We start from the raw sequence: 254,366 nt of genomic DNA on the forward strand, positions 1-254,366 counted from the left end.
TTAGTTTAATTTGCAATTAAGTAATATTTTAGCTTAATTTAATTATATTAATTATTATTTATTTAATGCAGTCCCGATCTCTTGGATCACAGGAGTTCAAGAGATTGTGGTCACCCACCGTTGGATATTAATCCAATGGTTCAAAAAAGTTTTTTAAAAGGAGTGCAAGAGTGAGTGAACCGTTGAATTTACATCCAACGGTGAGTAACCATAAATCTCTTGGACCTCTGTAGTCCGAGAGATCAGGACTGTTATTTAATGAATCACTTTTTCTAAGTGCCATATTTTCCTGGAACAATAATGTTAGGGACATCAAAATTTTGTGTACCAAATTTGTATACCAAATGATGTGGCACATGTCAAATCATTAATTTTAAACTAATTAAATGGCCACGTATATTTAAGAATGATTAATTTTTAATAAAAATAAAAATAATAATCCTGAGTATAACCCTAAATTCCCATTATTAATCATATGTTATTTATCAAGCCGCTGCACCACCATGTTTCCCCACCAAGGTAGTTGCCGGACTGCCTATCTTACCGCCAGATCGGGCAGCACTGTGCCATCACTGCCTCTATATTGGTCATAATCCCATAAAGCTTTCATAATGCCAAGGAAGAGATTCATGCCACATACTGTGACTGATGAAAACATATTACTTTTTGAATAATATTTGCAATTAAGCAATATCTTAATCTGATTTAATTATATTTAATGAACCACTTTTTCTGACTTCCACATTTTCTTGGAAATGGACCTTACATTTTATTTATTTTGCTCTATCCATGGATAACACGCAGAGATGAGGAAATGGCTCCTTTCGTTGCGGGAGTGAAGCGGAATTACATATTTAGTGGAATTTGTAGCATTGCAGCAAATGCATCCACCAAGGTTTGTACCTTCCATAGAATCTTTTGTTAGATCATTCATGAAATTCCATCTGCTGGTGTTGCAAATTGTAGTTTTAGAGATATGTGCTATATACTATATATACATTTCCTAAATTCCTTCGGACCGATTTTATTTTATTTTTGTTATGTTGATTGCTGAATGCTTATGAGAGATAATGCAATCTTAACAGACTTCTGCTGATATGAAATTCATCAACCTTCTTGGGGTTCAGCAGATATGTCGGAATTCAATTGCCCTGAAACATGTAAGTCATTTTCTAATCCATATATGATAATTTAATAAATTCCTTAATATATAGTAACTAATTACTTTAAATTATTTTGTGTACTTTGTTTTCTATTTTTTTTAATGCAAAATTATTATTTTTAGTTTAATATTTACAATTAAGTAATATCTTATGATTTGGTTATATTAAATTATTCTTTATTTAATGAAACACTTTTTCTAAGTGCCACATTTTCCTCCAAACTCTAACCATCAATTAGGCTTGGATACTCACGTAACTCGAGTTAGGGGTTTTATGATTAGAGTTTGGATCTCAATATACGGTTAGTATAACATAGGGTTATAAAATATATTAATATTTAAAAGGCTTAAGTGCTATAGTGCCGTCTGAAACATTGGTCAATTCCCATTAAACTCCCTTAAAGTTAAAGTGATCCACTTTGTCCCCTTGACCGAAGTTTTGTGTCTCACTTTGCCCCTCACCATCAAGTCTGTTAAAAATGCTGACGTGGCACCAATGAGACCCATTATTTTGCTAAACTAAGTGTCATGTGTGAAGAAAAAAAAATTAAAAATTAAAAATTGTCTTTTAAAAAACATAATTTAACTATTAAAAATAAAAATAATACTTTAAAACTAAAAAATCCCCAATTTCCCTCCTCCAACCCCATTATCCCTTCCCAATCGCCATCACCACAACCACAACCACCCCCAACTCAAACTGGCCTTTCTATTCTCTTCCCACCGCCGACTCTCTCTCATTTTATCCCTCTCTTCCCATTTCTCTTTTTTAACGAAAAAAACCATTTCTCTTTCAGACCAGTGCTGCCCTCCACCGCAACGTCACCACCGCCATCATCCATCCTATGTGCCCCCTCCCTTCCTCCATCGTTGTCAGCATCTTTTCTCTCTCACTCTCGTCTCTCCCTCTCTCTCCTCATGAGTCAAGCTAACATTAGATCTAGAAATCAGCCTCCAATATTGCTAACGCAGAGAGAGAGAGAGAGAGAGAGAGAGAGAGAGAGAGAGAGAGAGAGAGAGAGAGAGAGAGAGAGAGAGGGCGAGAGATGAGATAGAAAGAAAGGGGATTTGAGTTGCAGCCTGACAGGACCCGACCCAAATTTCACTTTGGAATCCGTGTCGAACCCCGTGTGAGTCCAACACCTAGCAGGTGTCAAGATGAATGACTAAACTGCCCTTTTTGCCCTAATTCAAAAACTGCTTTAAGATTTGACTTCTACTGGAAAACTAGCAGAGTCTCCCCTGAAAAACGGACATTTACCAAATTATTTGTGCATGTAGAAAACATAATTCTATAATCTCAATCGTTCAGCATACAAGAATTTCGTCTATTTGCAATTCAATAGTGATTCAAATGGAACTCAGGCCCGTACAACATAATCAAAACATTGACATTCACTTTGTTATAAACGAGAATTAACGGTAATCCAAAATTTGCTTAATTACAATGGGTTTCAAACTAAACCAATTCAAAGCACAAATCAACTGTTTATTTTGTGGCTGCACCTAGATAACTCTAGGTTGCCTACGTACCCTTACTAAGGGATCAAGCCACACGTAGTTCTTTATATATATAAATAATAATAAAAAGTTCAACTCATAAGTAAGCACAAGAATAAATATCACTTAATAAAATAGTTGTGAATTGTATAATATCCTTTGAACTTAGAAAACTCTCAATTCTTATCTCATAACTCTAAAAACATGTATTAAAACTTTCACCAAAAAGTATCAAGATAAAATCATTAATTTTAGCTTAAACATCTCAAAACCCAAATTCTCTCCACCTAGGCGTACCCCCATTCATAATCAGTCAATTCCACTAATATTCCGTCAATTCCAATAATATTCCGTCAATTCCAATAATATTCCATTAATTTCAATAATATTCCTTCAATTCCAAGTACCATGTATGTTACAACCTCGCAAAACTCAGGGGACACGTGGTCTACCTGAGAATGCACATCCTTGCAGAACTTAGGAGACATGTAGTCAGCCCGAGAACGCATATCCTCATAGCACATGACTCAGGCGTCCCCGAGACTCCTGGGGCATTTTCATAATTGATAAGAATGTCCAAAGGCAACTGGGGGGGGGGGGGGGGGGGGGGGGGGGGGGTGTACCCCCGTGGTGGGTTTGAAAATCATATTCCATAAATCCACTTACACAAGTCCTTTATTAAAACGAGATCAGTCACAGCATTTCTTAATTGAATTTAACCATACATCATCTTTCAAAATTGTTCTCAACTGCATTTAAATATGTATCCCATACTACTGAGAAGAGGGATCCCTCAAATAAGCTTATTTGAGGGACACCCCTTGTAGGCCCCACTTCGGATTGTATTTCACTAATCCAAACCTTCTATTTTGTAGATACTCATTCAAAGATCATCTTTACAAAAAATCACTTGAATCCGATATCATTTGACCACTCAATTAAGTTATTGAAATTTTAGCATTTTCTTGAAGCACCGTGTTCATTGATTTTGTAAGACACAATTGGATGTCGAAACGGTTTCTGATTTGTCTAATTTTTTGTAAGGATGATCTATGAATGAAGACCTAAAAAATAGATGGTTTGGATCATTGGAAAAAAAATTGTAGGGTACCCTAAAGGGTGTCCCTCAAATAAAATTATTTGAGGGATCCCTCAATAGAAGGGGACTGTATATATATATATATATATTAAATATAAACATATACTTAGATATTTAATTAATTTCTTACTCACATCAAAATCCCATTAACAAACCATTCCCAACTATTCACAACTAAACATAATATAAAATACTTAAAAAAGTAAAAGTGATTACATAATAACTCATGAACATTTAAATAATCTTCCATAGTATGATATGATTCTATAACAACCCTCCAATTACAAAGAAAGATAACAACAAAATTTCCTTAAAGAAAACTAACAATGGCCTCAACCGAGTCGACAAAGCCCACAATCTAAATTGACTATACTAGTAGGGCTCACAACCTCAATTTGTTAGTTGCCAATTCCTATTGGTCCATAACCATAAGTTCAGCTCATTCTAAAGGTCTCGTCACAATCTAACAGTCGGATTGACCCCGATCATGGAATTGATCAATTGAGCCCACGGGGCCCACATTCTCTGATTTCTGATCCGAAAGTTCCTATAAGTCTGACAAGGTCTACTTAACATGTCCGGAGAGTTCGGTCTCGATCGTCGAATCGCTCCTGATCGCACGATCGGATGGTCACCATTTTGCGTAAACTTTGAATCATTTGTTTAGAGTACTCGGGACTCCGATTCTTGATCCACGAGTTCCTACAAGATCCTAGAGGTTCCTAGATCAACTTATTTGAAAATGGAGTCGATCCAACGGTCCAAACATATCGAACCCGGATATCACCTAATATGTAAAAATCTGTTCGACCGTCAAACGATAACCAAATTTGAATCCGAGCATACCATCGTGCTAGGGATGACATGGTGGATCATTTTAGGACCAAATGGGGCCACCCAAACTTGGCCAACCGCTGCACACTCGTGGGTGGCTTGAGTAAATTTTCGATGACGGAAATTTCTCAATTCACCCATCAATACTTGTACCTACGTGATCAGGACAACTAGGGGAGCAATTTATACAACTGAGCCGACCTCCAATTTGGCCAGGAACTGGCCGGAAACTTGATCCAAAAATAAAAAAATTTCTAGGTTTTAGATTGAGTTTCAAAACTCCAAAATGATCTAATCCAACCATACAAACAACGAGAGTATGTGGAGAAGATTGAAATCCATACCTAATTTGTCAGAAATGGTGGCCAGAATCACCCAGAACGGAGGCGAAAAACTGAAGCAGTCACGGCCAAATTCGAGCTCCCAACGCCTTCCTAAGCAGAGGTCTTGGCTGGGCTTCCATCCGGTCATGATTGCTAGCCCCTCACTGTCACATCCCGACCGGTCTCAACCGCATGAGTGGTCAGACGGTGAAGTTAGCCTGCCACATAGTGGCCGGGTCTATGTGCGTCGCAAGAGGGAGGGTTAGGGAAGAGAGAGAGAGAGGTGGAGAGTGAAACTGAGCTATCCCTTTTAAAATTCTAACTTTGAAATATTTACGGTTGTGCCACTGCACTTCCGTTGATCGTAACTTCTTCGTTAATACTCCGATTCGAGCCCACTACGTGTCTACGAACTCATATCGCTGCGCTCTACGCAATTATACCACTCAAATCCCCAAATTCTTTCCTGAACAAAAATTCAACTTTAAACCCATTAAAATATTCTTGAGATAAAATTGTCTTTACCTGAATATTCGTGTTATCATACAGCCTGCAACTTGTCGGAGAAGAGAGGGATAGATGAGAGAGTGAAAGTTGGTGGTGGGAAGAGAAGCAACTGGAGGGTTTGAGTTGGGGAATGCACCGAATGGAGCAGAGGCAAAAAAAAATTTATTAAGTGTGAAAGTGATTGCCAGCTGTCAGGATGTAATTGGATGGGGATACTAACGTGGAAAGCTTACCTGGCATCCCCGTGCCAGGCAAGTTTTCTCCTACGGGAGAGGAAGAGAGAGGAGGGTTTGAGTCGAGTGTGGTTGTGGTTGTGGTGATGGCGACTAGGAAGGGATAATAGGGTTGGAGGAGGGGAATTGGGGATTTTTTGGTTTTAAAGTATTATTTTTATTTTAATAGTTAAATTAAGTTTTTAAAAAAGACAATTTTTTTTTCTTCATACATGGCACTTAGTTTAGCAAAATAATGGATCCCATTGGTGCCACGTCAACATTTTTAATGGAATTTTTAACAAACTTGACAGTGAGAGGCAAAGTGAGACACAAAACATTGGTTTTAAGGGGGTTTAGTGAGAATTGACCAATGTTTCAGAGGTACTGTAGCACTTAAGCCTATTTAAAAAGTATAACTGCGCGGCTATACTCTTTAAATATATTCAAATATTTTAAGCGTATAGCCGCCCGGCTATACTGCACAAAATGGTTAATTTAGAGTAGTTATTGCTTCTATTATAAAATAAAGGGTTAATCATTTTATTAGTCCCTGAACTTAGACCCAATTTGCATTTGAGTACCTCAATTTCCAAAATGGGTTCTCGTGGTCCGTCAACTTTAGTTTCGTTAGAACAAATGGTCTTGCCGTCAATTTTGATTAACTTCTTTGTTAAATGCAAGGGCAAAATGGTATTTTTGTATCAAAATTGATTAAAATATGAATAAAAAAAATTAAAAAATTAAAAAACTAAAAAATTAAAATTAAACTCTCACTCTCCTCTTCTATCCCGATTTCTACTCCCCCAAACTTGATTTATCTTTTTCTTTTTGTTGGTTTTTTATTTGATTTTCTTTTATTATTATTTTAAATATATAAATTTTAATTCATTTTTTTGTTTTAACATAAAAATACCATTTTGCCTTTGCATTTAACAGAAAAAGTTAACAAAATTGATGGCAGGACCATTTGTCATAACGAAAGTGAAGTTAAAGGACCACGGAAACCATTTTAAAAATTGAGGTACTCAAATGTAAATCGGGTCTAAGTTCAGGGACTAATAAAACGATTAACCTTAAAATAAACTGAAGCACAATTTTACATCTTTTTCCTTTTGGGTTTATAGTTTGCTGAAACCAAATAAAAAAGGAAAAAAGAAATAAAAATCGGAAGTGTAATTATAAGAGGATAAGGAACGGAGGACAAAGTGGTCATTTTGCATGCCCTTGCTTCCGAACTAACTCACTGGTATCCCTTGTTTTTCAACTCTCAAAATTCGCAAAGCCATGGCTTCTTCGGTCTCTCTCTCATTCTCTTCTTCTCTGCTTCCTCATCCTCTCCCTCTCAATAAGAACTCCACAGCCATCCACAGAGCCCAAGACTCAAACTTTAAGCTAGTACACTGCGCATTGGCAGCACCCGCTACACGCACTCGTTCAACTTCATCTTCGTCTTCTGAGACCAGAAAGAGGCACTGGAAGCAAGGTGAGTTTCCAGGGGTCTCAGAGACATCGATTCCTGGGACTTACAGAAGGGCCCCCTTAAAAAATGTGAAGAAGAAGTTGGACCGCAAGAACAACGCCAAGGCCTGGGCCAACACCGTCACTGAAGCCTTGTCTGACGCCATAGACAAGAAGCAATGGCTTCAAGCTCTTGAGGTTGGCCCTTCTCTATGTTTCTCTTTCTGGGTTCATTTTATTTTGAGCATTAGGTCCTTACCTCAAACAAAAATGGAGAAAGTTTTCATTTTTTTTTTCCCTTTTGGGTTTACAGTTTGGTGAAAGTAAATTGCTGAAAAATAAATAAAAAATGCTACTCTCTTTGCTTACCTAGTTGAGTTCCTTTTGTATCTGAATTTTTGACTTTAAGGAAACTAGAATTAGGACTGGTATCATACAGACTTACAGTATCATAGCCATGTTTACTAACCAAGAGTTAGGTGTTCTTGTTTGTAAAATGATGATAAAATTGGCTAGTATTGACTGTTCAGGTATTTGACATGCTAAGAGAACAACCTTTTTATCAACCAAAAGAAGGGACTTACATGAAACTCCTTGGTCTGCTTGGAAGATGTGGCCAACCCCATCGTGCCCGTCAGCTTTTTGACGCAATGGTTGAAGAAGGCTGTGAACCAACTCTTGAACTCTACACAGCCCTACTTACAGCTTATTGTCGGAACAATCTAATTGATGAGGCATTTTCTGTTCTCAACCAGATGAAGACCCTCCCGCATTGCCAGCCTGACGTTTTTACATACAGTACCTTAATAAAGGTTTGCATTGATGCTTTGAAATTCGAATTAGTTGAGTCCTTGTATGAGGAAATGGCTGAACGGTTAATAACTCCAAACACAGTCACCCAAAACATAGTGTTGAGTGGATATGGTAAAGCTGGGAAGTATGATCAGATGGAAAAAGTGTTGTCAGGGATGCTGGAGGGTGCAACTTGCAAGCCTGATGTCTGGACAATGAATGTTATCCTTAGTGTGTTTGGCAACAAGGGTCAGATAGATATGATGGAGCGATGGTATGAGAAATTCCGTGATTTTGGGATTGAGCCAGAAACTCGCACTTTTAATATTCTGATTGGTGCTTATGGGAAAAAGAAATTGTATGATAAAATGTCAACTGTGATGGAGTACATGCGCAAGCTTCAATTCCCATGGACAACAGCAACATATAACAATGTGATTGAGGCTTTCGCGGATGTAGGAGATGCAAAAAACATGGAGTACACATTTGATCAGATGCGTGCTGAGGGCATGAAAGCAGACACCAAAACGTTCTGCTGCCTTATTAATGGATATGCCAATGCAGGTCTCTTCCATAAGGTGGTTAGCAGTGTTCAGTTGGCCGGAAAGTTTGAGATACCCGAGAATACCACATTTTATAATGCAGTAATAGCTGCATGTGCAAAGGCAGAGGATTTGATGGAGATGGAGAGAGTTTTTAAGCGGATGAAAGAGAAGCAATGTCCACCGGATTCCACAACATACTCTCTTATGGTTGAGGCGTATAGTAAGGAAGGTATGAACGATAAGATCTACTACTTGGAGCAGGAGATTGGTGTTGATGTTAACCAAAATAACAACTCCTCAGGAATTGAGTCTGATGCTGTTGTCTGATTGAGATATTTGAAAACAACAATATGTTTCAAGAATCCCCTAATCTCACATTGGGCATCCCCACAGTTCTTCTAATGCAGCAGTACTGGACTCTCATCGTTGAATTTCGAGTGATCAGGTAATCAAACTTTTCCATTCTGGGATGGATGTTAACAATGCTGCTTCCTCTGGCTTTATGTATTTTGTGGAGGACTGTAAGAATTGTTTTAGACATCTCTGATACTCTGGGTGAAATATTTTTGAAAATGACTGTATATACAGAGTTGATAAGTGCCTCTCTGCAAACTCGAGGTCATCTCAAAATAGCATGCAAATTTGTACGGAGATTTGTAGGAGTGCTAACTGCCAACAGGAGAAGTACTTTTGTTTTTAATGCAATTTCATATGTATTGTCTCCAGCAGGAGCTGGACAGTATAGAAGGGGGTCTGTGGAACAGCAGTGGTTATAAACACATCTTTTTGGGTGTTTGTTGGGAATTATTTTCTTTTTGCCGTGTTTTTCTTTATGTACTGGGTTGCTGTTTTAATTACTGGTAGAATGCTCTTATAGATTCATGCTAAGACTGATGTTGGCACGTCCAGTAAACAATGAATTTGGTAAAGGCAATCTTTGATTACATGCTCAGACAACCGATAGTCATAAAAATAAATATTAAAGCAAGCTCAAGTTCAGAAAGACGTTATATCATAAAACCACCCACAAGATGGAGCAACAATGGCAGTGGCACCTCAAACAATCATCCCTGTTCGAAAACAGTTGATGCTGGTAACTTTTATTGAGTTATCATGGAAATGGAAGGATCCACTTTTGCGTGGTGTGTCCTACACTTTAATTAGAATTAGAATTTGACGTATGCCGCTTAACCTAACATTTTTCCACGCAAGAACATGTTTGAGTTGAGAGTGGCTTGGACGAGATGTTGGTATGTCAAATGAGATGAGATGACCACACGACATGTAAAGGCACAGGCAAAAAGGGCTAAGTAGGAGAGAAGACTTCTATCCTCACACGCTAACTTAGTAAATGTTGGCCTTTCATGGTGGCAGGCACAATGCCATTCCGGTATTCTCTTCTGTACATTAAACAAACAATAACCTAAAACCTGCGACACAAAGTCAGATAGGTAACGTCGTAATGTGATAACTGATAATCATACCAGAGACTTTGATGTCATTACCCACCTGGGACCCGCTTGGCTTTTCCATTTTTCTCCTTCCAAATCCCAGTCCCAGAATTGAGGAAGAGCTGCTTGCATTCTTATTGCCTTCGTGGTTAAGGTAAAAAACAATATTTTCCACTGAAAAGATATGCTATCTTAACTTGGTGGAAGAAAGTCAAAGGAATCTTTTATTATATATAAAGCATAACTTAACAGAATGAGCCATGCCGCTTTGGTTTTGGTTTTGGTTCAGTGTTCAAGTATTGTTTATTGTTTTAACTATTGTTAATTGATTCTGTTCACTTTCATTGCCGAAGATAAAGTCTTTGCAGTGATAAACAATTGGGTTCAAATCCAGTTGCCATTTCCTTGCCACAGCAAAACATGACGCATTGCATTACTTCATTGCCTACCATGTTCAGGCTTTCCATGATACTTATATGATCTGTCTGAGTTCATCCATTTGTTCTAACTAAAAATGGCTCAGTTGGCAGGGGCAGATGAAATAGAGTCTTTCCGTATAGAGCTGGCAGAGATTGGGAGGAGTATAAGATCCTCATTTCGAAGTCATGCCTCAAGTTTTCGGAGCGCCACCACTGTCAATGCAGGAGACAATGATGTTGTTGGTGATGAAGAACATGACTTACAATGGGCCGCGGTTGAGAGACTGCCCACTTTTGAGAGGATAACTTCGGCTCTATTTGATGAATATGATGGCACGTCTACAAAAGGAGACGGTAAAGGGACACGGGTGGTTGATGTTACCAAGCTTGGAGCTCAAGAAAGACGTGTTTTCATTGAGAAGCTTATCAAACACATTGAAAATGACAATCTTCAATTGTTGCAGAAGATTAGACGAAGAATAGACAAGTAATGTTTTTTCTTCTTCTTTTCGGGTTTATGTAGATATCTACTTTCGAGCACAAATCACACTAATTTTACTAGAAACATGGAAAATAACAGATAAAACAGGAAACTAAATTAAACATGGCTAATTTATTATTGTGCATAAAGTGGGCTGCTGTAAAATATTAACATTCATTTTGCACCTCTTGTAGAGTCGGTGTAAAGTTACCTATTGTGGAAGTGAGATATAAGAATCTTTGTGTGGAAGCAGAGTGCAAGGTAGTTCATGGCAAGCCCCTACCCACTCTATGGAATACTCTAAAGAGTTTGGTTTTGGTAAGCATCTTAATTCATAATTTCCAACTTATTTTTTGGCTATGCATGGGCGACTTTGAATGTAAATTCTCAATTTCTAAATTAATTACTTGAGCTCTCTTTATGACAGGGCATCACAGAACTGACTGGTTCAAAAATGCGTGAAGCCAAGATAAGCATCATCAAAGATGTCAGTGGTATTATTAAGCCAGGAAGGTTAGTTTCTTTTACCTTGGTTTCTAACTTAAAAAGTTGTGGCTGCTATAGAATTTAATGAATTCCATCTGTTGTATCAAACATGAGTGTTTCTCTGTCCTTATGGAGTTTAGCAGATGTCTTTGTCGAAAATGGGTTCTTTACCTTCCAAAATTTTGAAAATGGGAAAGTAATGAGCAGACATAATTTTTTTTTCTTTCTTTCAAATTCTTCAGAAATTTTGATATATTTTTAGAACACTTTAAGAAGGATATTAGAAAATTAATAAGTAACCAACTTAGAGTTAACCAACTTTGGCCTCTCTTCACTGCAGGATGACTTTATTGCTTGGACCTCCAGGTTGTGGGAAAACCACATTACTGATGGCACTCTCAGGGAAGCTAAGCCATTCTCTCAAGGTGTGTAAAAAGTAAATAATTGTTTTTCCAACTGAAATTAAGGCCCACCTGTGAGGGGGAGTGTCTTCAGCTTTGGTTAATAGTGGTAAACCATAAGGCTTTATCAATATCCAAAGGGTCTGCTTCTAATTCGTTTAGTATTTATTTTATTCTAATAGGTTTCTGGCGAAATATGTTACAATGGTTATAGACTAGAAGAATTTGTTCCTCAGAAAACCTCAGCTTATGTAAGCCAATATGATGTGCATATTCCAGAGATCACTGCAAGGGAAACACTTGATTTCTCTGCATGTTGTCAAGGTGTAGGAAGTCGAACCGGTATGCATTCTTGCCTGCAATAATTAGCCAGTTTGAAATTGTTATCAACTCGTTTATCATATTGGTATTATCATTATGTTTTTTGTGCATGTAGAGATTATGGTGGAAGTCAGTAGAAGGGAAAAACAGGCAGGAATAGTTCCAGATCCTGATGTAGATGCTTACATGAAGGTACCTAAGATGCCTTGTTCGCAGTGTTCTGCAGAATTTCAATGGTCTAACTGTGATTGAAAATTGTCTGTTGCAGGCCACATCTGTTAAGGGACTGAAAAATACACTTCAAACTGACTATATTCTTAAGGTATTCTAATTCCCTACGAATTGTGTTTTCAATCAGCTCGTTTTAAGTTGCCTTCTTGTTCACTATCCAATGTCTTACAGATACTTGGTCTGGAAATCTGTGCTGACACGTTGGTAGGAGATCCCATAAGAAGAGGAATATCCGGTGGTCAAAAGAAACGGTTGACTACAGGTAGTGTTGGCATAACAGTAAACTTTGCATGCATTTCAGTTTCCCGAGTCAAATCAGATATGATGCTCCATAATTTCTGTATTATGCAGGGGAAATGATTGTTGGACCTGCAAAAGCTTTGTTCATGGATGAAATATCTAATGGCTTAGATAGTTCTACCACTTTCCAACTTGTGTCTTGTCTTCAGCATTTTGTGCATATCACAGATGCAACCGCATTGATTTCGCTTCTTCAGCCTGCACCGGAGACATTTGATCTCTTTGATGATGTCCTATTAATGGCAGAAGGGAAGATTGTGTTTCACGGGCCAAGAACAGAAATTCTGAATTTTTTTGAGGAGTGTGGGTTTAAGTGCCCAGAAAGGAAAGGTGTTGCCGACTTCCTTCAGGAGGTAGGTGTTATTGTCATACTCATATCTCAATCGATGTCCTATTATCTATAGTGTTGAACGTTGTCTTATCTTGATTTGCTTCAGGTTATCTCTAGAAAAGATCAAGCACAGTATTGGGACCATGCAGAACAACCTTACAGTTACATTTCTGTTGATCAGTTCATTAAAAAATTTGAGGATGGACATCTTGGCTGGCAGCTAAATGTGGAGCTCTCAAAGCCATTTGATAAGTCTCAGAGCCACAAGGATGCTCTATCCTTTAGAACGTACTCATTACCTAAATGGGAACTGTTTAAATCTTGCACAAGGAGGGAATTTCTTCTGATGAAAAGGAATTCTTTTATTTATGTTTTCAAATCAATTCAGGTAGCTTCCTTATTTCTTTTCCCCCTTATTTTAAGTGTTTTCAGTTTAAAACATTTTTATATCTGGTCATAACTGTATTCTTTCTTTCTGCAGCTAGTCATAATTGCTTCAATAACGATGACAGTTTTCCTTCGAACTCAAATGGCTATTGACATGGTTCACGCAAATTATTATATGGGTTCTTTATTCTATGCACTCCTCATACTTCTTGTTGATGGATTCCCAGAATTGTCAATGACTGTCTCAAGAATTGGGGTTTTCTACAAACAGAAAGAGTTGTGTTTTTATCCTGCTTGGGCTTATGCAATCCCAGCTGCCATCCTAAAGGTTCCACTTTCGTTCTTGGAGGCTTTTGTTTGGACAGTTCTTACATACTATGTTATTGGTTACAGCCCTGAGGTTGGAAGGTGAGTCACAGATTGAAAATTCAGTTTTTAGCTAGATGGTTAAGTGATAGACTATTACATGCTTGACTGTAAATAAGCTCTTCTATGCTGAAGAACATTCAGCTACGTGGCTGTTACCATCTAAACTAAGACTTTATTGTATGAGATGAATTATGCTTCAGTGGTATCTATAGCTAATGCATGGCAGAATACGCATATTGGTAATCTGTGCTTCTGTCTCTTTTCTCGAAATAGTCTTGTTAGATCTTACATTTTTCTAATGTGTTTGCCAGGTTTTTTTGCCAGTTCCTTCTACTCTTTGCTGTCCACTTAACATCAATATCCATGTTTCGGTTTATTGCTTCATTTTTCCAAACCGTGGGTGCTTCTATGACAGCTGGTAGTTCAGCAATATTGTCTGTTTTATTATTTGGTGGCTTTGTTATACCAAAATGTAAGATTTCCATAAGATTTTCCCATATTTATGTCAATGAATTTTGCTTCTCTAGTCATGTTTAAATATGTTTTGTTGCAGCTTATATGCCAGCTTGGTTGAAGTGGGGATTTTGGGTTTCTCCTTTGACCTATGGGGAGATAGGAATGACAGTTAATGAATTCCAATCACCCCGATGGGAACAGGTGATATAGCGAGGGTAGAGCTATTGCTTCATTGCTCCTCATTGTACAATTACAAAGTGAAAATTTAGAATTCTGTTTCCTTACCATAGATTTGAGATCTTTTCTTCCTTCTATTTCTTTCTTTGTGAGATTATACTAGGGTGATTCTAATCATGTTCCTATTAGCAACCTGAAGGAGTTCTTCCTCATTCACTAATGACTTTGCTCTTTATTTATATTCACAGGTCTATGCAAACACAACTCTTGGGCGACAAGTACTGGAAAGCCGTGGATTAAATTTTGAAGGCTATTTTTATTGGATATCAGTTGGTGCATTATTGGGATTCACAGTACTATTCAATGTTGGTTTCACATTGGCTTTGACACTCTTTAAGTGTAAGTTTGTGTTCTATCTATTACTTGGCCACTTTAAGCAATAATGTATTTTATACTTTTGCTAACCCAGCTTTTGTTTTATGTTCAGCTCCGGGAAGGCCCCCTGCTCTAATTTCTTACGAAAAGTACTGTCAACTACAAGGAAAAAGAGACAGCAAAACTGATATAGACACAGAGGGGAAATCCATTAGTGCACCTAAAACTTCCGCAGAACCCAAGAAGGGTGAGGGTGATTTTAGTTTTTCTCTTTTCACTTATTTAATTCTACAGTAGATTCGGGTCAGTGTGTTCTTTTATGTTAACATAAATATCAGTTCTTTTTCTTCTCTTGTTTTTCCAGGAAGAATGGTTTTGCCATTTGAGCCCCTAGCCGTAGCATTTCAGGATGTACAATACTATGTTGATACCCCTTTGGTAATCTTTGGGAACCTCTCTTTAGATTCTCAGTAGTGCTGAAATACAAGGAGTGAACTATGCCAGCTAATATGGTCAGTTCTTCTATCTTTATGTTGTAGGAAATGAGAAAGCGGGGCTTCACAGAAAAAAGGCTCCAGCTCCTTTCTGATATTACAGGTTCTTTCAGGCCAGGTATACTAACAGCATTAATGGGTGTCAGTGGGGCTGGGAAAACAACTCTCATGGATGTTCTTTGTGGAAGGAAAACTGGTGGTACCGTTGAAGGGGAAATAAGAATTGGTGGTTACCCAAAGGTGCAAGATACATTTGCTCGGATATCAGGTTATTGTGAGCAAAGTGACATACATTCTCCACAAATAACTGTGGAAGAATCAGTAGTGTACTCTGCTTGGCTGCGGCTCCCTTCTCAGATTGATTCAAATACTAAAGCTGTATGGTATCTTTTCAAGAACATGATTATTTCAATGGTTCTGGATTTGAACATCCAAATTAAATTGCACCATACATTTTTCTTCCTTCCCCAGGAATTTGTAAATGAAGTCCTTGAAACTATTGAGCTTGATGGGATTAAAGACTGCTTAGTGGGCATGGCAGGGGTTAGCGGTTTATCAACTGAGCAGCGCAAACGACTGACCATAGCTGTGGAACTCGTTGCCAATCCATCTATCATGTTCATGGATGAACCAACTTCAGGTTTAGATGCACGGGCAGCTGCTATTGTTATGAGAGCGGTGAAAAATGTTTCTGCAACAGGAAGAACGGTTGTTTGTACCATCCACCAACCAAGTATTGACATTTTCGAGGCATTTGATGAGGTAAAGTGTTTGTCAGAACCTCAAATGGGATGATCTCAGAAGTTTCAATGTGACTTCTTCCCATTTCAACTCAGTAGTATTGAACTTGACCAGCTTACATCCCTTAAAAAATTTACAAAGTAAAATGCTTAAATAAGTTCTATTTCTTTCTTATCCATATATATTATTGTTGACACTTTAAGGAACTTATATTTCCTTTTGATAACAATCATTCACATCTTACCATCACTGCAGTTGATTCTCATGAAAACTGGAGGACACATAATCTATGGTGGCCCACTAGGGAAGAACTCAAGCAGGGTCATTGAGTACTTTGAGGTAGGCAGTTGAACAACTGTTAGATTAGTCATTTTTGTTGTCGTTGTCTTTCGAACGTACAACTTGTCCCTGGAAATTATACAATTACTTTGCCCTGATCCGATTTCCTTCATTTGGTTAGAGTATTCCCGGGTTGCCCTCAATGAAAGACAATTATAACCCAGCAACATGGATGCTAGAAGTCACTTCAAAATCTGCAGAAGCTGAGCTTGGTATAGATTTTTCACAAATTTATAAGGAATCCGCCTTGAATGAGTAAGCATAATACGATTCCCCTTCTCTTCCCCTTACCTTTTCTTTATGAAGTTGAAAGAAATTGGGTATTTTATCATCATTGCATACCCTATGGGTTTCTTTAGCATTCTAGGGTTGAGTTTCATTCTTAAAATTGGCTACATTTTTTCATATACTTATATTGATTGTGTATACTTATATTATAGTACATATATGCATCCCCATATTGGAGCTTGATTACGCTTGACGCTTGCTCTTCTGACTGTAGGAAGAACAAGGGGTTAGTCAAGCAATTGAGTTCACCATCTCCTGGTTCAAAGGTTTTGCAGTTTCCTACCCGTTTTCCTCAGAATGGTTGGGGGCAGTTCAAAGCATGCTTCTGGAAACAGAACTTGTCTTATTGGAGAAGTCCTTCATATAATCTGACACGGATCATTTTTATGTCTTGCTCATCTCTGCTGTTTGGAATACTCTTCTGGAATCAAGGAAAGAAAATGTTAGTCAGAAATTTTTTGTTTGCGTTCGTATGAACCACTAAACCGAATTTTTTTTAAAATGAAAAAGCTTCAGTTATCCACTGCAATAAGTTGAATGGTTTCATTTAAACATTTATGATTCTCACAAATTTGTGTTACCTTTTATTTTACTTCTGAAGACGCTCATTATTTTTCTTTTCATATGATGAGAAAGGGTATCTTTAAAATGCTGTTCATGTCTAAACTAAATCCTTGCATGTCTATGATAGCTGGAGTGGTAATCTCTTATTTAAAGAAGAGTCATTAACCATATGATTTTTATTTTTATTTTGCAGAGATAGCCAGCAAGACATCTTCAATATATTTGGTTCGATGTTCTGTGCAACAATCTTCTTTGGCATAAACAACTGCTCAACAGTTCTACCATTTGTTGCCACAGAGCGAACTGTTCTATATCGAGAAAAGTTTGCAGGAATGTTCTCTTCATGGGCCTACTCATTTGCGCAGGTTTTGCACTTTTCAATATAAACTTTTGATGAACTCATAAAAAATTTGTGACCATTATCTCATGCATTCAATTTAAGAAATTTCCAACTAGTAGAGTTAATTTTGTAGGTGCTGGTTGAGGTTCCCTACTCATTCATTCAAGCAGTTCTTTACGTGGTCATCACATACCCGATGATTGGTTACGACTGGTCTGCTTATAAGATATTTTGGTCATTCTATGGCATGTTCTGCACACTACTAAGCTTCAATTACCTAGGAATGCTATTGGTTTCCTTGACACCAAATGTTCAGGTGGCGTCGATTGTGGCATCATCTGCCTACACAATGCTGAATTTGTTTTCTGGGTTCGTCATTCCAAGACCAGTAAGTTTATGAATCATCAAGTTTAACCTTCATGCTTCTAAATGGCAAAAATAATTCCTAAGTAGATGATATGATCCTTTTAGGCACAGCGAAGAAATATTTGAATGCGGAAAACTAACTTGAGCCTGTTCTTTTCTTGATGTAGCAAATCCCAAAGTGGTGGCTCTGGTTGTATTATTTATGTCCTACATCATGGGCACTAAATGGAATGCTTACAGCGCAGTATGGAGATATACAGAACGAGATCCTGGCGTTCGGGGAGACTAAAACTGTTGCTGCCTTCTTAGAAGATTACTTTGGGTTTCACTACAACCTTTTAGGCCTTGTTGCTGTTGTTCTTATTCTCCTCCCCATTGTGTTTGCTGCTCTTTTTGCATACTTCATTGGAAAATTAAACTTCCAGAGGAGGTAAACGTTCAGAATCTGTATCTGGATTTAATAGATACATGTATGAAGTATGATGTATCTTCTCAAAAAGCTAATTCCTTCAATCTCATCTCATTTGAATCACCATTACAAAATTTATATTTTACAGTCAAATATAGGACAGGTATGGACAAGGATTGAACGGCTAAGATCTTTTCATGAAAGCCATGAACTGCTAAGATTAGTAAACAAGGACAGAACTATAAAGACTGTCAAGGAGGGGGGATCATGTTCATCTTTGTTACTGCATATGAAAAATTAAGGAACAGCTCCACCCACCAGTTCTACCCTCTTTGTAAATTTAATTTTCCCAATGCAATAGGCAAACAGTGAAGCAAAAGCAATTGGGAAAGCAGTGAGAAAAATAGGCACAAGGAATAAACGATCATGATGGAAACCATAGTAATCTTGTAGGAAGGAACCAACTGTTTTAGGGTCCCCAAAAAATCAATATCTCTTTGCCCATGTCTCCATATTGTGAAGTCAAGAGGCCATTTAGGGACCATGATGTAAAAGATATCCAGAAGCATATGTTTATTTATTAATAGGGAAGAAGTAAAGGAATTTAAGATTTCTTTTTTGAGATGAAGGAATTTAAGATTATTAGAAGAATTGAGACCTAGACATAGAGGAGCTATTTCATAAAGGATAACAACATATAAGTGATAGCATATAAAAGTTCTTTGAGCTTTTCCCTATGATTTTTCAATTTTGAGCCAAATTTAAATTGTCAAATCATTAGACATCTTTAAAATTTTCAATAATTTTCCGAAACTTGCAAAAAAAGATTCTCATACATGTAAGTTCCAAAAAAATTCTGAAAATATCTAGTTTTCCGAATTGGAATGGATGTTGAATTTTCGAAATTTTTAGAAACTGAATTGGAAAAGAATTTTAATTCCAAATTTTTTTAGAATGGAATTGGACTATCCGATCTGATCCGTCCGAAAATCAGTCCTAGCCAATTCTTTGTTGTTGTTGTTTTTTTTTGTTTTTTTTTATTTTTTTTTTTCTGTTGTTGATATATAAACTGTTGGGCCCACTCACTGAAGTCTTGAGGCCAAACCCTTTGTGTTGGGCCCAATATCATGGTGTTCTACATTCTTGGGGTCCAAATCCTTGAAATTACTGCAATTTTAAAATCTAACATATTTGGTTGCTTCCATTTTGTCTTGTTAGGGCATGAACACAAGACATCATCTGGGTTAGTGGCGATTCCAGGATTCGAAAGTCGATCGGGCAAAACTTATATAACAAACTTGACGAAACGAGTGAATTTCATTAATAAATACTAGCCCCTTGACACATGCTCACGCATGTGCCAATTGGTTTTCTTTTTCTTTTTTATTTTTATTTTTAGAATTAAGAAAAAATAACAGGGTAGTTATATTCCATAAAAATATGACCTATTATCTTATTTTGTTTTTAATTTTATTTTTTTTAATATTAAAAAATATGAATTTACGATATTATCCTCATTTAATTAATAATTTCAATTCTTAATGTTTGAATTAACAAAGGGCATTTTCTGGTATTTTGAATGTTTCACCATTCTCTGCCTTTTGCTTTATATATATAGATAAAAAGAATTACATAGTGAGAGGAGACATAATAAGCCTTACCTTCAAATGCATTTATATCTACAAATACAAAAACTTAAATAAAAACCAAAAAAAAAAAAATAGAAAAAAAAATTATTTCACATTAAAAAGAAAGATAATATAGAGGACTACATTAATTTTAAAAAAACCAGATTTATTTCGAGAGAAATGGGAAGGAAGAAAATTGGCGGAGCTAGGTTTTTTTTTTTTTTTTTTAACGAGTTGTGACCTCATTTTTCTCCTTGTTTTCTTTTATAAACGTTTATTATGACATCCATTTTTAGCTTTCCACCTCAAGCTCCATAGCCCTATCAATCGTCTTTCGCAATTTCTGAAATAGTTATCTTTGTGCAAGACAATTTTTTTTAATAATCATAAGTAATGTAGGTAATATTTTTAGAGAGAGAGAGAGAGAAGATAGAAGAAAAAAAAGGGAAAAAAAGAAGATAGGAGGGATGAGAGAAGGAGAAGAAAGAAAAAAAAAAAGAAAAAAAAGAGGGAGAGGAGAGAAGGAAAACAACGGAAAAAAAGAGAGATAGAGTGGAGAGAAGAAAAGAATAAAAAAAGGAGAGAGGAGAGAGGAGAGAGGAGAGTGTGAGGAGAAGAATAAAAAAAGAGTGGTGGTGATTGTGAGGAAAAGAATAAAAAAAGAGTGGTGATTTCTCCACTCCAATTTTATCCACTTACACTCCATTTTATAATTAAAAAATGAGTGGTAAGTGGATAAAATTGGAATGAGAAATCATTACCCCAAAAAAAAGGAGAGGAGAGAGATGAGAGTGTATGTAATATTTTTTTTAACAAAAATTAGGGCCGGGCAAAAGAGAAGAGAGGAGAGAGAAAAGTGTGGGTAATATTTATTTAACATAAATTTGGGCCGGACATGAGCCCAGCCTATCACATGCTGGAACCGCCCCTGATCTGGATCTGTAAATTTCACCTCTTTTAACTTTGAATAGCTTAAAAGAGTAGAATTTATCAGAACCCATAAATGTAAATTAAAAAGTTTTTGCAAATGTGGAAATTAACCAAGCACAGATGGTTTTAATTACCATCTTGTAGTTGAATTACCAATACAAAATTTGCACCAAGTTTTCTTGTGATACATTTCAACCGTCAACAATCCAAGATAGGACAGACATATAGAAAAAAAACAGGTTTCTTTCTTATTTTTGATGAAATAAAAGTTTAGGGAAGGGAGAGGCTACCCCCACACCCAGGGCCACGACAAACCTTAGACCTTTTCAGATTTACAGAGGAATATACAAATTGTCCACCAAACTCGGAATTGCTGGGAGTGGGACTCGAACACTAGTGGGGCGACACACAACGCAGGGACCTTACCAACTGAACCAACCCGTGTTGGTAAAAACAGGTTTCTTTCTACCTTCTTTGAAAATTTAATTTCCCAATGCAATAGGCAAATAGAGACGCATAAGCAACTGGGAAAGCAATGAGAACAATAGCCACAAGGGCTAAACCGTCATGATGGAAACCATAGTAATCTTGTAGGAAGGAACCAACTGTTTTACGCTCCCCAAAAATCAAGATCTCTTTGTTCATGTCTCCATATTGTGAGGTCAGGAGGCCATTTAGGGACCATGATGTAGGACATATCCAATAGCACCAAACCCACCACTTAGGAATTTTCTGCATAAAACATATACAACATAATGGTCAGCTTCCCTGTACATGTCACTGCATTAATTCCAGCATCAGATTAAGAAAGAGTTGAATTCGTTTACCGGTCCCGGCATGAGGAAGCCAGAGAAAAGATTCAATATGGTGTAGACTGCAGTTGCCAAAATGGAAGCAACATCCAGGTTTGTGCTCAACGAAGCAATCAGCATCCCAAGATACACAAAGTACAGAAATGTCCAGAATGTTGCATAAAAGTACCAAAAAACCTTAGTAGCTGACCAATAATACCCTATTGTAGGGTATGTTATAATCACAAACAGAATTGCTTGCAACATTGTGTATGGCATTTCCACGGCCACCTACAACATTAAACATATATAGTTAAGGCTGATCCTGTATAAATCAAGAGATGTTAAAATTTTCTGTTAATATCGAACCTGCGCAAACGAATAAGCCTTTGATGAGTACATCCCAGCAAATCGTTCCCGGTACAAAACAGTGCGCTCAGTTTCCACATAAGGCAGAACTAAGTTGCAATTGGTTACGCCCAAGAATATTACAGCAATGTACATGGACCCAAGTATGTTCAACAAATCCTGCTCATTATTTCTTCAGGAAAATGGAAAACATAGGATTTAGAAGTTAGCAAAGTTCTTGTGCTTTTGATTTTTATTTTGAAATAACTATTATTATGAGAGACCAAATTCCTTTCATGAGTAACAGATGTCAATATAGAAAGATTTACATGAATGGTTTTCTTTCCTTTTTTTCTTTTCTGAAATATATGAATGGTCACTTCTGGGTATAAATATGAAGGGAGAAAATGGGGCTTACATTTCCTTCCCTTTCTGCCAAAAGATTATCCCAAACAACACTGATGCACTAATCATAAACATGAAACGTGCTAGATTGTATTCAGGACTTCTCCAGTAGGACAAGTGTTGTTTCCAAAGGCATGCCTTAAACTGCACCCAGCTATTTTGAGGAAAAGGAGTGGGAAAATACAAGTCCTTTGAACCCGGCTTTGGCACGCTTAACTGTCTTACCAGCTCAATTGTGTCCCTGCAAAAGATAAAATAATGTTATGATTGATTTAACACCTGAAGTAAAAAACCTGATGATCATGTTTAACTTGCTCAACAGATGGCCTAGTTTACTTTCAACATTCATAATCCACAAAGAAATTAATCCCATGGGATGCCTTCTGATAAAGTATGCATTTCAAGTAATGGTAATAACATACACACCCACCTATACTGAGTAGACTCTCTATAAATGCTGGCAAAATCTAAACCAAGTTCTTCCTCTACCGAAGCAGAAGTAACTTCTAACATCCATGTTGCTGGATTGTAATTATCTTTGATTTTTGGTACACCAGGAATGCCCTGTTGGATGGTGGCATATTGGAGTTAGTAATACACAGCCACTCTATATGCATGCACTGCTGAAACTATGAGCATACCTCGAAATATTCTATTAGTTTACTCGATTGATGTCCTAATATTCCAGAATAGATGATCTGTCCTCCCGTTTTCATCAAAATTAACTGCAAAAATCAATGTCTTCCTTAGTTACACGCTTCTATCTTTTGGTCTAATTTTAGGACTGAAGGCTACCTCATCAAAAGACTCAAAGATATCAATGCTTGGTTGGTGAATTGTGCAAACAGTTGTCCTTCCTGTGTCAACGACGTTCTTCACTGCGCGCATGACAATTGCAGCTGCTCTGGCATCTAAACCTGATGTAGGTTCATCCATAAATATTATGGATGGATTGGAAACAAGCTCCACTGCAATTGTTAGCCTTTTACGCTGCTCAGTGGATAGGCCACTTTGTCCAGGAATCCCAACTAAAGAATCTTTTATATCCTCCAGTTCAATCGTTTCAATGACTTCTTCCACAAATCTCTGCGAAATAGATAAGAAAAGTATACTATGAGGGCAGTGCATTGACTGTGTTACACCCAAGGAATGGCCCTGTGACAATTTTTTTATATATTATATTGTGAAATCTAACTCAAACTCAAATTGTTTCCTATATACATTGTAATAAATTCTCAAGGAACATGTGTGGTTGAGAAGTTGAGAGAATATCTTACAGATTTTGTGTCTGGATCAGTGTCAGGTGGCAACCGCAACCAAGCTGAGTACATAACTGATTCTCCTACTGTGATATGTGGAGAATGTATATCAGTCTGCTCACAGTAACCTGATATTCTTGCAAATGTCTTCTGTACCTTGGGGTGCCCTCCTATTCTTATATCTCCTTCAATAGTACCTCCTGTTTTCCTTCCAGAAAGAACATCCATGAGAGTTGTTTTCCCAGCTCCACTGACACCCATCAATGCTGTAAGAATTCCAGGTCTGAATGCTCCTGTAATATCTTTAAGCAACTGAAGCTTTTTCTGCTTGAAACCATGCTCTCTCATTTCCTTTGCAGAGGGAATGAAGTTAACATAAAAACTAATCAGTTTTCCTCAAGGCAACAACCAATGATAATTTTATGTGAATATTAAGTATGATTTGATTACCGGAGGGGTATCAACATAATACTGCACATCCTTAAATGACATTGTCAGTGGTTCAAATGGCAGAGCCAGGCCCATCTTCCCTGTATAACACCATCCGATTCTTCTAATAATTCGGTAACTAATAGTTCTCGTTCAATGTTTCGAATGTAAGATATGAAATTGAGAATTAATTTAGTTAGTAACTGTCTAATCTCACCAAATTTTAACTTTTCTCCCACATTGTGGTAAAGATCAGCTGGAGTTGATACATTCTCTGACTGAGCACTGGTGTTGCAAGCATCTTTCCCTTGTAGTTGAGATAATCTCTTTTCCGAAATAATAGCCCGAGACATCTTTGGAGCTGTATTTAGGAAGAGTTTAGAAGTAAACTGACAAAATGTCTTGTAATACTAAACGTTATCATCCGTCAATTAAATTGAACTTACGATTTAAGTAAGTTAAGGCTAAAGCAAATCCAAGATCGAAAAGTACTGTGAAGCCGAATAATGCTCCTACCGATATCCAATAGAAAGATCCATCAAAGTTCAGACCATGACTGGTTAGAACTTCATTCCCTAAGGTTGTGTTTCCCTTTGAAACCTAACCATAAAAATTAACTGAAGGTGTTAGCATATTTATGTGACTTGGCAAGGGACTAAAAGACTATATCATCTTCCTTGTACCTTTTGCCAGCGAGGAGCAAGGAATTCATTTAGAGCTGTACCTATTTCCCCATAAGTCATAGGAGAACACCAGAATACCCACCTCAACCAAGGAGGTAGAGAGGCTGAAAAATAACCCCTTATTAGCCTAGTCATTATTGCATGTATTTTAAAGGGAAAAAAAACTATGAATGGACTTACGTCGTGGCAAAATGAAGCCTCCACATAAAAACATTACCACTAAGATAAAAGTACCACAAGTTGTTGCAGCAACCATAGTTCGGAAAATTACAGCAACCAAACGACACATGGATGTTGAAGCTTGATGCAGAGCAAATAGCACAAGGAACTGGCAGAAGAACCTAAAAAGCATTGGGAAAAAGAAGGAATTCTATAAAACATAAGCAACAGTGAAGCATTGTGATTGACTGGTCTAAAATTTCTTGTTCTGTTGTGCGACTATAAACAGCCTCTTACCTTTTTATTTCTGGGCTATACCCAATAACATAGTAAGTTGTGGCAGTCCAAAGCACTGAATCCATGAATGAAAATGGAACCTTCAGCATAGAGGCCGGAATAGAATACGCCCATGCTGGGTACAAATAGAATCCTCTTTGCTTGTAAACTACTGGAAGTCTAGTAACAGTCAAGGACAGCTCTGCAACGCCATTTGTCATATGTCGAACGAGTGTATAAAACAATGCGCCCAACAAAAAATTTGCGCTTGTCAAATTCACAGCCATCTGAGTCCTTATAAATACTGTCATTGTAATAAATGCAATGATGATAAGCTGTGGAAAAAGGAGAATGAAAATATGTAAGTGTCTTGGAGTTTAGCTGCAGGAGTAAAACCCTGAATAGTGATATCAGTGACAATAAACCTGCACTGTTTTGAATACATAGACAAAGGAATTTCGTTTCATAAGAAGCAGCTCCCTGGCCATGCAAGCTTTGAACAACTCCCATTTGCTCACAGAGTAAGTGGTAAATGATAAGGTATTGTCATGGGACTGCGATTTATCATAATGTTTTGAGAGCTCATCGTCTAACTTATTTCCTAAGTAACTTGCTCTGAAAAGTTGTGATAACTGATCCACTGAAACATGATTGTAGGGAATGTTATCGTGCTTCCAGTATTGTGCTTGATCCTTCTTTGAGATTACCTGTAAATGGTGGAAAGCAGATCATTGTTATTATTCTGCTTTTTTCTTAGGTATGGAGTTTTTGCCAAAAGGAGAAAGGAGAAAATAAAGCACGTTCTGGCACCTCCTGAAGGAAATCTGCAGCACCCTTTCTTGATGGGCACTTGAAACCGCAATCTTCAAAAAACTGAAGTGCGTGGCTGCGAGGACCATGGTAAACTACCTTCCCCTCTCCCATTAATATTACATCATCAAACAGATCAAAGGTCTCAGGTGCTGGTTGAAGAAGTGATACCAATGCAGTTGCATCTGTGATGTGCACCAACTGCTGGAGATAGGTAACTATCTGAAATGTTGTAGAGCTGTCTAATCCCGTCGATATTTCATCCATAAATAGAGCTTTTGTGGGACCTACAATCATCTCTCCTGAGAATTAAACAGATAAAGGAATGTTATGCTTGAAATATTTATACATGGGAAGTAATGAAATTCAATTTAGCTTGACTTCAAGATTTACTACCTGTTGTCAGCCTCTTCTTCTGGCCACCTGAAATGCCTCTACTTAATGCATCACCAACCATTGTGTCACTACAGGTATCCAGTCCGAGGATCTAAGAGACCAACATATAGTAATTCAGTTTGCATGTCTAAGTGAGTGAACATTGTTTGTTTTTCAAGTACTTAATGCCAACACTGCTGGGAGAAAATTTACCTTCAAAACATAATCGGTTTGGAGATTTCTCTTTTGTCCTTGAACTGATATTGCCTGCAAGTATTATGTTAACCTCTAAGCCTCTAACACCGTTTTAAAATTCACTAGAGGGAATGTTATAAGATTTCACAACTACCTTCATGTAGGTGTCAATATCTGGATCAGGGACTATTCCCGCTTCTTTTTCTCTTCTGCTGACCTCCATCATTATATCTGCATAGCCAAAACGAAATTGAACTTCATATGTCACAGAAGTACACGATTAACCTGATGACAATAAACGCAGAAGGGCATAAGGAATGCACCAGCTCTACTCCGAACACCCTGACAGCGGGCAGAAAAGTCGATTGTTTCCCTCACGGTCAACTCAGGTATGTGAAGGTCGTATTCGCTTATGTAAGCTGACGTTTTCTGGGGGACAAACTCATCTAGCTTGTGACCATTATAAGAAATCTCCCCTGAAACCTGAAGGAAAAAAAAAAGAGTCTGAGTTTATGACGATTGTACACGGTTTAACTCACTAATACACTCCATTATATACTGAGTTTTTGAATATTAACATATAAAAGACTTCAGGACCTACATGTCTAATGTGGATAGGCATGCATAACCATGTCTTTTCTTGATCAATACTATTTAAAAAAAGAAGGTGGTTTGCAATGCTCACCTCGAGAGATTTGTCTTGTTTTCCTGCAAGAGCTTGTAACAAGGTGGTTTTTCCACAGCCTGGGGGACCAAGAAGGAGAGTAAGCCTGCATTTAAACCATGTTTATGAGTAAAAAGTTGTTTACTGAAAATTTGAAACTATGGCTTGATCTATTGATTATATGTTTCTCAGATTTTAATATTTCCTTACTTGATTTTGGAATATAATTATCCAAAAAGATAAAATGGGTTCTAGAGTCTTAGCAATTCAACATGCATACAAGACCTTGATGGTTTGATGATGCCACTGACATCTGTTAGAATGCTTATCTTGGCTTCTACAGAGTTGAACCAAATTGCCTTTGTAAAAACCTGTTCAAAAGTTGTACCTTCATCGAGCTTAGAAGAACAAGATATCTCCTCTCAGAATGAATTCAAAACATATACTTACTGATAACAAGCTTAGAAGAGAGTTCCATAGCGTCGGAAGCGGCTTTCCTTGGACTACCTCACACTCTGCTTCCACAAACAAGTTCTTGTACCTCACCTCCACAGTCGGCAGTTTCACATTCACTCTAGAAGAAAACTTCTTGTCAGCTAAACAAAATGCACATATGAGCAGCCAGCACAATGTGCAGCCACCACAACCATAAAATGAAGATAATTGAAATGAGCAGACTAAAAGACACTAGGTGCATGATTGAGAAACTGATAATACATCTACAAACTACATTTTTCCACAAAATTGAAACTTAAACAGCCATAAGATCAAACTTTAAAGCATAAATACCGGTCTATTCTTTCTCGCAGTTTCTGTAGAAGTTTCAGATTATCATTCTCTATGTGGCTTATGAGTTTTTCAATGAACAGATGCCTCTCATGTGCTCCTAACTTGGTAACATCAACCACCCTCTTCCCTGCATAGTCTTTCGAGTCTTTTCCACCGCTTCCATTCTCACCACCACCAACATCAAAAAATGAGGTTTTGAGGCGTTTTAATGTAGGCAGCCTCTCAATTGCAGCCCACTGCAGCTGAACTTCCTCATCCTCCTCCTCTATGATTGAGTGGACATTTCTTTCAACTGGTGTTAGCTCCATTTGAATAATATGCTGCTCTGTGCTCTAAGCATCCCCTTCAATTTATAACTTAGTGTTAGTCAACCTTCACTTGACTTAAACAGTCAATCCTAAATATGAGAGAGAGCATTTTTTTTATACAAGCAATACTGAGGATTGGGAAAATCAAACTTACAAGCTAGATGCAGCAGAGGTAAATGCTTTTAACCACTTGTGCTGTAAGCCTTGCTAGACAAAACCATTCTTAAGTTGGCTAACAACTGCACATATATTTTTCTAATGTGAACTGGTAGAAATGGCAGTCCATTTCCAGCAAAGCTCAGTCCTTGTCAAAATACTGACGTGCCCAAGTAGCTTTTTTTTCTTTTTTTTCTTATCTTTTCTTTTCCTGCTGAATAATCCTTGCTTTTTTGCAACAGAGATAGAGGTCATGTACCCCACTGTCATTACATTAGTGGAGGGAGGTCACAAAGAGATATGTTCATAACATCTTTTGCACTTCGTATGTACACAGTTTTCTTCTGTAATCAAATTCCACGCAAAGTTAATGGGAAAAAGACCTTGAAACTAACAGTCAACTTAAAGATTGTCCCAACAATAAAGATTGTCCTTGCTAGTTAGTTGATTTATTTATTTTTGAGAGAGACTTGGTAGTTTAATTCTTGAAATTTTAAATTCATCTCCTTGTTCACGCGGCCTTGATTTATTGCAGAAATCAGTAAACATTTCCCATAATTTTCTTTTCTTTTCCATATCAACATCAGAGATCAAGACAAAAAAAGAAAAGAAGAAGAAGATCATACTCTTTGTCCGTATTATAATTTATCGTTTTTCACGTTCTCGGGTTTAAAATAATAAAATCATTGTTGAAATGACCAAGACTTTAATTTTAGTCTGTGATGTGTTGTTGGGGCATGCATGGGACAGCATTATTTAAGTGTGGGCCTCAGAATCTAAACGCTCTTATATTTACTAGTATGGTTGAATAGCTAAAAATACTAGTACGATTTATCAATCAGTAGCAGAAGGGAAAAATAAAAAGCTTTGCACATGTTGGAAAAATAACCAAGCACATGTAGGTAAGAAGGGTGTAATTCAAATGGTTAAGATTGTTTATCTTCATAGACGGAGCCACATGCAGGTCTGTAATGGCGGTCTTGTGCTCCTCAGTCTATGTATAGCTCGATGTACTTTTTAAGATATTTAAAGTATTTTAGATAATTTTGTAACAATTGGAAAAAGAAAAAATTTCTGATTCCGTCACGTTTATTCTTACACGACAATAACTTGCGTACTCAAAAGCCTTTTCACACAATAAAGTTGATACTATTATGTGATAAAAGCAAAATAAAGCAAGGAAGAGTATGAAACTTAGTGGGATCTACATGTTTAGGATTTAACCATTTACCAACCAAAATATTTGTCTTCCTGATGCAACCAATTGTGACGTTAATGTTATAAAACTTGAGTTGAGACACATCATGTCATGTTATATAGTCTTTTCCACACTTTTCCAGGCTGCTTGAAAATATAGTGGCTTGGTGATGTTGCAAATCTCACAAAAGGACATTGATAAAGAAAAAGTAGGGCTCGTCAATGGGCCGGGCTGAATTTAATGGGCTTCAGTTGAGCCGGGCTTTAAAGAGGAGAGAAAAAATATTCTTTTTCTAGGATGAGTAAAGAATGAGTAAATGAAATGAAACAAATTATATATGTAAATGAAATGTGCTAATCATCCAATTATAAACTAGGAATGAGTAAAGAAAAGTAAATGAAATGAAACAAATTATATATGTGATTTAAGTGATATAATCATAAACCTAAACTCTTATTTATACATAATTATATATGTATGCGGGCCTAATGGGCCGGGCTTTTGTAGGCTGGCTGGGTCGAGCTTTCTTGTGCTTAATTGGGCTGGGGCGGGCTTCAGACACCCAAACCCAAGTCTAGCCCAACCCAAGGCGAGCCGAGCCATCTCAAAGCCCATAACGGGCCGGGTCAGGCGAGCTCCCATCGACCCATGAGCCAGCGGGCCAAATGATGAGGCCTAAGAAAAAGCACAAAAATGTTGTAAAGGAGGATGGGTGAAGCCCACATTGTCAAAAGGTGAATAGTGATGATTAGGTAGAAATATCATGATGTCTCTCTTTTTACTAATGGGTGCCATTTACTTTGCCTATAAATAGGCAATCTTCCTACCTGCAAAGATGTACTAACGGAGAAGAGAAGAGAAGAAAGGAAGAGTGAGAGGAAAAAAGAAAGGAAGAGTGAGAGGAAAGAAGAAAGAGTGAGAAATCTGAGTGTCAGTGAGAAGAAATTATGTCAGTGTAAACACCACAAAGAGCAAATATAATTCTACTCCCAATATTCAGTGGTATTTTCCATACTCTGATTATTTTAAATTTATAACACAAAAAAAGAAAAAGGTCATATTGATGGCCAAGAATCAAACTTTTGAGGCTTGAGACTCTGTGTGAGCCCAACTGGAAAACTGGGTCAAAAAAGGCGTTGACCCAATGGGCATCTTTTGCATTCATGATTCATCTCGGATCCATAAATAAATAAATAAATTTGCATAATATTTTCTTCCTAGTATGGTGAGAAAAAAGAAGTTAATTCGACTATAAATACGCGAAAACTATTATATATAAACGTAACACCACGTAACATGTGAGAAAAAGAAAAATATTGACACAATTCGAATTGTTTTTCTTAAAATAATATTGTTAATATAATGATAACTAGCCATGTGATCCATGACATGCAAGTAATTAATTGGCTATCAAATTTCATGATCATATATTGATGTTGCACAAATAATGTGGCTATGTATATATCAGTTGTCATATTAGGAAAATAGAAATTTGAACTTGAATGCAAAAGTACGCACACACACTATTAAAGTAACTGCCTAACTTGTGTATGTTGTAAATAAGTTATTTGTTGATGTGAAAGTGGTTCGGTACTTTTGGGCTCAACTTAGTGATGTCTAGGCCTTCGGATTTTGTTGGGTCTCGCGGAGGTGGATCCTGCAAGAAGAGTATCCACTCGGTAAGACCTAGGACATCGGTGTGGTACCGCCCGAAGGCTCTCCGATGCTTAAATAAGTACGGATTTAGTAAGCGAATTGAACAGATCTATGGGCAATATGCCGAGAGTTCAGATTACCTCCATTTTGGAGAATTGTGCTTCTTTTATAAACCTTGAGAGGTGTGCAAGTTGTGTAGAATTTTGATGTGAGACTGGTTATTCACAGTGGATGTGCCACGTGTCCAGTGGGCAATTTGTGCTTTCATACTGCGAACGATAGATGTGGGTGCCGAAGACCTCCCTACCGATGCCTTGCATTATCCACGTGTTCTGCTTTTATTGGTCGCTGAACTTGGTATCAACATTATTGTAAACCAAAGTTTGAGTGTCATGTTGTTTGTCCATGTGGCCTGATAGGATTTTTAGTACTTGTGCAAACAGTGTTAAAAATCACATAAAATACTTGCAAGAATACAAGGCTATTGTAGTATAGATGCTCATGCAAGGTCGTTTTCCTCAAGGACTAATTAGCAATTTATGTAAAAACAAATTCCAATTACTACTTAAAATAAAAAGTCAAGAAAGATGATTATAAATTTGGTGGATTCTAAAAAACAAATATTAAACAAAAACAAATACGATTGAGAGAAAGAGTTTTGAATATCAATTTATAAAAACACTAGGGTTTCACCATCACCTAGCAATCCTATGAACTTTTACCAATTACTTATGATTTGCACATGCCACTTTGAAGGTTAGGTTTTCCTAATGTATATTCTACTTGGAACCTCCAACACAGAACGTATATCCAACATGCAACCCGTCCGGACGTTCGGATCAAATCTGAACATGAAAGACTCATTAAGTTTTGTGAAAACCCTTTGAAAAACCTTGCAACCCTTAAGACGTGGTGTTCATCTTAAGTGAAATTACAATTATTAATCACAAGAAGCTAGCATCAATTTCAGGGAACCTTCCGACCAAAATTGCATCCAATTACTTTTCTAAAGATCCTAATGGTGATCAGGCATTAAGACAATTAGATAGTTTAAAACAGTGATTAACAATTCAAAATACGCATGCACTCATCATAAGCAATTAAATAAAAATCACATATTCATGCTAAGGTTCAAGGCTTCACCCTAGCAAAAGAAATTTAGTTACGCATACTCATAATTGAAATCCAAGAAAATATCATTAAGAAGAAAAGAACGAAAACACCTGAAAGTTGTGAAAACCCAAAACCCTAGCAATTGCTCTCCACAATGCAAAGTTCAAAAGTGAAAAGGGAGTCCTCAATTCCCTGTGAGAAAGAGCTTAAATACCCCTTAAAACCTAGCTGCCAATGTACAACTTTTCTATCCCCACAAGGAAACTAATTAAAATAAAATAATACTAGGAAATAAAGTCCAAATTGGAATAGGAGAATCTGCCTAAAATCTGCCCAGCCACGTTTTGGCCCCAAATCTCCTCCAAATCTGGCCCAAGAGAGCTTGTTTTAAAGATAAAAATGTTCTGAACACTTCTCTAGAAGGCCACGAACCCATCCGAGGTCATCTTGGGCTCCAAAAACGCAATAAAAGCCCAACACGTCACTATTCCAGCACCGCGCACTGCTCCTTTATTTTATTGCCAGAAAATAACCGCTTGGAAGAAAAATCTGAAATTTTGATACGATCAAGCTAAGTGACTCAAGAACGTCCTCCAACTGGAATTACTCCAAAATTCCTCAATTTGATTATGTTTTGCTCTAGAGAGAGTCGAAAGTCCTACATTGGAAATATAATTCAAAGTATCAAAATTCTTCCAAAATATTAACCAAAATATACTAAGAATGAGGTTAAATATATAATATAAAATATGTCCATCATGGCCCATATCTTCTTCCCTTGGAATGATCAAATTATTGTGCGACACACTATCATGAAAGAAAGCGAGCCCGATGTCCATTATAAATCCCATTTTTAGTTGCATGTGCTTTGTCTGAAACAACCCAAGTGGGATAATTATACAGGTGAGCAATGGGTTAATTGTAGATGTGAGCAATCAACTTCGCCTTCCTCTTTTTCATCAAGCCTGGTTTGATTGCTCAGATATTTGTTTAAGCAAAAGAAGAAATTGTGGAGAAGCAAATCCCTCACAACTCTTTTTGAGATCTACATCAAATGTTAAGTAACCAACTTTCTCTCTGTGCTTCTTTACAGCCTAAAAGTCTTCAATCAGATGGCTTTGAAAATTTTCTTTTTATTAAGCTGATGAAACTGCGAAAGAATCAGAATTGAACTAGAGCACTGCTTCCTCATATTCTTTTTTCTTTTTTTCTTTTTTTAATGTTCAAGCAAAAGAATCTGAAGCACATGTTTGACCAACATAGGGAACCAAAAACAACAAAAACTTGTATGAAACTATCCCCTGCCAATCACATAATACCACGTAAAAATATTATCACACATAACATATCTTATTTTGTCGGAATAGCAAAATAATGTCATCCCCGTTACATGAATGTTAAGTGTTTGAGGAGACTTAGGGGGTCACAAATGTTTTTAACACTTGAACAGTAAATCTTGGCAATAGCAGAACCCCAAAAATACCAGCAGAAACAAGTCATAGGAGAAGACAAATTATCAATTGTATTAAATGCCACTTGCCATGTGCACCAACAATGAACAATTTAAACATTGTTGCTGCTTCACCGCAAAAACCATTTGTCTATGAATTCTTATTATCTCAGTGAGCAGCGATGATGGCATTACATTCAACCTCTGTGAACACATATTTCCATATGTTTTGTCACTTCCATTAACCCACATAATAATAAACTAATACATCCTTGAAAGAACTCAAAAAATACAAATCATTAATAAAAATAAAAATAACTAAACAAAAACCCAAATGGCAAATTGCCTGTATAGAGAGCAACAGCAGCACATGCTCAAATTAATTCAATGTTGATGAAGGGCCTTCTTCATTCAGAGAGAGAGAGCTTCAAGCTTGGACCTTGTCCCATTTGAGTGGCTTGACCACCTCCCATGTGAAGTCAGTGTCATCCCTGCCAAAATGCCCATAGGCAGCAGTCTTCAAAAACCTTCCATTGCCACCCCTCTTGAGATCTAGGTTGATGGCAATCATACCAGGCCTGAAATCAAAGCTCTCCTTCACAATCTTGAGAATTTCCTTGTCTGGGATCTTCCCAGTGCCATAAGAATCAACAAAAACAGACAAAGGCTCAGGCACACCAATGGCATATGAAACTTGCACAATGCACCTCCTGGCAAGTCCACTGGCCACAATGCTCTTGGCAGCCTGCCTCACAATGTAGGCCCCACTCCTGTCCACCTTAGTTGGGTCCTTCCCAGAGAAGGCACCACCACCATGAGCTCCCCATCCTCCATAGGTGTCAATGATGATCTTCCTGCCAGTGAGACCAGCATCACCATGAGGCCCTCCGATGACGAATCGGCCAGATGGGTTGAGATGGAAGATGGTCTTCTCATCAAGGTACTTCTCAGGGATCACAGGCTTGATCACATGCTCCTTGAGATCAGCAGCAATCTCATCGTTTGTCACAGTCTCGTCGTGCTGGGTCGAAATTAGGACAGTGTGGACACGAATTGGAACCATGGCACCCTTGTCATTGTAGTACTCAACAGTCACTTGGGTCTTGCCATCAGGCCTCAACCAAGCACAAGTACCATTCTTGCGAGCCTCGGTGAGCTTAGCACCGAGCTTGGTTGCAAGGACATGGCTGAGGGGCATGAGCTCAGGGGTCTCATCAGTGGCATAGCCAAACATGTGGCCTTGGTCACCAGCACCAATCTCCTCAGGCCTTTTGGTCAAATGGCCATGGACACCTTGAGCAATGTCAGGGCTCTGCTGCTCAATGTTCACAAGAACCTTGCAATTGTCAGCATCAAGACCAACATCGTCTGATACAAAGCCAATTGTACGGCATGTGTCACGAACAATCTTCTCATAGTCTACATTGGCCTTGGTGGTGATCTCTCCGAAGACCATGACCATGTTGGTCTTGGTGCAGGTTTCACAGGCCACCTTGCTCTCAGGGTCTTGTGCAAGGCAGGCATCGAGCACTGCGTCTGAGATCTGATCACAGAGCTTGTCTGGGTGACCCTCATTGACTGATTCAGAGGTGAACAAGAAGGTCTCCATTTCTTACAATCTGAAAAAACAGAAGAGAAGCACATGCATAAGGCTTAGTTATCAGTTTTTGTGCAATCAAAATCCAAAATTAAACACATGCATAGCCAAATTCAGATCCAATTCCGTATACGCCAAGAATTACCAAATCAAATGCATGCAATTAAAAGCTATCAGATCTGCAATGTCAGAGCCCATTTCTAAAACCCCAAACAATCCAAAGTTTAAATTTTCGAAAAAAGCCAACTACTTTCTAATGGATCTACTAAAAATAACAAAAACCCAGTTCCAATTTCGGTCGATTTCATCACAAACTCACTCACACAGCACGAAACGACACATGAAATGAAGTCCATAAACACCCACCAACTTAAAATAACAGATCTAAAAGCCAAATTCACACAAAATGAGACGAACCCAGAAAGCAAAAGACAGTTAAGCACCAGAAACACACCTCAAAATCGAGAGAGTGAGGGAGAGGGAGAGAGAGAGAGCTTGAGTAGAGGAAAGATTGGAGCTTTGGGTGTGTTGTCGTCTCCTCCTCAAGCGGTTCGACAAAGTTCGAGTTTGAGGCCCGAATTTATAGGGAAATGTGGGTGGCCTCCTCCAAGCCCCTAGGCTGCAAAAATTGGGTCATATTCATCCTTGATCACGTGGCATGTGAATCTTGGGCCTGAGGTTTAATCTCAGCCGTCGGTGAGAGGGAGTCGGTGGGTGAAAGAATAAAAGGAAGGGATCTACTGCTGGTCTAAGATATGCGGAGGACGCGTTTACCGCGAAAATTACCTGTACACGGTACGCCCACCAACCCCAGCCTGTCTCTTATCAAGTGATTAGTCTACGGTTTTGACTAATCACCCCATTTTGGCTCGCTCTTGGACTATCAGCAACTATCATTAAGTTGGTGTTAATGGTAAATTGGCACCTTGTTTGTCATTATGCACGCTCCGCCCTTGTGTTTTCCCAAAGAACCTTTTTTTTTTTTTTTTTTTTTTTTCTTTTTTGGTCTGATGTTTTTCTTGTTTTCTATACCGCCAACTTTGAACAATATTTATTCACAGTAAATATAAAAGGGAGTTGATTTTCCATTTTTTTTCTCCACTTACATTCTTTTTGGCCTTTTAATATTTTTTTTAATTAATTTTGTTTTTTTTATTCTCTCTTTTTTATTCTATTCTTACCTTATATAAATTTTTTTTTTACTTCACTTTTTACCAATGTCTTTTTCTTGGAGCTTTAGTTTTAGAAATGTAATGCACTAATCGAGTAAGAAATAATTAACACTGTATATTTATCTATGCAAAATTATACGGTGCACTTGCTGCAAAAACTCATGCCCCAGGAATAAACCTTGCAACCATAGTTTCTCTTTTTGAAAATGAAACAAATTTTAATGCAAAAGACAATAAAATACAGAGATGACCAAAGTGGCCGCAAAGAAACAGAAAACAAAGAAAGAGTAACTAAACTAAATAAAATCCTCATATACTCAATACCAGATTAAAATTACAACTTTAGTTTCAGCTACAAAAGAAGATTTAATTTAACCAAACTGTATCATTCCACTAAACTATCACAACATGAGTTGTCAAAAAAAAAAAAAAAAGTTTGTGGCTAAGAAAATTCAACCATACAAGAGCAGACACATTTCCCAAGAGCTAAGAAATTAATGTATGGTAAGTGTAGAATAGGAAAGAAAAAGCACAAAAAAAGAATAAAATTGATTAAAAGGTATTATAAAGCAAAAGGGAGTGTAAATGGAGAAAATGAGAATGGGAAAATCAGCTTCCATAAAAAAAATATTACTCAAGAAGCAAGAAAAGGAAAAAAGAAAAACAAATGTTAACCTTAAAATTAAAGTGGAATCTACCAAAAAAGAGATAAAATTTCAATGATTTTACTAATTAATATGAATAAAGCTTACAAATACAACTCCTATAGAAAGAGAGAAGAAAAAAAACATAATTCCACACTAGTCTTAAAACTTAGCTAATAATAAAATAAATAAATTCTAGCTAAAATCGTATCTGAAAATTCCAATAATAAATCATTCTTCCTCTTTTAAAGCCATAATTGATATTTAATAAAAAATTTCCTCTCTTTGACGCCTTCATGCCAATTTTGAACTGATTGCTTTTCTTTATTTTTCTTCGTAGGAATTTACCAATAATTTGTCCTACATTAAATGATAATGAAAATTTTATTGTAGTAAGTGGGTATCTCATTCGACCAAAACAAAAAAAGTGGGTATCTCATTCGACCAAAAAAAAAAAAGGTATCTCTAGTACTATTATAATAATCTTGCTCATATTGTGTTTATGTAATCCCTTATTAAACCGAGTTAAAACTTGGCATTAAGTTCCATGAAAAAATATTTTAGCAATCCTTGTATACAACAATTGGTCATGTGATTATGATGTGAAGAGTGGCTACGTGAGACTCATTGTATACTCGAGATTTTTGAGAAAAATGTCAACTATGAGAAGCACAATGGGTCCAATACATCATTGACCAATTGGCAACCTACTTGACATTTAGAATTCGCATTCATTGTTTGAGCTCTTAAATAAACGACATCAAAAGAAGAAAGAGTTTCATAAAACGGGAATAATACTATTTTGCTATTCTTAATTAGTGACACTATAACATGTGTGATGAGAGTTTATAAATTTGGCTTAATAAAGATAACTTCACTTGTTATTACATTTCATTCTCACCAAATGGATTTATGAATTTTCTATATTTAATGTGGTGAACTTATTAAGTGAATTTATCTTTTGTAGGAAGTTGGAAATCCAAAAGATGAAAATATATATTTGTCCAAGTTCAAGCCAAGTGTGAAGAGAATTGCTGGTGGATTTTATTGAAGAATTGATTGTGAGATTATTGTGATTATAAAGAGAAGTAAAGAGGGAGAAGAGAAGATAAAACCGTTGAAGCTAAAGAGCCCATTTCATGTCATTCATAGCCATTTAGCGCCCACTACCTCACTGTTATTTCTTTTTCACTAACTCTCCACCATTAACACATGTTTAATCCAATTAATCCCTCACTTAAACCTTTCATTACCCACTTTGAATGTATTAATTTTCCACTCACCTCATTGACTACTATAAATCAACCATTAATTTATTTGGCAAGGACACCACTACGACATATTTCTTTATCCATTCCATTTAAAATGTAGTTATGTTTTTCTTTGTAATGAGTTGTTAGAACTCTAGCCAAGGCTAAAGTGAATGTTCTTTGAGTAAGTCTGTGAATTATTCTTTAATCCAATATACAGTATGAATTGCTAAATCTTTTATTTTTGGTTGCTCAATATTTTCATATCCTTTTATTTTGATTGATGTTAAATGCCACTATCTTTTCATTAATTCAATTATATTTTTCTCATTGTTAAGAATTGACTTAGCATGCTTTTAAATTAAAAGATTAGATATTATGCAATTCCATTTTTTGAACAATCATTAATAAAAGATAACATTGAAAAATTAAATTAGTTTCAATTTCTTTATTCCAGTTAAAGTTGCTCAATGATAATCTTAATCAAGTTATAAGTTGGATTAAAGAGCATGAAACATATTTTGCTTAAAGAATTGAACCTTGATGCCTTAACATTTCCATTATTGATAATTCATTTTAAAACCCAATCTCTACAACACTCAAATCAAATTACTTTTCCATTTTGCTTGTCACTTTTATTTTGGTATTTTTAATTATTTCTTTGTGTGAAGACTTTTGCCTACCTTCTCCTTGAGAATACGATGCTTGGACTTCCAAGATTATTACTACATGTGACTACTTGCACTTGCGTAGACTCAACATTGACCAATATCAAGTGGCAACTTACTTGACATTTAGAATGCGCATTCATTGTTTAAGCTCCTAAATAAATGGCATCAAGAGGAGAAAGACTTCCATAAAACGGGGATAACACTATTTTACTATCCCCAGTCAATAACGCTATAACACGCGTGATAACACTTTCACATAGCATAGCATTATTAGCAAAATAATACCATCTCCGTTGCAACTAAACTTTTGTCGCATCAAGAGAGGAGGAACCTTTTAGGCATTGTTCTTGTTGGTCTCAACAAGAGTGAATTTTTCAACAAGAGGAGAGGAGAGGGAGAGCGCAGAAGATTTCAGTTGAATTTTTTATATCATAGAACCTTGTTTTTATCTTCTTTGTTTTTTTGAATAGTTTGGCAAGAAGTATGTTATTAAAAGATTTTAGTTGAATTGGGTTCTTTCCACTACAAGGCAAAGGCTTGGCTTATGAGTGGGTTGGTGAGTCTACAATTTGGTCTCACATCCTCTTCTATTATTCTCCTTTGATGGTACCATTACCAACCCTACCAACCTCAGTCAAAAATAAATAAATCATTTCCAACATGTTTAATTAAGGATAAAATTACTTTAAAACCATTAATCTTAGCTTAAGCCATCGTCTTAACTGAATCAACTGTTAATCCAAATCGAAGATGCAAAAAGGACCCACAGGTGGCATGATCCAATCGATGTGAAGCGTGGCTTCGCACTACTCTCATGTGATTATAATAAGCAATGTCAATTTCATGGAACATGCTTTTATTAAATTTGAAAATTCAATTCAATCAAGGCCTTTAAAAATCAAAGTCACATGGACGTGTTTAGTGGTGACACCTCAAAACATTTACTCAACAAGGACGTGGTCTGGTGGTAGACCTTATTGTCTTTTTCTATTTCCCTTTTTATTCCATATATAATTGATTGTTAATATCAAATTCACTTTTGTTGTTGGCTATAGTTTTTTAAAGCATAATGTCATCACAAATTTCCATTGCACCGATAGTGACAGTCACTTACGTATGCATATGTAGTTATTTATAGTAAATTTATTTGTGCATTAAAATAAGACCTATATCATCAACAGTTAATAATTATTCATACATGAATATGTGATTATCTTTAACATCGTTCAATCCTGACATCAAACATTAGTTCAATATTTCATGCACTAATTATAGCTCTCTGTTTGGATGAGAGAAAATAACTCTAAATTTAGCTAAAAGTAGGTATTTAAGAGGAGAAGTTGACAATTTCCATAGTGCGATTTACAAAATTCGACATACATAAATTCATACACTGAAATTTTTAATTGACAAAAATTAAAATGATGGAAATATAAATTCCATCATTTTAGAATTCTATGTAATTTTCAATTTTTTCATCCAAATGCAGAGTAGTAATTCAATAATTTATGAGCTAACTACATAAATACTTCTATAGTTTGGAGGGTTTTATATAGTTAATCGATAATCGCTGAAGCTGGTCGATAAAAATCAATCAGTCAATTTATGGCAAGCCCATTAAGAGCCCACAAATTGCAGATCAAAGCCCAAATTGCGAAGCCCAATAAAGAGTCAGCAACGTGTCGGTGGTTGATAAAGGAACGTCAAAGCTTAAAGCAACAGAAAACGACATGTGAGGTGCGTTTGTGAGCAATCTACGTAACACTTGTAGCTATCTCCTCTTCTACACGTCTTTCTCTTCACAACTTTATCTTTATATATAAAAAAGAAAGTCCCCCCATTTTCCATGATTGATTTTCTTTTGGACTTTTTAGCCTCTCGCATACGAAAAAGGGTAAAACTTTATGGGGAAGATCAAGCCTTTCAAGCAGGAGTTCTCATTCGGTTTGATTTTTCCCTCCTTTTTGATTTCAATCATTTACAGAAAGGCGTTTTTCTTGTAATTTTTATGATGGTTTTGATGGTTTTGATTCAGATGAACGACTTGAAGAATCGAAAAGTATCATCGCAAAATACCCAGATCGAATTCCGGTTAGTTTTCATTTATGATTGTTTGTTATTTAGTTTTCTTTGTGAGTTTATTTATTTATTATTTTATATTTATTTAAATAAGAATGGAGTAAAAAATATATATGATTCAGAAATTCCAAGATACTGGGATAAATAATGCACTAGGAAATTGGAAACATGGAGATTTGTTCTTGTTTGTGTGTGTGTGTGTGTTTTTTTTTGGTTGCTTTCGTCTTTGGCAGACCTGAGTTGGTTTTAATGTTTGACCCGATTGAGAGATGATAATGTTTTAGTGGCTGAGAGCATTTTTTTGGGTGTATACTTTGAAATGGCAAATTTGTAATTTGCGTACAATCATAACGCTTAATTTTATCAGAATTGACGCAATTAGGCTTTAATGGAGAAGCTGTCAAAACTGATCAAGGTATTCTTTGTATGTCTTTCGGCAGGTGATCATTGAAAGATATTCCAGGACAGACCTGCCTGAAATGGAAAAGAAAAAGTATGTTCTAGTTGTCACAAATTCACAATTCTCTGCATTTTCGTCAAGGCCAAAGTTTCTTGTGTTAAGAACTAACTTAAATGTCATATTACATGTACATCTGAGGTTCAATTTTTTAGAAACTTTAAGATCCATGCATTATCCATATGTTTATTGGTCAGTAAAGTTTCCGTCTCGAGGTCCTTTGGCATTGGTACTCTCCTGAGTTCTTTAGTGTACTTATAATAATACTAGGATATTTCAGTTTGTATATTAGTACCCTCATCCTAACTATATAGCTCTTTGTTCTAGCGAAACAGAGAGCTTTGCTTCTGTTACTTGCTCTGTGTTCTGATGATCTTTTGGCATGTTTTGCTTGCTTTTCTATGCTTTAATAATATATGTATGCTTGGATGAATTTCCTTTTATTCGCAGTTCGGTATAATCTGAATGTAGCTACTTAGTTCTAGAAGTTCTTAACGCAGATTGAATTGCCTTCCGGAATATTTTAGCCAATTGTTTTTGCGTTCTCACTTTAAGGAGAATAACCTGTATATCGTGTTTTCTTGTTTCGTATAGATTTCTTGTTCCAAGAGACATGTCTGTCGGCCAGTTTATTCATATCTTAAGCAGCAGGCTTCACTTGACTCCTGGGAAAGCTCTTTTTGTGTTTGTGAAGAACACATTACCTCAAACAGGTAAAAGACATATTATTGATTCGGCTACCAGTTTTATTTGGATTCTGCACGACATTGAGAACTTGTTAACACATTTTTCTGTGGATTTCATTTACAGCCAGTCGTATGGATTCCATCTATGAAAGTTTCAAGGAGGATGATGGTTTTCTGTATATGTGTTACAGCAGCGAGAAAACCTTCGGCTGATCCTTCCATCTCCTCCCCTAATAATCTAATCGTTCATATTAGCAACTTGTAAGTATCTGCTGTTAACTTGTTCTCATTGCGAAGGGGCCTGTGAGGCTTGCTTCACTGTATTCTCTCATGTTCATTGTAAATTTGATTTTTTGTGAATTCTGTAAAGTTCGTGACCTTCAATAATTCCATATTTTCATTCCAATGTCGACTTTCTATAATAAATGTCACCATATAAGTGGGTTCAATCCTAACCAAAAAATTATCTAACAAGAAAGAGAACTTGTAGCCATGCTTTGTGCTCTGAGAATGTGCTTGCCTTTCTTTTTATTTTATCGTTTTCTATTTTCAATACATTTCAATACTACCTATTCAGCAGTAGGACGTATGAGTGATTATAGAATATTACGGTAGTACGACCATATTGACAAGATGGATGAGTATCTTTTCTTTGAGATGGTTGAGAACATTACACCACATAATTTCATACGAATAGTGCATCAGAAATTCCATGGAAGCAAAGTTACATGCCGGAAAAAGTTGCATGAAAGGAAAACAAAAAGAAGACAAATGACAAATGATATTATTATTCAGACCACCGAAGGCCAGGAGAAGTGATACAACCATATTATTCATAAATGAACGAATATTTTTTCAACAACATATTTGAGACGAGGTTTTTGATACATACAGCTACATGCAGGCAGTCGCTTACTATTTATTTTACTCTAGCGCACTAGCAGTTCCATGCACAGTGACCTCTGCCTCCACGGTACAACTATCGTTCACCAAGAACCTGTAGCTCGTGTTTTTCAACCATGTGACTGTAATGAATCTCGGCCAGCCCCGCATGGGACTGGAGGCACTGAACCACCAACTAACTGCAAGATGAAATGAAAAAGAAGAAAAATGAATGAGGAGCTAAAGACCAATAATTAAAAAGTGCAAAGAAAAGAAAACCTCCTCACTGTGTAGGGGATGGTGATGGATAGAACTAGGCCAATCTATTTACCTTTATATTCATGGTGATAGGTGCTGGTGGCTTGATTTAGGAGGCGCAGGGTATACTGTGCATATATTTTAGAGGCAGGAGGCAGAGATGTCGGATAAGCTAATGCCAAATAAAGAGAGAGATGGCCACTCGCCGCACCGTCTCTTCCCATGGGATACAGTTTTATCTTCCTGCAACAAGCAACAAGCATTTTTAGATAAGATTACCTGCACTTAAAAACTTCTGCAGCAAGTTTAGTTTCCATCTGCAAACTTTACTGCTTTTTTGGCATATAATTTACTCATCTCCTTTATTTTGTTATTTTGTTATTTGTTTTGGTTGGTAAACTTTCTCTAAAACTTTAACTGATTCTTTACCATCTTCATGTACGTAAAATTTTCACAAGGAGAGAGAGAGAGAGAGAGAGAGAGAGAGAGAGAGAGAGAGAGAGAGAGAGAGAGAGAGAGAGAGAGATAAGGAGGACATAAAAAGCCTGTAAAGAAGGATGTATTAATCAATGAGGAGGCTTATGCACCATTTTTGGTCTCCAGCAATGAATGTTTGTGAGTCATAGCTCTCCGCGTTTAACTTTGAGAAGTTGTCAATTTTCCAAACATGCTTGTACATAATGGCATCCTTGATCATTGATAGACACTCTCCTTTGCATGTGCTTCTTTCTTTACGAACAAAGACCTCCGCTCCAAACACGCAGGTGTCTTCCACGAGAAATCCATTGGAAGCGTCAGTAAAAGCTTTGAGGGAGAGGAATTTATCAAATCCCCAGTCTAACTTCATCCCATGGAAGCGCCTTTCATTTTGTTCTAAGCAATGCATATGACATAAAAAGAAAAGAATCAGAATATGGGGCAGTACTTTGTATACATGAGAAACATTTGCTTATCTGTTCTCTGCTGTATGTTTAAGAATAAAATGAAAAGAAATGGTACCTTGAAGAGCAAAGTACGTGCCAGTATTCTGATCAAACAAAAACAACCTGAAAGCAGCATGCACTTCCCAACAAGTCTGGGGGGCATTTGCTCCAGCCAATACTAAGTTGAGAGAGATGTGCTCTGTCACATTCCTGCTCTTGTTTCCATTTGGATAGAAAACCAGTTTCCTGCAGCAAAACCACAATTGATAGTACTCTAATGCAGCTTGAACATAAGAAGTAAATAATAACAGCGAATGCAAATTCAGGTTATGAGAACAGAGTCACACAAATATAAGAACTTGTTGAAATGAGAGAAAGAATTGTACCATTTGTATCCTCCAGCTTCAAACTCCCCTGATTCATATTTCTCCAGTGAATGTTTGGACAGCAATGAAAGCGACTGTATTTTGATCGTGTAATGAGTTGGTGGCGCGTCAGAAATTGTTCTCAAAATCCCTGCAATTAAAATGTTGGCAACACAAACTAGAAGGTGTGAGGGAGGGATGTATACATTAGGCGTCTGTAACATGCCATGTTTACATTAGCTAGTGCTTTAACAAACACACATATACAGATAGCGACAGAATCTTACCGTCTTGTTCATCGAAGTTAAGACTAGTCATGTTCCTGGCAAAAAACTTGACTGCCGAACTTTGAAGGTGCTGATAATTGATGCAGGTTACAAGATTCAGAATGGGTTTTCAGCTTTTAAAAGGAGAAATAAAAGGTGTTATTCCAAACTTGAAACTTTTTAAGGATAGGACACTTATGCTTTGCTTTTGCAGGATAATAATTTGATGTTTTGTTTTTCAAGGAAATGGTCTCAATGACCTGCTTGTAGGTGTTTTGAATCATGTACCTATTCGAGATCCCACGCAACCACGTTTATTAAGGTTGAGAGAGAGAGAGAGAGAGAGAGAGAGAGAGAGAGAGAGTGTGTGTGTGTGTGTGTGTGTGTGTGTGACTCTCACCTTTTCTTGCCACACCTAGACCATGCACAACATTGCATTGTTAAGTAGCTTTCTGCATGCTGTATGAGGCATGTCTCTTCATCTCTCTGTATTAATTTTTCAATCTCTTCATTGTCCATTTTTATTAAATCAAAGGAAAAAGGTTTTATGAAAAATTGGCGTACTTGACTAAGAGCAAAGAAACTATGCAAACGAATTACCCAATCAATAGCTTGATGTGTTTGTAGATTGTACGAACCAAGAAAGAAAGGGACAGATTTTATATCTTAACGGCACATGTACAATCATAAAGCTTGTCTTATTGGAAGCAAAGCATTGTTGCCAGGGTGAATATCTTTATGTCTTTCTGCAGTGACCAGTGAAAGATACTCCATGACAAGACACTTGAGATTATAAATTTTTTACATCTAATTTCTTGTCAATAACACTTTTAAAATTCATAATTTATCTGTGTGCTGATTGCTCCTTAAAGTTTTCATCTCTAGGTCCTTCCTTCCTGGTTTCTTCAGTGTACTTGTGGTAAATGAGATTTCAGTTTGTTCTAGAAAAACATAGAGCTCTGCTTCAGTTACTTCCTCCATGTTATGATGATGATCCTTTCGCATTGATTGTTTGCCTGCTTTTTGTGCCCTATATAACATAATAGACGCATGCTTGGATGAATTTCCTTTGATTTTTTCAACAAAAACAAAAATTCTGCATGGCATTGAGAACTTGTTAACGCATTTTTCTGTGGATTTCATTTACAGAGAGTCATGGATTCCATTTCCACCTAGGAAAGTTACAAGGAGGACGCTGGTTTTCTGTTTATGTGTTACGACATCGAGAAAACCTTTGGCTTATCTTTCCATCTAATCTGTAAAACTCACAACCTTGATAATGCCATACTATCTTTCCCATGTCCATTTTTTTATCTAACAAGAAAGTAGAAAATTTGCAACCAAACTGTTTCTGCTCTGACAATAAGCTTCCCTTTTTCTTTTTCTTTTCTATTTTCAATATATTTCCGTACGACTCAGCAGAGACTAAAAGTTGTAAGGTTGAAGAAGTTACAGAAACAAAATGAGAAACAAAAAAACAGAGGATTAAGAGCCTTTGACAACAACTAAAAGCATGTAAAGTCCAAAAAATGGAGACATATTTATTCACCACCAAGGTCAGAAGAAGAGATACAACCATATTCATAAGGAAATGAGTATCTTTTCTTTCACACATTTATGTAGAGATACCATTTCTGGTCTCCAGAAATGAAAAGTTGTAGAATTCGGCGTCTAATAACTTTGAGAAGTTGTCAATTTTCCAAACATGCTTGCTTGTACATAACGGCATCTTTTACCATTGCCATTACCATTGATAGACACTCTCCTTTCCCTGTACTTCTCTCTTTACAAAGAAAGACCTCTGCTCCAAACACACAGGTGTCATCTACGAGAAATCCATTGGAAGCTTCAGTGAAAGCTTTATGAGAGATAAACTGATCAAATCCCAATCAAGCCATATAAAAAAATATATCAGAAAATGAGACAATACATTGCAAATATGGGAAACATAAGCTTATCAGTCCTATAAATTAAGGAAAGTAAATGGTTCCTTGAAAAACCAAGTAGTTGCCCTTATTCTGATCAAGTAAAATCCGTTCCAAACTCTTGCTTATCTGCTGTAATTATCTCATGTTTATTCCCAGTAGATCTCTTCTTCTTATCTTGATAGAGTTGTGCATCTATCTGATCTATTTGTTCCCATTATCAATTGTAAACACATTCATATAAGTAAAACATGACAACTCTCTTTGTGATGAGATTAGGGTTAGAGAACGTGTTTGATGAGAACAGGGCCTTAAGCTTATATAGGGCTAGGTCAAGTCGTCTCTCCTCATCATCGATGGCCGACTTGACTAATCTTCCAAGCCCACCAAAATAGTTCACGCAAAAAAGGAAATAAATAGGACCCCTTAATAGGTTTCAAAACCTTTCCTTATTCCAGAAGGTTTTGGGCCTCAAGGTATAACTTAATTTAAATTCTTATCAAAACCTGATATAATTTAGTATCTAGTGCGTCGATCTAAATAGTAAAACATAACATGGCTATCAGCGCTCAAAATTAATTGACTAATTGTCGTGTTTTACTTATATGAACGTGTTTACAATTGATAATAGTAACAAAGAGACCAGAGAATAGAGGCATAACTTTGTCAAGATAAGAAGAAGGGATTTACAAGGAATACATATGAGATACTTAAAGAGATATTTAGTCATATACCCATTCTTAGCACTAAAACTATAAATAAACTCTACAACATTTAATTTCTATAAACAAACCCAAAAAAAAAAAAACCCAAAAAATGACAACTGGCCCTATTGAATTTAATTTTAATTATTGAATTACTTTGATGCCCTATTGATTGTTTTGGGCTTTTTTATGAGGTTTTTGAGTTGAGTTTGTTTTAAGAAATCAATGACAGTTTTGTAATTTAAAAGAAATTAAAAGCCTTTTTGTTATGTTATAAATGGGCTTTATGTGTGTTTCTAAAGTCCATTTCATATATGGTTTTTTTTTTATTTTATAATTTGGGCTCCTATATTGGGTATAATAGTGAATCTCCCATAAAGAGATATTAGAGAAAACGTTGGGCTAATCTTTCCATCTCCTCCCTTAATTATTCATCTCATCGTCCATATCAGTAACTCGTACGTATCTGTTGTTCTCAGTTCATTGTATATATATTTGATTTATTGTAAAGTCCATAACCTTCAATAATGCCACATCATCTTTCCAATGCCGACTTTTATTTTATTTTATTTTATGAATAACAAGAAGAAGTTCAATGTTATCTAAAAAGTTTCAACAAAAAAGAAAATGTTATGTAACAAGAAAGAAGAAAACTTGTAACTTCGCTTTGTGCTCTGAGAATTTGGTTGTCTATATTTCTTTTTCCTTTCCTGTTTTCAATATGTATCCATAATACTCAGTAGTTATGAAATGGATGAAGTTACACTGAAAAAAGAATGAAGAGGAAAACAAAGAAAAGCAGAGGACCAAGAAGCCTTTCAGAATAACTAATAGCATGTGAATGATCACACGTTTGAGAACATTACACCCCATAAATTTCATACAATAGTATAGGGCATTAGAAATTCCATGGAAGCAAAGTTACATGCCGGAAAAATTTGCATGAAAGAAAAGAAAAGGAATGATACCATTATTCGGACCACCTAAGGTCCGAAGAAGCGATACAACCATATTATTCATAAGTGATGAATATATTTGAGGCATGGTTTTTGATACATACAGCTACAGGCAGGAGCTTACTATTTATTTTAGTCTAGCGCACTAGCAGTTCCAAGCACAGTGACCTCTGCCTCTACAATGGTACTATCATTCTCCAAATACCCCAAGCTCTTATCACTGAAAATTCCCAGTGTAATGAATTTCGGCCAGCCCCGCTTTGGACTGGAGGCACTGAACCACCAAGTAGCTGGAAGATGAGATGAAAAAGAAGAAAAAAATTGAATGAAGGGCTAAAGACCAATTATTTAAAACCTCCTCACTGTGTAGGGGATACATAGAATTAGGCCAATCTTTTTACCTTTAGTACCATATTCAAAGTGACGGGAGCTGTACACTGGGTCTACGAGGCGAAGGGTAAACTGTGCATATAATTTAGAGGTTGGAGACAGAGATGTGGGATCAGCCAATGCCAAATCAATAGAAAGATGGCTACCCTTCCCATTGTCTCTTCCCTCGGGATAGAACTCTATCTTCCTGCAACAAGCGTTTTTCGATTAGATAACCTGCACTTGATATCTTCCACAGCAAGTTTAGTTTTTATCTGCAAACTTAACATCTCTTCTTTTGTTTTGTTTTGTTTTTGTTATTAGTAAAATTTCTCTAACAAAAGTGATTGTTTACCATCTTCATGCAAGTAAAATTTGCACAATGAAAGAGAGAGAGAGAGAGTGATAGACCAAGGAGGAAATTAAAAGCCTGTCAAGAAGGATATATTAATCAATAAGGAGACTTTTGCACCATTTCTGGTCTCCAGCGATGAATGTTTCTGAGTCGTAGCTCTCCTCATCTAACTTTGAAAAGTTTTCAATTTTCCAAACATGCTTGTACATAACGGCATCCTTGATCATTGATAGACACTCTCCTTTGCATGTGCTTCTTTCTTTTCGAACAAAGACCTCTGCTCCAAACACACAGGCGTCATCCACAAGAAATCCATTGGAAGCATCAGTGAAATCTTTTTGAGAGAGAAATTGATCAAATCCCCAGTCAAGCTTAATCCCATGGAAGCACCTTTCCTTTTGTTCTTCTAAGCAATTAATGACAAAAAAAAAATTAAAAAAATCAGCATATGAGGCAATGCTTTGAATGTATAAGAATATAATCTTATATGTTCTCTGCTGGTTGTATAGGAATGAAATGAAAAGAAATGGTACCTTCAAGAGCCAAGTACTTGCCATTGTTCTGATCAAGTAAAAACAACCCGAAAGCAGCATACACTTCCCAACAGGTCTGGGGGCCATTTGCTCCAGCCAATACTAAGTAGAGAGAGATGTGCTCTTTCACATTCTTGCTCTTTTTTCCATTTGGATAGAAAGCCAGTTTCCTGTAGCAAAACCACAATTGAGAGTACTGTAATGCAGCTTGGAAATAAGAATAAAATTAAGGCTAATGAGAAAATACAGAGTCTCACAAGTATAAGAGCTTCTTTAGGAAACGAGAGAAAGAATCATACCATTTGTATCCTCCAGCTTCAAAGTCTTCCGATTCATATCTCTCCAGTGAATGTTTGGACATCAATGAAAACGACTGTATTTTGAACGTGTAATGAGTTGGCATTGAATCAGAAAATGTTCTCAAAATCCCTGCAATTCAAATGTTGGCAACACAAGGTATCAGTATCAGTGATGTATGTACATTTGGTGTCCATAACATGCCATGTTTACATTAGCTAATGCTTTCAACGCACACACTCAAACAGATAGCAAGAGCACCTTACCGTATTGGTCATCGAAGTTAAGGTTATTCATGCTCATGGTAGTAAACTTGACGACCGTGGAACTTTGAAGGTGCTGATAATTTGTTACAGATTACAAGAATCAAAATGGGGCTTCAGCTTTTAAAAGGAGAAATAAAAGGTGTTATTCCAAACTTGAAGCTTTTTAAGGATATGACTGTTATTCTTTGCTTCTGCACGATTATCTTCTCTCTCTTTTTCAAGGAAAAGGTCTCCATGACCTGCTTGTAGGTGTTTTCAATCATGTACTTATTGTTTATTAAGGTTGAAGAGAGTATACTCTCACCTTTTCTTGCCACACCTAGACCTGCACATTCTTATTAAACCGAACAACATTGGGTTGTCATTGCATTGTTAAGTAGCCTTCTGCATGCTGTAACGCATGTCCGTTGATCTCTCTGTAGAAACCGAGGAAGAAAGGAGCAGAGTACGGAGATGGCTATGCATCTTCCTTCTTTCAAAGATGACAAATTCTAATTTATGTTGATTAAAAATTCTACTTTCAAAGATGACAAATTCTACAAGGTCAAGGTTTCTTCTGCTAAAAGAACAAACCGAGATTATAATTTTTTGAAAAACAGAGAGCTCTGCTTCTGTTACTTTTTCGGTGTTATATGAGGATCCTTTCGGATTTCAGTACAGCCAGTCATATGGATTCCATGTATGGAAGTCACAAGGAGGATGCTGGTTTTCTGTTTTTGTGTTATGGTAGCGAGAAAACTTGTGGCTAATCTCTCCATCTTCATCTCCTTTCCCTAATTATCTAACTGTAAAATTCATAACCTTTGATAATGCCATACTACCTTTCCCATGTCCATTTTTAACTAATGTACATCCTTCATATTACTGGGACCAATATTATCTAACAAGCCAAGAAGAAAACTTGCAACCATGCTTTTTCTGCTCTGAGAATGTGCTTGCCTTTTTCTTTTTCTTTTCTATTTTCAATACATTTCCATACAACCCAGCAGAGACTATAAAATTTGTAATAATTGAAGAAGTTACATGAAGAAAAAAAAAAAGGAAAACAAGGAAAAGCAGAGGATCAAGAAGCCTTTCACAACAGAAGAGACACAACCATGTCACAAGGAAATGAGTTTTTTTTTTTATTCTTTCAAACATTTGAGAAAATTGAAGAAAATTAAACCCCTTAATTTCATACTACAGGGCATTAGAAATTCCATGGACAGTGACCTCTGCTTCCACGATGCAAGTATCCTTCGACAAAAACCCCATGCCTGCTTGGCTGAGAAATCCTAGCGTTATGAATCTCCACCAACCGCACTCTGGATTTGAGGTGCTGAACCAGAAGTTGACTACAAGCGCCCAGAAGGATTTCCAGTTGAGTATATTGAAAACAAAGTTGAAAAGGTAAAATAAAATGAAACGAAAGAAGCCACATCATAAATAGAGAAGACACCTTATGACTATCTAGCAATAACACTAGGCCAATTACCTTTACCAAACTGATGCCTTGCATTCACTTGGTCCAGGATCCGTAGCGTAAAATCTGCATAGATTTTAGAGCCTGGAGGAAGAGATTTCGGATCAGCCAATGCCAAATAAAGAGAAAGATGAGTACCAATTCCATTGCCTTTTCCCTTGGGATAGAGTTGAATCTTCCTGCAACAATCAGCCCACGAAGAATAAGAATACTTTTAGATTACCTATGATTTAAAGTTTGATCCTCGAGCAATTTTTTTTGTTGGAAAAAAAACTTTAATATGATGATTGATAAGAAAGCTTTATGTAGGGATACCATTTCTGGTCTCCAGAAATGAACGTTTTTGAGTCATAGAATTCCGCATCTAACTTCGAGAAGTTGTCAATTTTCCAAACATGCTTGTACATCACGGCATCTTTTACCATTGATAGACACTCTCCTTTGCATGTACTTCTCTCTTTACGAACAAAGATCTCTGCTCCAAACACACTGGTGTCATCTAAGAGAAATCCATTGGAAGCTTCAGTAAAAGATTTCTGAGAGAGGAACTGATCAAATCCCCAATCGAGCTTCATCCCATGAAAGCGCCTTTCATTTTGTTCTAAGAGAAGTCATATAAAAAAAATAATGTCAGAAAATGAGACAATGCATTGCAGATATGAGAAACATACGCTTATCTGTTCTATGAATTAATGGAAGTAAATGGTACCTTGAAGAACCAAGTAGTTGCCCTTATTCTGATCAAGTAAAAACAACCTGAAAACAGCATACACTTCCCGAGAAATCTGGGTAGCATTTGCACCAGACATTACCAAGTAGAGAGAGATGTGATCTTTCACATTCCTGCCCTTGTTTCCATTTGGATAGAAAACCAGTTTCCTGTAGCAAAACCACAATTGATTTTGTACTAATGCAGCTTGAAAATAAGAAAGTACTGGCAACTAATCCAAATGAAGATTATGAGAAAAGACAGAGATGTTGGAACTTGGTCTAGGAAATGAATTCTAACCATTTGTACCCTCCAGCTTCAAAGTCCCCCGATTCATATTTCTCCAAAGAGTTTTTGGCCAGCAATGAAAGGGACTGTATTTTTACTGTGTAATGAGTCGGTGGGGCATCCGAAAAGCTTCTCAAAATCCCTGCAATTAAATGTTAATTGGCAACACAACAAGAAGAAGAAGGAAATAAGCTCGTACTTAGCTAGTACTTTCAACACACACAGCATCTTTACCATCTTGGGCATCGAAGTTAAGACTGGTCATCATGAAACAAGCTTGACCACCGAACTTAATTTGATGAGAATTTGACACTAGTTACAGAAATGAGAAAGGGTTTATCTGTTTTAGAACCAAAATGGGTTTTCTGTTTTTAAAGGAAAAATTTAAAGGTGTTATTCTAAACTTGAAACTTTTTAAGGATAGAACTGTTATGCTTTGCTTCCTTAGGATTGTCTTTCTTGCAAGGAAAAGGTATCCATGACCTTCTTTTAGGTGCTCTGAAACATTTACTCAAAATGGTACACGTATTATTCACCAAGAAAGCCATAACTCATAAGTAAAACAATTCCATACAATCATTCATTAAGGATTGTGTTTTAACACGGCAAATGGACTGACAATACATTACACCCCCATAGCTTGTATACCACAAGCTTAATTACTATTCTATGCTTTGACAATTCCATGGACGGTAACTTCTGTCTCCAGTATCCTTCACTAAAAGCTCGAAGCCGGCTGACTCGCTGAGAAAGTCCTCTACTGTAATGAATGTTTGCCAACCATTTCATTGACTTGAGGCACTGAACCAGCAATGGCCTGCAAACAGTGAACATGCCTCATTAATTAGATAAACATTTCCTTCAAACTCACTTCCTCCAATTAATGTACCTGCGAACAAGAACCGAGAAAAAACCAAACTGAACAGGCACAGAAATAAACACAAGTTAAGATCAACACACACGCGAGGGTGTTTTGCTTGTGCTCCCTCATTTGCCTTGCCAAGCAAGCCAAGTATTTTCTTTTCTCATCTTTCATTTGCTCCATGACTCCCACTCCCAACCCTGTGCTAGGCAATTCAGCTCCCCAACTCTCTTACTGATTTACCACCAGACCGTAACCTATCCACAACCACCATGAGATACCAAAAAACTAATATAAAAAAAAACAAAAACAAAACAAAAAAACCTGGCAAGATTAACTACTGGCTCCCAATTACTCACAGAGTATACTCTGCGAATCGTAGATCAATTGAACGCCAAGCATAAGAGTCTGAGATGTAAACAAGTGGCCTAATATATATTTCTTTTTAATTTTCTTCTCAATCCTGATTTGTCTTTTCTTTTTTTCTCTCTTTTTGTGTGCTTGCAGCCAGTTATACCTGGTTCAATGCCTTGACTCCGGCTTGGGGTAGGCAGACTTTCATTAAATTGGGCACTTTCAAAATGTCAGACCAGGTTTATTTGGTGAATAATGCTCGGGGTCGAGGCATAGGTCACTGTCCATGGAATTGCTAAAACATTAGAACTAGCTAAAGCTTAAAATGCTAGATCTGGAGATTGGAAGATGAAGAAGATGTGGGTTGTAAATTATGGTATTGTCATGAGGGACTTTGTTGTAAATTAAGTGGGTTGTACTAAAAATTAGTAAAATACGTAGGTGCTCAAGACTTGTACAAAAGAATGATTGTAATAAAAATTAAGAAGCTTTGGTTTATAGTAATTATTAGGGGTGAGTACAATCCGGTTCAGTCCGATTATTTTCGGTTCCAATCCAGCTTCAAATTTGCATGCAATTCTGATTCCATATCTGCAAAATCTGAATCCAGATCTACAAGATTTGAACCCAGATATACAAGATCTGAACCCAGATATACAAGATGAACCCATATCTATACAAGATCTTAACAAGAACATAACCCATCTCCAAAAACTTAACCCATATCTGTACAGAAAACGAAGGAAAAAAAAAAAAAAAAAACAGAAACAGAAAACACAGAGTTGCAAATAGAGAGGGAGAGAAACATAAAACAAACAAAGAAAAAAAATTGAGTAATAGAAAAACAGAGAAAGAGAGGAAGAAAGAATCAGTGAGAAAGAAGAGAGGAAAGAAAGAATAAGGGAGAGAGAAGAAAAAAGAAAAGAAAGAAGAAAGGAGAGGAAAGAAAGGGAGAGAGAGAAATCGGAGAAAAGAGGAGAGAGAGAGAGAGAGAATGAGTGAAGTGAGGGTGAAGTGGCGTGTCAGACCAAAAGAAAAGAAAGTGTTGTTGGGTGGGATTAGGAAGGGTTAGGAAACAGCATACATTTCCCAAGAAATCTGGGCAGCATTTGCACCGGGACATTACCAAGTAGAGAGAGAGATGTGCTCTTTCACATTCCTGCCCTTGTTTCCATTTGGATACAAAACCAGTTTCCTGCAGCAAAGCAACAATTAAGATGAAGGATTATGAGAAAAGACCGAGATGTAAGAAGTTTGTCTAGGAAGGTGTAGAAAATATATTTCCTTGTATTTAACAGATTACACGAAGTCCTTATTTATACTAGTACAGGATATCTACTTAAGGTAGGAAAGATTAATTGCTAGGAGGAGATTGTGAAGTTGACTTCCGTGTAGGCTAGGAAAAGAAAGCTGTGTTAACACCCCCCGCAAACTGGGCGTCCCAGGATGCACAAGTTTGGAAGACATATGCTGATAGCGTGGTTTGTGAAGGGCTTTGGTGAACAGGTCCGCAGGTTGGTCGACAGAAGGAACAAAGCAAACTGGATGACTTCCAAGAGCCACCTTTTCATAGACAAAGTGATAGTCTAACTCAATGTGATGTGTGCGGGCATGGAAAACTGGATTGGCAGCCATGTACATGGTGCTGAGATTGTCACAAAAGAGTTGGATAGGGAACCGAAGACGCACACCCAATTCATGAAGAAGAGAGCATAGCCAAGTGGTTTCGGTACAAGCATGAGAGAGTGCACGATATTCTGACTCTGTACTAGAGCGCGAGACTGTGAGATGCTTCTTGGAACATCATGAGATGAGATTAGTTCCAAGAGTAATCATATATCCAATGGTCGACCGACGAGAATTGGGGCACCCAGCCCAATCCGCATCAGAGTAGGCGGAGAGCCGAGCGGCGGCAGTTTGAGGAGTGAAGGTGAGGCCGAGATCAATAGTGCCCTTGATGTACCTAAGTATCCGTTTGGAGGCAATAAGGTGAGAGGTACGAGGAGCACTCATGAACTGAGCAATAGTGTTGACTGCAAAAGATATGTCAGGGTGAGTAAGAGTGAGATACTATAAACTGCCAACAAGCTCGCGATACTCCATTGGGTTGGAGATGAGAGCACCATCAGAGACAGAGAGGAGAACCTTGGCAGCCAATGGAGTAGATGCGAGTTTGGAGTTGAGAAGATTGGCTTTCTGTAAAATATCATGTGCATATTTGAGTTGATTGATGTGAAGAGTACCATCTTTATGAAGAACTTGTAAACCCAAGAAATAGCTGAGTAGACCAAGGTCTTTGATGTCAAAGTGGCCACCTAAAAGAGAGATGAATTGTTGGAGGTGAGTGGAATCACTGCCAATTACCACGATGTCATCAACATATAGAAGGAGAAATACGGTATGGGACGCCTGTTGAAAAATAAATAATGAAGTGTTAGCTTGGCTCCATGTAAAGCCCATAGAGAGAAGGAAAGTATTGAAGCGATGGAACCAAGCACGAGGTGCTTGTTTGAGGCCATAGAGTGCTTTGTGAATCTTGCAAACATAAGAAGGACGAGTGGGATCAATAAAACCAGGGGGTTGAGCCATGTAGACATCTTCTTGAAGAAATGCATTTTTGACGTCAAGTTGACAAAGGGACCAACCACGAGAAACTGCAAGACTAAGAACAGTGCGAATGGTGGCAGGCTTGACAACAGGACTAAAGGTTTCAGCATAGTCTATGCCCAGACGTTGATGAAAACCCTTGGCAACTAGACGAGCTTTGTAGCATTCAATGGAGCCGTCAGAGTGACGCTGAATTTGAAAACCCCACTTGCAGCCAACCAAGTTCTGAGACGGAGAGGAAGGAACCAAAGACCATGTATGATTTTTGAGGAGTGCATTGATCTCTTCAGTCATAGCGTCACGCCATTCAGTATGCTTAGTGGCTTGTGAAAAACAAGTAGGTTCAGTATGCTCAACAACAGTTAATAAGGCACGGGGAAGAGGATATTTGACAGTGTCGTTAGTACGAAGCTTGGGCTTTTGAATGCCATCCTAAAGGCGGGTGCGCATGTGTGGAACAGGGGCAGGAGATTACAGAGCTGCTGGAACTTGGGGTTTTTGAGCTACTGTAACCAGGGGGTTCGGAGCTGCTGGAACTAAGGAGGTCAGAGCTACTGGAACAAGGGGGTTCGGAGCTACTGAAACTGAGGCAGACGCAAGCGGAGAAAGCTATATGCGAGGGTGTCGGGAATAAGTTTAGAGCAAGGGCTAGGATAAAGCAGAAGAAGTGTCGTTGAGTGGACCCGAGGGTGCGGCGGGGTCATGGCTTGAGACTGCAACAGCTGGAAAGGTGCGCACCAGGGAGGTGCCGTGAGGTTGCGAGTCTGAGTCTGAGTTTGTGGCAGGAGTAATTGATATGGGCACAGGTGTAGAGGAGGGCAGAATTGGGTGGAATTCAATATCCACATACTCTGAAGAAGATGATACCTGCAAATGCTTAAATGGAAAATGCATTTCGTTAAATAAAACATGACGAGACGTGTAAACACGATCCGTGGAGGGATGTAAACAACAGTAACCTTTATGGTGATAACTGTATCCAAGGAAAACACATTCAATGGTGCGATTGGTGAGTTTATTTTCAGTATATGGTCCAAGGTAAGGGAAACAAAAACACCCAAACACTCGGAGATGAGAGTAGGAAGGAGGATGTTGGAAGAGACGATTGTATGGAGTGTCCCATTGAAGATTAGGAGTAGGTAGGAGGTTTATGAGATGGACATCAATGAGGGCAGCTTCAACCCAGAGATTGTGGGGAGTGTGAGAAGTGGTAAGGAGGGTACGGATCATGGTGGCAATATGTCTGTGTTTACGTTCAGCTAGGCCATTTTGTTGGAGAGTGTGGGGACATGAGAAACGTTGATGGATGCCTAGTTGACTGCAAAGATCAGAGAAAGCTTTATTAACATATTCAGTGTCATTGTCACTTTGAAGGATTTGTACAGTGGTGTGAAATTGATTTTTAACCATGGCAAGAAAGGTTTGAAAGTGAGAAAAGACCTCATTTTTACGATGCATAGGATGGATCCAGGAGTAACGAGAAAATTCATCTGTAAACAAGACATAATAGCGATAACCTGTGACAGAAATGACAGGGGACATCCATACATCAGTGTGAATTAAATAAAAGGGAGATGGGGCAAAGGTTTTATTACTAAGAAATGACAGTTTGGTGGATTTGCTAAGTGCACAATCCTTACAAAAAGCATTTGAAACTTTAAAGCCTAGAGACGACTCTAAATGAGATAGCACAAATGGGATGGATGGCCAAGGCGACGATGCCAAGTAGGAGAGTGCATGGTGGTAAGGGCACGGGGGACTGTGGATGAGTGAGAGGAAAGGGAAAGTGGGTAAAGACCATCTTTAGAAGGGTCCTAAAAGAGTAATGAACCAGTACGTAAGTCATAGATTTAATAAAAGTTAGGAGTAAAGACAAAGAAAACTAAATTATCACGAGTAAAATGGGCAACAGAAAGAAGATTAGTACGAAGAGATAGAAGACAAAAAACATTTTGAAGAGAAAATTTGTGAGAACCTAAAGGAAGAGGAAGAAAGCCAGTATGAGAGATAGAGAGAGAATCTCAATTACCAAGAAATACAGAATTATTACTTGATATGGTTGTTGATTTTGGAGATTAGAAGGACTACCAGTCATGTGATGAGTGACACTTGTGTCAGGGTACCAAGTAGAGTTAGGTGGCTGTATAAATTGAGCCCCAGCAAAAGAAGGAAAGGATTATGGGCCACTGTAGCGATGGGGACATGTTGAAGTAGTATGTTGATTAGTATTGCAGGTGGTGCATCAAGCAGGTCCCAAGACACCAGGAGCTGAGTTGGGTCAGGAAGAGTATTTGCTAGAAGCGGCAGATTGGGCCCAAGGAGGTTGAAAGGAAGGCCAGTTGCTTTGAGATCCAGAACTTGGAGAAAAATGAGGCAACAGTTGATTAGGCCATTGGGGCTACTGGAAGCCATTCCACGGGTTGCTCTAGGAAGATGAGAAGTTGCGCTAGCCACCATGGCCGCGACCGTGCCAGCCATCACTGCCACCACGCATGTTGCTGGAAGAGCCGCCACCACACGATGAGAAGGGAAGGAAGTATGACCGGTGGTGTAAGGAGAGGATTAGGTGACCATTAGTGCTGTGTTTTGATCAAGAGAGATTCGGGGACCTGTGCGTCAAATGCTAACAAATGAGCACGAAGATCAGCAAAGTCAGGAAGCGGAGGAAAATTGAGAATTGTAGCGACGAGCATTTTGTAATCAGGTCCTAAACCCCGAAGCACAGCAGTGACAAGTTCTTTTGGGGAGACAGGTTCATTGATGGCAGCCAGTGAATCGGCAAGGGACTTAGCATGACGAAGGTAAGCATCAATGGGTTGAGAGCCTTTTTACAAATCTATGAGTTGAAAACGAAGAGCAGATTCACTGGCCATACTGGATTGAGAGAAGTGGCGTTGGAGACACTCCCAGAGATCCCGGGCAGAGGTGCAACCGACAGTGAGAGAGAGAATGGACTTAGAGAGTGTACTGGTGATGTAGCTAACAATGAGTTGGTCTTGTTGGTACCAATGAGCATGGGCGGGATTGGTTTGGGTAAGAGTGGTGGTGGTGGTGGTGGTGATGGTTATGGGTGTTTCGGTGGTAGAGGTGGAGGTGTGGGAAGAAGGTTGTTTATGAGTGCCATCGATGAATTTCCAGAGGTCATGACCAACTAAAAAGGGTTTGAGTTGGCGGAGCCAAAGAACATAGTTGGAGTCAGTAAGCTTGATACAATGAGAAGATTTGGGGCTTGGGAGGGAGATGGTGGATTCAGACGAAGCCATGAGGTGGACCTAAAGGAGAAGAGGATCGAATAAGGGAGAGGGAGAAAACCCTAGGTTAGGCTAATACCATGTACAAAATATATTTCCTTGTATTTAATAGATTACACAAAGTCCCTATTTATACTAGTACATGAAATCTACTTAAGGTAGGAAATAATATAGACATGAATACAATCCGATTTACAGCAAGAAAGGCTAATTGCTAGGAGGAGATTGTGAAGTAGACTTCCCTGTAGGCTAGGAAAAGAAAGCTGCGTTAACAGAAGGAGAGAACAAATTCTAACAAGATAAGTATCAAGGAGAGCGTACTTTTATTAAAGGGAAAGTAATTCCAGAGCTAACTTGGATGCCATGAAAACATTCTCTAAGTTGAGTTGCTGATCGCATAGGTCAAGACCCTTATAAATATGGAGTTTAAACGCAAAATAAAAACACAAAACCTCTACACATTTCAAACATATATGTTCAAAGATTACGCAGATTTCAAGCACACTTAAAACAAAGGGTAAGATTAACTCGAAAATATCGCGCAAACATCCTTTTTGGCACTATTGTTTCTACAATCTACACACATATGAAGCTATATTATATATTGAGTTGTGGTTTTCCCTCCCTTGTTTCAATTAGTCAATAGTCTTCTCCAAGCAAAGGGTCGCTGTTTATCCTCAGAAAATTTGTTGGTCAATTTTATTGCCATGACTACCCTTATATTTGACCAAGATGGTAAGCCACCTTCTCTGTCTCTCTATATTTTGTGTTTTTACTCTAAACGCTACGTGATAGAAATTTTATGATTTTTTTTTCCAGGTCTTTCGAGATCACTTTCAAATTCACCACCAACTCATTACACTCTAACAATAGAGTCATTTTCGATGCTAACTGAAAATTCAGTGGATACATATGAGTCTGGGGAGTTTGATGCTGGAGGATACAAATGGTAAATCGTGTTTTCTTAATTATTTTCTTCCTTTTCACTTTTTGTGTGGATATATGATATATAATATATAATATACCTTGGATATACATAAAGCTTCCATTAAGCTTATTTTGAGGAATTCCTCTTGTGGGTTCACTGCATTCACTACTATAAAAAACACTCTGCGCAACGAAATAAGTTTGTTGCGCAAAGTACAATTTCGTCGCACAAAACCTAAGCAACGAAATTTTGGTCTCGCGCATGATCCGTCACACAAATCTTGTGAAGATAGGGTTTGCGCGACGAAACCTAATCTTCGTCGCGCAGAGCTTTGCGCGACGAACATTAACGTCGTGCAGATCGACCTTGCGCGACGAATACTAACGTTGCGCAAATATTTGCCCAACAAAATATTTCAAATATTTTAATTTTTGTGTTTTAAATTTTTTTAATTAAAATAAACTAATTTAATAGTTTGCGCTACGAAATATTTTGTCGTGCAAGGTTTTTGACTTTTTGTTTTATTATTTCTCTTATATTAATTTATTCAAATTTTTACTTTTTAAATTTAATTTAATTGTATGATTTTTTTTAATTACTTTAATTTAAATTGACATATTTAAAATAAAATTACATATGAAAAATAGTGATCAAATTATCCAATATATATATACAGTCCCGATCTCTTGGACCACAGGAGTCCAAGAGATTTGTGGTCACTCACCGTTGGATGTAAATTCAACGGTTCACTCAATCTTGAACTCCTTTTAATAATATTCAAAATGTACACATAAATTAATAAAGTACAATAATAAAATCCTAATACAAGCCTATTGTGGTGGTAGTGGCGGATGATATGTTTCGATAGCGTCCTAATCCTCAACTTTAGCCGTCAAAGTCTCGACGATTCCCTACCCAAAAAAAAATGTGGTCAAATAACAAAAAAATTGGCATAATCTCCCTAAAATTGTTATACCACAACTCCAACCCAAACTCCAATCCTCACCCTATACTCAACCCCAAACCCCACACAAACTCAAAACTAACTCCAAAAACACATATTAATGAGAAAAAAATTTAAAATTTGGAGAGAATATACCTTTTGGCAAGATTGAGAGTGAGTGAGAATAAGAGGGAGAAGTGAGTGTGAGAGAATTAGAGAAGATAGTGAGAGAGAGATGAGAGAGTGAGTGAGAGTGAGAGATAGTGAAAGGAGACATGAGAGAGTGAGTGTGAGTGAGAGATAGTGAAGAGAGAGATGAGAGATTAAGTGAGAGGAATGAGTGTGAGAGAAAGGGTCGGATTTGGGGAGAGGGAAAGAGAGATGAGAGGTAAGAGTAGAGAAAGACATTGAGAAAATGGTGGGGGAGTTATTTTAGTTTTAAAAACCGTATCACTTTGCGCGACGAAATATTGGTCATGCAAAGTCTTAAAAAAAATTTATAAAATAAAATAAAATTCCCGTGTCCCATTTTTGGTGCCCGCCCAAATTTTTAGAGTTTTACGCGAGGAGTTGTTGGTCGCTCAAAGTTTTGCGCAAACCAAAAATTCCCGCGTCCCTTTTTTGGTACCCGCCAAATTTTTAGAGTTTTGCGCAACGAATTGTTGGTCGGAGAGACGAAAAATTGATTCGTAGCGCAATATTTATAAAATAATTTTATTTTACCATTTAAGATATAAATAAGGTTAAGGCAACCAAATGTGTTTTTGTCGTGCAAATAAAATAATAAAAAATAAAGAAATAATTTAGTTTAACAATATAAAATATAAAAATAAGTAACTAAGGGTTAGGCGACGAAATATTTACATTCGTTGAGCAAAGTTTTCAAAAAATAATAAAAACATATGAAAAAACTATATCTTAAAATTTATAATGTATAATTAAATACAAAAATTAATTGGTTTGCCCGACTCATGTTTACATCATGACGTCATGGTATTGGTTTTTGCACAACGACCCCATTTTTATATTTTAAAAAAAATATATATATTATTATTATAAAGTTTACTGAAAATGTGACTATACTCCCTTCAAATTCATTTTTTTTAAAAACATAAAACCCACAATAATATATTTTTCTAACAAAAACCCAATCCTAACTACATAAATATATATACTATATTCAATTTCTTAAGTGTTATACGTACAAAATAAATAAATTTAAAGCTACTTAATAAATAAATCAATAAATAATATATATACACACACACCATTCAACGATCCAACCGTCAAATTTGTTTATATATACTTTCGAGATCGTATACCTCAAAAATTGCAAAAAACAAACATTCAGAGATATAGTAATGGGACAAAACTTTTCGACGGTTATAAATAAAAAATCTCTATTTAACGGTTATTTTAACTCCGATTTTGATTATTTTTTACAACTACGCTCCTTGACCCTATATGAATACAATGATTGAATTTGATCTTCAATTTAAAATATTTACACTAGTGGATACCACAAAATCTTATGTTATATTTATCGAAAGTATAAATAAACTCTTAATTGTTAGTGAATATATTATTTTAATGGCATACGCATTCTACAAAACTAGTTTCAACGATCTAACCGTGAAACTCGTTTGTTTATACATTCGAGATCATATACGCCAAAAATCGGAAAAAATAAACATTCAGATATCAAGTAATGTGACAAAACTTTTCAACGGTTATAAACGAAAACAAAATCTCATTTGAATCCAAAGAGTGCTAGCGTTTGGACTTTGCTTCACCCCTTTTCTTTAATTTTTCTGTTGTAACCATAGTGCCAGTGTAGTTTGGATTGGTCACCAATGCCAGAGGGGGTGAAAAGTGGGAGGGAGGAGGTTGAGGAGAACGTGTAGTAAATTGTTTTTGAAAGGAGACGTGTTTTAATCTAAAATACAATAAAACTTCTAACTCAAATTTAATGACATGACGTGTCCAACCTGGCTGCCACATTAAAAACAAAATTATGGCAAGAGTAGCATTATTGTTTTTTTTTTTTAATGTTTGTTCACTGCAGGAAACTGGTGGTGTACCCAAATGGAAACACGAAGAAGAATGTAGAAGACCACATCTCTGTCTACTTAAAAATGGCAGAAGCAAATTCACTTCAGAGTGGTTGGGAAGTATCTGTTGATTTTAGATTGTTTTTGCTTGATCAGAATAAGGGAATCTACTTGGTTCTTCAGGGTATATATTCATTATACATATCTTCTATCTCTTTAATTGGAGTTATGCATCCTTGCATTTTTCATGATCTCTTGATTTTTCTTGCTTATCAGATGCTAATATGAACAAGATGTGCTTGCACGGGGCGATGCTCCAAGTGGGTTTTGATAGAGTAATCCCTCTGAAAGCATTTTCTGTTGCTTCCAATGGCTATCTCATTGATGATACTTGTGTTTTTGGAGCCGAGGTCTTCGTTTGCAAAGAAAGAAGAGCGGGCAAGGCAGAGTGTCTGTCAAGAATCAAAAAGGCTTTTATGAACAAGCATTGTTGGAAGATTGAGAGTTTTTCAACGTTCAAATCCCAACGCTTGCAATCTGAACTATTCACTGCAGGAGGGCAGAAATGGTGGGTATCTCTGATGATATTATTAATTAAACCTTGTTAATTATTCATCTAATTAAACTTGTTGCAGGAAGATAGAGCTCTATCCCAAGGGAGATGACCATGGAGAGAATACTCATGTTTCTGTTTACTTAAGATTAGCTAATCCAGAAAAGCTATCTCCTGTCTCCCAATTACTTATAGAGTATACTCTGCGCATCGTAAATCAATTGGACGGGAAGGATAAGAGTCGGAAATGTAAAACATGTGGCCAAATATATATTTCTTCTTTTACTTTTGTTTTTTTTCCTCTTTCTTTTTAATTTTCTTCTCAATCCTGACTAGTCTTTTTTTGTGTGCTTGCAGCGAATCATACATGGTTCAGTGCCTCGAGTCCGTCTTGGGGTTGGCCTTGTTTCATTAAATGGGACAGTTTCAAAATGTTAGACAACGGTTATTTGGTGAAGAATACTTGCTTGGTCGAGGCCGAGGTCACTGTCCATGGAATTGCTAAAGCATTAGAGCCAACTGACGATTAAAATACACCTGGTATGAAAGATCTGGAGATTGGAAGATGAAGAAGATGTGGGGCAATTGGAGGAAGAACGCAAACCCGAAGATTGGAAAAGGTATTGTAATGAGGGACTTTGTTGTGAATTATGTAGGTTGTACTGCAAATTAGTAAAATACGTAGATACTCAAGACTTGTACAAAAGAATGACTGCAATAAAAATAATTTAATTTAATTTAAAATTTTTTTTTTAATAAAAGAAGTTTGCATTTTGTTATTGAATAAAAAAAAAAGGGTTAATTGATGATTTGCCCCTGATTTTGTAGGTAACTTTCAATTTACCTATTTACATTTTTTTTTAAAGAAAATTAAGGACCCCAATTAACTTTTATTGTCAATATCCCCCACCGTCAATTTTTCTGTTTGTCCTTGCCATTATTTGCCTAAACAATAGCTTTTGTGTTTTCCAGCACATTCAGACCTAGGATTGGTCCAGTATTTGGAATAGATAAATGAGGAGGATTCAGATCGAGATCTCCTATGCCACTGGTATGGCCTTGATACCAAGTTGACGTTCTCACAGGCATTCCAAAGACTGTGAGATCAGGTTGGTCCCCTTCGGACTGCCTTTCTCTCATATTGGGGAAGCTATTATGCGAACGCAATCTTCCTCTAGGCTCTGGATAGCCTTGGTGTTATTATCCAACTTCTCTAACATTTTGACCATTAGTTGTTCCATTAGAGTCAGTTCAAGCTGCATTGCTTGAACATCTTTATCTTCAATTTCCACAGCGGCAGCATTGCTTTTATGAGGAGGATCCATCCCATATAGATTTTCCTGCGAGTTTTATTGACCATACAAGTGATCCCATTAGGCGTGCCAAAAATATATTCGTCATGTTTTGAACATTGTGATGCCCCTGGCCACTAGTAGACTGTACTTTAGCAACTAGCGGTTACTTGTTGGTGAAGGAAGTGAAATGAGAGAGATCCGAGCCCTGAAGTGGGCTCAAAAGCTGCTCTCTGGTGAATTGCGATAGGCATGCCACTACTAGTGATACTGCTAGAAAAAGGGGGTAGAGTGGTGATAATGTTGTGAATGTATTGCATTCATGTGATCTTAACCTCTAACCAAAGCCACTGTTCTCTAAAGAGGGGAATCTGGCTTTAGATAGGTTCTTTTCTATACCTCAATGAAGAGGACTTCAATATTTCACTTGTTATGGAATAAAAACAGGATGAATGATGATTTTAGACTGTCATTGGACAGAAAGTAAAATAACATATCTTGAATGAGAAGTGTCCGATGGACACAGTACAATTGTTGGAAAGTAAATATACAAGTCCAAAGGGACTGCAATGAACTTAAATAAAGTAAAGAAATGTCCAAATAAAGCCAAGAAAAGCCTTATCGGACAGAAACAAACCTTATTTGACAAAACTGCAATCTACTTGAGACAATGCAGTAAGTATGGTCGCACGGCGATACTCTTTAAATATAATATAATTAAATAGTATGGCCGCGCGGCTGTACTGTTTAATTATATTATATTTAAACAGTATAGCCGTGCGGCTATACTATTTATTGAAAAACAATTGAAAACTGAAGTATAGCCGCTCGGCGATTCTTTAATCATGCAAGTAATAAATAATGTTACCAAGAAGGTTGGAAGCAATGCTTTCATTCATATTCACACAAGCCAAGAACAGAATTTTAGCACTATGTGCAACAACATTACACCTGCCTGCCTGAATTAAACATATGATAGAATTAAGCAGACTTGCAGTGTTTCAGAAGTTCCGTGGATGGTAACCTCTGCTTCCACTATGCAAGAATCCTTCACAGAGAAACCCCTGCCTGCCTGATTGAAAAGGTCCAGTTTAATGAAATTTGAAGGATCCCAACAATAGATTAATGTATCTGGACCCTGTTTTGCAGCTCCATTGAAAAGTGTGTTAAAAATTTAACACAGAAATTGGACTCAAATCAAATACCAAACAGGCCCTAAGAGGCCTTTACATTTATAAGAAAGATGATTGGCAAGCTTTTGATCTACAAGGCGCAGAGAATACTCTCTGAATATTCTGTAGCCAGGAGGAAGTGCTTTTCGATCTGACGATGCCTAGGAAAGAGAAAGATGCTTACCCTTGCCCTTGCCCTTGCCATGTCCCTTGGGAGAGAGGCTTATGATCCTGCAACAACCAACACGTGAAGAAAAAGAAACTTTTCAATTTCTTATATTTGGAAGCAAGAGGACATAACGGGATTATTGATCGTTGATATACACTTTCCTTTGCCTATAATTCTTCCTTCAGAAGCAAAGACCTCAGCTCCAAACACACAGGTGTCATCAATGAGATATCCGTTGGAAGCATCCGCAAATGATTCTAGCGGGATAAATTGATCGAAATCCGAACAAGGCATCTTCCCATGAAAACACTCTACTTTTTTATTGGCATCTAATTGAAGCAACATGAAAGTTTAAAAGGATCAGCAAATGACCAATGTGTTTGAAAAATATGAAACTATGAAAAGAAGTAGTTGGCTACCTGCTGGATGAGAATCAGACTGAAGTAGATAATACCTTCAAGAACCAAGTACGTGCCGTTATTTTGATAAAGCAAAACAATCTGAAAAAGGTAGAGAGAGATGTGGTCCACCACATTCTTCTTCAAGTTTCCATTTGGATAAAACCTCAGTTTCCTGTGCGCAATCATATCATATAGTAGTCTTATACCATCACAAGATATGCACTGTGAAAATAAAGATAAGATGAAGATTGAACATAATTTACCATTTGTGTCCTCCTGCTTCGAATTCCCCTGACTCAATACTATCCACATAATTTTTGTTCAGTGATGAAAATGACTGTATTTTCATATTGTAATGAGTTTGTAGTGATTGTGAAAATGACCTCAAAATCCCTGAAACCAAATAATACAGCAACACAAGAAGGCACATAGAGATAGAAGCATTAGGGTGCTGAAGTCTTAATGCATATATTCCTTTAGTCTATAATTGTAGAATTTCCTTTGTGTAAGGTTTACACTAAGACACGGTCACACAGCACGGAATGTTGTTGAGACAGAGAAATTATCTTACCATCTTGGTCGATGTTAAGAGTAGCCATGGCAGTAAAGTTGACCAACGAACTATTTTTTAGGATAAACAGCAATATATACTTCGCTTCAAGAAGGCTGCCCTTGTTGACAAACTGAAACAAAGGAAGGAATTAGCTTGATGCACATTAAACAAGGTATTTCTACATTCATTGGTTGTGCAATCAATCTCTTCGTTTTCCAATTTTATTAAGCCAAAGGAAATAATGTCATATGGAAATAGAAATATTTTTGCTCACCACTTTAACCCAAGTTGTATGCTCACCATCCTTCTTAATACTTGACATATGTCCATAAGCATAACCTCTTCTGCATCAATTTCCAAGAGAAGAAAACGGCGGCCCATCTGACTATTTCAGACGAGGATCATTACATCCGAGAATTCTCCTACTTCATTAGGTTTAATTATCTTGCTTATAGCCAACACAATGTAGTAAGTCGTTGAACCATATTGATCTTATAACTTGGTTTGGCATATATGTAGAACAATGTGAAGTGAGCACACATGATATGGCTACATGGAGTTAAGTATGAACAGGCAGTGACTTGCATCTTACATGTCTTTTCTTCATACATTACCAAATATAATTGAGAGAATTTTGTCACTTTGCAAGAGAAAAAAACCAATATAACCTTAAACTTCAAAACAGTTGAATACATGTCTTGACTTCAATACAATGGTAGTGTCGTAAAAAAACGTACATAAACCTGAAAAAGGACACATGAGGATCCATTGTAACTTCACCACCACCAGGTTCTCTTATAAAGAAACCTCTCCAAACTATACATGCCAAACCTACCACTCTAACTTTTTTTTTTTTTTTGGTCAAGACCACTCTAACTTTAGCTCTAGGAAAATTCAAGAACATGTTTTGAACACAAAATATTACATTACTACCTCAACTTACTCTAAGCTGATTAAAGAGCTTTAGAAATTCCGTGTACAGTGACCTCTGCCTCCAATAAGCAAGTATCCTTCTTCAAAAAACCACTTCCTGCCCGACGGAAAAGGTCCAGCTTAATGAGACGTTGCCAACCCTGAGCCAGACGCGAGGCACTGAACCAGTTATACCCTACAAGCAGAAAACAAAAATCATTCTCAGTTGATGCTGCAGCTTCAGCCAAAATTTATTTGGGCCATGTTTCGTGGTTGCATGGAGAAGTGTACTGAAAAGAAAGATTTCCAAAACAGAGCAAAATCTAAGGAACATAAAATAAACCCTCATGGGCCTGTGGCAGGCCATTAGACTTTACCTTTAACGAAAACATGCTTAGTGTGCTTTTGATCTACAATGCGCACACAATACGCTGCAAATATTCCAGAGCCAGGAGGTAGGGTTTTAGGATTAGACAATTTCAAGTCAAGAGAAAGATGACTACCCTTTCCAAGGCCATATCCCTTGGGATAGATAAGTATCTTCCTGCCGCAATCAAAACATGAAGAATAAGAACAATTTCAGATTACCTGCAGTTTAAAAGTTTGATCTTGAAGATCAATTTATTATTTTGAACCAAATTCTAAATAAGTTCAACAGGAAGTGTTACTGATCAGAGATACCATTTGTAGTCACCAGCTTTAAATGCTACTGAGTAATATCCAGATTTTAACTCTGAAAACTTCTCAATCTTCCAAGCATGCTGGTACATGACAGGATTCTTGATCATTGATAGGCAATCTTCTCTAACTATTCTGCTTTTTTCAGAAACAAAGACCTCAGCTCCAAACACACAGGTGTCATCAATGAGATAACCATTGGAAGGATCCACAAATGATTCCAGAGGGATAAATTGATCGAAACCCGAATAAAGCATCTTCCCATGAAAACACTTTACTTTTTTATTGGCATCTAATTGAAGCAACATGAAAGTTAAAAGGATCAGCAAATGAGCAATGCATTTGAAAAATAATACCCATCTGCTGGATCAGAATTAGAGTGAAGCTAGATAATATACCTTCAAGTACCAAGTAGGTGCCTTTTATCTGATCGAGCAAAAACAATCTGAAAAAAGCATTAAGTTCCCAACCATCTTGGAAATAGGCTGATCCAGAGATTACCAGGTAGAAAGAGATGTGGTCCACCACATTCTTCTTCAAGTAACCATTTGGATAGAGCCTCAATTTCCTGTGAGCAATCATAATAGTCTCATACATGTAGCAATAATAACAAATTTTAATCACAAAGTTACACAACAACATGTTTGTTTAATCAGCGGATATGAGAATAAGGATTTACCATTTGTATCCTCCAGCTTTGAAATCCCCTGACTCAATACTAGCCACATTATTTTTGTACAGGAATGAAAAAGACTGTATTTTCATAGTGTAATGAGTTGGTGGTGATTGTGAAAATGACCTCAAAATCCCTGAAGCCAAATAATGAAGGACAACAAAAACAAAACAAAACAACCATTAGTGTGCTGAAATCTTAATGCATCCTCAGTCTATAATTGTAAAATTTCCTTTCAGTAGTGTTTAAACTAACACCCATAGGGGCAGAAAAAACATCTTACCATCTTGGATGATGTTAAGAGTACCCATGGCAGCAAAAGTTTACCAACGAAGTATTTTTGAGGATGAACAGTACTTTGCTTCAAGAAGACCGCCGTTGTTGGCAAACCGAAGCAGCGGAAGGGAAGTTGTACAATTAATGGAGACTCCTAACCACAACCCAGGCAAATTTTAGGGAAGAATCTATGTTTTGTTTTTCTCTGTTAGGATCTGCTTAGCTCATGAACGACCTTGTATTTACTAATTTGGGCTATAGTGGGGGTAGCTGTTTTTTTTTTTCCCCAGCCCAATATAATCCACCCAGCCCACCCAAAGTCAACCCGTCTTCATGAAGAATCAATTATAATTCATGTCTTGTTCTTTTTCATTAAAATATAGTTATTAAAAAAAGTCTCTTCCATTCCTATGCCATACCGTGATCAATTGAAAATAGGGATTTGCAACTAGTGCTTATCTGTTTATGAGTTATGAATTATTACATAGGATTTGTAATTGATTTTGGTGTTCTTATTTGTATGAATTATATTAATTAGGATTTTGATGCATTTCGAGGAGTAATTAATGCACATTATGTCTTTTTGATTAGGTGTGGTTTTTTTTTTTTTTTTGGGTTATCAATGAAATTCACTCATATTGTTGAGTTTTCTATTTTCTTAGTAGGTATGTACGTAAGGTAAATTTAGTCCCCCCAATTTGAAATCCTGAATTCGCCCCTAGTTTGGTTGTTATTTTAAGAATGTCATCTCATTTAAAATATATTCAACGGTTAAAAAACATGTCACATAATTTTGAATAAAACATGAAAAATCTGCCACTAATGGGTGTCGTCCCTTTTTTCAGATCAGTTTTTCTTGCTCATCCCAATTCTCATGTGTTTGGGACAATATGAATCACACCCAAAAGATTAAGGAATGCAATTGGAATTACCAGATATTTGAGGGGGGGGGAAAAGGGAAACATGACATGACAATAATTGAGAGAATTTGGTCACTTTGGAAGAGACGAAACTAATACTTCAAAATACAGTTCAATACATGTCTTCACTTCTCGAACCAAAAAAAAAATTGTCTTGAGTTCGATTTGTAGAAAACGTAAACTAACATAAAACCAGAAAAAGGAAAAATGAGGACACCTGAGACCATTGTAACTTCACCCAACTATGCCAAACGTACCACTCTCTCTCTCTCCCTCTCTCTCTCTCTCTCTCTCTCTCTCTCTCTCTCTCTCTCTCTCTCTCTCTCTAGCTCTAGGAAAATTCAGAACTTGTTTTGAACACAAAATATGACATTACTGTTGTGCGGAAGCGTCAACCAACTGCGAGTGAAAAATAACAACAGGCAGGAGAAAAATAGAACAAAATAATCAATCAACAAGAACAACACCAAGATTTATACTGGTTCGGCAATTGCCTACATCCAGTTTGGAGACGACGGAGTATTCCACTATAATCAATGAGAGAACACAATAGTGTTTAACCACTCAGAAAACCCAAGCCCCAAATATACCCAAGCTCACACACTCAAGAATATAAAGAGGATACAAATTGAGTACAATTTAGAGAGGGAAAAATAACCAACAATAGCAACAAAAGCTTAGTTGCCCAAACTATTATTTTTCTCTCTCCCAACTTCTCTCTTCTCTCATCAACTCTCGGTGCTTTCCGCTCTACATTTTTTCCAAATGCATGTTCCCTTTTATAAGCCAAACATTTGCTCTTCAACCACCCAACGGCAAAAGCAAAACACACAAGTCAAAAGGTAAAAGTAAGCCATCAATGCCATTTGCTCTTCAACCACCCAACGGCAAAAGCAAAACACACAAGTCAAAAGGTAAAAGTAAGCCATCAATGCTAGCCATTAATTTGTCTCCAATTTGTCTGCTAGCCGAAAGCACCGCAAGATGTCTGCCAGCCGAAAGCAGTTTTGCTTTTGACTAATTTTTTGAGCCAATCATCAACAATCTCCACCTTGGCTCAAAACCTCGAAGCAACACTCTCAATGGTCGTCTCCCAATCCCCCATGGGGCAATCAACAAACTTTACAAATGCCAATTAAGTCTAAGCAATGCTTAAACTTGAGCAACGAAACTGGCTTTGTCAACATATCCGCAGGATTCTCAGCGGTCCCAATCTTCTGAAGAAGAATATTTCCCTCGTCAATAATCTCACGAACAAAATGGAACCTCACGTCAATGTGTTTTGTACGTGCATGATGAACTTGATTCTTTGCTAAATAAATAGCACTCTGACTGTCACAATGAACATCCACATGGTCCTGTTCAATCCCCAAGTCATCAAGCAATCCTTGAAGCCAGATGGCTTCCTTTATAGCTTCTGTTACCGCCATGTATTCAGCCTCCGTAGTCGACAGAGCAACTGTAGATTGCAGAATCGACCTCCAACTCACTGGACCTCCAGCAATAGTGAATACAAAACCTGTAGTGGACCTACGCTTGTCCAAATCACCTGCGTAATCAGAATCCACATATCCAACAACACATTGACCAGTAACTTTATCATGCTGAAATAATAAACCAACATCCACAGTACCCAGAATATACCCTAGAATCCATTTCACAGCTTGCCAATGCTCTTTTCCTGGATTATGCATATATCTACTGACAATACTAACAGCTTGTGAAATATCAGGCCTCGTACACACCATAGCATACATCAAACTACCAACAGCACTTGCATATGGAATTTGAGCCATGTAATGACTCTCTTCACCAGTTTTAGGAGACATAGAAGCACTAAGTTTGAAATGAGGGGCAAGAGGTGTACTAACCGGTTTTGAATTTTCATTCATCCCGAAACGTTGTAGTACCTTCTTCAAATACTGCTTTTGACACAGACTAATCTTGCCCTTCGCTCTATCTCTTTCAATTTCCATACCCAGTATCTTCCGAGCTTCTCCTAAGTCCTTCATCTCAAATTCATTACTCAGTTGAGTCTTCAACCTTTCAATCTCCACTTTGCTTTTACATGCTATAAATATATCATCAACATATAAAAGCAGATAGATGAAGGTTCCATCTTGTAGCTTGCGAAAGTATACACAATGGTCATAATGACTTCTTGTGTACTTCTGCCCGATCATAAACCGATCAAATCGCTTATACCATTGTCTTGGAGACTGCTTCAAGCCGTACAATGATTTTTGCAATTTGCAAACCCAATTTTCTTTTCCAGCAACCTTAAAACCTTCTGGCTGAGACATATAAATTTCTTCCTCCAAATCACCATGTAAGAATGCAGTCTTGACATCAAGTTGAGCCAACTCAAGGTTAAACTGCGCAACCAAAGCCAACAGAATACGAATAGAGGAATGTTTTACTACAGGAGAAAATACCTCATTGTAGTCAATGCCTTCCTTCTGAGCATAGCCTTTAGCTACCAATCTGGCTTTGAATCTTACATTGTCTTTTCCCAAAGATTCCATCTTTTTGGCATAAACCCATTTGCAACCAATTGCTTTCTTCCCCTTTGGTAACTGAACCAGCTTCCAAGTCTCATTTTTATGAAGAGACTTCATCTCCTCATCCATAGATTTCTTCCACTCCAAGCTCTCTGAACTTCTGACAGCTTCTTTGTAGGCGGATGGAATATCATCTTCAATAATGGGAAGTGCATATGCCACAATATCAGTAAACCGAGCAGGCTTTCGAATTTCCCTCCTCGATCTTCTGGTTGCAATAGAATCTTGTTGCTGTGGAGGCTCTTGGGTAGGTGCCTCCTCTTCATCATCGTTGTCCTCATCATCAGAATCAACTGTAGGACTAGTGTCTGTAGTATCAGACCTTACTGGAACAACTGGAGTTTTCAGTAACTCCACCTGCTTTGAACTACTCATGGTCTTTGTCGCTTCAATTTCACCTTCATGCTTGTTCTGATTTACCATAGCAGCCTCATCAAAAGTCACATCTCTGCTTACAACAAATTTCTTCTCATCTGGACACCAAATTCGGTATCGCTTCACGCCAGTGCTAAATCCCATAAATAGAGCTTTCTTTGCTCTTGGATCTAACTTGCTTTCCCTGACATGATAGTAAGCAGGACAACCAAATATGAGTAAATACTTGTAATCAGTACAAGGTTTACCAGACCATACCTCCATGGGCGTTTTGCCCTCATTCGCAGCAGCAGGCAACCGATTAATGAGATGGCTTGCATAAGTAATTGCCTCAGCCCAAAACGCCTTGCCTAAACCAGCATTAGACAACATACACCGAACTTTCTCAAGCAAAGTACGGTTCATGCGTTCTGCCACCCCATTCTGTTGCGGTGTCTCCCTAACCGTGAAGTGCCTCACAATACCCTCATCTTGACAAACTTTCAAGAAGGGATCAGACTTATATTCACCACCATTGTCTGATCTGAGAGTCTTGATCTTTCGACCGCTTTGCGTTTCAATCATCTTTTTCCACTTCAGGAATATCCTCAAGACTTCATCTTTACGCTTCATGGTGTACACCCATATTCTTCTAGAGAAGTCATCAACAAAGGAGACAAAATAATGGCTACCTCCCCAAGATGCATTATTGGAGGGTCCCCAAACATCAGTGTGAACATAATCTAGAATGCCTTTAGTGTGGTGAATAGCAGTGCCAAATTTCACTCTAGTTTGCTTACCCAGCACACAGTGTTCACAGAATTCCAATTTGCATGCCTTTGCACCTTTCAATAAGCCTTGCTTCACCAATCCTTGCAACGCTTTTTCACCAGCATGCCCGAGACGCATATGCCATAACCTTGTGGTGTCTGTGCTATCTGCGTCAGCAACTTCGGTGACAGCTGCTCCACCAATAACTGTACTACCCTGCAAGAAATACAAGTTATTTCGTCTTGTACCTTTCATCACCACCAGTGCCCCATGCACAGCTTTAAGAACTCCACCCTCCATGGTGATCTTGAGACCCTTGGATTCCAAAGCGCCCAATGAGATGAGATTCTTCTTCATATCCGGAACATACCGAACATCACTCAATTCTCTGACTGTTCCATCATGCATCTTCAAACAGATTTTGCCTATCCCTTGTGTTTTGCAGGCATTATTATTGCCCATCAAAACAACTCCACCAACCAGCTCCTCGAAGCTAGAAAACCATTCCCGAATAGGACACATATGATAGGTGCAACCTGAATCCAAAATCCACTCAGTTGAGTGACCATCAGCAGATGAACTAGCCAAAGCAAACTCGAAATCTTCATCTCCAGATTTTGCAACATTTGCTTCAGAACCCGCTTTCTCCTTCTCCTTGTTCTTCAATTTGGGGCAGTCTTTCTTCCAATGACCCTTTTGGCGACAAAAGGCACATTCATCTTTAGCAAGAAACCTCCCTCGTGACTTTGAACGAGATTTTCCCCGCTTCCCAGATTTTCTTTCCTCTGTTCGACCCCTTGCAACAAGTGCCTCGGTTTGTGAATTTTGAGTCTTCTGTTCCTTCTTTCGACACTCATGATTCACCAATGCCGCAGACACCTCATCCAGTTTCACCTCGGATTTTCCATACAACAAAGTAGTTGTCAAATGATCATAATCATCAGGCAATGAATTTAACAAACATAGTGCCTTATCCTCGTCAGGAATTATCACATCAAGATTTGCTAAATCAGCAAGTATTTTATTATAATCATTGAGGTGTTCATGCATAGAAATACCTGAGCGATATTGAAATCGGAAGAGTCGTTTCTTCAAGAAGAGCCGATTTTCTGCGCTCTTGGTCATATACTTCTCCTCCAATTTCATCCATAACTTCTTAGCAGAAGTTTCCTTCATATACGGGTATTTCAACTCCTTATCAAGGAACGATCGAATAGTGGCACAAGCATGGAGATTAATTCGAGTCCACTGCTTGTCATCAATATCTTCTGGTTTATCCTCCAGAACCATATCCAACTCTTGTTGATACAACACATCCATAACTTCACATTGCCACATACCAAAATTATTGGAGCCATTAAATTTATCAACCTCTAACCTTGTAGTGGCAATTGGATGTCTATTGGATGTAGGTGCCGACGACGACGATGCCGACTCCTTCTCCTTCAAACCTTCCTCTTTTTCTCTAGCCATCAAATCTGCCTGGTACTATTCACTGCTACTGTAGCACAGCACTATTCACGGGGGCACTGTAGCACCGACACTATTCACGTGCACTATTCACCCGTCACTGTAGCACCGACAGATTTTTCACTCCCACGAAACCCCAGTCGAAAAACTGGAGCTCTGATACCACTTGTTGTGCGGAAGCGTCAACCAACTGCGAGTGAAAAATAACAACAGGCAGGAGAAAAATAGAACAAAATAATCAATCAACAAGAACAACACCAAGATTTATACTGGTTCGGCAATTGCCTACATCCAGTTTGGAGACGACGGAGTATTCCACTATAATCAATGAGAGAACACAATAGTGTTTAACCACTCAGAAAACCCAAGCCCCAAATATACCCAAGCTCACACACTCAATAATATAAAGAGGATACAAATTGAGTACAATTTAGAGAGGGAAAAATAACCAACAATAGCAACAAAAGCTTAGTTGCCCAAACTATTATTTTTCTCTCTCCCAACTTCTCTCTTCTCTCATCAACTCTCGGTGCTTTCCGCTCTACATTTTTCCCAAATGCATGTTCCCTTTTATAAGCCAAACATTTGCTCTTCAACCACCCAACGGCAAAAGCAAAACACACAAGTCAAAAGGTAAAAGTAAGCCATCAATGCTAGCCATTAATTTGTCTCCAATTTGTCTGCTAGCCGAAAGCACCGCAAGATGTCTGCCAGCCGAAAGCAGTTTTGCTTTTGACTAATTTTTTGAGCCAATCATCAACAATTACTTCCCCAACTTACTCTAAGCTGATTATAGTGCTTCAGCAATTCCATGGACAGTGACCTCTGCCTCCACTAAGCAGATATCCTTCTCTATCTCCAAAAAAAACCACTGCCTGCACGACTGAAGAGGTCCAGCTCAATGAAACGGGGAAAACCCCAACCCGAGTACAAGGCACTGAATCAGGTATATCCCCGCATTAGTCACCATATGTCACCAAATAATGGTGACTGTTGTCACTTTTTTTTGTAGTGCAGGCATTGAAAATTGATTACCTTAATCCAGAGTAGAGGCACAAAAAGAAAAAAAAAACTAATCAAGGATTGAGAAGAAAATTGAAAAGAAAGAGGAAAAAAAAAATAAGAAAAAGAAGACATACATGTTTACAAACAAAAAATGCTTGTCATTCAATTGGTCTACGTTGTGCAGAGTAAACAAGTATTTTGGAGGCAGGAAATAGCTTTTCTGGATTAGCCAATGTTAAGTAAAGAGAAACATGAGTATCCTTTCCTTTGCCATTTCCCTTGGGATAGAGATGTATCTTCCTGCAAACCACCAACAAATAAAATTATTAAAAGAATAACTAATTAAACAACAAGTTCAGATTAATAATTAAGAAAGCTTAATATCATCAGAGATACCTACCCTGTCTGTCCTCCGTCATTGAACGGTTGTGATTCCAAGCATTCGGGTTTTAACTTTGATACTTTCTCAATCTTCCAAACATACTTGTTCATAAAAGCACATTGGGTCAAGATAAGGAAAAGGTGGAGCCTAGGTTGGTTGGTTAATTGACACTTTGTGCATACCGGGGAGGTCAGGGTAAACATGCCTTAAAGATAAGAGTTCAAGGTACTAAATTGAAATTAACCTTTTGTTTTTAATATGAAATTTCAAGCTCAACAAAAAAATGTTAAACTTTTTTCAAGTCCAAATAGGTTTCCCTTGTTTGTCTTGGTTTTGTTTTGCCTTTCCTCCACCCATCACATGCGGATGCGTCTCAAGATCGGATCTCCACTACTATCCTTTTTGCCTTTTTTTTTTTTTAATATTTAAAAAAAATAGCCAAATTCTGTCGTCACCGGCTTCATTCCCCACAGTAATGGCTTTTCTTTGTAAGTGAGATGTTTATTTCAGTTTGTGAATAGGGGGTTGCCCTTTTTTTGGTTAGTCGCAGAGACTCTTTGGGTTTTTCTATGTAGTTTTCACCTCTCCTTTGTGTAAGAGTGTTTCGCCTATTTTTTTGTGAGAGCTTTCCACTTTTCTTTTATGAGAGTTTTATTTGTGTTGTTTTCTGACTTGGTTTTTTCAAGCTTTATCTCTTTTTTATTGTTCTAAGTTTGCAATCTTAATTGAGATGCCTTTGTCAGAATTTTTTCTGTCATGCGTGATCATTAGTGAAGACGCACTAGATTGTCTTAATTTTGATATTAGATTTATACGTTATTATAATGGCCCTTTGTGGTTTGTTTGTATTTGCTCTGTGTGGCTAGTGGCTTTCTTTGGGTGAATTATAAATGCAATACCATAATTTCTCAAAAAAGAAAGAAAATAGGATGAGCTTAGCACTTACATTCTCCAAAACAAACATACATAAAAATAGTGGTAAAATTCAAACCTAATGTAACAACTCCCACAAATAGCATGCCAACATCTCTTTTTATAACTAAAATCTATAAATTCTCTTATTAGAAAATTAAGACAACTCTTGCAATTTACTCAAGAAAAATCCCTAGTACATTCAACCGCACCAAAAAGTCTCTTTTTTTTTTTCTCTTTTTTTTGGTCAAACACAACTCTCTACAACTGCGCATACAAATGGTCATCAATAATTTTAGAAGTTAATCGAGTAAACAACTCACCAACTTCATATTTAATCAAGATTGGATGATCATTGAATTGGGAATTTATCTTATAAAACTCATTTATTTGCAGCTGCACCTCCTTGCTCATGATGTACATATAGACATGCATGCGTGCATTAGAGTGCATCTATCCTTAGTTCCCTTCCTTGCATCCATGTTTTGAATTTCTCTCCTTGTAAATTACATTAATTTAGAATAATTCATAACTTCGTTTTAAGGCTTGACTAGTTTCTTCAACACAAGTCGAACACAATTGCAAAGGTCGACAGAGACAAAAAGAAATATAATTTACGTACCATCATGTTGGCCAAACTTAAGACTAGCCATGGCCAAAACTTCGAGTCCGGTTTACCTGTTACCAAAGTTCCTGTGTCCCCTTGTTTTCCTGCTAATTTCGTGACATGTGGCAAGTTACTTAACACCACTTAACTCTGTTAACTCTTTTTGCTTCTTTTTACTGTTTATTTTTTTTGCTTTTTCTCCCTGTTCTGCCCCTTTCTCTCTTCTCTAGTTCCCTCTCCCCCTCTCTCCTTCGTCTCCCCTCCTCCGCTTCCTTTTTTGTTCTCTTTTCCAGTTCTCCACCACCACGTTTTTTCTCTCTCTCTCTCTCTTTTTTTTTTGTTTTTGGTTTTGCTTTGTTTTTCTTTTTCTCTCCTCTCCTTTTTTATTTCTTTTCTTACTTTCTCCTTCACCCCCTTTTTCCCTACTTTATTTTCTGAGTTCCTCTCTCCACAAACTCACAAAGGTTTATATTTGGGACTAATTAAATGGGTTGGATTGGGTGATGTTGGGTTATCTAAATTGTAATAACCCAAAACAAAATATCCTAAAATTAGTATTAATTTATTCTAGCGGAAAGACGACTTTGTCCTCACCTCTTTTAAGAGGGGGAAAAGTTGACTTTTTGACCGAGAAGGAATTTGGCAATTCCACCTACGCCGTTGCGCAGAGCTCGACGATACGAGTTCGTAGACAAGTGGCACGCCCAATTTCGAATTGTAACTAACGAGAAAAGGTCTACAAGCGAAAAGGACGTAAAAGGAATTTTAAATTTCTTATTGCTACAGTACCGCTACAGTACCCGAACTTTTTTTTATATATTTCTCTCCTCTCCCTCGTCAGATTGCTCTCTCTCTCTCTTCTCTCTCTCCTTTGGCCGTGCGACCCTTCGCCTTCTCGGCGACGGCCCGGCCACCACAGGCCGAGCTGATCTCCGCCGTGGGTACCATCGGGTCCGCCTCCCTCTCGCCGTCAAAACCTGACCGACCTCCACCCTTGGGCCGCTCGGAGTTGATCGGAACACCATGTTTTCCGACGGAGGTTCGTCCGAAATCACCCGAACTTCCAGCTCGATTTTCTCCTTCAATTTTCCACCAAATCGGTCGAGTAAGGTATGGTTTCTCAGCTATTTTTCACGTTCTAGCTGATGGATGTATGGGTTTAAATCGATTTTAGTCCTAAAGCGATCAATTTTCGACTTGAAATCTGGCCGAAACTTCGGCCGCCTAAAACTACTGTTTCGGGTCAGTTTTTGGGGTTGTCCAAGAACAAAAGTGACTCCAAATGGGGTGTTTTACCTAGGATAGGAATTTGGAGTCTTGGTTCCGAGATTTTTCGACCACCCGAAATCGCTTAAGACACCCAAATCTGACCGCGCGTGCTGGGACGCGTGGGCGAGGGTAGTGAAGGAATTCTGTGCAGTTTTGTGACCCTCGTACCATCACGAGCACGTAGGATTTCGCGGATCTCAATTCGGAGTCCGTTTGAGCCCCGAACGGATTTTTCATAATATGCGATTCCCGGGTACAGTGTCGTCTAGCCGTTGGATCGCACCCCATTTCAGATATGTTGTTCTATATTGTTTCAGGATCGTGTAGGATTCAACGGATTGCGAATCGGAGTCCCGGATACTCCGAAATCGCGAACCCTGGGGCTAGGGTTTGAAATTTAAGCGATAACTCGATTTTGGCTAATCCAACCGTCCATTTCGGACCAAACTCGCAGGACATGGGTTTTACACAGTGAGGAACCTCTAGAGAATCCCAGATCGGCCATCGGAGATCGTGGACCCCACGGGGTTCCGGATCGGCCGGTCTAACAGTTTATCGCTTTGTAAGGTTTCCAGTCTTTTAAGGCCATTCTAATTATCTGAAATGTTACAGTGGGCATAGAGTTGACTTTACAATGAGAGCACGCATTGCTAGGAGCCGGGGGTCAGGGTATTTAATTTAATGCTTTTATTGAGCAGTTTAGTAATTGAATATTCATGGTTAAACAGGCATCAGAGGCCAAACTGAACCACAAGAGGGACCTTCAAGAGGTCCAGCTAGCTCGGACCAGCAGTGAGTGGACCTTTCTTTGTTTTCTATGATTTTCTGAATCAGTTTTATTCAGTGTGATTTATTCCTATGAATTTAAAGATTCCTTCTATACATTGCTTAGCTGATTTTGCTAAAGTTATTTGGACAGCAGACTTTGAGATTTATGATTCAGAAATATCTAGCTCAGATTTTATCAGAATACAGAGGATGTCAGATTTTATCCAAGATAATTATTTTAGACCACCATGAATTATAGAAAGCAGAGTTTGAGGTTTCTATCAGATAAAAAGGGCAGCACAGTTATAGATTGAATAAAGATTCAGTTATTCATCAGATCTTTCAGAAATATTATGATATTTATATTTGATATTTTCTCAGCAGTTTATATTTTCTTAAACCACTGTGGGTACCCGGTTACAGAAACAGGTTGCCGTCAAATAAGACGATGTCTACGGACATCCAAATTGCCTTCAGTTTATGTTGCCTTCGGATATGATGATGTCTACAGACATCCAGTTTACTTTCAGTTACGTCAGTACACTCGACATTTGCCTCACGAGTTTTGGGGACGCCCGAACCGTGAGTGCCAGGATTGCGGATCAGGCTGACTATGGTCTCCTGAATCCTGCCAGTTTGCGGCTCGGATACACTATGTGTCGCCGAGACCTGCCAGAGGAATTGACGAAGTTACAGAGGAATTAACGGATACCAGGAATTGACGGAAATTACAAAGGTACACCCAGTTGGTAACTTTAGAGGAATGTCAGTGCAATTATGCAGATATTGATTTCAGTGATTTTACTTGAGTTTCTTAATATCGAGCAGTAACGGTATGCATATATTGATTTCAGTGATTTTACTTGAGTTTCTTAATATCGAGCAGTAACGGTATATATATGTTTACCTAAATGATTTGGACTTATCATAATTCAAGTGCAGTTTAATTATTCAGTTGTATGATTATCATTATTTTTACAGTGGGGGTTATTATGTTCATATACTGTTTTCTAGAACTTTATTTTGGTCCACTCACACTTTGAAATGTTTTGCGCCCCCCCAGGCAGTCGAGTGTGCAGGAATCCACCACCAGGCCATCTCCTAGCTCCCACGCTACAAAATGTAGGTTCAGTTGTAAAATACTTAAAGTCTTGTAAATAATTAGTAACTGCTCTGATATCTGGTTGGATTAGATAACCAGAACTGGTGAATATTTTAGTTACCCTATTCTGGCAGTTGGTGTGGATTTATCAGTTTGTTTGACAGGTGGAAAAAATTTGGGCTTGCTCAAATTACAGGGGAGACTCTGCCGAATTTTCGGCAAGAGTCTAAGAAAAGTTTTAACCGTAGTTATTAGCAGGAAGGGTAAAGAGGTCTTTGTGCCCGACATTTGCCAGGTGTCGGACACGCACAGGGCTTGGCTCGAATTCCAAAGCGGAAATTGGGTCGGGTCCTGTCATAAATTGGTTATGGAGGGTGCAACAATGTCTTGCTCTTATTTTGTCCTATTGGTTGTGGAGGGTGCAATAATATGATATGTATATCATGCCTGCAAATCTGCTTCTATTGACTCCAAAGATAGACGGTTTCGAGGCCATTTACATATACCAGTGCCCCATTCTCTATCACACTCAGGCAAAACTGATCCTCTTTCTATTATTTCCCCTACTCCAGCAATTACCTGTTTGATAATCACTCCCTTGAAATCTTGTGCATTTATAGCCTGATATATACTCGTGAGGACGTTCCCTCTTATGGCCACCCTCGTGATTGCTATACTATGGTATTCATTCTCTTCATGCATGAGTTGTAATTATATCTTTTGGGTTTGTTTTTCGTTCACAGTTCCAAGGAATTTCAGATTGCTGGAAGAGCTCGAGGGGGGGGAGAGGGGGAAGAAGAGAGAAAGGGGCAGAACAGGGAGAAAAAGCCAACAAAAAAAAAACAGTAAAAAGAAGCAAAAAGACTTAAACAGAGTTAAGTGGTGTTAAGTGGCTTGCCACATGTCACGAAATTAGCAGGGAAACTGGGGGGCACAGCAACTTTGGTAACAGGTAAACCGGACTCCAAAACTTCCTTCTGTCGATACTACAAGTTGATGCCAAAAAATTGATAAAGGATGCGTCGTCGACCAGTTCCTCCTGAGTTGAGTCGGTGAAGAAAAGGGTTTCAGCGATGATTAGAAAGAAAGTGATGGAGGGTGGCCGTAAGTTATATTATATTGGAGATCGACCGAGTACACTTGTTTCCCGGTAGGAAGTTTACATATACACAAACATATTCAAGATTCCTCGTATGATAATATCTGAGACTCCTTAACTAACTTAAATTAAATGATAATATCTGAGACTCTCTCTCTCTCTCTCTCTCTCTCTCTCTCTCTCTCTCTCTCTATATATATATATATATATATATATATATATATTAGTTTGCTCTGATTTTACTTCTATGAAAATTCTCTCTTCAACCTCCAACGAGACCACACAATCCTTGCTCAAAAATATACAATAAGGTTTCATTAGAGAGGCACCCAAGATATGGAAAATGCTGGGACTTTTTTTTATTTTTAATATTAATTATTGGAAGATGAATAAATTCTGTTGAAATTTTAATTTTGAATACGGCAAATGTGGGCTTTTCTTCCCAACAAAAAGGAAATAGTTTTGGTGCAAGGCAAGAAAATATGAGTTTTGTGATTTTTTTTTTCTGTTATTTTAAATCATATATTTTGTTATTTCTAGAAATTGGTATTGCAGCAGGGACGTTATTTTTTGTTTGCATATTTATCATTTGTGATTTTGTCAATGTTTTCATCCTTCTTTTTTCATACCTAGAATATCAAAAACGTGCATACTGTTTTCGTTCTCTAAAACTTAACTTGGATCTTAAATTACAAATTCATTTTTGGGTTTTTATTTCACGAAAATATTTTTCAGAAATGAGTTCAAGAAATGTTACCAAATGGGTCCTAACTTCATTGAAAACATAAACCGCTTGTTTAGGAGTGAAGTAGCAACTCTCCTTTCGACTCAATTAGCAAAGCTAAAAAAGAAAGCAGAAAAATGACAAAATTCTCATTTGCAAGTATAGATACTAAAAATTAAGAATAAAAAAAAAAGTTTTCAACCACACACTAGAAAAAAATTTCAAATGAGGATCGTTATATCATGTTCTATTGCCAATATTGAATATTTCTGGAGAAACATTTATGTTAACGGTAACACCAGGTGACACAAGATGTGTGTTATGAATATTTTTACGACAAGCTTTAGCTGGCTATAATGCTTTAGCAATTCCATGGACAGTGACCTCCGCCTCAATTAAGCAAGTATCCTTCAGCAAATAACCCTTGTCTAACCGATTGAAATTGCCCAATGTAATGAAATTAGACCAACCAATACCCAAAGCTGAGGACCATTGAATACCTGCAAGCACACAAAAAAGAAAAAACGAAAGAAAAAAAAAAGACTAATCAAGGATTGAAAAAAAAATTTGAAAGAAGAGGAGAAAAGAAACAAATAAGTAAAAGAAGAAATATAAATTAGGCAGCATTACCTTTACCATAAAAATGCTTGGCATTCAATTGATCTACGATGCGCAGAGTGAACTCTGTAAGTATTTGGGAGCCAGGAGATAGCTTTTCTGGATTAGCACATTTTAAGTAAATAGAAACATGAGTACCCTTTCCGTTGTCAGCTCCCTTGGGATAGAGCTTTATCTTCCTGCAACCACCAACAAATTTATTAATGATTAAAAAAAAGAAGGAACTAAACAACAAGTTTAGATTAATTACAAGGCTTAATTAATATCATCAGAGATACCTACCATGTCTGTCCTCCAGCATTGAACGGTTGTGATTCCAAGCATTCGGTTTTTGACTTTGAAAATTTCTCAATCTTCCAAACATACTTGTTCGTAGAAGCACTGTTGATCCCTGATAGGCACTCTGCCTTGCCTGCTCTTCTTTCTTTACAAACAAAGACCTCGGCTCCAAACACACACTTGTCATCAACGAGATAGCCATTGGAAGCATCAGCAAATGCTTTCAGAGGGATAACTCTATCGAAACCCATTTCGAGCATCGCCCGGTGCAAGCAAATCTTGTTTAGATTAGCATCTGAAAAGCAAACAAAATTAGAAGATCATGAGCAATGCATAGTGATAGATAGATAGATATATAATGTATGCATACCTTGAAGAACCAAGTATTTTCCCGTATTCTGATCAAGCAAAAACAATCTAAAATCAGCAGAGACTTCCCAACGAGTCTCAAGTGAATTTGCTCCAGCCATTTTTAAGTAGACAGAGATGTGGTCTTCCACATTCTTCTTCTTGTTTCCATTTGGGTAGAACACCAGTTTCCTTCAGTGAGCAAACATAAAAACAATATTAATAAAGAAGAAAATAATATACCAAAGCGATGAAACGAAATAAAATAACTTAAGAAAAACGATTATTTACCATTTGTATCCTCCAGCGTCAAACTTCCCTGACTCAAAGCTACCCTCTGATGTTGAATGCTTCTTCAGCAACGAAAACGCCTCTATTTTTAGAGTGTAATGAGTTGGCGGTGAATCTGAAAATGGTCTTGAAACCCCTACAATGCAACATTAAATATTAATTAATTAATGGCAACAACACTAGGTGTATATAAGAGCATCTCTAAAGGAGATGTCACATACAAAATGTTAAATTTGAATTTGATAGCTTATGTGGCAATTTTGACACTTACCGAAAAAAAAATATTAACTCCACCCGTATTGCCAAATATTTTATTATTTTATTATATTTTTAAAAGCATGGTACATATGATGCATAAAGTTTTTAAAGTGTGTAAATGATAGTGGGGTCTATGGCTGAAAATATATTAAAATAATAATATTTGACACCATCTAGCTTTTTGATATATTATTTTTGACATATCTGTCTCAAGTCTTCAAATCCATGTAGAATTTAACTACTCGGTTAGAGTAACTTTAACCTTTATTTTTATCAGTTTATGTCCACGTAACAATTTGGCATATCTGCTGGAGCAGCCTTGATCACTTGGACCCTTGTAGTCCAAGAGATTTGTGGTCACTCACCGTTGGCTGTAAATTTAACGGTTCACTCACTCTTGCACTCATTTTAAAAAAAAATTTGAACCATTAGATTAATATCTAACGGTGGATGACCACAATCTCTTGGACTCCTGTGGTCCAAGAGATCGGGACTGTCTGCTGGAGATGCTCTAAGGAACTTTTCAATACAAACCCAATTCCGGATGAAAATGTTAGGTAAACCCACCTATTTGAATTGATGACAGCCCAATTTGCATTTTCTACTTATTTTTCTTAACTATTTTGCCCTTGAAGGTAAATAATGAAACAAATTAAGGGCTCGTTTGGGACTGCTTATTCAGGAAGCACTTCATACTCACAAATCGTATCCCTCCTTGTTAGGTAGACTAACTCGACACTCAAACCTATTCGGTAGATAGTTAACATAAACCTTTTTTACCTATGTACATAATAGAAAGAAAAAAAAGAAAAAAAAAAGAAACATAAACTGCCCCTACATACAAGGTAAATAAATAAATAAAAGGTATATGTTTACATGTACGTGTACAAGCATTTTTCCCTATGAATGCTTGTAGTTTTTTGGGTTAAGATTTAATTTTTTATATATAAAATAACAGGCACCCAAAATAATATATACATGTACGTGTCCATGTCTTTATATCTAAGTTTGAATTTCTCTCTCGTAAATTATATTAATTTAGACTGTAACTTATATTGAACAAAAAAACAAAACAAGCATATATATATATATATATATATAGAACTTCGTTTTAAGGCTTGACTTGTTTCTTCAACACAAGTTGAACACAATTGCAAAGTTCGATTGAGACAAAAAGAAGTGTTAATTTACGTACCATCATGTTGGCCAAACATCAGACTAGCCATGGCAATTAAATTCACCACCAAACTTCCTTCTGTAGATACTACAGGTACGTTGATGCCTAAAAATTTATAAAGGGTGTGCGTGCGCGTCGACCAGTTCCTCCCGAGTGAGTGTCTTGACTTGAGTCAAAGAAGAAAAAGGTTTCAGGCGATGATTAGAAACAAAGTTTTGGAGGGTGTCCTATTTATATTGGAGATCGAGAGTAGACTTCTTTTCCGATAGGAAGAGGAATTAATACTACCATTCTTTCACATATATACACACACATATTCATGATGCCTTATATTATCCGAGAGTCCTTTACCAACTTAAATTAAATGACAAAGGTTGAGCCTTATTGGGTCTTGTCATATAATTTTTTTTTTTTTTAAAGTAATACATGATAATTACAAGTTTCTTAATAGAGAAAAAAAACATAGTGACATGAAATATTATCAAGTTGTTTTTTGAAAGAATTAATATATAGTGACATGAAAGAGTACAAGTCCTACTCCAATTTATTGTTTTACAAACGTAAGTATTTTGTTGAACCATATTGATCTTATGTCATGCTTGCCATGAAGTTAACTGGATGCGAATTGGAGAGAAAGGTGACTATCCTTTCCCTATCCTTTTCCATTGCGATGGAGCTGTCTCTTCTTGAAACAATAAACCATGAAGAGTAAGAACATTTTCAGATTAATTCATAAGTAATGCGGAAGATTTTTCGTCGTAAGAACAGTTTTGAAGAAAAACAAAAGGCAAACATTGCTAAACGAATCGCTCAAAATTTGAGCCTAATCAACATCTTTTTATACACTAAATCTCGTCCAAAACATAAGACATGAACACGATGACTATAGTGCTTTGGCATTGGCAACTCCATGGACAGTGACTTTGGCCTCTATTAAGCAAGTATCCTTCATCAAAACCCCTTGCCTTCCTCACTGAAAGTGTCCAGTGAAATGGAAGTAGGCGGCCAACCCCAATTCAGGCTCGATGCACTGAACCACAGCTATTACCTACACACACACATAAACCTTACCTTCATCACATTTATGGCTGGAGTGAATTTGATGCACAATGGACAGGGAAAACTCTTCAAATATTTTGGAACCCGGAGGTATTTCCCGATCGTCCAATACGTACCAAGAAAATAGAAGTATGAGTACCCTTTCCATCATCAGCGACCCTTAGGATAGAGCTTTATCTTCCTGCAACAACCAACAAATTAAAAACAAGAGTACATTTTTAGAATTACCTGCAAGTTTAATCTTCAAGAGTCAAGATTCCAGTCACGTTTTACAATTGCAAGCTTAAGACGTACCACATCAGAATTTCAGGCAAAAGGTATGCATTTCAAATTGCATACCTTCCCAAATCACAAAATATCTTCATTTGTAGTTCTGTTAGGGGAAAATTATCATTAACTAATAAAGGTAATTATTTTCGTTTTCATGCAGGTAAAAAGATATTTCAGTGTGCATCAAAATTGAAAGCACCCCCTTAAAGAAGTATATTAATAAGAAAATCAATCAGAGTTTACTCTTTCAGAGTTTACTCTTTCAGAGTTTTAGTCTCTTAGGTCAGCATGTTGTTGTGCCTTTCTGTCACTGTCTTTCTTTTATACAGGGTTTTGGTTTGGTCTCCCTTGCTGTTCTTATATTTCTTTATGTTTCTTATTAATAAAATTATGATCAAGGAGACGGGCGGGGGCTCCCGGAATGTGTTGGTCCCCTTTTCGAGGGTGGTGGATGTTTGTGCATCCGATGACCGATACTAAGGAGCTAATCTCGCCTAATCTATTGTTCTATAAATTTAAAAAAAAAAAATTTATATATATATATATACCATTTCTGATACCCAGCAGCGAATGGTTCTGAACTAACTTTGAAAAGTTCTCAATCTTCCAAACATGTTTGTGCATAACGGCATTCTTGATCATTGATATAGACTCTCCTTTGTCAGTTCTTCTTTCTTAATTAATTGAATATTAATTCATTTAAACAATTTAAACTTCCACTTCATCATGGATATCTTCTTGTTGTGTTGCCAACATGGTTGTGAGATCAATTTCAAATGCACAACCAACTCACTACGTACACGGTGAAGAAAAAGTCACACGACCAAAAAACTAAACAGAAAAAAATAAAGTTCTCATTTGCAAGTAGGAACTAAAGTTCTCATTTAACAACATTTAAGTCAAAATAAAATCAACCGCATAAATGAAGCACCAAAGTTGGTTAACAATTTCAAATGAGGATTACTAAATCCAGTGCTTGAATAATTGTTGTTGCTTAAACAATTTCAAAGCTAGTAAAAAATCTCTTCTCTTTTTCTACGTTGTTCATATACGTATGATATCCAATCCAGTGCTTGAATAATTGCTGTTGCTATACATCATCATATATCCAAGCAATTGCTGTCGCTTGAATAGTTGTTGTGCCTTGGATATGAGGAGTAGTCTGTATTCGATGCACATATGAATAGTTGGTGTTTCTTGAATAGTTATTGTTGCCATCATCATATATCGATGAACAGTACATCATCATCATATTTATTGTTGTGCATCAAATGAGTTGTAATTTTTCTACGCTTTTTCTACTTTTCCTTCTTTATGAATGACGGTTTATGCATTTAGAATTATAGTTTACTTATCTTCTTTTTTTTTTGGGTCATGAAATTACTTTTATGTTTTTACTTTTGCGCATTTTTCATAAACATCCAGACATAGATCCTTATTTTGGTTGCACATTTGAACAAAATATATGCCCTTTTTTTTTTCTTTGGATGTATATGGTTTGGAAGTTCTTTACAAAATGTTTTTGTAAAGGTACTTTTCTCTTTTGAAAATCTAGAAAAACGATAAACAACCCAAAAAAAAGAAAAAAAAAACATTTTAGAACTCTAATCAACTCTTTTAAAATCTATGATAAAACTCCAACAAACACCATTAAAATCAATCTAGGAATTCAATCAAACTCTATGTAGAGTTTATAGAAATCAATTGAACTATATTGAACTCTATAAACTTTATAACTCCATTTAACTCTTTTAAAATCTTAATTGAATACACCCTCCTTAGAACTCTCTCTCTCTCTCTCTCTATTAGTTTGCTCTGCTTTTGCTTCTATGAAAATTCTCTCTTCAACCTCCATACAGACCACACAATGCTTGCTCAAAAATACCAGAAGGTTTCATTAGAGAGGCACCAAAGATCTGGAAAAAGCTGGGACTTTTTTATTTTTATTTTTATAAAATTATTGGAAGATTAATAAATTATGTTGACATTTTAATTTTGAATAGGGCAAATATGGGCTTTTCTATACAACAAAAAGGAAATAGTGTTGGTGCAAGGCAAGAACATATGAGTTTTGTGATTTAGAAATTGAGTACTGCTACACTTACCACATTTTTATCCCAAATTTCTATACCACATGATGTGGCATGTTTATATCATATGTCACATCAATTAAATGAATGAAATGTATTTTAATAAATAAAATTAGAAAAACAGAAACTAGTATTTTACATGATGTGGTATGTACACATCAGCACATCATGTGGTATGAAATTATGTTATAAAAATGTGGTAAGACTAGTATTATTCTTAGAAATTACTATTGCAGCAGGACGTGTTATTTTTTGTTTGCATACATACATATATATCATTTGTGATTTTGTCAATGTTTTCATCATTCTTTTTCCATACCTAGAATATCAAAAACGTGTATACTATGTTTTTGTTCTCTAAAAGACAAAAACTTAACTTGGATCTTAAAGTACGAATTCATTTTTTGATTTTTATTTTACAAAAACATTTTTCAGAAATGATTTCAAGAAATGTTACCAGATGGGTCCTAACTTCATTGAAAGCATAAACCGTGTGTTAAGGAGTGAAGTAGCGACTCTCCTTTCAACTCACTTAGCAGCGACTCTCCTTTCGACTCACTTAGCAAAGCTAAAAAAGAAAGCATGAAAATGATAAAATTATCATTCGCAAGTAGAAACTAATTAAAAATTAAAAATTAAAAAAAATAATTCAACCGCGCGCTAGAAATTTTTTTCAAATGAGGGTGGTTATATCATGTTGTGTTGCCAATATTGAATAGCAATGATTTTTGGAGAAATGTTTCCGTTTGACAGTAACACCGGGTGACAGGAGGTGTGTTATGAATATAATCACGACAAGCTTTAGCTGGCTGTAATGCTTTAGCAAATTCCATGGACAGTGACCTCTGCCTCGACTAAGCAAGTATCCTTCACCAAATAACCCTTGTCTAACTGTTCGAAATTGCCCAATGTAATGAAATCAGGCCAACCCCAAGGTCGACCACATGCAATAGCTGCAATAGCACACAAAAACAAAAACAAAAAAGGGAAAAAAGAAGATTAATCAGGATTGAGAAGAAATTTGAAAAGAAAGAGGAGTAAAATGTTTACATTGACGAAAACAATGCTTGGCGTTCAATTGATCTACGATGTGAAGAGTAAACTGTGCAAGTATTTTGGAGGCAGGAGATAGCTTTTCTGGATTAGCCAATGTTAAGTAAAGAGAAACATGAGGCTATTTCCCTTGGGATAGAGCTGTATCTTCCTGCAAACCACCAACAATTTAATTAAAACAGAAGAACTAATTAAACAACAAGCTTAATCATCATCAGAGAGAGATACCTACCATGTCTGCCCTCCGGCATTGAATGGTTTTGATTCCAAGCGTTCGGGTGTTAACTTCGAAAATTCCTCAATCAAGTAAAAACAATCTAAAATCAACAAATACTTCCCAACCAGTCTCAAGTGATTCTGCGCCAGCCATTTCTAGATAGACAGAGATGTGGTCTTCCACATTCTTCTTCTTGTATCCATTTGGGTACACCACCAGTTTCCTGCCGTGATCAAACATAAAAAATAATAGGGGCATTTGTATCCTCCAGGATCAAACTCCCCTGACTCAAATCTATCCGCCGAATACTTCTTTAGCAACGAAAACGACTCTATTTTTAGAGTGTAATGAGATGGCGGTGAATCTGAAAATGGTCTTGAAACCTCTGCAACGCAACAATTAAACATTTTATTAATTAATGGCAACAATAAATACATGCATGTATGCGCATTGATTGATATAGAACGTCTTTTTGGGCAAATGTGAGTTAAGTTAGCATTGCCCACCCCTCTGCACTCACGTTCGAATTTCTATTCCCGTAAGTTAATTTAATTTAACATAAACTAGACTATTATTAATATTTTAAAAAACAAAATAAAATGGAACTTCCTTTTAAGGCTTGAGTAGTTTCTTCAACACAAGTTCAACATAAGCTCATAGATAGATAGAGACAAAAATAAGTAGATGTTACGTACCATCTTGGTCAAACTCAATACTAAGCATGGAAATTAAATTGACCACCAAACTTCCTTCTATAGATACAGGTTGATGCCAGAAATTTGATCAAGAAAAAGGCTTCAGCGATGATTGGAAAGAAAGTTGTGGAGGTGGGTCTAATCGCTGAAACCTATTTTCTTGGGGGAGAGGAGAGTTCTTTTCCGATAGTAATTTTTACATATCTGACACTCCTTTACTAATACGACTCCTTAATTGAATTAAATTACATTAAATTAAATTAAATAGATTGGGCCTTATGGGGTTTGATCCATCGTAAAGGTGACAAATTTGGGCTTTTCCTATAATTTGAGTGTTGTATGATTTTTGCATAATTTAGGTCTTATTTATGGGTTTACATGTGAAACTCTCAAATAAAAAAGAGCTTATTGGCAATGTAAGATGTAAAAATGAATCCTAAAATTAACTAAGCACACTCTATTATCAAACATTTTATTGAATTACTAATTTACCCTAATATAAAATGATCAAAAACGATAGAGTGCTGCTATTTCTGCCCTCTTATCATATTTCCCCACCCACCATGTAAATTCGAAAAAACAAAATCTTATTTTTCCATCCACCATTATTCCTAAAATACCCTTTAATTATTAATTCAAGCAAATTCTCATTGCCAACGGGAATAGGCAACTTCGGTTCCGCCAGCAGTCATCAAATCAGCCTTACCTCGACGAATGTGATTTTTGCAGCATCGAAATAGTAATTTGAAGTAGCACAAGCAGTCGAAACCGAATAATTTGGTTCCATAACACCCAGATCAATACCAAGCAACGCAGACCCCATGTTTGTAATAGCATAAGCGTATAAACCTCGTGAGGGTTGTAGGACTATGATGGTTTGAGAAAAAGTCTAACTAAGATTGCAGGAACATATGTAGGGTGTAGTGAACAAATTTAATTTTTATTTTAAATTTTTTTGTCCTTATCGATAATTATGTACAAGGGTAAAATAGGTAATTCATGTCTAAAATTAGTATGGGAGGCAAAGAGCAAATAATGTGCCAATAAAATCACTCTTTTTTTAATTTTATAATATTTTAAAAGATTTTGTTATTATTTTTTTCACACATCATCCCCAATTAAATATCCCTAATTAAATATCAATATTTTTTAGGTCAAATTCCCTAATTAAATTTAAATATTATAAGAATTATTTTTAGGTCCGACACAACATCAAACATAGGTTTTCACTATTGTAATCCGACGCAACACCAAACGTATATCAATACTTAATCCTACTTAGGCCAATCCGAGCTAATCCAAGACAGTCCTAGAATTTAGTCCAGTCCACGACAGTACGCCGTACCAAACGACCCCTAACTTTCTTATTAGAAACACAAACCACGTGCAGAGCAGTTGAAGTAGTGACTGTCCTTCCGACTCGCTTAGCAAAGCTCAAAAAGTAAACATACAAACATGATAAAATTCTAATTTGCAAGTAGAAAACTCTACAACATTTAATTCAACCGCACACATGAAGCACCAAAAGTCTCTTGTTTAAAGAAGCACCAAAAAAACAATTTCAAATCAGGATCATTATATCAGGTTGCGTTGCCAATAATGAATGGAAGAAACGTTTTGGTTTGATGGTAACACCACATAGCATGATATGGTTTCGTTATGAGCGGACGGTAACCTCTGCCTCGACTACGCAAGTATTCATCACCAAATAACCCTTGTCTCTCTCTTTGAAAAAGCCCAACATAATGAAATTAGACCAACCCCAAGAGGGACTCGAGGCTCTGAAACAATTACTAGCTGCAAGCACACAAAAAGAAAATAAGACAGACTAATCAGGATTGAGAAGAAAGAGAAAATAAAACAGACTATTAGGCACATGTTTACCTTGACGAAAAAAATGCTTGGCGTTTAATTGATCTACGATACGAAGAGTAAACTGTGCAAGTATTTTGGAGGCAGTAGATAGCTTTTCTGGATTAGCCAATGTTAAGGAAAGAGAAACATGAGTATGGTTTCCATGGCTATCTCCCTTGGGATAGAGCTGTATCTTCCTGCAAACCACCAACAAATTAATTAAATAATTAACAAGGCTTAATCATCATCAGAGAGAGATACCTACCATGTCTGCCCTCCAGCATTGAATGGTTTTGATTCCAAGGGTTCGGGTTTTAACTTTGAAAATTCCTCAATCTTCCAAACATACTTGTTCATAAAATCATTGTTTTCCTTTTTATGAAGAAAATCTTTGTTTTCTTTTGATACAATAACAGCATTGTTGATCCTTGGTAGGCACTCTGCCTTGCCTGCTCTTCTTTCCTTACAAACAAAGACCTCGGCTCCAAACACACAAGTATCATCAATGAGATAGCCATTGGAAGCATCAGCAAATGCTTTCAGAGGGATAACTCTATCGAAACCTACTTCGAGCATCGCCACGTGCAAGCACATCTTCTTTAGATTAGCATCTGATAAGCAAACAAAATTAGAAGATCATGAGCAATTCATGCGACATAAGATATATGAGAATTAATTTCAAACAGATAGATAATATATAATGTATGTATGTATACCCTGAAGAACCAAGTAGATTCCCTTATTCTGATCAAGTAAAAACAATCTAAAATCAACAAATACTTCCCAACCAGTCTCAAGTGATTCTGCTCCAGCCATTTCTAGATAGACAGAGATGTGGTCTTCCACATTCTTCTTCTTGTATCCATTTGGGTACACCACCAGCTTCCTGCAGTGATATCAAACATAAAAAATAATAGGAGCATTTCAATATAGACCCAGTCAATGACCGAAATGTAAAAAATAACTAGCAGATTAGAAAAACGATTTACCATTTGTATCCTCCAGCATCAAACTCCCCCGACTCAAATCTATCCGCTGAATGCTTCTTTAGCAACGAAAATGACTCTATTTTTAGAGTGTAGTGAGTTGGCGGTGTATATGAAAATGGTGTTGAAACCCCTGCAATGCAACAATTAAACGTTTTATTAATTAATGGCAACAACACTAGAAGATACGTATGTATAGAACTTTCTTGCAAATGTGGGTTAAACTAATTGGCCACGGCATTACCCGCCTCCTTACATGCAAGTTCAACACAAGCGCATAGCTCGACAAAAAGAATTATATTTTACGTACCATCTTGCTCAAACTCAAGATTAGCCATGGCAATTGACCACCAATCTTCCTTCTATAGAAAGAAAGTTATGGAGGAGAGATTAGAGTTCTTTTCCGATAGGAATACGATTTTATATATTCAAAGATTATTCCTTATATTATCTGAAACTCCTTTATTAATACGACTATTTAATTAAATTATCGGGTCCGATCCTAACGAGGTGATGACAAGTTTCTTAATAGAAAAAAAAAACAGTGACATGGAATATGTTAGAATATAATCAAGAGGATCACGTGTTAAATACACCTAATGGTTAGGCTAGTTAGTAGCTGAGCTGTCAAGTCAAAAGTCAGATGTGTTAGTCTGTTAATAAGTTTGTTACAGAAATAAGAAATTCCAGAGCTTTCTTATATTCTTTCTTGTTCCTTCTTCTTCTTCTCGTTTATCCTCTACTCTGATACCATATATTCTTTTCTTTTTGAAATATTTTGTCTATAGTTTATTTTTCAGTGATTTTTATTTTTATTTTTGTTGTCCAAACGTATTTGAAGATGTTTTATTAATGTTATACTTGCACATTGTTGGGAAATTTTTCATATTTTGTTAAAAGTTTGAATGAGTTTGAGTTTATAAATTTGGATGCGATAACTGTTTGGTTTGTAGTTAAAAATAATTTCACATTGATGAATGTAACACAACATAAACAGCTTGGTGGAAAAGGGTCTTAACTTGCAGATCAATGGTCTCAGATTCAAAATCTCATGGCACTATGGTAGTGTGTGTATGATAAACTTTTCCCCCTCTAGTTTAGACTATCGCTTGTACTAAAAACAAACAAACAAAAACTCATTGTGGAATTTGGACACGTTAAATTTTCGGAAATAAGATTACTACCGTTTGCAATCCCTTTTCCCTTTTGGATAGAGCAGCATCCTCTTGCAACAATGAACATTTTCATATTACGTAGGTGCACTTCAAAGTTTATTCTTTTTTCATATTCATAAGTGAAAATCTACTTTAAACTAATCTAAACTACACGGATGAGAATTCGAACTCGGATATAAAGTGAGGAGTACATCCACTCTAACACACTCGGCTAAGGTCATGTCTGCTCAAAGTTCATTCTTTAAAGTGCAATATCTTACAAGAATTTTTTAACAATCAAGGAAAATTAACCGCATTGATCAGCGGCATTTGTATAGTTTAAGACTCAAAATATTTATTTTATTTTTTCTGTTTGAGGAAAAACTTTAGCAAATAAATGAAATTATTTTATTCTTTCATTCATTCTGGTATAGTTAGAGCGGCTTATTAGAAACAATTTAGGTTATTATAGCTCAAGTGGTTAAGAACAATTATTCATACGCATAAAGTCATGTGCTCGAATGCCCCATCCCCAAAGAATCCTCATAGAGAGTGGCTACAATGTTTTTTTGGGTTTACGATTATTCATCTTGTTGTTTTGGTATTTAGAGTTTCACCAAAACTTACATAAAACCTTAAAAAAACAAGGAGAAAAAAGCCAAACCACATGTAGAGCAGTGAAGTATAGACTCTCCTTCCGACTTGCTTAGCAAAGCTCAAAATGTAGACATGCAAATGATAAAATTCTAATTTGCAAATAGAAACTAACACCAAATTGTGTTGTTTAAAGAAGCACCAGAAAACAACTTCAAATAAGGATCATTATATCCTGTTGTTGTGTTTCCAATATTGAATTGGAGAAACGTTTCTGTTTGACAGCAACAGCAAGTGGCTGTTAGGACAAGCTTTAACTGACTACAATGCTGTAAAAATTCCATGGACATTGACCTCTGCCTCCACTAAGCAATAGCTCTGAACCAAAAAACCCTTGTCTAACTGTTTCAAAATGTCAAATGCAATCAACCTAGAGAAACCGAAAGAGGGAGTCAAGGCACTGAACCATTGACAACCTGCAAGAACACAAAAATTAAAACAAAAACAAAAAGGCTGATTAGGGTTTCAGAAATAAATTGAAAGGAGGGAAGTAAAAGAAGCAAAAATTACAGAGAAGAACCCCATAGCAATATATATTATATAGCATTAGGTTAGACCACATGCTTACCTTTACAAAAAAAATGCTTGCCATTCAATTGATCAACGATGCGCAGAGTAAACTCTGTAAGTATTTTGGAGGCAGGTTCTGGATTAGCCAATGTTAAGTAAAGAGAAACATGAGTATCCTTTCCTTTGTCATATCCCTTGGGATAGAGACGTATCTTCCTGCAAACCACCAACAAATAAAATTGCATTAAAACCAGAAGTATTTTAACAATAAGTTAATAACAAAGCTTAATATGATCAAAGATACCTACCATGTCTGTCCTCCAGCAAAGAATGGCTTTGATTCCAAGAGTTCAGGTCTGAACTTTAAAGGTATATAAACTTTCCAAGGATGCTTGTACATAGCACTGTTGATCGCGTATAGGCGTTCTGCTTTGCCAGCTCTTCTTTCTTTACAAACAAAGACCTCGGCTCCAAACACACAAGTATCATTAATCAGATAGCCGTTGGAAGAATCAGTAAATGCATTCAGAGGGATAACTCTATCGAAACCCACTTCAAACATCGCCCCGTGTAAGCACATCTTGTTTAGATTAGCATCTGATAAGCCAAAAAAAAACGAAAACATCATGAGCAAAGCAACACAAGAACTGGTCTATATCTGCTGAATGGATGCATTGAGAATTCTTTTCAAACAGATAGAAGATGTATCATGTATGCATACCCTGAAGAACCAAGTAGATTCCCTTATTCTGATCAAGTAAAAACAATCTAAACTCAACAAATACTTCCCAACCAGTCTGAAGTGAATCTGCTCCAGCCATTTCTAAGTAGACAGAGATGTGGTCATCCACATTCTTCTGCTTGTATCCATTTGGGTACACCGCCAGTTTCCTGCAGTGACCAAACATAATAATAATACTACTCATATATATGCTGAAAATTAATCAAATCAAATCACAAAGGTATATCTAATTAAGTAGTAGATGAGAAAAACAATTTACCATTTGTATCCTCCAGCATCGAACTGCCCTGACTCAAATCTACCTGCTGAATGCCTCTCTAAAGACGAAAAGGACTCTACTTTTAGGATGTAATGAGTTGGCGGTGAATTTGAAAATGGTGTTGAAACCCCTGCAATGCAATAATTAAACATTAATTAATTAATGGCAACAACACTAGAGGAATATCTAAAAACTAGACAGTTCGGATCATTGAAATACAATGCGTGGTATATATATATATATATACACACACGCATGCATGCTCTGTCATTCCTGTAGGTCTGATGCTGCCTTGGCACCCCCAGCTCCCATATACTCGTTTGTCTTACGTACCTGCAGCATCTGGCTCAAACTTAAGATTAAGAGTAGCCATGGCAGTTAAATTTGACCACCAAACTTGCTGATGCAGCAGATTAATTGATGGAAAATCTGATTAATTAGGCTAACCAATTCCTCCAGATCAGTCTCTTAAGTCAGTGAAGGAAAAGGTTTGAGCGATTAGAAAGAAAGAAAGGCATGGAAAGTGGCCTACTTTTAGGAGAGTATAAGATTTTTTCCCATGTATATGTATCCAAGAAAGACTCTTTTACTAAGCTAGAGCCTTATCGGGTTGTTGTATATATATATATATATATATATATATATATATCAGTCCCCTTATATTGAGGAATCCCTCAAATAATTTTATTTGAGGGACGCCTTTTAGGGTACCCTACAATTTTTTTCCCAATGATCCAAACCATCTATTTTTTAGGTCTTCATTCATAGATCATCCTTACAAAAAATTAGACAAATCGGAAACCATTTCGACATCCAATTGTGTCTTACAAAATCAATGAACACGGTGCTTCAAGAAAATGCTAAAATTTCAATAACTTAATTGAGTGGTCAAATGATACCGGATTCAAGTGAGTTTTTGTAGAGATGATCTTTGAATGAGTATCTACAAAATAGAAGGTTTGGATTAGTGAAATACAATCCGGAGTGGGGCCTACAAGGGGTGTCCCTCAAATAAGCTTATTTGAGGGATCCCTCAATGGAAGCTCTCTGTATATATATATCAATTTGTTTTTCTTTTCTTTTTAAAAAATCTTTTGTCTATATATTTTTAATTTTTGGATGTAAGGATTTGGTGACATGTTATGGGGTTTTGTTATTTTTCTTCTAAGAAAAGAGGGATTCAAACTCGGGTGCGGAGTGGGGTTTTGTTATTTGATGTGTTATTATTATATATAAATTTTTTAAGGTATGTCAAGATGTTTTATTTATATTATATTACATTTATTATATGAGTTTGAGTTTATAAAACTATATACTGTTGTGAATTGTGGGCACGTTAAATTTTGAGAACATGAATATGTTAAGTTTTGCTAACAAATTATACGAAATAAGTTCATCTTTGGAATATCCTCCTGCAACAACCAACATTTTGCACTTCAAAGTTCATCTTCTAAGTGCAACTTTAGAAAATAAATGAAATTTTGGTAAAATAAGAGCGGCCTATTTACATCGAATTTTAGGCTTAATAGAATCCTTACAGATAGTGGTTACAATGTTCCCTTTGGGTCTAGGGTAAATCATTTTGTGTTTAGGGTTTTGGTATTTATAGTTTATATTAGAAAAATAATTTAAAAGAAACAAAAGGTGTTTATTTTATGATGCATATGGAATTGACTAACTGAGAATTTTGAGTGAGAAAAAACTTAAAAACACCAAGCCAGCTCCAACAAGAGTGACGGAGTGGGGGATAACCAAAGCAGCAAAGCAAAATAATTTCATAAGGTTTACAATAATACAGTGATTTTAAGCGATTATGGGGTGAAGCACCTTCCTTCCGTTTGCTTCTCTATAAGATCACTTTAAACCACTTAAAGTGATTCTACATAGAAGTGATTATTGGCCTATCCAAAATCACTCCAAACGAGCCCCAAATCACTGTACTGCAAAACTATGCTTGAAACTCACAAGTTTGGCTTGCTTTCTTAAATACTTTGCAATCATAGGCAAAAATCTAAAAGAAACAGAACCAATCACCAGATGCTACAAAACTATGCTCGTCATTACACTCCTGCCAAACATCAAAAATCATATTTCAATTGACTCAGCACTTTGCAATCAGAACACAATCTTGATCAACTGTCTCAGACCCCCCACATAATTGATACTTGTTTAAGCACAAAATGGCGTGAAAAAGTGTTAGCTTGACGACTATAATCAGACTAGTATGCATTCCTGATAAACAGCAGGTTCAGAAAAACCTCAACTATGAAGACAATCCTTCTGACTTTGGCCTTGTGTACCCAAGACTGATTAGCTTCAGAACCAACAACTTTTCAGCATCTGCCTGAAATACCAAAAAGGAGGAGCAAATTATTCAGTGACAATAACTAACAAAAGGTTTTAAATGAACAACCCTGTCCTGCATATATGCAAATGATAAAGAAACACACATCACATAGTCTCAAGTTCATGTGTGTTTCTGTAGGTGTTTAAGATTGAGCACAGACCTCAATCATGGGGCTATTCTTAGGAATGTTGCAAGCCAGAATTATATTCAGTCCCGTCTTTAAAACTGCAAGAACCCCAGCATGTCAGACCATGGAACCGGAAACGAAAAGAAAACACAATGATAAACTCAAACTTATCTAAACATAGATTGATAATTTACCTAATCTTCGAGCAATGCTCGACCCTGTATTATCAGAAGCCCCACCAAGTATGGATGTAACACCCACTGTACTGTTCTGTGTAAGTCAAGGATACAAAGAAGTCAGAAATCACCAATGTAAAGAGAGATCAATTGAAGAGGAAACAAACACTAAATTATCAACTTACAGGTCTCATGGGTGCTGCTGCATACAAATGTCCCAATTTTGCAGAGTTGCAGCCAATCCATGCATATATCTACACTCAAAACAACGAGAAATTATTACCCAATTCAGAATTTGTTCAAACTTGTCAAAATTAATTAACCATGTATGCAAATAATCCGCCTAGATTTTTCTAAGCCAAAAAGATAACAAATTTAACGAATTTTCTTGCTCAATTTCGACTTGGGCAGTTCAATTCAACATCAAAATGGCCAAAAACTTCAAAATAAAATTGAATTGAAAGAGGGAGGAGGGTAAGGAAGATAACCTGCTTGGGAAGGCGCATGATTTGGAAGTGGAAAGTAGTATCGTTGACGACTTCAGTGAAGCACGTGATCTGCACGCCACCAGCATCGTCTTCGTTGCTGTAGTAGCTGGGAGCAGCCGGTTCTTTGTCTTTCGAAATTTGAGCAGAGCTCATAGCATGGTTTAGAGCACCGAGGTCTAGATCTTCTCGAGCCATTATTTGCAGACACGAGCAGAGTGAGACTGTGAATTGGAGAAATGAGCGGGGTCAATCTCTCAAGGGTTTTGGACCCCTCTTTTTTTTCTTGCTTTTTTTATTTTTTACTTTTTATAGCAGGTGCAGTTGTTTTGTTTTTGCTTTTTTGTCAGGCGAAGCTATAGTCTAAACTACAGAGAAAGAGAGAGTTTAAATCTAAGTTTCTCTCGTACACACACAAAAAAAAGTGTTATGGGCTTCGAATCTGAGACCTCTGATATGTAAGTTAAGGCACTTTTTAACTGGACTAAACTCCATTTTTTGTTTATACTTCATATAAGAATTCTATAGTGAAGACCTTATATATGACCCTTAAGTGAGGCCAATTCTCTTTTTTGGTGAAGTCATTCTATGGTGAGGGCCTTATATATGATCTTTAGCTGAGATATTATCTCTTAAGACAGAGGGTCTCGTCTAAAGAGCCCTCACTATAGAATTCTTGCTTTTTTGGTGTTTTCCTAGTCCTCCCTCTGTTGCTTGTTTGGAGTTTATTCGGCCTCTTGGCTATCTCTGTTTTTTCTGTAGCCTGTAAGCTCTTAGGAAGTATTTCCAGGCACAAAAAGCAATTTGTTTTCTTCTCTTTTCTTTAAAGAACGAAAAAATAAAAAACAAAACAAGAGGAGAAAATAGAGGGAGTGCAAAAGAGCATAACTTCCATATTATACATTATTTTTTTCTTTTTGCTGTCGAAGAAAAACAGTTTACAAACAATTATACAAAAAGAATTGCTTCTAACTACAATCAATGGATTACAATGAGTAGCTTGGGCAACCCCCCCGCACCCCTTTCTTTCTTCACTCAAACCTCAGGATACAAACTTAAAAGGGGAAATATAAATTCAAACCAAAACAATGGATACAAAATATACAGCATAGTTTGAAATATAATTAAATTGCCCTCCTTGGCAAAGTTGGGCAATAGTGATCAGCAACATATTCTCAGATAGCCATCTTCTGTACCCACAAGAAACAATCTTGAGAAGGGTAAAATACTTATGCTTGACAACACTGAAAAGTTTCTTGCTCCATGATCAGCCATGTAGAGTTTTTGGCATGTAACAGCCTGCGGCCCATCCTGCCAAATGGTTTTCATGTCATGCAAATTAGATATGTGCTTAACAAGAAATGGTGATAAAGTGCAGTGTTGTTTACCTCATCACCAGATTTGGATAAAGAAGAAAGTCCAATTTTATTTCTGGCAATCGAAATAACATCTTGGCCCCACACAGAAAACGAAGATACGCCATCCGTATGACCCTTAAGAATTGTGGGCTGAGATGGCCAATTCCTGCATAAGGAGTTAAGTTTAACGAGAGCTTGATAGTGCAATATCATTTCCATGATGCTAGAAAATAAAAAAATAAATAAAAAGTACTGGATCAATTTAATGCAACACAATTTGGGCTCCGATCCTCATGAACGTCTAAAACTCACATAACATATAAGTAAACACAGGGAAACCCAGGGAGATTGCTCCATCCAAATTATTTGAAAGTTATCATTAAATAATGTCTGAAATTACCTTCTCAAGTCCCAAATTCTTAAAGTCCTGTCAAGAGAGCTGGACACAAGTAAATGGTCCTCTGGTGCAGCCAACTACATGAGTAAATGGTAAATTAGTGAAATTAAACTAAAGTGAGGCTTTTCTCAAACTTTTTTGAAATACCTTTGTCACGTATCCATCATGAGCCTTCCAAGAGGCAATAACATTGCCACTCCTTGCATCAAATAACCTACAATGACCAGAACTCAATCCAGCTGCAATCCAAGATGGTGAAGAAGCTCCATCTGGTTGCATTTTGTCAGACCCACAGGAGCATATGGTAGAAACAAGGGAAGGATAACCAGACTCAGTAGAATCCCCCCTCCAAAGGTGAAGCTTTTGTCCTCGGACAACGTCAATGAACCTGTAAGATTGAGAAAACATTAAAACCTAAAACTGCACGAAACGTTTCCTGGCCTATATCAGCTTGTAATGGGATATCTGTGCAACACTATGTATTTACCTGAGAGAACCATTTCCAGTGCCAACTACAAGCTTTTCACCAAATTCTGTCTGATGCATACAAGTATACAAGCTACCATCAAATGCGCCGGTCAGTATTCCACCGGACAGTGTATTGGAATTGAGCATATTGACCTGGTCCACATTGACCCTGGAGGAAGAAGATGGAGGGCTTGCACTATGTGCAGAATCCACAGATGGTTCAGAATATACTGAAATTAATTTCCCAGTTCGGCTATTCCAAACATGTATTGTCCCATCACAAGACGCAACTCTTCCACTAGATGACAAGACACAAATATCGTTCACAACCTAAGAGCCACAAAAGCAGTTAGAGACATGTGCATGACCATAACTATCCAAAAGCAGAACCAAACTCGGATCTGAAATATGTGCATGACCATAGTTCCATGGCAATTATCAATGTGATTACGAGGAATCACATAGTATGGAAGGTTTCAATTTAAGCACATGAGAATAGTCTCAACAGAAAAAGGCAAAAAAGAAAACAAAAAGAGAAAAAGTAATGCGGAATAGGATAAACAAACCTCCTCATGGCCATAGTATCCGGATACACAATTAATTCTAGTCAGCTCCCATTTCTGAACAGTTCCTTTGAACCCTGCACCAATCCCTGCAGTAAAAACCGTACATTCATCTGGACAGACGGCTAAATACCGTAGGGCCCCAGGATGCGCACGGACTGAGTATATGACAGATGCTCTGATCTTCCATGGATGTTCATCTTTCACACCCCCAGCACGCCCAAGAAAATCAGGCCCATCCCAGCTAGCAGCTGGACTAGGGAACCAAAACCAGGGCTCAAATTTTAAATTTGATGTTGCTGCATGCATTTCAGCTGGACTCTGATGCATTTCAAATAACCGTTTTTGAGGCATCAAGTTTTTGGCACTTCTAGACCCTTGTGATTGCGGAATTGACCATCCAACCCCATTGAGCAACAGCTTAGCAGGACTGTATTCAGAAGTTGAGCCCTTTCTGAATGCATTTCTTTTACTGAGTACAGTGTCTGAACCACTTCGAGACAATTCTCCTGTGTGTTCCCACTGAATCAAGACAGGTTCAGAATATGAAGTGCAAAAGGTGTGGGTATTGTATTGGTTGTCCATATATCTTATCTGTGTCTGTGTGTGTATTTATGTATGTTAAGAGGGAGGGAGGGAGTACACGTGAAAGAAAAACCCTCATATTAATGAAATGGTTAAAAGAAAAATGATTGTGTACCTTCCAGTTATGATACTGTAGGAGATATTGCTCAAGTAATAACCATGTTGCACAACACTGACGAAGCTTCTCTATGCCAAGAAGGGATGCAAAAGAAGGATACAAAAGCAACCTGCCAACAGCCTAGCAAATTCAACACATATTTGAGGAGGAATAGAACATGTGCAAAAATTATATTCCAGTGTAATCTAGTAATTAAGCAGATTAAATGAACTGAGAAAAGCACTTACACAAGGTCCATACGACTTTCAATCAGAGCCCCATCAATTTTTGGCTTTGAACCCTTCAACCTTCTGCCAAAGGAAGTAGAAGCATTGGCAGTTTTTGGTGAGAAAGCAAGCTCATCAAATAGCTCTTTAAGTTGTGGCAAAACATGCAATGCTGTCAAATCCGGTCCTATCCGCTGACAAAATGCCATTAGGGTTGTAGCAGCAACCTGGACAAGAGAGGCATTATAGCATTATGGGAAATTACAAAACACTGGCTAGTATGTGAGATGCTTGAATGGGAACTTTTGGGGTAGGATGGAGGTAGAAGGTATGACACAGGTAGGATATAGAAAAATGCAGCCTTTGCATCTGGGGGACACTCATTGGACTTTTAAAATATATGTATGTGCATGCAGGAACATCACCTGAAGCACTCTATATTCTAAACTTGTCTGCATAAGAACCAGAACATGCAGGCAACTTTTATCCTGCAAAATATAAACATTCTATTATTTCCAAGAACACTCAGTTTTCAAATTAAATTAATAAGAATCAAATCCCATACTTCAATTAGCTCCTTTGCAACCACCTCCCTTGGCAAGAATGCAACTAGGCCATCTATTGTCATTAAACAATCAATAAGTGCGAAAGCACTCCAGCTGTGGACAGGCTCAGGTTTATTGATACGTGAGATGTCAATGCAGGAATGAAATACATGTTTTAGCAATGGTAGCATCTGTCTGACGATGAAGCTCTCTCCCAATAGACCACCTGGAAATTGAAAACATAAAACGCTTACAAGAAGAACGTGCCAATTCCAGGAAACATTATTTCACAATTCATTGAACAAGAATACCAATTCGAACCAGCACGTCAATTCCATCACTACTGAGACCTTTCCCAAAGCATTGAATCAGAGGCAAGATTGTCTGGGGCAAGAATGATAGTTAGCGTGATAATCCCAGTGAAAAAAATTACACTTCTATGAGTGTTTGAATGTCTTTGTCTAAGACAGATTTGCATATTTTTTTTTTATTAAATCACAAAAGCAAGAGTTTTCGGGTCTGTTTAACCTGATGAGTGGTAATAGGTATACCAAGCTCTTCACTTGAGCCAATCAGCAGCACGGAAGCGGCAGCTGCTGAACTCTTATGAGCAGCCGCATACAGGTTCAAAATCACAAGAGGATGTACAGTTTCTAGATATGCTTGTTTGCCAGTTTGATTCCATATCTCTTGAACAAAAGAGTCTTGTAGAATAGAAACCTTCAGGTGTGAATAACCTGTAGTCTGAAACACAGACCTCTATAAGAAAGAGGTTCAAAAGAAAGTTCCACATAAAAATGAAAAAATAAAGCTCAAAACTAGCCTGTAAAATCCTCTGAATGGCGGGCAAGACTATTCGTTTCACTGCTTTAGGTGTCAAATTTTTGATAAATTCTTTCAGTAATGTATAGGCCCATTCAGCTTCAGTATCTGATAAAGGAGTCACCAAAAGCGATAAGCAATAAGGAGCACACATTTCAGCAGAAAATGTTCCCATTGCCTTCAGGACTCCTTGCTTTGCAAAATTCGCAGCATAATGAAGGCAGGATCCACCTTTAGCCAGAAGCTGAAGGGGGGCAAGAAACAAGTAGGATGCCTTGACTGTGGTAGGAAAATAAGGTGATTCCAAAAGACACTTAGCCGATGGTCTCCTAATTTTTGTTACCCAGAGAGAGAGAGAAAGAGAGAGAGTGAGAGTGAGAGAGGGCAAGGGAAAATAAGAATATCTCATTGTATTCACAACCTGGAATAACATATAGTATCGAAATTAAAAATGAGAATAAGTAATACCTCATGCAATCCTTTTGAATGCAGGCTTCGACAAGTAATCTGGTGTGAGGAGGAAGTTCATGTATCAGTCCAGGTAATAAACCACTGTCCAAGTACACGGCCAACGAGGTTGGATCAAAAAGTGGCTTCCTCAAATGAAGTTCTGCTAAGAGACAACCAACAGAAAATATGTCCCTTGCAATTTCTTCAGAAAATGTCTTTGAACATGATGATTTCTGTCTCCAAAGCAAAAGCTCTTGATATCCACTGGAACCTTCATCCAACACCTCAACATGCTCAAGAAGATAATTTGTATCAATATGTCGCAACCACTGGTTTTTCTTGGTGTCAGATAGAGTTACACTTTTCTTAACATACTCGCCCGATGACTCTTCTACAGGAGCAATGTCCTTCATCGAGTCTAGATGGTAGCCATAGAGGGCACTCAAATGCATAGCATGTTCACAAAAGGCAGATGCATCTTCTAAATCTTGCAAGTAAGCAGTTTCAAACAGGACAGAACTCTCACTACTTAATTCATTCATTTTCCCTTGATACAAAGCTGACCCGTTGGTGCTATCACATGGTTTCGGTATTGCACCTCGACGCATAGGGTGAGGTTGAGTAAAAAGCTGACGGCGTCCCGTTGATCTTGGCATCATGGGCTCTGATGAAGGAAGCATTACATTCTTTGCAGCAACAGCTGCCTGACCTAACATCTTGTAACCAAAGGTGATATCAATCCAATGATGGAGTTGGCGTGAAACCCGGTCGCTTTCTAAAGCATCACGATGCAATTTAATGAATTCCTCAGGACCACATGCCCATGAAGGTACAGCCAAGTCAGTCATACCAGCATGAAGTGAATGAAAAATTTGGGGATCGCAGTAAAACTCTGGAATGCACTCATCAGGGGTCCATTGATAGAGTCTTTGCATGGTAGAAGGATATTCATTAGGTTCATAGACTGAGCGAACAGCCATACGTAGGACACTCAAAGGTAACCTCCTTGCTTTATAACTGCAGACAGCCAATTCAGAAAGACATTCATCAGATACATGATGTGGGAACTCTGATGTTGAATAGGTGAAGTCCAACTGTTCATCACCTTTAGCCAACCTCCATTTACTCTTGTTTAGATCCCGCCACCCTGCATCTGAATTCTCATCAGGCTTCATGCTAAAATCTATTACCCATGGCATCACTGTGTGAAATGTGTGGTCACCCCACCTTCGCCCAGCTAATCTATTCAAGATGAGCAGATACTCAAAATTACTAATCTCTCCCCTCCACCATTGATTAAAGTCACGATGCCAGTCTATAGATGGGGAAAGCTTCAAATCAGCATAAAGACCTTGAGAAGGACAACCAGTTATAGAGCACCCTACCTTTTCAGGTATAATAGTTGTGCATCTATTACCTCTAGAACTTGGATTAAATCCTACCCCGGGCTTATCACAAATACACAGCCAAGACCAGCATGATTCGGTAAGCATCACACTGGATGGACATATATTGCCATGGGAAACCCCTAAACCATGAATATAAGCTAGAGCCGAGAGTAACTGATATATTAGAAACCTTATATGCCAATCAGACTTTAAGGCATCGGGACTATAATGGAGAATGTTTTCCAAGGTATGTGGAGTTTTGGGAAGAACTATATCAATATACATGGATGCCTTAACCATCCCAAGTACGGGAGCAATATTTGGATGCCTCAGTGAGCCAGGGAACTGATTCTCATCAAACGATGGTACCCCAAGTAAGTTAAGAAAATTTACACTGTCTCTTCCTGAAGCTTTCCCTTCAATCAAGAGACTAAGCGAGCTCAAAATGTGATCTTCCAGAGACCTGGACAAAAATTCCGAAGCAAGCTCTTCGAAAATGGAGTCTGAACAAATGCCAACGTGAGTAATCGGTGCCAACCCGCTGATCACCCTCGAGCAAGAAAACCTACTGGAATGGTTACAGGTAGAACTCTGTAGAAATGTTTTCGTGCCACCATTTGACAAAGAATCCAACTTTGGTTTTTGGTCATTGTTAACATCTGAACTAACTTCCTCTTCATCTCGAATCACTTCAGAGGAAGGGATCGTATTAGCAATCACACTATCACTGCAGCCTTCAGCATTATCACCTATATATTCATTACTGAAAAGAAAAAGGCAAAAACCCAAACGTTTCTCATTCTCCTTGATCATCTTAACAATAAGCAAACAGACTAATTTCGATTCGTTTTATACATCACCAATGTGCTATGAGTATCGTTGCAATATTAGTAATTATATCACAATTAGAAGAAGAAGAAAAAAAGTGAAATTGATTGATCTTACACATATTTGGTCAAGCAATCTTGTTCATGACTGGGCAGGTAGCTTAGCAAAAACTGAGGAGCTGAAGCAGTTTGCCCACTTGAATTCCACAACTGCAAAAACCAACTGCTTGAGCATTGAGCTTATTTATACAAACAGAAACAAATGCAGAGAGATGAGAGAGAGAGGGGGGGTGGGGGTTGGAGTTGGAGTTGGACCTGAACGACGGCAGTGGAGCCGAAAGGGAAAGCGGAATCGGAGAGCCCGTAGACGAAAACGAGCTTTTCGGAGAAGTCGGATTGAATCCGACGGTGGAGGCAGTCGAAGCACATTTCGTGCGCCATGTTTAGAATTCTTCCTCCTTCGGTTCTTCTTCTACTTGGAAATTTCTTCAATTTTCTTCTTCATTTCTTTCTATCTTTCTTTCTTTCTTTCTTTCTTTGGAGCTTTTGGTATCTCTCTTACCAGTTACCTACTTCGCTTCAGCGCTTTGATCGACAGGTGCGCGCTACTGGGTTAATAACTGGAAAAACAAACCAACCCCCCTAAACACTTCAACGCCTCGTCACTTCTGTTTTTTCGTTTTCTTTTTTCTTTTTTCTTTTTTTCGTTAATTCACTTATGTACGAACACGAAGTTGTATTTACCTTCCTACCCACCTTACGGAATAAAGTTGTGTTTTTATTTTTATTTTATTTTTTTAAAGTATGCAACAAAAGAAAATATATTGTACATTACTAAATAATGTTCCATTCTTTCGATCAACCAAAAAATATGTTGCATTCTACTAAGAATACAGGATTCGAACTTGAAATTTCTGCCTCTTTCAAGATTGAAGTTAGAAGTGTCACTAAACCAATTGCTGGTTAGTAACTATTTTGTATTTTTATTGTTTGGGAAAGTCCTTCAATTTCTCTTACCCTTTCGATAAAAGAAAAAAAGTTCCCTTTGCACTTAGCGAATTACTCAATACATCAGTCTAGTAATTGACTGAACATCAAAAGATGACGAGCCATTAGAATGACAATTAGGCAAGTCGTAAACTTGAACACATTAAATTCAACGTAATAGGGAATTCTCCACTAAGCAATTAAGTTAAGAATTAGTTACATATTTCTAATGGGATAAAAATAAAAAATAAACCTAAAGAAAATGGCTCACATCCTCATTTCTTGATGATTTCCATAATTTTCTCATTTTATTATTACTTTTTTTTTTCTTTAAACTTCAAAAAGGTGGAGAAAAAGGAAGGGTGGGAGGGAGAGCAACCATTGATTTCTAAACAAGAACATGAACACTTAAAAACAAATGGAATGTATCAGTCAGAGACTCACAAAACTAGAAAGATCGGAAAGTTTAAATTATTTCGGCCGTGGTCTCATCTTCCAAAGACAAACTCACAATACACACATTTTTTTTGGCCAAATCATAAAACACACACTCTGAACCTCCAAAACTCATAAAAAGAGCTGAAAATAAGAAATTCTTTCTTATTCTTCACCCATGATGCACTCAATTGCTTGCTTGCAAATTCCAGTCATTGTTGCCTCGGGTCCATAAACCTGCATTGCGAATAGAACAAGCAAAAAACATTCATTTAGTCAAGCTGCTCATTGAGAATTAGGCTTGTTAGAACTGGTATCATATGACAAAACCAGAATTCCATTGCATACCTCAAGAGGAACTCCAAGTTCCTCTCCCAACGCACGCATCTTTGCCAAACCAGTTTGATAATTTGGACCGCCCCTTCTCACGAAGATATGCATTCTTGCTGCTTTTAGCTTGGATTCCTTTCATGTCACAAAAGATATAATTTGAGCATACAAAACAAGATGAAACCAACATAGCCAATCTCTTACATATGAATGTCGGAACGTGGCGGTACCTTCTCTCTGAGGGCTCTAATGATTCCATTAAATGTAGCAGCAACATCTGTGAAATTAGCTATACCACCTCCAATAATAAGAGCTCTTTTCTGACCATCTGGATCAGCAGTTGCACACTGCAAGATGAGAACTCAAGTAGTCAGGAGAAGTAAATGAGTGCCTGCGTGTAAGTGTGTGTGTGTGTGTGTGTGTGTGTGTGTGTGTGTGTGTGTGTAAGTGTGTGTGTGTGTGTGTGTGTGTGTGTGTGTGTGTGTGTGTGAGAGAGAGAGAGAGAGAGAGAGAGAGAGAGAGAGAGAGAGAGAGAGAGTTTCCATGAAAAGAGGTTCTTACATCAATCACAACTCTCGCATATTGCAACACCTCTTCCTCATTTGGAGCTCCACTATACTCTGCATAATTTCCCAGTTCTGAAGCATAACCCAAATCTCCAACCTAATTCCCACAAAGATACCAAAATATTAGGAAATACCACCAAACATCTACAAGGGTTCCCAACGTTCAAAGAAACAGCCATGAGTTGTAAAGCAGGCACTGGAGACCAAAATTTGAACTGGCTGCTACAGGGAGAGTAAAGACATATGGTGAAACTGCATCTGGCTACTCACAGTATCAGCATATATAACACTTGCACCACCTCCAGCTACCATGGTCCAGATGCGTCCTTTTGGGTTCAACACGGTGAATTTTAAGGATGCACTTGTCTGCAATATATATACGAAACTTTAGCACAAGCCACTCTTAAAAAATACCATGAATCCTTATATTAAACTGAAATGGATCGTAAATTTCTTTTATCCAAAGAATGGTTAGGGTTTTACCTTTTCATCCAAAGAATGAATAAATGTTTCTGTAGGACTTAAAACTCTACCAAAAGGCAGTGGAAACTCCACGTTACCCCATCTGAACAGCATTACACAGATTTGTAAGAAGGTAATTCAAACCAAAATTCAGTAATTAGAAACAGTAGAATTCAAAGATTGCAAAATCTTTAACGGAAGCTTACTTATTGAAGTTCTTGAAAGCAGCAGTGTCATCTAGCTCCCCCCTCATATCCAATGGATAAGGTTCACCGTTAACCAAGGTAAACGGGTTCATTTCCAGGAAGCTAAAATCCAAATCTGCAAACGAAATCAAGAATTCAAATAACCTCAGCAACAAGAGAACGTACATAACTATCATATATATGAGATCAAGCTAATCACGGTCTTACACTGTAGTAAAAACATAAGTTATCTATCTTTAGACATTGCATACCCTGAAATACAGCGAAGACGCCCTTTATGAAATCCCCAATTTTGTCTCTGACCTGTAACACACCAGAAGGCCCAATACCGACAAAACAGTTTGTCAAAGAGAAATCAAATGCTGATATCAAATAGAAGCTTAGTAACATGATTAAAGGGCAATACACAAGAAATATACCTACGAAACTCATGCTCTTTATGCTAACAGACTTCAATCTACAACTATATCTTAATGCTGCTGTAGCCAGTCAAGAAGTTCAATTTGAAATAGTCCAGTGGTTTGGTTTGGTCTTCATACTCAAACAGTCCACATTCTTAAGCTATATGCTCATCTTTACTACATGCTAACGCATTTGCAGCAACATAACTTCAAGCTTAACAAGAATATACATGAGAAAGAAGAGTATGAAGCAAACCTCCAATGGAAGAGTGGCAATCAGTGGAGCACAAGCCTCATTTGTCAAAGACTTCTCGGTCGGAAGAAATATAGTCTTAACCTATAAAACATCACAACAAACATGCATACAGCAATTAGGACCCAAAACCAACACTCAAAGAAACCAAAATGAAAAAACACAAATTTGCAATACCTTGCCCCAGTTCTCTTCAATTTCAATTCCTCCACACTCCGAAAAGCTCAATGTCGATCCAAGCCTTTCAGAAACAATCGAAAGGTAAAATTCTTGATCATGAGGCATAAATGGCTCCACTATAAACGTCGTTATAGGGGCCCTACAGCCTCCCATCTCAACCTTTTTCCAAATTCACACAAAACCCATTAAACAAAACATCCAAAAATTCAATCTTGAACAATTGGGATCGCAACAATCGATCAAAATCAGAAAGTAAAAAAATTGGATGGCAATTACCTCTTTGCCAAGACGCTGCTTCACAAACTCGGCCACCTGAGCCATATCCAAATTGAGAGCAACAAGGCCACTCTTCCCGCGTTTCCCGAACAACATATCGGGCTTCACCACGAGCCTCGTCGACGACAGCCATGTCTCCGTGTTCGCCAACTCAGCGATGTCCGTGGACTCGGTCACCTGAGCTGAGTTGATCTGGAGGTCGATTCCGGCGACTCGTTTCAAGTGTTGTTTGAGCAGCCTCTTGGAGTCGTATTCTCTGATCTTCTTCCGAGCCATTCAGATCGTCGGATCACCGTGGCCAAAGAATTCGGGTCGGGTCTGATCGAGTTCTGGGTCTGGTCTGGTCTGGTCAGGCGCGGTGGGTGTTGATATACAAGTCGATTTGCGAAGGAAAGAGAAAGTGCAGTTGGCAGGTGCGGCTGATGAGTGTACTATATTTGGATTAGATGGTGAAGGCACACGCGCGGCAGCTCACGCCTTCGACGTGACAGGGGAGTGGATAGGTGCGGTAGTTGGCTGCATCAGGAGCGTGGCGGGTGCTTCAAGGCAGATAATGTCGAATTTTGGAAGTTTCTAAATCCTTCCAACAACTTTCAACAATAATTTCTTCATCAATTTCATCAACACTCTCAAACACTTTGAACCCTTGTTTTTCTAATGGTAAATCAGTTATTACTAATTTATGTGTTATAATTTAGATGAGTGATAAGGTTTTTTCAAATCTCATCAAAACATATATATATATATATATGTAGTTTTTATTGAAGTATCCTTATTTGAAAGACACTTTTATAGGACTCACTTTTCATTATATTTCACTAATCCAAACGGTATATTTTATAGATATTCATTCAAATATCTTCTCTACATAAAATTACTAAATTCCGATATCATTTGATCATTCAATTAAATTATTAAAATTTAAGTACTTTCTTCAAGCATCATGCTTATGCTTATTGATTTTGTTGGTCTCAATTAGATGTCTTAATGATTTTCAATTTGCATGATTTTTTGTGAGCGGCTATACTATTTAAATATAATATATCTAAGGAGTATAGCCGCACGGCTATACTGGGGTCCTTTTTTAAATTTTATTTTTCCTGATTTTTGGCCAAGGCATGAAAAATTAATGAATAGATTTGTTGAAGAAGAGACATGATTAATGAATAAATTTGGTGGATTTTCATGACATCTTAGTGTGTGTGTGTGTGTGAGTTTAGACTATGTACTCAAAAAAATAACAACTCTCTTTTTCTGTACTATTATTAATACAACAAGATTCAACTAATTTAATAAGGGTTATAACCTAGACATTATTAATGAATAGATTTGCTGAATTTCCTTTAAAATATTAATTTTTTACACAAATCTAAACTACTCTAAAGTACAAAAGAGAGAATCTAACTTTGATGAAAGAGGCGAGCACACTGCCTGATCTAAATGGTCTAACCCATATATACTAACAAGATTAGTTGCTCATGTTCTTAAACTTATCAAGAAAAAAGTCAGAAGTTTGACATCAAGGAAGGAGTTTTGAAATAATAATGAAGAAACATCATATAATTATGACATTAGATAAATTATAATGATGATGAAACAGAGATTATGAAATATGGGAGTCGATTCTATTAAATTATTGGCAAACAGTACGTGAATATGAAATCCTAAGCATTTAAGATGATCTCAAATCAAATTATCCTACCACATGAAATAGTTTTAAATTTGAATATACAAGTTTATTAAATTGCTTTAAAATAATTTAACTCTTAACTTTTTGTTGTGATTTTTTTTTGGAGTTAATTTTTACTCATACCTTTGTGATTTATTTTTTCTGAACAAATTTAAATTCTACAAACACAATGTTATTTCACTTAAAAATGAAACATTAAATAAAAATGATGCAATAACAAAAATTGAAGCAGCAGCACACAAAAAACAAAAAAGAAATAAAACAAAGATGGAATTGATCTTTCTCTCTCTCCCACTAAGTACTAAGTTACTAACTATTCGGACACGATCTCTCTCTCTCTCTCTCCAATATTAACTCTCCCACAATAAGCCGTTGGATGTCAACGGTACTATTATCTGGGCCGTTGGATCTCAAAGTTAAAAGTACACAGGCACTACTTCCTTAATTACCACAACTGACTCTCCGGATTTCTCTCAAATTAAAAATAAAATAAAAGAAAAGGAGTTTCCAGATTCCGTGAGTGAGATGCTCGAAGCTAAAAGTTGACAAGCACTAGTTGTTTAATTACCACATTGATTTCGTGAGTGAGATGCTCGCCAAGGAAACTTATAAATAGCAGTGAGTGAGATGCTCTTTGTTCGCAACAACACTCAGAGAAATTCAGACAAAAACTTCACTTCAAACTTGAATTCTCTTCTACTCTCTCTTTTCTTGTGTTCTTTCATTATCAGCAGCATCAAGCAATGGAAGAGTCTCTTGTGCCGTTCGGTTTTCGTTTCAGACCCTCCGATGAAGAGATTGTGGGTTCCTTTCTCTACCCGTTTTTGGTAGAGAGCAAGCCCTTCATGTCGCTATACAACAATTTCTTGCATGCCTGCAATCTCTTCGGCAACAAGACAGAGCCTTCGGAGATCTGGAAAAAATACGGAGGGCCGCAACTCGTTGATACAGACTTGTACTTCATCTCCAAGCTCAAGAAGTTAACCCCCAAGCGGATGGATCGAAGGATTGGCAACGGGGGTACTTGGAGCGAAACTGAATCCTCCAAATTGGTTCATGAAAAGGTCTCTGGAAATCCCAACCCAAACCCCATTGGCCGAAAGAGAAAGTTTCGCTACGAGAATAAGGGTTCCGAGGATCACACAGGGTGGCTACTAGATGAATATAGTCTTTTCGATGGTCCCAAGAATGACTACAATCAACGTAGTTACGATTTTGATTTTGTCATTTGTCGGATGAGGAAGAACGATAGGGTTGGGATCAAGGCAACAAATCTAAAGCGTGGATCACAAGATAAAGAAGAAAAGAAGATGACCACAAACAAAAAGATGAAAACAGATGATCAAATGGGATCAACAGAATCATCATCTCAACAAGGCTGCTCTTCTAGTCCAATTGGTGGTGATCTTGTGGGCTTTGATCCCATTGATCTGACAATCTTTGAGGAAAATACAATGGCCGACATGGAACAACTACTTGGTGAAGCTTGGAGCCCGAGTAATTCTGAGGATGCAGTCTCTTATGATGTTGATCCGATTGGTGAAACACAAATTAACTTTGAGAATGAGGAAAACACGATGGCCGACATGGAACAACTACTTGGTGAAGCTTGGAGCCCAAGTAAATTTGAGAATGTGGTTTCTCACGATGTTGATCCGATTGGTGAAACCCAAATTAACTTTGAGAATGAGGAAAATACGATGGCCGATATGGAACAACTACTTGGTGAAGCTTGGAGCCCAAGTAACTTTGAGAATGTGGTCTCTCATGATGTTGATCCGATTGGTGAAACCCAATGTAGCCAATTGTCTAACTGGTCCCAAGCGATATTAAATCAGCTCCTGGTTGGTGTATAAGGAATTAATTCTACAAGTGATGGCTGTAGCTCTCTAATTTTAAATGTGTGCAGAGAACTGAGTATTGATGAATATATTTGTACCACGATTTTTATCGGCTTTAGTTTCTTTAACTGTGTACCTTTTTGAGTTATCAATGAACTGATTCTATTTGTCTAGTAAATTTACTCTTAATTTGTTAATTTGACCAAATATTGCTAGCTAGTTGTAACTTAAAATTGCTCTAATTAACTTGGAAACACCAGTATGCCAACAAAGAATTAGCAACACTTCCAGTCTCTTAATTCATTGAAGTGAGTAAAAAAGATCTTTTATTTCATTCAAACTGTAAGACTTGAACCAGAAGGCTATTACTATATATTACAAATTCCTCTAAATTATTCGACCAAACCATAAAATCATCAAACATATTAAATGGCTTCTGCATAGGGGATGGGTTGTCAAATCTATTACCTCAGCTCCACAAGGCCGGAGATAGCTTCTGCTGGGAGACTGATCATCATCTGCAACTATAGCTGTCGATTGTTCCCTTGCAGGTCGGCCCAAATCAACACTCATGTCATCAGAAGATCCACACAAACCTATATCTTTAGTTACTTCTGTGTCAAATGAGGTAGTGCCATTTGAAGATGGCATTCTCACTGGCGATGCCATAAAACCAAATTGATCTGTACAATCCTCTCCTACTACTTCACTGCATCCATATGCTTCGTTAATTATCTTGCCAGTATCATCCTGCTGATCATCTGCTGAACTTTGAACTATAAGATCTGATAATGTTTCTTCCGTCATGTACCATCTTTCATAGCTTCATCACATTCTTTTCCATTATAGCACTCATCTTCTCCTACTTCCTTACTGCATCCATGTACTTCATTCATTCATTCTAATGCCACTATCACTCTGCTGATCATCTGCTGAATTATGAGTCCTGAAGTCCAATAATGTTTCTTCGGGTAGCGTACTGGAATTCATATCTTCATCACATTCCCTTTCATGACACCACTCATCTTCATTTTCCAAAAGGTCATCAGACGGTTTAGTACAGGAAGGAAGCTCATCCATAGAGCAGACTTTGACCTTCATCTGTTCCGGAAGGGGTGGACAACCAGCAGAATGTTTGGTGTACTGGGTTGAAAAGAAGTTTACAGTGATTTTCAAGCTGATGATACATAGAAACAATATCACTTTCCATCAATAACAGCAAAAGCTTATGTATATTCATCCATTCACAACTCACAAGATAATAAGATGATACCTCTGCCAAGGAGGGGGAGTGAGGATGGTGTATGCAAGTTTGATCTTACGGACAAGCCCTCCCAGTGATTTAAAGCTTGCAGCAGCCTGCCTAACCGCCTTCGATACAGTTGGGTGCTGCCAGGCCCATTCAAACTGCAAAGTTCCAAAGGGAACATTAGAAAAAGGTCCCAAATTTCCAATTAATATCAATCCTAAAATAATAATAAAAAACCTTCAATCCCAATTAGTCAAATCTGGTGCTTACTCAAGACGGGTCCCAATCAAGCTGGAAATATGCTCAAATGACACATAATTATCAGAATATAATTCCCAAGAAATTTGTCCCAATCAATCAAATTAAAGGCACAGAGTTTAAGTGGGCTCGCCGTGGGTTCACTGTGAATCTCTATCAGAATCACCCAAATAAGCACAAACAAAGGCACAGAGTTTAAGTGGGCTCTCTTATTACTCCAAGCTCTTAAAGAAGTTCAGATCGAAAATGTTCAAATCAAGATTGATCTTATTATTCTCAACAGATTGGGAATTTGAAAAAAGAAAAAAAAGAATTAGGGGAAGATGGAAGGTACCCAATATAGGCGTGGCCTTTGTAGCGGGGGCTGCGAGAGCTCAACAGATAGCATGCGAAGAATCGTCCTTCTTCTGCTTCTTCCTCCACCGCGATTAGGGTTTCTGGGATTTCTGCTTCTTGCATCTCTCTTTTCAGGCGTATCTTATTAAAATGCTGTCAATCCAATTCGACCGTTGGATATATTAACCCGTATTTCACTGTTTGAACTCTACGCCTCAGATTCCGTTTTCTACGGTCAGGATCTTGCGATGGTACTTAGGGAGTGACCAAGTTTTTGCCACGTGGCCGGTTGTTTCTTGATCAACCAAAAAAAATGTTGCCACGTAAATAATCTTCAAACTCTGGGTTCGGTTCTGTTTATACTCGATGTGGCTTGGGTTCGGTTCGGGTTTGGGAAGTCCTTGGTGGGCGCGGTCTCGGAGCCTTCTGATAGCAAAAGAGGTAATGTGTTTGTTTCTCAGTCTCATTGTGCTAATATAATTGATTCCAAACTGTTATTGTTAGAAATTGGTGTCAAGATGTTTGTATGTTGAGGAAATTAATTGCAGCCATGAGCCATCTATAACTTCAAAAATCATAATGGGTTATTGGGAAAACAAAGAATCTTATTCTTGGATTAAATTTTCAGAAACCAGCCATCAGGAATTGGGGCTTCCGAATGCTTATCTGCCATATTTGAGAATGATTCTTTCCTTAAAAAATGCTCTCAGAAATCTCTCCTTTCTATTTCCTCTCTGTTTGAGGGTCCTTCTAATCCTAAACTTTCAGAGGCAACAAGGCATTAATCGGACAGTTCTAACCCTAAACTTTCTACTTTCTTTCTACTTCCTCTCTATAACATCAAAAATCATAATGGGTTATTGGGAAAACAAAGAATCTTACCCTTGGATTAAATTTTGATTAGATTTGAACAAATCTCGATTGAAGATGCACAGCATCACATGCTATCATGAGCAGAGATGATACTGAATGCGTTTGAACCTTTGAACCGTAACATAAGAGAAGGGGGGGTGTGTTGAGGATGTGGATGGAAAAAGTTACCAATGTTATGGTATGAATTATGTTGCCTCTATAATGATGAGGATAATGGGGGTGACGATGTACATACAGAGCAGTTTGGTAATCAGAGTTCAAAACTTGTTTACTGGAAATAGGGTATAATATTTGTTTGGTTCGATTTTGTAACAAGAGCATGCAAATTCCATTCTGGTCTCCTTTTGTGTATGTACATTTTGTGAGACTGCAACAACAAGAATCGAAGATTACACATTTGTAGGAAAATGGAAAATAAATTTTCTTGAATTTCTAAAGAACTGAAATTGCTGAATAATTTTTGGAACATTATTTAATGTAGGGCTGGAAATCAATGAGAGGCCGCAGAAGCATCCGTCACTGGATTTCGAGAACCTGTCAATGTCTGATTCAGCTGCAAAGGGTAAAAAAACGTTACTCTTATTTCTCTGGTATTGCCTTTTTGTTTTTTCTGGTTGATTGTAATAATTTTTTGTTGTGGTGAACAAAGAATTATGAGTTGTTCGATAATTTGATGTTATAATTAGACTATATTGCTAATGAGTTATGATTTGGTAAGTCACCAGCCTTTTGGAGGATAAGTATGCAGAATCTGATTAGCTGGTGATATCAAAGGTTTCATTTATTAGCAATCTACTTTGTTGCTTTTTTTCTTCTTTTTCCATTTATGGTTGTTTGCACTCACCTAGTGAAGGAATTTGTAGTTTTGCAGATTTCGTAAGTAGATGGAAAGTTTTAGAAGCCCTGGAATATTCAGTGCTGATTTCTTGTATTTATAATGCAGCAGAAGAATTGAAGACCAAGAAGGTTTTTGTACAGCATGTAGAGACAGTAAGCAGCTTTGACACCACTGTTGATGTCGTGAAATCATTTGTGGTGAGTATGGCAGTCCCCAGTTGATTTTGTTCTATAACTCTTCTTGTTTTATAAGCTGCTGTCCTTGATTCTCATGTTGCTACTACTAAGAAGTTGGGGAAATTGTCTAATTGTTTCTTTTAGGACCTTAATTCTGATGGTGTGTGTGTGATCATAAAACAAGGAGTGAAGAACGCAACCTTACTTTTAAATAGGAGAATGTATGCTCCACGTCTCCTTCTCCTCCTGGTCTTACGCACTTTATTACAACTTTGCTTCTATTTACAAGCCTAAGATGACATGAACTTGTACTTTCATCACCATTGTAACAGCGGAAACAAGATCAGATATTGTCTAAAGCCAGACAGACACAGGAGGTACGTGGCATAGTATAAGTTAGCTGTATTAATTAACCCACCAAGTAAAGTATTGTTCTCTCTTGTTCCTGTGCTTCCAATAGTATGATTTGTTATTTCATCTCGTAAAGAATAATGATGCATTAAACTTTTTCATGCTCTGCCTTCTTTTTGTTTTGCTTATCGTCCATTTGTTCTTAGTTCAATCTTTTGCTTGTGATAATAATCATTGTCAGGCAGTGAGTTGCTAAGAATTTGTGTCAAATTGAGATTATGCAACTCCAAATTTTATACTAGTTCCCTTGAAGTTTTTTTATTGATTCATCTTCTAACAACCATGGAGTAGTCTAAATTTTGTCTATTTCGAAACCATTATTTAGGATAAATTCAAATCTCCCTTACATGCATCTAGTTAGATATCTTTCTATTATGTCAGATTGCCCAACTTTCTGATTGATTGTTAAGAGGTTCAGAGTTTAGATTGATATTCTGAGGCAGTTGTTCTACTACTACCTTATACATTGAGAATAAGAAATAAGAACCACATGCTACGCATTGATACCATTTAAGTATAGGAAACAAGTTTTGATAGAACACTTGATGCCAGATTGGTGGACATTAGAGGTAATCTCAAAATAAGTTTCTCAGAGTGGGCAAATGTTTTCTTTTTTGGGTTGTTTTATTATTTAAAGCAGACTGCTATGTGTTTGATGATAAGATAAAAATGGTCCTCTTTTGTTAAACTGAGTATTTTAATATGTATTCGGTGAAATTTGTTCTGAGTACTATCTTATTTTGAGTTCTTTCTGTTAGGTTGTCGGAAAAAATGCACGTTTTGAACAAAGATGGAGGAGCAGAAAGGGAGACAAAGGAACATCACATGAGAAATTACATGAAATGTGTCATTTCTATGATGTTATTCTTGTTGATGTCGAGGAAAGATCTAATGAGTTGCGACAGGAGGAGTTAGTTCTCAACTCATGAGCTCTTGCCCTTTCGTATTTCCTAGAGTCTAGTTGAAAATGATACTCCCTATGATTTTAATGCAGTGAGATATCTTTGGAGGACCAGAGGATGTTGAATAGTTACTTACCTCTACTGAGAGAGTGCATTCCAAGTGCTGCTTCTGAGATTGAATCAGATTTATCTGCTAACAGCTCCAAACAAGGTTGTTTTTTCACATGTAATTGACTAGTCTTTGTTATGTCTGTATATAAAAATGGGGCTGGTGGCTTTTGCAACCCAGTTCATATATCATTGCTCTGGTCTATTATTTGGGGAAATTGACTTATAGGATCAATGTAGTATCCCTGGATCAGCATCTTTCTTTTGAACCTAAATGGAGCTCTTTGCATAGTTATTGTAATCAGGTTGAATTTAACAAATTACTCACCATGGTGATATGAAGCAAAAGCATGCCATGATCTGTTGGATTTGAAAGTATGCTTACCTGAGCCTCCTACAATATCATGTGATAATTTGTCTGCATTGGCTCTTAGTTCTAATCCTATATATCACTCACGCATCAAGCACCTCGACATTGATTTCCATTTCGTGCGCGAAAGGGTGCAAATGAATGATCTTACTGTCCAGTATATTCCTACTGAAGAACAAGTAGCCGATGTCTTTACTAAAGGACTACATAGTCCTGTTTTCTTGAGTCATTGTGCAAACATGAGGCTGGGCAACCTAGAGCTGGGTTTGAGGAGGAATGATAACAGTAATAGTTAGCTAAGAGTTTGTTAGTGTTGGCACGTGTAGCTCACATGTCACAGCTGTAATTAGTTAGTCTGTTAAGCATTAGTTATAGGCTAAACATCTGATATAAAACACAATCTCTCTATAATTGTCCATACGATTGAAAATCAAAGAAAGCAAATTCTCTCTTATTTCTTGAGTTGTTCTTCAATATTCATCTTCTTCCTTCAGCCTCAATTCTTCTTCCTTATACTGTTAACAGTTGGTGGGTTCGATTAGGAAAGCTTATTTAATGAGGTTGGCTATGATGATGTTGGTTGAGTTAGGAAACAAATGGCTCAGATTCGCGAATTGGAGGAGTTGCCCCTAAGGCATCCTTAGCTTTTCAAATCAATTGTTGGGAAGCCCCCAAATCAATAACATTGATCCAGCTCATAAGATTTCTGGGAATAGTACTGTAAGAGAGAAGATAGTATTCTTCATGTGAAGTACTGTTTGAAAAGTAAAACATAAGCAAAAGCATGATATGTCCTAAAATCCTATGTGCAATATCAAATACAAAATGTTTCTCTACATGTCTTTAATAGATGAATGCATCCTTCTACGTATAAAATACTATTATAATGAAATAGCATAGCTCCACCAACCTACTGCTATTTCATTATATAAAATACTATTAGATTTTTTAACCTCCCCAAATGGCTCCCAGGCTTTCCTCAAAATCCCCTTGACTGCACCTCAGTTAGGGAGTTTGTCAGCAATAAGGACACCAATGAGAGGGATTCCGTTGCGCAGCTCGCCCAGCCCAAGATTGTCTTCAAGCTGTATAACGAGTCGTGTTGCATCATCTTCCATAGTGGTCATTTGCGTAGGCCCCTTCTCTGATCTGATGTGATGATTTAAAAGGCAAAAGAGAAGGAAGATGGAAAAAGATTCTGCCGTTGACTACTAAAGAAAAGGAAAGAGCTTTGGATTTTCAATATGAAAAGAACGCAGAACAAAGAAAACAGTCTTGCTATGATTTGATAGCACCACAGCTATAGCAAGTTCACAGATTCATTAATGGAGTAAGTAGGACAAAGGAAAAGAGAGATGATATGATAGCACTTTAGGGTAAAACTTGATAGTTTTACAATATTCTATTTTTATCCAAGCTTCTAGGCCGAATCAGTCGAAACTCATTGCCGGATGGTCATTTGATTTCATTGTTACATACAGAAAGAAACCTTAACTTTAGCCATAAGGCTCATTACAAGAAGAAGGTGGTTGAGCTTTATCCTCCTGGGAATCAAGGCATTTGCCCACAAATAGAAGGTGGTTTCTAAAAATACTGTCAGTTAAATTTAAAATTCTGGCCCTTCTTCCAGTCAAAATTACATCTTCCTAATCAAACTTACACCATTAAGATACATGTCAATAACTGCTGCTTGCACTAGGCTCGTCATTCTGGTTTCTTCAAGTTCAAACAGTGATCTGCTGCTTGTCCAAACAACTCTCTGACCTCTTGCAATTCTCTCTCTGCCACCATCAAAACCACATTGACATAGTGATTCAAATATCCATCTAACACTGGTTTTACATCCTCATATATACCTTTTCCGAAATTCGACATTCTGTCGACATGATTGATTACTTACGGTATAGAATCGTCGAGTTTCGATTTTTTTTTTTTTTTGGTTACAAGGCAGGCCGAAGCCAGAAAAGAAAAAAAGCTAACAAGGCGCAGCCCTACTTTGGGCTCTTCCTAGTTCATCATCCAGCAGCAAGCTTTCGATTTTAGGTTCTAAGACCTAGGACCTAAAACCGAAGCGATTAACCAATCCGAGACTATAAACCTAAATTTCAAGTTCTAAATGACAATTTTGTTGACCCTAAAAACAATCAACTATATCAATAATATCATAAAACTGAAGAAAATTGAAAACTGTGTGAAATGTGACCAAATGAAAAGACTCATCACCTGCAGCTTCCAGTTGCTTCTCAAGTTGTTGGCCCACAGCATCATTTTCAGCCTCAAGTTGTGCAATCCTCTTCAGCTGAGCTTCCTCTCCCCCCTCAGACAACGGTAGTGCCGCCACCAATGCATCAAACTACACAAAGTAAAGTGCATGTACACCACGAAATTATTCAAACTAAAATTAATTCATAAAAAAGAAATTAGCTGCCACGTCATCGAATGATTGAAGACCTGCTTAGCTGCCTTCACTAGCTCAGCACTCATCAGCTTGGGTTGCTTCGCGAAATCCGCGTCACTGTCCGCTATCGGGGTCGGGGTCGGGGTCGGGGTCGGGTTCGGATTTGGAGCCGCAGCCGGAGCCGGCCCAGATCCGGATTCTGGGTAATTCGGAGAGATTCGGACCGGCGGCGCATCCCTCTGCAGCGTTCCGATGGTAGTGAACGCGATTGTCGCGATTGTATTCACTTTCTCTTGTAATTGGCTGATTGCATCCATCTCGCTCAAATTCGTCCCCAAAACGCAGATTAACAGCAACACTAAGAAGAAGACGAGCAGCTAAAACGACGTCGTTGGGCTTTAGTTTCACTCCACATTTCCATCCTCTCACCCGCAAACACGTGGCAGCTCAAGAAGTTTCCTGAACCAAACTGACGGTAATACCCATCTCTCATCAACGACAACAACGACAAACCAAAAAAGGAAACCGACGAGCAGACGAGACAGTGTGAGAGTCTGAGACTGAGAGAGAGCGAGAGAGATGACGATGGGGACGACGACGACGCAGGCGTACGGTGAGCCGTGGTACTGGGACAACCGCTACGCCAACGAATCAGGGCCGTTCGATTGGTACCAGAAGTACCAATCTTTGGCGCCGCTCATCAATCTCTACGTCCCCCGCCACTCCAACCAGCACCATCGCATCCTCGTCGTCGGTTGCGGCAACTCAGGTAAGCTCTGCCTTTTCCCTGCACCCGCACTTACCTGATCAGATCTCCCGTTGTTTGATCGCTCAAGAGAAATTCATTTGCAAAACGCAGCCTTCAGCGAAGGGATGGCTGATGATGGATACGATGATGTGGTTAGTATTGACATTTCCTCTGTGGTCATCCAAGCTATGCAGGACAAGTACTCTGACCGTCCACACCTCAAATGTAAGTCCTTTATTATTAAAATTTGCTCTTTTTTTTTTCTACTTATTTATTTATTTTTGCTCAGTGTGCTCTGATTTTTTTATTATAAATAATTTATTAGATTTGCAAATGGATGTTCGAGATATGAGTGCTTTCCAAACTGATTCCTTTGATGCTGTTGTTGACAAAGGTGCTTCATTTTTAAGATCTCGACTGCACACATAATTGAAACTTTGTTTTTGTGAAATAAATGCTGATTTTGCTTCATGTTATGATTTTTTTTTTTCAGGAACTCTAGACTCTCTGTTGGTGAGTGTTACTAATTTATGTAGTGTGTTCTTGAATCTTCTTTTTTCTTTTTCTTTTTTTGGCTTATGCGATTTGTTGTGCCTAGTGTGGAAGTAATTCGCGACAAAATGCTGCTGAAATGCTTGACGAAGTTTGGAGGTACATTAAAATTTTTAGCTATTAAATGTATTTACCCTAAGCTTTTGATTTTGTTTATTTTCTTGATTTGTTCACCATATATTGAAGCAGTTAATAACAAACTATAGGGTCCTCAAGGATAAAGGAGTCTATATTCTGGTAATGTTGCTTATTCTTGTTCTATGCCTATGATTTCAATACACCTTCCCCCACCCCTTCTTGTTTTTTTTTTTTTTTTTTTCGGTTTTTGGTTTTGCATTTCACAGTTGGCGTGTGGCCATAACTAGTCTCAAACATGCTGCTGCAGATCACGTACGGAGCTCCATTGTATCGTTTGCATTTGTTGAGAGAGTCATGCTCGTGGACGATAAAACTTCATGTGATAGGTTGATCAAGTCATACTTACTTTTCTTTTTATTATGTTTGGCATTGAATTTTTTTTTATGTGGCATTGGTCTGTATATTATATATAGCTGTTGATTTTCTGTCTGTCACCATGTATGCAGAGAAACTTGCCTGCGAAGATAAATCAGAACCTCCAATATGGGAGCTGACAAATCCTGTTCCATTGAATGACGATGGAAGCTCAGCGGAGGAATTGCTCGGAAACAATCCTGATGTGCATTATATTTACGTTTGTGCGAAGGTTGGTAGAAACAAATTTCCTATCTTAGCATTTTAGAATATGCTTTTTCAGTTGCTTATTACTAAACATAAAACACATGGCTTTCCAGACCAGCTTTTGGGAATCTATGCATTAGTTTCTTATACACCCAAGCATGTGAGAAGTTTAGTTCTTTAAGATAGGTGTGAGGCGTGTATGTTTACTACAATTTGATTACATTTTATTTCCTTTCTGTTGGTCAGGATAATTCTTTAAAGCCAGGCCTTAAGCGTGAAACATCAGTTGATTGAGGAAGATGAGAATCTTCAACCTCTTGCAGATTCTTTTTCCCTTTACCTGCATTGTTCGAAAGTTGAAACTGATAATTATAGCTTCTTTAAGTAAGTTGTCTGTATAATGTTGAACCATAAGCTGAGCATCTAATTGGCATGGGATCTGCAATTCATTTGCTGACATATTGATGGTTGGAATCTTTCTTACTCGAGATGACTTATCGGTTCGCAAAAGTGAGAAAAACTAACTTAACAGGACAGGCATCCATGGCTGCCCTATTCTGTAACTTCTGCAACTTGCAGTCGGTGGCTGGTGGAATTTATGGCATTCATTGGCTTGTGATATGATCAATACGTTTTCCTTCAGTGACTTATGAAATTTCTGACGGAATTGACAGTGACTGTTTTTTTGTTTTTTTTGGTGCTTTAAGACTTGTTGGTTTGTAACCTACAAGTAAGAGCATGTAATAACCCATATGAAGAAATTCAAATTAACGAGGAAGGGACCCTCCCACAAGTTCTGTGGTCCAAAAATAATACAATCATTCTTCAATCCATAATCACAGGTTCCAATGGGAAATTTCTATTTTTAGGAGTAGGATATTTGATTCCATAATTAACAGGTTCCAACAGTAAAGCATACATTTTTTTTTAAAAAGTAAAAAAGAATTACCATTTTATTGGTTGAAAATTACTATTTTCTTTTTGTATATTTGCCTAAGTTAAGAAGGAGAGGGGGGAAAACTCATACACACGGTACTATAAAGGGCTGAACCCATAACTACTTGGGAGCATACTATTTCTTTTAAGATGGCAATTTCAGCCTAACACGATAATACAAATTTAATGCATTAGAATCACCTAGTAAGCAATATATCAAACCAACGTACATAAAGAACTTGATCATGACTTTTTTTCAAATATAATTATGACATGACAAACCCATCTAGCTAATACAAAATGAAGTGTCAATGTAGTCCATTCCAATGGAATAGGTCATTGACTTGCAAACTAGACATTTCAGAAAGTGACTTCTTTTTTTCTTTTTTCATGTCTATATTATATGAATTCTTAGATTTTTTTTCTTTTTTATGGTTTGCTTGTGTACGGATGAAAGTAATTAATCTCGGATTAATTTATCAACTGGCTATTAGTTAGTCTGATTACATATTTTTCGAAATTAGAACATGTCCAAGTTCGAAACCCTTCCACTTTATAAAATTAAATAAAAATCTCGAAAGTGATTTGAACAGTCGTGATTAATAAGCAAATCAAATTACTATCAAGTCATTGTTTGTCATACAATTAATTAGATGAGACCAAACCAAGATCAAGCAACAGCGGGAGATGAGTCAGAAATGACAAGACTGCATCTTATCTTCATGGTAACTTCCTCAATTTTCCTCAAAAACCCAGAAAAACAAAATCACAATGAGCAGAGACTCAAAAAACCAGAAAAATAAAGTTACCATAAATAAAGCATATTCGATTTTCAATTTAATCTGCTTAAATAAAATTAAATTAATTAACAGGAATCTCGGCTCCAATTAAAAATGAAAATAAATAGGACGCGATGCAAGCTTAGCTGGCATAAAAGGAAGACGACGTACCACGTCAGATTATAAAATAGAATCTGTTTCGCTGAATCAGTGTAAACACAAAGCAATTGCATATTGACTTCAATCCCTCTCAATCAATTCTTTTTTATTATTTATTTATTTACGTTCTAGTGATTTTCACACGCTTCGCTTTCCCTCTCTCCCCCTCCCTCCCTCGCTCTCTCTCCATCTCTCTATCTCTATCTCTCTCTCTCTCTCTCTCTAAAAGGTACGTTTCTTCAACCGAAACCTCCTTCCCCAGCTCTCTCGCTCTTTCTCTGTGGAGACTGATTGCCTGAAAGCATTTCTCATTCTTTTTGGTTATTGTTTTCGATTTTATGGTCGTTTTATTTATGAACAGTGAATATTTTGTTGATGATCTTTGTAATTCCTGGACTTGGATTTTGCTTTTTGCGTTTTGTTCTGTGGATTGGTGGTAATCACAGTCCCTCGCTCATGAAATCTAGGGTTTATGTGAGGTCGTCATTGGTCGCCCATGGCTGATACCAGAAAATACCTCCCCACTCAGCAACTAGGTCAGCTTTCTCTCCCTCTTCTCATTCCACATATATGTATGTTGTATATATATTTTCTTTTCCATATCAAATGCCTTTTTTTATATATTTATATTTCTCGGATTTCAAATCGGATTCTTCAATTTTCGTTTTGTTTTCTCACTCGGTTATAGTCTTCTTGCCAAGAATGGTATATTTTTTTCATGGAAATAATAATTTTGTGTGATCATTCGATTAACACTTCATGCATGCGTGTATTACTCTCACTTCCCTTTTGTTATCGCCGGTGGTTTCCGGTTGATGCAAGAATTAGTTTGTATGCATTAACTGAGTTAATAATCCTAGAAAGGAATGTTATTTTGAACACTGAAGTAATCTAGGCCCCATATTGCATAATGCATTGTAAGTGCATTGAGGTGCGTCTACTGTTTTTTTCACCAAATTGTGATACTGAAAGTGTCTACGTATTTTTTCCGACTTTTATTCTTCCCCGTACTCATTTTGTGTATTTTAGTTTCAAGATCTTTAAACCTTTGGTACTTTTGGGAATTTGGCAGACCTTGCCCAGATATTGCAAGAAGCCAAGGAGCGTTGGCTCCGGCCAGCTGAAATTTGTGAAATACTTCGCAACTTTCAGAATTTTGAGTTAACCGCAGATCCACCCGTCAGGCCTCCAGGTTGTACTTGGCATATTCTGAATTACTACATTTGGATTATATGTGCTTGATCACTGTGTGTTCTGTCTGAATTTGTTAATTCCATCTTCCTTTAGTTTTGCTGTTATACTTTTTCTTTAAATTGAATTATTTTTCTAATTCAGTAGGAAGTCTGTTTATTAATTTTTGGGAGGTGAGCTTCATTTACTTGTAGAATATGAGGGACAGAAATTGCCATAACAACTATTTTTTGGTGCATGAAACTTTTCTTTCTTTGTTTTCCCCTGGGGTTTCCTCATGTGCGTTATTTTCTCTTGATGGCTAGGTGTTACAAAACTCCCTGCAAGAAATTCACAATTATGTTCAAAGTACTCACTAATTGCTATGGTTAATTTTAATGATTTGACATGTGGTATATTTGATATGAAAAGGATATTGATTTGTTTAATTATTATTATTTGATATGGGTTAAGATGTGGAACAGTTGGGCTGATATGTTCTGTTTCTCATTTGCATATACTGTAGGTATATATACACACAAACACATGTCATTTATTAAATTGTATCACTTAATTATTTGTTTATCCTTTTCCCATTCTATGCCCAGAATCGTCCAAAATGATGTTTGTTTACTCGTGCACTTGTTACTTCAGCTATAAAATCAATAGTACACTATTATCCTTTTGACAGAGATGGATCACTGACATTCTTCCTTGGTACATGCAAATGGAATCTAAATGTTCATTTTGCCAGCTGGTTCTTTGTTCCTGTTTGATCGAAAAGCACTCCGGTATTTTCGTAAAGATGGTCACCGCTGGAGGAAGAAAAAGGATGGAAAGACTGTCAAAGAAGCCCATGAAAAGTTGAAGGTGTGCTGTTCAATCTATTATTAGTAAGTACACCTTTAGGGGTTGGTCCTAAGCGATGGAGCTGAGTTGTTGTCTGGTTATTGTCTTTTGTACCTGTATCATCTGTCTTTAGGGGGTCATAGTTTGACAGGCAACACAGATACCACAGAAGTGATGGATCACAATAGGTGCCTGTAAGTTTTCATAGTTCATTTTGTGGGTACAAGAATGGTAAGCACTGAATTGAACTTATTGTAATTTTATGATGTCTCTTTCTAGATTGTCAATGTAAAGGATCAAGGTAAGCAGAGCATATAAGGTCATATGCTATGATTTTAATGCTTTTCAACAGTTCAGAGTCTTTAGACCATTGAATGTCTATTTACTATATTAATTCTGGATTACTTGACCATCTTTAGTTTTTACGTAAAGAGAACTTATATAGAATATACATTTGCACGCATACTTTATGAAATCCAGTGCTGGGTGTTGCAAATGTTTCCTAAATGGTAAATTTGTTGATTCTATCCACTTTGGCAGCTAATGGCCATTAAGGTTCATTTATCCCCATGTTTTGACATTCTTTTTTATTTAATTTGTTTTTTGGTAGGTTTGTAATGTAAAATAGATTCTTTTGTTTCTTCTCCCTATATCTTCTTCAATATCACTAAATTTGTCTTTCTGGTGCTCAAATCTTTTATGGTTAAGCACTTTGTTAACACTAGCTATGATTTGACCTTTTCCATTTTGGTACATTGGAAAATTTCTTCTGTAATATTAAGTCACTTCAATTATATTGGCCTATATTGGTACTGCTTAATATTTAGCTTTCTATTGGGTTTTTGACATTTTGTAGGCTGGCAGTGTAGACGTTCTTCATTGTTACTATGCCCATGGGGAGGACAATTCGAATTTTCAACGGCGGAGTTATTGGATGCTTGACATGTGAGTTTTCTGGTCTTGAGGACTAAACATTTAATTTAAAAAGCCTGCAAAATCCAAGTTCGGTCTTTGGGTGGAATATCTCTGATAGCCTAGATTATGGTTTTCTAAAAGTCTGTTTGAAGCTGCAAATTAGGATATTTAAATTTCTGTGTTCTCAGTATACACTTCGAAGAGGAAGGGTTGGGTTGCAGTTATGTTCAAGAAATGCAATAACATTTTTTTTGTGCAATTAGTATCTTCTGTTTTCCTTTGTTTGCATATTCATCTCACTTTTCTCATTCCTTTTCTTGATTTTCAGGCATTTACAGCACATTGTTCTTGTCCATTACAGAAATGTGGGAGAGGTACTGTGTTTTTCTTTGTGTTTGTTGCAGATACTCTCAGTCCTTCCTTCGTCTTTGGTGGAATGATTTAACTTTACTGTCTATGGTATGCTTACTTTCTATGGTGTCCTGTGATGCTTTGCAGGCGTACCAGTCTGGTGTCCCTTGTTTGCTGGCAGATCCAGGGTCACAGGTTGCAAGCCCTCAAAGTGTTTCAGCACCTTTCTCTGCACAGGCAAACTCACCTGCCCCTACAGGTCAAACATCTTTTGCTTCAAGTCCAAACAGAGTTGACTGGAATGGAAAAACATTGTCTACAGAGTTTGAGGATGTGGATTCTGGGGGAGATGCAGGAACTTCATCTGTTGCCCAATCAATGTTTGGTTCCGTTTTGCATAATGCTTCTCTTCATTCACAAGTTGGAGGTAAAATGCATAGCCACAGATGCCATTTCATTTATGTTTAATTCGTTGAAACAGTTTTGAACATTTCTTTTAAGTCCAATATTATTTTTTTTCTTCTTTTACGCAGTACCTCTGGACCTACTGCCGTTCCATTCAGTTTCTAATTTTGGTAAAAATATTTTCACAAATTCTGGTTTGGTTGTCCAAACACATTTTACTCTTCTCTGGCTTTTTAAGAGTAACTTGCACGATCCATTTGATCATACTCTGCTTCTTTATGTTTTGGCATCTCTCAGTTTTTCCCTTCTCATTTTAGTTGTTTTTCCTTTTCCCAATAAATAGATGGACTTTATTGAGTAATGGTTTCTTTTTACACATACAAAAGTCGTATTTGTTTCAGTGATTGATGTCTTTTGCAATAATGTCTTCAAAAATTAAAATATGTGACCAGGTCTCTCTGGTGCTTTTCAGGATTTCCTGAGTCATTCAGGGATCCCCTTAGTTCGTGGTATGATGGACCTAAATTCGCTCATGGTGCTGGTTCATCTGTCTGGAATGGAATGGATAGCTCAACAAGAAATGAGCGCAGCATGCATGACCAAAACCTTTTTGTTGAAGCACCTAACAGAGCTGACTTCATAACTCATAAGCTACCAGATGCTAGATTAGATGTTGATTGTAGAGTCAACAATGTAACTTGTAAAGATAAGTTGACCACTGACATAGATGTCCAGGTTGCCACAGCATCTTCTCAGAGAGAACCGCAGGTCTGTTTCTACAGTCACTTTTCTATGCATTTTTTCTTTCCAATTTTCTCTTTCTTATTTTATTTTATTTTCTAGTAAATGTTATAAAAAATGGTGAATTTTCATTTCAATACTCTTTTTGGTAATCCAGAATTTTTCTCTGTTTCATGCCCTGTTTTTGTTTTTGAAAGAAAAAATGATAGCTGATATTACAACCTTCAGTAAATTATCATGTTTTGAAGAAAAAAGGAGACCAGAGTCATACTGATATTTCAGTTCGGATATCCTATTTAACTTCAACTTATAATAAATGAAGTTATGAAAGTTTATTTAATCCTACCACGATAGTTCACACTCTGGGTTAGGTGGAGTATCTTTTCCTGATTCCACAGATCATTTTCATATCAGGTAACTCATTTTAGAATGCTATTTTGTGCAATTTGGGATGTATTTGAAGTTGATGACAAGTTCAGTCATGCAGGCTTTTCCCTCTTTCTTCATGTAGTAATTGATGTGACGTATAAGCATTAGTTGTCTACTTGTCATATGTCATGGAAAAATTATATACTAATCTGCATGTTCTCTCTTAGGTTGCTTTTGAAACCCAAGTATCAGATTGTTTAAAATTCTGTTTCTTTTAGTTTGTTTTGCTAATGCAATTTATTTACTTGGTTCTTTTTAGTTAGGTTTCCTGTGGTGTGAATCTACTTACTGGTACTTGGACCTCCTTGCAGGTGTCAAAGGAGCATGACTTTAATGTATTTCACCCTCAGGTTCAAGATTTTTCCGATCCTCAAGTGGTTGTCAATTCTTCCAACCAGGTTGAAGAGAACTCTAGAGATGGTGGCGTGCAGAATGCCGAATCAGTAGAGCTTAAGAAACTTGACAGCTTTGGGAGATGGATGGATAAAGAAATTGGGGTGGATTGTGATGATTCCTTGATGGCTTCTGACTCCGGCAATTACTGGAGTCCACTTGATGCAGAGAATGGTGATAAGGAAGTATCCAGTTTATCACATCATATGCATCTGGATATAGAATCACTTGGCCCCTCTCTTTCCCAAGAACAACTATTTTCTATTCATGATTTTTCGCCGGATTGGGCTTATTCAGAAACTGAAACAAAGGTATGTATACATAGCTAATAGAGTTTGTATTTTGTCGTACTTTATTATTATAATAATAAATATACACATACATGGACATTTGTTATTGTTGTAATATATGTTGATCCTTAGTTTTTTCCTCTCTCCCCTTTTCAGGTTTTAATAGTTGGTAGTTTTCTGGGAAGCAAGAAGCATACCACTGAGACTAAGTGGGGATGCATGTTTGGTGAAATAGAAGTTTCTGCTGAAGTTCTGTCTAATAACGTCATTCGATGTCAAACTCCATTACATGCTCCTGGGTGCGTTCCATTCTATGTGACCTGCAGAAATAGGTTAGCCTGCAGTGAGGTGAGGGAGTTTGAATATCGAGAGAAACCCATTGGAATAGCTATAAACACTTCAAAACATGATGAATTGCGCTTTCAGATACGTCTAGCAAAACTCGTGAGCTTGGGCTCAGAGAGGAAGTGGTTGGAATGTACTGCTCTAGATTGTGATAAATGTAAGCTCAAAAGTTCCATATTTTCAATGAGAAACAACAGAGAAAGTGATTGGGAAACAATTGATGGGGCTTCTGTGCCATGCAAAAGTGATCACTTGACCCATAGAGATGTCTTGATTCAGAATTTGTTGAAGGATAGACTTTGTGAATGGCTAGTCTGTAAACTTCATGAAGGAGGCAAAGGACCTCATGTTCTGGATAATGAAGGCCAAGGTGTTCTACATTTGACTGCTGCTCTTGGTTATGAGTGGGCCATGGGTCCAATAATTGCTTCTGGCATTAGTCCCAATTTCAGAGATGCTCGCGGAAGAACAGGGCTTCACTGGGCATCATATTTTGGAAGGTATAGTTGCTCTTATAGATTCTTCTCTTTTTTATGTTCAATATTATTGTCGGTTGTATTTTTGTATTTGGGGATTAGTTTTAACTTCAAATTCTCCATTTCTAGAGAGGAAACTGTCATCGCGTTACTTAGATTGGGTGCCGCGCCAGGTGCAGTCGAGGACCCAACGTCAGCATTTCCTGGTGGACAAACTGCTGCTGATCTAGCCTCGAGCAGAGGGCATAAAGGGATTGCTGGATATTTGGCCGAAGCAGATTTAACCAGTCACCTAGAGACGTTGACCATGAATGAGAACATAGTGAACAATGTTGCTGCAACGATTGCTGCTGAGAAGGCCATTGAGACTGCTGATGTGGTAGTCGATGAGCAATACTCTCTCAAAAGCTCTATGGCAGCTGTTAGGAAATCAGCTCATGCGGCTGCTCTAATTCAAGAAGCTTTCCGGACTCGTTCATTCCGTCAGAGACAGTTAACTAAGAGCGGAACTGATGTTTCTGAAGTTCAGTCTCATGACCTAATTGCACGTCGTTCCTTGAAGAGAGTCCAAAAGTTTGCTCACTATGAAGATTATCTCCATGTTGCAGCAGCTTTGAAGATCCAACAAAACTATCGTGGATGGAAGGGAAGAAAAGATTTTTTGAAGATACGTGACCGTATTGTTAAAATTCAGGTACCTCCTTGCACATGTTATCGATAACTTTGTTATTATTATTTTTTTTCAAACTCTGACCATTTTAATATTTTAAAAATAAATTGGGACTTGGGGTGTACCTCATCTGAAGTATTGATTCTGCTTATCACCTTTAGGCTCATGTGAGGGGACATCAGGTTCGGAAGAATTACAAAAAGGTTGTGTGGTCTGTTGGTATATTGGAAAAAGTAATACTGCGTTGGAGGCGAAAAGGAGCTGGTTTGCGAGGATTTCGGGTGGAAAAAGCTATTGAAGATGTATCCTCGGAGGTCAAGAAAAACGATGACTACGAATTTCTTAGTGTCGGGCGGAAGCAGAAATATGCTGGAGTTGAGAAAGCTCTTTCAAGGGTAAGGTCCATGGCTCGTCAGCCTGAAGCGCGTGAACAATATATGAGGCTACTTTCAAAGTTTGAAAAGCTGAAGGTAATATTTCATTCTATTTGCATTTATCAAAAGAATAAATTTGCATCTGTTTTTTCTTCAACATAAACTACCATGAGTATTTTTCATGTTGCTGTAAGTATAAGATAAATCTTCAAAAGTCAAAATGTGGGGGAACAGGTCTTGCTAAAAAAGCTGGTTTTCAGGAATAAGTTCTCCAAACTCGATTGTTTGGAAAGAAAATAAAAAATATTCGATCATTGTTCTTTCATTTGCTTTATGTGCAATTGCATAGTTTATTATTCGATCATTCACGCCTATTGTGTTATCAACCAGATGGCTGATGGGGAGAGCCCTGCATCCAACCAAATTGAAAGTTCCGACGAAAGAGTGTTAGATGAGGTTCTGCTTGCACTCACCGAAGGTCAATGATCAACTTTACACCATGTCAAGTAATTTTATGGAAGCAAAGCTACCCATAATATTTTTGCCTGTAAGTAAACATCCGCCATGATTTTTACTTCGTCAAGAACACAACAGAAAGGGAGGAGAAAAGGGGGAAAGGCAGAATTGTATATGGCTCAGATTCTCTCCTTTTTCTTCGACTTAACCAGTACAAATTTTATCTGACGTAGTTCATAGGGTAATGAAATGGCGGGGCAGCTCATGTTCAAAATTTGACAACAGTTGACAAAAGTTTAGTTACAGTTACCTCAGGTTTCTTTTATCAATTGACCACTAGCAGCTTCATATTTATTTTGTTTTTTCCACATCAAAATATCGAACTAATTGACAGTTTGCGTAATGTTTTTTCACACGTGATAAATAGCACCACAAAATATACATACACGAGTGACACGAGTGTAAAGCAACAAAACTATTTGACAAAGGGCTTGCGTAACACTTCGTAATTATCTGCAAAATAGAATCAACTGTTTAAAATATTTATCTGATAATTATATTCACAAATATTATTTTTAAAGAATGTTCTGTTTCCCGACCACCAGAAAAAAAAAAAGAAAAAAAAAAGAAAAAGAAAGAATGTTCTGTTTTGATATCCACCAACACAAAAACACAAGAGTTGAACCCGCGAATCATCCAAACTATGTACTTTATAGACATCAAAATAATGCCAGACAATAGGAATTTTGCACAAGCATTTGACTCCATCCAGACTTAAATCTTCTGCTTCCTGTCCTGTGGGTCAATTTTATGAATTACCAAAATGAAGAATGTTTGAGTTCAATCTTTTCATGCACCATCCATTCACAAAAAAATCACTCACCTATAATATATAAATCTGTTTCTAACGCGACACGCGTTTGTCACGTGGATGACCGCCACCGCCACCTGCAGATTTGAAGTACTGAGCAAGTTCACCATTCACTCGAGAAAAATGCTTCTCAGATTGTTCCAGCCTCTTGGTGAAATCAATTTCATGCAATTTCAACGAGCTATTATTCTGCTTGATCAAGAAACACAAGTTTTAAAAAAATTAAAAAAGTTACCAGCGTGGTGAAAAACCCAAATTCTCGTGGAAACAAACAGAAAACATGCCTTGGGCTTGGATGTATGTGGATGTTGAATTGGCTGGTGTATTGTTGGTGTTCCAAGAATTGTTTTTACCATTTCATCCAGTTCCGCCACTCTCCTCTTTAAATTGGTCTTATCCACCTTCAACATCTCGTTCTGTGCAGAAAGCAACTGATCCCTGTCTTGGAGTTGTTGCAGAGTCATCTGGGCTGCCGCTATATCCCCTTCCTTTTTATTTATTTCGGATATGCAACTACAGTAACAAAATTTAAAAGAAAAAATTATGAACATAGTGACATGAGTTCGTAGTCATAAAATATACCAAATGTGTGCACTTTGCGTAAGGAAATGAAACTTATTTGTGAATTGGACAATATCCTCTCTTTTTCCACAATTTTCCCACTTTTTTTTTATTACAATTTCGTCTACGGAACTAATTTTTAGCTTATTGCTTGCTGATTGATTGTTTTTTTATTGCTGTTAAAAGATCAATTGTACGGCAATTGGATCAATTATAAGTTTTATTTTTGGAGGTTGCATAAATTGTAATCACAAGGAAACAAAATCAAATTGGATAAAAAGATGTGATGGCAAGTGTCTAACCTCTGTCTTTCCCCCATTAGATCAGTTATCTGCTTCCTTAAGTTGAGAATTTCTTGCTCCTAAAATGATGCCAAGACCAATAAGTTAGGTCCACAGAAAACAGAAAAAAGGGGAGACAAATATTCAAATAAAAAGAAAATCAGCGGTAAGAACCTTTTCTTGGAATTCTTCTGTTTGCTGATGAGCCTCTTCTACTAACTTTTGAACCTGGTACTGCTCTATCAAGTTCTAGATGATACCAAAAGAAGTGAAACAAATGAGAATTGTGGCTATGCAATTGTCATGCTTGAAAGTGACGGTCTGAAACTTACTGCATAGTTGGTCATGTCCAATTTGACACCAAGTAGATCCCGAATGACATCATGTGTCATGCTTTCTGCTGCAGCCACCCTAGTGTTCAGCAAACATACCTGAGAGCAAGTTTCAATAAAATCAAATACTCTTGTAATGTTTAACAATTGTTTCTACAAAAGCATTCGAGAACGGAAACTAAGCAAAAAGGGCACTTAACCTCCTTCTGCCGACTGGCTGCAAGTGCCTCTAGTTCCTCAATGCGATGCCTGGCTATAGACAATTCCTGATCCTTCTCCGTATTCATCTGCTGAACCAAACTTGAAATGCATCTGAATGGTGAGCTGGAGCCCCTTGTCCTGATTGAGCTCCTCTCAGATTTTTCTAATGCCGCAGCTGTTGATGCTGAATCTGTCTTATCTGCTTTTACTTCACAAACCATGGCCTCAAGAGTCTTGTACTGTTCAAAAGGTTGTGCAATGTCAAGATTTAGATCATTTACAATTATGCATATATCCATTCACGATTAACAAAATTATTCCGAACCCTTCTTTCCCTTTTTCCACCAACAAAAGTTCAGCTATTTCAGTATTAATAATAGCATAAAAAATGTTTAAGGATCTATCGAATGGTGATAGTAATTCTAGTATATGTACCTTCTGTTGGTACTGTGAAGTCTGGGCTTCAGCATGCAACACGAGTTCAGAGATGTATTCTTTGCATTGTTTGATCTTCAAGATTTATGCACAAATTTTCAAACTTTAGTTCTTAGAAGACATAAATACAAGATAATTTAAGGTACATTGTCGAAAAAGACAACTAACATAAAAAATAAAAAATAAAAACCACCAGCAAGACAGGATCTCACCTCTTTATCCTGTTCTGCTCTTTCCTCTTCAAGAAGCTTTATCTTATTATGAGCCTCATGAAGTTCCAGTAGCCTACTCTGCAGTTGCCTGTATCAAAATTATTTCTTTAAATTTAAGGTAAATTAAAAGCAGAAAAATAGAATTTATATGAGAAAGCAAGCGATACCTAGAAATCAGATTTTCAGCTTGTTCAGAATTCATGTTTTCTGAGTCCACATTTTCACTGAAATTTTCAACTGTTAACAGTCTGTGTCTTAAAGCTTGTAGCTCCAGCTCTAGTGCATCTCTGATCAACCGATGCCTTTCTACCTCATCATTCATCTCATATACCTAAGAGAAGGAACAATTTTGGGAATTGAAACCAATAGCCAAAAGACATCAATAACCGCTCTAATCCCTCGCTTACCAATAAAAGGCATACTTGGCCAAATGTTTGCATGTAAGAAATTTGATTGTAAAACAGCGAGAATATTGATACTGGCACTCCATTGATGTTCATGTGTTAAATACAGAGACAAAACGCCGAGGGAGCTAACCTTCTTTTCCAGTACATTGATGGTACATTCAAGCTCCTCAACAGAGCGTTCTAATATTTTAACCTCCTCTTCCTTTTGTTCGGCATACATCTTACTTGCCTCAGATTCCTATAAACATTAGTACAAAATAAGAGAAATCCACCTGTAATCATAACTATGCTATCAAATGAACAAAAAAAGCAAAAAAAAACCTGAAGAACATACCTGGCGAGCTTCAATAGAGATAGCCTCATGTTCATCGGATATTGCATATGCCATCTCAAGTTTATCATTCAGGGACGCAACTTCTTCAAGAAGTCCGTCTCTCTCGCTGATGACCCTTCTCAACTCATCCCCGATACCTTCAACTTGACAGAGTAATTTTGTTTCCATTGAAGAAGTCAAATGAAGAATTTCTTTTTCCAAACCTTTCACCACTTCCTTCTGCTCTTCCAGTTGTTCATTGGCTTCAGAATTTTTGAGATAGAGATCATTTAGAAGCACTTTCAACTCAAAATTTTGCTCTGAAAGAGTATTGATTGTATCTTTGGCCTGCTCAAGATTAGAATTTGATAAAAGCAGAGCCCTTTCAGTATCAGTAAGATGATCCTCGAGCTTTTTATGTTGAAACAGCATGTCATCAAGCTGGCATGTTTTTATTTTTAGTTCATTCTGAATTTGGCTCAAAGATTTTATCAGCTTTTCAGTTTCATCCTTTATATCCATTGTGTTGGATGCTGATTCCTGCAACATTCTAAAATCAAAATGCAAGCCCTCCAGTAGAGCATCTTTCCGTTGCAGTTCTTCCTTCAGTGATAAATTCTCGTGCATCAAACTATCACGGGACAAACTGAGCTCACCAGCTTTCAAATTTGTGACTCCACTTTGATCATTATCGTCTTTGGAGATGTTACTAGTAAGTGCAATGTCATCCTCACAACTTGACCACATTTTTTGCTGTTTGTTTGTAATTGAAAGGCCTTCTTGCTGTTGGCTGGAGCGGAAACCACTTCCAACGTTAAAGCATGGTATTTTGTGGATCAGCTCTCCTGTGAGACACTGATGAAGGACAAATATGGCAAATTGTTTCTCCAATGTCTCAGCGCATATTTCTTCTAGTAATGATCTTGATTTGCTAATGAAGCAGTGTATCTCCCTTCCCATAGAAAAAGTGTCAGCATATAATACTTTGAACCTGTCCTCCACTTCACTTTTTAATTGCATAAAACACTCTTCAAGCAAAGACAATGATTTTGCTATCTCCACCAAATTATAACGAGATTGATCCTGCAGTAGTTCATTCTCTCTTTCTTTCAAACGTACTGAATTTTTGAGATGTTCAACTTCTTCAATAAAGCTTGCTTTCTCTAACATCAGTTCCTCACCAGTTTGCTTCCACAGACCAGTCAATTCTTTTGCATTTTCATTTGCTTCCATCAAGGCATTTAACATAACATCAGCTTCTTTTACTGTTGCATGCGCTTCTTCAAATTTGGTTAAGAAGCTACTAGCAAAATCACTCTTCTGATCAGAAACTACCTGCACATCACAAAAGTGTTACACAAAGTATAAGAACGGTGATTTAGCTGACTTAGTCTCTTATTTAGAAAAGATTGATTATGACAGTGCTACTATTAATCCTTTCTAACATACAGTTGCCTCACAAATTTACAATGCAAGAATTGGATGATTTGAGAAAAAATTTGTTGTACCTTTTTTGTAGCATGACAACCATAAGAACTCTCCGTCCCTGACTCAAACAATGGAACAAGTTGTTTCAGCCCTGCATATAATATGAGCTGATTAAGTCCCTTGATCAAATTATGTTTCTGATCGTTAAAAGTGTAAGATACTCAGTAAAGAATATACCTGCTGGTTGAGAACAACCTCCAATGTCCAACTCGCTAATGAGTGTGGCTAGCCTAACATATAGTTTGTTGAAAGCATCAAGTGCCATCTCTAATTCCTTTTTCAGGCAGAATGTTGCTCCTTTAGAGTCCGTGAAAGTTTTTAAGACCCACTTTGACTCTTCTGGATCTTGATCAGCAGACTGAAGTACCGAGCCTTCTTTAACTTTCAGGTCCCCCGTTTGCCCTTCTAATGCCCACAATTTGTTTCCAGAAGCAAAACTTTCGGTTGAAGAATCACAGCTTGACGTAGTACTATCAGTACTCCATTCATCTTCATCTTCTAAACTTTTGTCTGCTGAAGGGCAATCATACACATTTGCTTTTGTGTAAATGAAATCTTCAGTAATTTTCAATCTACCATTTGCTACAGTGAGCTCATTTTTTATTTCAAGAATCATGTGATAAATATCTTTGGACTTCAGATACTTGTGTGCTTCTAATGATAGCGACTCAACTGTACAAAACTGAGAAACTTTGGAATGCTCTCTTAACTCCATATATTTCTTCCTCATTTCACGAAGTTCACTTACCAAGTTTTGTACCAACTCCTTGTATTCATCAGAAACTTCACTGATGTTGGTCTCAAGGGCCACTATGTGCATTTCTGTATCTGCATAAAATGCTTCGATAGCATTCTCAGACTCCAATATTCCTAACCTGGCCAACTCAAGTTCAGTAATGACATCTTCTTGTCCTAAAGCATTTACTTTTGTGTCAGAACTTTTCTGGCTGGCCATTCCGGCTGGTGTACCTAGTATTGAGATGGGAATGTTTCTCTCTGTTTTATCTGTCGCCTTCTGATCCGTAAGCCATTTTATTACAAGGAATGCAGCATTGGCACAATTTTCTGCTTCTTTGACCTGAATTTCCTTGAATATAAGTTTCCTCTCTAGCATCTCTACCATGTTGGTCTGCTCATCCAACCGCATGCAGAAGGAAATTTCCTCTTTGGTTTCATCATTATCCAGATGTTGGAGTTCACTTAAAGCAATTGCTGCTCCCTTCAAGGAACTTAACTTCTGTCCCATTTCTGTTACCATTTTTTGCGCATCTTCCAAACTCTTTTGTAGTAGTTCAATTGTTTCTTCCTTTTCCATGCAAACTTTGGCAGCCCTCTGGACATCTTCACTAATACAAACATTAGCTTGAGGAAATGAACAAGCAATACTTTCTATTTGGCTGGAGGCATTTTTAAGGGATCTAGAACCATCTAGGAGGAATCTTGTTAGTTCAAAGGTTGCCTTTTCCCACTCCACACTCAGTGACCTTATCTCATCCTCTTTAGCTGCAATGGTGTTTTTCAGTACCTTATTTTCCTGAATCATGCAGTGTAATCTCTCATCAAGTTCAAACTGAAGGGCAGCAACCTCTTCCTGTAAATGCAGAATTGTGTTTGCTGTCTCCATCTCAACCTGTTCACAGACTATTTCAGTCTGTTTCTGGTGAGACAACTGTAATAACCGATCCTCTTGAAAGTGGCTATTGAGTAATCTGACCTCCTCCAGGTCCTTAACCATTTTGTCCAATTTAGCTTGCAAAGCCTTCCTCTCAACGTCTTCACTGATCTCCATAATACATTTATTTTCCTTATGTAAATCACCTGATTTCAGATAACAACGTTCATGTTTCACCTCTGATTGGATTTCTATTTTGTCGTTGTTGCTTGATATGTACATGCCTCTGCAGCATTCCTCCTGCATGTGATGTAAAATAGTTATTAAATGAACCTGCAACAATCTAGCATCCATTTACTGTTTTTTTAGTATCATCACCAGCATTTTGGTCAACATGAATCACATTATTCTGTACAACCCCATCATCTACCTGGGAGTAAGATGCCGTTTCATCTCCAGAGTCACTCCCCATAGATAGGGTTTCAACCTGCAAAGTGATGGCCAATTGTAGATTTGATTAAAAAAATAAGGAAAAGAACAGTACATGATGTCTATGTAAAGCTTGAATCTATTTAAAACTAGTTGGTTTCTGTCTGGTACAAATTTTTTCCCTCTTCCATGGATCTTTTCTGTTTTCTTTTTAGTAAAATGAAGTATGCAAGAATGGAAGTGGTAACTTCTCCATGAATTAGCTTGGACAGTGCAACACAACGTGATTTCATGGCATACGTCAAAAACATGAATCAGCTTCACTTTAAATGCACAGAAAATGAACTGGGATACAGCAACGAGGAACAAAAATATGTACAATTGAAAAGAATTCCAGTTTTTAAATGATGTTCACCTCTGTAAATTAATTGGACATTAGGCAGGAAACAGCATGATATATTCACTTACCATCGAATACTTATCTGATTGCCTGAATTCCTCAGTATCCTTGGAGAAAGAATCTCTTACCTGAGCGTATATAAAGATTGTTAATAAACTACAGACAAAGCTTACAAAATTGTTTAAGCAATGCTAGGTAGTTTATTAGTTATACTTACAGAACCGGAGGCAGCTTGACTGGAGTTCATATACTTTTGCAATTCTAGTTGTAGTTCATCTACTTCCCTGCAGACATAAAATCATAAATAAGCAACATGGGAGTTGTCAACTCTAACCCAAACAATGCAAGAAATTTGCCGTCACATACTCAATATGATGATCAGGTTTAAATTGTATTAATAGCATAAAAAAGTAATTAGTCAAACACAATGGCCTTCGCCACAGCTCACTACAGCAATGGCGATGCAACACGGTAAATTATGGATAGAATGTCCACATATATGGCTATCAATTACTGACATCATCCATATTTTATCATGTGGAGGAATAACAGGTGAGATACTCCTCTGGGCCCCAGGTTGTTTGGTATCCAGGGAAAAAGAGTGGGACTAAAGTGCAAATTCAAGGAGTGTACATAAACTAGTAAACTTAAAAGAAAATAAAGCAGCTAATAAATGCACTGTCATATGCCAGCCCCAGTATAACTAATACAAATTTGAGGGCAGTTTGTTGCAGTAACTAATAAAACATGCGTAAGTGTATATTGTTAAAGAAAAAAATACCTGATCAATTTAGAATTCATGTTCCTGCAATCTTCCAATTCCTTGATGGTATCACTATTCTGCACTCTTGAAAATACGCACATTAAGATTTGGAGGTCCCTAGAAGGGGAGATGTATCATTTTTATAGGAAAAAATTTACGTGTAACACGTAACATAACTAACCAAAAAGTGCTTTCCGACCTGATTTTCATTTTCTGTTGAGAATGGAAGTTTTCCTTGAAGTATATCCAGAAGCTGCACATGAAACATGCTTTAGATAGCCACCTTAGAGTGCATGAGACAGTTTAGGAAGGAGGAGGGGGAGACTTTTATGGACCTGATTGCGTAGTTCTGATACTTCAGCTAGCAATGTTTCTCTCTCTCCATGTTCATAAAACTTTTGGTACCTGGCATGAAGAATACAAAATGAGGCAATGGCATCCAGAAAGGGGGAAAAGAGCAATCATCTACAACATTGAACCATGTGGAGTTTACAATTTAAGTTGCTCGAGAAGTCTACAGTTCTCCACAGAATATCTGGTCAATTCTGGATTGCTTTCAAATCTTGCTTGCAGCAGCTGAATCTCTTCAAGTAAAGCCTTGTTCTCCTCCATGAGATACTTCTCAGCCGACAGCATTCCATCCGTCAACAATTCAAGTCGTTTAATTTTTTCCTCACGAAACCTTAGCATCATTTTAGCATGTCCAGCATCCTCCTCACTTTGGCAAACCTACAGAAATGCCACAGCAAAAATAAACCACTTAACATGGTGCTATTTATGCAATTAAGAATTATAAAATAATCAAGAACTTTATAGATAGGGGAAACTAAATAACTACTTCTTGTAACAATACACACCAAGCGGTTCATGTCTTCAATTTCAGCCACCAACTTCTGGACTGCACTGTCTGCCATCTTTTCCCTCCTTAAAGCACCAACTAAGATGGTATCCATGCATTTCATCTGTTAAGTTTGTATTAGAACTTGTTACCATAATTGCATCATGCAATTTCTAAGGTGGAGGAAATGATTTTTTTTGTGGAAAATCAAAATACCTTCTTGTTTCTGATACTTGGTAACTTAAGATTATCAGTTGGCATTTTATCTTCCCGAGAGTCATCGTATTCCTCAGGCAACTTATTGAATCTAGGTTCTTCAGTACTTGGCACGCCACTTGATGAAGACCATGAGATATTATGGTGCTTCATTAGGAAGGACAACTGGCCCTGTAAGGGTTCGAAAAATGCTTTAGTACTACCATCTAGGAAATGTCAAAGGTAAAACTTTCACAAGCATGCAAATATATCCCATGCCTTTAGTTGTTGGATTTGTTGCTGAAGTGCAGTTATGTCACCTGAAGCATCTTCATTCACTTTAGCCTGGAAAAAGATGGAAAATTAAGTAAACAACTAAGAAGAAAATGTGAGCACGTGTGTGTGTGCGCGTCAGTGTACCAGGTAAGTACATTGTTCTGGATAAGTTTGGCACGCTGGGCAAACTTCAAAGTGCTGAGTGTCTCATTTGCAGAACTACAAGGAAAGCAAAGGTCAGTTTAAGGAAATAAATAGAAAAGAAAAAAAAACAGAAACTAATCTAGAACTAGGAAAGAATCAACACAAACCAAATAGATGGGCTGACATTGGCAATTATAGTTGTTTTTGAGTTCCCACCCAGAGAATCCTGCATCCCAAATTTGTAGGCCAAGTAAGTTCTGTATTAACATGCACTAAAAGCGCAAGAATGCACATTATTATGAAGTTTCATGAAATCTCTTGGGCTCCAGAGCTTTTGGTGTCTAACCTGAAGCAGAAACGTAAGTCTTGAATCTCTATAAGGAACATGTCTATGTTTCCCATGTGCTAAATCAACTAAAGACATTATCACCAACCTAAAACCACAGAGTAATACAGGTCAACCAACTGAAAAACCAAACTCAAATCTGACTGGCACTAAGGGCATATAAGTTTAATGCAACCAGGTGCAAATGGATCAGTTCTTATATGTATTTCTAGAAACAACACTAATCAACAAATTGGCATTTGAAACAAGTTTCAAAATAATTACCCAAGAGTTGATAATGATTTGTTAATATTTGCTGCTTCTTTCAAACGATCTCCCTCTGCACCAGAGCTTTTCTGCCTAAATTAATAAGCAAGTTAGCGCATAGGCCTTGAACAAAAATTAAAACCGAAAAAAATGTGGGATATAAAGATGGTAGTTACCTTTCCGAACCAGCTAAATCTACTAAGTTCAACCTTGCAAACCTAAAATGGGTCATGGAATCTTTTTCCCAACGGCTTTCAATGATACAAGTGAAAACACTGTGGGACCGGCTGCTCTCACTGTTCATGTGTGTTGCCGCCATTTTTCTGTTTGAAGCACCCTAAGAAAATAAATATATAGAAATCATATTCACACCCTAATATGTAATTAAATGTAGGTAAGATAAATTTTATCATAAAGTACCACCTGTAACAGAAGCTTGACAACATCATTAACATCCCTCACATTATATTCTGTAAGGTTTTCAACATGTACCCCTTTCTTCAGGTCCTCCCTGAGCTACAATAGGGAAGTAAGATTTACTTAATGCTCAAAAGAACAATGTTTAAGTGGAGCATCCAGCATGAACATTTAAAAAGGTATCAATTACTTGTAGATTAGTTGATGAAGGCTCCAAGAGATCTGTTATCTGCTCATTGTAAATCTCAAGAAAGGAACATTTGCAGCTGTACTTCAACTGTTCCTCCGTCCTGCTCTCCTCTTCCTGCACATATGAATTATAGTAAGACATCCAATTAAAAGAAAAGAATTGCCCAGAAGACTATATTGATTCAATTCAGAGGCGTAGTCGTGAAAGATATCAATAATGTGAACAGCGCACCACTCTGATCCTCTTAAACAAATATTCGAAAATGCGTGGAGTAATCCCACAATCTTCATTGAGCTGCCCTTCAACCTCATATATTTCACCCATCATTGTGTACGTTTTGCCACTGCCCGTCTGCAAATAAACAACTTAGACTGTAACTTGCTAACCAAAAAACATGAAAACCACACCACACACCAAACTATTTAACTTCTCGGAAAAAGTACCTGACCGTAAGCAAACATGCAGCTATTATAACCAGACAAGCAATTCTCCACCATGGGCAACCCAGCAACTTTGAACAGCTTTTCCTGCAGCAAACTCAAGCAAGACACCAAAATGAGCTTCCACTCAATTGAGCTTAATATGGTTTCATACAACCCAATAAAATAAAAATTAGGTCTATCTCTCCATTTTTCTACGTAATCTAATAATACTGTATAATCATGTTCTTTTTTTCATAACCATATATTAAAACCAAACCTGTGATATTGTCTCGCATGCAATATGATCAAATGTGAATCTGGTTTCAGGATGACCATGCCACACCAAAGTCTTGGCGCTTTCCTGCTTCAAACACCCACCGTGCCCTTGCGAAGCCCTCTCTATATTACTCAATGGCCGAATTCGAATCAGCACCTGAACTCAAAACCAATCAAACCAATCAAATCCACAAAAATCTATTATATTCAACATTTACCAAAGCAGAATTAGTCCCCGAACCTGCACATTGTGATCAGTCCAGAACGATGAATCTTCGGCAAGCTCGAAATGCGGAACCTGAGTTAAAACCTCGGAATTCACCACCGAAATCTCCCGGGAGATTCTAGAACAACTCCCTGCTCTGCCTCCATTGTACTGCGGAGCTTTGCTTCCTGTACAAATTGCTCCACCAATCGAAGCTCTCGAGCCGTTCCTCGCCGGAGTGCTTTGCGCTGAGTTTGGCTCCGAGTGCGCCTTCCCTCCGCGACCTGAAACCCTAGGAGTTCCATAGCTGAGACCGCCATTTCCAGCTCTGTCCGGGGCTTCAAGTTTTCTATCCGATAAAGAATACCGACCAGATCGAATTGCTTCAAACTTCGGTTGTGAATCGAAATCGAGTTCGTGAAGCTCCTTTTGCAGCTGAGCTGGATCTGCTATGCTGTTTAGAGGTGTTCTAGGAGGAGGAAAATGGATTGGGTTCGACGAGGCTTCGAACTCGTTCTCGTTCGGTTCGGATTGTGAGCTCCTCGAAACGTTTCGAGCCGGGAATCGAACAGTTGAGCTCTCTTTCGACATGGTGAGCTCGGAGGTTGAGTAAAACAAATAGACTGTTGCTTTTGTTCCCGAATTAGAAACAGAGTTTTGAATCCATAATTCAATCCATGGGAGGAAGAAGAAGAAGAAAACGATGACGTTTTAGGTGAAATTGTGGTTTGCTTTGGCTGTGGGGAATGAGAGAGGTGCGTTGAGATTTGAGTGGAAAGTGTCAGACTGTTGGGAAGTTTGAATGGTAGAGCTCAGTGATAACAGGCCCGCCCGTTTTTTCAACTTGAATTGTTAGCGGGGACGCTCCTGCACTCTTTGCATTTTTAAATTGACCCCACATGTACATTGAAATTCTATACGACGCCTTCCGGAGTGATGTCGTTTTGGGTTATATCATAACCCAACTTGCTTAATTTATACTCACATTACCAAGTTTTGTAGTGTTAAACTCGTGGACGTATCTTATGGCTTAGTAACTAAACTGATCATTTTATTCCTAACTCAAAGTTAACAAATTCATGACTCAAAAGTTCAATTCGCAAGGTCCAAATGATAATAAAGGCAAGGAAAATTATCAGTAACTCTAGAAAGATTTATACAACATCAAAAGAAGAAATCAAAAATAAAAAGTGAATGAGATGGTGTTTCATTACACGACGATAATTTTAACTATGTTATATCTACAAGCCAACGGAGTCTAATCCAGTGGAAAAGGACTTTGATTTGCATATTAAAGGTCTCATATTCAAATTCCCATGACATCTTCTTTTTTTTTTGGTTGAAATCCCCATGGCATCTTAGTTGCGTGTGTATGTGTGCGAAACCCCCCTCCCCTATAGTTATCGCTTGTTTTAAAAAAAAAAATATATATATATATATATATACAGTCCCCTTCTATTGAGGGATCCCTCAAATAATTTTATTTGAGGGATGCCCTTTAGGGTACCCTACAATTTTTTTCCCAATGATCCAAACCATCTATTTTTTAGGTCTTCATTCATAGATCATCCTTACAAAAAATTAGATAAATCGGAAACCGTTTCGACATCCAATTATGTCTTACAAAATCAATGAACACGATGCTTCAAGAAAATGCTAAAATTTCAATAATTCAATTGAGTGGTCAAATGATATCGGATTCAAGTGATTTTTTTGTAGAGATGATCTTTGAATGAGTATCTATAAAATAGACAATTTGGATTAGTGAAATACAATCCGGAGTGGGGCCTACAAGAGGTGTCCCTTGAGGGATCCCTCAATGGAAACTCTCTGTATATATATATATATATACAAATTAAGCTTAAGGATACCTTAATAAGTAAGCATAGCCTAAGCTTGAACCGAACTCAAGTTCAATAAATAGCTAATTAAACCCGAATTTGAATACCCTAATTAGTTTATGCAAATATTGAATTAATGTGCATTGAAAAAGAATCTTGAGGATTGTTTTTAACATAAAAAGTGTAAGAATGATGCCACTGCAATGATGCATCTGTTGCCGAAATGGTGATTAAAGAAAAAGAGTTTTAAGGGCTGGGAATTTGAATTCAAACATCGATAACGTGCATGGAAATTAATGATTAAAAGAGAAAAGTGGATTAGTGGAGCGGGTTGAAGTGGGACATTTACAATTATAATAGAATGCTCATGATGGGGTTTGTAATTAGGATAGCAGTTTTATAATTACGTGCTGATTGTTGTCTCTAGGATGATAAGACTCATGAAATGTGAGGAAAACTTCATTGGAAAATGTCCAATTATACACTGGACTTGCTGAAGGCAATGCATTTGGAAAATATATATTTTTTATTTACTTTTTTGGCAAAGAGGAGGAATAAAAGCCCGGTAGAAACAAAGAACAATAATAAACCAACAACAAATTCTGTAAAGCACACTATATAAGTTTTTGTTGATGTCAAAATGGCTAAAGAAATTTCATGTCAAGATTTTAATTATTCCCTGAAGCACAATTTTGAGAGTCATTAATTATTAAGGTTAATTGTCGATTTATCACCTGAACTTGTACGCTACTTTCAATTTGCACCCTCAACTTTTTTGTTGGAAAATTAAGTACACAAACTAATTTTTATTGCCAATTTGCCCCCTACCGTCTAAATCTCAACATTTCATCCAATTTTCTATTAAATATGAGAGAAAATTGGTCACTTTAGATTTTAAAATAATAAAATAATATGAAATTTAAAATTTAAAAAAAAAATCATTTTTGAGAGAGAGAGAGAGAGAGAGAGAGAGAGAGAGAGAGAGATTTTTTGTGTTGTATGATTATGCAAGAAAGGAAAGGTGACTAAGGGGAGGGAGAATCAAAGGTAAAAATGAAATATATAAAGGAAGAGGGGGAGGGGTCTGTGCAGTGGGGGTAACAAAAAAAGGGATGGGGGAGGGATCTGATTGATCTGGAGGATTAGTCTGAGGGTGGAGGAGGGTGGTCATATGGGGAAATGGGAGGAGAAGAAAACGAAAAAACAAAAGGAGGGGAATGGGGGAGGGTAGGGATAGACTTAAGATTTAAAAATAGGGTGGTTTAAATTTATCTTATATACAAACTTATAAAATTTGACAGTATAAGTAAATTTCATTGAAATATGAATTTTAAGGTCAATTAGTAATTACATGATAAACTTCTCTGTGAAAGTAAAAGAATTGAAAGCATTTATTATCCATTACAAAAGAAGAAGAAGAAAAAAAACTGAACCATTTTAATCCATCCAAGCCAACTTGGAAAATAAAAATGAAAAGAAGTAGCCAAAAATTATAAGAAAAAATAAAATGAATTGACACTTTATGTACACTAGAAAAGGTAAATATAATTTTTTTTTTTTTTTTAAAAGGGTAAAGGATGTTCTCTAGGATGTGTGTTTTATGAAAAAGGCTGAGTAATAAATATTAATGTGGGGTTAGTTTTTATTTTATTTACTATCACACTTGTGAGATTAGTTAACTAAAGAAAAAAGAAAAAAATATTTTCTTTAGGTGGGATCACTGGGATGGAGTGTGTGAAGGTATGCTTTGGTGGGCTGAGTATTAATATTGGATCATAAAATATCGCGTTGCACGGGCTATAGCCCATATTAGCATAGACGTAGGACCGCCCTTGGGGAAGGGTATGGGCGTGGGAGATTGGTCTGGGAGTGGAGGGTGGTGGTCATGGGGGAATGGGAGGAGAAGAAAACCCTCTTTTTCTTTGAGTTTTTTCAAAAAAAATTTTTTATAATAATTTGACGAATTATTAGATGACATGTTGTTGATTTAGACGGTAAAGGGTGAATTGACAATAAAAATTAGTTGGTGTACTTAATTTTTTTCTTTTCTTGTTCTTATTATTTTTGGTTAATCCTCAGGAACAAACTTGGGAGTAGTTTCAAAATTTCCCTTTGAAGGTTGGGTGCACCAAATTGATGTGTGCCTTTAGAAACTCCTTCAAGAAAAGCATCTTTTCAAATTATAGATTGAGTTCGTGGGCCTGTGAAACCGAGCATCATGTTCTTGTTGGGGCCCCTCACCCAGTGGACTAAACGGTTTGCAATATAGATGGCAAGAATTCTATAGTGAGGGTCTTATCTAAAGTCCATAAATAAGACTCTATTTTTTAGCCGTCGAATCAAATTAGTAAGTTGTTAGATCAAATTGATTAATTTATTCCACGATTAAGAGATAGAACCTCATTTAAGGGCCTTAGATAAGACTTTCACTATAAAATGAGGTTCTATCTCTTGTATTTGGTTCGTAAAAGTAAAAAAATTAAAAATTAAAAATTAGAGCTGGTTAGAAAAATGAGACGAGTTTGCTTGCATAGAATCAAAATTTAGAGATTTGATGGAGATGGTGCAATATTGTACACTGCAAAAGTAGCTTTTGCTTCCAGCCGATCGTGTCACTAAAACGCAATCAGTGCTTTACATTGTCAACAACAAACTTCAAAAGGGTCATGATCAGCATCATGCGAATGGAAAAAAAAGAAAACAAAAATGCTCCTAGAAGTAGAATAATCTCAAATAAAAGAAAGATAAAAATCATGCAAACAGATTAACAATGCCCCCATAATCACAAAGAATGCTTGAAAGAGTATCGCGGGAGCGCAATGACTTCCTTCTGCCGTATCACTGCCTGCAGCTGAAATATAAAAAAAAAACATAAATAACCCAATTTGAAGTTATGTACCGGAAGAAACAAGTATAATTGAAGCAATTAATGAAACAAAAATGACCTGAGATAGTTATAATCATTTGCATTAATGTAACATTTCTTGTGTAACATTGTCAAAATTTATAAAAGTTTGATTTTCTTCTCAAAGGGGTATAGTCTAGGTGAAAAAGTTATTGACATACAGATTAGTGGTCTCAAATTCGAATCTCCATGTCACTTTAGAAGTGTGTGTGAGAAAACTTCATCTCTAGTATAGCTTATATTAAATAAAATAAATAAATAAATAGTTTAATTTTCTTACCACATTCTCTAGTAGAATTGGTGAAAGTAGAGCAGAGGCAGAGAGACACTTGAGTCTCAGTATCAAACCCACAAGTCCCACCGGACTGAGCACATCTCTCACACCCAGTATCCGGAACCGCAAAGCTCAACTTAATCCCATAAATCCAATCCAACGGTCCCAAACCTCTCAACCGATCCGTATTAGTCACGCTAGTATAATGCGTACAATCCAAAATATTCATGCTCATGAACTTCACAGTATCATACCCCGTAAAACAGCACGGCGGAACAAAATTAGTACTACCAGTACTATTAGTCCCGTTGCTTAACCCCATGCCCAACCGAAAAAGCCGAAACGCGGTGCATGAGTTGTAAAGCTCGTCGCAGGAGTGGCCGGAGAAGTTGAAGCAGAGGGACTTGTAGTGGTTGAGGACAGGGGAGTCGACGGAGCAGTTGAGGAGGGCGAAGACGGTGTCCGAGGTCGGTGGGATTATGGCTGACTGGATAGGGGTCAAGAGGAAGTCGTGGTGGGGTTGGAGGATGGAGCAGGTTGACATGGCGGGGTCGTAAACGACGAGGTTTTTCTTGTCGTAGTCGATAGACTGGACTTTGTAGTTGCCGGATGGGGTGGTGAAGAAGAGGTCGGTGGAGCAGTTGAGCATGCCACGGAACTGCGGCGCGCCGCAGCCGTCGTCGAGGCCGAAGGGATAGTTTACGGGGATGGGGCCGCAGGTGGTGCGGCACGGGGAGAGGGTTAGGGCGGGGAGGAAGTGGAGGAGGAGGCTGAGGAGGGTGATGAGTCGTTTTGACTGAGAGTGGCTCCACATTATTTTTTTTGTGAAGATTTGAAAATTAGTTACTGTGGCAATTGGCATGGAATGTTTTGTATGAGTGAAAGAAATGAAGAGGTAGTGTGTGAACAGAGTGAAACAGGTAGCCGGGATTTGCTCCATTAATTAGGACAGCTTTTGATGCTTTAGACAGCTGTTATGGGATCCACAAGTTGAAAAAGAGTGAAAGAAACCAAGGAGCAGCAGTGAATTATGTTTCAGCGTTGGGATTCTCAATTAGGGTTTGTTCTTAGATCGATGGTGAGTTTTCATGGATTTGTATAACGTGGTTTGTATATGTTATTGAGGTTGGAATTGCACTGAACCCAGAGCAAACTATTCACATATAGGGGAGGCAAGGCAAGGCACAGGTCCAGCAGCATATAAAAAAGCTTGTAGGTTCTCGTCAATAAAAGAAAATGAAATAAAATGGAGAAAGAGTGCGGTGAAGGTGGATCGAACACCTGACCTTCAGATCTTCAGTCTGACGCTCTCCCAACTGAGCTATCCCCGCAATTGAGAATTAAATTAGAAAAAGAATAAAATATCCCAAGTTTAGGTCTAAAGTAAAAATAAAAAAAGGTAACATATACTAATGAATGCAAGATGAAAATATTAGCCGATATATTGGGATAAACCTATTTCTTCGGCCATATATTTCGGATATTTTTTGAAAGAAATATTTTTGCTCAACATTTAATATGTGTACATAGGCATAATTATAGTTAACTTTTTATTTTGCATTTGTAGAACCATAGTTATGCTCATAGACACGTGTTAAGGGCATGTTTACGTATCAGTAATGGAGAAAGTAAGGAATCAGATAATTTAGGAATCGGGGAACTACTGAATCGGTATGGGAAGAATCATTCCCATTAAGCTGTTTACTAAACATACGAAATTAGTAAAGGAATGGGGTTGATTCCCATTGTTATTGTTTACTAATTTTCATGAATCAGAATCCAAATTAATTTGATTACTAAAATGCCCTACACATTTTCACCACATCACATATATAAAATTCACCCAAAACCAAAAGCTATAGGAAAAGGGGTTTTGAATTAATCAGTAAGAGGGAATCCGTTATCAAAGAAAATTATCAGCAATTTATTCTGAACCAAAAGCTAGACAAGCTAACCTGGCTAAGAAATCTTTGATCAAGTGAGATAAAATTCACAAAAGAAGTCACCTAAGGGCTAAGCAGTTGCAAAGAGCACATCCAAAACTAACATAAGCAAATAAAATTCACAAAATAAACTCCAATAAATATTTATCTTTCACCTACGTAACTAGTAAATAATCAAATAATAATAATTTGCATAATCTTCATACGATTAAATACAAAATAGTCAAACTACCAAAAGAAGAGATATATAATCTCCACAAAAGTCATTCACCCATTACTCATCAATCGCAATCACTATAAGCCATGCTCCATAAGATTAAATACATAATCTTTTTTTTCTTCATCAGTCATGGTAAAGAAGACCCTCAGCAAATCGTGCTCTTTGGCTAAAATATTGGTGATACGAAATACTTGCAAAGGAGTTAGGAATTCTATTTTCCTCAATTCACCACCAAGTTTAGCTTGCATATCAGCAAGATCCTTCTCCGTTGAAAGAACATTAACCAAACCTGCAAGTTGAGGTGCCATTCCGGCTACGGCTTCAGCCATAAGTCCAAATTTGTTAGACATTTCATTCAAAGCATTTACCTTCCTACGAGGATTACTTGGACCACTTCCTATGAGCATTTTCCAAACCCATACCCATAATTTCTTGATACCATACCCATAAATTTTTCTTCAATTTTCAATGTAATTGAAGATCCCAGCAAAAGGACCAATACAAAAAACCCCAAAATAATGCAAAGATTCTACCAAAAAACCCAAATAATGGCACTTAACTTTAGAGCCATCAACCAAATAATAATCTAGTTGTCACACAAATTAAAGGTTGCAATGACTTGGTATGACTAGATGGTTGCTCTCGTCATTGTTTGAACCTCATAGGAGCTCTTTGTTTATGTAAAATGCACACTCACTACAAGAAAAAACTTTTTCTTCGACTAAAGTTTTGGCGACCAACGCAGCTTTGGTCACCCCATAGTGTTATTAGTGAGGAAATTTTGTAATTCCGTCACCAAAATTTTTGTGAGATTTATGCATAGGTTAAGACTTCAACCAACTGATTGGCGACAAAAGCTTTTCAAAGAGTCACCAAAATATTTCGACACTGTTCAATGAATTCGCGGCCAAATGCAATTTTGGTTGCCCTATTCTCAATTTTGGTAAGGGCACGTGTCAGTTTTTTAATTATGCCTCGTACAAACCCAAGCAGCCCCAACAAATCCGGGATGACAGCTTCAAAATAATGATGGAGACAAATTCGACAATCTCTTATAAATTACGAGTGGCAACTGTCATGGAAAATCGCGACAACTTTGTTAAATGCCTTTGCACTTATCTAAATTGTAATTGCATAGTTTATCCTTTCTAATATCATACCAACATAAAAATCCATTCTACTATAAAATTTATTTTCATGCTTTTCATGCAAATTTTACTTCAAAATTCCATGTTTTTAGGCCAAATTCTTTTGAGATTTCCAACTATGCTAAGGTTGAGATAGTATTTAGGGTTTCTTATATACCTAGGACTTGGTGCCTAGGGTTAACTTTTTATATTTTATTCAATAAACCTTTGAGATTTCTCTCATCTTTCATAGCGGACTTTTTGATTTTCTTTCATCATTGCTCCACGTTAATATGTGTTCTTCGTCAATTATGAAAGTATATCAATAGATTCACAAAATATACGTAAATTTTGAACTCAGATACTATATGGACAGTTGATATTTTCATCCTTGAACGAATGCACTTTCAGGTCTTAAATAAATAAAAGAGTACCATATCATAGTGAATGCACTTTCAGGTCTAAAGTAAAAATAAATAAAAAAGAGCACTTAAAATGCGGTGAAGGTGGATCGAACACCTGACCTTCAGATCTTCAGTCTGACGCTCACCCAACTGAGCTATCCCCGCTTTTGTTAAATGCTACAGGCAAATACTTGTTATTTCAATGTCTAAAATTTCTCAGTTGTATTTTATTAAGGCATCCAAAATCCTTCGAACTTGGCCCAATTGTTGCACGTTTACGCCTAAGACCAATAGTGTTCACACGCAATACCAGAAATTTCAACCACCATAGAACCCAAAAAAAAAAAAAAAAAAACCCAAATAAAACTCAAGTTCTCAACACATAGATGGTTGGTCCACACATAATATATAGGTTTTTTATTTTTTTATATTTTATATTTATCACAAATGATCCTTCAGGTTTACAAAATTATAACGAATCGTCCTTCAGATTTTTTTGTTACACTAATAGTTCTTAGGTTATCATCTACCCATCAAAATGGTCCTTCTAATTTATTTCTGTCAAAACTAACATTAAAAAAATCAGTGCCCATTCGACCAAACCCAACCCTCAAAACTCTTTACCTCCATTTCCTCATGGGTCCTTCCATTTTGGCGCCCCTGTAGTATATAACCAATCTTGAAAAGTAAATTCTAAAGAAATTGAAACAATCCAAGCTCAAGAGAAAGACCAACAATGGAGAACTCCAAAGAAAGACTAAACTCATGCTCATGGATCGATATGAAATATAGAAGAAGTCCTGCAAATTCATTATCAAATACAGAGTCCTCAATAGTTTTTTGAGTACTGATGTGGTTCAACATCCAGTACGGAACAGAGGATGACTAAGACTTCATTTATAGCTGCAAATCTCAATGTGTCTGGCAATTTATTCACACCTAATTATGGTTACCCTTCAGTACCAAGCTAAGCTTTTACAGTGTCTTAATATTGTGGCTAATTGCTTGTAGTTGTCCTCATTCATTATGATTACCTAGGGGAAGAAAAACACGTGTAAAAAGAAGAAGACACAGTAGAGTAAGCTTAAGACATCAAATATAGCTAGCTCAACTATGTTTCTTTCTTTTTTTTTCATTTTCTTTTGTCCCATTCTGCTCTCCTATATAAAGGCACACAATGCAACAATTAGAGCAAGCTCATTGATTCTTTGGAGTGCCCCAAATCCTCACACACTCCTTAGTTGAAAGAGCTTCACTCCCAGAATGGCAGCCCCTGATGCTTTCCTCTTGGCCTTTGTTTTTGGCATTCTAGGTACCCTAGCTACTTAGTTCTTCTACCTCCTCTAACCAATCCCCCACACCCCCCTGTATTAATAATTGGGTTCCTTTTTCTTCAATTTTCACTTGGTTTTCAATTCTAAATTCTCTCTCTCTCCCTCTCTCTTCCTCTGTTTTTCATTTTCACAGGTAACATCGTGGCCTTCATGATGTATCTAGCGCCATTGCTCTCTCTCTCTCTCTCTCTCTCTCTCTCTCTCTCTCTCATGCACATATGAAATCATATGGGGATTTCATGCATCATCTGTAATTATTGTATAACTTTTTGCTTGAGCTTGAATTGTTTCAATTTCTTTAGAATTTTAGTTTTCAAAATTTCAAGATTGGTTATATACTACAGAGGCACCAAAATGAAAGTGTTGGAAATAATAGTGCTAAATTGCTATAAAATAAACAAATAAACACTACAAACAAAACAAATTTTTACAACAGTAGTATGTAATTAAAAGAACCTTAATTGAGTCGAGGCAAGTGTTGGACACTCTGACCTTAAGAAGAATTACGCCCCACACTGGTGCTTATGGTTCACTAGCGTTCGCCTCCCAGGATACAACGACTTCCCTCCTTATGAAAGAAGCACTACAATTCACAAGGAACTTTGAACCAAAATTATGCAGGAAACTCTCTTTATGCAAACTCTAATGCTCTCTATATATGAAAGTATGTATCTAGAGAATTGATTGAATGAATAAAACTGCAGGAGGATTGCTCTATTTATAGATGATGAAATATCCTTTCCAAAAAGGTATCCCAATCTGAAAAGGCAAACAGTGCATCCTTTGGTCTTGAAGAGTTGTCACCCCAAACAATGTATCCCTTAGTTTGAAGAGTTGTCACCCCCCAATTGAAGATGTCTTTACCCAAGGGTCATGTCTTTAACCCAATGGATTTTATTAATTTCCATTCAAATAGAAAATTAATATTAAATATAATATTAAATTTCTCACAATCCCCCACATGAATGGAAATTAGTTTCAACAATATGCAAATGATAATGCAGACTTAGAGAGAGTTCCTATTAGAAGAATATGGCATCTGGATAGGTAGCTTTTGGCTTTGAACCTTCCATAGTGAAGTACTATCGGATTTACTTGGCTAATCAGTGAACGTGATGTCTTGAACTGTTCAGCCGTTTGTGTAAACCCAGACAATAGCACTCACACAATATCCTCCTAAACATATTTGGTTTGATCGGTTGTGCTCGTTTTGGCCCTGAGCAATTCCTGGTATTCATGAGAGCTTTAGAGAATTCAAGCCTTAAAAAATTCTCATAGAAACGGCCTCATTTCACACTCACATAGGTGCTTCCTATTAAGAGTATCATGCACTATCCCACTCGGATTTCCAAGCTATAGGAATCATTAAAATCAAAGATTACCCTAAAACACGCTACAGGCAGCACTGTTTCATCATAGGATATGGGTAGGAGATGTAATCTCAGCAGTGCTACTACTTAGTCATCCATAATTTGGTTGTCCCTTTTGAACCTAGATCTTGGGATCTCCAGTCAGCTAGGTTGGGTATCCACTATGGAGACTTTAAATATTTAGGCTTATACTCTCATTCCCCTCGATGATCAACTAACTCTCTAGTCTGACCTTTAAATATTGGATCCACTAGGTTGACTATGAACTGATGGTGTGCACATTCCATCTTATGAAATTATATTCATTCGAGAGTAGTTGTTTTCAAAAAATTCCTCCATGTGTTTTGTTGGGAATTACTAAGTAATTTGCCAACTCTTCGGTGGACTTCCCCCACATTTAAGGTATTTGTAGGGTCTTCAACCTTTTTATACCTTAAAATAAACATTATTCTTCTCTTTTAAAGAGCAAAGTACTTTTCCATTCTTACACAAATATGAGATTACAAAGATAGTTAAGCCACCCCCACAATTCTCTTACAATTGTGGTTGCTATTAAACTACCAATGAAATTTCATACCTTAAACTTTGCATATTACGTCTAGTGCAATTTTGCAATAGACCCCCACATTTTCGGATTCTCAACATTTGTGTAATTTTGTTACACATATGAATATCCTTTAGGAAATTTCGAAGCCACTTTACTCATCATTTCCTTTTAATGGAAATTTTCCCTTTCATACAGACCATTGTAGTTTGAAGCCTCATAATTAGAAACTTAATTCTACAAAATAGGGCTTTATCCCCACATTTCAGTTGTTGTCTTTGTAAGACGGAGAAATACATGCTTCTGGTCATTTCAACACTACTTCTCTTCTTGGAAGTATTCGTCAATTGTGTTTGTCAAATATAGATAATACACTGACATGTTTTCCCTCTTTAGGAAAATTTGCAAAAACCAAATATTTGCAATCTTTCTATATGCAATCCAATATATCAATTGCGTATCTTGATGTCAACCCAATGGTTCATATACATACGTTTATATAAGTAACTAGAAACAAGCACTATATGCTTCTTAATGTATTTGATCTGCAGAATCCATGCATCATTTATGAATGCAAAATTTATATGAACAATCAGAAGCCCAACAAATGGATTTAAAAGCCTATAACCGTTAGAAACTGAAAATCAAATTTCTAGTTGGATCACGTCCAGACACAATGGCTTCATTTTATATATACAGGAAATGGTCCAACATGCATACATAATTTTAGATTGAAAAAAAAATTTTACAACCCACTTGATTCAAGTTTATTCTTCATATGTTGACCATGAATTTACCAACTAGTGAAATAGATGCAACGGTTAACAAAACAAACAATTAAAATATAGCAACTACACCATAATTAATTCGTCTTAAGATTGTTGGAAATAATAGTGCTAAATTGCTATAAAATAAACAAATAAACACTACAAACAAAATTTTTACAACAGTAGTATGTAATTAAAAGAACCTTAATTGAGTCGAGGCAAGTGTTGGACACTCTGACCTTAAGAAGAATTACGCCCCACACTGGTGCTTATGGTTCATTAGCGTTCACCTCCCAGGATATGTATCTAGAGAATTGATTGAATGAATAAAACTGCAGGAGGATTGCTCTATTTATAGATGATGAAATATCCTTTTCAAAAAAGTATCCCAATCTGAAAAGGCAAACAGTGCATCCTTTGGTCTTGAAGAGTTGTCACCTTAAACAATGTATCCCTTAGTTTGAAGAGTTGTCACCTCCCAATTGAAGATGTCTATACCCAAGGGTCATGTCTTTAATCCAATGAATTTTATTAATTTCCATTTAAATAGAAAATTAATATTAAATATAATATTAAATTTCTCACAGAAAGGACCCAAGAGGAAATGAAGGGAAAGAGTTTTGAGGGTTGGGTTTGTCGAATGGGTAGTGATTTTTTAAATGTCAGTTTTGACAAAAATTAACTTGAAGGACCATTTTAATAGGTAGATGATAACCTGAAGGACTATTAGCGTCACAGAAAACTTGAAGGACGATTCATGATAATTTGATTTACACGTAAACCTGAATTACCATTTTTGATAAAAAGCCTATATATATCACATAGATTTGGCACACATAGGCACTACATATTTAGACGCTCGCTACTACTAGTCACAAAACACAAAAGACACATACGTATATTACTTGTTGAGACTTTTTAGATTAGGGTTCATAATTAAAATCAAACAGTAGTAAAACGCAGGTACTCCTTCTTGGATGGCAGGTCCATGGTCTTGTAGCCCTGAGGGAACATTTTTTTAGCCTCCTCCTGAGACACAGAAGGAGATATGACCACCGGCTCGCCCGGCTTCCAGTTCGCCGGGGTTGCGATCTTCTTCTTGCTCGCCATCTGCATGGACTCCAGGACCCTCAGCACCTCGTCCATGTTCCGCCCTGTGGTCGCGGGGTACAGAAAGCTCAACTTCACCTATAATAAACAACAAATTTCTTAGGCAACGAACCTCGAAATATACTAATTTGCACAAAATTAATCAACTGGGTCACACCCTACCTTCTTGTCAGGGCCCACAATATGAAGGGCACGAGACGGAACCGGGTTTCCTGATGAGTCCTTCATGTCAGGGTCCACCATGTTAAGTTGCTTGATGATCTCTCGGGTCGGATCTGCCAGAATCGGATACTCCACTTTGCGCCCGCACTGCATGCAGCCCATAAAAAACCAGAAGAAATGTCAAAACCCTAACAATTGAACATTTATCAATCGGTCAAGTAAAATCGAACACTTAATTGGAAACTGACGGTGCTGAAGGCTTCGATGTCCTTGATATACTCAAGGTGTGACTGGACGTCACTGCAGGACAAACCCACAAGCTTCACCCCTCTCTCTTGAAATTGCATAGCGTATTCGGCCATCTTCCCGAGCTCAGTCGTGCACACCGGCGTAAAATCGCCTACACATATGTTACATGCAAGCAAATTAATTAGCACATAATTAAACTAAAATAAATCATTAATTATGGTATTAGCGCTAATTATACGTACCCGGGTGAGAGAAAACGATGGCCCAGCTATCGCCGATGTAGTCGTGAAGCTTGATCTTTCCATGGGTGCTCTCAGCTTCAATGTTCGGGAGTGTGTCTCCGATGGTTAGGCCAGGCATTTTCGCAGCACTCTGTTTGTAATGGATTTGTTTTTTTCCCTGTGGGGGTCAGGTAAGCATATAGACAAAGTATATAAAGAGTGCGTGGGCCTGTTGCATGCAGAGAACGTGGCTAGGGAGTTGCGGCAGTTGGCTTGGCTCCATATCATTGGTCGTGGGATTCTGCCACGTGTCTTCTGCATGAAGTGGACGTGGCCATTTGTTTTCTGGGTTTCAACACATAGCTATCCTTTTCCCCGTGCTCTATCGATTGCCTTTATTATTTTAATTTTGTCGATTTTATTTTTGCAGTTTTAAATTTGAGTAATTTAAAAACAAGTTACAAATTATGTCAAATATTATGCTTAAATTGTAATGAAATCGGAAGAAATTTGACTAAATTTGTAATGTGTTTTAAATTGTTCGGATTTAAAATTAGTGGTATAAAATTAAAACTATGGCGACTAACGAACTATAGTAGCTAAAGGTGACTTGTCGCCTTTTCTATTAGTTTATTTCTTCTTAATATAAATATAGTAATATTCAAAGACTTTACCAATGGGGATGTAGCTCACATGGTAGAGCGCTCGCTTTGCATGCGAGAGGTACGGGGTTCGATACCCCGCATCTCCATATGTTTTTAACATTTAATTTGAAATTATGGACCGAAATAAATTGTTCATTATTTCTTAGTTCACGCCTTTCATTTTTCGGTAATTAATTTACATTTTCGCGAATATAATGATGTTTGTTTATTTCCTTTCCCGCGCAATAAACTTTCGCTGTCACTCCCTCACTCTTTTTCGCAGCTGTGCTCGCTGAAATTAGGGTTTCTGCCACAAAGAAATTAGCTATGGAGGTCGCAGCTCAAATCGCTCAGCTGCTGAACGAGACTCTCAGTCACGATTGCAGCGCCGTCCGCACAGCGACCGAAGCTCTCGATCGCCTCTCTCAGCTCCCCCAATTCCCTTACTATCTCCTCTCCATCTCCACCGGTAATTAAGCTTACAAATCATGAGCTAAGCTGATTTTGTGTGGTTTATGGTTTCTGATGCTCCGTATAGTTTCTTTGATGTTTTTCTATGTTTTATCGAACTACTTTAAAAAATTCATGTCAATTTGTGTGCTACCTCAACACCAGGCGGTCAAGATCAAGGTCAGAAAGTTGCTGCGGCTGCATACCTGAAAAACTTCACTAGGCGAAATGTCGACTGTGATAATCCGAATTCAAAATCAAACGTCAGCAAGGAGTTCAAGGACCAGCTCTTGCGAGCTTTGCTGCAGTCCGAACAATCAGTTGTCAAAATTTTGGTTGAAGTGGTATGCATTTTTCTAAGTGCAACAGCTTAATTTTTAGTACCAAGCGTGTGATATATAAGCTTTGCTTTAATTTATTGGCCCGCAGTTCCGGATCGTTGTTGTTGCTGAGTTTGTTAAGCAGAATTCGTGGCCCGAATTAGTACCTGATCTGCGGTCAGCTATTCAAAATAGTAACTTAATTAACAATGGTGCAAACTCCCAATGGAACACCATTAATGCCCTTACGATTCTTCAGACACTCCTTAGACCTTTTCAGGTACTTGGTACCTTCCCATGCATAATTCAACATAGTTAATTTTCTTTTTGCTTGATATGAAATCGTGTTGCTGATATCTCTATGCTAACCTCGTACCCTGGTATCATATAGTTACATTTATCTGGTTGTCTACAGATTTTATTTCTATTTCTCCTATTTTTCAGTTTCACTAATATATGTTATATCCCCGAGGGAAACTAACTTGGTTAAGTAGTTTATGCCCAAACTTTTTCTGGCAGTATTTTTTGAACCCTAAAGTTGCCAAGGAGCCAATACCGCCACAGCTAGAGCTAATTGCAAAGGACATTCTTGTGCCCTTGTTAACTGCATTCCATCATTTTGTTGAAAAGGTTGTTGTCTTTACGCTTCCTTACCCTCATTTCCTTAACCCCCTTTCTAGTATTTTATGACCTTACAATAATGGATTCTATATTGTATCAAATAGGCTTTGGGTACTCATGGCACAACAAATGTGGAAACAGAGAATGTCCTTCTGGTTGTCTGCAAATGCATATATTTTACTGTAAGTAAAAAATCTTCTTTATGATAATGGGGCATTCATAAAAATTTATCTTGCTCAGTACCTTCATTCCCCCTCCACTTTTTTATTGTTTTTTGAAGCATTGCTATTTTCATAGGTGAGGTCGCATATGCCATCTGCTTTAGTGCCTCTACTACCTTCATTTTGTCATGATCTAATTGCCATTCTTGGATCTTTGAGTTTTGATTGCTTGGTTACTCCACAAAATGGGTACCTGATGAGGTTGAAGACTGGGAAAAGAAGTTTGCTCATTTTCTGCACTCTCATTACTCGACATCGGAAGCATTCTGATAAGTAATAAAGCAATGTTGAATTGAATTTGATTATATTAAAGTCATTGTGGTGGGTCTTTATGTTTTACATTCCTTTATTTTTTCAGGTTGATGCCAGACATGATAAAATGTGTTTTGAACATAGTCAAATATAGCAAAGATGTTGGTGTAAGTTTTGTATTTGAATTTGTTAATTATTCATCATTTCACAGTCAGCATGCACAGTAGCGACGCTTGTGGTGTTCCAGATTCTCACTGCTAAGTCTGTTATCCAAGTTTTTTGACTTTCTTATTCTGGCTTTCTGACTTTTATCTTTCTTTTCATCCATTTTTAGTTTATTGTTTTATTTTGTCGAGGTTGACATTTTATTATGTGTGATTCTAAACTTAGAGTTTCGCGCTTACTGAATTTTAATACCCCTAATACTCACCATTTTGCTGATTTTCTTGTCATGTTAGAACTAAAAAAGTACTATTCTGTATGCAGAGGCTGGATTTTTTATCTGAGAGGATTCTTTCATTAGCCTTTGATATGATTTCACATGTTCTTGAAACAGGGCCAGTAAGTTTCCTAATTTGTAAATTTTACCATGGAATATTTACCCTAGACGCTTTATTCTATCATGGGATATTTTAGTGAATAAAGATCAAGGAAATTCTGCCAAATGTCTTGGTTAGGAAGTGGACCTTTGGATATTCCTCAAGTTCCATTTGCTCTTTCTTTAATGTACTCTTTTTAAATTGTAAATCAGGGATGGAGATTAGTATCCCCACATTTTTCATATCTGTTGGACTCTGCAATCTTTCAAGCATTGGTAATGAATGAAAAGGTAAACTTTCAGTATGAAAAAAAAGAAGGGAAACATATATATATTAAAAATGATTTAAGCTAGAAGTTGAACGAACTAATTCCCTATCTGGCAATGTTTTCAAGTAGGATACCTCAGAGTGGGAAGAAGATGCCGATGAGTACATACGAAAAAATCTTCCATCTGACATTGTATGGGAAGCTTATAATGATCGTATACGTGATTCATTCACCTTTTCAATTACCTTTACAAATTACATCACCTCTTTTTTTTATACAGGAAGAAATCTCTGGCTGGAGGGAGGATCTATTTACAGCCAGAAAAAGTGCTATTAATTTAATTGGTGTTATTTCAGTGTCAAAGGTTGCTCCTTTGTGATCCTTGATGAAATATTTCTGGGCACATATTTTGAAGAGCATATTTTTTAGCTTGTGTTTTAATGCCTACAGGGACCTCAATTGGGGACTTCTGCTAATGGCTCATCAGTGTCATCCAAGCGTAAAAAAAGTGAAAAGAACAAGAGAAACAACCAACGCTGTTCAATTGGAGAACTATTGGTGCTTCCATTTCTGTCAAAGTTTCCAATTCCTTCTGATGTTAATTCATCCCAAACTAGAATTCAGAATGAGTGAGTACAAAAACACATTATATAAATTCATAGTTCTACAACATTTGTGTTGATAATTCTTTCTCTTCTCTCTTTGTTGGTATGTTCCCCCTTATGCATTGTGCATTGTAATAATTTTTATCCTCTTCTACTAATCATTGTTTTAAATTTTCACGTGTACATGCTTTCTCTCATTATACACCTGTTTTTTTTCTTCTTCTGATCTCGTACTATGACAATCACAGTTATTTTGGTGTTTTGATGGCATATGGTGGCTTGTTAGATGTAAGGTTTTTTCTCCTGTGCTTCTTCTTAAATTGGTCTCCTGTGGTCTAATAAGAGTCTGCAATTGAAGATTTGTAATTCTTTTATTGCGATACAGTTTCTAAGAGAGCAGCAACCTGCATACGCAACTACTCTGGTTCAAACTCGTGTGTTACCATTGTATAAATTATCAGTGAGCCTACCGTACTTAGTTGCCACTGCAAACTGGGTGCTTGGAGAGCTTGCATCCTGTCTACCTGAAGTGAGATTGTTTCTTACCATGCCATCTCCTATGCTTGTACTTCAATTAAAAATGAGAAATTTTTATCTACGCATCACCTGCTATATCATGTTTTCTTAACCTACTTTTCTGTATACTTCCTTGAAAACCACATTCTTTTCTTTGGTAAGACCCACTATTCAAAAATTTGGTCTCATTCTCAGGAGATGAGTACGGATGTCTATTCCTCATTGCTCAAGGCATTGGTTATGCCTGATAGTGGGGATATTTCTTGTTATCCCGTGCGGGTTTCTGCTGCTGCGGCTATTATGGGACTTCTTGATGTAGGTCACAAAATCAATCCTTTAGTTGATCCCTTGTTGCTTATTTAATGATATTATGGGTTTTTACTGATCTTAAGTCCTATCTCCAGAACGAGTACCCACCGCCTGAGTGGCTTCCTCTCCTTCAAGTTGTCATTGGTAGGATTGGCAATAACGAGGAAGAGAGCTCTATTTTGTTTCAGCTTCTCAGTTCCGTGGTGGAGGCAGGAAATGAAAATGTTGTATTTCATATTCCCTATATTGTTTCAACATTGGTTGTTGCAATCTCGAAATGCATCCCCTCTGATCTGAAGCCATGGCCTCAAGTATGTGTAGATTCCTATGGCTAGGCTGGTAGTTTGTTTAACCTTATGAATAACATGTTAACCAATCAGCTTTATCAAAATTGAATCATTGTGTGCTTGACCAATTTTGATCCATGAAATCATAAGCTGTACAAAATTAGTACTGCTTTTTTCATGGAATTTTTGTTTTCTTGACAATTTGTTTTCCATTTTATGCACTGCTCACTGTATATTTTGTGTTTGCCTGAACCTTTCGGTGCATGCATTGATGATATAATTCCCAACCAATCATCATTTTCTCTGGAATGTAAAATTTGTTCCATTTACAACTATCAGTGGAATATGACTGAAGGTTGTAAGACTGATGAACTGACATTGTTTATATTAGATGGTTGAAAAGGGCTTTGAAACTTTAGCTGTGATGGACCAGTCTTGGGAAACTTTTACGGGTGAAGAATCTGAGGAGAATGAATCAAGTGAAAAGTGGGTATCAGGCAGAGTTACCATTGCTAGAGCTTTCTCTGCTCTCTTGCAACAGGCTTGGCTTACACCAATGCATTCATTGGTTAGTTTTATTTTCTAGTAAATTTTTGGAAAGAAACTTAGCTAGAATATGTTAGATTTATGTTGAATGAAAAGACAAAGAACATGTGTGTTTTTTGTTATATTCTATTTCATATTTTAATATGCTTTCTTGAAACTTGTGGCTTTGGTTTGGGCCATTGAAGAATAGGTTATTAAAACTCCATCCTCTGCATTTGCTCTGCTTGTGCCTCTGTTCATTGGAAAGCATTTCTGGATTTCAGGTTGTTACATATGTTATTTTCTCTGTTCTTTTTATCAGGGTCAGGAAGGTGAGGCTCTGCCCCCTCCATCTTGCTTGGATTCTGCATCAAGATTGCTCCAATCCATCATGCTATCTGTTACTGAAAGTAATGTACTTCTAGAGCTTAAAGTATCAGAGTTGTTATTAGTTTGGGCTTATCTGATTGCCGACTGGCATGCTTGGGAAGAATCAGAGGATATGTCAGTCTTTGAGTGCATTACGGGAGTTGTCAGTCTACACAGGAAATATGAGTTGAAGAATTTTATTGTGGGACGAATGCCATATCCTCCAGCTCCACCTGTTCCTGAACGTTCCATAATAGAAGGCATTGGTACTTTCGTAAGCGAGGCCGCTTTACACTATCCTTCTGCAACATGGGAGGCTTGCTCTTGTATTCATATACTACTACATGTCCCAAGTTACTCGTCTGAGACAGAAGGTGTGAAGCAGTCATTGGCAATTGCATTTTGTCAGGCAACATATTCCCGTTTCCGAGAAGTTAAAAGCAAGCCTGGTCCTCTCTGGAAGCCTTTGCTGCTTGCTATATCATCATGCTATTTATGTTATCCTGAAGTTGTAGAGGGTATATTGGAGAAGGATGGAGATGGGGGCTTTGAAACCTGGGTATCTGCCCTCGGACTTGTTTCCACCAGCTCTTTCAAACCTGGACTATCAACAGAACCCGAGATAAAGTTGATTGGTTAGTACATGGTAGCTTAACTTCTTAGCCAAGACTACCTGCCTATTTATTTATTTTAAAACGAATTTCTGTTATAATGAGATTAAAATAGCAGACCCATCCAACTAAAAGACAAAGAAATCAGTTGTGCTTAATCTAAACTAGCAGACCAATCTAAAAGGATCAAACTAAGGGGAACATCCTTAGAATGCTTGGAAAAAGAGGCCCATAGGAAGCAAGAAACCTTGAGTTGAGCTTTCTTTACAATATTAACTGGTATGGTATGAATGGTTCTGAAGTAGAACTTCTCCTTTTCTTGAATTGTACCCTTGGACTACCTTTCTGATATTGAAATCTAACGCAGATATCTTTTGTATTACCAAGTTCATGTCCTTATGTCAAAAATCCTGTTACTTTTGGTTAGAGAAGAGGTTGAAGGTTTTGTTGGAGTTTGAAAATAGTTTTATCTTTTTTTTCGCCCGACACTGAGAGAGGGAGATGATCAAACAAACTTACAACTACCACACTTAGCAGTGATAAAGTAGTTAATTATACTTGGTCACAAATAGGGGAAAATAAGAATGTGTTCCAGCCTCTGATATGATATTTTAGTTACTGTTGTGTTACATAAATTCCTCAAACCCTATAAATTGCATAACTGAGGACATGACTAATGGCTGTCAATGAATCTCAGTGCTGGCACTGGCGGAAGTAGTTGAACGGCTGTTGGTACTTGGAAAGTCATCTGGTGCTTTGTTACGGGAATGCTTTACTTCACTGATGGAAGCATCTGTACGATTAAACGAAGTGAGGAAAGAGCAGGAAGAAGACGGAGAAGAAGAAACTGAGGATGATGATGATGATGATGAAATCGAAGAAGAAGATGATGATCAGGTTTAACTTGCATTTTTTTTTTTATCGTCTAATTTCAGGAAGTCATCTATGAAAATTTCTCTACATGCTGAACTGTTTGTTAATGACAGAAGGCTAATATGTATGGTGCAATCAACTTATGTTATTCTTTTTCATAGGTTTCTCTGCCTACTATTTTTATGATTCCTGTGATTATCCCCTTCATGAAAATTTACTTTCATCATTTAAAAGAATGATAGCGTTAAGAACTTTAAAAAATAATGGATAATGTTCGGGGTTGGGCTTTTTATCCATGAGTTTTTGTCTCATGCATCCGATATTGGGAAACTTGACAGTATGGTTCCTTTTTTTCTCAGGATTCAGAGGATGATGAGTATGAAGAGACTGAAGAAGAATTTCTGAATAGGTATGCTGAAGCAGCTCTTGCCTTGGAAAATGGCACAGGTATCGAAGAGGGTGATATAGAAGATGAAGACCGGGAAATGGATTTTAAGCAAGGTTCAAGTTTTGTTTTAGCTGTTCACCTTGCCTTCAAGATAGCATACGGCAATTACTGTTAATTGTTGTTTTCTAGATGCATTCGTTCACTGAAATTTTGATTTTTGCAGGCTGCCTAGAGGAAATTGATCTACAAAGAGTTGTATCGTCACTTCTGGAGAGATACCACCCTATTGTCATACAAGGACAGGCATTCCCGCCACAACTGATTTCGAGTTTCCTAGATGCTTTCCCTCAATGTAGGTCATTCTTCCAGCATTCTAGTTGAGGTTCCATGCGAAAGGGATCAAAAGTGGTAATTTTTTTAACATCTTTTTTCTGAAATTGATTGGTAATTGTTGACCCCTGTACCTGCTTGGGTGTGTGTTGTTTGAAATGGTTTTGAGAAATTGTGGGCCTCACTTGTCAGAATTTGACTTCTTATGTTTCCCTTTGGATATCAGTAAAATCCATGGCAAAGTGATAACTGTGTCTCGTTTAAACAAAAGGTAAATATTTCAAACTTATAAAGAATATTGCTCAACAAATCAAGCCTGCAAGATATTGAGACCAGAGAACCCAACATCTTACGGAGTTTCCCCCTCATCTTTTTGCAAAAAGCCGCTCCACGGTGGTAAAGTCTCATCTTGTGTGTTGGCCGAAGTGACAACAGTCGCGTTGAACACATGGTAAAGGGTTACAAAACATAAACACAAAATAAGAGGCATTCTTTTCCTATTGCAACAATGATACCAATAAAACTTGCGATCTATTTATGGCATGAATGTATGTAATCCAAAAATGGGCTGCAGAGTCCTCTAAACCTGAAATAGGAAAAAAAAGTGGATCAAATAATTTTACTGCAATATCAAGTAAAAAAGGCAAAAATTAGTTCATCAAAAGCATTGATCGACAGACTTTTAACATGCCTTGCTAGTGATGTTGTTTGAAAGCCAGTCCAATCCCTCGTACAAACCTTCTCCAGAAGTGGCGCATGTACTCTGGATGTACCTGCAGAAATGTGTCAACAATGAACAGGTATTTGCCCTATGCAGAAAAATAGAGGAGGGAGAATGACGATAGGGGCAGTTGTCTATCGACTGTACCAATGGCGTTGCCGAAGAGAATGAAGGTTGAGCTTATCTGTGATCTCAGCAGCATTCATTGCATTGGGAAGATCTTGCTTGTTTGCAAACACAAGAAGCACAGCTTCCCTCAATTCGTCCTGCTCATAAAAACAAGATAGGCTCAACGCAAACACTTGACCACTAAATCATAATAAAATAAAGCCCTCCCCAATAACCTCGTTCAACATCCTGTGCATCTCATCTCTGGCTTCAACAACACGATCTCGATCATTGCTGTCGATCACAAAGATCAGCCCTTGTGTGTTCTGGAAGTAGTGTCTCCATAGAGGTCGAATCTGAACCCAACCAACCACCAATCAAACAAGAAGTTCTTCTCTATTTTTAGGTCAATAACAAGAAGTTCAGAACAACTTCACAAAGAAATAGTAAAAGGACCTAGTCTAAGTAAATCCAATTTATATCCTAAATTTGAACTGAACAAACATGTAAATATACAACCAAGAAATGGAGTTTTATCCCTTCAAAAAATAATCCAATTCTGTAAGACAAATGACTAAGAGGGACTTAATCTTGGAATATAATGTATCTCACCTTGTCTTGACCCCCAACATCCCAGACAGTGAAGCTAATGTTCTTATATTCCACAGTCTCCACATTAAATCCTGCCATAAACAATAAAAAATGTTCACCGAAGTTCTACTTATTAGATATCAAGAAATTCTTCCTTAGGGATAATTACACCGCCATGTGCACATGGTTTATCTATTACTACTATACACTAGATATCAATGATATATCAACCATGTTATTCACCTATATTATAATTTGTGAATTAGTAACATCATGTGGCAGTGTGACGGTCACGTCTAAGTACTTTAAATCACACAGAGGAGCAAACTTCTTATTCGGTAAAAGAGAATATGCATTTGATTGATATCCATTAATTAAGAAGCATTATGTGCAAACATACCAATGGTAGGGATGGTGGTCACAATTTCGCCTAACTTGAGCTTGTACAAAATGGTGGTTTTACCAGAAGCATCAAGACCCACCATAAGAATACGCATCTCTTTCTTAGCAAACAGTCGGCTGAACAGTTTGGTGAAAGACAGCCCCATTTTGTTCTAAATACCAGAAAAAATAAACCAAAAAATATCAGAACAACCCCATTGAATTATAATTTATTAAACAAAGGGAAAACAGAATCATGGTTCATTCACATTTCATGCATTGATACAAACAAACCCAGAAATTGTTCATTGCATAGAGAGATTACCGAAAGAAAACATTATATATATATAATGCAATTCAAACACAACCCAATTTGCAATCAGAGAAATACATTTTGTTTATGAAGGGAAGGTTGATCACCAAATCCTTTTTCGAATGCCACAGATCTCCCTAATGATCAGATCCAGAATGCAAGAAGAGAAAATATGAAAAACTTACGGTATAGAGAGAGAGAGAGAGAGAGAGAGAGAGAGAGAGAGAGGTGTGTGGGTTTGAGGAGAGGGGCGGCCGGTCACAGCTTCCTTAATGGTTGAACCAAATTCAGATTCAGATTCAGATTCCAGTGGGAGCTCTCTCTCCCTCTCCCGCGCCAGTTTATAGCGTGCGGGAAAGGCGGACATAAACTAACGGTTGATTTAAATTAAAAAATTTATAAATAATATTTATTTATTTAATTTGGAGTTGACGTGGCCAATGATGAAGGCTGATTCTATTTTCACACTCTTCATGCATTTCTATTCTATCCTATAGTATTTCTTTTTGAAACAAAATCTAATGGTTGACTCTTTTATCATCTATACATACTAGCCTCTCTAAGCCTGCGAGAGGCATTTTTTTTAATGACGAGAGCTACGGGGATTTACAAAGTTTGTTTCTTATTTTTGCAATTGTATTCTGCTAGGTGTTCGTCTCCCAGGCAATTAATGTTTGGTTTGCAAATTCTGCATTGAGGTTTAATTTTCAGTACCAGGTTTAATTTTGCGTGTGCAATGCTTCAATTTTAATGGGTCCATTTCTCTACTTTTTGATGGTTGGGTTGGTTAACGTCTATGTTTTTCTAAACAAAAAATGTAGTTGTGCTAATAGTGGAAAGTTTCTAAGGTGAATGGTGTATTATCAAAGGTGAATGGTGTTGAGTTTTTTAAGTTTCTATTTCATTATCCTTGATTTTTATTTCAGTACTACAAAATTAGGAAGAAGAAAAGTAAAAGATGGTTTTTGTTCTCTCGTTCGTTGACACATCAAAATATTTGATTCTCTTCGTAGTATAGATTAAGAAGATCGAAATCATGATCAAGAGAAAGATGTAGAAAAAGAAAAAGAACTTATTTTCTTGATATGATGATGGAGTTTTGCTGACTTTGTTGTACTCTCTCAATCTTAAGTGGCTTAGCATTGTTTTCTTTATTATTTTATAATAAAATCAAAAGATCCCAATGAATTAAGGAAGAGCCCAAGATGTTCTAAAAACCATGCTATATATTCTTTGTAATCAATAATATGTGAATTTTGTGTGTATTATTGAATATTTTGTAAAAAATGTGTATTAAATATGAAAAATACGTGCGTACATGTTCAACAGGATTATTGTACGTTTACTTTTTTAAAACATTAGGACAAATCTGAGTGTGGCCGACCAGCTCTACTATTTTTTAATAAAAAAAATAAAAAAAGAGTATAGCTGGACCGGTGTACTATTTATTTTTTAAAAAAAATGGAAAAACCGATTATCGCCATGCGGCTACACTATTTCTTTTAAAAACCGAGTATAGCCGTCCAGTTATACTATTTCTTTTTTAAAAAAAATTAAAAAAAAAGGACCCTCCTAGTTACATTAGTTTATACTTTATTTATATTAATTTTGTATCGCCGCGCGACTATACGAATAAAACACGTACATGTTTTATTTGGCAAAATTTTGACAAATTACAAATTAGAAGTTCGGCCACTATATAACATTTTAATATTTATTATTTGTAATCAATAATATGTGTATATTACGTGAATTTTGTGAGTATTATTGAATATTTTATAAAAAAAAATACGTGTATTAAATATGAAAAATACATACGTACATGTTTCATATGAGTATTGTATGTTTTCTGTTTAAAAAATTAGTAAAAAACCAAGTATAGCCTGAGGGCTATACAATTTTTTTTAAAAATATTTGAGGCTGTACTATTTTTTAAAAATTAGGAAAAAACCAAGTATAGCCATCCGGCTATACTATTTCTTTATAAAAAAAAAATTTAAAAACCGCGTATAGCCGTCCGGCTATACTGTTTATATAAAAAGAATATAAAAACCAAGTATAGTTGTGCGGCTATACGATTTAATTTTTTAAAAAAAAAAAGATGAAAAGAACCTCCTAGTTGCATTAGTTTATACTTTATAGATATTAATTTGGCATAGCATGCGATTATATGAATAAAATACGTACATGTTTTATTTCTGCAAAATTTTGGCAAATTACAAGTTAAAAGTTCAGCCACAATAAAATATTTTAATATATATTATTTGTATTCAATAATGTGTATAATATGTGAATTTTGGGTGTATTATTAAATATTTTGTAAACAATACGCGTATTCAATATGTAAAATACATACATACATGTTCAATACAAGTATTGTAAGTTTGCTTCATAAAAAATTAGGAAAAAACCAAGTATAGCTTCACGATGGTAAAATTTTTTAACAAAAAATTAAAAACAAAGTATAGCCTGACGGCTGTACTATTTCTTTGTTTTTTTTAAAAAAAATGAAAAAACCGAGTATAGCAGCACGGCCATACGATTTCTATAAAAGAATTTTAAAACTAGGTATGGCCGCGCGGCTAGACTATTTAATAAAAAAATTAAGATAAAAGGACCCTCTTAGTTGCATTAGTTTATACTTTATAGATATTAATTTGGTATAGTCGCTCAGCTATACGAATAAAATACGTTCATGTTTTCTTTCTGCAAAATTTTGGCAAATTACAAGTTAAAAGTTCGTGCACTATATATTATTTGTATTCAATAATATGAGTATAACATGTGAATTTTGTGTATACTATTGAACATTTTGTAACAAATACGTGTATTAAATATGAAAAATATGTTCGTACATGTTCAATACAAGTATTGTATGTTTGCCATTTTAAAAAAATTAGGGAAAAACATAGTATAGCCGGACGGCTGTACTATTTCTTTTAAAATAATAGATTTAAACAGCGTATAACTGCACAACTGTACAGTTTTTAAAGAAAATACGGTAAAACCCTAATGTCTCCTTTGGGGAAAAGAAACATATTTAGAAAATGACTGTGGACCATGGTTGTGTTCGGTTCTCTTTTTCCGAGAAGAAAAGAGGGGGGTTTTGGGTGTTTTGTTTTAAGTACAATAAGGATCCTACCTAAGTTCATTGTCATTTCCATAGGCTTACTGTGCACAATGCAAAGAATTACAGATTGCAAAATCAAACCTCAGCACGAACCAAACAAAGGAGGAAAAAAAAAAAACTTCATACGAAGTGACTTATTTTACCACCAAAACAGCTTATAGACAATATGTAAATCACCAGAGCAACTTTGAATCCAGCCATCTAGACTGAAATTTGTTCTTAAATATGCAATAAACTGACATAAAAATGAGTAATGCAACTTGCCCAAAAACAGTATGATGATTAATCAGGACTAACATTAACTGTTTAACATTCAAACATAATTTCAACTCAACAATGGTTCTCATTGACAATCTGCTAAACTTTGTACATTACAAGAGGACATTACACACGTAAACACACACAGCTGTTAACCCAGTAAGACCCAGTTAAAAAGAAACCATAAAGAAAAAGGGCATAAAAAATTAGTGTTCCAAATTCTGCCTAAAACAATCATATCATTTTAAAGCATGGAAAGAAATGAAAACAGAGTGGTGAAAATGAAATGGGGAACCAAAACAAAGAAAAAGGCAAAAGAGAGGAATGGAATGAAACCTGTCCCAGTTGATGTCAGTGTCAGCAAGAGCCAACTCTGGCACGGTCACAGCCTCAGTTTCCACCGCCATTTTTCTTCTTTCCTCCAATCTTTTCTAGTTTTTCAAGTTTCAAGTTTGAAGAGAAGGTTTTAGTTACAAATTTATCGATCAAAGTTGTGTTTTGAGAAATGGAATTCCCAGCTAAGTTTACGTGCTTAAACCGCCTGCCTGCTGCTCCTCTTTGGGTTCTCCTGCAACAGTGTAATTACGCTTCTTCGCAACAAACAATTCATTCCATTTCAATTTCTGGGTCCTTCTCCAAAACACATTTTGTATACGCTTCTTCTTATGGGCTTTTTCTTTCCTTGATCAAGATGGGCTTTCTCATATCAGCCCAAACATTGTTTAGTATCGGAGACTTGTAATGAAATCCATTGAAGCCCACGTGAAGTATGTGACCATTCAAGCCCAAGTCTATAAAAAAAACTTGTCAGACCTTTCCATTAGAGGAAATATTGAGACCCACAAATCACATCACATATACAATATAGCCATTGTAGGACAGCTTTTGAGTGAAGGGGGAAGGAAAGTGGACCTAATGACCTTTTTTAAGTTTCAACTCTACTCAGACCCGTAATTAGTTCTGTTGAGCTCTCTTTGTCCTTTTCTGTGTAGCTTCTGTTTCAAAAAGAAGTTTCAACTCTACTTTAGACATGAAAATCACAGTACTACTCAGTAATTTTTTAAGTTTCAATTCTATTGGAGTTTTGTGCACATACCCTGGCCCGCATATGACCCTTAATTTGCTCCAATATTTTCCATTGAACTCTCAAGCTAGCTAGACCAAGGTCACCCATCTTCGGTTTCACCCACATCCGGAGGTAGTGCATGCAGAAAAAATGAGCAATACTTGCACTGCTTCTTTTTATGATTATTATCAGTCCCTAAAGGCCTCTTTCCATTTACTGCTCCAGAAAATAATACTCATTGTGAGCCGTCTTGATGAGCCCGGTGACATAGAAGCTCAAGCTCCAGCAGCAGCAGCTAGGAACTTGGATTGGGCAAAGATTGTTGTGGTGTATTGCTTGTCAACCGGAGTTGCCATGGCTCTCATACACACCCAAGTTCACCCCAGCAAGCTCCCTCTAAGCTTTTTCTTTCTCGGACTGGCAGTCCTACTCGCCTTTGCGTGCATCATGGTAAGCAAATTTGTTCAGCACTCCAAATGTCCAAGAATAACACTTCATCTCTTCCATTTCTTTGGGATATTTTTCGGAGTCACCGCCTTCTTCATTTCCATTACAATCCCTTTTCCTCTCTGGTTTAAATGTACTGCATCTGTCATCTATTTGGCCTCAGGCCTTGTAGTCATATTTTGCCATCACTTCTATAATTAATATTAATGTTGAGAGAGAGAGAGAGAGAGAGAGAGAGAGAGAGAAGAAGAAGAAGAGATATATTAGACTGCATCACTGTTCCCTTTATGTTTTTAAAAGTTGAGTACTTGATCTGGATGAAATTCCACAAGGATATGTCTTCCCGTTTGTATGATTTCCAATTAATAAATATTATTTTGTATAATTTCTTGATTAATCTTTGTCATGCAACGAATTCCACATCATACGTAGTGTTAAAAGTGAATAAAAAATGGGAAAATGGAAAACTCTGGATTAAAAATTTAGGACATGGATGTCTGAAGTATATCCTTGAGTGCAAATATAATTTCGTATAGTTTTATCCCTTGTGATTTTGGTCCTCTGCTGTTGGCACACTAATGGTTGCAATCTATTTTAACCCAGTTGAAATTGTCACAATATGACTTGCCCAAACCCAATGTTCCTCTCTCAGAAGGCAAATAAAAAGCACAAGGTCTGTGTCTCACACAAACAAAAAATAAAAAAAAAATAAAAAAAAAAGGCCAAGTCCAATTCTTTTAAGAGGCTCTAAAATTCGTATAATAATTATTAAAAAATAGTTTTTTTTTACAATAATAATTTTGAGTGGCACACATGGGATTGGAATATGCCTTATTTTCTAACGAAACAGATCAGAATCTTCCAATTAAAAAAAAAAAAAAGATTTAGGGCCAGTCTAGCATTGCTGTGCTGTGAAAATAATCATTGTCAGATTTGTTGTGAGAGAAATCAGCTATGAGATAAAACAATTTTATGTTCGGTAAACTTTTTGTTAAAAGTATTGTTGATACTGATTCCCGCATAATCAGAAAATGATTAACACATAATCATTAAACTCAACGCCTCTTCGAAACTAATTCTTGCATAATCAGAAAATGAAAGCATTTCATTAGCTGTTTTTTCTTATAGCTTTCTCTCACAACAATTTTTAACAATAAGTGATTTTCTTATAGTTTACCAAACATACTGGACTTTCCAAAATTTATAAAAAAATCGCTTATCACCCAAAATAAGCAATGTCAAACGGATACTTAACATCACTCATATTGTTATGTATATTCAATCTTGAATTCCGTGCTATGGAATGTTCGTCTTTTTTGTTTTTGCGTAAGTCGGTAAAAGGAAACAACATTTTGTGGTTTTCAAATATCAAATATATGAATGTATTATAGAAAATAAAAATATGTATTTTGAGTGTTCCAGACATTTTTAAACAGCTGTTGTACAAAGACGTGAATCACGATGATGATAAATTAGTTGAATAAGTTCATCAGGAATTGAAGTATCAACATTAAATGCAGAATGTGTATCATTATTATCGTTACCATTTTTTTTGAAGAATGAATAAATAGTTTTTCCTCTCTTTGTTAGTCTATTATTATCATGTGGCATGATATCCTAACAATAAATAATAGACACCAAAAATCATATACGCTAATTAATAATTCAAGTTGCAAAAATAAAACTTATATCAATATTCCCCCAAAATTTTCACCCAAACCCTAAATAATAAAAACTTAACAACAACAATTAAAATTGGAAATTGAATATATATATATATATATTTTAAAGAGAAACTTACCAAGATTGAAGAACCCACTGAAGATAGGATGATACAATTTTTTTTATAGGGGGAGAGCTATTTCTTCTAGGCTCTCAAGGTTCAAATATGGTGTTTTGGGTGGCTAGAAGAAAAATTATGATGTCTGCTTCTAGTCAAATTTATATAGGTTATGGATTGCATGTTTACTATTTCCTATATGCTTCAAGGGGGCTTATTTCTTCATAAAGGCTTGGGCTTATTTTAAATAGACTACAAAAAAAATTCAAGCTCTAACCCAAGTGTTAATATGTTTGTGGTTGCGAGTAGACTCTTCCATATTAGAATTAACCATTTGTAGTTATTGTGCTTTCATATTTATACTAACTATTATCTGGTTATTTTTATTTGTATTGGCATCTATAGCTTACGGCGTTTTGACCTCAACTAAATGCAATCTATCACATTTATTTAAAAAATATATATTGTTTTATCTTTTTTTGTTTTAGAATTAAAAAAATAATGAGTTGTTGTGTATATTATTGAACATTTTGTAAAAAATACGTGCATAAAATATGAAAAATATGTACGTACATGTTCAATACAAGTATTGTATGTTTGCCAATTTTAAAAAATTAGGGGAAAACAGAGTATAGTCGGACATCTAAACTATTTCTCTTATATAAAAAAATAAAAAAATTTAACAGCTTATAGCCGAACAGTTGTACAGTTTTTTAAGAAAATTCGGTAAAACCCAAGTATAGCCGAACGGCTATATTATTTCTTTTTTAAAAAAAATTAAAAAAACCGAGTATAGCCTCCCGGCTGTACTATTTCTTTATAGATACACTATATAATATTTTAATATATATATTATTTGTATTCAATAATATGTGTATAATCGGTTAATTTTTTGTGTATTATTGAACATTTTGTAAAACAAATGTGTATTAAATATGAAAAATATGTACGTAGATGTTCAATAGGAGTATTGTACGTTTGCTTTTTTTTAAAATTACGAGAAAACCGAGTATGGACTCACTGCTGCACTATTTTTGTAACAAAAAATTTAAAACAGGGTATAGCCGAACGGCTGTACTGTTTCTTTTCTGAAAAAAGGGGGAAAACCCGAGTATAGCCGGACGGCCATACGATTTCTATAAAAAGAATTAAAAACCGAGTATAGCCGCGCGGCTATACTATTTTATGAATACATTTACGATAAAAGGACCATCTAGGTTCATTAGTTTATACTTTTATAGCTATTAATTTGGCTATACTATTTATTTTAAAAAAAAATTAGAAAAAATTGAGTGAGTATTATTGAAAATGTTGTCAAAAGTATGTGTATTAAATATGAAATAGGTGCATTAGATATGAAAAATACATACGTACATGTTCAATATGAGAATTTTACATCTCTTTTTATAAAAAAATTTAAGAAAAAACCGAGTATAGCGGCACGGCTATACTATTTCTTTAAAAAGAATTAGGAAAAAAGGGGGTTTAGCCGCGTGGCTATACTATCTCTTTTAAAACATTAGAGGTTCTGGGTAGTGTCTGTTGTGAAGGATCTAACCGAGGGGATGGGGAAGAAGACCGGGGCAGATATGTGGTCACAGAGCCAGAGGCAATCTAGGTTTACAAATATACTTCAGAAGTTTTGTGCTTCTGGTCTGTATAGAGGTAGTGGCATGAGTAGTTTTAAAGCACAAGACAAGACTGTCATTCCAATTGAATTGGCAGAAATTCCAAAAAACTCTAATTGAATTGGCAGAACATAAAATCCAAAATCCAACTCAAATTCATACAGTTAATAAACAAACTATGAAAAACGGGCATACATATTTACAGAGCTAAAGGGCAAAAGGAAACCCAGCCTTCCCATTCAAATATAACAGGGAAGGAAACAACATGAGAAGGAATCCCTTCAAAATAAGGCTTCCTATTGTAAATAGGCCAACTCTGTCTGTCCCCAAAAAAATAAGAAGGAAGAACCCGGAATCAATCTCCTCTTACTCCAGGAAACGAATGTTACAGCAAAGTTGCACCTTTTCCAGCTCAAAATTTCATTCTCGCCTTACAGATAATCTCTCTGATAAATTGGAGACCACAATAGAAAACACAGCAATTAGTTGGCCCCGTTTAATGACAAGCATAGATTCTGTACAGAACCAATATACCAAGACAAATGACCACACATGAAAAGAATGCTATTGATGTATCTTTGTAAGTAAAAAGAAAAAATAAAAGAAGGGAAAAGCAACCACTCATCTAGAAATCATAGGAAAGGTAATTCTGAACTCTTTGTCAGGGAAACAGATGTGTCTTGGGCCAATATCAGAGAAACAGTTTTGGTGAATCAAGTGGTTTATTCATACCACCTCAATTGGTTTTCCTTATGTTATTATCATTAAGAGGTGTCACTTCCAAATATTTCTCTACTACTTTGTTTTTAATTTTTCCTTTTCCAATCGCTACTCTGCCCCATAAAGAATAGCTTCGTAATGAGAATGTGTAAAACTTTTATTTCAAGCTCTCTAATGCCCTTTTGTTACATAAGATACCACTAGCTCGTCGTTGATCTTTTAAAATGTACCATATTCATAAAGGTAATAACATAAAATTTGAAGTTTGCCTCAAAGTCATGAACTAAGAAACTACTGCAAATGACAGCTAAAAAGCAAGTTGCATATCCATGTTGATGAAGTGTCCTAATGAGAGAACAAAATCCCTAATTTCATCAGCCATGGTCAGACTTTCAATTTGCAAGCATTAAAAAATAAATTAATTTGGAAGCTAACTTACTTATTAATTCATAAGTAACGATCATTGTAGTTCCATAGAGTGACATATTTAAGAACCGTGGACCAAATCCTCTATAAAAGCCCCGCCATCCATCCTCTTTAAGGAGTGCTTTTGCCGTCTTCAATACTGATGGTCGTCCAACACCATAATTATCCATGACCTTCAAGTAACATATCAAAGAATTAGCCAAATGACTTTTTTTTAAAGCAGATAACTTATTTCTTATTTAAGACTGTAGAAATGTAATAGAAACAATGGCTGCAGAGATGGAACAGAAACGGACGTTTATAAAATTTACAGTTTTGCACTAAACTACCTGAAGTCGTGTCTTGACTGTGTCAATGGGAGTAGTTATAATGGAGGAACAAGCACCCGCCATCATGCCTGCTGCAGCCTGAACTGTCACCATCTCCATATGAGATGGTTTCTTCTCTGCATCATCGGTATAGCCCAAGCTCCTACAATAACAAAAAGGAAGTCTGATAATTAGACAACAGATTACGCTGAAGTTTTGGAACTGCTAGAATAAAACTGACCAGCATTAAATTATGTACACCTCCAGATGATGTGCTGGGCAGAACCATAGGCACCCCACCAAAGTGCAGATGCTGGCGACTGGGTCACAGCTGTCAATCCAAAGCCTCTATATAAACCACGAAGACCTTCAGCCTTTATCACTTTATGTATGACATCAAATGGTCTGTTGCAGGATGTAGTCCCAGGAAGTCCTTGAACCATTAGTCTCTGGCAAATCTGAATATGCACAAGTATAGTATAGTGCAGATGACGTAACAACAGGTACATTCAGCACATAATATTGAAAAACAGAACTGCTTTATCAGCATTAATGAAAAGCCAAAACAATAATGAGTACATAATATAATGATTGCATGGTAAAATCTCAAAGCTCATATTGAACTGAACCCCAGCATCAAAGATCACAAGTTTTCTACTCTTATCCTACATACACAACTGTTACTTAAAAGGTTTTGTGTTTCGATTAGCCTACAAAATTAGGTCAAATGTAAGAGTCTTTTGAGCCTGTTAAGCCATAAAGCAACCATCCAACACATGACATAATGGCATCTGATTTGCAAACGGGGAATCATATTCACTATTTCTTGTAGGACAACAGCAATTAAGGCAACTGAAGGTTTCATGTGCTAAGTAAAATACTGTACAGTGGAAGTGGTGTATACGGCAAACCTACTTTCATAGGGAAGCAAAAGTTGTTGGTTTTGGTTTTGCAGGATATTAGAGTTGAACATAAAGAGTTAAGCAGTTTCGTGACAGCATCTCCAGGATATTTGTTTTAAAGCCAAAAAAACAGTAAAAGCTATGCGAACATAACCTGAAAACAGGCTATTTCATTTTCTTATGTATTCCAATACACCATTTCTTGTCTTGGTTAATAAACAAAAACACATATAATAGGAAGTGAGAACAAAAGGGTTTACCTACCACATCCAAGGGCACATAGTATACACAAGAAACTAAATTTGAGAACATGCCCGCCACTGCATTTGCAATTCCAATACGCGTAGCCTCAGGCATGTCTAGATCTTCAATGTATTTCAACATCATATCTTTTGATACTTCAAGTGATGTCAAAGCCAAGACCCTACCAGGCAACGATCCAATGGCAGAAGTGCCAAAACCTCTGAATATGCCAGGGATGCCATCACTCTTTAATATATGTCTAAATACTGATATTCCACCCATGTGAGAGAATCCAGAACCAGCTACCTGCATTCTAGTCTTTACAACTGATGTTGGATGTAGTAAGGCTGACTGCGCTGTGAAGAGAATAGCCCCAATAATATGAAACCTTGTCTTGTCCAACCTACATTGAGGTGAATAAATTTTAAAAGAGGGTCAGTTCTTCTAATCCATATTAAAATATCATTGTAACATACCCTAATGTCTCCTTTGGGGAAAAGAAACATATTTAGAAAATGACTGTGGACCGTGGTTGTGTTCGGTTCTCTTTTTCCGAGAAGAAAAGAGGGGGGTTTTGGGTGTTTTGTTTTAAGTACAATAAGGATCCTACCTAAGTTCATTGTCATTTCCATAGGCTTACGGTGCACAATGCAAAGAATTACAGATTGCAAAATCAAACCTCAGCACGAACCAAACAAAGGAGAAAAAAAAAACTTCATACGAAGTGACTTATTTTACCACCGAAACAGCTTATAGACAATATGCAAATCACAAGAGCTGCCCAGCCACAGCAGCTTTCCAGCCATCTAGACTGAAATTTGTTCTTAAATATGCGAAAAACTGACATAAAAATGAGTAATGCAACTTGCCCAAAAACAGTATGATGATTGATCAGGACTAACATAAACTGTTTAACATTCAAACATAATTTCAACTCAACAATGGTTCTCATTGACAATCTGCTAAACTTTGTACATTACACACGTAAATACACACAGCTGTTAACCCAGTAAGACCCAGTTAAAAAGAAACCATAAAGAAAAAGGGCATAAAAAATTAGTGTTCCAAATTCTGCCTAAAACAATCATATCATTTTAAAGCATGGAAAGAAATGAAAACAGAGTGGTGAAAATGAAATGGGTAACCAAAACAAAGAAAAAGGCAAAGGAGAGGAATGGAATGAAACCTGTCCCAGTTGATGTCAGTGTCAGCAAGAGCCAACTCTGGCACGGTCACAGCCTCAGTTTCCACCGCCATGTTTTCTTCTTTTCTCCAATCTTTCCTAGTTTCTTCTTTTCTTTTCCACACACTGTTTTTCAAGTTTCAAGTTTGATGAGAAGGTTTTAGTTACAAATTTATCACTGAAAGTTGTGTTTTGAGAAATGGAATTCCCAGCTAAGTTTATGTGCTTAAACCGCCTGCCTGCTGCTCTCCTTTGGGTTCTCCTGCAACTGTGTAATTACGCTTCTTCCCAACAAACAATTCATTCCATTTCAATTTCTGGGTCCTCCAAAATACATTTTCTATACGCTTCTTCTTATGGGCATTTTTTTTCCTTGATCAATATGGGCTTTCTCATTTCAGCCCAAATATGTTTAGCATCGGAGACTTGTAATGAAATCCATTAAAGGCATGTTTACGTATCAGTAATGGAGAAAGTAAAGAATCAGAGAATTTAGGAATCGAGAAACTACTGAATCGGTATGAGAAGAATCATTCTCATTAAGCTGTTTACTAAACATATGGAATTAGCAAAGGAATGAGATTGATTCCCATTGTTATTGTTTACTAATTTTCTTGAATCAGAATTCAAATTAATTTCATTACTGAAAAGCCCTGCACATTTTCACCACAACACATATATAATTCTCAAATTGGCTAAGGAGACCAAACTAATCATGCAGCAAACCAGTAAGGTGGTGTAAACATGAGGACTCAATATACTGAACGAGATGAACAGTAAGAGCCCAATTCAATGATAATATTAATAACACCTTTGTCCAAAGCCAATTTCGATCGAAAAAATAAACTCCATTAAATATATATCTTTCACCTACGTAACTAGTAAACAATCAAATAATAATAACACGCATAATCTTCATACTACCAAAAAAAAAGATATATAATCTCCACAAAAGTCTTTATCTATGACTGTACTTTGTTTTCTGATGAATGTGAAGACAGAAGATAGAAGAAGAAGAAGAAGAAGAAGATAGATAGATAGAATGACTTACATAGCTCAAAGCGTTGTTGTTGCTTCTAGGAGGTTGTGTCTGCAACGCTAACGTGAAAAAGAAGTTTGGAGTGTCTTGGAACTTCTAGGCGTGAGTTTTTGTTTTTTTAGGGTTTATGGTGTTTTGGAATTATGGTAAAGTGGTAAGGGGTATTTTTGGAAGTTATTAAGAGAAAACAGGAATGAGAATCGTATCGACTACTCCCCCTAGTTGATCTGATACCTAGTTTTGAGGGAATGTGATTACAGATTTTGAGGTGGGGCCCACTTATTTTTTCATTCCTGATTGCAAGTAAACACAGGGGAAGTCAGGAATGGAAATCATTCCCTTTCTTCCCATACCCGTTACTGATACGTAAATATGCCCAAGATCCTTAAAATAAGTATATATATATTATCTATATATATAAAGCAAAAGGCAGAGAATGGTGAAACATTCAAAATACCAGAAAATGCCCTTTGTTAGTTCAAACATTAAGAATTGAAATTATTAATTAAATGAGGATAATATCGTAAATTCATATTTTTTAATATTAAAAAAATTAAAATTAAAAACAAAATAAGATAATAGGTCCTACTTTTATGGAACATAACTACCCTGTTATTTTTTCTTAATTCTAAAAATAAAAATAAAAAAGAAAAAGAAAACCAATTGACACATGCGTGAGCATGTGTCAAGGGGCTAGTTATATATAAAGCAAAAGGCAAAGAATGGTGAAACAATTAAAATACCAGAAAATGTCCTTGGTTAATGCAAGCATTAAGAATTGAAATTATTAATTAAATGAGAATAATATGGTAAATTCACACCTTTTCATATTAAAAAAATCTAAAATTAAAAGAAAAATCAGATAATGGATCATATTTTTATGGAACACAACCACCCATTATTATTTTTTTAATTCTAAAATAAATTTTAAATTTTTTTACAAAAAAAAAAAAGTCTCTCAAAGGCACATAAGCGCATGCGGAGAGGCTAGTATGTTATAAGTATCTTAATAACATCAAATTTTTATTACTTGAAAGTATGTAGTAATAATGGATTAAAAATGAGTGGATTTGTGAAGCGTTATTCATCTCTCGAGAAAAAAAAAAAAAAAACTATAAGGTGAGAAAAGTTTCAGCCGCTACCTTCCTTAGGGTCGATGCCCTCCACCCCTCCACTCCTCCATTTCACCCCTTTCCCTCCACCCCTCTACTCCTTGCCCATCACCTACAAACCCTCCCCATCTCTCCTCTCCACGCTTCCTCTCTTCTCTTATCATCTCCTATTCTCCGCCTTTTCCACTCCTTAGCGTTTTTACAAGCTTATGGCTAGATTTTGGTGCTTGGGCGTCTTGTCTAAGTTTATTGGTTGCTTAGATGTTTTGGAGACGATGTGGTGACAAATCAGTTTATTTATTTATTTTATTGTTGTGTGTTGCAATTTTTGAGATGTAATAAGTGCATCAACACTTTTTGAGTTTGTTGTATATTTGTAGGTTTTTACTTATGATAGTTTTAATATTGTAGTTGTAGTTTTGCATGCTCAGACATTTTTCTTGTTTTTCTAGGCTTATGTCTTTAATGTCATAATTTATTGTAGTCATGTGTGGCTATGAGAGGAGGTACACTTTGTGAACTTGTTGTTGCGAGCAATGGCGTACCCATGAATTTTTATAGGAGTAGGCTAAAATAATTTTTTACACGAGATATATTATAAATCTTTTTTCTCTTGAAACAATAATGTAAATGAAATTTTATAAATCAAGCAAGGCCACATTACAAACAAATATAACACAAAGAAGTACAAAAATATAAAGAAATACCAAATCAAACATATTGTTCAACTACTTGAGGTCCGAGTTGAGTAAGTTCCTCAGGAATTAAAGTATCAACATTAGATGCAGAAGGTGTATCATTGTTATCGTTTTCACTTTTTTTGAAGAATGAATAAATAGTTTTCCCTCTCTTTGTCGGTTTATTATCATCATGTGACATGATATCCTAACAAGAAATACTAGACACCAAAAATCATATATACTAATTAATAATTCGAGTTGTAAAAATAAAACATATTCCAACAATCCCCAAAAAATTTCACCCAAACCCTAAATCATAAAAACTTAACAACAATTCAAATTGGAAATTGAATATATAAAAAGGGAGAAACTTACCAAGATTGAAAAACCTACTGAAGATAGGTTGATACAATTTTTTAGATGGGGAGAGCTATTTCTTCTAGGTTTTCAAGGTTCAAATATGACGCTTTAGGTGGCTAGAAGAAAAATTCTAATGTCTGCTTCTTGTCAAATTTATATAGGTTATGGATTGCATGTTTACTATTTCTTATATATTTCAAGAAAGAGCTTATTTATACATAAAGGGCTGGGCTTATTTTAAATAGACTACAAAAAAATTCAGCACTAGGCTGGAGCCTACTCCAGCCCAAGTGTAAATATGTCTGTGGTTGCGAGTAGATTTCACCATATTTGAATTAACCATTTGTGGTTATTGTGTTTTTGTATTTATACTAACTATTATCTCGTTATTTGTATTTGTATTGGCATCATAAACCTCAATTATAAATGCAATCAATCACATTTCTAAAATAAAAAAATTTGTTTTATCTTTTTTTATTTTAGAATTAAAAAAGATAATGGGTAATTGTGTTCTATAAAAATAGGACTCATTATCTGATTTTGTTTTTTAATTTAAATATTTTTAATATGAAAAGTATGAATTTTTATCATATTATTCTTATTTAATTAATAATTTTAATTCTTAATATTTGCATTAACCAATGACATTTTCTAGTATTTTAACAATCCCATCCAAATTTTGGGAAAACAAGAAAAAGAAAACAATATTTTTGAAGAGAACTATAATTTCATTAATTGTTTTATAACTATCATTTCCTAATCAGGATTGGTAATCTCCGACCAAAAACAAATCAGTATCAGAAATCAATCACATCCGTCAAATATCAGTGTCTCACACCACGCACAGAATCCACTCCATCCGTTTCTAGCAGGGCCATAGGTCACCACCCAATAAAATACATCTGTCCACAGGCAATTAGACATATAGAATAGATATTGGAGGAGGGTTTACCGTCGTTTCTGGACTGTCGGTGCAGGCGATAGTTCCCCACCATAACCCTACAACGAAATTCCATGCCCTTTACCTCACAACTCATATTAGCTTTTTCCCGGAAAATTTTTCTTTTGTTTTTGGGGAATCTCTTCCTTTCTTAGTTTCTAGTCCCAGCCACAGAGGACAAGATGCAAAACGTTTAGGGTTTTACATTGCGTTTTCACATCGCTCTCGGATTGATTTATATACAGAGAAATTAAGTTTTTCGAAGTTATTCAACATCTTCGACGAGGTACGTGAACTTTTTAGGGTTTTCTGATTCGCAATTAACTGCTTTATTTTACTCCGTTTTCAATTATCGGTCTTTGAATTTTCACCTCGTTTGAGTATGCTCTGTCGTTGAACGTTTAGGATGATATTTTGTTATGTGAAAAATTATTCTGGGGTTTATTTTGGTTATGATGCTTGTTTGTTGGTTTCTGTGGAGTGAGAAACTGTTCTTAAAGTAATAACAAGAATTAAATCTCTGAACATGGTATATTTTGGGTCACTGAGACATACTTCCACTTAATTTATATTACCTTAGCTTAGTAATTTCAGAAGACTGAACAATTATTTTGCTCTTCGTTGGAGAGAGTGAACTGTGGGATAATCTAAGGTTGTTCCCAACCCCTGGGTGATTGGTTGTCTTAGTTTTTTTTTTTTTTCTTCTGATTAATTCGTGGAATTTGTGAAGTTATAGATTGTATGAGGTTTAGAGCTTGCAATGTCAATGTTCTGATGGAATGGTTTGATGTGATTGTAGATAAGTATTAGGCATGGCAACAGCAGAGCCAGCTGGTCCACGATACGCGCCAGATGATCCTACACTTCCAAATCCTTGGAAGGGTTTGATTGATGGTAGCACGGGTTTGTTATACTACTGGAACCCTGAAACCAACATTACCCAGTATGAAAAGCCAGCTTCTTTGCCTCCACCTTTGCCACCCGGCCCACCTCCTGCTACTACCACACCAAAGCTGGCTGCAACTCCCGTTCCTCATTCAATGCCACCAAATGGAGTGGTGTCTCAGGATGGCCCGCAGATAACACAAGCTCCACAACAGCAGGGAACGCAAGTGGGCCAATTTTCTCAACAGCATGGACATCTAATGACACAACAGATGAATCCCCTTGTGACATCATTTGCTCAACAGCAGGTGGCTCAAGCTGGACAACAACAGGGTTCACAATTGGGACAGGCCATGCAAAAGCATGGGCAAATGATGCAGCATCCAAGTCAGCAAATGCCCCAGGCACAAGTGCATCAAGGGCAGCAAACACCACAGAGTCAAGGTTCACAAATGGCTCAGGCACAAGTGCACCAATTTGCACATCAGCAACTGCATTATACGCCTTATCAGCAAAGCATTCCTCCCCAAGGACAGCAAAGTTCACAGCAGCAGACTCTGCATAGCGCACAAGGGCAACCACTGGCAAATCAACAAGAATATAAAGCGACATTCCACCAGAGGGAGGACGATGATTTTCAACAAAGAAATCAAGTTGGTTTTTCTCCATCCCGGTTTCAACCAGCAGGTGCCTCATCGGTGCAGAATCTTCCTACTGGGACCAATTCCATACAAATGCCACAGAGGGCTGTACATCTTGGTCAACCCCAACAATTTGGTGGCCCTTTGGGCAGCATGCAACATCCTTCGTCTTTTGGTCACCTGCAGCAACCAGGGACTGATTTGGTTCACCATCAACATGGCTCTAGGTTCCAAAGTCAAATGGACCCAGCAATGATACACAGTCAGCAGTCTAATGCACCTCCTGTTGGATTAAGAATGGGTCATGAAAATAATTTCCACGGTAGAGGAGGGAATGACTATTACTTTAATAGTAATAATGAAGGGCCAACAGGTCCTCAGCAGCCCAAGCTTGCAGCTATTCCGGTGGCAAGAAGTCAGCAGGTATCTTTGAATTAATATAACGTTCATGTTCTTTTCTGTTTCTATGTATGCCGATTATATTTAATTTCAATGTTTGAATTTTAACCGATGTCTAATGATGTCATGCCACTTCTTTCAGGAGATGAGTATGAGTGGTGGCCCATTTCAAAATGCTACACCTGGTCATGCCAGTGCATTGAATACCATGGCAGGTCATTCTGTGCATAACTTGTACAGTCATGCAACAGGTGGTCCACCATTCCCAAATAATTCTCTGGTGAAGTCTCCTTATGTCGGATCTACAAGTGTTACTAGTCTCACACCTGTTGAAGTTTATCGTCAGCAACATGAAGTTACTGCAACGGTGTGTGTTTCTGCTTCCTGGGTTGTTGTTTTTGTGAATGTGGGAATGTCCATTGAATTTATTTTGAGCAGCATGTAATATGTATTTGAGGAGATGTGTACAAAATTGTATTGGCAACAATGTTGATGCCCTTTTTGTTCTTTGATAAGAAATGGTGCTCCATTGTTGATGCTTTATGTTTGCATTTTAATTGCATAGGGTGACAATGTTCCTGCACCGTTCATGACATTTGAAGACACTGGTTTTCCTCCTGAGATATTGAGAGAGGTAATTTAATTGTGCCTAATTGTTTTTTCTCTTAATATAAAATAACCATTATGAGATCCATGCCATTCCATTTTTGTATTATTGTTTGTTTTCTACTTTTGAACTCATGAGTTCTCACTTGTCGCAGGTGCGATATCTGCTCCGGAGGAGGAGCATATGTCGTACGCTGCACTGCTATTGGCACACTTACACTTGCAACAACTATTCTGATTTTTGGAGGCTGCAAAATGAACTGTTGGAGCCTTTCTTGTGCATCTTCTAGAAGGGTGGTTGGCCCTTCATCCAAATCACACCTTATGTGACTGGGATTTCTTGCTTAATGGCTCCACCTCTTATGTCTTTATGCCCTCTTTTGTTGTCTCAAGTTGCTTCTGTAAGCAACCATATACCCGTGGGCCTTTTTGTCATCTTACTATTCTATTAATAAACATATTATGATGTTTGGTTGTAGTCTATCCTCTGCATTAAACATTCTTAACTTTTTGCTGATTACTTAGATCTATGTTCTTGTTTCAGATTTATGCTGCTGGGTTCGCATCTCCCACACCAATCCAGGCACAAACATGGCCAATTGCTCTTCAAAGTAGGGATATAGTGGCAATTGCAAAAACTGGTTCTGGAAAAACTTTGGGCTATTTGATGCCTGCCTTCATTCTTCTTAGACAATCCCGTAATAATTCTCAGAATGGCCCAACAGTCTTGGTTTTGGCCCCAACACGGGAGCTTGCAACACAAATACAAGATGAGGTTTTGAAATTTGGGCGAGCTTCAAGGGTATCCTGCACGGTGGGTGCTCAGTGGTTGACTTTATTAAACGATGATTTCATTTTTGTAGTCCATTTTGGTTTAAATTTTTTATTCACTATGATTGAATGTCATGATTCAGTGCTTGTATGGTGGAGCTCCAAAAGGCCCTCAGCTGAAAGAATTAGATCGTGGAGCAGATATAGTTGTCGCAACACCCGGTCGACTGAATGACATACTGGAAATGAAGAAAATTGATTTTGGGCAAGTTTCTCTACTTGTACTTGATGAGGCAGATCGAATGCTTGACATGGGTTTTGAACCTCAAATCCGTAAAATCGTGAACGAAATACCCCCACGCAGACAAACTCTTATGTACACTGCAACATGGCCCAAAGAAGTAAGAAAAATAGCAGGTGATCTTCTTGTTAATCCTGTCCAGGTGAATATTGGCAGTGTTGATGAGCTTGCAGCCAACAAGTCAATTACACAGGTAATTTTTTAATTATAATATTTTTTTTCTTATTGTCTTCACAAGTGCACTAAGGACGATGGAAGTATATGTAATTGAGGAGAATTTCCAATACCATGAACTGAAGTTAGTTATTTTTTATGAATTGAAACTTTTGGGAATCATATTTTTTATTTTTTTTTATTTTTTTATATTGTACATCTTTCAGAATAATGATAAAAGGTGAAAATTTAAAGCATGTGTCACAGTCCTCACTTCATCTGATATGGTCAATATTTGGAACATATGCCAAGTAGCAGCAAACTAGTTATACCCTTGTCAAGAATTTACTAGTACATGCATAGGTCATGGATGATAGGCTAGGACTGTTTAAATGTGGGTGTGATTATTCTTATCTCTAAGAGTCCCGTAGTGAAACATTGGAGAAGGGATGAAGTTGTTGAATAATTATGATTTATAGAAGTAAAGATGAATAATTAGTTAATTTGGTCTGTTAATGTATACTAATGATGACCATAGTACATACTAACGGAAATTGTCACACCAGGTACATTAATAGTTTCAGTGTTGATCTGAGTACTCACATTATGCAAAGTAGTCTGTCACACTTTATTCAAATGTTTAAGAATTTGCCACACGTCAATTCTGGCTGGGAAGCATTAGATTTCACAGAGGATAAATATTTTCATTTGATCTGTTTGATGGTTGATCTCCTTTTTATGTGCATTTGACACACTTCTTTTGAAAAGCACACATAGGATAGAATTTATTTATACCATTAACTTGTGAATCTGCAGTATGTTGAAGTTGTCCCACAAATGGAGAAGCAGAGGCGCCTGGAGCAGATCCTTAGATCCCAGGAACGGGGTTCTAAGGTTATTGTTTTTTGTTCCACAAAGAGGTTGTGCGATCAGCTTGCACGTAGTATTGGACGCAACTTTGGGGCTGCTGCAATTCATGGGGACAAGTCTCAAGGTGAGAGAGACTGGGTTTTAAATCAGTTCCGAAGTGGAAAGTCTCCAATATTGGTTGCCACTGATGTTGCTGCCCGTGGGCTTGACATCAAAGATATAAGGTTAGGTGTTTTTACTTTTTTCCTATTTAACATGTTCAATTTATTAATGAAAAAGACTCATTTGGACAAAGATCAAGATTGAGCTTAGAACTTAGTATCATCCGGGATCTCAGAATTGTTTCAGTGTACTTATCCGTTTGAGTTTCTCACGTTACAGGGTGGTGGTTAACTATGATTTCCCTTCTGGGGTTGAAGATTATGTTCACCGGATTGGAAGAACTGGGAGGGCTGGGGCAACTGGGTTGTCGTACACCTTTTTCTCTGAGCAAGATTGGAAATATGCAGCTGATTTGATAAAAGTTCTGGAGGGAGCTAACCAGCAAGTGCCCCCGGAGGTGCGAGATATTGCTCTGCGTGGTGGGCCTGGTTTTGGAAGGGATAGGAGTGCGATGAGCCGTTTTGATTCTGGTGGGCCTGGGAATGGAGGTGGAGGCCGTTGGGATTCTGGCGGCCGTGGTGGCATGAGGGATGGAGGTTTTGGTGGTCGTGGTGGCATGAGGGATGGGGGTTTTGGTGGTCGTGGTGGTGACATGAGGGATGGCAACTTTGGAGGCCGCAGTGGCCCTAGAGATGGTGCAGTTGGTGGCCGCGGTGGGGGAAGCGATTTCTTTTCTGGGCGTGGAAACAGGGGACGGGGATTTGGTGGTCCTGGTGGTGGTAATGTTGGTTGGGGTAGAAATGACCGTGGCCCACAAGATAGGTACAACAGTATGGATGGGCGTGGGCGAGGGGGACGTGGACGGGGACGATTTGATAATAGAATCGAGTTTCCTGATAGGAGCAGAGGCAGAAGCTATAGCCGTAGCCCTGAAAGAGTTCGAACATGGGATATTAGCCGAAGCAGAAGCAGAAGCCGAAGCCGCAGCAGGAGTCGTAGAAGCCGAAGCTGGACCAGGAGTCGTAGTCGTAGTCGGAGCTGGTCACGTGGCCGTAGTCGCAGCCACAGCCACAGCCGTAGCCGGAGTCGTAGTCGTAACCGTAGTCGAAGCCCCAGTTATGAGAGATATGAGAGGCCTCCACGTGTTTCGAAATTTGATGTCAAAGATCCTGTTCCTGAATCTGTGGCTCCACCTAAATCAGGGATGTCTCCTATGTCCCCAGGCACAGAAGTCAATGCATCCCCATACACGAAGCCTGTTGGGGAGCTGCCAGTGGCTGAGGAGACTGAGCTAATGCATAAACAGCAGCTGGAGGAGACCCTTGCCGACACTCAGTGACTTAAACCTTGAAAAAGTTGTGGCACATATTTCTTTTGCAAGTCCTTGTCTGGTGGATTAGATTGATGTGGGTTTTGGTTATCCCAGTCTGTGAAGCTGGCTTCCTAGTGTGAGATTATTTGCAGTAAGTTGGGGTTGGGGGGCTGCATGCTTTGGTTGAATTGGGTGACTATGATGGGATCAATCAGAGACATGCTCACCTGGTCTACTGTTCTACTGCTCTACTGCTTCCGGGGGTGGGTCGTCTTTTAGGACAATTTGGAGGGTAGTTCTGGACATTTGAATGTTTGGGTAGCGTTAGAAAAAAATGCCTATTATTATTTTGGTCATGCAACGGTTCAATTTGAGTACTGCGAGGACATAAACTCGGATTATTGGTGTCATCTGTGAGAAACTGGGGAAGAGCCTTCCCTGCATACTTACTTCCCTAGCTGCTTATTTTTTTATTACAATTTGTCACGAATTCTCCTTATTTATTCAAAGAAACACTTCGATGTTTACTACTCTCTCTCTCTCTCTCTCTCTCTCTCTCTCTCTCTCTCTCTATTACACCGATCGGATGTCGTTTATTTTTCTTGTTTCCCCTTCTTCATCTTCAGGACTTTGTAGGTGGATGTAATGTGATGTGGTTACACTACTAACTGTGAATGAGGTTGAACCATAAAGCTACACAATTCTAACTTTTTCACCATTTTAGAAGATGTAGAATCAGTTTGCTTTTTTGATCTAGTGGTATTTTCCTTCCACAATGTAAGAAGACGTATCAAGTTCAATTTCCGTTCCCCCGAAAACTAAACAAGGAATAAAGCTCTTCTCCTTTTAATATTTCAGCCTGATTAGACTAAACTTGTCATCATTTTGAGCATATAAGTGAGATTCCAATAGAATAAAGGACCCAATTTTATAGTTATAACTTTATGGTTACAACAAGTCAATAAGTTCTTGTCAATGGCCCAAAAAGACAAGAATATTTTGATAGTTTAATTGTGCATTAGAGGGTATTAGCCTGAAAAGAAGGTTTGATCAACGAGCATTTGGCTTATCCGCCGCAGAAACATAAGAATATTTTTATGCAAAAGATATCCCCGTGCACAGCTTGCAAGTAAGCATATAAATGGAAACGGAATTAAGATTTCCAAATTCCCAAGCGTTTCCAAGAATATCATTAAAGTCACAAAAGCAAAAATAGCCTCACTTTTATTTGCCATCACTTGGTCTGCAAGTCTAAATGTTACGCATACTATTGTTATTTTTCCCCCACAAGCATACAATTGTTTTTTGTTTTTTTTTTTTAATACAAAGATATTCTACTTTAATCTAATTTAAACTACATGAGGGGATTCGAACTCGATGCATAATGAAAAGTACATTCGTTCTAACCAACTTGGCTAAGTCCGTATCTGCATCATACAGTTGTTACATTAATTTAATTTTTCATTCAAGTCTTGTTCCATAAATTTATATTAATTGCACATTTAGATAAATAAATCTTGCTAAACACATAACACGTAAATTATATCACTGTCTTTATATCTTCATGCATCATAAACCCATATACCTACCGAGGGAAGCTTCTGGCCAGTTTCATATTCATAATCCACTGACATCATTTTCTATTTTAATTTCATTTGCCAACAATTTTTAAGTTGATTATTTCAAATCAAATTTCTCTTCTTATGTTTAAAAAAAAATCTAGTGTTTTCTATATGAACTTTTTTTCCCTTCCAATTGATGTGTGAGATTGAATTTATTTCGTTAACTTGAATTAAATCATGGAATGGAATGATAGGGAAATAGAAAATGGGGGATTGGATAAATTCTTTTCAATTTAGACAAGGAGGGAAAATTAATTAGTTTGGAAGTAACTTCAAAAAGTCGTCTTAGCGAAAATAAAATAAAATAAAATAAAAATAAAAATAAAATAGTCAATATTATCCCCTGTGGATAAAGAAAAACAAATAGATACCCTGCTCCTATAAAAGGATAAATATTTTTTTAAACCTATAAAAAATTAAATTAAATTGCTCGCCACTCAGCTTCCCATGGCTGTGTCGGCACATTAACTGCGTGACGGGCATGAGCTTAAGTAAATCTGATTGGACCGTAATACCACTCACAGAAACGATATCACTTCTCTCCTTAAGCGACGTCGTTTCGATTTTTCAACGGAACAGACAAATTCTCCACTTTCCCGCTACGCATTTTTCCCGTGGCGGTTTCGAGTTTTCCCATGCCGCTCAGGGGTAATCTCGGCAATTAACAAAACCCACGGAATTGCAAAATTTCCACGCAAAACGCATCGTATCATGGGAATCACCTTTCGCGTCTCTTTGCTTTTTCTATAAACACACATTCACACACCAAAACCGCTTTCTTTTCCAAGCCTTTGTCTTTCTCTCTCTCTCTCTGTCTTTTCTTCTCCCTTATGGTTAGGGTTTCTCAAGCGCGTCTGCTTCGCCTATAAATATTTATATAAAACAAAAAAATAATGTTGCAGAAAACCCCTCCTACTCTCTGCAAATTTTCCGATTCCTCCCTCTTAGAACTTTCTAGGTCAACCATGGATTGATTCAGCTTATTTCTTGGTAATAACTCTCACTCAACAAGCTTTTCTCTTCTTTTTTGGTTTATGCCCTATTATAGAATTCAGGCACTGCAAGCTTTTTCAAGCTCGAGTAAAGTCTCCTTGTAGTTTCGGTCCTCTCTTATCTCTTTTGGTGTGTTTCTAGCTTCTTTGTGCGAATTTCTGAGTATTAGAAGGTAGCCTGGGAGTTGAAATAGGAATTTTTGTTCCTTAATATTATTAATTCTATTTAACTTTTCGGATTTGGAGGTCGAATTTTGATTCATGGCTAGGTTTTGTGTTTGTTTTTGGTATTTGACTCGCTGGGTTTCAATCAGATCTATGGTATTGCTAGGGATATGTCAATTTCAATCTAATTTTTGAGCAGCTCAAATTCAAACTTCGGTTACTCTACAAGGAAAAAAGAAGAAATAATATGAATTTGGTTAAGAAGTGTGTATTTTGCTGCTTTTGTTATCTCATTGATTGTTATGAAGACGCCATTTTTTCCATTCTATTTTTTGGGTCCTCTTTAATTGATCTAAAGAGTGTTTGGGTCGTTCCCGGCACTCTTAATAATAGCACCAAATTTTCTCTACCGAAAACTGAACCCTTTATTATTGTGTAGTAGATAAAGTTTACTTGTTTGAGAATGTTTCTGGATTTTACTTTGCTGCCTTCATCTTAGATCTCATTTTGTTTATCACACTGAATACAACACTCGGGCATTTTCTCCTAGTCCATTTCTTTCAACTCGACTCTTTTGAATGCTGACATTCTGTATCATTGTATTGTATAGGGGTGGCGGTACTGGAATGGAAATGTATAATGTTCCCGAACATGCGAATGATGAGGTTTATATGGTAAGTTCTTGGTAGTCGCTTGAAGATTTTGCTTTATCAGTAATCTTTTCTTGAATGATAAGTGAAATTTGTAAGCTCTTTCTGGGTTATTGAGCGTTTGTATCTTCACTTTTAGATTCAAGGCATGGAACAAAACCTGCATTTTACAACTCCCTTTGAACAAGTTGAAGCTATGTACAATGAAGGAGCCCCTGAGTATGTTGTTGATCAGGGCTTGTATTATCCGGCTGCCACCAACTATGGGTATTACTGTACAGGTAAATATAGTGCCCTTCTGTTGTGATAGATTAATATGATGGCTCATTTGTCTCATGTGTCTCATTTGTACATTATGTTGAATTAATATGGTCAGGATTTGAATCACCCGGTGAATGGGAGGACCACCGAAGGATTTTTGGCGTAGATGGTCCGGATATCCAGTACACGGTAAGTGATCTCTCTCTGTCGCACACTTTTTTTTTTTTTTTGGTTTCTTAAGTGGCATTATCTGTGTTAATTCTCAAAATTCATCTCTATTTTTCAGGGTGCACAAAATGAAAGTTTGCCTTTTGTATATTATACACCTAGCTATGGATATGCACAGTCTCCATACAACCCATACAATCCTTACATACCTGGTGCTATGATAGGCGTTGATGGCCAACAGTATTGCACCATCCCCCCTTATCAAAACTCTGTCTCTTCACCTGCTTATATCCCTCATGTTGTTCAACCTGATGTCGTTCCCAATAGTTCACCTGACTCATTGTTTGATAATGGAACATCAATTAATAGACCTGATGGAAGAGGGGTCAAATATAACTTAAATTCAGCTTCTGGAGGCTTCCCTAACACCCCCAAGTCCTCTGCAAATCAGATGAGTCCCTTGACAAAGGTATCAGAAGGTTCAAGAGGTAATGGACCGAGCAAGCATGCTGTTACACATGGCAGTGTTGTGTCTGGTCGTTTTTCAACCCCAGCCTCATCACATGTTCATCAGGTATTACTCTCTGTCAAGGTTTATGTGTTTTAATGTAGGAAGCCTCTTGTACTTAAAAAGTTTCTAATAGGATCATCTCTGATCTTAAGGCCATGATAGTTGGTTTTTCAGAGGACCTTTTAAACAGACTGTTGTGTTCATAGTTCTGATGTTGACTTGTGTGTTCGCAGGTTAGAAGTGCATCCGGCTCAATTTCGCCTGTGGATAACCTTCCAAATGGGAAAGTTTTGCCTAATCATAATCAATTGAAGGTCGAAATCCCTGTTGGTAATGGCTTGTCAAACTTCGGATCTATTGCTCAAGGACGGGGTGCCGTGGGTAAGCTTCGGCCAAAGTTTAATGTTGGCAGGGCCTTGAATGATGTACATGGTGGCCTAGAGGCTTTGGGTGAGCAGAATTGTGGTCCTAGAATCAATAGGTTAAAAAATCAAATAGCTGTTAAAGCCTACACGACTAAGGCAGGAGATTGTAATGCTCAAGGGAACATCATTATTCGTACTGATCAGTATAACAAGGATGAACTGCCTGTTGACTATGTGGATGCAAAATTTTTTGTAATAAAATCATACAGTGAGGATGATGTTCACAAGAGCATCAAATACAATGTTTGGTCATCCACACCCCATGGCAACAAGAAACTCAATAGTGCTTATGAAGATGCCCTAAGAATAGCTGCTGGAAAACCTAGAGGCTGTCCTATATTCCTTTTCTTTTCTGTGAGTTCTATACCTGTTGGTTATTATTTTTTCGACAACATATATGATTTAACAGCCTTTTCAATTACCTCATCAGTAAACCATCTGTAGCAGGGCCTTGGTGATTCATTGGGTTATGCTAATATTGAATTGTCTATGCACAGGTTAATGCAAGTGGTCAATTCTGTGGCGTCGCAGAGATGGGTGGCCCGGTTGACTTCAACAAGGATATGGACTTTTGGCAGCAAGATAAATGGAGTGGGAGCTTCCCTGTTAAGTGGCACATCATTAAAGATGTGCCAAACACCAGTTTCAGGCACATCGTATTAGAGAACAATGAAAACAAGCCGGTGACTAATAGCAGGGATACACAAGAGGTATATTTAGATTTATTTTCCTGTATTGCCTTGAGTTGCCAACTAGCATAGAGTTAGAAGTCATGCCATGCACCATGGTTACGGAGAAACGTGACTTGGAGAACAGGAACCCAGACTGCCAGGCAAGGCAGAATGGTTAAATGGTTGTGTGCAGGCACATAGCTTATAATTGCAATAAGTGTCCAGCATGTGGTGAATATGTGGGTTCCTCTGCACCATATAAATAGGGGATTTCTTAGGTTGGTTGTTAATTATGTATTTTTACTGTGCAGATCATGTATAAGAAAGGCTTGGAGATGTTGAAAATATTCAAGAATCACACATTGAAGACATCTTTACTTGATGACTTTATGTACTATGAAGAGCGTCAGAAATTCATGCAGGAAGAGAGAAGCAGGTTACTTGTAAGAAGTTTTGAAAGTCCATTTCTAGTAACGGGTTTGGGTCCCCCCCGCAAGCTAAACTCTGTGGGTGATGATGCAAACAACTCGAAAAAGACTCTTGTCCCTTCTTCTGCGCAGGTTTCCTCTAACTTTGGTGTTACAAACACAAGTATTACAAATGGAAATGCTGAGAAAAAGGCACCTGAAGCAAAAGATGATGCTGTATCTACCTTAAAAATTGGTTCACTCACTATTAATCGAAAGCAGGTGGACTCAAAATCTTCAGCTGCTGCTGCTACTAACGCCAAAAGCTTTGATGTTGTTACCGTAGGCTCAATGCCTGTTAGAGTTAATGGATTTGCTGAATCCTTGGGTAATTTAACAGTTGGAACTATCCCTCTTGATCCTAGAGCATTACAACTAGAGGATGGTTCTCTTATCAAAAAGGGGGATCAACAGAAATGATTCAGAAGTAAATCTCAGTTTTCTTTTGTTGGTGCTATTTTGTGTCTTTGGCGGGTCCATCGAATACTGGGTTTATGATACTCAGTCATGGTTATAGGCTTTGATAAAAATGGAATACTCACTCCGATCTGATATTGTCTCTTTTGTTTTTCACCCCCATTATTTAGTTCTTTTGCTCCAGTTGTTTCAGGTCCGTACCTTAGTTATATCCTGGGCTTTTTTTTTTTGGAGGGGTTTGTTGCTCAAGTCAATTGGAAATACAGTTTGATATTCAAGAATGAAAGATACAAAGAAATTTCTGTTATTAGCAACTAACATATCTGTAAGGGCTTGTTTGGTACGTCGGATTGTACTGATTAATTTCCATCGGATAGTATTAATTTGTTCCGGAGAGTACTGACTATTTATCGATAATATTATAAGGCGTTTGGTGCTGTTTCGGATAAATAATCTGACTAAGTTATACTGTGTTTGGTGATGTTTCGGATAACATCAGATCAGACTATTTATAAATAATAATAAATAAATAAATCTTTGATAATTTTAATGGAAATTGAGATTCAAATGACACAAATTTTTTTTGGGTAAGATTCATATGACAAGATTTGTTTTTCAATTGTTTTTGCTAAGATTTTTTTTCATATAACCCATTTTCATAATTGTAGTATCTCATAAAAATTCCAGCATACTCGCATACGTTAATAAAAGCAGTACCAAATAATGTATAATTCAAAGTGATCACATATTAAGGTTATAAGAGCAAAAGAGAAAGTTGTTCATAAACCAAACTACATCAAAGAGTGAATCATAACTCCGTCACCCCAAGTAAGAGAAGAACAAATGCTTTTCTCATAGCACCATCTAATGTCAGGAATGTTTTTTCATCACTTGCTTTCTCCAAAATTAGCCGTAGTGCCTTAATTTGGTCATTAATAGACAAGTCCATCTTTGCTTTTCTAATAGCAATTGACAAAGAAAAAAAAAATGGTTCCTAGAATTCAGGTTCATACAATTTTAATTTTGTAATTTTCCTCTCCTAGTCGTCAAGTATGTATGTATTCAACTAAACTACCAACACTAGCACATTTGTTTGTTTTTGGACGAAAACTGGCAATACTCTGTTTAATACCAACAATCTAAATATTCCCACAATGTCGAATCACTATATCACATACAAAGAAAACATTCGATTAAAAAAAATGCCAAAAAAGAAAAATTTATAACCTAATTTCCAATAAAAATTTGAAATATATAAAGCATATTGGAGAGTATGAAAAAGAGAGAGAGTGAAAGATGGATACCTGGAGAAGAGTGAAGAAAATAACATGTGAAGAAGATAGCAGAGAACAACCCTAGGGAGAAGAAGATGAAAAGAGCGTCTGATTTTTTTCGTAGAACGCGTGTTCTTTTTTTCTAGCCGTATAATTAAGCGTGTATTATCTAAACCGGGGTGTGTGGGTTGTATAAGTTAGTCAGGTAAGGAGAGTACTAAAAGCTCAACCCGTATAAAATAGTCGGGTAATTAAATAATACAAGTTGACACCAAACACCTGACATAGACTATTTACTCCTATCCAGAGTCTAATACGATGTACCAAACGAGCCCTAAGTCTTCAGAGTGCTGTGGTACCTTTTCTCCCTTGTTTACTGGGTATTTGGTTCTTTTCCTTATAGAATGTGGAGTTGAAATTGTATCAGGGATTTGCTGATGCTGTGTTCCTATCCATCGTAATAAAAAAGTGACAAGGATTGGTTCACAATCTAACACATGTTTATTGTGTTTGAATTGTGAAAATTTGTTGCATTTGTGTCTTTCTTTTCTACGGCTGGTTGCTCATTTTTGTAAAGAGCTTAATATTTTGCGAATCGAGCTTGAACGATCTAAAAGGAAGCTGAATACCAGGCGAATTCGAACTATATCAAGCCAGTTTACAGCAGTATACAATGCTAGACTTCCCAACTTGTTATTCCAATTCTTTTTTCTTCTCTAACCAATGTCACACTATCACATTTGATTTTATAAGTATTGGCAACTCTAATGTCCATTAATTTAATTATTGCAACTCTAATGCCCTGTTAAAAGAAATAGACTATTGTTATGGGCACTCCATTTATTACTTTGAAACACTTCCAAACTTGCACAATATGAATTTTAGTGCCTTCACAATGTGGGGTGCATTAATCATTAAACGAGTGCTAATAACAGTTCTCTAGAAAAATCAGGTGACTGGGATGAATAATGTGGTGACATCCGGATCACGACACGTGCCCGTCGTGCTTCCTTCTCCTTCCCTCAACACCTGACTAACCAAAACCGGATCTTTGACCTAACCTAATCCGAACCCATTTCTCCAGCTTCACGTTACTCTTTATAGAGTTTAACGCCAGTCAGTGACGCCGTAACCTATTGACTGTGGTCAAACAGTCAGGGGAATCAGTTGTTGTACTGTATGTACGTGATTCTCAGCGCTCAATTCGCGTCCCAACGACCCTTCACCGCGGGAGTGAGTGCAGTCGACGCGCCGCTTCTGGGGCAGCGTGGACTTCGCTCCTCCGCCGTTGAAATCTCTGATCAGGTACGTCGGCGTGTGCACTCGCACTGCCTTCTGTCATTGAGCAATTCCTACAGTTGAAAATTGCAACGTCTGCTTAGCTTTTGTCTTCGCTGTTCGTTACTCGTTCTGTTTTATTTTCTTCTTCTGTCTGTTTGGTTGCTGAGAAAACGAAGGAAAGTAAGGAAATTTATCTCCTCTCACTACTTTTTCTTATAAATTAATGGGGACATTAACTATTTGGATTTGCATGACTAATTTGGTGATTTGGTATGTCAATTTCAGTTTAATTCATACGCAGTTTCGTCGACTTTTGCAAATTGAGCATTGGTATATGCAAATGCAGCACTTGAGGTAAGAAATATAATGCACGCCTTAATTCTTTCGGTTACCTTTCACCAAGGGTTCATTACAGTTACAAAGTTGGTGTGATGATAAAGTGCAAAGCATGGGTGACCAGTTAGATACCTGAGTTTTTGTAGCTTAATGGTATAATGCGGACCTTGATGAAGAACTATTTAATCACCCAGATATTGCTGAATGCTGTTGTTATGAACCGAGAAGTTATTTGCTGGTTCAAATTTCATTGAAGGGCTAAATTTGATGGTTTTTTCTTGTGGACGGTGACTGGCGGCCTAGCTTTTGCAGTTTGTGGTCGATTGTAATCTTATATTTTCCATCTTTGCTTCAACTGATTCATTTCAAAAAGGTATCCTTATGTATAAAGCTTCTACGTTATATTTGGAGATGGTTGAATGTCATATATATATTTATGCGCTCTCTATTCTATTCTATAGGTCAATATGACAAATTACTCAAACAGAAAAAGTTCCTCGGAACAGGAATGTGAAAAAGCAATTGTGCCTAAAGAAGAGATCTTGGATTTCGAGTTGCCTTCTGATGCTGCATTCTCAGGGCATTTCGGGGTATGCCCACCATTTCATGAATGTTACTGCGAGTTTTCATATGATGTAATAATTGCAATATACATAGTTAATAATCCATTCTGGCAACTTTCTTAAATTTTTTTTTTCTTCTTTCCTTACAATTCCAGAACAATGCCGCGAGTTCATCTGGGAGTAATACACGATCGGATTTGATTGGAATGGGATTTTTACCATCACTTGTAGACAAAGTTATTGAACAAAAGGGTAGGTCATGCCAATTAAAGAACTCTCTTCTATTTTAATCGTCATGAAAGTGGGTGAGGGTTGTGGGATTAACAGGGCTTTGTAAGTTTAGAAGATGATAAGAAAGCAAACCACGCTGAAACTAGGCTGTTCACATGCACATGTGCACATTCATACACCCACGGTGGTTCAACAGGCCCCCATTTGATGCACTCAAATATGTTATTATCATTATCTGCATTTATATCCTTAATCACATGATCTGGTAATTTTTTTACCCTGGGAATTTTGATGATTGTGTTTCTATCTTCAAATTTAGGTGAAGGCGATGTAGAATTGTTATTGGAGGCACTTTTGTCGCATTCAGTAAGTAATGTATTGTTTGTTAATGTTTCTTAAAATGTCTTATACTTAGATTCTCCAGAATCATTTGTTAGTTCAATTGGAAATACTGAAATTAGCATCCTAGCCTGGATGCAACCATCTCTCTGTCTCTTGATAGTTTGCATGCCGGAGGCAAAGTCGAATTTTCTTTGGTTTTTCAGTTTTGAAATTAAGTGTTTGTCGGGGATTTCCCTAGGAATTTTGAATTCTTATAGTCTACCTGTTTTGGATTGAATAGGGTTCTCCAAAATCAGATTCTGGGTCATCAGATTCTCTGGATAGCTTATTTGATGACAAGGATGAAAGCAGTCCTCCGAAGGTTTCTAATATTATTCAACCAAAAGAGGTAAACTGCGAAAACTTCTGTAATCTTGTTTTCTGATGTTTCCTTTATGTATCCCAGAGGTCCTGGGGCTAGTCAGCTCTTTTGTGATTATTCTTCACAAGTCATTGAGTAACAATGTTGGTGACTTCCAATGCTACGCAAGCTTGAAGATTAGCTAAATCGTATTTGGAACTTTTCTCATAAAGCAGATCATTCTCCTCTCTTCTTGTGACGATGATAAAAGGGCAGCTGTTTATTATGATATTTTATTTTTCATGTGATCTTGTTTGTCTCAGTTTGCACATGGTTAGGCTCAATCTTTTATTTTTGGCAGGAGCCTGATTTAGCTGATGGACTTGATGAGGGAAAAAGGGCATCCTTACTGATGATGAATTTTTCTCCAAATGAAGTTGAGTTTGCAATTGATAAGCTCGGTAGGTTGAAATTTATGGAAATTTTATTGTGCGAAATTTTTTGAGTTATACTGGCTTTTTTATATTGAAAAGAAACATGAGATATACAACAGAAGCTCACTCACTGGTTGACAGTTCTGCGCTTATGACTAATGTGAAATTCAGACATACTTATCATTAGTTATGTTACATAGATAAGTCCAAACATGTTTGTTTTTAGGCTCCTCAACCAGGCGTATATGAAATCACTATTACGGAATTGGATTAAGGATCTCGCTACAGAATGAAGCATATTCTGAATTATCTACACTATTAAGTTTTGGGCTATTAGTGCTAACAGTTTCAGTGATGTTTGAACCAGGGGAAGAGCTCTACAAAGTTACATTGTTGGAACTTGCTTACATAGCATTAATTTGAATATAATTTATTTTCTACAAGAACTCCCACCAACCCCCCCCCCCCCCCCCCCCCCCGCGCTAAGATCATGAATTTCCACCTTGGCTTTTTACGTTCGACAATATAGGTTGGTTAATCTCATTTTGATGCACAGGTGAAGATGCTCCAATTAATGATTTGGTGGATTTTATCATTGCCGCTCAGGTAGCTGTGAAACTTGAAAATGATATAGGTGATAGTACAACTCATGGTGATGAAGAAAAAGACGAGGTATAAAAATAATCCTTGCATTAAATTGTTATCTATGTGATGACATTTTTGGATGTTGGTAATCAGTTGTATCCTGTTTTTTGGTGGGCTCCTTGTGCACTTTTTTTTGTATTTATCATTCTTTAATAAAAAGATTTTCTTCTAAAAAAGACATTTTTGGATGTTGGTAACACAATTACATTATATTTGGGCAAAACGTGTTGAATACATGGTTTTGTTCTTTTGGAAAAAGAAAAAAACTAATGCATAAGCTTGGAAGCATAAAGTTTATGGAATGCTGTACTTTGCTCTCTAATTCCATTGGACACTAGATCAGATGAAAACCATGGTAATAACATGTGAGATAACTTACTGTTCCGGGTGGGTTATGTTTTTTTTTTTCCACGCCATTAATAAATGGAAATGCATAATTTCAATTGTGTTAAATTTGTCTATAGTCTCTTAAAATATGCTGTTATTTCACTACATTCGTTGCCATGTGCTCCATTGGGTTTCCTGGAGTTTTTCCTGTGCATCTAAAAAGGGTTTTTAGTCAGAGTTCAATTTTAAAAAAGAGATAACTGAAAAGAAAGAAGATTTACCTTTCACCTTTGATCTCGCGTTATCCCCAACTTAAGCAATCATGCACAACTCTTCATGGTAAGAAAGGAGGTTTAGTTACTTGTCACAATGACAGCAGATGCAGATCTAAGGCAGGATTTTTTTTTTTTTCTCACTACATGTTCTCTTTGAATCATCAAGTGTGCAAAAATGTCTTTGGAGCATGCAATCACATGGTTGCCATGTTGTCTTGTAGATTTTTCACCAAGTGTTTGTTATATACTTATTTTATTTGCTATTATATTGTACAATACTTTAACCTTTTGATTCCCAGGATGCTAATGATGAAAAATTATATGGGACCATGGAGAAGACACTTCGTTTGCTTGAAATGGGTTTCTCTGAGAACCAAGTTTCTTGGGCAATCGAAAAGTTTGGTGAGTCTTTCATATCATTTGCTCCACTATACCTGAAAAGTAAAGAACGTAAACTGTTGAAATTTATTTTGGATGTAAGAATTTTTTTAAGAGGGTCGTAACTGTACAAATAATACTTATCATGTGCTAATATAATCATTATTGTTGGCATTACAACCATATTTCATTCAACACAAAACAAATTGTGTTGAACTGTCAATTGTTACATGCAGTCTACTGGATTTTCAATGGAAGTGGCTGAGTCACTTGTAACGTGATTTGCTTAATTTCATCTTGTAGTTATATGGGTGATACATTTTTTTTTTTTCGCTTATTGCCAACTCTTATTTAACAATCATTTGTTGTTTCAGGTTCAAGAGCTCCAATTGGAGATCTTGCAGACTCAATCGTTGCATATCAAATTTCTGATGACTGTTATAAAGAAAATAAGGTCAGAATGCATTCTTATAATCAGTTATTGACTTTTCAAGTGCTGACGTACTTTGTGTATTTGTTTAGATTCCCATAGGCCCAACAAATTTTTAAATGTGTTTTTCGGTATCAAAGTGGCTGCAACTGCAAATAGTTCATTCTAATGGAAAGTTATATGCTTGTCTTCGTACCAAATTGTGTTGGCAACCTTAACCTAATGTTTTTTATCTTGCAACTAATTATATATTTTATTTATGAAATCAACGACCTAACAGGACCTTACGAATTTTTGGATGTGCTTGTGGAAGAATTGATGTATTATCTTGCTTGTTTTATGGGTCTGTTCATTATTATTACAAGTTAGTTGTTGAAATATATGTTGTCATCTCTGAGGGCTATGTTCATTACTTCTTTGCTTTCTAAACTGTATAGTCTTCTCATTCATCATTTAGATTGGTTTACTAATGTTTGGAACAATATATCTAGCGCAGTACTCGGCCCATTCAAACCATTCACGCACTGGAGTGGGTTCTAGGTTTTTTGCTACAGGATCATATGATTCAGTTAAAGTTGAAAACGAAGAATTTCATCCGCATACAGTTTCTCAATCAAGGGATTGCAATGCAACAAACAATTCTTTAGGAAAGAGGCCTAAGCAAGAGTATAATGATGATGATTCAAATGTTGTTCCAACCGCAGTTCCTCAGTTTAGGGCGTTTAGACATGTTGCTTTCGAAGAAAAACGTAAAGGGAAAAGGCCAAGACAAGAGTATGTTGATAATTCAAGCTCTTTCCTTGACCAAACATGGATGGAAGAAAAAGTTGACCCTATAATTGGCAATCTTGAAATGTCAAAACCTTTCAAAAGCAATCCTTGCAAGAGTGTGAATCGAATGATGGCTAAACCTCCATATTTCTTTTATGGAAATATTGTGAATTTAGCATATGATTCCTGGGCAAAAATTTCTCAGTTCTTGTATGGGCTGGAACCTGAATACGTGAATACTCAATTCTTCTCAGCCTTGAATAGAAGGGAAGGCTATGTACACAACCTCCCAACTGAGAACAGGTTTCACATCCTTCCAGAGCCACCAATGACCATTGAGGATGCAATACCACATACAAAGAAATGGTGGCCTTCGTGGGATACAAGGAAGCAATTGACTTGCATCTGTTCTGAAACTAGTGGCATATCTCAGCTTTGTGATAGGCTTGGAAGGATACTTTCTGATTCTCGTGGATTGCTCTCATCTGAGCAGCAGAGAGACGTCCTTCATCAATGTCGTTCATTAAATCTTGTGTGGGTTGGACGATACAAGCTGAGCCCCACAGAACCTGAATATTTAGAACGTATCCTAGGCTACCCATTGAATCACACTCAAGTTGCTGAGAGTAGTTTAACAGAAAGACTTCTTTCACTCAAATTTTGCTTTCAGACAGACACATTGGGTTATCATCTCTCTGCGTTGAAATCTATGTACCCAGGAGGATTAACAGTGTTCTCAATTTTCAGTGGAATCGGTGGAGCAGAAGTTGCTTTACATAGGCTTGGCATTAGTTTGAAAGGTGTTGTATCTGTGGAGACCAATGCAACAAAAAGGAAGATTCTAAGAAGGTGGTGGGAGAATACTGGACAAACTGGGCAACTGGAGCAAATTGAAGATGTTCATAAGCTGACAAGCACCAAACTTGAAAGTCTGATGAAGAAATTTGGTGGTTTTGATTTGATTATCTGTCAGCACCCATGCAGTGACTCAATCTCTAAGATTTCTCCACAGAGTGACAGTCTCCCAGGTTTTGACTTCTCCTTGTTTTATGAGTTTGTTCGTGTTTTGCAACGTATAAGAACTATGTCAGAAAGAAAGAGGTGACAGCTTTTGCTGCCCTTTATAATTCATTCTGTGGTACATCTAACTTGTTAAGGATAACTAGATTCGTTCGTTTATGAAAAATTGAGCTTGAGAATGTCATGCCAATGTCTTTTAGATAAATTTAATACATACATGCAGAAAGATATAGCTTTGCATAAGTTGCAAAGTTGATGATGATGATGATGTCAATACTTGGATGTTAGCATTTAACATATGCTGGCCATTGATGTGCATAAGTTTCCAAACTGATGTTATTATTCAAGACTTAAGACTACTCTTGTATGTAATGAAATGTATCTTTAGGTCATGGAAATTTTCATGAGCAAGTTGAGGAATAAGTTGACTACTATATCCGTCTTGCTGTCAATTGTCATGGTTGGATCCCCAACTTGACTAGACAAGCACAGGAACAAATCATCCCACGCCAAGAATTCCTTCTGTTGGAGAATTACTTGTTGGCCAACTATCAAATCAGTCAATGCTCAAAATACACAGAATGTATAACTACTTTTGATGATATTTGGGTGGGTTTAATTTGTCTTTTGCCTTGAAGTTTCTACGGCCTATACCTAAAGAATTTGGTTTTGAGTTTTGTGCTAGACAAAATCATTTAGAGTGCTAAATCCGCCATGAAGAAGACTTGACAATTGCCTTCACCTCCACTGTACTTGAAGGAACAAGTCAGGGAAGTTGTTGGTCTAGAACTAGAATAGTTGGGAAAGTATGTAGCTCACAAAGGTCCCTCAACTCCACTGTACTTCCATCCAATGCTCTATTTTTATTTCTTTCTTGCTTATTAATTTCAATTGACAACGTGTTGAAAGTTAGCCATCTGGGTGACTCTTACGGTGGTCTTAGTCATTGAGCTGTCCCTTGCCATAGTTTGTCGCAATGATAATGGAAAAGACAAACGTCCAAATAAAGATGGGAAATTGTATAAATAAAGAACCGACGAAGGCAATAATTGAGCCTTCACACAAATTTTGAGATTGTTTTTGAGTACATAATATTATACTTATTGCGAATAAATTCGTGGAATAATAATGCTTACTACTTATGGACTTCGGTTTCGGTTCAATGAATTCAATTCGAATAATATGATTTATAATCATAACTTGGCTTTTCTATAGAAAAGTCGGATAATCAACGCCAACCACTTTTGTTAATTTTTCTAAATGTTGATGGTTAATTTTCTAATACTGGGACATGTGGACAGGATATTCCGATTGGAAAAAGCTTTCTTCTTTTTGAACACCTGATCGTCAATGATGGGCAATTATAATAGTGGAAGGGAAAGATACAAAATTTGGAGTGTAGATTACGTCCTGTTTAAGGGTCCCATAAGTATGACGAATTAATCCATTTATAACCGCAAATTCTTAGATTTGGTAATGAAATAGATTAAAAAGTAAATATCTAAAAGTGAAATTTTTTTAATGTAACTGTCACATCGTCACATGGTATTATTAAATATGATAAATGCTATTTGATCTTTAGCATGTTCTAATGTTACAAAATGTATGAAGCTTCAAATCCCCTTCTTCCTAAAACTTTTTATTAAATAAAAAATAATTTAAAAAAAGTAGCATAATATTTCTCATTTGGGCCAAGGCGGCTTGGAAGGCTATGGACCGGGCCATGAGCCAAAAGGTTTCATGGTTTTCACAATATCCAGGACAGTAAGTCAACTAGTCAACAGGAAAAAGAAATTCACCGCCTGTCAGAAGCATGATTTATGATTGCGATGTGATGACTCACGTTGAAAATCAACTTTACTAATTCTAGGGTTTACACTATAGATCTTTGTTCTTTCCATCCACAATACACTTCTAAACGTTCCATCACCGACTCACGCGCAAAGGGGAAAATCTAAAGTAAAAAATAAAGTTATTTTAAACACTCACCCTTATTTTGAAAATAAAAAATAAAAATTGTTGTCAAACATATTTTCAGTTTTTCAATTGGAAATAGGAATCTCAAGTTTCCAACATAAAAGGAGACTATCAAGACTTTAGCGAAATAGATATTATAAAAAAGAATATAAGTAAATTGTGTTATTTAAATATTCATGTCTAGTAATATATCTCTTATTAATGTTGATAATGTCTTAACTCAATAATTTCACTGTAAATTAATGTTACTTGAAAATTTGACCCCTTTAAAATGGGGAGAAAAGGATGTTTGCACAAGGAAGTAGCAACGTATTATTTCCATATTTCACCATTCTTATTAACATTTTGTAAATACTGAGGCTCGGGATTAATACCTTTTTTTTTAAATGTTCTCATTCGGACATCCTAAGAAATATGAGGAACATATGTCTAGGCAAGTTGGGCGAGTTAATGCACCACTACATCCCATTTTGTTCTCCAATACACATAAACAGATATACTTTTCTAATCTAGGCTAAAATATTCAAATATAAACAAATCAATTTATTAATTTTTTACAACAATGATATACTATACAACATAGAGAAACTGCTTGGCTACTGATTTACAGGCCAGCTTGTCGTGGACTGGCTGGCGCTCTCTCTCTCTCTGTCTCTCTCTCTCTGTCTCTCTCTCTCACAGACACTCAACCACTTTCTCACACACATTTTACTGAAAAGCACCCTCCTTTAAAAACCAGAAAAATCAAAGCAGCTACCTTTTCTCTTATTTCCCATTATCAGAACTTTTATGTCTGGTTGGTGAGTATTTCATGCTGCATCTACTTTGAATCTTCTTTCTTTTTACGTATTTATTTATGTTTCTTTTCCTTCATACTCAGCTTTTCCGCGGCCTCTTTACTACGAGTCTACACCACAAGCATTAGATTTGTTGTTTCTTTTTTCTTTCCTTGTTTTGGGGGTGTGGGAGGGATTGGTGTTCCCTTTCTTTGCTGTTTGGCACTGATAGTGATGTTCCATTCATTCATTCTTGACCCACATTACTATCAGCATCAAATCTACAATTGCCTTCTCAACACTTTTCAAGCTTATATATTTCGAGTTTTGCTTACAACCCTTATGTGCGTCCTGTTTGTTTGAAGGTAAAACAAACCAAAAGGGTTGTCTTTTATGTACTTCAATGATCCAATGCCATTCTCATTCTGAATATTTCTCTGCATTCTTTTTCTGGGTTTGAAGCTTGGCATGCTTATAAGCTTTTGATGGTGTAATGCGGTTAATATTTTTTATTATGGGTTGTGGGTAAACAGAAAAAATATAAATGTCAATTCTGGGTCATCTTGCATCTATCAAGATGCATTCGATTTAGTTCATTTACTGATGTTGCTTCATTGATGTCTTTTCTTCTTTAATGTAGATTTGCAGTTGTCAAGGCTCACCTTAGTGACCTTGGTAATGATCTGACTTGTTGTAAAGCGTCTAGAACTTTGAGATTTGGTATTATTGCTTAAGCATTCAAGGAAGTGGAACCATGGAAGAGACATTTGTACCATTTCGGGGAATCAGGAATGATCTTCAAGGGAGATTTATGTGTTACAAGCAAGACTGGACTGGTGGTTTGAAGGCAGGCTTCAGGTATATCTTCTCTTGGTATCATCATATTACAGGATACTGCATCGTATTCAACTGTAAATATTGCGAAATTTTGGTTGAAATATTATTCTGGTTTGCTAACTTGTTTAATTGTCTCAGGATTTTGGCCCCCACCACTTATATATTCTTTGCATCAGCCATTCCAGTTATTTCATTTGGTGAACAATTAGAGAGAGATACAGGTAATATTTTATCCCGGATACTCCATTGAGTGCCTTGTGGTTTTCGGTGTGAGTTGAAAATGCTCCTAATATCGAATGATTGATAAGAAAAATCTATAAATCTATATTTATACATTATGCATTATGCATTAGTGTTTCAAATTTATGGTTTGGCATCATTTCTGGTGTTGACAGATGGGGTTCTCACAGCAGTTCAGACGTTAGCATCTACTGCTTTATGTGGAATTATACACTCGATCCTTGGGGGTCAGCCTTTGCTGATTCTCGGAGTTGCAGAGCCAACTGTGATTATGTACACATTTATGTTCAATTTCGCCAAAAATAGACCGGATTTGGGATCAAAGCTCTTTTTAGCATGGACTGGATGGTATCATCTTTTCTTTGTGCTAGCAAATGGATTGATATTGTGATTTCTGATGTTAACATTAATCTCTCTATCTTGCAATTATCCTTTTCTGGAAAAAAAATTCTTGGGTAACTCTTTTTTGACTTTGAATCTGCCTTTATTACATTGATGTGCAGGGTGTGCGTCTGGACTGCAATATTGCTGTTCCTGCTGGCTATATTAGGGGCTTGCTCCATTATAAACAGATTCACTCGTCTTGCAGGAGAGTTATTTGGCCTTCTCATTGCAATGCTTTTCATGCAGGAAGCTATTAAAGTAGGAACATCCTTCTCTTTCTATCCCTGAATTTTTACTGGCTTCAAGAAAAATTGCTTCCTTATTGCACTTGTTTACGATTTATGTTAAAAGAGACAGGAGACTTGGAGTAATTGTTGTTCTGCATTTTCTAGCTGTACCAACTTTTTTATAGATGTAGTTCTGAATTGTATTTTATAGGGACTCGTTCATGAATTTCGCATACCTGAAAGAGAAAACCCAAAGTCAGTTCAATTTCAACCTTCATGGAGATTTGCAAATGGGATGTTTGCTTTGGTTTTGTCATTTGGCCTTCTACTTACTTCTTTAAAAAGCAGAAAAGCAAGGTCTTGGCGGTATGGGTCTGGTAAGTCCATTTTTGTTCAGAGTTACATGCACACATGTAAAGTTGCCTATTTATTAGTTTGCATACCCTACAAGAGATTGATCCAATTAAATATTTCCTTCTCGCAGGGTCGCTCCGTGGTTTTGTAGCAGATTATGGTGTGCCATTGATGGTGTTGATCTGGTCTGCTGTTTCCTATATACCTGCTGGAAATGTTCCAAAAGGAATTCCAAGGCGCCTCTTCAGTCCAAATCCATGGTCACCAGGAGCATACGAGAATTGGACTGTCATCAAGGCATTGCCACATCCTCTACATGATTGATATGTCTTTTTTGTTTTTCAGCTTGATACATGAGGATATTAATGGTTGCTAAAATTACAGGACATGCTAAGTGTTCCAGTGATTTATATAATTGGAGCTTTCATTCCAGCAACAATGATTGCAGTGCTGTACTATTTTGACCACAGTGTAGCTTCCCAACTTGCTCAGCAGAAAGAATTCAATTTGAGAAAACCACCTTCGTTCCATTATGATCTACTTCTCTTAGGGTTCATGGTATGCAAATTCCCCTCACAGCGTCATTCACTTTTTCTGTAATGCTCCTGCCAGAAAGTTCAGTGGTTGCAAAAAGGAAAGAAAAAAAAAAGCACCCGGTTTCCATTTGCTTTGAGATTGAGATGTTTTTGCAACATGACAGGTCATAATATGTGGTCTCATAGGCATTCCCCCATCCAATGGTGTCATACCACAATCTCCAATGCATACGAAAAGCTTGGCCACACTGAAGCACCAGGTAGGCATATGGAATAGAATCAATGAAGTCTAGTAAATTGCAATGCTTTCATTTTCAAAGCTTGTCTATCAGTTACGTTAGTTGAGTTGCTCCACCTCACAGTTCTCTGTTCAGTAACCAGAGGTTGTAAGTTTAACACCAACTCAGTGACCCTTAAGGACCCAAAAGGGCACAAATTAAACATTAAAATGTGTTCAGAACATGGAGATGCACATATTGACACACAGCCAACCATCCACTCTTTTGTGATTTATATTATCTTTACAACGATGCAGTTATTACGCAATCGACTTGTAGCTACAGCAAGGAGATGTATGAAAAACAATGCCAGCTTGGGACAAGTATATGGAAGCATGCAACAAGCATATCAACAGATGCAAACCCCACTAACATACCAGGAACCTTCAGCTCGGGTATGATGACTTGATATGCCATTCACCTTTTCATTCTTTTGTTCATTCATATGATAACAATGCTAACCGTTGTTCAACCTTCCCTAAACCCTGAGAGCAGGGATTAAAGGAATTGAAGGATTCAACTTTTCAAATGGCTTCAAGCATGGGGAACATAAATGCTCCAGTTGATGAGACAGTGTTTGATGTTGAGAAAGAGATTGATGATTTATTGCCTGTGGAGGTGAAAGAACAGCGGCTCAGCAACTTGCTTCAAGCTACTTTTGTAGGAGGATGTGTTGCAGCCATGCCTTTTCTTAAAATGATCCCTACATCGGTACTCTGGGGTTATTTTGCCTTTATGGCTGTTGAGAGCTTACCAGGTAACCAATGTTGGGAGAGGATTCTACTGCTCTTCACGGCCCCAAGTAGAAGATACAAGTAACCTCTTGAACGCACTCTTTATTTTGTTTTACCAATTTGTCAACAAATTTAATTGAACTATGTTCATTCTCATGTTCAGAGTACTTGAGGAATACCACGCCACTTTTGTCGAAACAGTACCGTTCAAGACAATTGCAGCATTCACAATTTTCCAAACTGCTTACTTGTTTGTATGCTTTGGAATTACATGGATTCCTATTGCTGGGGTTCTTTTCCCATTAATGATCATGTTTCTGGTTCCTGTTAGACAATACGTTTTGCCCAAGTTCTTCAAAGGGGCACACCTTCAAGATTTAGATGCTGCAGAGTATGAAGAGGCACCTGCTTTACCATTCAACCTTGCAACTGTAAGTTTTCATTCTCTCACACACTGTTTACTAATAAACAGGACCTGCAATATGCTTAAGTGTTACCTCTTAGGAAGTGCATAAACCGAAATTGAATAGACGCCTTTTGGCAATGTTTACAAAACAATTCATGAACTGGTTAATCAGTGTGTAATAAATCTGGATGCATACGTCTCTTTTTTTACAAAAAGAATAGAAGCATACAATAATTTGTACACATAAAGGGCCACTTGGCGACTCACTTCAACTTATACATCTTGTTCATTCGATGTGTTTCACATCAGGAGCGAGAGATGAGTAGGCAAGCTTCATTTGCAGATGATGTTGAGATTTTAGATGGGATAGTTACTAGAAGCCGGGGTGAGATCAGGCATATCTGCAGTCCTAGAATGGCAAGTTCAGCTACAACACCATCCAAGGAATTCAAAAGTATACAAAGCCCACTGTTCTCAGATAAGATATACAGTCCTCGTTTAAGTGAGCTGAGAGGTGAGCCAAGTCCTCAGAATGGTGGAAACGGGCAATTTAGTCCAAGGACTGGAGAAGCAAGATCATCTAATCTTGCGAAGAGTGGTTGAACCTTAGAAGTTAAACTTAGATAAAAATGGAGCAAGTATTACCTGCAAATTATAGTCAAAGTACTTAAGAGTAATTGGGGGTTGGTTTTGTGAACATGCAGGAAATCTGCAATGGCATTTCCCCTTCTTCTACTTAAGTTAATTCTAAATGCGGCAATTTTTTGTAAAGTGATCTAAATCTGTGAAATGTATTGATGGGAGGAGATTTGTAAGTTGTAACCACGAAAATCTATCAATGCCACTATTAAATATGAAGGAACTTTATACTTATAATTTTTTTTGCCAAATGAAGAAACTATACACCTATTGGCATCCATTTTTGTTCTCCAAGCCCAAGTTATTTCACTTCTAAAGAAGACTACAATGTAGCATCTTCATCTTTCCAATGGGAAATGATGGTATCGATGGGCGAATCATGATTTTGTTAATTAATGGTGTCTGGAACCTGGAAGGCAAGATTCCAATGCACGTAACAACTACAAGAATTTATTTTTATTTTTTTTGCCAGAACAACTACAAGATTCACTCTTATAAATTTTTTTTGTCAATGCAAGGCAGAGAAACAACGTCTGAACTGTTATAAATATTCTCTCTTCATTTCCTTTTGGGGGAGTGGCTGACACTGTTAAAATTCTCGGTGACATCGTTTTGCACATCAGGAACCTATATTCTCGCTCTCTATACAACTCCGTACTCTTACTAGACTCTATCTTGTGAGAATGCGGAGGCTCCTCAGAGAGTGCGATTCGCGTTACCCTTTACAGATTTGGAGAGGCAAAGTAAGATGAGTGGCCACAGCTCTCCCATGTTAACCTTCAAGATTGACGCGTATATGAGGTCCCTACTCCATAGTTTTCACTTGCAATCAAATGATGTTGTGTGGTAGTTTTCACAGCATTTGACTTGGGACTCAGTGGGAAACTTTTTCTACATAACTTCACTAGCAGTGTAGGTCCCTTGGCTACTCATTACTATTGTTTTGCCTGACTGGATGCCGTGCATGTTTAGTTGCTGATTTTGATGAAATTCTCTTGGGAGAGCTTGCAAGGTAGCAGCTGGAGAAGTTCCTCTCCTATCAAATATGGCAACATTGTCTCTAACATCTCTCATAAAAAATGTCAGAGTTTTGCTCGGCCATCGACGGACATCATCGACCATCAGCTTTCCTCAAAATGTTAAGAGGAATTAGAAACATATGATGATTAGATTATAAGTTGGGATAGCAAATTGGTAATTCCTGCTTGCACAGGTTTATAGTTTGTTTCCTTGTTTGGTATGCAGAAAGTCCACTTCAGTAACTTCCAAAGAAACCAAGCATTCAGACTTCATAAAAAGGCAAAATAGCATTAAATCTTACATCGACGGTATCACTTATTTTGCTGCCAAAAATTCACCCAATACAACAAACTGGAACCTCAGAAAGAAAACTGAAAACCTTGACATCAAGAGCTGCTGAATTTACGACCAGACAGCCTCTCGGACTCGAATAGTATATGATTTATAAGTCCCCTTGCGGCACTGAGAACCAAGGAAGACAGATTAAAATTTTGAATTACAAAGATTCCATCAAGAAACTTGAATAAGAAATGCATTGTATGCAAGTCTTTGTGCGCATTATTTGAAGAACTGGTCATCAATTAGCTTTCAAATCAACCCATGAAGCATGATATACAAAAAAGTCGAAAATGAGAGTTGAGAAAACAATCAAATATACTTACTCATCCTTCAACTTTTGAATCTTCTCTGGATCTGTCTCAAGCATATGTTTCTTGAACTGCTGCCGCACCATATCAACCACAAGTTCCGTATTGTGTTGCTGCATCATTAACAAAACAAGAACCCAAATTCAATTTCAACAAGTTTGGATAGATTTTGTTAGAGTGTACATTTATGTTGCATTTGATTGATCAATTTCCTAAAATCAGGGAAGATGCATTTCCTTAAAAAATCTGGGACAATTGCTTCTTAAGAACTGATTAAAATCTCATTGAGAAACAACAACTAACACATTTTTCACTAAGAAAAAGATGTGCGTGGGTGTGTGTGAGAGAGAACTTTGCATACCCGATGACCAACATATTTAGCTCTTCGAAGACACTCGCGGTAAAGCTACAACGACAAACGATCATTTAAGCTCAAAAAATGGCAAGCAAAATGATTAAATTTTTGGATATAAACAGTGAGGAAATCAAGACTTTTCCGATACTAACTCTGATCACATTATTCGCGAGCTCAGGAGGCAATGCGGTTTGCAGAGACGGCATGTTCTTATTTTTCCTGTACAAAAATCCCAATCACAATCAACACAGTCAAATATTATGGATTTATAATCGGCACGCAATGCAGTAATTCACAGAGGCAAACTGTCGAACACCTTGCGGGCAACTTCAAGCATGCCGCGATGAAACAATGAAATGCATAGATCGATATCAGGAAGAGGTAAGAATCGAAATCGGTGGAAGCGGCAGAGACAGAATGTGTTTGTTACCTGCGACTGTGCGAGAGTGAGTCGGTGACTTAGAGCCCAACGGCAAAACTCAATTCGACTGCTGCAGCGGAAATGGTTTGACTATTTGCGTCGTTGGGTCGGGCTAATACAAGGTTATCTCAATACATACGACATGTCGTACAGCAGTCATTCTTTTTTCTTTTTTTTTTAACAAGCAATAATCTAAAGTACTGAGAGAGAGAATCTCTCACACGCACTATCAAGGTATCATGGGGGTTTGAACCTGGGACTATTGGTATGCAAGTCAATTCCACTCGGCTAAACCCTCTTGGCCAATCATGCATTTTATTCTTCTTTTTTTTTGCTTTTAATGTTTTTTTTCCAAATATCATCCATTTTCAGTTGAGCCTTTAGTTTTCTTTTTGGCTTAAATCAAGACTTCAATTTGAGAATTTAATTTTTGGGAACATTTGAATTTTGGACTATCGATTACGTAAGTTCTTATTTGAATGTGTGATCTAGATTTTACAGTATAATAATACAATATTATAAGTCTGACAAAATAACATCACCCACCATTTATCTATCCAATTACATCACTTGAGCTAAAACTTACGGGCAAATTTGATCCGGTTGGATGCTTGTGGAACATGTTTTGTTGATATTTTTCACACATGATGCTAATGGACAAGGCTAGAACCCAAAGGTTGGGTTGATTAAACGTACACCCTTCACATTACTATAAAACAGAAAGCATCCATTGAATAGTTACACATAGGTGGTCATGAAATTCTTAACTGTTACTAAAAATACATTATCCATATAATGCCAATACATGTAAGCACTCAATCTCATTACAATATTTGTAGGGCCAAAAAAGAAGACCCAAATGGTAAATCACATCATCACACAATAAGGGGGAAAGCCCAAATAGGGATGGGAGCCTAAGTAGTAAATTTCAAGACCCATATCAGATAAATGGCTCTTGGGCTCTATACAGTAAAACAGTAAATTTTACTATAAATATAGAAATAACCCAACCCAAAAGTAAATTAAATTTTACCCTAGCAAGTATACTGGGACACCTCAGCCACACTCTCAGGCTCTCCATCCCGCAAGCAATCAATTGGAGGTATAGTGGCTGTTTCTTGAGTCCCATAAGCATTCCAACAAAATGGATCATCCATCAACTCTCCTTCATGTGGGTAAAGCTCAACTTCCGAGAGTGTGATGTTTGTACAAGCCACCGTGTCACTGCAAGCAAAGTGAATTGGAGGCCTCCTCACATCATATGTGCCCTTTATGTTTCTATATGTCAAGTCTGTGACATAAACTGCCGAAGTTTCGTTTCGACAGGCCTTTGATAGGCAGTAATATTGGTCTACTAGTAGGCAATTCATCACATTCTCCATTTGAATGTTCTCAAATACTATGGCGGATACGCAGCCCGTCCCGCCTTGCCATGTCTTGATTCTGACTCCATTATCGGATTCCCTTATGATAGTGTCACGCACTGTTATGTTGGAAACACATGCTTGGGAATTGTGCACACCAAGACTCCCAATGCTGCAAAAAATGGAATGTGATTAATGGTCATTTAGGAAGCATTTGAAAACTAATTGAAACCGGGTAATACTAGCTAGAGTGACCACATTAATTGATCATCTTGTACATAGTAAATAGGATTTATTTCGTTCGTCGCATAATGTAATTTGAAAATGTGATCTCTTTAACATTACTCGTTGAAAAAGCTGTTTTTCTATTTTAACTATGTGGAACTTAGAAAAAGTTTTTCATGTAGTACTTGTTTTAAAAAGGTAAAGTTAAAGCCAATCCAGTTGTTAGAGTGATTACCAAATAATAAGCAACCTTTTTGCCGAAGAAGTTAAGAAGGCAACTTTTGGACTCAAAACGGATGGTAATTGGCAGGTGGCAACGAAAGAGAGAAATTTATTGAGAGAGTATATTATACCTAATCCCGTGACTTGGCCCACAAGTGACACCTCTTATATCAACATTGGCACATCCAGTTCCTATTGAAATGCAATCATCACCTGTTTAAATCATGCCAATTTATTAATTAATTATATATAATTAACACATAATAATACAAAAGGTAAATTTTAAATATAAAAAAACATTTTCCATTTTCTTACCATTGCTAATCATAGAGTCATATATGCCAACAGATTTTGTGTTCTCTATGTGGATCCCATCTGTGTTGGGGCTAAGCTTTGGTGAGGAAATGGACAGCTTCTCAATCTGTACACCTTCACAGCCATCAAACTTCATGTGGAACTGAGGACTGTTTTGGATTCTTAACCCCTTAACCACCAAATTGTTGCTCATGAAGAATCTAATTAACTGAACAATTCCAAAAAAAAAAAAAAACAAGAAGAACAAGTTACCATTTGATTTTACAACACATTTATAACTGCTGCTTGAATTTGACTGTGGATAATTTCACTTACAGCAGGGCTGTCACATTGTCCTGGCAATGTGGATCCATTAGGACCCTGAAGTAGTAATAAGATCAGAGTTAATATTGGCATTTAAAAACCAAAAAGTTTACATGAAAAATAAAATTAAAAGAAAGGAAAAGAAAAGGTAGGACCAGCTGCTTGGTGAATTAAATTACCCTGTGAGGCTTGCATGGGAGATCCCACCACTTTTGGCCATTGCCTTCAATGGTTCCACTCCCAGTGAAAGTCATTTTGTCAAGCCTGTAAAACACAAGCCACTGTTTTTGGCTGTCTCCTTTAGGCCAAGTCTGAGGCCCCTCTGGCGGCATCAGAATCCCATCTACCTGTTTCACATTCGAACCTCGGTTACCAATTTTAGAAAATTAATTAATGAACCAAATTTCACAGAAATGTAGTTTTAAGAGTTCGGATCCTTTCCTGCTGTTTTTTTTTTTCAGACACAAGCGATATTAAAGGGGGTGATTCGAAAAGGACCTCTCAAATATAGAAGTAACTGCTATTAACCACTTTACTGGTGTTTTTTGTGTTGATAATTGCACTTGTATCTAAACCTGAGACGTTTTACTCCAAACCCAAAATGGGGTCTTTTCGTTTTCAATTATTTTGATTAATGCAACAACTGTCATTGACAGCTAGATGAACTCATTTTAGAACACAAGACATTTGTGTAAAAGAAAAATGAAAAAAATAAAATAAAATCTTACTTGGAATACCAGTCCAGGCTGGCAAGGACCTGAGAAGATGGTTGAAGTAATTTTGAAGCTGTAATCTGCAGGAGCGAAAACCACACCAGATTCTACAGCACAGGCTTCTTTCCAAGCCGCTCTAAATGCAGCAGTGTCATCAGCAGAGCCATCACCAACTGCCCCATAATTCATGACATTGAACACACAATCTGAAGAACCAGAAGAATTATTTCCAGGGTCCTCAGGGTAAGGGTCTGAGGGCACATTTGGAAGAGGAGGAGGGCTGAGGCTTGGGGTTGAAGGAGCAACTGGCTCTCCAGCGTCAGGGGAAGGAGCAGGGGAGCTTTTGTTCCTCTTGTGGAAATGATATCTTCCTTCCACGTTGCTTGAGTTTTGGAAGATCATTAGACTCAATGCGATCCATAGGACCATAAACCAGTGAATTGGCTCCATGCCTTTGCTCTGAGAAAATTACCAAAAAGCACTTTTAAGAAAAGCTAGCAAATGAGATAGAAGAAGAAAGTGGCCTGGCATTGAGGACCAGTTGAAAGACTGGCTCTAATTTATACTCAAAATTATAAGTTTCCACAGTGAATTGTTTTCATGCATGTATATATAAAGTCCTATACGTGTCAACTTCAGGCTGAATGAAAAAAGAAAAAATATATACATACATATATATATATATATATATATATCGTGGTGTCTAGGAAACTGGTTGGAGGCTTTTATGGGGATTTTGGAATTTGGTCTTCTGTTGCAATCTTGTGGACTGTTACTCTTTGTTCTCTAGCAGATTTATTTATAATGATCTCTTACCTTTTTTTTTCTCTGATGCTATATATTTCGTTTGGTTTTGGTTCTGCGCCATGTGGTCCTGCAGGGATTCTAGTTTCGTCTCCATTTTTTTGTTTTCTTGGCAGTTGATGTTTTCTTAGACACCAAACACAAACACATGGCACGTTCTGAGATGAGCTTGGGAGGAACTTTGCTTTTGCAGTTCTGAGCTTGTGAACTGCTCTGAGGCTCAAGTTTCCTGAATCAGTGTGCTGCAGCAACCATATTTTTGTTTTCATTTATAGATTTTATACAAAAACTTTTTTTTTTCTGTTAACTTGCAGTGCTCTGTGTAAACATAAGCAATTTCTGCTGGCAGGGTTTCTTGGATTGGTGGTAAGCAACTCAGGAAAGATAATTTTTGAACCCTAAAAGACATAATCAATTATATTTTTGTTCTGTTGGACTGTTATGCTAAATATTTTTACTGGTTGCCAAAAAATTCACTGTCCACTAAGCTTTTGGCATCATATTTCACTGACAGTAAGTAAATTTTGTGACATTTATATATGAAGCAAAGATGCAAGAGCATGTATGATATATCCATAGTATATGAATGCAATATGCAACCACTCAAGTCAGATATAGTCACGAAGAAACGGAAAAATAAATAGAAATAGAAATAGAAACTATTCATTTTGACAAAATAGATAACTTCAAGCCAACGGGGTATAGTTATTGGTCTCAAGTTCGAACCTTCATGATATCCGTGGAGTATGTGTGTAAGAAATTCTTCTTTCTTGTAGTTTAAACTATTACTTGTACTAAAAACAAAAGAGTAAACTCCAACATTTATGTACAAAAGAGTAAACTCCAACATTTATGTACGTGGGTGGGATGTGTCCATTCAACTTGATACATTATTGTGTGAGTTATATTACATGGAAAAATGGGACCTACAAATTTTAACATTAAGATTTAGTTGTATATACTTCAATTTGCTAAACGGAAGTACAAAAATAGTTCACTACCTGAACAAACATATATATGTACACAAATATGTTTGTATATATATATAGTCTTTTTTTATTGAGGGACACCCTTTAGGTTTTTATGAATTTTTTTTCAACAATCTAAATTTTTTATTTTTTAAATATACATTCATAGATAATCCTTGTAAAAAAATTAGACAAATTGAAACCGTTTTGATATCCAATTGTATCCTACAAAATCAATTAATACAATGCTTCGAGAAAGTACTAAAATTTCAATAATTCAATTGAGTGGTCAAATGATATCAGATTCAAGTGATTTTTTGTAAAAATGATCTTTAAATAAATATCTATAAAATATACGATTTGGATGAGTGAAATACAATACGGAGTGGGTTCTACAAAGGTGTCCCTCAAATAAGCTTATTTGAAGAATCCCTCAATAAAAGCTATATATACCTTAAGCAGATATGTAGAACTATAACCTTCTATTAATGCATATATTTTTCTCTGCTTTTCAACAAAAAATACGTTTCATATCAGACTCTCTTTAATTACTCTAGTTAATTAACCACATCATTAAATAACTAATCAATAATCAAATTCTGTTTGAAATGCTTTGTTCTGTCATCTCAGGGAATTTTACAAGTAAATGTCATGTCATAAATATTCAGTACAGTATTCATGTGACATAGAGATCAGAAGAGAGAGCGATTTTTGTAAGGTTTTTTGGAATGTAGGGATGAGATGAGAGAATAAAATATAGCTGCAAGAGGAAAGGATTGAGAGGAGATTGGGTGAATGTGGTTTTGATGTAAAAGCAATAAGTCTCTCGTGACTCTTGATTGTTGTTTTGCTCTTTTTGTGGTTGTGGCCATCGAAGTAGGAAAGCATGTAGTAGGTTCCCGACAACAATGTTAAAACCATTCACGGGTCCATTCAAACCCTCCCTGTGATCTAGATAGTTCTGATCCATAAACCCTAACGTCCAAACCAACTTCTATGCCTCAAGTGACCTTACTTAAACCGCAATAAGCATGCTACTTATCGGTAATCATATTCCATACAATTTAACATACTATCTTAAAGAAAATTTCACTAAATCAAACATGTTTAACAATCTCACAAGATAATATATCGGATGATTAGAAATAGATTTTTGAACTATCACATTACAACAAACAACAAGTATTCACCTGATTGCTTGCAGTGCTTGATTCTTCGTCTGATGCTTGATTACGCTTCTCCCTCGCACCATGCAAATTATGAAATTAAGCCAATGAGGTTTCTTGTAACATAACGTAAGGTGGTGCTACCTAATTAGACTGCATTGCAAGTGTATGACTTAGCTTGTAAAAATGCAAGTGTGGAGGTCGCTTTTATAGAGGTTAGATTTTGTAGTGGAAATTTGGAAGCATGGGAATGCGTACGTGCATAATAAGGCGCATGTGTTTGTCTTAGTCTTTCACGTGCCAACTCTCACGGGTGAGCTCAAAGCTAATGAGAGGCTTTGTGACAAAAATTTGTGCCGCACTTTCTGAAATTGTGTGATTGGGCTGATCTGTGGTTTTCAGCTATGACACGTACGACTGTCGATTTTGCACTCGCCTCACGCTGTTGGTCGACAAACCACATGGGCATGCCCACGTGTCACGCTGTTGTAGGTTGGAAGCTTGTGGGACATACCAAACCACTCGATGGAAGTGTGAAAAGAAAAGGGTTTTGTATCAAAGTTCCAAAAACAAAATTTCACATGCAGCTATAAGTCGATTTTGCTGAAGCTCAATACATGAATGGAAGCAACCAGAGCGCAGCACGTGGCAGCTGGGAATTCACGGGATAGTGTTTCTGTGTGTCACGGGTGAGGGAAGGATTAAGCTTTTTAATTCGGTTATTAGTTTAATTCAGTTTGGTTTAAAATGCTTAGTAGATGTGTTAGTGTGGATCCAAAGCATAAAACAGAAGTTGCCGCTTTACAGAAAAGCATAAACAAGAGTTGGGTATCATTGTCGCAATCACATTCACACCTAGAAAGATTTGGTACTTTTTAATTTTTATAATATTTTATGGGCCATAAATTAAACGTACTTTTGTCGTATACTTTTGTAATGATTGATATATTTAAGAGGAGAAACCTGAAATCATTCTTATGGGTATTTTATTTTGTTAATTATGTTGATGGAACTGTCAATCTGAATAATAAATTACAATGAAAAATAACGTATCACAATTATCACTCATATTGATTATCATATTGAAGATTATTCATCGTATTTTTCTGTGTAACTTTTCTTCTTGTTCTTCCCTTGTTGATTGAAGAACCTCGTCTTAACAATAAAAAAATGCACCCCAAATGCATTTCCCTACATGGACAAAATTAACTCTTAATTAACTAAGCTAAACAAGCATGCATTGCCACTCTAGCTCTGGCTGGGTTGCGCTTGCGATGCTATATTCTATAATTTCATTGGAATAATATGCTTTGTAGGCAGATCTGTCTTTTTTCACTTGCAACATACATAATGAGGTTAGTCACACAGCTGGTAAACGTATCTAGAGCTGGCAATCACGGATTGGGCTCTCTCTCCCTCGCACCCTTTTTAAAATTATTTTATAGATATATGTTTTATATTTCTAAGATGAATAAAATACAAGAGAGAAGCCCCAAGGGACGGACCCAGGTTTTATATTTTTAATATATGTTTTATATTTTGATGGTCAAACTAACAAAATTTGACAGAACGACTCAATTGGAATGGATACGAAAGTTGGATGATCTCATTGCTTAAAAAAAATTTAAAGTTACGTGACTCAATTGAAACTTGGAGTAAAATTTAGGGGCCTCTACAGTTAAAAACTCTTTCAGAAAATTAAGAATTCTATAGTCATGACCTTATATGTGGCCTTTAGGTGAGGTCCTATTTCTTAACTGTTGGATTAAATTAGTTAGTTTGATCCAACGGTTAAGAGATAGGATCTCATCTAAAGGTCGTAGATAAGGTCCTCACTATAGAATGACTATTTAGAAAATACATTTTAGCTGGGTACAACTACAAGGCCCATATTTTGGGTACAATTAGAAGGCCCATGTTTTGTCCTGCCCATTTAAGTCTTGATGGGCCATAACGACAATTTGTGTTGGCTCAATGAGTCATGAGCCACCCACAAGTATAGCAATGCCAATTGCGATGATTTCCAACTCCAGCATCCAGGAAATGGGCCGCTAAAACCGGACCAATTGGCGCTTGGGTAGCGAGCTTGGTGGCCTCGTGATTACACGTGTCAAATAGCAAACCCTTCTCTGTTATGTGGATTATGACTTTCGTTTTTCGACCACTATGGATATTCGGCATTATTATTTTAATTTCTAGGACAAGGAATGAGCTATAAATTAATTGGACCGACTGAGAGCACTTTTATTTCATTGTGACATGACAAAGGGTAATGACAAATACTATTTATGTGAATAGTGATTGTACTATTAATTTTTTGATGTATTCATTTTTACTTATTGTCATGACAATTTAAAGGTAACTACTATTTACATGAGATACGATGAGAGAAATTTGTATAGATTTTAGTGTGAAAAGTGAATGACATGGCTAGATATTTATAGAAATTTTTTTTTGAATTTTTTGGTATTTAAATTGGTCGCTAACGTCAACCTGCCCATGAAACAACTGAGGCAAATCTTACCTAGGTTTATAGATCCAGTTTTTACCATAGCAACTTTTCTTATAGAGTTGTTTTTGAAAGCAAAAAGAGGATGGATGAAAGTGATCTCATAGTCATAATCATAATCATAATCATGCATCCATGGCTCAAGTTAAGACACAAGACAATACTTACTCTTCCACGTAACTGCAATAAAATCATTATAGGCTAATTTCTTTTGTTTTTTTTGTAAAAGACATTAAATAAACTCATATATGTATATATGTGGCCCATACTTATATGTACGACTTTGTCTTTTGACATTATTTTGAGGCCGTGTATTGTGGGTTTGCCTGTTCAGATTGGTAAATGGATCTCTTTTATTTAACGTGTGGAACCCATGGTAAATAACTGTATATCTTTTACAGTCAAGAGAAGGAAAGGATAAAATAAAATAAAACTGTATATGTGGACAAAAAGTTGGACAAAATGTACATACAAGTTTCTTTCAAAAGCTACCAAAAGCCAATGTATATCTATAAAAATAGGTGGTCAAGGGTTGGATTTAGTTAAATTTTAATTAAAAATAAAACTGTCAGTCGAAAATCAATAGGGAGAAGCATGGATTTTTCATGGCCTATAATCACTTTTGGAACAGCTAAACTAAAAACTAGTTGGTTTGTAAATAATTATTTGAATTGTTCTACAATGTTATAAGTTACAAATTACTTTATGGGAAATTTCAAGTCATGGGACATTATTTAACTTCATTCACTATGGTTCGTATTTTGTGTTGCCTCACATTTAAGAGGAACAATAACACATTCTATTGAAAATAATAATAGTTTTCCTCAATGATAGGAATATAGTTTGAAGAATTAGAGTCCAAAAATTCAAAATTGAGAATAGTAAAATTTTATTTCAAAACATACCTTGATCAGTCATGAAGCTTGTCCTAGAATGAAAATTTGATACAAAGAGACTTTAGCTCCATAACACAAGAAATATATTTACTCACCACTTTAACCAAAAGTGCCTTCACAATCCTTCTCAACACTTGACATGTGTCTACTAGAATAATCATAGTTAACTCTTTACTTTGTATTTGATGGACCATAGTTTTGCACATAGACACGTGTCAAGTATTGAGAATGATAATAAAAGGTACACCTTAACAGTGGCGGAGGGAGCTAAGGGCCAAGGTGAGCATGTGTCCCCTTTCAAATGTTCTTTGAGGCAATGGTCTTATAATCTTATTAATACAATCATACTTTTTAAATCAAATTTTAAAGTGTCTCTTCTTTTCTTTATATTTTTCTTCTTTTCCGTTCTCACAATCATTGCTACCCTTTTCAAATTTCTCATTATCGTACTTTGACTCTAGCTTTTGTAGTGATAAATTATTGTCCGAATTTTCTTAGTGTGTATCTTTAATAAAGTACATTGCATTTGATTTTTTGTTAGAATCGGTGATGAGTAGATAGTTCATGTAACATGTAAATTAATGGAGTATATAAATTAAAATCAGGAATTTTGTATCGAGTGAAAAATTAGTTTGATTGTTACCCTAAACAAAAATATATTTCAACACATAAAGTGCCCCCTCTGTGCAAATTTTTTGACTCCACCACTGCACCTTAGGTTAAATTGGTGAGCAAAAATGCATATTAAGATTTCACATAACTCATTAATAAATCATAACTACATTTATTCACTTATCTTCAAATTATTTCCAAAATGGGAATTAACAAAAAGACAAAATAATTACTTATTTGTAAGGTTGGACGTTGTAGCCTTTGTGTGGGTGGCGTCTTTATTAATCGCTTTGTTTATGTATTCGGCTGTCTCTGATTGTCCTGCTTAATGGTTGGGACCATCCCTGTGCTTTGTTCTTGTTTCCAGGGGGTTTTGTCCTCCGTTAATGAAATATCATTTTCGACGCCACCCAAAAAAAAAAAAAAAGACAAAATCAAACGGCACCTGAACGTTTAGCGACACTACAGGTGCAATTTCAAAAGGAAAAAAGGGCAAAAATGGAAAATGAAAATAAAAATATGAGAAAAATTCTTAAAAGAAAAAGGAAAAGGACACTGCTTGAAACCAAGCACCTGAGAGTACGATATTGCGTAATTTTACCCGGTACATATATATACAGAAGAAGGGTCACTCACACGCCTTGTTACCTCTTCTAGTTCCTACACAGATTGTCCTCATTTGCTCCACTTCCTCTCTGTCATTTCCTCTCAAACCGTTCGCTTCTCTCTCTCTCTCCTGCCGCAAGGGTTTGAGTTTTCAAATTCTAATTTGACCCGGCTTCAATGGCAATGCTCGGGCGCCGATCACACTCAGTTCGCGCATTGTTTAGGTTGTGATCTCCGGCCGATCGCGTCCGGTAGGCATCGGTTCGATTCGCCGCCATGTTTGAAGCACACGTAAGGCTATTTGTTCTTCTTCTTTCGGTTTTAATTGTTAACGCCATGAATTTGACTATCTTGGTGCTCTAGTTTGATATATTTGATCGGGTTAACTTGTTTAATTCTTGAAATTTGACGAAATTCATTTATTTATTGGCTTTGCTGGATTCGTATTATTTCCTCTGTGATTTTTTCTATTTTTCCAGGTATTATGTATATGTAAGTGATTATTCAAAGGAACTCAGTATTATTATTAATCTTTAAGTCTTCATTATATGAATTGGCTGGCGTGACAGCGGAGAACTGGTTTCTTTAGAATGTTTAAGCCCTGAGAGTGTAATAGGAAGTGATTGTTCTTTCGGTTAAGATAAGCTAGTGTGCATGTTGGGATTTTTGATGGCTAGCACTCCGCAAATGACAATGCAATGGGTTGAGCATTTTGAGTTCCAAGTCTCACATACTTATAGTGTGATTTTTGAAGTTGCTCAAAAGTTGATAAACCCAATGCTTGACACGACACATAAGAATGATCATGATGAATAGTTTGGTTCGAGAGCATCACCCACACTCTCTCTCTCTCTCTCTCTCTCTCTCTCTCTATACACTATTGGTATGCGCGTGATGAAGTTGCTAGAATGAAAACATTGAAAGTGGCAAGAAAAGAATGCTTAGAATTCAAAACTGGATGTATTTTTTAACTTAAAAATCATTGGAAGATTCGAGTTCAGACTGAAAATGATATATTATGAAGTTTTTTTTCCTAACTTATAACTCCAAGGTTTTCAGTTTATAAAAAACATTATCACAACCATGTATACAATCTTAACACGCTTACCTACAATCTTAACATACTTGCCGTCAAGTCTCCTCATAAGTGGCGAGACACGAAAGGTTAGGAGTGGAAAGGATGCGTTAAAAGCAAATCAAAGTTCAATCACGATGGACCTGCGATGCACTGAGCTGACAGAGATACAATTAATGAAATTCACTGACTGCCTAAGAAACAACAGTATTCCAGTTCATATTCCGCAGAACATAAGGATATCTCTGAAATCATTGGAAATTCTTAGTCCCATAAGAAAATCACTTTCCCCGATTTTGGCTTGAAGAGCCTGTATTCCAAAATCTCTGCGTGTAATATAATTTTGTGTAAGTTTTATAATGTAGTTTAGATTTAGATTAAAATCTTGTCCTTGCTTGCAATTTTTCTTTCTTGATAACAAAAGTTATGTTTACCCTATGAAAAAACTGATTTACGTTTCAACACTAACGAACATCATGGTTGATCATATCTAGTAGCTCTACATGAAATGATAACTTATAATGCTTTGTTGGTAGGTTCTGCACTTGCTTCGAAGATATTTGGGGGAATATGTCCATGGACTCTCAGTTGAAGCTTTAAGAATCAGTGTCTGGAAAGGTCTGTATTATGACTTGAGTGGGCTTGAGCCGCATATTTTCTCATCCTTCCTACCTAATTATTTAAGATTACTACATTTGGTCATAATGTTTGTGGAACTTTTAAGCAATGTGGTTACCGTCTTTGCAAAATGTACTGGCATACAGTGGTTTAAAATGACTCGCTGATGTGGCCCTTTTTTCAAAATAATGGTTAGTGTTTTTCTTTTCCATAGGACTCTACACTCATATCTTTCCTCTAATTAACAGGTGATGTTGTTCTAAAAGATTTGAAGTTGAAAGCAGAGGCCCTAAATTCACTAAAACTTCCAGTCACTGTGAAAGCTGGTTTTATTGGTACCATTACATTAAAGGTAGAAACTTCTTCATTGGGTTTTGGTTCTTAATTTCCGTTAATCTTATGGTCCCTTTCTTTTTGATGTCCTAAATTGCCTTGTTTCTCTTATAAATCATAGGTTCCCTGGAAAAGTTTAGGCAAAGAGCCTGTGATTGTTCTCATTGACCGTGTATTCATTCTTGCTTATCCACTTACTGATGGCCGGACTCTCAAGGTAGGGTGATCTTTCTTTTGTGTGAAAAAATTATATTTCAATTGCATATTGTTGGATGTCTCTTTTCTTATGTCCTAAGATTGTCTTGTTTTACAATTACTGTCATCATCAATTTGATAATTCTACTCATTAATTTTGTTTTGCAGGAGGATGGGGAAAAACTATTTGAAGCAAAACTTCAACAGATTGAGGTGAAATTTATGTACATGTAATTGTGTCTATATATGCTCTGTCAATGTATGGTTTTGATGGACATCTCATTCATCCCACTTGTAATATTGTCTTTATTAGTAAAATTTGTGTTTCTTATAAAAATACTGGTAAAAGGAGCAAAATAGAAAATTCATATTGCGAGGATTAGAACTGGAAGAGCTTTGTCAGTTGAATTTGACAGTATAGTACGGGTCTATGACTGGCCTAGTTATCCTATATAAGGAGGTAGATAATTAAGAGTAGTTGATGTAGAAAAAAAAAGATTCAGGAAAAAAATGCATACAGCACCTATGTTCTGCCTAGTGGGTTTTCTTATACATTCAAATTGAAGTGTTCATTGGTCATGGTATATGATAGTTTTTATTTATTTATTTATAAATATTATGTTTCGATAAAATTTGCATTTTCACACAGGGGAAGTTTTCAGATTTAATCCCAAGTAAAATATTTAGAATTTTTTTCTTCTTCTTATATTGCATGCAGGAAACAGAGTCAGCGACTCTTGAAGCAATATCAAAGTCAAAGCTAGGAAGTGTATGGTTCTTAATTTTATTGATCTTTCACTTTGGGACTCTTTTATTGGTTGAACTTAATATGCATCCTGAATGGTTTTTGTAACCCCTCTCGTATATTTTGTCTTGCTTATTTCAGTATTAGTTGTCGCTGGAGTTGCCTGTGGTTTATGTTTGTGGCACATATTAGTTAGACCTGCATTTTTCTTTTATGATCTTTTTTTTTATAAGAAACACAAGACCTGCCCAAAATTCTCGTATATTTTTTAGTGAGGTAACCTAGCTAAAAATAGGTTTTGGATGAGGCCACAAACAAGATCAATCTTCTTGGCATGTAGTTTTCTCTCTCTCTTACCTCAAAATAGGTTTTGGATGAGGCCACAAACAAGATCAATCTTCTTGGCATGTAGTTCTCTCTCTCTCTCTCTCTCTCTCTCTCTCTCTCTCTCTCCCTCTCCCTCTCTCCCTCCATCTCTCTCTCTCTCTCCCTCTCTCCCTCCATCTCACTATTATCACAATTTGTGATTTATTCTTCCATTGTATTTAAGTTTTAGGAATGGAGATCTTTCTTTGAGCTTTCTCTTGTGTACTTCTGATGTAGTCATTTTTCTACTTGGTTCATTGATATACTTATCATTGTTTACTGAGTGAAATAGATGGTATAGTTTCGTTCCCATTGTTTGGGACAAAATTTAGCGGTTCGGTTGACAGCTGACTGTTTTGCAGCCACCTCCTGGAAATTCATGGCTAGGTTCCCTTATTGCTACCATTATCGGAAATTTAAAGATATCAATTAGCAATGTACATATTAGATATGAGGACTCAGTCAGGTTGGTAAAAATGTGCTTCCTTTGTTTCCTTGAAAGTCTGATATCTTTATTAATTTTGTTTACACTCAACTCAGTTTATTTCTACTTTTCTGTCTGGATAAATTGTATTCAATTTGAACATGCTCTTTGTGTGCTTCTAAAAACAACTGTTTGTTTTGTAGTAATCCAGGGCATCCATTTTGTTCGGGTGTAACTTTGGCTAAGCTTGCTGCTGTTACGATGGATGAGCAAGGGAATGAAACATTTGATACAAGTGGTGCGCTTGATAAGTTGCGGAAGGTTAGCCTAGTCTTCTGTTCTTGTGGGCCTTTTCAAGAATGCATCATCTGTGGATCACAATTTCAAATTCCACTTTGTATAATTTTCTCGATTGTTTTGATGTCTATCTGGACCAAGCCACCTAACAAAAGAAGCAAAGCCACACTTAGCTCAACTGAAAAAACCAAAAACCAGCAGCAACACTTTGCACACAACAAGAGACCAATCAAGATGAATCGCACTATGGGGAACATCCCTAAATGCTTAGATAAGGACGTCCAACCCTTGTAGCATTGCTTTGATAATTAACTTTTAAAAATGTCTATTGTGTTTTGTGGGTTTTGTATATTTTTTATGCTTTTACTAGTACATTTAATATTTAATCTTATGTTGCCTACAAATAATCTCCTTGTGACAGTCGTTGCAACTTGAAAGGCTTGCTATGTATCATGATTCAGATAGTGTTCCTTGGAAGATAGACAAGGGATGGGAAGATCTCACTCCTGAGGAATGGGTTCAGGTTTGTTCTTATGCTGCACTATTACTAGTCTGTATACTCTTTTATATTAAATGCATCTACTTTTGGTCATGTTGTATATCCTAACCAAATATTGTGTGCAACCAAAAAACCAAATATTGTGTACTTCCTAATAATTTTGCTTTCCTCTTTTCTTTGCATCTATGTTGTACTAGATATTTGAAGATGGTATAAATGAACCTGCTGATGATCGTGGAATGGTGTCTAAGTGGGCTGTAAATCGCAAGTATTTGGTGTCACCTATAAATGGAGCTCTAAAATATCACCGCGTTGGAAATCAAGAAAAAAATGATCCGGAGGTTCCATTTGAGAAAGCTTCTCTTGTCCTTAGTGATGTTTCTTTAACAATTACTGAGGTGTGCAATTTTTCCTTCCTATCCTTTGCATCCGAATTCTCACCTATTCTGCTGCTGAGAAGCAATATCTTTATATTTTTTTTACTTAATTCTTGGTGAGAGTTAATAAATGACAATTAATATTCTTTTAGGGCCTCCTTCAAATTTTAGTTTCTCTTGTTCCTCCCTCCCTCCCTCCCTCTCTCTCAACGCTTTCTTCTAATACGTACTGCTTTTCTTAACTCTCCAAGGAGAGTTTGAGGTGTTAATTTCTTCTTTTCCACATCCCATAAAATTTATTCTTTTTCATACTTTCTTGGTAAGCAGCTGCAGTGCTATAACAGATTTTCACTTGTTCTTTTTCAGGCACAATATCATGATTGGATAAAACTATTGGAAGTTGTTTCAAGATACAAGACATATGTTGAAGTTTCCCATCTAAGACCTATGGTGCCAGTTTCAGAGGGTCCTTATTTGTGGTGGCGTTATGCTGCTCAAGCAGGCCTGCAGCAGAAGAAAATGTGGTAATATATATGTTTCTGTATACTTGATAGAGAATTATTCATGTATGTACATATGTTATTGTCTATGTTTGTAGCATAGGCTGTCTACGGTCTGTTAGGTTGCCTTAATTCAAGGCTTACATGTTAGCTTAATTGTTCTTGTTCTTATTTTCTGAACATATATCTGTCAATGTTATAAACAAAAAATTGGGATTGAGTTCAAGAGTGCTTAACTTTCAGAAGATCTTTATTTTGATAAGCTTAACTTTCAGAAGTTGGTTCAACCTTTTCACCACATGCTTTTGGTATATTGCAAATTGGGAATGCACTTCTACGAATCTCCCAAAGTCGATTCTGACTTTACGCCTGTTTTCCTAATCAGTTACCGATTCTCATGGGACCGCATTCGGAGTCTCTGTCAGCTTCGTCGCCGCTACATTCAGTTGTATGCTGGTTCATTGCAACACTTGTCAAATGTTAATAATGCAGAAATTAGAGAAATTGAGAAAGATCTGGATTCTAAAGTAATTCTTTTATGGAGGTAAATGATTTAAATTGTGCATATATACCTACTCCTGTATGATTAATTCTATATTTATCTTGCCGTATGCTTCATAGTTATTATTTCAAGTTCAAAGGAACAACACTTGAGTCTGGATTAAATTTGGATTCTATTATTTATATGAAGTGCAAGAGACCTTTCCCTTCTTTTTTTCTTCTGATTTTTCAACGTATAGTCTGACAGAATAAACATACAATTGATCTTCATGGGGAAATTACAGAACATGCTCCCGGAGCCTTTATTTATTTATAAGAAATTAATTAATAAAAAAAAATAAATAAATATAAAAAAGCATTAATTTCAAAATACAGGACAAGATGTCAACTGAACTATCTAGAGTATTGAGTCAACCCCATCTGGTATGCTTGGTATGGAATGTACAAAGTGATTACCTAACGTTCCCTTATATTACTTGAAATGCCAAAGTATAAGACTATCACATGTGATTAAACTTGGAATTTAGTCTTGGGACCTGCTAGGAATTTATTTATATTGTTCAGTTCAAATTAATACAAATCGTTAAGTTATATGATTTTGTCTTCAACCCAAAAGTTACCCTTGCATGTCAGAGGTTTTGACGGGGGATAGGGCAATTTTGTCATGCTTTTGTAAGTATACCAAGACCTATCAATGTTACCCCTCCTTTCAATGTGGTAATCGGATTATCTTATTCTGAATTACTTTGCTTGACCATATAGTGTTCAATTTAAACTTTACTTTCCATGGAGGGCGTACCGAAGAGGCATTTAAGGATTTTTAAAGGATTTATGTCTTTAGCGTCTCTACGTATTTTACTTTCTTGGCTTCTTTGCTGAAGGGACCACTTTTTATGTTCTAGTAGCCTTTCTCTGTTAATATATACTATGAAAACATACATTACATTTGTACTAATTGTATGTTGGGCATGTATCATATAGGTTACTTGCACATGCAAAGGTAGAATCTGTTAAATCCAAGGAAGCAGCTGAACAGAGGTCGTTCCAGAAGAAAAGCTGGTTTTCATTTATGTGGTTAGTCTGATCCCCACCATTGCAATCTCTTTGTGTTCTGTGATTGTTCTTGGCCATGTGCTGTGCTTAAGTTATTTTTTTTTGAATAGAGTGCTTAAGTTATTTGAACCTCTGTCTTTGTGAAAAATCTGCATGCAGTTTTTATCTATGCATGCCTCCCAATTTGTTTAGTTTCACTTCTTTTTTTCCTTAGGCGTACACCTGCTGAAGGTTCTACTATTGTGGATGCTGCTGAGGGATCACAGTTACCAGAAGAAAGACTGACTAAAGAGGAATGGCAGGCAATTAATAAGTTACTGAGTTATCAACCAGATGAAGCATTGACATCACACTCAGGAAAGGATGTGCAGAATATGATCCGGTTTTTGGTAACTGTGTCTATCGGTCAAGCTGCTGCTAGGATCATTGATATAAACCAAACCGAGATTGTGTGTTGTAGATTTGAGCAACTTCAAGTGTCAACCAAGTTTAAACATCGAAGTACCTACTGTGATGTGTCATTGAAATTCTATGGTTTGTCAGCTCCAGAAGGCTCACTTGCCCAGGTTTGTTGCCACATAAATGTCAGCATTGTTATTCACAGCAATAGGTTTTAAGTTGGTGACGGGAAAATGTGATGTGAGTTCGAAACTGTTTTGTACGAATTTTTTTCTTAACTTAGTAACATTTTACAAATTGTAGGGTTTTTTTTATTATATAAAATTGTTACTTGGTACTTCATTTTTTCTCTCAAATATTGGTGGATTTCTGATATTAATTTGACATGGAATCAAAATGGTGCCGTACTTTAAATTTAAATTTGTGTTGTGCAAGGTTATTCATCTGTTCTTCCTTTCTTTTTTCTCTTTTGGCAGAGTGTCTCTAGTGAGAAGAAGGTGAATGCACTAGCTGCTAGCTTTGTGTACAATCCAGTTGGAGAGAATGTTGACTGGAGGCTGTCGGCTACAATTTCTCCCTGCCATGTCACGGTGATTGTCCAATCTTTGAATATAGGGAAATAGCAGGAGTGAAACCTACTTCAAAGAACCATCTTCTTGAAGTGGTTACTTGCATGGATCCCTAAGGCTCAATTTGGGTTTTATTTGCATTCCCCCCTTTCGTCCAACATCCCTTTTACATGGAGCTTGATGAATCTTTTTTTATTTGCAGGTTTTAATGGAAAGCTTTCATCGCTTTTTAGAATTTGTGAAAAGGAGTAATGCAGTTAGTCCTACTGTTACGTTGGAAACTGCAACTGCTTTGCAGGTAATGTTATCATCTTTGTTATTATTTTTGATTTGATATGTCTAACATGATCATAATAGTGTTGGACTACCTTTTATCCTTCATTTCTGAGAGCAGATGAAAATTGAGCAAGTTACTCGTAGAGCACAGGAGCAATTTCAAATGGTATTAGAAGAACAAAGCAGGTTAATATACATTGTTATTTCTTATTTCACTAATTAATACCTCTAGTTGTTCAGCTTTAAGTCTAAACATCTAAACTTGTTTTTTCTTTCCAACGCTCATATGTTGATCGGAAAATTATATTGGCCATAAACTGATTACGTCTCATGGTGTAAAGTATTGGGTATTCAAGGAACCAGGTGCTTTTCTTAAAAAGAATATGGTGAAGGTGGACAGTGTTGACAGAAGAAGAATTTGAGCATTAGATAAAAGTAGGGGTGTCAATGGCAGTTAGGATAAGATAAGACTGAGTAGGCTAAGACGTTGCTTTTCATGCACGATTTGAAGATCAGTACAGATGTGTTGTGGTGGTGAAAGGGAGTTGTTATGGTTAGTAGTGATCTAAGTTTAAAACTTTCCTTATGTCAAGTGGTCAAAAGTACTTGGTTGTATAGTGAAAGCGAATAATTTCTTGGTTGCTATAGTGATGTTTCCTAATAATTGTGAGTAAGAAACTGGTGACGATAAGTCCCTTGCATTTGCATTTGTATAATTAATCTGAAAAATGTTGCAGTAGAGCTCGAATATTGTTTTGCATTATCTGTGGTCAAGTGTTCATTTGATAGAGAGATGGTTTATGACATGGAGGTGAGTATTTTCTGAGGGTTGGAGCATCCTCAGCATTTAGATTTTGTAAATAGTTTCTGTAACACTGAGTTTTTAGTTTCTTGAATAGGATTGAGCTCCAAGTTTTATGGGAAACAAAACTTTCATTAACTAGAAAATAAGTACAAAAATAGTGAACAAGGAGTCCACATCTTATAAAAATTTGAAGCCTGCAACAACTCTACCCTACGAGAGATACATCAACACATTAACCATAGAATTGTAAAAAACGACAGAACAGCTGCTTTCCAATCTGATAAAATAACAAAGAAGGACAACTCTCTAAATACTGAAGTCCAAAGCTACAGACGTCCACAAAGAAGCCTAAGCACTACATGATATCCCATAAGCACTCCACTTAGAATTCAATAAGCACATTCTCAAATACCCTTTTATCCCTTACCACCCATAATACCTAGAAATTTGCCATCGTAGGTGAAAATTGGAAACGATTCTATCTCTATTTTGTTTGTATTCATTCTGTACACTCGAAAGAAAATGAGTTTTCAACTTTTGACTTACATTACTTATCCTGTTTCAGGTTTGCTCTTGATATTGACTTAGATGCTCCAAAAGTAAGAGTTCCCATAGGAACTTGTGGCTCTTCCAAATGCGATAGCCATTTTCTTTTAGATTTTGGTCATTTCACGCTGCACACCAAGGTATGCCTTTTTTTTTATGTAACTTTTAAAAATAGCCCCAGGTTGAATTTGCATTGCCTGAAATGATAAATAATCACTGCAGGATAGTCAGCCTGATGAACAGAGGCAGAACCTATATTCTCGGTTTTTTATAACTGGAAGAGATATTGCGGCCTTTTTTATGGATTCTGGTTCTGACTGTCAAAGTTGCACTTGGGATGTACCCAATAATGATAATCACCCACTTTTATCTCCTTCCCCAGACAATGTTGACAATTTTTATTCTCTCATAGATAGGTGTGGAATGGCTGTACTTGTTGATCAGGTACTTTATCTTGTCGCTCTCCTACTTTTAAAACAAATACTATTTTATGTATGAGCCCTAGTCTGGCTTCTATTAGTTATTAGAATAATTCCTAATAATAGCTATGCATCTTTTAATTGAAGATCAAAGTGCCCCACCCAAATTACCCGTCAATGCGCATTTCAATTCAAGTGCCAAACCTTGGGATTCACTTTTCACCATCAAGGTTTCAGAGGCTTATGAAACTGTTAAACATATTCTATGGTACTTTGGAAACTTGTGGTCAGCCTGCTGTGGATGATTTTCAAGCAGAAACTCCATGGAGCCCTGCAGATCTTTCTGGAGATGCTAGAATTTTAGTATGGAGGGTATGCCCTCAATTCTAAGGACAACAAGTTGGTGGTTTTCTTAATATTTCCGTGCCTGGTGTTAATTATTCCTCTTTTTTATTTTTATTTTCTTTTCAGGGAATTGGCAATTCTGTGGCTACATGGCAACCATGTTTTCTTGTGTTGTCGGGAATAAATCTTTATGTGTTGGAGTCTGAAAAGTCACAGAGTCACCAGCGACACTCAAGGTTGCTTTTCTCCTCTCTCTCTCTCTCTCTCTCTCTCTCTCCCACCCCTCTCTTTCCCTTTTTGTTAACAAGGCTATATATTTATCAGGACTGTTGCCCAAGGTTTCTATTTTCCTCATCTATTTTGTTTTCTTTCTGGTTCTCTATTGTTGTATTTTTGTTTAGATTATATTAATAAAATTATGATGTATTTTAACTTTTTTGTTTGATAAGTAAAAGATAAGTTTACCTGAACCAGGTGAATTTTAGGTACAGGGAGCATACATAAGAAACACCAGAAATTTACAACTGAAATTTCACTGAATCATCATAAGATCCTGAGTTAAAGGATTAACGAGACTAGCCAACAATGGGATCATATTCGCAACATTGCTATATTGATGTCTTGGAATACAGAACATTATGACTTTCTTGCAAATGAGAAATGAAAGAGGAGATGATCCACTGTCTTATCACTACCTTTGCACATATAGCCCAATCAACCCTCCAAAAGCTGGCAAGAAACATCCCATCTATCCCTTAACAACTGATAATATGGTCTACATTTAATAATACTCCCTTTGCGAGGGAGCTACTACAACTTATCAGGTTCCTTCCTCCTTATCCTTACAGAGTACAACAAATCCAGAAATGCACAAACAGGCTCTAGTTTCAAATGTGTGCCAACTTATTAAAAGTTGGAGCCCACTGAAATCCCCCATTTGATAGAGTCTCAAACCATATAATCAGTGATCAATGCTTCTTTGTTTGAAGCAATAAGATAAAGCTCTGTAGGAGATCTGTCAAGGAGTACCGCAGTATACGCATGCCAAAAGCTAGCCCTATGCCCATCACCCACCTTAGTGCAATAAGATTAGAGGAAGAGGTCAACCTCGTCCCAATTCTCTCCCAAACTCCTACTCTATAGGACTCCATCACTTGATTTGTACGCCAAAAACCCCACCTGAGCACACTCACGCAAATTGCTTTTCCTCTTCTTTCTCTTCTTTGCCCTACGGTTTGGTTTCTTGAGTAATATGAAATTTTTTGATTGGGCATTTCTTTTGCTATTATTTCCTGCAATTGAATGTTTTATGCTCCTAACGGAAAATCTTTTCATTGGGATGCTACAGCATGGCTGGCAGACAAGTGTATGAGGTTCCTCCAGCCAACATTGGTGGTTCATCGTTTTGTCTCGCTGTGAGTTACAGGGGGATGGACAATCAAAAGGTATGTCAAATTTGGTTGAAGTGATATTTTAACATTAAGGATGTATCCTTTTTACTTAAAACTAAAAAAATGGCAAGTTAGCTTTGAGTCTTAGCATATGCCAATTTGCTTTCAAACATCTCTTCACCATGTCACTCATTCTTTTGTCAATCGTTTGGAGAAGCAGCAATTACAGGGGAATTGGAAAGTTATATCTCTGCTTTAGACTTTTTATCTGGATATTTGGATTGTGGAAGAACATACATATGTTTATGTTCATTTTGTTCTAGCCCTTGTGCTTGGTGCTGGGATTTATTTCCTTCTTTAGATTTAATTTTTTAGTTTAATTTAATTTAATTTTTTTTGTTGCATATTTGTTTCCTTTGCAGGCTCTGGAGTCTTCTAGTACCTTGATTATAGAGTTTCGGGCTGAGGAGGAGAAGGCCGTTTGGTTGAAAGGACTTATACAAGCCACATATCAGGCTTCTGTACGATATAAAATCTCTCTCTTGGATCTTAAATGTCCTAATTTATTTATATCCTTCGTCCTTATTTTTGAAATTTGTATTTATTCTGGATATAGGCTCCTCCGTCAGTTGATGTTTTGGGAGGAACAAGTGATCCTGTCACTGACTTTGGTGAACCACATATCATGAACTCAAAAACAGCTGACCTTGTCATTAATGGTGCATTGGTGGAGACAAAGTTATTTATATATGGAAAGGTTAGTGTTTCTTTCAGTAGATCCATCTTGTCAAAGTAACTACGGGGTCCTCATCATTCTTGGTTTTGGTTATTTTAGCAAATTTATAGCCATGCATAATTGTTCTTTAGGAGGCAATGAAGACAGAAGGAAAAAAGTTACAAGCCTACTGATTAAGCAATTTGAATTTTTTTTCCTTCTATTTTGTATTGTGCAGACTAGTGATAAACTTGATGAAGAACTTGGTGAGACTCTTATTCTTGAAGTTCTTGCCAATGGGGGGAAGGTTTGTGTGACTATTTCATACTCCCTTATGATTTATGACAGCTTGTGTCTTGCGTTCAAATGAAAATTTTGGATGCGGAAGTATATGAGATTTTAAAGTTATATATATATATATATATCTACTGAGATTGTTGTCTTCTTCATCTTCATGATTGTTTCTATGTTTCTGATCTCACTTGCATATTTGCATCAGAATAGTTGGGGTGTGGGCGGGGAAGAAGTTTCCCTGTAATTTGCTTTTTCACTATCTTCTTGTTATGATGTACAAGTGTTCTTGGGTCCTTGTTATGTGTAAGTGTTTTGGTATTAAATACTAGGCCATTTTCTTTTACAGCTACACATGAGTCGTTGGGAAGGTGACCTGACACTTAAGATGAAACTGCACTCTTTGAAAATCAAAGATGAGCTTCAAGGTCGCCTGTCAACAACCCCACAGTATTTAGCTTGCTCAGTGCTGAATAATGACAATTCAGTTTCTTCTCCTGTCATAATTGATCCACACTGGAAAGAAATGTCTACTTTGCTTCATGCGGATGATGATACTTTCACAGATGCCTTGCCAGATTTTATGTCTATGTCAGATGCAGGTTTTGGTTCACAAATTATGAATATGGATACAAGTGCAACAGCTGAGGACATCAATGATGGTACTGGATTTGCTTCTACTGACAACTTGATTCTTGAAAAGAATCTGGTAAAGGGAAAGGTCATTTCTGGAGAGATTTTTTATGAGGCGGAGGGCGGTGATAATTTAAATTTTGTATCTGTTACCTTCATGACTCGGAGTTCTTGCTCGCCTGATTATGATGGTATTGATACACAGGTACTGACTGACGTGGGCAGTTTACCTAGTTAGAGATCCTCGATCTTTATTGTATTTGTTTAATTTGCAATGGCAAACTAAATTAATTTAAGCTTTGTTTCTAATAAAATAGAAAAAAAGTTTAATTTGCACACTGACCCTTTGTACTGAATTTTTGTCAGATGAATCTCCGCATGTCCAAACTGGAATTCTTTTGCAACAGACCCACTCTTGTTGCTTTAATTGATTTTGGCCTGGATTTAAGCTCTGTGTACTGCACGGAAAGTAGTGCAGACATGAGTAAACTTTCAGATGATAGACCTTTGATGAACAAAGAAAAGATTGAAGAAAATGGGCGTGTCAAAGGGTTGCTGGGTTATGGTAAAGGTCGTGTAGTATTTTATTTAAACATGAATGTTGACAGTGTTACTGTGTTTCTTAACAAGGAGGATGGCTCTCCATTTGCAATGTTTGTGCAAGAAAGTTTCCTGCTGGATCTCAAGGTGATGGGAATATTGTGATTAATAATTATTTAAATCTTCCCTTTTTATTTCAATATGTGTGACATGTAAGTAGTATTTTTAGTTGAAATTTACTTTTATGTGTACTTTCAGTTGATATTCAGCCTTTGTTAACTGTATCAACTGACTTGAGTTATTTGTTCTTTAAGGTGCACCCAAGTTCTCTTTCCATTGAAGGCACCCTAGGAAATTTTAGACTCCGTGATATGTCTCTTGGAACAGATCACTGTTGGGCTTGGCTTTGTGATATACGTAATCCAGGTGTTGAATCGCTTATCAAGGTATAGATGACTCTTTTGATCAACTATTGCATTGCGGACATCCAATTTGTTTTATTCAGATATTTCTTCCGTTTTATGAGACACTATTATCTTTTCATTTGTTTTGCAGTTCAAATTTAATTCTTATAGTGCTGAAGATGATGATTATGAAGGATATGATTACAGTTTACGTGGCCGACTTTCTGCTGTCCGCATTATATTCCTATATAGGTTTGTTCAAGAGGTATGTTTGACATTGCTGACAAATTCATGGGGATATATTATTGTTTGCAACCCAAATGCTTAAAGTTTATATTTTTGGGGTTTTATATTCTTTATTTTATTGTTAATGATAATTTATCTTTGTTTTGAATTATGAAATATTTTATGGGCATGCGAATGCAGATAACAGTGTACTTTATGGAACTTGCCACCCCACATACTGAAGAGGCAATCAAACTTGTTGATAAAGTTGGAGGGTTTGAGTGGCTAATTCAGAAATATGAGATTGATGGAGCTACAGCATTAAAGCTGGATTTGTCACTTGATACTCCAATAATTATTGTTCCGAGAAATTCAAGCAGCAAAGAGTGCGTAAATTTGAATGCTAGTTCTTACTGGATAATGTATATCCGATTTACTTAGAAAGTTGAGTTGCATTTGGATGAATGGATTGAGAAATATCTGATAAAGGGTATTAAATAAAAGTTATGAAAATGGTTCTGTTCAAATTTCAAACAGTTAGCAGATGAATAGTTGTCACAGATTAGAGGGGCATAGTGTGGTGTTGATAAAGAGAGGTGAAAGCTTTAGTGCTATTGCTGGTGGTGCTGCTTTTGATTGATGTGCCTGCAGTGGTGCAGTGCTGAAGAATATGCTGGTGTTAATAGTGGCTGCAATGAGACAGTGTATAACTGAAGAATTTGTTGGAGTACCATAACTCCAGGATTTTGTTGCTTAATGACCGGATTTATGACTGGATGTTAGATTTTCAAAGTTGAATGCATTTGTTATACCAGTATTGAATATTGACATTGTCTCTATGTTTTGTTCAATTGCAGTTTCATTCAACTTGATTTGGGCCAGCTAAAAGTCACAAATGAATTTAGTTGGCATGGTTCCCCAGAGAAAGATCCTTCAGCTGTCCATATTGATGTCCTTCATGCTGAGGTAGATGATTATTGTCTTTTTGTACATCATGATTGAAATACGGAATTATTCATTACCTCTGACATAAAATTGCAGATTCTGGGGATCAACATGTCTGTAGGAATTGACGGTTGCTTGGGTAAATCAATGATACGAGAAGGCAAAGGACTTGATGTTCATGTGAGGAGAAGTTTGAGGGATGTCTTCAAAAAAGTCCCAACATTTTCTCTTGAAGTGAAGGTAACTTTTGCTTGTGAAATTGTAGAATTTCATTGCGTTTATCTTTCTGATCTTGCGGCAGGTTTCACATCTTTGGTAGGCATTATGGTGGTGGGGGGCAGTTCATCTTATGGTTGTTTATATTTACATAGGGCATTTGGGTAGGGTTCATCTTGTGGTGGTTGGTAGTTAATACATGTATTGGATGATATTAGCACATGGGGTTCAACAATATAATGTTTCACATGGCGAACATACTTGGGACTTTCTGGGCGTTTTGGATCGATCCTTGATTTTTTTGTATTCAATAGATTGGGACAACATGTTATATGGTTTGTGTCGTTACTTATTCAGCTTGATCTGATTTTTTTAGATTCCACTTCATATGGTACAAATTCTCAATTAACTTTATTTTAATTGTTCAACTGTTTTTGCTTTCTAGACGGCTACATAGTTGAATGAATTTGACTTTCCTGAATTTCAAATAGGTTTTGAATTGATGTTCTTCTGTCTTTCAGTTTATTGGATTTTTACTGTCAGGCATGCAGAATGTCACAATCATCTTGTTGAGTCCTTTTGATTGTCTTAAACTAGGTGGGCTTATTGCACGCTGTCATGTCTGACAAAGAATATAAAGTCATTCTGGACTGTGCATTCATGAATTTATGTGAAGAGCCAAAGCTTCCCCCTACTTTCCGTGGTGGCAAATCTGGTACGAAGGATACAATGAAGCTGCTGGTTGATAAGGTCAACATGAATAGTCAAATCCTTCTATCACGAACTGTTACCATAGTGGCGGTTGTAGTCGATCATGCCCTGTTGGAGTTGTATAATGGCATTCATGCTGAGTCTCCTTTTGCTCAAATTGCTGTGAGTATTTACATCGGTTATATTTTGGTGAAGTTTATTCTCAAATTATTATTTTTTGAATAGAAACTTTATAAATTCAAAAGAGATAAACAAAGAAACAAGCAAGTGGATAAGGAATCCACAAGAGCAAAACAAAAGCAAACAGCAACCTCAAGACCAAAACAAACAAAGGAAAGGACAAAAACAAACAAGAAGGCCACCCAGGAAAAAGAAAAGAGCAACACATCACTTCACAACCGCTAACAAATCTCTCATAATAGAAGAGAGAGCCAAATCCTTAAAAACAGGAGTGACCAAAGCCCATAATGCTGCCCAAAACTTCACTCTATCCCACATCTCAGCCACCCCCACGCCCTTCTTGTTCTAAAAAATTCTTCTGTTACGCTCCAACCATAAGTTCCAGAACACTGCATACACCAAGCAACCCCACAGAACTTTAGCTTTCTTCCCCCTACCCAGTGCATCAATCTTGTAGGATAACAGCTGGATGCAACCTTTAGGTCCTGTTTTAGCTTCTCTGAGATTTCAGCTTTTATTTTGGTGTTAAGACTTTGAACAAAGAGTGGTTGGTTGTTTTCTGACATGGTATGTTTTCTCCGAACATGTAGTTATGGATTTATGTAATTGTTTCTCTGCTTTACAGCTAGAAGGTCTTTGGGTATCATATCGGATGACTTCATTGTCTGAGACAGATCTCTACATTACCATTCCAAAGTTTTCTGTTGTTGACATTCGCCCTGATACAAAACCTGAAATGCGTTTAATGCTTGGATCATCCACTGATGCTTCTAAACAAGTTTCTTCTGGAAGTTTGCCATTTTCTTTGAACAAGGGGAGCTTTAGAAGAGCAGACTCTGATGCCGGATTTCATGTGGATTTACCAGTGTCAACAATGTTCTTGATGGACTATAGATGGCGTAAATCATCCCAATCATTTGTGGTTAGGGTTCAGCAGCCTCGAGTTCTTGTTGTAGCTGATTTCCTTCTGGCTGTGGGTGAATTTTTTGTGCCTGCATTGCGGACAATAACTGGTAGGGAGGAAGTGATGGATCATGAGAATGATCCCATTAGTAAAAACAGTAGCATAGTTTTCTCTGAACCTATTTACAAACAGACAGAAGATGTGGTGCACCTGTCTCCAAGTAGACAATTAATAGCAGATTCTTTACACATTGATGAATATACATATGATGGATGTGGAAAGACCATCTGTTTAAGTGGGGAAATGGACGCAAAAGAACTCCATTCAACTAGGCCTCGACCCATTATTATAATTGGACGTGGAAAGAGGTTGCGGTTTATGAATGTCAAAATTGAGGTACTGATCCTTCCCCTTCATCTGTAACAATATTTGTGGCTGGTTTTTTAGTTATTTTAATGCAGAATCAAAACAGGCCTAAGATTTCACTACTATTTAGATGGTGTGCAATTGGTGTCTTCCAATAAAGAATGAGAAAATTCGTGTATGACAAGGATATAGAAACCGGAAAAGTGACTATAGAAGATGGAGATTATGTGATCATGAGTCTTGTTTTGTTTTATTTATATATATTCTTGGGTGGTTTGTCTCATGTCTTAGTATTGGGCATGTGTATAGTAAATTCTTTCTTGAGTTTGCTGCATTTTTCAACATTTGATTGATACTTTCCTGTTATACATCAGAATGGTTCTCTTTTGAGGAATTATACATGCTTGAGTAATGATAGCAGCTACTCAGTATCGTTTGAGGATGGTGTAGACATCGTGTTGCTGGACAGTTCCTCATCTGATGATGACGACAAGAAGAGTCTAGAATACTTGGATAACTCGTCTGACACCTCAAATATTTCTTCGTATTCTGAAAGTGATCCAATCCCAAGTTTCAGTTTTGAAGCACAGGTAAGTAAATTATTAATGATAAGGCTTAATTGGTGATTTGCCCCCTGAACTTGTACCTAAGTTTTGTTTTACCCCGTCCTTTTTTTAAAAAGAAAATTAAGGACCCGAACTAATTGTTTTAGCCAATTTGCCCCCTGACGTCAAAATCTGCCACTTCCCATCCATTCTGCCGTCAAGTTGGTGTTTTGGTGGAGACGTGAAATGACAAAAGTAACCTCCAACTTGATGGCCAGATGGATGGGAGGCATATTTTTATGTCCGGGGGCAAATTGGCGAAAAAAATTAGTTTGGGTCCTTAATTTTCTTTAAAAAAATGATAGGGGGTAAATCGAAACCTAGGTACAAGTTCAGGGGGCAAATCACCAGTTAACTCTTAATGATAAATCTGTTTATGGCGTACTAGTTACTAGGTATACGGGGATCAATGTCTCTAGCGTGGCATTTGCTTTTGCTTTTGTTGATAACCTTTTGTGTAGTTATGCTGGTTCTGATGTACTTACTGATTTTTAGGTAGTTTCTCCTGAGTTTACCTTCTATGATGCTTCAAAGTCTTCTCTGGATGATTCATATGGTGAAAAGCTTCTCCGTGCAAAGTTGGATTTTAGCTTCATGTAAGAGTTGTCATATTTTATTTTCACATAATAATTCCATATTTTCCAGGGAAAAGTTAGGGTGCAATATAATCTAACTGCAAATATGAGTTGAATTTTATTTTATATATATACACATATTAATGTTGATGGATTTATTGTGAGCATATTTCAGAGATATCTGTACTGATATAGGCAAAAATCCATGGATATTCGTTTAAAAACAGACATTTTTAGTAAAACTCTGGGGAATTATAAACCCATCATTAATGCATCAATTTTAAGCAGTAGTAATCTTTATTAATTAGTATATCTATGATAACTATATGATATTTAAGGCGAATACAATATGTGGCGTTGATGCATTAAAAACACACAATTTTTTTTTCTTGTAACTGATAAAAAACACAATAAAAAGTACCCATTGTCATCCATCACTTAAGGTACCACCATCTACAGTAGCCAGTTCTTTGAATGTGCTATCATCACTCATCATCGTTGTGTATGTGTGTAGTGTTGATCAGAATTTTATGAAAATTTTGATGATCTACACAGATTGATAACCAAATCTTTTTCTTTTTCTTTTTTAAAAAAAATACGAACAAACTAATTGTACTGAAATATTGAAAGATGTAATTGATGTGCACAAGCAGTCCACAAAAGATATTAGGCACCGCCTACAAGAGCAAAACATAATAGCTGTACTACACGAACAAACACCACTCAGTCCTAAAAACAGCAACATTACCCACCCAATTGACACTCAATGACCAAGACACAGCAGCTTCCGAATCCATGTTCAAGAAAAAGAAGGGCAGTTCGGAAATCAGGAGAAACTTAAGGCCAAATAGAGAAGCCCAAAGTCTTGATTTATTGGCATAGTTCATCCTTTGACTCCACAATTATCCCTAAAAAATGATGGTGTTTCCCTGCTTTTGGTTCTTTGAATCATATGTGATTTAGTTCTAGATTTTCCATCTTCAAGTAATGTTTCCTCTTTTTTCTTTCCACCTATATTTGATGTGGCTGATATGTCTTAAGACAAAATGCATATGTGACTTGTAGTTGCCTCAGTTCTTTGGCAGCTTTTGGGTTGATTATAGACACACACACATACATGTATATATGTATTCTTTTCCATCTCCATTTGCTCTCTCTCTTTTCATAAATGATACTCTTGAGAGCTTGCATTCTGGAAATTTACCACTTATATTCTAAAAGTATTTCAAAGTAGTATTGTAGTGGTAAAAGAATTTGCACTAATCGAGCTATATAACCTGTTAATCTAACAGGTATGCATCTAAAGAAAATGATACCTGGATTCGAGCCCTGGTGAAAGATCTTACAGTTGAGGCTGGTTCTGGTCTTATTGTTCTTGATCCAGTAGATATATCTGGGGGTTACACTTCTGTTAAGGACAAAACAAATATGTCTTTGTTATCAACTGATGTTTGCTTCCATCTTTCACTGAGTGTTGTTTCCCTTATACTTAATTTGCAAAGCCAGGCAACAGCAGCATTGCAATTTGGAAATCCTATGCCCTTGGTTGCATGTACCAATTTTGATCGAATTTGGGTGTCCCCAAAAGGTCTTTCATCAGATTAACTGGAGCAATTTGATATCTTACCTGTACTATTTTTTCCATGAGTATTGCTTTCCTGTTAGTCATCAAGAGTTTTGTGTATATTTATGCAGAAAATGGATCCTGTTACAACCTTACCTTTTGGAGGCCTCGAGCACCTTCAAATTATGTTATATTGGGAGATTGTGTGACATCAAGGTAGAATTTAATGGACTTTTTGTTTTGAGAAGAAATAGAATTTTATTAATGAAATGGAAATAGCAATCTGTAGACAAGCAGTTCACATCAACAGAGATGAAACTAAAAGCTCCTATTTGACAAGAATAGTTATCAAAGAATGTTGTTCCATGCTGCATATTCTTATTTGGGGTAATAGTTATCAAAGAATCCAACAAGTATGCTATGATTTATGCAGAGGCTCTCAAGCGGTAATAAATTAGAAAGGAATGTAATGTACATATCAGGAGTGCAAGTTAATCCGGTTAGTTTGGAAGGCAGGAATAAGTTAGGATTAGTTGCCTAAGGTTAAAGATGGATTGGATCTTGCCTGTATGTTTCGTGGTTCCAAATGTGAAGGTGGACTTCTTTTCCACAGTACTTTTTGAGTGGATTTTAGTAAAAGTTTCATTCTTTTCACAACAAAAGTACAAGTCAATCTCTGAGTCTTGAGAAAAAGATCTCTTTGTTTTAGGTTGCCAGTAGGTAGAAACATGCCACGCATATGCTGATGTTCCTTCATCATGTGGAATTAGTACTCTTTGAGGAGTTTTAATAAAAAATGTTTAATAACAAAATAGATAGTGCATGCATAATGGTGTAAACAATAATATAAATCATGATTTGCATTTGAAATGAATAATTAAATGAGATAAACTAATTAATAATACATGGAAGGTTTAGGGTAGAGCTTGGTAGCTTGTTGTATTTAGTTTATTTTTAAATGTTGCTCTATTTGAGTAAGATGCTTTCTCGTGTAGTTCTATTATGTGTGTTCAGATGCTATATTTATTTATTTTCGGTTTTTGTGATATGTCTTCAGGCCAATTCCTCCTTCACAGGCGGTAATGGCAGTGAGTAATGCATATGGGCGTGTGCGTAAGCCAATTGGTTTCAATCTCCTAGGCTTGTTCTCTGCTATTCAAGGATTTGGTGGTGGTGATTCTGATGTTGGTAGTGATTGTTCTCTTTGGATGCCTGTAGCACCACCAGGATACATAGCGTTGGGTTGTATAGCAAATATTGGGAAAGAACCCCCGCCTAATCACATTGTTTATTGCATTCGTTCTGATCTTGTCACGTCAACAACATATTCAGAATGCTTATTTTGCTCTCCATCAAATCCTCAATTTGCATCTGGATTTAGCATCTGGCGTGTAGAAAATGTTCTTGGATCATTTCATGCCCATTCTTCTGCTGAATGCCCTTCCAAAAACAATTGTTGTAACCTCAGTCTTCTTCTTCTTTGGAATTGGAATCGGCATCATTCTTCTCCTAAAGAATCTGCCTCAAATTTGGCTGTTGATCATAGCTCTGGATGTCAGCAAACCAGAAACCAGACTGGAAATTCTTCTGGATGGGATATTGTCAGATCAATTTCAAAGGCAAATAATTGTTATGTGTCGACCCCTAACTTTGAGAGAATCTGGTGGGACAAGGGTAGTGACCTCCGCCGACCAGTCTCAATATGGCGACCCATTGCGCGTCGAGGCTATGCCATAATGGGTGATTGCATTACCGAAGGGTTAGAAAATTTTATCTCTCAGTTTTCTTTATCAGTCTTAGTCATTTGATTTATTTTTTGTATTTTTTATTGACCATCATGTGTTCATTCTTTCAGCTTAGAGCCACCAGCTGTGGGCATAGTTTTTAAGGCTGATGATCCCGAAGTATCTGCAAAACCCGTGCAATTTACTAAAGTTGCGCATGTTGTAGGCAAAGGTTTCGACGAAGTCTTCTTCTGGTACCCACTTGCTCCACCTGGTTATGCTTCTCTTGGTTGCATAGTCTCCAGAATGGATGAAGCCCCATGTGTAGATACGTTTTGTTGCCCTAGGATGGATCTTGTTAACCAAGCTAATATTCTTGAGGTGCCAATTCAAGATCTTCGACTTCTAAGGGATCTCAATGCTGGAGCATTTGGAGAGTTGAAAATCAGTTGGGTTTCTTTCTTTCTTTCTTTTCTTTTTTTTTTTTTTTTTTCC

The 254,366-nt window shown here is 36.9% G+C and overlaps 34 protein-coding genes and 3 non-coding genes across 68 annotated transcripts in view; 15 read left to right on the forward strand and 22 right to left on the reverse strand.

Moving 5' to 3' along the window:
• Positions 6,761-9,320, forward strand: LOC18791773 (pentatricopeptide repeat-containing protein At3g06430, chloroplastic). 2 transcript variants are annotated; one of them, XR_002269569.1, is made up of 3 exons: positions 6,761-7,296; positions 7,629-8,880; positions 9,024-9,320. XR_002269569.1 is itself a non-coding variant. In XM_007224270.2 (2 exons), exons 1-2 carry the CDS (start codon positions 6,925-6,927, stop codon positions 8,760-8,762), a joined length of 1,506 nt encoding a protein of 501 aa, XP_007224332.2. In that variant the 5' UTR covers positions 6,761-6,924; the 3' UTR covers positions 8,763-9,320. The 2 variants fall into 2 exon arrangements, 1 of the variants encoding a protein (XP_007224332.2); XM_007224270.2 differs by having other exon boundaries at positions 7,629-9,320.
• Positions 10,401-19,534, forward strand: LOC18790741 (pleiotropic drug resistance protein 3). 2 transcript variants are annotated; one of them, XM_020554084.1, is made up of 25 exons: positions 10,401-10,792; positions 10,981-11,104; positions 11,214-11,299; positions 11,613-11,697; positions 11,856-12,015; positions 12,110-12,186; positions 12,263-12,316; positions 12,397-12,487; positions 12,577-12,878; positions 12,963-13,244; positions 13,338-13,651; positions 13,924-14,084; positions 14,166-14,269; positions 14,494-14,644; positions 14,733-14,867; positions 14,985-15,058; positions 15,160-15,492; positions 15,586-15,876; positions 16,111-16,194; positions 16,316-16,449; positions 16,697-16,924; positions 17,240-17,411; positions 17,520-17,774; positions 17,920-18,182; positions 19,380-19,534. In XM_020554084.1, exons 1-25 carry the CDS (start codon positions 10,401-10,403, stop codon positions 19,384-19,386), a joined length of 4,359 nt encoding a protein of 1,452 aa, XP_020409673.1. In that variant the 3' UTR covers positions 19,387-19,534. The 2 variants fall into 2 exon arrangements, with proteins under 2 accessions (XP_020409673.1, XP_020409674.1); XM_020554085.1 differs by lacking the exon at positions 19,380-19,534 and having other exon boundaries at positions 17,920-18,295.
• Positions 20,826-28,422, reverse strand: LOC18792761 (pleiotropic drug resistance protein 3). 3 transcript variants are annotated; one of them, XM_020554120.1, is made up of 25 exons: positions 28,365-28,422; positions 27,903-28,245; positions 27,564-27,687; positions 27,399-27,484; positions 27,135-27,219; positions 26,773-26,932; positions 26,604-26,680; positions 26,468-26,521; positions 26,276-26,366; positions 25,880-26,181; positions 25,495-25,776; positions 25,091-25,404; positions 24,815-24,975; positions 24,635-24,738; positions 24,398-24,542; positions 24,169-24,312; positions 23,973-24,052; positions 23,541-23,873; positions 23,059-23,349; positions 22,905-22,988; positions 22,694-22,827; positions 22,277-22,504; positions 21,880-22,051; positions 21,547-21,801; positions 20,826-21,451 (listed from the first exon to the last, which is right to left on the reverse strand). In XM_020554120.1, the coding sequence occupies exons 2-25, from the start codon at positions 28,208-28,210 to the stop codon at positions 21,185-21,187; spliced, it is 4,281 nt and encodes a 1,426-aa protein (XP_020409709.1). In that variant the 5' UTR covers positions 28,211-28,245; positions 28,365-28,422; the 3' UTR covers positions 20,826-21,184. The 3 variants fall into 3 exon arrangements, with proteins under 3 accessions (XP_020409709.1, XP_020409708.1, XP_007225513.1); XM_020554119.1 differs by having other exon boundaries at positions 24,398-24,551; positions 28,365-28,421; XM_007225451.2 differs by lacking the exon at positions 28,365-28,422 and having other exon boundaries at positions 24,398-24,551; positions 27,903-28,284.
• On the reverse strand, positions 33,833-36,188 carry LOC18791900 (S-adenosylmethionine synthase 5). The gene is made up of 2 exons (XM_007222952.2): positions 35,835-36,188; positions 33,833-35,402 (listed from the first exon to the last, which is right to left on the reverse strand). Exon 2 carries the CDS (start codon positions 35,390-35,392, stop codon positions 34,211-34,213), a length of 1,182 nt encoding a protein of 393 aa, XP_007223014.1. The 5' UTR covers positions 35,393-35,402; positions 35,835-36,188; the 3' UTR covers positions 33,833-34,210.
• LOC18789476 (autophagy-related protein 8i) lies at positions 40,931-42,746 on the forward strand. The gene is made up of 5 exons (XM_007223431.2): positions 40,931-41,061; positions 41,153-41,208; positions 41,637-41,689; positions 42,248-42,366; positions 42,464-42,746. Exons 1-5 carry the CDS (start codon positions 41,022-41,024, stop codon positions 42,550-42,552), a joined length of 357 nt encoding a protein of 118 aa, XP_007223493.1. The 5' UTR covers positions 40,931-41,021; the 3' UTR covers positions 42,553-42,746.
• On the reverse strand, positions 43,103-45,135 carry LOC18789927 (probable inactive serine/threonine-protein kinase fnkC). The gene is made up of 6 exons (XM_007226271.2): positions 45,055-45,135; positions 44,789-44,918; positions 44,479-44,648; positions 44,067-44,352; positions 43,553-43,722; positions 43,103-43,421 (listed from the first exon to the last, which is right to left on the reverse strand). The coding sequence occupies exons 1-6, from the start codon at positions 45,083-45,085 to the stop codon at positions 43,264-43,266; spliced, it is 945 nt and encodes a 314-aa protein (XP_007226333.1). The 5' UTR covers positions 45,086-45,135; the 3' UTR covers positions 43,103-43,263.
• LOC18793764 lies at positions 48,487-53,281 on the reverse strand. Its single transcript, XM_007222910.2, has 12 exons — positions 53,132-53,281; positions 52,910-53,039; positions 52,610-52,779; positions 52,216-52,501; positions 51,913-52,079; positions 51,619-51,772; positions 50,439-50,500; positions 50,175-50,304; positions 49,876-50,045; positions 49,460-49,748; positions 49,020-49,195; positions 48,487-48,908 (listed from the first exon to the last, which is right to left on the reverse strand). The coding sequence occupies exons 1-12, from the start codon at positions 53,163-53,165 to the stop codon at positions 48,751-48,753; spliced, it is 1,926 nt and encodes a 641-aa protein (XP_007222972.2). The 5' UTR covers positions 53,166-53,281; the 3' UTR covers positions 48,487-48,750.
• LOC18789436 lies at positions 60,442-65,266 on the forward strand. Its single transcript, XM_007224671.2, has 7 exons — positions 60,442-60,488; positions 60,611-60,706; positions 60,791-60,920; positions 63,908-64,077; positions 64,170-64,461; positions 64,529-64,695; positions 64,804-65,266. The coding sequence occupies exons 2-7, from the start codon at positions 60,679-60,681 to the stop codon at positions 64,974-64,976; spliced, it is 960 nt and encodes a 319-aa protein (XP_007224733.1). The 5' UTR covers positions 60,442-60,488; positions 60,611-60,678; the 3' UTR covers positions 64,977-65,266.
• On the reverse strand, positions 66,615-70,815 carry LOC18788264 (MATH domain and coiled-coil domain-containing protein At2g05420). 6 transcript variants are annotated; one of them, XR_002272796.1, is made up of 12 exons: positions 70,580-70,815; positions 70,303-70,432; positions 70,022-70,191; positions 69,627-69,915; positions 69,323-69,489; positions 68,977-69,141; positions 68,308-68,418; positions 68,052-68,163; positions 67,744-67,873; positions 67,499-67,652; positions 67,095-67,408; positions 66,615-66,876 (listed from the first exon to the last, which is right to left on the reverse strand). XR_002272796.1 is itself a non-coding variant. In XM_007222911.2 (6 exons), the coding sequence occupies exons 1-6, from the start codon at positions 70,605-70,607 to the stop codon at positions 68,987-68,989; spliced, it is 939 nt and encodes a 312-aa protein (XP_007222973.1). In that variant the 5' UTR covers positions 70,608-70,814; the 3' UTR covers positions 68,670-68,986. The 6 variants fall into 6 exon arrangements, 1 of the variants encoding a protein (XP_007222973.1); XR_002272794.1 differs by having other exon boundaries at positions 66,615-67,408; positions 68,308-68,414; XR_002272797.1 differs by having other exon boundaries at positions 66,615-67,408; positions 67,534-67,652.
• LOC109950559 lies at positions 80,379-83,953 on the forward strand. 4 transcript variants are annotated; one of them, XR_002272799.1, is made up of 5 exons: positions 80,379-80,664; positions 81,552-81,615; positions 81,973-82,327; positions 82,655-82,713; positions 83,437-83,953. XR_002272799.1 is itself a non-coding variant. In XM_020569721.1 (4 exons), exons 1-4 carry the CDS (start codon positions 80,578-80,580, stop codon positions 83,560-83,562), a joined length of 336 nt encoding a protein of 111 aa, XP_020425310.1. In that variant the 5' UTR covers positions 80,381-80,577; the 3' UTR covers positions 83,563-83,953. The 4 variants fall into 4 exon arrangements, 1 of the variants encoding a protein (XP_020425310.1); XR_002272800.1 differs by having other exon boundaries at positions 81,976-82,327; XR_002272798.1 differs by having other exon boundaries at positions 80,380-80,664; positions 82,015-82,327.
• LOC18789437 lies at positions 84,868-93,694 on the reverse strand. The gene is made up of 7 exons (XM_020567364.1): positions 93,578-93,694; positions 91,799-91,859; positions 86,053-86,188; positions 85,784-85,953; positions 85,417-85,708; positions 85,147-85,313; positions 84,868-85,016 (listed from the first exon to the last, which is right to left on the reverse strand). The coding sequence occupies exons 1-7, from the start codon at positions 93,692-93,694 to the stop codon at positions 84,868-84,870; spliced, it is 1,092 nt and encodes a 363-aa protein (XP_020422953.1).
• Positions 94,041-96,049, reverse strand: LOC18791480 (MATH domain and coiled-coil domain-containing protein At3g58210). Its single transcript, XM_020567434.1, has 6 exons — positions 96,022-96,049; positions 95,715-95,844; positions 95,442-95,611; positions 94,991-95,336; positions 94,756-94,922; positions 94,041-94,668 (listed from the first exon to the last, which is right to left on the reverse strand). Exons 1-6 carry the CDS (start codon positions 96,047-96,049, stop codon positions 94,529-94,531), a joined length of 981 nt encoding a protein of 326 aa, XP_020423023.1. The 3' UTR covers positions 94,041-94,528.
• Positions 97,419-99,692, reverse strand: LOC18792966. Its single transcript, XM_007226224.2, has 6 exons — positions 99,282-99,692; positions 99,031-99,160; positions 98,751-98,920; positions 98,338-98,626; positions 98,088-98,245; positions 97,419-97,935 (listed from the first exon to the last, which is right to left on the reverse strand). The coding sequence occupies exons 1-6, from the start codon at positions 99,289-99,291 to the stop codon at positions 97,781-97,783; spliced, it is 912 nt and encodes a 303-aa protein (XP_007226286.2). The 5' UTR covers positions 99,292-99,692; the 3' UTR covers positions 97,419-97,780.
• LOC18792634 (proteasome assembly chaperone 4) lies at positions 100,723-102,485 on the reverse strand. Of its 2 annotated transcripts, XM_020555132.1 has the most exons (6): positions 102,169-102,485; positions 101,866-101,934; positions 101,699-101,774; positions 101,538-101,602; positions 101,289-101,374; positions 100,723-101,098 (listed from the first exon to the last, which is right to left on the reverse strand). In XM_020555132.1, the coding sequence occupies exons 1-5, from the start codon at positions 102,361-102,363 to the stop codon at positions 101,294-101,296; spliced, it is 486 nt and encodes a 161-aa protein (XP_020410721.1). In that variant the 5' UTR covers positions 102,364-102,485; the 3' UTR covers positions 100,723-101,098; positions 101,289-101,293. The 2 variants fall into 2 exon arrangements, with proteins under 2 accessions (XP_020410721.1, XP_020410720.1); XM_020555131.1 differs by having other exon boundaries at positions 100,734-101,374; positions 102,169-102,483.
• On the reverse strand, positions 103,030-111,152 carry LOC18790168 (protein GFS12). Its single transcript, XM_020555130.1, has 16 exons — positions 110,208-111,152; positions 110,011-110,102; positions 107,696-109,828; positions 107,229-107,556; positions 106,934-107,149; positions 106,717-106,789; positions 106,426-106,631; positions 106,286-106,348; positions 105,882-106,087; positions 105,652-105,763; positions 104,955-105,473; positions 104,408-104,718; positions 104,068-104,308; positions 103,924-103,997; positions 103,554-103,689; positions 103,030-103,476 (listed from the first exon to the last, which is right to left on the reverse strand). The coding sequence occupies exons 1-16, from the start codon at positions 110,331-110,333 to the stop codon at positions 103,327-103,329; spliced, it is 4,986 nt and encodes a 1,661-aa protein (XP_020410719.1). The 5' UTR covers positions 110,334-111,152; the 3' UTR covers positions 103,030-103,326.
• On the reverse strand, positions 111,243-114,552 carry LOC18793384 (ATP-citrate synthase alpha chain protein 2). The gene is made up of 11 exons (XM_007222484.2): positions 113,989-114,552; positions 113,710-113,871; positions 113,536-113,616; positions 113,130-113,181; positions 112,879-112,993; positions 112,694-112,775; positions 112,481-112,576; positions 112,206-112,307; positions 111,875-111,991; positions 111,663-111,779; positions 111,243-111,551 (listed from the first exon to the last, which is right to left on the reverse strand). The coding sequence occupies exons 1-11, from the start codon at positions 114,262-114,264 to the stop codon at positions 111,480-111,482; spliced, it is 1,272 nt and encodes a 423-aa protein (XP_007222546.1). The 5' UTR covers positions 114,265-114,552; the 3' UTR covers positions 111,243-111,479.
• Positions 117,823-119,513, reverse strand: LOC109950048. The gene is made up of 3 exons (XM_020567593.1): positions 119,361-119,513; positions 118,793-118,926; positions 117,823-118,696 (listed from the first exon to the last, which is right to left on the reverse strand). Exons 1-3 carry the CDS (start codon positions 119,412-119,414, stop codon positions 118,408-118,410), a joined length of 477 nt encoding a protein of 158 aa, XP_020423182.1. The 5' UTR covers positions 119,415-119,513; the 3' UTR covers positions 117,823-118,407.
• LOC18791162 (RNA-directed DNA methylation 4) lies at positions 119,700-123,048 on the forward strand. Of its 3 annotated transcripts, none has more exons than XM_020567602.1 (6): positions 119,700-119,803; positions 120,717-120,797; positions 121,179-121,270; positions 121,394-121,470; positions 121,582-121,626; positions 122,419-122,757. In XM_020567602.1, exons 2-6 carry the CDS (start codon positions 120,776-120,778, stop codon positions 122,573-122,575), a joined length of 393 nt encoding a protein of 130 aa, XP_020423191.1. In that variant the 5' UTR covers positions 119,700-119,803; positions 120,717-120,775; the 3' UTR covers positions 122,576-122,757. The 3 variants fall into 3 exon arrangements, with proteins under 3 accessions (XP_020423191.1, XP_020423187.1, XP_020423186.1); XM_020567598.1 differs by lacking the exon at positions 121,394-121,470 and having other exon boundaries at positions 119,704-119,803; positions 121,182-121,270; positions 122,419-122,570; positions 122,655-123,048; XM_020567597.1 differs by lacking the exon at positions 121,394-121,470 and having other exon boundaries at positions 119,705-119,803; positions 122,419-122,570; positions 122,655-123,048.
• LOC18790643 (mediator of RNA polymerase II transcription subunit 21) lies at positions 123,359-125,857 on the reverse strand. Of its 4 annotated transcripts, none has more exons than XM_020567596.1 (3): positions 125,492-125,857; positions 125,264-125,393; positions 123,359-123,758 (listed from the first exon to the last, which is right to left on the reverse strand). In XM_020567596.1, the coding sequence occupies exons 1-3, from the start codon at positions 125,753-125,755 to the stop codon at positions 123,736-123,738; spliced, it is 417 nt and encodes a 138-aa protein (XP_020423185.1). In that variant the 5' UTR covers positions 125,756-125,857; the 3' UTR covers positions 123,359-123,735. The 4 variants fall into 4 exon arrangements, with proteins under 4 accessions (XP_020423185.1, XP_020423184.1, XP_007224402.1 ...); XM_020567595.1 differs by lacking the exon at positions 123,359-123,758 and adding an exon at positions 123,833-124,189; XM_007224340.2 differs by lacking the exon at positions 123,359-123,758 and adding an exon at positions 124,471-124,821.
• On the forward strand, positions 125,948-127,920 carry LOC18790811 (methyltransferase-like protein 13). The gene is made up of 9 exons (XM_007223684.2): positions 125,948-126,207; positions 126,298-126,411; positions 126,512-126,580; positions 126,680-126,699; positions 126,785-126,837; positions 126,945-126,975; positions 127,124-127,202; positions 127,323-127,462; positions 127,684-127,920. Exons 1-9 carry the CDS (start codon positions 126,018-126,020, stop codon positions 127,729-127,731), a joined length of 744 nt encoding a protein of 247 aa, XP_007223746.1. The 5' UTR covers positions 125,948-126,017; the 3' UTR covers positions 127,732-127,920.
• On the forward strand, positions 129,379-137,484 carry LOC18790164 (calmodulin-binding transcription activator 3). Of its 4 annotated transcripts, none has more exons than XM_007225296.2 (13): positions 129,379-129,540; positions 129,758-129,847; positions 130,384-130,503; positions 131,236-131,351; positions 132,187-132,275; positions 132,574-132,619; positions 132,744-133,023; positions 133,474-133,769; positions 134,483-134,875; positions 135,011-135,699; positions 135,805-136,369; positions 136,507-136,815; positions 137,110-137,484. In XM_007225296.2, exons 2-13 carry the CDS (start codon positions 129,808-129,810, stop codon positions 137,203-137,205), a joined length of 3,039 nt encoding a protein of 1,012 aa, XP_007225358.2. In that variant the 5' UTR covers positions 129,379-129,540; positions 129,758-129,807; the 3' UTR covers positions 137,206-137,484. The 4 variants fall into 4 exon arrangements, with proteins under 4 accessions (XP_007225358.2, XP_020422407.1, XP_020422481.1 ...); XM_020566818.1 differs by having other exon boundaries at positions 129,779-129,847; XM_020566892.1 differs by lacking the exons at positions 129,379-129,540; positions 129,758-129,847; positions 130,384-130,503 and having other exon boundaries at positions 131,241-131,374.
• LOC18791751 (kinesin-like protein KIN-12C) lies at positions 137,596-149,839 on the reverse strand. 4 transcript variants are annotated; one of them, XM_020566697.1, is made up of 35 exons: positions 149,072-149,839; positions 148,832-148,987; positions 148,576-148,659; positions 148,364-148,483; positions 148,133-148,246; positions 147,949-148,041; positions 147,702-147,862; positions 147,544-147,618; positions 147,280-147,367; positions 147,101-147,159; positions 146,945-147,008; positions 146,793-146,858; positions 146,535-146,705; positions 146,338-146,442; positions 145,974-146,209; positions 145,816-145,885; positions 145,662-145,733; positions 145,499-145,557; positions 144,935-145,001; positions 144,786-144,845; positions 144,319-144,375; positions 142,454-144,188; positions 142,297-142,367; positions 140,810-142,123; positions 140,606-140,713; positions 140,236-140,399; positions 140,069-140,156; positions 139,857-139,931; positions 139,421-139,660; positions 139,221-139,319; positions 139,063-139,137; positions 138,910-138,968; positions 138,331-138,559; positions 138,059-138,235; positions 137,596-137,688 (listed from the first exon to the last, which is right to left on the reverse strand). In XM_020566697.1, exons 1-34 carry the CDS (start codon positions 149,624-149,626, stop codon positions 138,080-138,082), a joined length of 6,945 nt encoding a protein of 2,314 aa, XP_020422286.1. In that variant the 5' UTR covers positions 149,627-149,839; the 3' UTR covers positions 137,596-137,688; positions 138,059-138,079. The 4 variants fall into 4 exon arrangements, with proteins under 4 accessions (XP_020422286.1, XP_020422325.1, XP_020422249.1 ...); XM_020566736.1 differs by having other exon boundaries at positions 137,654-137,970; positions 145,680-145,733; XM_020566660.1 differs by having other exon boundaries at positions 137,654-137,965.
• Positions 153,410-155,436, reverse strand: LOC18792597. Its single transcript, XM_020562262.1, has 2 exons — positions 154,062-155,436; positions 153,410-153,727 (listed from the first exon to the last, which is right to left on the reverse strand). The coding sequence occupies exons 1-2, from the start codon at positions 154,993-154,995 to the stop codon at positions 153,606-153,608; spliced, it is 1,056 nt and encodes a 351-aa protein (XP_020417851.1). The 5' UTR covers positions 154,996-155,436; the 3' UTR covers positions 153,410-153,605.
• On the reverse strand, positions 155,314-155,386 carry TRNAF-GAA. The gene has a single exon. It is a non-coding gene; the product is annotated as a tRNA-Phe (tRNA).
• Positions 157,842-157,914, reverse strand: TRNAF-GAA. Its single transcript has one exon. It is a non-coding gene; the product is annotated as a tRNA-Phe (tRNA).
• On the reverse strand, positions 162,523-163,683 carry LOC18790191 (1-Cys peroxiredoxin). Its single transcript, XM_007223897.2, has 4 exons — positions 163,528-163,683; positions 163,285-163,436; positions 163,037-163,183; positions 162,523-162,952 (listed from the first exon to the last, which is right to left on the reverse strand). The coding sequence occupies exons 1-4, from the start codon at positions 163,643-163,645 to the stop codon at positions 162,707-162,709; spliced, it is 663 nt and encodes a 220-aa protein (XP_007223959.1). The 5' UTR covers positions 163,646-163,683; the 3' UTR covers positions 162,523-162,706.
• TRNAA-UGC lies at positions 164,185-164,257 on the forward strand. Its single transcript has one exon. It is a non-coding gene; the product is annotated as a tRNA-Ala (tRNA).
• On the forward strand, positions 164,351-171,883 carry LOC18790368 (importin beta-like SAD2 homolog). The gene is made up of 21 exons (XM_007225353.2): positions 164,351-164,619; positions 164,766-164,944; positions 165,030-165,200; positions 165,440-165,550; positions 165,646-165,723; positions 165,839-166,035; positions 166,121-166,181; positions 166,501-166,575; positions 166,766-166,843; positions 166,951-167,013; positions 167,102-167,185; positions 167,272-167,450; positions 167,675-167,714; positions 167,812-167,955; positions 168,138-168,257; positions 168,347-168,562; positions 168,930-169,106; positions 169,386-170,067; positions 170,741-170,940; positions 171,276-171,417; positions 171,528-171,883. Exons 1-21 carry the CDS (start codon positions 164,478-164,480, stop codon positions 171,683-171,685), a joined length of 3,297 nt encoding a protein of 1,098 aa, XP_007225415.1. The 5' UTR covers positions 164,351-164,477; the 3' UTR covers positions 171,686-171,883.
• On the reverse strand, positions 171,999-174,053 carry LOC18791808 (ADP-ribosylation factor). The gene is made up of 7 exons (XM_007224132.2): positions 173,934-174,053; positions 173,455-173,608; positions 173,076-173,146; positions 172,700-172,819; positions 172,503-172,621; positions 172,326-172,407; positions 171,999-172,220 (listed from the first exon to the last, which is right to left on the reverse strand). The coding sequence occupies exons 2-7, from the start codon at positions 173,600-173,602 to the stop codon at positions 172,215-172,217; spliced, it is 546 nt and encodes a 181-aa protein (XP_007224194.2). The 5' UTR covers positions 173,603-173,608; positions 173,934-174,053; the 3' UTR covers positions 171,999-172,214.
• Positions 182,158-186,145, reverse strand: LOC18791251 (solute carrier family 25 member 44). The gene is made up of 6 exons (XM_020554696.1): positions 185,843-186,145; positions 184,678-185,059; positions 183,773-183,969; positions 183,533-183,674; positions 183,217-183,376; positions 182,158-182,503 (listed from the first exon to the last, which is right to left on the reverse strand). The coding sequence occupies exons 1-6, from the start codon at positions 185,911-185,913 to the stop codon at positions 182,478-182,480; spliced, it is 978 nt and encodes a 325-aa protein (XP_020410285.1). The 5' UTR covers positions 185,914-186,145; the 3' UTR covers positions 182,158-182,477.
• LOC18793091 (DEAD-box ATP-dependent RNA helicase 46) lies at positions 190,004-196,543 on the forward strand. Its single transcript, XM_007227006.2, has 8 exons — positions 190,004-190,256; positions 190,770-191,919; positions 192,038-192,262; positions 192,461-192,529; positions 193,046-193,315; positions 193,416-193,766; positions 194,543-194,820; positions 194,978-196,543. Exons 2-8 carry the CDS (start codon positions 190,783-190,785, stop codon positions 196,035-196,037), a joined length of 3,390 nt encoding a protein of 1,129 aa, XP_007227068.1. The 5' UTR covers positions 190,004-190,256; positions 190,770-190,782; the 3' UTR covers positions 196,038-196,543.
• On the forward strand, positions 198,401-202,767 carry LOC18793410. Of its 2 annotated transcripts, none has more exons than XM_020570906.1 (8): positions 198,401-198,622; positions 199,400-199,463; positions 199,579-199,720; positions 199,816-199,889; positions 199,987-200,442; positions 200,613-201,158; positions 201,302-201,514; positions 201,787-202,767. In XM_020570906.1, the coding sequence occupies exons 2-8, from the start codon at positions 199,416-199,418 to the stop codon at positions 202,360-202,362; spliced, it is 2,055 nt and encodes a 684-aa protein (XP_020426495.1). In that variant the 5' UTR covers positions 198,401-198,622; positions 199,400-199,415; the 3' UTR covers positions 202,363-202,767. The 2 variants fall into 2 exon arrangements, with proteins under 2 accessions (XP_020426495.1, XP_020426497.1); XM_020570908.1 differs by lacking the exon at positions 198,401-198,622 and adding an exon at positions 198,637-198,797.
• Positions 204,692-211,190, forward strand: LOC18791468 (probable inactive DNA (cytosine-5)-methyltransferase DRM3). 3 transcript variants are annotated; one of them, XM_020554613.1, is made up of 12 exons: positions 204,692-204,938; positions 205,200-205,268; positions 205,554-205,623; positions 205,712-205,840; positions 205,969-206,065; positions 206,364-206,410; positions 206,667-206,774; positions 207,088-207,187; positions 207,717-207,832; positions 208,707-208,809; positions 209,160-209,239; positions 209,712-211,190. In XM_020554613.1, exons 2-12 carry the CDS (start codon positions 205,249-205,251, stop codon positions 211,089-211,091), a joined length of 2,250 nt encoding a protein of 749 aa, XP_020410202.1. In that variant the 5' UTR covers positions 204,692-204,938; positions 205,200-205,248; the 3' UTR covers positions 211,092-211,190. The 3 variants fall into 3 exon arrangements, with proteins under 3 accessions (XP_020410202.1, XP_007221658.2, XP_020410203.1); XM_007221596.2 differs by having other exon boundaries at positions 204,693-204,938; positions 205,445-205,623; XM_020554614.1 differs by having other exon boundaries at positions 204,693-204,938; positions 205,507-205,623.
• LOC18792657 (probable boron transporter 2) lies at positions 213,590-218,631 on the forward strand. Of its 2 annotated transcripts, none has more exons than XM_020555585.1 (13): positions 213,590-213,783; positions 214,400-214,617; positions 214,735-214,817; positions 214,992-215,184; positions 215,340-215,478; positions 215,659-215,824; positions 215,932-216,098; positions 216,186-216,359; positions 216,502-216,597; positions 216,873-217,010; positions 217,111-217,430; positions 217,513-217,780; positions 218,065-218,631. In XM_020555585.1, exons 2-13 carry the CDS (start codon positions 214,514-214,516, stop codon positions 218,356-218,358), a joined length of 2,142 nt encoding a protein of 713 aa, XP_020411174.1. In that variant the 5' UTR covers positions 213,590-213,783; positions 214,400-214,513; the 3' UTR covers positions 218,359-218,631. The 2 variants fall into 2 exon arrangements, with proteins under 2 accessions (XP_020411174.1, XP_020411175.1); XM_020555586.1 differs by lacking the exon at positions 213,590-213,783 and adding an exon at positions 213,840-214,124.
• Positions 219,654-221,241, reverse strand: LOC18791589. Of its 3 annotated transcripts, XM_020555170.1 has the most exons (6): positions 220,847-221,241; positions 220,733-220,743; positions 220,569-220,635; positions 220,423-220,467; positions 220,077-220,174; positions 219,654-219,876 (listed from the first exon to the last, which is right to left on the reverse strand). In XM_020555170.1, the coding sequence occupies exons 3-6, from the start codon at positions 220,620-220,622 to the stop codon at positions 219,801-219,803; spliced, it is 273 nt and encodes a 90-aa protein (XP_020410759.1). In that variant the 5' UTR covers positions 220,623-220,635; positions 220,733-220,743; positions 220,847-221,241; the 3' UTR covers positions 219,654-219,800. The 3 variants fall into 3 exon arrangements, with proteins under 3 accessions (XP_020410759.1, XP_020410758.1, XP_007223829.1); XM_020555169.1 differs by having other exon boundaries at positions 220,733-221,239; XM_007223767.2 differs by lacking the exon at positions 220,733-220,743 and having other exon boundaries at positions 220,847-221,235.
• LOC18790242 (polygalacturonase At1g48100) lies at positions 221,544-227,082 on the reverse strand. Of its 2 annotated transcripts, XM_020555168.1 has the most exons (8): positions 226,942-227,082; positions 224,796-225,025; positions 223,995-224,438; positions 223,446-223,613; positions 223,279-223,323; positions 222,964-223,171; positions 222,780-222,861; positions 221,579-222,373 (listed from the first exon to the last, which is right to left on the reverse strand). In XM_020555168.1, exons 3-8 carry the CDS (start codon positions 224,427-224,429, stop codon positions 221,872-221,874), a joined length of 1,440 nt encoding a protein of 479 aa, XP_020410757.1. In that variant the 5' UTR covers positions 224,430-224,438; positions 224,796-225,025; positions 226,942-227,082; the 3' UTR covers positions 221,579-221,871. The 2 variants fall into 2 exon arrangements, with proteins under 2 accessions (XP_007223106.2, XP_020410757.1); XM_007223044.2 differs by lacking the exon at positions 224,796-225,025 and having other exon boundaries at positions 221,544-222,373.
• LOC18789557 overlaps positions 231,209-254,366 on the forward strand; it is a 36,290-nt gene continuing 13,132 nt past the window's right edge. The window contains 41 exon segments of the mRNA XM_020554180.1: positions 231,209-231,831; positions 233,152-233,233; positions 233,482-233,585; positions 233,688-233,783; positions 233,930-233,974; positions 234,480-234,530; positions 235,235-235,338; positions 235,500-235,617; positions 236,015-236,116; positions 236,290-236,490; positions 236,836-236,993; positions 237,355-237,513; positions 238,452-238,544; positions 238,738-239,089; positions 239,399-239,512; positions 239,694-239,789; positions 239,886-239,953; positions 241,138-241,258; positions 241,341-241,562; positions 241,685-241,909; positions 242,009-242,118; positions 243,231-243,327; positions 243,696-243,794; positions 243,890-244,030; positions 244,227-244,295; positions 244,629-245,117; positions 245,279-245,599; positions 245,767-245,898; positions 246,008-246,121; positions 246,283-246,467; positions 246,939-247,047; positions 247,123-247,266; positions 247,840-248,115; positions 248,759-249,433; positions 249,778-249,993; positions 250,504-250,604; positions 251,876-252,171; positions 252,279-252,363; positions 253,205-253,906; positions 254,003-254,259; positions 254,262-254,317. Of these exon segments, the coding sequence (XP_020409769.1) occupies positions 231,817-231,831; positions 233,152-233,233; positions 233,482-233,585; positions 233,688-233,783; positions 233,930-233,974; positions 234,480-234,530; positions 235,235-235,338; positions 235,500-235,617; positions 236,015-236,116; positions 236,290-236,490; positions 236,836-236,993; positions 237,355-237,513; positions 238,452-238,544; positions 238,738-239,089; positions 239,399-239,512; positions 239,694-239,789; positions 239,886-239,953; positions 241,138-241,258; positions 241,341-241,562; positions 241,685-241,909; positions 242,009-242,118; positions 243,231-243,327; positions 243,696-243,794; positions 243,890-244,030; positions 244,227-244,295; positions 244,629-245,117; positions 245,279-245,599; positions 245,767-245,898; positions 246,008-246,121; positions 246,283-246,467; positions 246,939-247,047; positions 247,123-247,266; positions 247,840-248,115; positions 248,759-249,433; positions 249,778-249,993; positions 250,504-250,604; positions 251,876-252,171; positions 252,279-252,363; positions 253,205-253,906; positions 254,003-254,259; positions 254,262-254,317 (7,200 nt within the window). The 5' untranslated portion in view covers positions 231,209-231,816.

Source organism: Prunus persica, chromosome G1, assembly GCF_000346465.2.
Source record: "Prunus persica cultivar Lovell chromosome G1, Prunus_persica_NCBIv2, whole genome shotgun sequence".
Taxonomy (NCBI): Eukaryota; Viridiplantae; Streptophyta; class Magnoliopsida; order Rosales; family Rosaceae; genus Prunus; species Prunus persica.

Coding starts and splice junctions, on each gene's coding strand:
- LOC18791773 (XM_007224270.2), top strand. CDS start 6,925: ATGGCTTCTTCGGTCTCTCTCTCATTCTCTTCTTCTCTGCTTCCTCAT. Junction 7,297..7,628: donor AATGGCTTCAAGCTCTTGAG/GTTGGCCCTTCT, acceptor TTGACTGTTCAG/GTATTTGACATGCTAAGAGA.
- LOC18790741 (XM_020554084.1), top strand. CDS start 10,401: ATGGCTCAGTTGGCAGGGGCAGATGAAATAGAGTCTTTCCGTATAGAG. Junction 15,493..15,585: donor TTGATTCAAATACTAAAGCT/GTATGGTATCTT, acceptor TTCCTTCCCCAG/GAATTTGTAAATGAAGTCCT. Junction 16,925..17,239: donor TGGAATCAAGGAAAGAAAAT/GTTAGTCAGAAA, acceptor TTTATTTTGCAG/AGATAGCCAGCAAGACATCT.
- LOC18792761 (XM_020554119.1), bottom strand. CDS start 28,210: ATGGAGCTAACACCAGTTGAAAGAAATGTCCACTCAATCATAGAGGAG. Junction 27,485..27,563: donor CTCTTCTAAGCTTGTTATCA/GTAAGTATATGT, acceptor ACTTTTGAACAG/GTTTTTACAAAGGCAATTTG. Junction 23,874..23,972: donor ATTATGTTGATACCCCTCCG/GTAATCAAATCA, acceptor CCCTCTGCAAAG/GAAATGAGAGAGCATGGTTT.
- LOC18791900 (XM_007222952.2), bottom strand. CDS start 35,392: ATGGAGACCTTCTTGTTCACCTCTGAATCAGTCAATGAGGGTCACCCA.
- LOC18789476 (XM_007223431.2), top strand. CDS start 41,022: ATGGGGAAGATCAAGCCTTTCAAGCAGGAGTTCTCATTCG. Junction 41,062..41,152: donor CAAGCAGGAGTTCTCATTCG/GTTTGATTTTTC, acceptor GTTTTGATTCAG/ATGAACGACTTGAAGAATCG. Junction 42,367..42,463: donor GAACACATTACCTCAAACAG/GTAAAAGACATA, acceptor TTTCATTTACAG/CCAGTCGTATGGATTCCATC.
- LOC18789927 (XM_007226271.2), bottom strand. CDS start 45,085: ATGACTAGTCTTAACTTCGATGAACAAGACG. Junction 44,353..44,478: donor CACGTACTTTGCTCTTCAAG/GTACCATTTCTT, acceptor TGCATTGCTTAG/AACAAAATGAAAGGCGCTTC. Junction 43,422..43,552: donor CTATCACCATGAATATAAAG/GTAAATAGATTG, acceptor TTCATCTTGCAG/TTAGTTGGTGGTTCAGTGCC.
- LOC18793764 (XM_007222910.2), bottom strand. CDS start 53,165: ATGATGACCAGTCTTAACTTCGATGCCCAAGATG. Junction 53,040..53,131: donor TAACTTCGATGCCCAAGATG/GTAAAGATGCTG, acceptor ATTTAATTGCAG/GGATTTTGAGAAGCTTTTCG. Junction 50,305..50,438: donor TAACTTCGATGACCAATACG/GTAAGGTGCTCT, acceptor TTTGAATTGCAG/GGATTTTGAGAACATTTTCT.
- LOC18789436 (XM_007224671.2), top strand. CDS start 60,679: ATGACTACCCTTATATTTGACCAAGATG. Junction 60,921..63,907: donor GATGCTGGAGGATACAAATG/GTAAATCGTGTT, acceptor TGTTCACTGCAG/GAAACTGGTGGTGTACCCAA. Junction 64,462..64,528: donor ACTGCAGGAGGGCAGAAATG/GTGGGTATCTCT, acceptor AACTTGTTGCAG/GAAGATAGAGCTCTATCCCA.
- LOC18788264 (XM_007222911.2), bottom strand. CDS start 70,607: ATGGGTACTCTTAACATCATCCAAGATG. Junction 69,490..69,626: donor AAAGCTGGTGACTACAAATG/GTATCTCTGATC, acceptor TGATTGCGGCAG/GAAGATACTTATCTATCCCA. Junction 69,142..69,322: donor TAAGCATGTTTTCGTTAAAG/GTAAAGTCTAAT, acceptor TTCTGCTTGTAG/GGTATAACTGGTTCAGTGCC.
- LOC109950559 (XM_020569721.1), top strand. CDS start 80,578: ATGTTTTCCGACGGAGGTTCGTCCGAAATCACCCGAACTTCCAGCTCG. Junction 80,665..81,551: donor CACCAAATCGGTCGAGTAAG/GTATGGTTTCTC, acceptor ATGGTTAAACAG/GCATCAGAGGCCAAACTGAA. Junction 81,616..82,654: donor CCAGCTAGCTCGGACCAGCA/GTGAGTGGACCT, acceptor GCGCCCCCCCAG/GCAGTCGAGTGTGCAGGAAT.
- LOC18789437 (XM_020567364.1), bottom strand. CDS start 93,694: ATGGGGTCTGCGTTGCTTGGTATTGATCTGGGTGTTATGGAACCAAAT. Junction 86,189..91,798: donor ACATTGGGCAATTTCGAACA/GTTAGACAAGGG, acceptor GTTGCATTGTAG/GGGTTTCAAGACCATTTTCA. Junction 85,954..86,052: donor GACGCTGGAGGATACAAATG/GTAAATAATCGT, acceptor TGCTCACTGAAG/GAAACTGGTGTTCTACCCAA.
- LOC18791480 (XM_020567434.1), bottom strand. CDS start 96,049: ATGGCTAATCTTGAGTTTGAGCAAGATG. Junction 95,845..96,021: donor TCTTGAGTTTGAGCAAGATG/GTACGTAAAATA, acceptor GTTGCATTGCAG/GGGTTTCAACACCATTTTCA. Junction 94,669..94,755: donor CAAGCATTTTTTTCGTCAAG/GTAAACATGTGC, acceptor GTGTGCTTGCAG/CTAGTAATTGTTTCAGAGCC.
- LOC18792966 (XM_007226224.2), bottom strand. Junction 98,921..99,030: donor GATGCTGGAGGATACAAATG/GTAAATTGTTTT, acceptor TGGTCACTGCAG/GAAACTGGCGGTGTACCCAA. Junction 98,246..98,337: donor TTTGCTGGAGGACAGACATG/GTAGGTATCTTT, acceptor GGTGGTTTGCAG/GAAGATACGTCTCTATCCCA.
- LOC18792634 (XM_020555132.1), bottom strand. CDS start 102,363: ATGGCTCGAGAAGATCTAGACCTCGGTGCTCTAAACCATGCTATGAGC. Junction 101,603..101,698: donor GAGCATTGCTCGAAGATTAG/GTAAATTATCAA, acceptor GGGTTCTTGCAG/TTTTAAAGACGGGACTGAAT. Junction 101,375..101,537: donor AGAATAGCCCCATGATTGAG/GTCTGTGCTCAA, acceptor TTGGTATTTCAG/GCAGATGCTGAAAAGTTGTT.
- LOC18790168 (XM_020555130.1), bottom strand. CDS start 110,333: ATGGCGCACGAAATGTGCTTCGACTGCCTCCACCGTCGGATTCAATCC. Junction 107,557..107,695: donor ATTCAAAAGGATTGCATGAG/GTATTACTTATT, acceptor AACAAAAATTAG/GAGACCATCGGCTAAGTGTC. Junction 104,309..104,407: donor ACTGGAAATGGTTCTCTCAG/GTAAATACATAG, acceptor TCAATCTTACAG/GTTCATTGACGTTGTCCGAG.
- LOC18793384 (XM_007222484.2), bottom strand. CDS start 114,264: ATGGCTCGGAAGAAGATCAGAGAATACGACTCCAAGAGGCTGCTCAAA. Junction 113,872..113,988: donor AGCAGCGTCTTGGCAAAGAG/GTAATTGCCATC, acceptor ATTTGGAAAAAG/GTTGAGATGGGAGGCTGTAG. Junction 112,308..112,480: donor GTGTTATATATGCTGATACT/GTGAGTAGCCAG, acceptor TGTGGGAATTAG/GTTGGAGATTTGGGTTATGC.
- LOC109950048 (XM_020567593.1), bottom strand. CDS start 119,414: ATGCTATCTGTTGAGCTCTCGCAGCCCCCGCTACAAAGGCCACGCCTA. Junction 118,927..119,360: donor AAAGGCCACGCCTATATTGG/GTACCTTCCATC, acceptor GGAACTTTGCAG/TTTGAATGGGCCTGGCAGCA. Junction 118,697..118,792: donor ACTCCCCCTCCTTGGCAGAG/GTATCATCTTAT, acceptor ATGTATCATCAG/CTTGAAAATCACTGTAAACT.
- LOC18791162 (XM_020567597.1), top strand. CDS start 120,776: ATGTCTGATTCAGCTGCAAAGG. Junction 120,798..121,178: donor GTCTGATTCAGCTGCAAAGG/GTAAAAAAACGT, acceptor TTTATAATGCAG/CAGAAGAATTGAAGACCAAG. Junction 121,271..121,581: donor ATGTCGTGAAATCATTTGTG/GTGAGTATGGCA, acceptor CCATTGTAACAG/CGGAAACAAGATCAGATATT.
- LOC18790643 (XM_007224340.2), bottom strand. CDS start 125,755: ATGGATGCAATCAGCCAATTACAAGAGAAAGTGAATACAATCGCGACA. Junction 125,394..125,491: donor TAGTGAAGGCAGCTAAGCAG/GTCTTCAATCAT, acceptor TACTTTGTGTAG/TTTGATGCATTGGTGGCGGC. Junction 124,822..125,263: donor GAAGCAACTGGAAGCTGCAG/GTGATGAGTCTT, acceptor TGATGGTGGCAG/AGAGAGAATTGCAAGAGGTC.
- LOC18790811 (XM_007223684.2), top strand. CDS start 126,018: ATGACGATGGGGACGACGACGACGCAGGCGTACGGTGAGCCGTGGTAC. Junction 127,203..127,322: donor GATAAAACTTCATGTGATAG/GTTGATCAAGTC, acceptor CCATGTATGCAG/AGAAACTTGCCTGCGAAGAT. Junction 127,463..127,683: donor ATATTTACGTTTGTGCGAAG/GTTGGTAGAAAC, acceptor TCTGTTGGTCAG/GATAATTCTTTAAAGCCAGG.
- LOC18790164 (XM_007225296.2), top strand. CDS start 129,808: ATGGCTGATACCAGAAAATACCTCCCCACTCAGCAACTAG. Junction 135,700..135,804: donor TGGGCATCATATTTTGGAAG/GTATAGTTGCTC, acceptor CTCCATTTCTAG/AGAGGAAACTGTCATCGCGT. Junction 136,370..136,506: donor ACCGTATTGTTAAAATTCAG/GTACCTCCTTGC, acceptor TATCACCTTTAG/GCTCATGTGAGGGGACATCA.
- LOC18791751 (XM_020566697.1), bottom strand. CDS start 149,626: ATGTCGAAAGAGAGCTCAACTGTTCGATTCCCGGCTCGAAACGTTTCG. Junction 147,619..147,701: donor GATTTAGCTGGTTCGGAAAG/GTAACTACCATC, acceptor TTATTAATTTAG/GCAGAAAAGCTCTGGTGCAG. Junction 145,886..145,973: donor CTTCTCGAGCAACTTAAATT/GTAAACTCCACA, acceptor TCTTCATGCCAG/GTACCAAAAGTTTTATGAAC.
- LOC18792597 (XM_020562262.1), bottom strand. CDS start 154,995: ATGGAGCAAATCCCGGCTACCTGTTTCACTCTGTTCACACACTACCTC. Junction 153,728..154,061: donor CAATTCTACTAGAGAATGTG/GTAAGAAAATTA, acceptor TTTATATTTCAG/CTGCAGGCAGTGATACGGCA.
- LOC18790191 (XM_007223897.2), bottom strand. CDS start 163,645: ATGCCTGGCCTAACCATCGGAGACACACTCCCGAACATTGAAGCTGAG. Junction 163,437..163,527: donor CATCGTTTTCTCTCACCCGG/GTACGTATAATT, acceptor ACATATGTGTAG/GCGATTTTACGCCGGTGTGC. Junction 163,184..163,284: donor ACATCGAAGCCTTCAGCACC/GTCAGTTTCCAA, acceptor GGCTGCATGCAG/TGCGGGCGCAAAGTGGAGTA.
- LOC18790368 (XM_007225353.2), top strand. CDS start 164,478: ATGGAGGTCGCAGCTCAAATCGCTCAGCTGCTGAACGAGACTCTCAGT. Junction 170,941..171,275: donor AAGAAGAAGATGATGATCAG/GTTTAACTTGCA, acceptor TTTTTTTCTCAG/GATTCAGAGGATGATGAGTA. Junction 171,418..171,527: donor GGAAATGGATTTTAAGCAAG/GTTCAAGTTTTG, acceptor TGATTTTTGCAG/GCTGCCTAGAGGAAATTGAT.
- LOC18791808 (XM_007224132.2), bottom strand. CDS start 173,602: ATGGGGCTGTCTTTCACCAAACTGTTCAGCCGACTGTTTGCTAAGAAA. Junction 172,820..173,075: donor ATGTTGGGGGTCAAGACAAG/GTGAGATACATT, acceptor GGTTGGGTTCAG/ATTCGACCTCTATGGAGACA. Junction 172,408..172,502: donor TCTCTTCGGCAACGCCATTG/GTACAGTCGATA, acceptor ACATTTCTGCAG/GTACATCCAGAGTACATGCG.
- LOC18791251 (XM_020554696.1), bottom strand. CDS start 185,913: ATGGCGGTGGAAACTGAGGCTGTGACCGTGCCAGAGTTGGCTCTTGCT. Junction 185,060..185,842: donor ACTGACATCAACTGGGACAG/GTTTCATTCCAT, acceptor ACCTCAATGTAG/GTTGGACAAGACAAGGTTTC. Junction 183,675..183,772: donor GCCCAGCACATCATCTGGAG/GTGTACATAATT, acceptor TTGTTATTGTAG/GAGCTTGGGCTATACCGATG.
- LOC18793091 (XM_007227006.2), top strand. CDS start 190,783: ATGGCAACAGCAGAGCCAGCTGGTCCACGATACGCGCCAGATGATCCT. Junction 193,316..193,415: donor CTTCAAGGGTATCCTGCACG/GTGGGTGCTCAG, acceptor GTCATGATTCAG/TGCTTGTATGGTGGAGCTCC. Junction 194,821..194,977: donor CTTGACATCAAAGATATAAG/GTTAGGTGTTTT, acceptor CTCACGTTACAG/GGTGGTGGTTAACTATGATT.
- LOC18793410 (XM_020570906.1), top strand. CDS start 199,416: ATGGAAATGTATAATGTTCCCGAACATGCGAATGATGAGGTTTATATG. Junction 199,890..199,986: donor GTCCGGATATCCAGTACACG/GTAAGTGATCTC, acceptor TCTATTTTTCAG/GGTGCACAAAATGAAAGTTT. Junction 201,515..201,786: donor ATAGCAGGGATACACAAGAG/GTATATTTAGAT, acceptor TTTACTGTGCAG/ATCATGTATAAGAAAGGCTT.
- LOC18791468 (XM_020554613.1), top strand. CDS start 205,249: ATGCAAATGCAGCACTTGAG. Junction 206,411..206,666: donor AGGCACTTTTGTCGCATTCA/GTAAGTAATGTA, acceptor TGGATTGAATAG/GGTTCTCCAAAATCAGATTC. Junction 206,775..207,087: donor ATATTATTCAACCAAAAGAG/GTAAACTGCGAA, acceptor TATTTTTGGCAG/GAGCCTGATTTAGCTGATGG.
- LOC18792657 (XM_020555585.1), top strand. CDS start 214,514: ATGGAAGAGACATTTGTACCATTTCGGGGAATCAGGAATGATCTTCAA. Junction 214,618..214,734: donor GGTTTGAAGGCAGGCTTCAG/GTATATCTTCTC, acceptor TAATTGTCTCAG/GATTTTGGCCCCCACCACTT. Junction 215,479..215,658: donor TCATGCAGGAAGCTATTAAA/GTAGGAACATCC, acceptor TGTATTTTATAG/GGACTCGTTCATGAATTTCG.
- LOC18791589 (XM_020555170.1), bottom strand. CDS start 220,622: ATGCCGTCTCTGCAAACCGCATTGCCTCCTGAGCTCGCGAATAATGTG. Junction 220,175..220,422: donor CTAAATATGTTGGTCATCGG/GTATGCAAAGTT, acceptor TTAATGATGCAG/CAACACAATACGGAACTTGT. Junction 219,877..220,076: donor ATTCAAAAGTTGAAGGATGA/GTAAGTATATTT, acceptor CTTGGTTCTCAG/TGCCGCAAGGGGACTTATAA.
- LOC18790242 (XM_007223044.2), bottom strand. CDS start 224,429: ATGGAGCCAATTCACTGGTTTATGGTCCTATGGATCGCATTGAGTCTA. Junction 223,324..223,445: donor TCCCATGCAAGCCTCACAGG/GTAATTTAATTC, acceptor TTACTACTTCAG/GGTCCTAATGGATCCACATT. Junction 223,172..223,278: donor GACAATGTGACAGCCCTGCT/GTAAGTGAAATT, acceptor GGAATTGTTCAG/TTAATTAGATTCTTCATGAG.